This window comes from Ambystoma mexicanum, chromosome 1p (genome assembly GCF_040938575.1).
Source record: "Ambystoma mexicanum isolate Mex_15411 chromosome 1p, UKY_AmexF1_1, whole genome shotgun sequence".
Classification (NCBI taxonomy): Eukaryota; Metazoa; Chordata; class Amphibia; order Caudata; family Ambystomatidae; genus Ambystoma; species Ambystoma mexicanum.
The window spans coordinates 807,437,159-807,725,516 of NC_090921.1; the positions used below are offsets into that span (position 1 = coordinate 807,437,159).

Here is a 288,358-nt window from a genome sequence, read left to right on the forward strand (position 1 = left end):
AGTCAACACATTCCCCTCCGATAGCAATTTCAAGACACAGCCCTTGAACAAATATAGGCTGCATTCTGTGTTTCAAATCATCATCAGAAAACATTTTCTTCACAAAATATCATTTTTAATATATTAATCGTTTGTTAAGCACAGGTAATACAAAAATTATTAAAACACATATACACAACACAGTCATATACAAAGTAAAAACACTACCACCTCACAGTATCGCAACTAGTATGCTGAAATATTCAACCAGCATACCACACTATTGGCAACTCAATAAATCTCATTTTCCATTGTGTGACAAAGCCCAACTTATATAAGTTTCAGTCCTCTGTGTTCGATGTAACCGGACATTCATCAGGGGCAGAAGTAGTCCTGTGCTTTAGGTAGAATCTTCCTATTCATACACCAATTGCTATCTCTCCCTCGGGCTATTCCAAGAGTCCTCCCATCCGCAGTCAAAGTAGCGTCCCGAAGAAACTGGCCTCTTTCCTCTATCTGGCAGGGATCCCACTGGTTCTCCCTTGGGCTATTCTAAGAGTCCTCCAAACTGCAGTCAATGTAGCGTCCCGAAGAAACTGGCCTCTTTCCTCTATCTGGCAGGGATCCCTCTAGTTCAAAGATGTGAGGGTCAACAAGAGTGTCCTTTGCTGGCTGGTCTTCTATTTAACTTAGATTGGGTGCAGCTTGAATTTGCAACACTGCCATCTCTTTGATGGTCAATAAACATATGGGATTTGGAACCTGGGATTTGGAACCCATTTATGAGTGCCACAAACTCCGATCTCTTTCTTCAAAGCCGTCCTGCTGCAAAGGCTCTGAAAAGAACTCTGCCGTTCCAGCGGCACCTGGTTCTGCAGGAAGGAGCTCCTTCCTGCAGCTCGCGGCATACCCCACGGTTTCCAGCAGTTCTGGGCGCGCTTTGTTTGTAATCTCCAAATCAGAAGATATGTCTGTGTAGCGCTTCATGAAGCATGTCTGTCTGTTTGTTTAAGAATAGAACCAGGTGCCGCTGGAACGGCAGAGTTCTTTTCAGAGCCTTTGCAGCAGGGCGGCTTTGAAGAAAGAGATCGGAGTTTGTGGCACTCATAAATGGGTTCCAAATCCCAGGTTCCAAATCCCATATGTTTATTGACCATCAAAGAGATGGCAGTGTTGCAAATTCAAGCTGCACCCAATCTAAGTTAAATAGAAGACCAGCCAGCAAAGGACACTCTTGTTGACCCTCACATCTTTGAACTAGAGGGATCCCTGCCAGATAGAGGAAAGAGGCCAGTTTCTTCGGGACGCTACATTGACTGCAGTTTGGAGGACTCTTGGAATAGCCCAAGGGAGAACCAGTGGGATCCCTGCCAGATAGAGGAAAGAGGCCAGTTTCTTCGGGACGCTACTTTGACTGCGGATGGGAGGACTCTTGGAATAGCCCGAGGGAGAGATAGCAATTGGTGTATGAATAGGAAGATTCTACCTAAAGCACAGGACTACTTCTGCCCCTGATGAATGTCCGGTTACATCGAACACAGAGGACTGAAACTTATATAAGTTGGGCTTTGTCACACAATGGAAAATGAGATTTATTGAGTTGCCAATAGTGTGGTATGCTGGTTGAATATTTCAGCATACTAGTTGCGATACTGTGAGGTGGTAGTGTTTTTACTTTGTATATGACTGTGTTGTGTATATGTGTTTTAATAATTTTTGTATTACCTGTGCTTAACAAACGATTAATATATTAAAAATGATATTTTGTGAAGAAAATGTTTTCTGATGATGATTTGAAACACAGAATGCAGCCTATATTTGTTCAAGGGCTGTGTCTTGAAATTGCTATCGGAGGGGAATGTGTTGACTGTTCCTTCCTTTTGTAGAAATATATATCTCATATCCTCACTTAGTAGGAGGGAATATCACCAAAGTGTGGGGTTTCCCCTGCAGAATAATTCCTGTCTGAGTCCCGAACATGTAAACATGCTTACCACACTCCTGGCCCGGAATCGCTATAGGGCCATTTACACTTCATTTCCAGTTCACTGACATGGAGCGCTTCCTTGCTTTCACCGCCTGGTCGGTCTGGGATCTTTCCTAGGGTTCATTTCCATTTTTCTTATGCTCCGAAATGGAGAGTATCTAAATTCACTGCCGACTGGCCCGGGGTCGGTATTTCAACAGCGGGGCTGTGGAATCGCCTGTGGGCAGTCTGATGATTCCCAGGGGCTTGCGCTGAGCACGCTGTTGCAAAGAATAGGCCCACACGGAATAGGTCCGGTCTCAACTCAACCTTATTACTAACTGAGGCTCCCCGCCTCTTGTCATTTCCCTTTACCCCCTTCCCGCCACCCTAGTCTCGCCTCCCCATGTCCCAATGTGGGAGGATACAACATAACAACCATCCCCCCTTTTAACTGAACAGAAGAACACTTAGTCCATTTCCTCGATGAGTCTTACAGGTTTAGTCTTGGCCCGAACCAGCCGACTTCCCCACGGGGTGCTGGACTGCAGGGGATGGAGCCGAAGTCTACTTCCTCATCTTCCTCGTCAGTGGTTTCCCCATCTCCCAAATAGAAGTCCTCACAATTATCTTCGAGCCATGTAATGGCGGGATGGTCCCCGATGACATCTCTTCCATCAATGTGTCTCTGAATGCCCTGAAGTGGGACACTTTTCTGGTGATTTCACGTACGTCGGTGTCAGCAGCTGTATCCATGGTACCTTTGATCTTTGTCACAGTGAGTGGCTCTGGAGCCAACCTGGAGTCTTCTTTCCTTTGTTGGGCTTGGCATACTACAACCTTTGCTCCCTCCTCTATAGTGGCTCCCCAAGCTCCCTTCTTCTCATCGGAAGCCACCTTCATTTTGAACTTCTCTCTCGAGTCCCTGTCACGGACCTATTGGTCATATTGTTTGAGAACCTCCCTCGGAGTGGGGGGGGCCTTGTGGCAACATTGTCTGCTGTCGCTGACCGAATAGGAGGTCCGCTGGTCATTTACCCGTGGTGTTGTGGGGGATGGGGTGACGGTAGTCCCTGAAAAGATGATAGAGGGTCTGTTCGAACGGTTTGTGGGACAAGTGGGATACCTGCAGCGCTCTCTTGATGTTCCCCATGAAGCACTTCACCATGCCATCGGCTTGGGGCCACAGGGGAGTGATCCTACGATGTTTGAACCCCATATATTGCATCAGATTTGCAAAGTCTGTGCTGTGAAGGGCGGCCCATTGTCGGACTTGATAACCTTGGGGATGCCGTAAACTGTAAGTATGCGATCCAGCGCTGGCAGGGCCAGTCTTTGTGTCAGGCAGTGCAGGCGGCTGCCTGACGTGTGAGCCTCTGGGGGGGCGCCCGTGCCGCACCTGACAATCTGAGAGACCACATCTCATACAGAAATGAAGCACATACAACTTCAAAGACAGTGTCTTCAGTGCATTCCATTTCAGTGCTCCTGCAAATGACAGGCCGCACCACATTGATTTTAATGTATTGCTAGCAGTTCACTGAGCATTCTCAGCTCAGGGCAGCAATAGCATCAGTGTTTCTTTCACTTCCTTGGGCGGGTAGTGCCAGCCAGCCAGACACCAGGCCTGGCCGCACGTGCCCTCCTTCAGCATATGCGCTGACAGTCACACAGGGGTTAATTGATTGGGAGCAGCCGGCCTGCCCTGCTGTGACCCTGTGTCAGTTGGTGTTAAAATTGCTGGAGGAATCATCAAGGGAGGCCGAGCCAGCGAGGTAGGACGTAGGTAGTCAGGTGTCCAGGCCAGCTAGGAGGAGCCCGAGCCCAGAGAAGCCACCCTTATTGTGCCAGCTGCCGTGCCACTGCCAAGATTGAACGGTGTTGTTGGTAAGGAACTGTAACTCTATAAGAGTTGAAAACCAAATGTATATATAATCCAGCAATGCATTATGGACCGTTACCTTGATGAGGTGGTTGTCATGCTATTTTTCGAAGTATAGTAATTAATGTTCGATGGCGCATGTGGTGTCTTGCATGGTTTATGTCTCTAAGATCAAGGGATCTGCATCTGCGAGAAGATAGCTTGATGGGTTAAGGCGCCTGCTGAAGAGATGTGTGTGCGTGCGTCACTTGTGCAATCTGAAGTTTATAAATTGCAAATAATCCCTGCAGTGGCTGCTCTTTTCAGCTTTCCGTGGTCCAAGTCAAGAGGCAAACGTGCTCTCCCCTAACCCTGATAATGGCGACTTGGGCATGCCGCAAGAAGGTACCGGTGGGGGGGCTAAGTAACTGTCGTGTTTGAGCCTGGGATTGGTTCACAGGTCCTGAGGGCAGCGCCAGAAAGCGCTAGGTTGGGCACTATTGTGTCGGTGGGGGTTGGTAGAAGATGGTTTTGTTTGGCGGGTCCCCATCTAATCGAAACCAGCTAAAGGGCATTGTTTGTGATGTTCCGTCACGTTTGTGCATCTCTCTGGCCTTTTGCAGGCACATAAGTTTCCTCCCCGCAATGCATCAGGCAAGATGTTAAACAACACACTATGTTCATGTTCCTGCCCATCAACTGTAGGCAACTTCGGGCTTCTAATTCATCCTGAGCTTTAGTTTACGCACACCAGACAAAGGGAGAAACACAAATTTCACTTCAGAATTGTAAGACTGCAGAGCCTGATCAATGGAGTTTACTTACGCATATTGCGTAAGAACACAGCATGCTAATACAGAAACGGCAAACAGAAATTGCAAACAGGTAAGTTTAGTAAATGGATAGCATAGCAACCAGTGAAAATGAAACTCAATCCAGAACGACCTGCAGAGTGCACTTTAGTCATAGGTGAAAAGCATGCTAGGTGGAAATAGCTGAGTTGATTAAGCTCATGCGACCCACAGCAACCTTCACATCAGTGGGTTCAATCAGGCTTGTACTTGTGTGCAAGGCAATGTCAGAAAAGCAGGCTCATCATGCTAGTGGGGCCATGTTTTTTTAGTCAAAGTGGCCAGGTTGATGAGTTACTTCGCTGTGCAGCTAGAGGTTTCTACCAGTGTTATGGATCAAGTATCTTTTAAAATATACAGTGTGCAACACTACAACAGTCTCTCAAAAAAAGATCGCAATTACTTTATTGATTAGGGTAAACTTTTTCATTGTGGTCCAAACCAAGGCTCCAGTTTGATCCTGGGTTCAATCCTTCTTTTTAGGAGAGCTCAGCATTTTCTCGTGTTGAGATCCTTACACAAGGTGCTTGGTATGGGTTCAAATCCCAGAGAAGTCCATTCGTCCTTTCATCACTCTGACGAGGGCAACATGGAGATGGAGAAAGTAAACACACGTGGGGTCAGATTGCAGAACTTTTGCCCCAGTGTATGTGCAATTTTGATTGGTGTTGGCACTAGGGCAAACATGGCTCTAGAGCAAAACAAGTATTCATTCAATGAATCTTTGCACACGTTCTAATAAGCAATGTTATTATTTTAATGAAAACATTTATTTTTTCAGTGCCTTTTTGCACCAGGACAAAGCTTGCCATATTATTAGCACTAGGGCAAACTTTGCCCTGGTGCACAAATGCATTGAAAGAATACTTTTTTTGCCCGAGTCTTAATATTGTGCAAAATGGCACTTGCATCGGTGCACCATTTCTGTAATGTGGGCCTGGGATTTAAACCAAAACGAGGCTCTTATCGTGTGATAGAACGTAAATAGTATATTCTCACAGTTGTGCCATTTTGTTTCAGAAGCTCTTTACATTCATTGCATTGGGACTAATGGAGGAACACAGGCACATCTGGCTCCCTTTTACTGAAATTGGAAATATTATTAACTCTTTAGTTTTTGAGCCAGAGCCGTTTATAAACTCTTAAACAACATTACTTTCGAACTGAACATTGTAGCATTCACTTACTGAACAATGCAAAACGGAACAATGCAAAACGCTTGAGTGCAAACACTGCTGACTGCTCTGGTCCGAACAGCAGGTGTGCACTGAGCTCAGGTCTAGCCATTTGTTAGTTTTGTTAATATGGTTTGCGAAAAGTAAGCTCCTTCAGCATGCTGTGCAGTTCTTTATATCACTTATGAGAAAATGTGATCATTTATACGGCTTTTGATAACTTCATGAAGACCTCTGTCATATGCTAACTGCGCACGCACTGCAGTGCGTCACCACATAGCGCTCAAGGAATGCTTTTAAAGTTCAGAATGGGTGTTAACGGCTGCCCTCATTTCCGAAGAGTAACAATGAGGAGACGAGTCCAGAGCGGGGGTCGATCACACTTGCAGGAGACATGTCCCAGACCAGCCTAGGACAGCTCGACCAAAGATTGGCAATGCCAACAGTTTGGGCTTTTGTGTGGTCATGGGAAAGGCACTTACCATTCATAGTGGTATTAACTACCCATTGTTGGTAGCAAGTGCAAAATGGTGTGAGTACCTGGGCTTCTAATAGCAGTGCCTGGCAAATGCTTAAAATGTATGCACAAGCCATAAATGTTGTCTTTTGCCAATGCTCCTTTTTAACAGGATCTCAGTAAAGGACACGCAGAGTGCTTATAAATTGAGTGGCTTTATTTCCATCTCATTCTTTGAGTGACCCCATTTGCAACATTTGTAATATCAAATGTTTTTTGTCATTTTGGGGGGGCGCCAATGATGCTTCCTGCCTGGGGTGCAATCTGGTCTAAGACCGGCCCTGAGCGCTGGGATGATGCAGCTGCCGCCGTGGATAGCACGATTTGTACCTCTGGACATCTTGTATTCTCATCCACTATAGGAGCCATCACAGAGAGGCCCAAAGAAGTCTACTGCCAGCTCCTCCCATATTCCGTCCGGAAGCAAGGACATTTGTAGAGGGATCGGTTGCGATGGTAGTGGCGCAGTTCTTAAGTGTGTCTTCCACATGTTTGTCTAGTCCTATGAACCAGATCTTTTGCCGCAGTCATTTCTTTGTGGACACAACCGCTCTGTGTCCCTCATGGGCCAAATACACTACTTGTCACGGAGATCTGGGGAGTACGATCTTGCACCCCTTCATGACAATCTGGTCCTCAGTGGTCGTTAGTTTGTCTTGAATCAGTACCATTGCTCTGATGTCATCTTGCACTGTCTCATCCAGGTGTGCACTGATGGCTGCCTGGTCAGCTGCCGATTCCTGTTGAAGGGTCTGCCACACCACAGGGAATGGCTTCATTTGGTGGATAACGTATTGCAGGTAGGCATCCGCAATCGAGTGTTCAGGTTGTGATGGTCCCATTGGGTGTCGTGACAGGTAGTCAGCCGGGTTGTTGGCTTTCCCCGGCCTTTGGGGGATATTGAAGTTATAGTCCTGGAGGCAATGTCCCCATCTTTCAATTTGTGGGGACATGCAAGCTTGAGGGTTGCCGTAAATAGTGAGGAGAGCATGATGGTTGGTCACTATTGTGAAGGCTTTACCGAAGAGAAATAAGTGGAAATATTTGCAAGCCCAGACAACAGCTAGGCTCTCCTTCTAAGCCTGCAAATACTTTTGTTATATGGCTGTGAGGCTGCGGCTGGCATAGGAGACAACCTTCTTGATGTGAGTGATCTTGGGATCATATTGTGCTAAGATAGCCCTGGGCCCCACTGGACTGGCATCGACTGTCACCTTAGTGTCCTTGGCAGAGCTGAAGTACGCCATATCAGTTGCTTCCACGATGCATGCTCTGATGTTTTTTTTGGAAGCTAGACTCGCATTCTGGGGTCCAGATGAACTCCTTCTTGTCCCTGGAAAGTTGTCTGAGGGGGGCACTCACTGTTGCAAAATGTTCAAGGTAGCGGGAGCAATAGCTTGCCAGCCCCAGGAATTACCTAAGGACTGATACGGTTTCTGGACGAGGGGTCCCTTGCAAACCCACCACCTTGTCAGGGTCGGGGAGCGGGCCTTGGTCTTAGAAGATGTGCCCTTCAAATTTAGTGTCTGTTTGCCAAATTCACATTTGTCCTTGTTGAGGGTCACACAGCTGTTTCTAGTGCCATGCAGACCTCTTGAAGTGTGTAATCATGCTCACTGGGGGTCTTTCCAAACACCAGGATGTCGGCGCTATAATTTAAACAGTTTGGGATATGTTTAATGGACCTCTTCCTGGAAAATTTCGGCCTCCGAAGATATACCAAAGTTTAGCTGCTTTTAGCAGTATAATCCCATGTGAATGACGAAAGTGGTGACATAGCGTGACTCCTGGGCCAGCCCCAACTGAAGGTAACCCTTGTTATGGTCAAATTTAGAGAATACGGTCGCACCATTGAGGAGGTGAATCGTGTCCGTTATCCTCAGAGCTTGATGGCGCTCTCTCTGAATGGCAATGTACGGGTGGCCATGTCCACACAGAGGCGGATGGAGCCTTTTGCCGATTTCTACGGGACAGGCACAATCGAGGAGACCCATGGAGTGGGCCCTACCTCGGGCCCCATGATGTTGAGGTCCAGTAGGCGTCTTATTTCCGCCTCCACTTGTTTTTGCATGTTTATTGGGTTGCCCTTTTAGTGTTGTGCCACGCGCTTGATGTTCGGGTCGATGTGAAGGCGAAACTTGCAGTTTCATAGTTTTACCAATGCTTTGGTGACGTCCCAGTCGGGGGCAAGATACTTGTGGGCCATCATGAGATATGCACAAGTCCCATGTTGATTGTGTCTTAAAGCTCAAGATGCATCCACTGTTGGCTTCGGTGGACAGTACGTGTAGCTGGATATGAGCCGTCTGTGACTGGGTGCAGATAGTCGTGAAAGTTCTCTTGCACGGCAGAGGCTTTTTGGAGCCATAGGGGTAAATGTCCACTACAGAAGGTCTTAGTTTTGGTCGGTGGGAAGCTGGTTGTATTTTTCCTCGCTCATAACTTTCACAGTAGCACCAGTAGCACCAGTGTCGGAGTGTTGTGAACCTGTGGGGTCAGAGTGGGGCTGATTTCCCAGGGCCCACACATACCCCTTTTTCCTTTGCTTGTCCTGCGAAAAGGATGTGTCACTCCCGGAGTGGGAGCGCACTTCCACGTTTCTCACACTGCAACGTGGTCTGTAAGTGTCTCTTCTTTCATGGGACTGTATGCTCCCCAAGTGTGGTGTCTGTCACCCTCACTCTCACTCCCAGTAGGACGGGGCCTTCAGTATTCAGGGCCCGATTTCCTGTCATCCAGGCGGCGTTTTGGGTAATGCCTGCTACTTCTCGGAGAGCCCTCATGGGGAATAGGCAAGGGGGCATTCCTGCACACTGCTCTGAAGTGATCCTCTACCCTGCATGCCGCACACTTTTGGCCTATGGCAGGGTACGTGCCCTCGTGTGTGAACTCATACCCACATCTGTAGCATGATCTATGGGCGTGTTTAACGTTCTCTGTAACTGTAGGCGTAAGTTTTCTGACTGTCTCCTGGTCCCTGGATGGCTTTGATATTTTCACCTTGCCCAGGCTGACGACATGTTGTGATACTGCAGAGTCGGAGCGTTCCATGGCAAAGATCTCATCCAAAGTCCCCTGCTTCTGGAGTAATTTCCTCTTAAACTCCAGAGATTTGCATCCCACAATAACTTGCGAGTGCAGGGCTGTGTTGTTCGAGTAACGGTGGAACGCAGTGTTTGATTCATATACAGAGTCTTATCACGAAATTGGGAAAAATTTGCGCCCCTCTCCTGTATGGTGGTGTGAAAGATGTGTCTTTCGTAATCTACATTGGTGTGCGGGGCAAAATATGAGGCGAGAGCCTCTTGGATCCTTTGGAAGGTTGCCTTCTCCTCATCAACCAGTTCATACGAGTTGTCCCATACCAATGCCCCCACCGTTAGGATCAATATATTCTTTTTGCGCTCCCCACCCATCAGGCCCATAGCCCCTATGTAGATTTTGAAGTCCTTCATCCATCTGACCCATCGTGGTCCAAGATTACTGTTGTCTGTGAGATCAAATGCAACAAGAAGTTGCTACAGTGAGACGTCCTCTTGAGCAATCTGGAAGACCTCTGATGGTCTTGCTGACGCTATAGCATGGATGTATGTGTCTTCCTCTGATGTTTCTTTGAATTTGTCTGCTTTTCTTTACCCGACTGTGTGGATGGGGTCCTTACTGGAGTGGGGCTAGACAGTGCTTGGTTGGATGCCTCGTGCGTAGCCCTCCTTGTCCCTTTTGGGCAGGGTGGCCTCTTAGTATAGGCTGGTTGTGCTAGAAGCTGGAGGGCGACAAGGTTACTCACTGTGTGATGATTGGAGTGATGTGGCACACTTCATGTTCGCTCGGTGCGTTGCTGCTCTGCTGGTGCTCCCCATGGTCCTCTGGGTGGGCTTGCACGCCTTTGGGTCTGCAGGATCACCGCCGCGACATGGGGCTTATGCTCAAGTGCCCCTACTTTCAAAACAGGTCTCATTACCACTGCGGCCACGGTTCTCATGGCCGGAGCACTGGCGTGCTCGGTGACGGGTGATTCCCTGCTGCAGTCCAGGTCAGGTACCGTTGCATGCGTAGGCCACTCCCGTGGTCTGCGTCGCTGTCCCTCTCGGTCAGGTGCCACACGGCTCCATCCCTTCGTCGCCAAGGTGGAATCGTCGGAGAGCAGGCAGGCTGCCGATTACAAGACAGTGGGCTCTTTTTTTTTTTTTGTTTTAGCTCCGACCTCGGAGCACCTCATTACTTTAACCGCCATTGGCCCGGGATGTCTTGGCTGCCTACCGCAGGCTTACACGCTGCATGCAGATGGTGGTGCTGCACACTCACTGCCATCTTGTACAGCTTCTTTCACTCCCCAGTGTTGCTGCCGGCATTGTGCTCCTTCTTTCATTCTTCTTTCTTCATTGCCAGCGTGCGACCGAACACCCCGCCTGTGTTCCTCTTCTTTTGTGCGGCGGATGGCACATTACCACATTGTTGGGGGAACGGGGGCCCGAACATCCTTGTTGCCATTGTTGTGCCTGGACCCCGAGGGCACAGGGGTCCAGGCCCATTATTGGTGGGGGCACCCAGCCGACAATCTTGGTTGCAGGGATCACCCTGCTAGACCGTGGGCACACATTCATATCGCAGCCTGGCAGCACCCAGGACAACACTCAGTGACAGTGGGCACCCTGTCAGCCCATAATTATACAGACACTTCAAGGGCCTGGGGGTACCCAGGCCATCACGACCAACGTAGCTGGAGTTGCCCAGCTGGGGCACCAGCACACAGCTGTAGAGTTGCCCGACAGGGGCTCTGTTACACATGGGGGACACCAGTGACAGTGTTGCCCAGCAAGGGGACTGTCCAGTTGGGGGGCCTGCAGGGCAGGCCCTCTGCCTGCTACGCAGTGCCAGGATTGCGCTGCAGAATAACAACACTGCAGACATGAGTCAGTTGGTCTTGACTGATGAGTGGGAATCTCATGAGCTCATCCCTTTTATTGAGTGAGTCAAATGGTCACAGCATGTGACAGCACGAGCACTGGGAGGGACTCATTATCTTAAGAAGGGTGGCACACCACAGGCACTGTGCATTTACCATGAAATTAAAATCATGCAGGTGAGTTGGTTAAGAAACTGTAAAGATTCTCAAGTGACCATGGGCATTGCTGTAATCTGGTCGTCCACCCTTGGAGGGGAATCATGCTTGACATGCAAAATCAAAATTTTGTGTATTTGGATTTATTTTATTTGTAAAGCGCTCCTGGACCTGGGGCATCTGGGCGCATGTTTTACAGAACATAGCGTTAACACAAATATGCAGTCTTTTTACATAGATTACAGAATGAAGTCAGGACAATACACAATATTGAATAAAGGTAGGTACAATAAAAAGGGTCACAGCAAATAACAGTGCCACGATGGGAACATTATAAGATTACATTACAATGGGAGAACTAGTGGGGGAAGGTGTGGTAAGGTGATCCTCTAGTACTTCCCGCCAAGAATAGCTAGGCTTATGAGTACTGCCCAGCAAGATCGAGTTCCTGGAGCCAACGTTTAGCATTGCTCTTAAATAGTTGGAAAGAAGGTTCGGATCTGTTTTATGGAGCTTAAATCTAGGGATAGACATGGTGTGAATTTGAGCAGCTCTTAGTGGCCTTGAGGAGGTGTGCGGGGAGAGTCTGTTGGTGAGTTATGCTGGTGCAAGATTCGCCCTTGCTTTGTGCGTTAGAGCAATTGTTTTAAGGGAGATTCTGTGCTCTACAGACAGCCAATGAAGGTTGCGTCTTGTGTCCGATATGTGGAGTTTCTTCGGAATGTTGAGGGCGGCCCTAATGGAATTGTTTTGTGTTACTTGAAGTTTATTGATATTTCTGTGGCTGACCCCTAAGTAGAGGCTGTTACAATAATCAATTTTGGCCATGACTAGGGTTCTAGCAAGAGTAATACTGTTGGAAGTTGTGAGGAAGGGCCTACACGCAGTGATTAGTTTGCAAGTGTATGATGATGCTGCTACTGCAGCGTTAGTTTGTCTGGTGAAGGAAAGTATGGCATCATGGTAAATACCAAGGTTTTTAGTGTTATTAGAGACCATGATAGTGTTGCCATCTATGGAGAAGGATTTGAAGGCAATGTCTAACTTATTAAGTCTAGCGTGAGAACTGAGGATTAGTAACTCAGTTTTCTCATCATTTAGACCGAGTCCGTGATGCGCCATCCAGGCTTGGATGACTCAATATATTTTGTTGAGGGCTTTTGTATCTGTTGCATGGTCTCCAGTGATGGGAATGAGTATCTGGGTGTCGTCAGCGTAATTGGTATACGTGACACCCAGATGATCGAGAATGTCAAAGTGAGGCTTTGTGAAGACATTGTAAAGCGTAGGGGAGACACATAACCCTTGTGGGACCTCACAAAGTACTGGCGAAGGTTCAGCAGATGCAGAAGGTGAGAAGACCCTTATAGTTCTATTTGCGAGGAAAGATCTAATCAAGGATGTGACTGTATCAGAGAAGTGGGCAGCTATTTTCAAGTGGTGGCAGAGAGTTTGGTGGTTGACCAAATCAGAAGCCGCTGATAAGTCAAGCAATAGTAGGAGGACTAATTTCCCCTTATCTTTTATGTCTTGGATTTGTGTTATGAGGTCGATCAAAGCCGTTTCCGTACCGTGTCTGGGGCGGAAGCCTGATTGCCTGAGGACCAGGAGATTGTTAGTTTCTAGATAAGCTTGTATTTGCAGGTAGGCTGCCCAGTCCAATATTTTTAGTAAGAAGGGCACCGTTGTAATGGGTATATAGTTGGAAGGGTTACTATGGTCGAGGGTAGGTTTTTTGATTAATGGGATGACCCAAGCATCTTTTAGGTTATCAGGCACAAATCCTGTTTTAAAGGAGACGTTAATGAGATTAGTAATATAAGGAGCTAGGTCGTGTGCAGCCGCTTTAATGACAGGTGCCGGGCATAGGTCACCCTGACAGTTGGACGGTTTGAGCTTCCTGATGTTTTCTACTTCCCACGTGGACAAATGTGAGAAGCTAAATGGTTTAAGTGAGGGCTCTGCCGGGGTGATATTGTACAAGGCTGGTTTGGATTCTGGATCTGAAAGTAGGTTACATTTTTTGGCGTTGATTTTAGTTTGTAACATCGATATTTTATCATGGAGAGCCTTTTGGATGTTGGTACACCATAAGGTATCTGTGATACATTTGTCAGTGTGAGCAATAGGAGATTCTATTTCTTTGAGAATCTTGAACAATTATTTTGTATTAGGTTCAGCTTGTATGATTCGTTTATTGTAGATGTCTTTTTTGGCTAGAATGATGGCTTCTTTGTAATTAGAGGAAGCTGTAGTCAGGGTATTTTTGTTGGCTTCAGAAGGGCAGTTTTTCCAATGAGCCTCAGCATTTCTCTTGGCTTTGCGCATCTCTCGTAAATGCGGTCTAAACCAGGAGTTAAGGTGAGATTGTGGTTTGGGTTTACGCAATTTTAGTGGGGCTTCCAGGATGGCGTGATTATATATATCCACTAGGACTGTAGGGTCTGAGTGGGAAAATTATGTGTTATTGAGGAGGGGAAGAATAAGTGGGAGAAGTTTATCTTTTGTAATGTCCTTCTTATTGTGTGTATGAGTAGCCGGGGCAATGTTCGGATTGTGATTGTGTCGGGTAGCTTTAATAGAGGTTATTTTGTGGTGATCTGACCAGATGCCAGGTGTGATGGATATCAGATTAGTTTGCAATTAAGGTCTGCGAGCCAGTCAAGGGTTCGCCCTTTGATATATGTAGGCTCGTGAATATGGTGGGTGTAGCCGAGATCTGATAATGTACTAGCTAAGTCAAGGGCATTGGTGTTCATGGGGTCTTTGAAACCAAGATTAAAGTCTCTGAGTAATATGCTTTGCAAGTTAGGGTTGGCATTGGTGGTAAGTAGCGTTGCAATATCTTCAGAGAATGTAGAAATAGGACCAGGTGGCCAGTAGATAAGATGTACTGTGGCCCTGTGATTTGGTGATAGTGGAAGTTTAATAGATAGCGATTCAGCAGATGGGATCTGAAGGTTGGGAATAGCTCTAATATCGATAGAGTTCTCAAAGATGAAGGCAATCCCACCTCCTTTCGCTTGGTTAGTGTTTCTATCGCATCTGATGATGGCATAGTTATCTGGAATGGCAATGGACAGAGACGGACCCGATGCTGCATGTAACCACGTTTCCATGACAGCAAGGAGGTCAAGGTCTTCAGTAGTTATAAAGTCTGCAATGTCCAATGCATGGGCTGGGAGGGATCTAGCGTTCATAAGAGCTGCTTTGATCATAGTGTCTTTAGTGTTGGTTTTATGCGTAGATGGGTGAGTAGCAGTCGTAACATCGGTGACAGGGGTGGTACCTACGTCCTTGGCGCTGTTTGTGGGATTAGCGTGAGGCGACCCATATTTGCTAGTCTTAAGTAGGTGTAGGCGAGGAATTTTTGAGCACAGTCTAGATCCTAATCTTAGGTTTCTATGGGAGGTACTGGGGTGGTTAGGTGAAGGCTTGGCCTGGGTAGTGTCACTTTCGATATCCTGATATGAGGGTGTTCTACAGTTAATCCCAGGATAAGAGCACCAATTTGATGGGATGCATCTAGACCTTAGTCTAAGATTTCTTAAGGAGGTAGAGCAGGGGTGATTGGGTATTGGCTTGCTGACGAAATGTTGAAGCCAGAGGGAAGGGTTGTTCTGGTAAGGTTTAATGCATGTCATGGTGTCTGTGTTGAACCTAGGCATGTATGTGCTGACTATTGCACGTGTAGGAAGAGAAGTGTGAGGCACGATGGGTAGGCTGGTGGTAGGTCCTAATGCTAACAATAGGCACGGGCTAAGCCAAATACTGATGTGCAGTGTATGAAAGAGATAGGCCAGGAACCAGTACATAATGGTGTATAGTAGGCGTGCGTATTAAGTAACTAGGATGCTCCTAGACATAGATTAGATAACAGAGGTGAACATATTGCAGTACACAATGCTAATGTTCATATACAAAATGGGTACAGTATGATCATGCGGCTGTTAACCATTAGGCTAATGCTGACAGTGTGTTAAATTATACAAATAGAGCATAGTGATAGGCAAATTTGATCAGTTGAGGGTATAAAGTGAGGTGCAATGGTACTGTAATAGATGTTTGTTACCTATGGCAGGCTAACTCGGATCACAATGCTAATGTCAGTCACAGTGAAACTTAGAGGAGTGGGATGCAGAGGCACGTTTGGGTAAAGTGGATTGCATGTAAAATGAGCAATACAGGACCTAAGGTAAGAAAAATTAACAAATGTGCAAGTTAACAAGAGGCGCCCTAGAGAACAATATCACAGGATAACGTGTAATGGGAGACAGCCCGTAGGCACAACACTACAATCAATGAGGACGTTTGTTGAGCTACAATATTTTACTCTTTTGGGAGTTTGCTGATTATACTTAGGTCATGCAACCCAGCTGAATGCATAGGTCTTGCAATGCCTAAAAGTAAGCGATTTTATCGTCGCTCTCCTTCCAGGTCTTTAATGCAGGAAGACCCTTGAGAGTTTAGCACACCCAGACAAACATTTCATTTTAAAAGCTTTGGCATCCAAAGTAGCACAACAAATTGCCACAAGCGTAACACTCTCGTCATTTTCAGCACATGGATTTTGTGTTGCCGAATTGTGCGGCAAATAGTCCAATCTTGCGACCCTGTAGTGTACACAGTCCGTAAATCGGTGACGCCAAGATCATGTGGTCACTACGTGCGCGGGAATTGTTTAAAAAGAGAGCTTCACGTGCCATAACGGCCGCAAACCGAGGGGAAAGGAACCCTTTTAGCCTCACTCATGGAGGCCGCGTCATCAAGAAGTGACAGGCCTAAACCTTCAAATGTGGTAGGGGGTGGTGGAAAATGATGATGATGACGGTGGCTGCTCATGCGACATGAGGACTGGGACCTCGGGGAACTTCCTGCTCTGCCTTAGCCTCCTCGTTAGCTGTTGCCTGTATTCTTCTGCTGCCCCCACTGGTGAGTAGGCGAGTGTGCGCCATCGCCTTCTCGCACTCCTAGTATGCGTGGCAGCGAGAACAAAGAGCAGTTGCTTTTAATTAAACCTATTGTAAATGCAGTCTAATTTAATACAGTTTGATGTGTTATTGGCTACACATAGAAACACATTGGCGGTATCTAGTTTTTAATCTAGATTTTAATACAATGTCAATGCATATTTCTGAAGGCCCTTACAATCAACCGTTGTAAATTATGACAACTAGGTCACGTCGTAAAACAGACAATTGTTTTTTTCTGATGATGTGACCGAAAATACACACACAGTTCAGTTCCCGGAACGTTTGACTTGTGAAAACATGACATTGTCAAAAGATCCGCCTTGCGCATTTCAGAGGTTTAGAGCTATGGCAATGTGGGTATGCGCACCAATCGAGTTATATATGTGATATTAATTGATTTTAACTGCGTTTGGGCCTGAAGGATATCGTGTATCATGAAAAGAATGAACCATTAGATATAAATGCAGCATAATCTGTTATTTAAAATGATATTGCTGTAATTGGTTCGAATTTTCTGATGGAAAGCAAACGGCGTGATTCAAGATACTTTGCGCTGCAGAGTGCAGCTGAAGAAGTTGACCATATCAGTTTCTTTTTTTGTCTTTCATTGTTGAAATTGCATCTGCAAAACCCATAGGAGCTATTTTTATTATTAGACTGTAATTACTTTGCACTTTCTTAGTTGTAGCCTTCCCTTTAGGTAGGTGATGTAAAACTGCACCTATAGTTTTGCCCGTTTTTCTAAGAATGTGCAATACATTTTGCAGTTAACAGGTTTGTTCATTAATTTTGGCTATTGGGTGGCTGCGGACTCAAGAGTGGGTACTTTCCCAAAGGACAGGTCAATTTGTCTTGGTCGTTTTCGTAGAGGGACACCTATGACTATTTTTTTCTTATTTCCAAGAGAGCTGGCCGAAAAAAAAAATCTGGGCAAGCTAGGGAACTCGTAGGTAGGGCCGAGCCAGGGGGGTCTGGCCTGGCTCTAAGGACCACATTTAAGCCAAGACAGGAAAAGGGCCCATAAAGTGGGGGCCAACGCTAGTATTTTCTTTTGAGGGTGGTGTGGGGGGAATAGCAGCTGGGGGAGAGAAAATGGGATGGCAGCTTCCGGGGGATGGCACGAGGGGGGGGACGAGGGGTTGGGTCGAGAGAAAAGGAGATGGCGGTGCTTGATGTGGGGGTAAGGGGACAGGAGTGGAAAGTGGTTCAAAGTTTCTGCCAGTTCGCTCTCCGGTTGCTTCTCTGTTCTCCCAAGCCACAACGCAAGTGAAGTGCTTGGACTCCTTGTCCTTCTCCGGCCAATCAATGAGAGCTGGTATTCATCGATCAATAAAAAATCCTATCTCAGGTTAGGTTGGAAAGAATCTTTAATGGCAGTTAGCAAAGCAGCCGACAGACATCCACAGAACAGAATTCAAAACACTATATCCCAGTGTCAAGGGCCGCACCCGCGACAGGCCATTAGCCCGCCGCTATGATCAAGACAGCTGCGAATGACTGAAGCGCCAGACACTGAGTCGCACAAACTGCAGCTTCCTCAAGCGACCCGCGAGACACTGTGGCTGGCACTTCTGTCAGTCACACAGCGTCCCCACTGTAACTTCCTCTCGTGATCCCTCGCTTACAAACCTTGCGAGGGGTCATGAGAGGAAGTCGTGCATTCATTGGGCAGATCGCGCTGAATCATGCCTGCAGGCCCTCCCCGTGTTACAGATGCATCTTTGACCCTCAGTGAACCTGAGGGCTCATTGTTAATTCCTGCTGTATGGACGTAATTTATGTATTAATTTGGGAATCACAAATGAATACATGAAATACGGAATTAATTAATAATGAGCCCGCAGGTTCGCCGAGGATGTCTTAGCTGCCAGCTGCAACGAGTCACTTCATGGCACCTACCACGGTAATTGATTTTGCTTTGATCCCACAGCTCTGCATGCTTTTTTGTAGAACACTGAATATGTACGTTTTTCATGGACTATTGATCAGTTTAGCTTGAAATGTTTATTGCCTTTTGTTTAACCCCTTAACTGCTGAGGGTTTTCCCTCCCCGTGCTGAGCCCTTTTTTTGGACATTTTGGTATGTCGGCATTCAATCCCTTCTAACTTTTTTGTTACTAGTGATATCCTGGCCAAATGTGCACCCTTTTCTTCCCACATGTAGGCGGTCATAACGCCACCAAGGATTAGTCGTTTGCTGTAGGGGGTGCGTGAAAGTAACACAAAAGTGACCACCTTTTGTGTTTCTTTCAGAAAATGGCAATACTATGATGTACAAAGAAGCCTGTGGTCTTTTCCTTGTAAGAGCTAGGAACAAATGGTTTGCATTTCCGAATTCACCATTTTACAAGCTTCCACCAACAGTTTGAGTGGAAACAAAAAAAAACAATTTTTCATAAGGTTACCATCAGTTTTGTGAGAGGTAGGCGATTTTACTTTTTATTTTTTTTATAATGGGCCTGCTTGAACGGAATGGATGAGGTGGGTAGGAAAGCTCAATGGGAACATAGAAAGGCATACATTTCTGAAAAGTAGACACATTTCCAAGTTCAGGAAGGGGTCATTTGCGCTGGTCAGGCAAAAACTATGTACCCAAAATTCCCATAGTTTGGGAACAAACTGGAAATGTGACAGAAAAAAAGTATGTGCTGGACATGTTTGCACTTGTAATGGCTTCTGTGAATATTGTGAAAGCAATGCACCACTATATTCCCCCGACTCTTCTAGTTAAGAAATCACACATTTTTTGTAATGATTCACAAAACACTGAGCCATGTTACACAGGATTTATATGCTGATGTCCTAAACAGACGAACTTAGCTTTTGAAAATAAGGAAAACTAATGAGGTGAAGAATGGCGAGGATGCATATTTTTAAAGAGCACAGGCAGACATGTTGAAGGATTGGAGACTTGTGCAGATTACAAAAGCGTACAGTGCCTAAAGCAGAGACTAAATGTTTGAAAACCTTATCAAAACCAAGAGAAAACAACACATTTCCTACCTCCCCACAGGTGTCCTGATAAAAATGGCACCGCACACGTATGGGTGCACTGACCTGGGCGCATAGGGAAAAGGCTAAACCACTGGTACATCAAACGGCCTGGGCAAAAAAACTGCATTTGACTTTGTGGACAGCCAACAGATTTGGGCCTGGGGTGTCGCAGCCACCATGGAAAACAGAACCCCATGCATTTCTGAAAATAAGACACCTGTGGGAGTCAAAATAGGTCTGACTTGTGCAAATCACCGTTGAATTTATTACCCACAAGGCCCGACAAAATGTCAGGGGAAAAAAACACACAATCTTCAGACATTTGCCACCAGGAAACCACAGAAACACCCTGGCAACAACACATGTCCTACCTTTCCATGTTCCCACAGGTGTCCCGACGAAAACGGTACCTCACGTGTGTGGGTGCACTTACCTGGGCGCAAAGGGAAAAGGCTAAACTATTAATACACCAAAGAGCCTGGGAAGACCACGTTTTTACTGTATTCGTTCTTGTGTACAACACACAGATTTTGTCCTGGGGTCTTGCAGCCACTAAAGAAAACAGGGAGCCCAAGCATTTCTTGAAAGCAGACACCCATGGGAATCCAAAGAGGTTTGACTTTTGTGATCGCCCTGGAATCTTTTTACCAGCAACGTCCAAAATGTAGGGAAAAAAACACAATTCTCAGACATTTGCCACCAGGAAACCACCAAAACATGCCAGCAGCAACACATATCCTACCTTCCCACGTTCCCACAGATGTCCCGATGAAAACGGTACCTCAAATGTGTGGGTGCACTGACCTGGGCGGAAAAGCAAGTGTTGACCATCCACAAGTCCAGCGACAGTGCCAGGGAGCCCTGGCAGGGTCTCCATCCATACCTCTAAAAGGGGGTGATGTCCCCAGCCTTGGATGCCTGTCTCCCATGTGGGTTGACAGTCCCCATGTTCAGCAGTGGCCCCGGGGAGCCCTGGCGGCATCTCTGTCCCTGGCCCATTACAGCTTCTCCCTCTGAGAAAGGACAGGAACCCTGCCAGGACTCCCTGGGACTGCCGCTAGGCTTGGGGATGGTAGACCCACATGGGAAACTAATGGCCAAGTCTGGGGACATCACTCCCAACCATCCTGGATTTCTGGCTGAGCTGCGTTACAGCTTTTCCCTCGGGGGAGGGATTGGCACACTGCCGGGGCTCCCAGGAACCGCTGGTGAACTTTGGGATGGTCGCCCAACATGGGAGACAGGTGCCAAAGGCCGGGGACATCACCCCCAACCATCCTGTCTTTCTGGCTGGGCAGCGTTACAACTTTTCCCCCTGGGAAGGGATTAGCACACTGCCGGGGCTCCCTGGTGGAGAAAAGCTGTTGTAACGCAGCCCAGCCAGAGCTCCAAAACAGCGGGGGGGTGTTGCCCCCACCCTTGGAGCGCTTGTCTTGAATGTGGGTCGACCATCCAAAAAGTTTAGCTGTGGTCCCAGGGAGCCCCCGCAGGGTCCCCATCGCTCCCCGGAGGGAAAAGCTATAATGCATCCCAGCCAGAGCTCCAGGACAGCCGGGGGTGCTGCCCACGGCCTTGGGTGCCTGTCTCCCGTGTGGGTTGACCATCCCGAAGTCCAGCAGCAGTCATGGAGTGACCCGGCGGGGTTCCCTTCCTGGGGGGAAAAGCTGTAACGCAGCGCAGCCAGAGCTCCAGGACGGTCGGGAGTGATGTTCCCAACTTTGGGCTCATGGCTCCAGAGTAGGTTGACTGTCCACAAGTTCAGCAATGGTCCGAGGGCGCCCCAGCAAGGTCCACATCCCGCCCCTGAGGGAAAAGCTGTAACGCAGCACAGCCAGAGTTACAGGACGGCCTGGGGTGCTGCCCCTGGCCTTGGGCTCCTGTCTCCAATGCAGGCTGGCCGTCCCTAACCCCAGTGGCGGTCCCAGGGAGCCCTGGCAGGGTCCCCATCACTCCCCAGATAGAAAAGCTGTAATGCAGCTGGGCCAGAGCTCTAGGACGGCCGGGCGTGCTTCCCCGGCCTTGGGTGTCTGCCTTGCACCTGGGTAGACTGCGCCCCAGCCCAGCGGCAGTCATCGGACGACCTGGCTGGGTCCCTGTCCCTCCCCGGAGGGAAAAGCTGTAACACGGCATGGCCAGAACTCCAGGACAGTTGAGGGTACTGCCCCTGTCCTTGGGCACCTGTCTCCTATGTGGGTCGCGCGTCCCCTATCCCTCCCTGGAGGGCAAAGCTGTAACGCTGCATGGCCAGAGCTCCAGGACAGCTGTGGTGCTGTCCCCGGCCTTGGGCGTCTGCCTCGCAGGGCCAAAATTCCTACCCAGATGTAGTAGTTGTAACGTAGCCCAGCCAGAGCTCTAGGATGACTGGGAGTGCTGCAGCTGGGCTTGGGCACCTGTCAACCATGTGGGTCGACCGTCCCAAAGCCCAGCGGTGGTCCCAGGTAGCCCCCACAGGGTCCGCTGATGCCCGTTTATCTTGTTTATGCTTCCCTTGTTCGGCATTGATTGTTGTTAATGGGTTTTTAAACTTGCATGGATTAGTTTGTAAGCCCTTCTAAATATATATATATATATATATATATATATATATATATATATATATATATATATATATATATATATTTAGATTATCTGGGGTATACTGGCGATATTGAAATCCGACCAACCCCACCCATTTGCCCTGCACATGGGTGGCGCGTGGTCTGGCCCTGTGCTATCAGTATAGACGATTTTAGGAGATTGACAATTTTGCAATTTCTTTAAATTTATTTTTTCAATAATAGGAGGTTATGACAAAAAACATTTTTTTCGGATGAAATGATAAAAAAAAATTGCATGCATGTTTGTGCTGCATTCAGGGTAGTAGAAAATGCTGAATCCAATAATGTAGAACGTTTGGAGCGGAAGTTGCGAGGGTGTCCCCCACTTGCATAGCTTGGTTAGAGCAGAACTACCAGGCAAGCAGGGTGGTTGCTAGGAGTTTGTGAACCCCGAACTCATGGCAGGCCTAACTCCTTCCCTTTCCCAAAAGGAACGCAAGTCCAGACAAGCAGCAAGTTCAACTGTGGTTTATTACAGCCAACAAACCTTCAGGGATTACTCCATGAAGAGGAATCCAGGCACAGCTCGACGAACACTGGCTCGCAGGCCACTTTTGTATTGCAGTTACAGCACAACAACGTCAAAGTCTGGGCCCTTCTCCAGGAAGGTATCAGCTTCTATGATTGGGTGCTGAGTGGTAGTTCCCTTATAGTGGTCCCTATAGAGGTTAGTTCACCGGTCCTCCCATGTCAGGTGTCAGGCCTGGACCATCCCCGAAAAATGCTACTTGTAAATGTTACAGTATGTGGACCCGATGATTGGTTGGCGGCCCCGGCTACCCAGCCCAAGGGCCATAAATTGTGATTGGTCGAGCTGCTAGCACACAGGCCTGGGACTCAAGTTGTTTCTGAGCCCGAAGTGTATCTGTTCAAGGTGACACGTGCTGCTATTTGTCTGCATTATACCCGCATGTGAACCATCATAATTATGAGAGTGCTCCTTTCCCATTGTATAACTTTGTTGCTAGCCACTGTCTGGCTTGTGAGACTACTGCTCTTCTCAGCTGTCAGTTCCTGGCTCATCGTCAGCTCTGCTGGACCACGTGTTCAGAGACCGTGTTCGTGAGTTTCTGGAGCTCTGAATTTAAGGAGAAGTATTTGGGTCTGCTGCGCTGCTGTTACTTCAGTACGGGGAAAAGAATGTCACTTGCAACAATGCAACCTTGGCAGTGGTCCTGTTCGAAACATGGTAGCTGCATTCAGCGTAGCTTCAGCTCTCTGAGATCGTTGTGGCCTACTGTGATTTCCTGAGCCATAGTCTGGTTTCTACTGTATGTGCTTTTCCACAGTATGCATAGGTTAGTGGGTTCCGGCTCTGCTGGGTCCATCGAGTGTTCCTGTATTTCTGTAGGGTTATTTGCATCTGAGCATCTGCAAGCATTTACACACGATCTTCTTGCGGTTTCTGTGTTGCTGCAACAAGCTAATGACCAAATAATAAACGTGTAAGCAGTATGTACTTGTTACTGTCCTCTAACTTATACAACTGTACACATGTTCTTCGTGTGTTTGGGTGCGTGATTGTGTCCCGATGTGCGGATGGCACATGTGCTTCATGTCTAATGCTGCTATGTCATATTGTCTCTAATGATTGAATGCATGGCTTCTTGGCGCTTTTAGTCAAAACTGTCAATGGAGTTGTCTTTGGTTCCATCCTGTGGGTATTCGTCCCTTGGGTAAGGTTCATACTGCTCTTGGGGTTCCATGTCATTTCATCGTGGGATGTTTTTTCGCTGGGTTTTTACCGTGATTTTTTTTTCAGGAAAAAAAACCATCAAATGTAATTTTTTTTGGTGGTGGGTTCCCCTCCAACCCCCTGATTTTCCCAAAAATTTGATGGTTTTTAAAAAAAGAATTTGTGGTAAAATACGCCGCGAAAAAAACACCCCACGACGAAAGGACGTCGTACCGCTCTTGGGTTGTAAGGTTGACTGAGAGGATATCTTTCACTGTATTTGTCCATCATAGGTGCAGTGGGGATTGGTGCGAGCTTGTACGACCGGCAGCCATATTATCTATAGTTTTCTTCTGGTTTGAGTATTTTGCGGGTGGGAGAACCAGACCGGATTTCGACCTTCCCTCCTCAGTCCTCCCTCTGGTCGACTTGTCGACCACATCACGATAAAACCGTGGATCGTCTTATCAATCGCCATATCATCGCGATCCACGCGAGATGTCCATAGTAGTTCACATGATCGTTGAATGACCAGTAGATGTAGGCGCAACCTCTTTCAGGTTTGCACCAAACCCACTTCCCTTCATACTTCCATGGGTTATGTGGATTGTCCACCTCTATTTCAGCTGGAAATAGGTCCGTCGTTCCCCTTTCTCTTAGTCTGTCTTTCTTTCACAATATCATCCATTGCTCCTTCATTGTTCATATCCATGAGAATTTGCATCCATATTGCTTCTTCTGCTGTTTTCTTGCAACTTCCGATACATATCTTGATCCCACACAGGGATGCTACTCCTAGTGCCAGAGCTCCCGAATATCACTTTCAGTCCATCTGCCAGCTAAGACGGCATCCATGACCAGAGATATGCTATCCAGCTTTTATTCTTTCCTGTTCCACATGCTTTGTCCTCCATCTTCGCATGCCATTTGGGCTAATTGTGCAACTGCATCTGAGAGTGTTCCGTTATCTTCATCATTGGCAGATATGAACGTGCAACATGAACTCCCTATCTTTGCGCAAACTCCTCCTTCCATCGCTGTGAGGAGATCCAGGATGTATCTATTCTGGAGCGCTACAAATCTTATTGCTCTGAGTTCTTCTTTTATGGCATTAAACCCATTCATGGTTTAGTTTATATTTACCATCAACTCCCAGCAAGTGATCTGTAACCATTTGGCATTAGTGTACGTCTGTATTCCAGGAATCGGTGATTAAAAGAACATTTGTGTTCTACTGAACAGTCTGTATGATGCTCGTACTTCATCCAGCGTGGTTTCTGATTTGCCAGAGAAGTAATTCCCCCCACTCTTTTTAATCTGCTCAGTCCCTTTGGCTCGGGCAGATGGCACTGCACTGACCTCTTCCTTCTTTTGTTGTTTTCCATTTTTGGCAAGTCATCAAGCTTCACGTCTTTCCTATGTACCACTAGAGAGGGCATGTTGATGTGTACTAGGGAGCATATTCCTCCCCAGTTAGGAGGCACTTTCTCATATGCTTAAGATCCGCAAGCCCAATAGTGATCCATCAGCAACGCTGTTCTTGCTCCCATTTCCAGGATTGTTTCAATCTTCTGACATTCTTCATTTTCACCGACCTCTTCATCGCCGTTGTGTTGATAACACAGGGCTGGTGTCTTCAGGGGAATTATTGGCATTGGTCCAGCTCCGTTCTCCACCCAGGTCACCAGCTTTGCACTCCTGTCCCATTCTTTCAGGCACTTGTCATTTTCTTCTTGTACCTTGTTTACTACTGACTTTGCTATGGTCAGTGCCTTGCTTCCCACCACTCCATCTTTCCAACCATCGTTAGTATATACTTGTCCATAGAGCAATATCTGCGGTCTCTCCCAGCAGCCGGGCTCGCCTCCTATTTCCTTCACTCTTGTCAATGGAAATGGCAAGTCTTTCAATGTGATCGTCTTGGTGTCTCCCTTTTCTGGTCCATCCGTTATGCATTGCAGCCCTTCTTCGAGATGCCAGTTGTTAGGGAGAATTCTCTCTTTAGGCTGAATTTCCTAACCTAGTGAGTCCCCCAGCAGCTTTGCTGGATTTCTGGAGTTTGTTTTTTTCTCCTGCCAAGAGTGAGACTCTTTATTTCTCCCACTCTTGGACATGATTTATGGTGTTCCTTTGACTGTTAATGTGTTTTATGGGCTATGGGGTCGTTTACTCCATAGGGTCTCATGTGTTTTTACTATGTGTGTTACACAGCACCCTCCGTGCAGTAACACAGGGGTGTCATAGTGACACCCCACCATAGACTCCATACCCTGGGACTGACTACTGTCTCCCAGGGTATGTAAAGTCACCATTGGCTTTACTAGTCCCAAATTATTAACAGAAACCAGTACAAACCATCCTATTGTGGACGTACTGGTCGGGGCAATTCGATTGCCCCGGGGTCTGTTAGTCGAGGGGGCACGTCTCCGTCCCCCCATATCGAGTTTTGGCTGGTGGCAGTGGATACTACTTTTTATATTCGACCGCAAATATTTCCCTATGGGATTTTCCCATTGTTTGAGGCTACCAACTTTAATTATTTAATTCTCATAGCCTCGAACATACCGCCAGTTTATTTAATTAATATTAATTCACCGGTTGGTATTTTTTGCCAGGACTCGATTGTAAAATGGCGTTTGTGTTCTCTTCTGTGACTCCAACCCAAGTCGAGCCCTTTGTTCCACTTTTTGGCGGGCTTCTCCACAGAAGCCTCCAAAAGTGGTGCCACTCTGTCTGGGTATCACAGGGGGTGTGGGAGGGCGTTTAGGCACCCTGGACTGAGTTACCTTGATAACTCAAGTCGCACTCTTGTGTGATTGGCCCAAGTGGTGAGCCGGCCGGCTCACCACTTAGCATGTTTGATTGACAGCTAGGCTGAGTGAATGGGGGTATGCTGCATAAAAGCAGGGCTTTGGGGACTGGAACTTCAGAAGTCGCCACAGGACCTGAGAATCCGACGAGGGAGAAGCTGAGCCGACCTACCACGACGACACCACCGGTGGAGCCCTGCGGAACCGACTCACCACTTCCCGACGACAGAGAAGATCTCCCGGCTGGAGAGGCTTCTTCCCCTGACTGGTGGGCACAACCAGTTTACCTTCTTCTCTTTGCACCCCAGACCGGTCTGTGGTCGAACTCCCCGTGCCAAGCACCCCGGCAGCCGGATAGCCACTTACCACTGGACCGCGAATCAACGGACCGCTCCTTGTACCTGAGAAACTCTGCGGCTGGTCTCTTCCCTGGCAGTGCAACGGACTCCTGTCTTCCTCCCCGACGAGATCCTCTCTTCCCCCGGACGAAGCACCGACTTGCATCCGCTGCCAGGAACAACTGCCCCCGCTGGAGTATTCTCACCACTTTAAGGTACCGTGTCCGCCAGGCCTCCCTTTCTAAAGATTGCTACAAGGTAATAATAACCCCTTAACCTTCTGGACTGGGCTGGCCGCCTTGACCCTCTAACTGGTCCCTTTCTTTGGTCCAACTCCTTTTTGAACCGTTACAAGACTTTTGTGCACTGCAATCCGTGTGACCTTTGACACATTTCGTTTTGATCCTCTTAAAGCGGATCCGGCCTACTGACTCTGAATTCACAGTGTTACTTTGCCTTCCTCTCTTGTTGTGTTCGTGAAAAGGTGTTGGGATCTGTTTCAATTTATTCTCTGCTTTTCTCTCCCTTTTTAAAACAAATTATTATAGTGCCATCAACGTTAAGCGGTCACCGCTGTCTAAAAATAAGTGGGGCTTTACTTAGGACTTGTCTAATATTCTTTTAAGGGAGTGTATATCTTTTAGTGACCGTGTTTTTGAATTGCTTACTATTAGTGCCTGTGTGTTTTTCTAGATGTGGTTTTAAATAAATAATTATATCTCTTTTACACCAAGCTCTGGTCAGTGTTTACTTGTTCTATTGCGTTCTCTTGACCTATTGTGAATACTCTGTATGCAGCCTGACTCTTCTTGAGGGAAGTCTGACTGCTCAGCCACAGCTACCAAGTGAATCTGTGTGGTACAGACTGCTACCAAGTGGGTTTACTGCCAAACACATGTAGTCCTAAATCTTTTGCGGTGGTCCCAGAGGGAACTGCACAGGTTTCTGCCTAACACCATTAATTGTTCATCATGTCTAGTGTCTTGATGTAATTATCTTCATACGGGAAGGTCCCCTTGGACATCTGCTTCAATGTTGCTGTTTTTCCTTGGAACCTGCCTCGCATTTGGAACATTGGCAGGCACATCATACATTGTGCTCCATGCTATGGTTTACTCCTACGTCCCGTCCCATTTCCCCCATACTTATGGGACATTCCTCTGTCCTGTGGGACGGGACCGGAGCACTTTGTAAAAAGCATCAAATTTGTAAAAAATGTGTCCTTCCTCTCTTTTAACGCAGGGTAAGGCATGCGGCCGTAACCCCGCCCTTCTTAGCTCCGCCCAGCGCATCGCCCAGCGCATCGCCCATCAGTCCTTTTCTCTGCTGCACTCAGATGCACTTGCATCTTCAGAAGATTTTTTCCCTCTAGTTCCTCCTCTCTTGCTCTGCCTTAGCGGTCGCGTGGTAGTCCGTCTATGCCGTTTCAGCTAGACTTTCCAAATTGTTCTTCTTGTCAGCGACGCTTTGCTAGGGTGGATCCCCCTCCTCTGTGCTTAGAGTGTTTGGGTCCGGACCACCGGTGGGACTTTTGCTTTTATAGCGACTCCCTTTCGGTCCGGGCGCTTCAACGTCATTTGGAGCGGTGGGAGGAGGTGTTTCAACGTACTCCCCCGGCGCATTTTCAAACTTTCATCGACGAGAAAAAGAAACGCCCGGTGAGTTCTTTACTTTTTAGGGCACCAAGGCTGGGGGACTGCTTCCCGGGGTCTTCCCGGTCCGGCAGGAGCGTCAAAAGCTCTATTACTGGGGTTAGACCTGAGGTGCCTTCCAGGCCTAAAAAGTCTACCGAGTTTTCTCCAAGGGCATCCGTAAGGGGCTTATTGACATCAGATTATATTCCCAGGCCCCTCCTGTGGGGGCTGTTCGTGGGTCCAGTTCTACTGAGGCATTGGTTGGAGCTTCCCGTAAAATCACCTGGGTATGCCCTGAGACCTCGGTTGAGGTTGCTGACACCGAACAAAAGTTCGAGGCCCGTCGTGAGGTGGCTGTTACTGGACTCTGGTCCTAGGCCTGTCATTTAGAAGCTAAGGTGACCAACAGTTCTGAGAGGTCTACTAAGGTCTTGTCGGTGAGGTGTGTTCCTCATCGTTCCCGCTCTTGCGGAGACCCCAGTTCTGTTGAGGGGGCACGGAGTGAGATTTTGGACCGTAATCCCTCCATTACCGGCAGTGCTGAGGTCCGTCCTTTGAAGGCTAGTTTGGTTGTTACGATGCACAGAAACTTTCTAGGCCACACCGTACCGGCTCGGCCGAGGTTCCTTGTGCTAAGGCTAAAATTAAGACCCCTGACCCATCTGTGGGGACCCCTGCTTCACTTCCACACGTGCTGCAGTTCTCCTCCGGTGCCGACAAAATGGTGGCCGTTCCCGCAAAGACCACAGTGGCCATTTTGGATACAACCATTACAACTACGCCATCGGCCCTAGGTGTAAGGGGTGCTTTTCCAGGTGAGCTTCGGTTTCCTTGTGCACATCCGTTTCGTCCAGTTTATGACTGGAACGCTCGGATGCCTCTACCGCACAATGGGCCTCATTCCGAGTTTACTATTGGCACCATGGCTACCTCCAAACTCTGGTCTGGGTCCGTGGTGTCGGAATGGGGACTTACCGGGACATTCTGACCTATGCGGACCCGGTAAGTCCCCATTTCGAAAACCATTCCCCATTCCCATTTGAGTCCCTATAGGGCTCGATGGGAATGGGGAAGGAGCTAATAAGGGCCCCGCAATTTGCGGGCCTGTTATTATCTCCATGGTCCCTTAACGGGTCCAGCTAAGACAGGCTGGTAAAACCAGCCGGTCCTGGTGGGACCCGCTAAGGGACCTCGTAATAGGGCGGTAGGGGTTAACGGCACCGGCATCCTTACCGGTGCCATTAACCCCCTACCGCCAGGGTCGGAATGACCCCCAATGTTTCGCTTCCTGCAGCATCGGCACCCTTGATTTATGTAGACAACAGCGGGGCCTCCTCCTGTTACACCGAAATCATCGGTGGAGGACGCCTTTTTCGGCAAGTTTCAAACACGGATGCATTCCGACCCCATGAAGGAGTACTTTCGAGGCTTGTTCAGGGAGATATGCCCGCCTGTGCCGATGGTCCCGGCTGCGGTGCCTGTGCCTCTGCCTGCGCCACCCTTACCGGCTGGGCCTCCCCCTACTCTTCCGCCCCTGCCTCCATTGTCCCCAGTGGACAAGGTTATTGTGGTGCTGGATGTGGCTCAACCCGATCCGGAGTCGGATGATGTACAGGGCGATCAGGACAGCGAAGACCAGCCCCGCTCTGTCAGAGCGTTTCATGACCGGGTACTGGACATGATGTGTCTGTTAGATGTTCCAGTACCTGAGGCACCTGCTCCGCAGGAGGGCATGCTTTCGGGGGCGTTCACCTTATCTCCATCGGAGCGTACCGGCTTGTTCTTGCAGAAGGACGTTTTGGCCGAGGTCTGTAAAGTTCGGGAGAAGCCACACTCTGGACTGTTTGTCAACAAGAAGACTGACGCACGTTACAGGCTCCATTCGTCGGAAGAGGTGGCCTTAGCGTCGTGTCCGCCCCCTTCCTCAATGGTAGTGGCGGCAGCCACTTTGCAACCCAGACCTGCATCATCCTCTTCTTCGATGGCTACACAGGTTCTGGCCAAAGAGGATAAGCTTCTTGACTCCCTTGGGAGGAAGATTTTCGCTAACTCGGCTCTACAGCTGCGTCAAGCCATTGCAGAACTGGTGTTAGCGGGGGCGAATATTAAAATGTGGCAAGGTCTGTCGGAGTTTGAGGAGTTTATTCCAGCTGAAAAGCTGGAAGATTTCAAAGCGGATTTGTTGGACGCCAGGGTCTTGGCACGGGATCTCCTGGAGGCTGCGGCTCACCACATTGACACCTCAGCCCCGGGGCCTTATGCTTGGTGTGGATACCTCTCGTCAAGCTTGGCTACACGCCACCAAGTTCTCCAAGGAGGTGCAGGATAAGATTTTGGACCAGCCTTTCGATGGCAAGGAGCTCTTTCACTCTACAACAGATGTGGAGCTGTCCAAAACTAAGGACAGCACTCGGACCGCCAAGTCTTTGTCTGTCCTGGTTAAACCTCAGTTTAGGACACAGAGATCTTTGTCAAACCCTCGGCCTTTCTCTGGTTTCAGGGTTTTTTTAGATCGGAAATCCTGCAGGGTTGACACCCCTTTAGGGAATTCCCGCCGAAGGCAGCAACGGAGTCGGTTTTTCTCCCGCTCCTCAGCCTCCTCCTCAGGGTCAGGTGGTGCTGCCACCGACAAACCAGCAAAATGAGGTTTTTCTGTGCTCGCACGAGACCCCGGTAGGAGGATGCATTGCGTCTCATTGGAGGCGTGACAGACCATCACCGAGGACGGGTGGGTCTTGTCATAGACACTCAGGCGGGCTTCCGCTTACCCCTTCCCCCTGCCCCACCCATCAATCCTCCCTTCCAGCTGTCGGGGTCGCCGTCCCTCAGAGCCGAGATTCAGAAGTCACTGGATCTCAGGGCGGTGGAACCCGTTGCTCTAGGGGAACGAGGGAAGGGCTTCTATTCTCAGCTGTTTACGGTGCCCAAACCCAACCAGGCTGGCCTGCGCACCATCCTAGACCTTTCCCAGTTCAATCTCTCTCTACACCAAGAGAAATTCAAGATGATCACGCCCTGCTAGATAAAGTCCTCTTTACAGAACAGCGATTGGCTCAGAGTGGTGGACCTCCAGGATGCATATATGCATATCCTGATCTGGAACCTGCATCGGAAATACCTATGTTATTCTTTGGGGGAGGAGCACTTCCAGTTCCAAGTGCTCCCTTTTGGCCTCAGCTCGGCACCGCGTGTCTTTACGAAGATGATGTCGGTTATCGCAGTTTATCTTCGGTTTCAGGGTATCCATGTGTATCCGTATTTGGACGATTGGCTGCTGTGCAGTCCTTGTCCACTGAAAGCCATGAGCAATCTCCAGTCTCTCCCCTAGCTCCTGTTTCACCTTGGGTTGTCGGTGAACTGGTGGAAATCTTCCATGATGGTCTCTCAGGACCTTACTTTCTTGGGTTTTCGTTGAAACACGATTGACTGCAGAGTTTTCCTGACCGGGGACAGAATGGCGGATCTGTTTGCCACGTGTTAGATGTTTGCGCAGTCGGAGAGCATGTCGGCCTGGTGGTTTCAGAGGCTTCTGGGCCTCATGGCCTCATGTGTATTGGCTCTTCCCTTTGCTCGACATAGATGAGGCGGACGCAGATAGCTCTTTTGAGTTCTTGGCGTCAGGCTGTGGATCCGGACTCCAAGATAATATCGATTCCGTCTTTCATGAGAGTAGACCTGGTGTGGTGGTTGTCTCTCAGCAACCTGTCGGTGGGTGCGGGTTTCCAAGACCCCGCTCCGATGGTGACGATCACGACGGACTCCTCCCTCCTAGGGTGGGGTGCGACGTTGGATATTCTTCAGGTCTCCAACCTCTGGTCGCCACAAGACAAGTTCCATCATATAAATCATCTGGAGCTTCTGGCGATTTTCCTGGCGTTCAGGCCAGTCATTGCCAACAAAGTGGTTCATGTCTGCACGGACAATGTGGTGTCCATGTTTTACATTAACAAGCAGGGGGGGCACCAAGTCTCCTCCTCTTGTGAATCTGGCCATTCAGATTTGAGAATGGGCGGTTCAGCATGGTGTTTGGCTGGTGGCAGTACAATCCCGCGCCAGCTGAACGTCACGGCAGATGCCCTCAGCCGACAAACAATGGTCATCTACGAGTGGGAATTGAAAGCGCAGGTCCTCTTGCAGATATTCCAGTGTTGGGGCACTCCGGAAGTGGACCTCTTCGCGACATCGGCAGACAGGAAACTTCCTCTGTATGCTTCCAGAAAGGGGCTGGGAGCTTCCTCTCTGGGGGATGCTCTTGAGATTTCATGGCACAACATGAGGGCATATGCTTTCCCACCTCTGCCTCTGATTCATCGGACGATTTGCAAGTTGAAGAGCACAATGAATTGTTCTCTTCTGCTCATAGCTCTGTGGTGGCCGGCCAGGTTCTGGTTTTCAGAGCTTCAACATCTGTCAGTGTGTGCACCAATCAGGCTTCTGCTAGTTCCCGACCTGCTTCACCAGAGAGATCAGCAGCTGTGCCACCCCTCCCCACAATCGTTCAGCTTGGCGGCATGGTGCCTGAGTTCAGATCTTTAGAACAACTCAACCTGTCTGCTGAAAACATGCACATAATTCAGGCAGCCAGGAAGCCCTCAACAAGGTCGCAGTATAAGAGTAAGTGGCTTTGGTGCTGTCACTGGTGCTTAGCCAAACAGTTGGACCCCAGGGTGGCTATGATTGACACTGTGCTGTCCTTCGTCTCTCATCTTGCAGAGTCGGGCATTCATGTCCTGTCATGTAGAACTTATCTTTCGGCTGTGGCCGCCTTCCCATCCACGGACCAGTGCTCTTTCTCACTGTCAAATCCAGTGATCGAACGGCACTTTGCGGGTCTTATGCTTCTTTACCCTCCGGTTCGCAAACTGCATCCGACGTGGGATCTGAACGTGGTTCTTATGCCCTTGTGCCATAAGCCTTTCGAACCAATGGCTATGGTAGATCTTAAGCACCTTTTGTGGAAGGTGGCTTTCTTGGTAGCCGTTACCTCGGCAAGGCATGTGAGTGAGCTCCAAGCTTTGTCGGTGGAGCATCCCTTCTTGATTTTCCACAAGGATAAGGTTGTCCTTAGGACAAACCCTTCTTTCTTACCAAAGGTGGTTTCCGATTTCTATCTAAATCAGTCGATTTTGCTGCCTGTCTTCTTTCCAAACCCGGATTCAGAAGCCGAGAGGATTTTGCATTGCCTGGATGTTAGAAGAGCTCTTAAGTTCTATCTGGACAGAACATCCGAACTTAGTTCTTCTCAACTTTTGGTGACCTTTGGTAACCTGCAGGGCAAGCAGGCCTTCAAAGCGACTATCTCCAGATGGATTGCTGCCTGTATTACAGAGTCTTATGCTATTCAGGGTCTTCAGCCTCCTAAAGGGATTCATGCACATCTGGTACGGGCCAAGGCAGCTACTGTTGCCTTTCAAACGTATGTCCCCTGGGAGACCATTGCGAAAGTGGCTACTTGGGCCTCCCCATCGGCTTTTTGTAAACATTACTGCTTGGACTTGAGCTCCAGATCTGATGCTCAGTTTGGGCAGGCTGTGCTGAAAAACCTTTTTCAGTAAGGGGGTTTCCATCCACCCGTAGTTCCTGTGAGGAGTGCTTGGGAATCTCCCATAAGTATGGAGGAAAGGGGACGGGACGTAGGAGTATAACCAGGTTACTCACCGCAGTGACCACCTTACTCCTAGTCCATAGACCCCTTTCCTCCATACGCCCACCCGCCGTCCCCTCTAATAAGGTTCCTATATTATTGCTTAAAGGTCTCTGACCTGGCGATAGAAAAAGACCGATGGGCGATGCGCTGGGCGGAGCTAAGAAGGGCGGGGTTACGGCCGCGTGCGGTACCCTGCGTAAAGAGAGGAAGGACACATTTTTGAAAAATGTGATGCTTTTTACAAAGTGCTCCGGTCCCGTCCCACAGGACGGAGGAATATCCCGTAAGTATGGAGGAAAGGGGACTATGGACTAGGAGTAAGGTGGTCACTACGGTGAGTAACATGGTTAATTTCTGTTGCGACAAAGGTTCTGGAGGCACTCATGGTGTAGGGGATTAAAGAGCAGATATAACAGCTCTCTCCGGTGCAGTCCCTACTAACTTTGGACATGTGCTTGTACCACATGTTGTGTGTTACTCATGTTGTGTCTGTGAGATACGGGTCAACTCCCTTCATGTCTGTATCAACACTGCGCTTACCTCTCCTAATCTTTTCAGCAGTGTCTTCTCTTCCACCTGAAATGGTAGTTCCTGCTGCTGGGTCGGAGGAACGCTAGTAGGGGTGCACAGCGATAGCATGCATTGCAAACTACAACTGCCATAGGACGGCACCCATTATCCTAGTGGGAACCAGGAAACGAGTCAATATAAAGTTTATTTTATCCATTGTGACCACTTACGCTGCTTAGTCCGAGCAGCTGATGGGATGATGACCCGCCTGAAAATCGCAAGATAAGCGTTATTGTTTTAGTAGTTGTCAGTATCTTCAAGCTCCGCGAACAAAGTAATCACTTATAGCAAAGGAAAATACTTCCTCTCAGACTTTTCTTATGGATGAGTCTCTTAATGTGGTTAGAACGGGGTATGCGCTGTGTTCAAATATTGTATAAGCTTGGTTCAAGTACTCTATGAATACCAGGAAATATAATTTGGAAGTCTGGACTCTAAAATATCTGGGTCTCCTTATAGAGTGTACGAATTGTTTGGACAGTGTTTCAGGGTAGTCAATGGGAGGCAACATCAAGCTATTTCCCTAACAATTCTATCAACATTCGCATCAATCCTGCATGTGTGAGAAAGGAGAAGGTTAAATTGTGTTTCAGCTGTCAGGTGTGCGAGAATTGTTCAAGTAGCAACTTTATCACTTGCAGGTGCTGGAGAATAGACCATGAACAATGTTTTTCACTAGTCAGGATGCACCAGTGTTGCTATGGCTGCTTCAGCCGCTTGGGAGCGTCTGATCATGGGGTGGCCAGTAGTCTCTAATTCATGGGCATTTGCACTTTATTGTAGATTGTCGGTAGTCGCAGCGTTGGCCCTGTTGATCTCTGCAGTTGTGCTTCTGGGCGAGGCCAATGCTTTGCAGGGCTTGGCGTCCTGAAGGTGGTTCCAGACAGTTTTTCCTTCTAAGCAAACAGCTCAACCAGTCACAGCCTCCACAACATGAGGTCCTGTGAATCTGGGCGCATTCCAGCGCCTCACAAAGTTCTTCAGGAGAACTAGGTTTCCTACTTGCACTAAACGTTCCTTTGTTGTCTCTTGTCCTGTGTCGTTAGAGGTTTCTTGCTCGTCGTCTTCAGGCCTGCCCTGTGTCCGTTGTATCTGGCGAGAGATAAAAGAAGCACTAGAAACCATTGAATGGACCTAGTCATACATTTCCGGATCGAACATTTCAGCAGTATTATCAGTCTTTTAGTGCTCTAGTGGGAGGAGCTAGTGGGAGATGCATGCGCTGTCCCATCACCACCTTGTGGGACATTAAATGGTGGTTGGACCCTGGCTTGTTGCGCAATTCGAAAAAAGTGCCAGTGGCAAAAAGTGTAGCTAGTTTTTCTTGGTGCTCTGCTGAGTTCTGGCAATGCTCTCCTTCAGGTGGCCATTGAGCCGTTCGCACAGCCACGTTTGCTTGTGGCTGGTATGCATATGCAAATTTGTGTTTTATTCCTAGCAGGGTAGTGATGTGTTGGAACATTTTGTTGGCGAAGTGAGGGCCATTGTCAGTCCGCAGGACCTCAAACGCCCCATCTTGGGAATACTTCCTGGACCAGAAATTGGCTGCCCGCAGTGCGTCAGCATGTGAACACAGTCCAGCCTCTATCCACCTTCGGAATGGACAGACAACCGCTATCATATAGCGGTATCCTTGACATACCTTGATCATGTCCACGTAGTCAACATGGAGATGCAAAAAATGGGCCTCGGTTATGATATGATTGTTTATTTATTTAGCGCCTATACACAATGTGTTTCAAAGCGCTTCAATGCAAGGGAGGGAACAAGGGAAAATACAATGACATTCTTACAGGCCATGAACAGTAAGGTTGTGAAATTAACTATCGTACTCGGCATGACCACATTTCAGATAGTGCAAGAGCTAAAACATAGATAAGGAAGGGGGAGAGTGGGAAGGAAATGGAAACAGACAGGGTAGTTCTGGGTATGGCTCCCCTCACAACTCTCAGGGTGTGCCCAGCAGTGAATTGCTGGCAGGTTATGCAGGTGCTAATGAAATGTTATGCAGGTGCTAATAAAATGTGCCACATGTTCATTCAAATACGGACAAAACTATGATTCTCCAATGCTTGTAGCAATGACCGCTTTCCCTGTGTGCGTTGAATGATGCAACTGCGCTAATGCTGTTTTCAGTATTGCAAGTGGCATGACCACTTTCCCTGTGTTGTTCTGTCGCCATAGGGCGTCTGTCGGAGACATGGGGCACCCACTTCTTACCCATAGTTCCTTTTCCTCATTGGGTGCAGCTCCCTGTAGTTCCATAATTTGAGTTTCTGGTAATTAATTGTACCCTTCTCTTAACACCTTTCGCACCCCTCCCAGGAGTTTGGGCCTCTCTTTCAGTTCCCACAATTCTCCAAAATAAGCTGCACATTTTGTCTTGTAGTCAGCTGCTTCGTTTCCCCTCGAGATGTCGTCTTCCCCTTTAGTGTGCATCTGCCACTTCACCATTGCCAACTCCTGTGGGTGTTATTACTTCAATCAGTGAACCTAACGGCAGCGCATGCTGTACTGGGGGGTCTCATCAGCTCTCCTGTACCCTCTCCTGAGCCATTGTCCCAATCCTGAATGTACTGTTGATGTGACATATGCACTATCAGAGTAAATTGTCACACTCTTACCTATGCTGTGTTGTAGGGCCAATATGAGGGCTATAAGTTCTGCTGCTTGCGATGAATAATGAGATGGTAACCGGGCACTTGCAACCGTCTCACTTGTCCTGTCCTCCTTCAACCTTACTACAGCAGCCGCAGTCCTCCTGACTCCATCAGTTTGATCAATCGTTGAAGAGCCATCAATGTAGAGCAGGTCTTGCTCCCACCTCCCCCCAAGTGCATCTTCTTCCTCCTTGCGTGTCTCACTGAATTGCTCTATGTTCTTGCTGCAGTCATGAGCCCAATCCCCTGCTTGATAGACATCTGTCATGAATAGTGCTGGGTTTACAGTCTTGCATCTTACTATCCTTAATTCTGCCTTGGATAGTATTATCTCATATCCGGATGCTCTCTGTGTGGTCAATGTCCTCTTTGGCTTGTGTAGTATAGTAAACAGGGCGTGCTCCACGTAAAGGGTGGTGGTGCACCACATTGTTATTACAGATGCTCTTTCTACTGCGATGGCTGCAGCTGCCAGCGATTGCTTGCATGCGTAGTGTCCTCCCATTACTGGGTCAAGTTGCTTATGGCCCAAGCTTGTCTTCTGTGTCGGAACCGCCTTCATTACTACACCGGCAGTGTGTGAGGGTCCCTAGCACTGGAGCTGTACATATCGCTTCCTTTAGCTCATTGAATGCTTCAGTCATGTCTTGTGTCCAGGGCAGTGCCTTTGCTCCTCTCTGTGCTTCTTTCAGTGCTGTTAAGAGTGGTCAGGTGTATGTGTTAGGGAGAATTCTCATAAATGGCTAATTTCCCTTACCAACTGAGTCCCTCATCATCGTTGCTGGATTTCTAGGGTTTATTTTCTTCACCTGGTAAGTGTGAGCCTTTTCCCACTCTTACATGTGTTTTGCTGTGTGTTTTTTACCAATTGTGTGAGCTTGGGCTCTGGAGCCTCACCTACTCCATGGGCATCATTTTGTGTGTGTTACACAGCACCTTCAGTGCAGTGACACAGGGTTGTCTTTTAGACTTCCCACTGACTCAATTTTTCTGGGACTGACTACTGTCTCCCAGAAACATGTAAAGTTGCCATTAACCTTATGTAGTCTCTTTAAATCACAGACCCAGTACACCCCATCTTACATGGAGTATTGGAAAGGGTTAATTCCTATACCTTTTTGTCTGTTTCTCTTGGAGCACTGTTTCGCTCCCTTTTCATCAAGTCTTGGCTGGTGGCAGTGGTAACTACCCTATTTTTCCTACCACGGTTATCTTAAATAACCATGGTATTGTTTTAGGCTATTTTAGTAGCCTTGAACATAAACCCGCTTGACCAAATATATTTTATTTCGGCTCCGGCTGGGTTTATACGCCATTTCTTTTTGTAAAAGTCTTTCTTGTGTTTTACTCTGTGCGCCAAACCAGTTTTGGTTCCTTTGTTCACCGTCTTTTCGCAGGCTTCTGTACAGAAGCCCTCCTTAAGGCGCCTGAAAGTCTGGGTAGGCAGGATGTGAGGGAGGGGTCTTAGGACCCCTGCCATGGGTTCCCTTGGTAACCCAAGTCGCACTCATGTTTGATTGGCTGGGTGACTGTCCTTGCCAGGACAGCCACCCGGCTGCGTGATTGATAGCCAGGCTGTGTGAATGGGGGAAAATTGCATAAAAAGCAGGTCTCTGGGGCAGGAAAGGCAGAGTCGTCACTGGAACAAAAGAACCGACGTGGAGCTGACGGAAGAGGACCCTGACCACGACTGAACCGCCCGGTGAAACCCTGCTGCAGGTCTGAATCCTCGAACTCCAACGACAGAGAAGATCCTCCAGGAATCTTCTTCCCTTGAGCTGGTGGGACCAACCAGTTCGCCCAAACTTCATGCCAGGACCCCTCCTCTGGTCGAATTCGCTGTACAGAGCTACAGTGGGCCGGATAGCCAGGAAGGTCGGACCCTGCTTGGGTTTTAAGAAGTGCACCTTTTATTTGTTGCTTTGCTCTGCTGCTGGTTTCTTCCCTGGGTGGTGCAGGACCCTCCAGTCTTCCTACTTCGTGTCAGTCCGACAGTCGCTTCAGGAACTGTGAGCCTGCAGGAACTACCAGGAACGTCCGCCTCAGCTACAGCTCCCTCTTCGTTTTAAGGTACTGTGCAAATCAGGTTGTTCGTTCCGTTCAGCCGCGTTGAAAGCATCTGAAATCTTTCTCCAATCCGAGGGCTTGTTCTTCTCTTCTCTTTGAACTAACTTTTCTGCCGACCAACTTCGTCCGGAACTCGTGGCATGAGCTTTACAGCGAACTACCCAGAACCGTGTGATCTTGAGAAAAAGACTTTTGACCTATTGACTTTGGCCCTAAGCCTTTTTTCCCTGATTCTATCACTGTAGTTCCTCTTGCTCAATTGCCCCGAGTACTTACCTGTTGGTGTGGTTCAATTTCAGTCTAACTTTGCCTTTCCCTCCCTTTTGAATTTCTGGAGGGCCATTTTGCTCCCACTTCATTATGTGAGCTTAACTTGTCTGGAACTTCTTGGGATTAGTGTGGTGGGTTAAGAGTGTGATTTTTAAACTGCCTTACTTTAGTGAGATGTTATAAAACTGATGTGTAAGTAAATGTAATTATTTGATACTGCTCACTTGCTCTTGAGATAAGTCTGGCTGCTCAGCCATTCCCTACCACTTTACTGTGTAGTACAGGCTTGTACCAAAAGTGAATTTGTACTGTCACTTGTAGTCTTAATTGTGTGTGGTGTTCCCAAAGGGTACTGCATATAATTCTTCCTAACAGTATGTGCTGTAATCGAAAACCCATGCTCTGCAATAGTTGCACAACCCCAGGAGTTGCTGCATTTCTATCATTGTTTTAGGCTGTGGTGTGTTGTGTATTGTCTGTGCTGTCTTTGGGGTAATATGCCTGCCATCTTTGGATATCAGCCGTCCAATGTACAGTACTTCCTTATGACATTACTGGAGTTTGGCCTTGTCTACCTTGTACCGCTTGTCAGCTACTGAGTCTGTCCTGCATTCGTCTTCTGTCTTGATACAAATCAGGATGTCCTCTATGTATTGTAGAACTGTGCTCTCTGTTTCAATGTTTCCTAAATCCATCTGAATCACCCTGTTAAATATGGATAGTGACTTGCAGTAACCTTGACCTAGTATGTTTCCACTTCTGGTTGCAATACATAAAACTGGTTAAATATTGTGAGTCTGGGTGTAATGGCACTGAGAAGAAGGTGTTTTTCAAATCAATTGCGCTGAAGCAGGTGGCTTCCGCTGGAAAGCCACACAGGATTGTTGCTGGGTTGGCTGCTACTGGATACTCTGCTTCTACAATGTGGTTAAGAGGGCGTAAATCCTGAATAAAACGCCATGACCCCCCCACCCGTTCGCCTTGCATACGGGGTACACTGCAGTGGTCCATGGAGATTCTGATGGCACCAAGATGCATCTCTCAATGAGGGCGCTGACTGTTTCATAAATGCCCTCGTCTGCTTCCTTTGTTAGGGGGTACTGCTTAACTTGTGGTAAGATTGCTCCAGGTTTGAATTTCATCTTCACACCCCTATTCTCCTTATGCACCCTACATCATAGGGACTGATGGTCTATAAGCTGTCGGGTACCTTGGCCATATCCTCCTCCCAAATGTGGGCTGTGCCTCCAGCATCATCTGTAATTAACTACAACCTTACGCTCATTTCGAACATCATCTCCATCTCCAATCTCTCTTCCCCAAAGATCTCCTCATCTGTCACTGTTGTTAGCCTGCACTCTTCTGCCACTGCAATTATTTCTCTCCACGCCCTCCCTTTGTCATCTGTTGCATGTACTGCAATCCAATCCTCCCTTGCCAAAACTGCCTCGATGTCTACAGGCACTATTGTTCCTTTTGGCTCATCCAGTGGTGTTTCTGGTCTGAATAGGTACTCGCCTGGCACCCTTATACCTTCCCTGCAATGCCTGGCATCCACGCAATTGCCATGTCTATCCCAAACTGGAACTATCCCCAATGGCACCCCCCCCCCCCTCTTCACTGTGCTCCCACAATATGCCTGAACATCTTACATTCAACATGTGTATGCCTGGCGTGGAGCATATTATGCCTTTGTCTGTGAATGAGATGGTCATGTTTAGTCTGCTCATGATATCACGTCCCAACAGGTTTACAGGTGCTTGTCTTTACCTTTGCTCTACTCTAGACCAGTCATGATCTATAGATAGAGAGATGTTATCAGTGAAAGGAACCACTTCTCGACCCCCAGAGAATCCTTGAGTGTTCATGCCAAACGCAAATGTCACTTCCCGAATGCATGACCTAGTTGCCCCAGTGTCAACAAGAAAGGAAAAAGCTTTGTCACCTATCACCACCCTCTATGCGATGTTCCTCCGCAGGATTGGGTGTAACTGACAGGATGGGACACAAGATCGTTTGTGGGCTGTCCTATTGAGGATACAGTGATAAACCGTTCCCTGTGAAAGGGTTGTTCCCCACCTTTGTGACACCCACACCCATCCGTCTAACTGGTACTGTTGCCACAGTGTCCATGGGTTCTGTGGTGTCGCAGTCCTGTATTTCTGCTGCTTGTAAAAATTGGGGTAGTGGTGCTGCCATTTGTGGAGCCTTTGACTGCACTGGTATCTGCTGGTGTGTGTTCTGGACCTGTCCTTGTTGTTGTGCACCTTGGGTATAAGAAAAATCGTCCTGTCCTCCTTGATAGCTCTGCTGTTCCTGATCTCCTCAGCCTTGTTGTGCCCCTCTAAATCGGCACGCTCTTGAAATATGTACTAGCTGCCAGCAGGTCCAGCACTAGGGTAGTTCCCTCCCTTGGCCTGGGAAACCCCCAAAAAATCTCCCGGTCCCTGCGGCATTTGCTGATTATATCCCCGAACTCCTCCTTGATGGTGGTGCGTTTGTGGTCTGAAGCCACGCCCCTTCCAGTAACCTCCCCTCCCTCGGAACCCCTGTTGGAACCCGACCGTCCCGTCCCATGAACTCTCCTCCCATGGGCGGTGCGTATTGTTGCTGTTGTTTATACTGTTGCTGTGGTGCTGGTGCTTGTGTCTGTTGTGTGGGGGCGGTTAGTACTGCCCCTTCCATGGCATATTTTGATAATTTCTTTTGAGCTAACTTAGCCTCGTCAGCCTTTCTGTCTCCTGCCTTTTTTTGTTTGACCTTCTCCTGCCACAGCCTGCAATGGTGCACTATTGTGAGCTGTATTCCTGGCCATCCCTTTGCTTCCATCCCCACCAATTTCTTCAAAATCTTCTGTACAGGTTCTGGTAACCCCTGTACAAAGATGTGAAAAAGATTGCTATTGTTTTGTCGCACGGCTCTCGAGTTTCAAGGCGCCAAAACTCTTGAATGTCTTGAATATACTAAACAGGATCTTCATCATCACGCATTTTGTATGATGTAATGGCGCCTATGTCTGGCGCGTCTGCGTATTGTGTCCGTAAGGCTTGCCACTCTGCTGCTCTGTAATTTGCGAATGGTGATCCGCCATTTGCTGTGTTTTGTATGTCACCCCTGGGAATCCGCCCTCTTCCATATGTCAATACGCAATATTGATACCAACAGCCCCTTGACATCACCCACTGCCAGCCTGTGGCCTGCTGCCAACTTCCCCATTTCATATATTCATTTCCCTGCTCCTGCACTCAATAAGGGTGATCTGCATTTCAAATTTTCCTTGTCTGTGTGTTTCCAGGGTACATACTGCGGCCTTGTCCCTACCCTTTCTAATAGGGTCATCTGTGAGTATGCTGCCCTGTCCCCTGGCATTCTTCGGTACTCATCCTCAAAGTCTGTGCATATACCTGTAGGTTCTATTATGGGTACCAGTTTTATTTCTTCATGTGCTCTAGACAGTCGTCCCCTGGAGCGTGCCAGTGCTGTCTCCTTTCGGTTGAGTGTTTTTGTTCATCTAGATCTGACCCTCCTTCCCTTTGTCCATGAGAACCTGCACTCCCATGATGTCCCTTCACCTGTCCTAGTAAGGTAGAGTTTGCTATGCTTACCCCCCCTCGTCTCAGCTGTGTCTGTTGTCATTGTCGGACCCTGCGTCCATGTTATTGCAAAAATAGTCTAAGAAATTCAACTTTCGTGATGCAGAGTCAGTGTTGTGCTCTAAATCAAGATCAATGTCCATTAATTATATTTGCCCACTCCTTTCCATAATCCTAGGTGTGCTGCATCATGCCCTGCTGAGCTGTCCGCATTTATATCTGCGTATTCAGTTCTATTCACCTCTCTCCCTCCCATCTTTTCCTCTCCCATTCTAGTACAGCCTGCTCACCAACCGCCCTTATTGCTCGCTCATCCTCCTCCTTCCGTGCTTGTTCCCTTGCCACCCTATCTAGCTGCAACTTCCTCCTGTTTTCTCTGTGCACTTGCATGTTTCTTGCTCTATTATCTGCCTTCTCCACTCTGCTAGTTGTGCCTCCCTCTTCTCTCTCTCCCTTTCTTCCCTCTTTTTCTCTTTCAGTTCCCTTTCTATTCTCTGCACTCGCTCCTTATCCATAAGCTCCGCCTTCTCCCTTCTCTGTTCCCTTTCTTCCAATTCCTCTTTCCCTTCCCTCTCTTCCTGTTCTAACCTTGCTTCCTTGTCCCTGTCTCGTTGCTCCTCTTCTACTTGCACTGCCCAGTTAAGTCTTCCCTGCTCCCTTTCCAAACTCTCTATGGCCCGTGTTGCCCCTTCCGCTACCCTTGTTGTCTTCCCTTTAAGTTCCAAGAGTATTTGTGCTGCTATCCACTCCTCCGTACCTGTGCCCTCAAATTCTGCCTTTGCATGCTGCAGCCCCTCCTCGTTTGCCTCAGTGCCTGTGGCAGCCTGCCCTGTACCTCGCGGTTTCTCCTCCTGGGTATATGGTGGTGGTTTTTATGTTGGATTTGAGTACCCCTCTGCCTCCCTTAGTTCCCTTAATGGATCTATTACCTGGTCATCATCTGTGTCATCAGATACTATGCTAGGAGGGACGGAAGGGTCAGGCACCTCTTCATTTACCTCCTGCTGGTTCATCATCCATACCCGGTCTCCCGCCCCCTTCTGGAACATGCGCCATAACTCGAATATGCCCATGCGATTTTCCAATTTCTTCCCTTGTAGGTGTCCTATAAGTGTGTCAGTAGTGATTGCTGCACGTCCCTGGAGAAACTGCCGTTAGGTGGCCATTGCATCATTATCTTTCCTTCAGTGTTTTTGGACCACTGTATACTATATTTATCAATTTTATCCTTGTATGGTGGCATCGTTTTACAAAGGTGTTGAATGGGGTTACTCCCCCAACCATTCCCTGCTACATTGGATACATTATGTGTTGACCTTACCTCTAATCAAGGTTTTCGATAATCCGCTGTCAAGGTGAAAGGATTATACTGCAATGGTTATATGTATATTTCAATTGCTATGAGCCTTGCTTGCTCTGCACCTTACACAGTGTACTCCGTGTCCAGCCCCTCCTTCACAATTGCTGCCTTCTCCGCCACACCATCACAATCCTGCACATGCGCCTTCCGCACACCGCCACTTGTTCACCTCTATACCAATCCCAAGTCCACAACACGCGCTCCTCACCGTCAAAACTCTCAGTTTTATGCACCAACCTATGGGTGACTTCACCAAGCTAAACCTCGAACCAAATGGATAAGCAATTTACACATACAGGATAATAACCCGTTGCTCCCACTCTCACACAATTTCCCAACAACCCGTAAACCCCACAGCTGTCTTCCCACCTCTCCAGGGCAGAGTATACTTCTAGTTTCTTGTGCCTAGCTGCACCCATTGCATCGCCAAATGTGCGAAACGCCTCTCTCCAGGAGACTTAACCAGCTAGTTCACCTTCCGCAATGTAGGATAGCTCCAGCTAATCCTCACAGGAATACCGTCATCTATGCCCCGAGCTACAATGCCCAATTCACAGGTATTCTTTATTTACATACTTCTGTAATCCAAGCCGTTCAAGTCGATAGTCCTGGTTGTTCACCAGAACCTTTTTATCTAGAAGACCGAACAGACCCTAGACATAGAAAGGGGACCTTTACCGCTGCTCGGGTCCCTACTCACTAACACTACTAATAATACTAAAACACTATGAACACTGCCAACAATTACTCAACACCCTCCCTTACGCCCACAATTGCTATTTGTCTGGACCAATACATACAGTCCGTGCTCATTGACGCTGCTCGGCTGCTGGCTCCCCGTCAACCGCTCGCCTCGCCCTTCTGGTCTGCTTTGGATCCTACAATGATTGCGGGCAGGATGGTTTCCAAACGACATCCGACGACCTTTCTCTGGTTTGCACTTTCCCGGATGTCTCGCAATGCCCGCGAGTATCCCACAGCCTTTCAGGTCCGGCGGCGGAGAAGGCGGCTTCTTGCCAGGCTGATGTCACAAACTATCACCTCTGCTACCAACTTGTTAGAGGAGAACTCCCAGGCAAGCAGGGTGGTTGCTAGGAGTTCGAGAACACCAAACTCATGGAAGGCTTAACTCCTTCCCTTTCCCAAAAGGAACGCAAGTCCAGACAAGCAGCAAGTTGAACTGTGGTTTATTATAGCCAACAATCCAGGCACAGTTTGGGGAACACTGGCTCACAAGCCAGTTTTGTATTGCAGGTACATCACAACGACGTCATAATCTGGGCTCTTCTCCAGAAACACCTTCTATGATTGGGTGTTGAGTGGTAATTCCCTTATAGCGGTCCCTATAGAGGTCAGTTCACTGGTCCTCCCATGTCAGGTGTCAGGCCTGGACCATCCCTGAAAAATGCTACTTGTAAATGTTACAGTATGTGGAGCCGATGATTGGTTGGTGGTGGCCCCGGCTACCCACTCCAAGGGCCATAAATTGTGATTGGTTGAGCTGCTAGCCGCCAGGCCTGGGACTCAAGTTGGTTCTCAGCTCAGAGTGTATCTGTCCAAGGTGACAGGTGCAACTATTTGTCTGCATTATACCCGCATGTGAACCACCAACATTATGAGAGTGCTCCTTTCCCATCGTATACCTTCGGCTCTGGTTGTAACAACTTTGTTGCAAGCCACTGTCTGGCTCGTGACGCCTCTGCTCTTCCCAGCTGTCAGTTCCTGGCTCATCGTCAGCTCTGCTCGACCATGTGTTCAGAGACTGGGTTTGTGAGCTTCTGGAGTTCTGAATTTAAGGAGAATTATGTGTCTGCTGCGCTGGTGTTACTTCAGTTTGGGGGAAAGAATGTCACTTGCAACAATACGACCTTGGCAGTTGTCCTGTTCCACACATGGGAGCTCTCTGGTTCGCAGAGCATTCTGCTTAGTTTCAGCTTTCTGAGATTGTTGGACAACTGTGATTTCCTGAACCATCGTCTGGTTTCTACTGTATGTGCTTTTCCACAGTATCCATAGGTTAGTGTGTTCTGGCTTTGCTGGGTCTCTCAGGTGTTTATTTCTGTAGGGCTATTTGCATGTGAGCATATGCAAACACTTACACGCCATCTTCTTGCTTCTTACAGTTTGTGTTGCTGCAACAAGCTAATGACAAAATAATAAACTTGTAGGCAGTATGTACATGTTACTGTCCTCTGATTTATAGAACTGTACGCATGTGTTCTTCGTGTGTTTTGGTGTGTGATTGTGTCCCGATGTGTGGATGGCACGTGTGCTTCATGTCTAACGCTGCTATTTTATTACATTTTTTTTAAAATGTCTTTATTAATTTTATTTAAACCAAACAACAATACAAACCAAATTCGCAGTGCAATTTGCAACAATTTCAATAAACACATTTAGTCTTTGGTCACTGCTCTTCCATTCCCACCCCCCTTATGAGCCTGTTCGTCCTTCGCATTCAGTATCTGTTTCGTGTGGCAGAGTTTTGCTGCCCTCGGATTCCGTTGGATCCGATACTCCTCTGAACATTTCCGCTAGCAATGATTTCCATGCCATCAGGGAGCCCACTTCCTCCTCCCTACTCATGCTGCTCGTCTCCTGCCATACCATCGTTTCAGCCTCTGCCCATTTCTGTAATTCTTTCCACCACACCTCCACCCGTGGTTTGTGGCACTTCTTCCACCCCATGGCTATTCTTCGTTTGGCAAGCACATGGGCCAAATCTTTCAATTTACTGACATGTTTAAGTTTCAGTGATCTGGGGAAACCACCCAACAAGCAGGCCCAGACTGTATCTATGACGAGCGTGACCCCTTTCTCTTCTAGTTTTTGTGCTACATCACCCCAGAAGCATTCAATTACCGAGCAGGCCCAAAACATGTGTATCATGTCAGCGTTTACCTCATTGCACTTAGGACACGCCTGGCGCCCAACGTTTTTAAACTTAGATATCCTCAAAGGGGTCATGTACGCCCTGTGCATTATATATAACTGTATTTGTTTAAATCTGGCGTTTCTTGACACTTTCTTGTGGTATCCCAAGGCACGTTCCCACATCCCATCCTCCGTAGGGGCTCCCGCTTCCGCTTCCCATTCCAATCTTAAGTGTGCCAGGTCTTTCCCGACCTTAGACATCACCATCTCATACAATCTAGAGATCTCATGCCCCCCCTCTGATATGTCATATATTGCCCCAATAATAGCATCTGGTTCCTCTGTCAAGATTGTTTCGGGCCACGTTTTACGAATCTTCTGCACCATTGTGTGATACGTAACATATTGACCCATATGTAATCCCGCTGCTTCCCCAAGTTCTCCAAAATCCCTTATGGTCCCCCCCTGCAAAATGTCCCCTAACGTGACCAGCCCCACCGTTTCCCAGTAGGTCCTGATAATGACCCTCAGCTGCTTATCCCCCCCCCGCCAATGCAACCAACGGTATCTGCGGGGAGCACGGGACAGGGTCTCCCATCAGTCGGCAGGCTCTACGCCACATTTTCCACCCAAATCTCATCATCCCAGGGCGCCCTTTCATTTCCGATTCGGGTAACCAGATCATTTCCCTTAAGTAAAACGGAGTACAGTTTTGCCCAAACAACCTATGTTCAGGAGTCTCTTCGTCAGAGAGCCACTTGGCCACATATTACAGTTGACCCGCTACATAATAAGCCTCAAAATTAGGTAGTTTGATACCACCTTTTTCATAGAAGTTCTGCAGCTTCCATAACGCCACTCTGTTCCGGGTGCCGTGCCACAGGAAGTCTCTACACATACTATTCAGCTTAACAAAGAACTTCCTAGGTATCATATATGGAATATTACTAAAGTAATGTAAAAGCCTAGGCAGGACCACCATCTTAAGCATCGCTCCTTGTCCCATCATTGCTAGGGGCAGCTTCTCCCAGAACCTCATACATGTCCTGATTTTCTCAATGGCTATCTCGGTGTTGCACTTATGTTCCTCTTCCGCCGTGTGGTACACGTCTATCCCAAGGTAACAGAAAGAACTCACCGCCCATGGTACTTGTAGCACCGGCAACCTCTCCACAGTCTAACGCTGCTATGTTGTGTCTCTAATGACTGGATGCATGGCTTCTTGGCGCTTTTAGTGGAGACTGTCAATGGAGTTGTCTTTGGTTCCATCCTGTGGCTCTTCGTCCACCTTGGGTAATGTTCGTACTGCTCTTGGGTTGTAAGGTTGACTGAGAGGTTATCTTTCACTGTATTTGTCCATCGTAGGTGCACTGGGGATTGGTGCAAGCTCGTACGACAGCCATATTGTCTTTGGTATTTCTTACAAGTATTTTGTGGGTGGGCAAACAGGGACGGATTTCGACCTTCCATCTTCAACATCAAAAGCGGGGGACATCTATTTAAAAAAGCTGTTTAAAACATGCGAGCATTTCAGCCCCTCGTTGTTCGGCTTCTGTATTTTAATCTATGTTCTTTTAATACCTTAACTGTTGAGGGTTTTCCCTTTCAGTGCTGAGCCCTTTTTTTATTTAGATTTCTGTATGTCTGATTTAATCCCTTGTAACCTTTTTTGTTACAAGAGATATCTCGGCCAAATATGGCCTTAACGCCACCAAGGAATCCTAGTTTGCTGTATGGGGTGAGAGACATTTTCAGAACATGTCAATAAAATGATGTACAAAGAAACCTGTGGTTGTTTCCTAAGAGCCAGGAATAAATGGTTTGCTGTTCTGAATTTGCCATTTTCCAGTCTTTCAAGAATAGGTTGAGTGAAAATAAAGAAAACATATATTATAAGGTTACCATCAGTTTTGTGAGAGGTAGGCGATTCTTCTTTTTTCTTTTCCCTTTTTCTCCCAATCGGACATGCGTGGACAGAATGGAAGAGGAGGGTAGGAAAGCTGAATGGGAAGACAGAAAGGCATGCATTTTTGAAAAGTAGACACAATTCCAAGTTTAGAAAGGGGTCCTTTGCGCATGTTAGGCAACAACTATGTAGGTAGAATTCCCATAGTTTGGGGGGAAACGTGGAAAAATTACAGAACAAAAGGTATGTGCTGGAAATGTTTGGGCCTGTAAGATAATGGCTTCTGTGAATATTGAGAAAAGCAATGCACCACTACATTCCCCCTACTCTTCTAGTTAGGAAATCACACATTTTTCATAATGTTTCACAAGCAATAATAACACAAGCCAAAACCGGAGCCATGGTACTGAATATTTTTTTTTTGCTGACGGCTTAAACAGACATACTTTGCATTTGAAAATAAGGAAAATGAATGCGGTGAGGAATGGCAAGCATACATTTTTTTTGAAAGAGCACAGGCAGTCCTTTTCACGGATCGGTGACTTGGGCAAGTTACAAAAGCGTACAGTGCCTAAAGCAGCAACTAAATGTAGGTTACATTTGGGCAATGAAAGGGTTGTGTAACAACATTTTCATGCATTTGGTACTGCACTTTATCAAAACCAAGAGAAAATAACAAATGTCCTACCTTCCCGTTCCCACAGGTGTCCCTACGAAAACGGTACCTCACGTGTGTTTGTGTGTGCATCTACCTGGGTGCAAAGGGAAAAGGCTAAACCACTGGTAACCCAAAGGGTTTGGAAAGAGAACATTTTTAGGATTTTGGCCTTATGGACAACCTACAGATTTGGGCCTGGGGTGTCGCAGCCACCAAGGAAAATGGTGAACCCTATGCATTTTTGAAAAGAAGACACCCGTGGGAATCAGGTCTGCCTTGCGCGAATCTCCCTAGAATGTATTACCCAAAATGCCCAGTAAATTCCATAATTTAGGGATAAAAACACAATTTTCAGACATTTGCCACCAGGAAACAACGGAAACACGCCGGCAACAACACATGTCCTACCTTTCCACGTTCCCACAGGTGTCTCGATGAAAACGGTACCTCACATATGTGGGTGCACCTACCTGGGCGGAAAAGAAAAAGTGTTGACTATTCACAAGTCCAGCGACAGTCCCAGGGAGCCTGGCAGAGTCCCCATCCCTACCCGGAGGAAAAAGGTCTGACGCAGCGCAGCTAGAGCTCCACAACGGTCGGGTGATGTCCTCGGCCTTAAGGGGCTGTAGTCGTAGGGATCCCTGGCAGGATCCCCATCCCTTCCCAGAGGGATATTCTTAACGCAGGCCAGTCAGAGCTCCAGGATGGTCACAGGTGATGTCTTTGGCCTTGGGCACCTCTCTCCCATGTGGGTGGACTCTCCCCAAATCCAGCGGGAGTTCTGGGGAGCCCTGGCAGGGTCCCCATTCTTTCCCGGAGGGAAAAGCTGTAACACAGCCCAGCCAGAGCTCCAGGCTGGGCTTGGGGATGGTTGACTCACATGGGAGACGGCCTCCCATGGCCAGGGACATTGCCCCTGACTATCCTGAAGTTCTGGCTGGCCTGCGTTACAGCTTCTCCCTCCGGGGAAAGTATGGGGACCGTGCTGGGCCTCCCTGGAACCAGCTTGGGCTTGGGGGCGTTCAACCCACATGGGAGACAGCTGGCCAAGGCTATGACCCCCCCACCACCCTGGAGCTCTGGGTGGGTTGCGTTAAAACTTCTCCCTCCAGGAAAGGACGGGGATAAGGACATCACACCGAACTTGAGCGGCTGTCTCCCATGTGGGTCGCCCCCACATGTCTCCGGTGACGCCCCCAGCCTTAGGTGCCTATCTCCAATATAGGTTGACTGTCCACAAGTCCAGTGGTGATTCCAGAGAGCCCGGCAGGGTCCCCATCCCTCCCTGGACAGAAAACCTGTGTAACAGCCAGCCCAGAGCTGCAGGATGGTCCGGGGTGAAGTTCCGTCCTTGGACGCCTGTCTCCCATGCGGATTGACTCTCCCAAAGTCCAGCAGCAGTCCCACGGAGCCCCCCGCAGGGTCACCATCCCTTCCTGAAGGGAAAAGCTGTAACACAGCGCAGCCACAGCTCCAGGACAGTTGGGGGTGATGTTCCTGGCCTTGGGAGCCTGTCTCCCATGTGGGTCGACCATACACAAGCCCAGTGGTGGTCCCAGGGAGCCCCGACAGGGTCCCTATCCCTTCCTGGAGGGAAAAGTTGTAACGGGACGGGGACGTTGCCAGGGCTCCCCGGAAACCACCGCTCGACCTGGGGAATGGTTCACCCACATAGGAGACAGGCGCCCAAGGCTGGGGACATCCTAACCTTCCGTCCTGGTGTTCTGGCTAGGCTGTGTTACAGCTCTTCCCTCCGAGGAGGGATGGGGACCCTGCCGGTGCTCCCTCAGACCGCTGCTGAACTCTGGTATTGTCAACCCACATGGGAGGCAGGCACCAAAGGCTGGGGACATCACCCCTAACCACCCAGGAGTTCTGGCCGGCCTGCGTTACAGGTTTTCCTTCTGGGAAGGGATGGGTACCCTGCCGGGCTAGGACTGCTGCTGAACTTGGGAATGGTCGACCAACAAGGGGGACAGGTGCCCAAGCCCAGAGGCAGCACTCATATCCGCCCCGGAGCTCGGGCTGCCCTCAGTTACAGATTTTCCCTCCGGGAAGGGATGGGGACCATGCCGGGGATCACTGGGGCCGCTGCTAGACTTGGGGATGGTCGCCCAACATGAGAGACAGACGGCCAAGGCCGGAGACACCACCCCTGACTATCCTGGAGCTCTGGCTGGCCTGTGTTACAGCCCAGGCAGGGTCACCATCCCTCCCCAGAGGGAAAAGCTGTAACAGAGCTCCCGGATGATCAGGGGTGCTGCCCCAGGCTTTGTGCGCCTGTCTCCAGTGTGGGTCGACCGTCCATGTGTCCAGCGACAGTTCCAGGGAGCCTCAGGGAGCCTCTGCAACATCCACATCCTTCCAATGAGAGAAAAGCTGTAACACAGCTCACCCAGAGGTGCAGGTCAGCTGGGGGTGCGGTCCCTGGCCTTTTGACGCCTTTCTCTCATGCGGGTTGCACTTCCCCAAGCCCAGCTGTGGTCCCAGGGAGCCCCGACAGGGTCCCTATCCCTCCCAGGAGGGAAAGGGTTGCGCTTCCCCCAAGCCCAGCTGTGGTCCCAGGGTGCCCCGGCAGGGCCCCCATCCCTCCCAGGAGGGGAAAGCTGTAACACAGCATGGCAAGAACTCCAGGACAGCTGAAGGTAGTGCCCACAGATTTGGTTGCCTGTCTCCCATGTTGGTTGCCTGTCCCCAGGCCCAGCGGCATTCCCAGGGAGCCCCGGGAGGGTCCCCATACCTCCCAGAGGGAAAAGCTGTAATGCAGCCCAGCCAGAGCTCTAGGATGACCAACAACATTATGCAATCTGATTGTAATTTTCTGGGGTTGGGGGGACTGATTTGCCTGCCCCACCAGCCACACCCAAAGATCATATCCTAGTGGTCCTTGCTGTTTACCTGGGGTGGCAAACTGGGGTCAGACCCTCAATATTGCAGCCAGTCCACAGTCCCGGATACTGTGTGTTTTCTTAGTTTTAAATATCTCATAACACACTAAGAAAACACACAGCATCTGCATTATTCTTTTTTTTTTTTAACCGTGCAAACGTCAGTCATCCAAAGTATTGCACTTGGAGACGATTGTTTGGCCTTTTGCTAATTGCATTCTGATATTTGTAGTTTCCCAGTCAAGATCAGGGAAATAATGCCACAAATGTACACTTTTTGCCTAACCAAGTTCTATAAGGATTTATATATTTAAGTGACACTATGATGTGTACCTTTCTGAGTTCTCTTTATGCAGCACTGTATTGTTCAAAGCCAGACATGGAGGGGGGTAGGGGGAAATGATGAGAGGTCAAGTAAGTCATGAGTATTTGCCCACAATGTGTCAGGAGAGTTTGCAATCCTGTTCACTGGTGCATTTATTTGACCTTGATTGTGGCTGCTTTTTAGGGCCCAAATAAAGGACACATGTGGGTGGACAGCGTAACTTTTTTTCAGAGGCCGGACTCAACCCCTTGTTTTTTTTTTTTAAAGGTTGGCAAGCTTGCTCAAGTATTTGGCTTCCAGGATTTTACTCGGGTTGCCATACTCCCATTGCATACTACCAAAAAGACCACAGGCACTTGTTTCGGATTGGTATTTTGTTTTTCAGGGAATATTTCAGGACAGATGGCTGGGATTAAACAGTGAGCTCCTTTTATATTTTGCCAGCATATTTATTGGAACATTTCCTCTCTCAGGTTATTTTTCTGGTGTTCGCTACTTTTTTTTTAAAGTTGATTTTCGCTATGGGGGCAAAATTACCTGGCCATATGTTATTCTTGCAGCCGGTCATTTTTTACCCTTTTCCGTGCTGCTTAAATGCGGTTTGTTGGGGTTGTGCGATGCAGCGCAACATTCACCAAGAAACCCGCCATAAAACAAGGGGCTTGTAGCATGCTGCTGGCAAATAATGTTATCTCGCTTTGCATTGCCTAAAGACATTGTGAGTTCTCAAAGCCTGCAATCTTTTATACATACCAATACTACTGTTAAAACAGGTTAATTTCCAGTTGTGATTGATGCACGTCTTTGATAGATGGCTTGCAAGTGTTTTAAAATATGGAGTGGCCACGCCCACCGGCCATGGCCTAAGGTCATGGCTAGTGGTCTGGTAGTGTTCTAAAATATACAATGGGCACGGCCGTAGGCCATGTGTTAAAGAACTCCATGGAATAACAAAACCCTTGAAATTCAAGGAAAACACTTTAGTTGCAGGGATGTTAAGTTGAGAACTTAACACAGCAAAACCCCTGACATTCAGCTAAAGCCACCTTAACTTTGCGTCCTCTGTTGCGCAACCTATGACCACAATGATGACATCACTGGTGACATCACGAATGACACATCTATGACAACACTGATGACCGCTAATAGCATCATATGACATCAAGGATTATTTAACTAATGGTATCAGACATAAGATCACTCTACATATTTGCCCATATTTAGACCACCCTTGCTTTTCTACATATTTGAGATTAGCATTTCAGAATAGTTCATAACAATGAGTACATTCTTTAAAACCGTAAACAGCTACACATGCATCATATCACTACTTGTAAAGCTTTCCTTTGTAGTACTTTGGTAAAAGATGATCTCTGAATTATAAATCGTACACTGCTTAGAATGTTCCTGTTTGTACCAAATCATGTTCACTATAAATTGGTAGAAATAAAAAGAAAGCGACGTGTGTTGAACCCTAAATATTTACTTTGTTTTAAGATAAACATATGTAAATACTCAATTGTTTGATTGTAAGAAAAATGTGTTCACGAATCATTTTCTAAATGGCATGAGAAGTGATTTAAAACAAGGAACAACTAAGCATTAGGATATATTTTAAGATTTCCATACATGGGTATTGAAAAGAAAGTGACTATTACTGTAAAAATATAAAAAAGAAAGAAAGTTTTAATTCGACATTTGCTTAAAAACATGCACATAGATGTAGATTTCTTTCTTTGTGTCTTTTGTAAGTGGTTAACATGTTGAAATGAAACATATTTATTTATTTTTACATTTATAAAGTGCACTAAACCCAAGGGCATCAAGGCGCTGTTGAGGACTTGAGAGAAACATAGCAGGGGAGAGAAGCTGCTGCGCTCTGAAGAGCCAAGCTCTCAAAGATTTGTGACAGGCCCAGTAGGATTGTTCGGCTCTCAGGGCATGGGGAAGGGCGTTCCAAAGTTTGTTGTCATAACTCGGAAAATGGCATAGCCTGAATTTGGGCATGAGGAGCCGGTGGGCACAAGCGGTTCTAGTTGGTCTCTTGGACTGGGCCTTAGTGATCTTCTGTGCAAGGTACTACGGCGGTGCAGTATTCCAGAGCCACCTATGGGTGACCGCCAGAGTTTCTTGCAGCAGAGATATGGGCTTGCCTGGGAATGTAATGGGCTGCACGAAGTGCATTGCTCTGGATGACTTGCACTTTTGTGATATTATGGGTTGAAGTGCCTGCAAGAGCGCATTGTAGTAATCAAGTCTGGAGCTGATGATTGCTCGGACAATGATGAGAGAGCTGTCGGCGGAGAGGACGGTCTGCAAGGATTGATATGTTTGGTGTTATGCGCTGCTGAGGATGCAATGGCGTTGACTTGACGAGAGAGTGAGGGATCCAGGTACACAATTAGTGACCAGGTATTTCATCAGAGATACTGATGAACCGTAGGATAGTATATATTTCTCTCTTGTTGCAAGGGTGAGCCCGGGGCACCTGAATATGTATGAAATTTAATTTCTTGGAAGAATGTTCTTGATTAAAGATATAAATGACACAGATTAGTGCACCCTCATTTAGTGTATAGATGATATTCAGGTACACTCCCAGAGTTTTTACTGATGGTGAGACAGGGATCGGGATGCCTCAATGGTGAAGGTGGTATAATGTTGGTCAAGGTATTCGAGCACCGCAGGGGTGTCCCACTAGGAGGATTTCCATTTCTTTTCATTGTGTGTGGCCATCCATGCCTGGATAGTTGGGTAGACTACGTTTAGGGTGGCAGAGTGACTGCGTGATTGCCTGTGAGTGGAAGGAGGATTTGCGTGTCGTCCGCGTAGTTAGTATAGGATATGTTGAATGAGTCAAGAAGATCGAAGAGAGGTTTGGTAAAAAGGGTGGGAGAGCTGCAGGAGCCTTGGGGAATGCTGCAGGTGATTGGTTCCGGGGGGCACTTGTGTTAATTGCGAAGACACTGATAGTTCTACCCTCCAGGAAGGAGGCGATCCAGCTATTGCTTCCGATGAGATGTTGGCAGCGAATGTGAGGTGTTGGCAAAGTATCTTGTTGTCTACCAGGTCGAACGCAGCCGAGAGATCTAGTAAAAGTAGTAAGGCTAGCTTTCCAGCACCCTTGGTCTCATCTAGCTTTTCTTTCTTTTTTTATTCAAGCAGGGCTGATTCTGTACCATGGCCAGGGCGGAATCCAGATTCTTGCACCCCCGGGATATGATTGGATTCCAGGTATTGCTGGATTCGAGGTATGCGGCTCGATCAAGGATCTTAAGGAGCAAAAGGACTGTGGTGATTGGGCAATAGTTGGTAGGGATAGAGGGGTCCAAGGAGGTTTTTTCAGTAAAGGAAGCACGCAAGCTTCCTTGAGTGGTGGGGACCAGGCTAAGGAGAAGGATGCGTTAATGAAAGTGGTGATGAAAGGGAGTCGGGACGTCTGAGCAGTCCTTGATGATTGCGGCAGGCAAGGTATCTCGTTTTCATCTGGATGGTTTCAGACCTTTCAAGATGGAGAAGACCTCTGCTTAGGTGACTGGGTTGAAGTGAAAAGTGTGGTGGTTTGGCACGAGGGTGGAGGACTGCGTGAGGTGGGAGGGTTGTGAAATGGTGCTGTTTAGCATTGTTTCTTTTGTTTTTGTTTTAAACAAAATGTTCCTTTTCCTTTTTTGTGCAAAGGGTGGCGATTTTGTTACATACTGTACAAAGCAAAAGTTATTTCATTTCATGTATTTATATACATATAGCCACACTGGCTTTGTATATACAAAATAGGACAACAGTGCATAAAACAGAAAAACATCAAGTATTTCAATCTAAAAAAGAATATACCATGTTACAGTACATAGCTAAGATAACATTTCATTGACCACAACTAATCCATTTTATTTAAAAACAGACGTTTCATAAAATCAAGATAAAAGTTTCATAATTTTGCTATAAAATGTCACCATAAAATAGACAAAATTTGTGTCATGACCTTCCATCTACTTGTCCTACATAGAGCACATATCTGCCTACTAATAGATACACGAATGCCCACAATAATGCTATTTCTAATCCAGTTAAGGCTCTCACAATGGAAGAAGATATGTTCTACTGATTCAAATACTGCAATTCCACATAGCCGACAGATGCTGTTAGTTTTGTGCAGACAAATCCTAGCACCCATTATTTTAAAAACCTGGCTTACATTACATTTCAGTAACACGTTCTCTCTAATGATAGAGCCATCAGGATATGCGAACACATATTCCGGCATAATAGTCTGCATCATTCAATGTTTGATATACAGACCACTATTGGTTGCTAGTCTCACCAGGTTAGATTCATAGCTTTAGACTTGCAGCTTTTCATAGCTATAGACTGGCAGCTTTTCTTTTAACTAATATTTGCGAGCGTTCATAGATGTTATGTTGACTTGTTCAGTTAGCTCACAAACCATGTCTTGTGAATAGTGGACATCAGTCCAAGACAACCCATTTTATCAACCAGGTCAATTTTTATATCACATAGTCTGCCATGATACTAGCATGATCTAAGTGCAGTATTGTCTCGAAACACATTGCTACCTTATGTTTGACGATCACTGGAGTACCTAATAAATTACATTCAAGTCTCAAGAACTCCACTCACAATGACTTTGGCATACAAAATAAAAGTAATTTTGCCTCAAATAGGTGTAACTCATCAATCAATTTGTGACCCCATACCTCTACTTCATAAAGCAAAACGGGTTCAATGTTTGCCACATAGAGCAGCAGGATGGTCTTCATAGAACAACGACCATGTCTGCCAATAAATGAACTGATTGTGTGCGCAATAGTAAGACATTTGTTCTTGGTGTCTTCTCAATGTCTCTTCCAATTTAAGATTTTTGTCCACAGTGGCTCCCAGATATTTGTATGCACCAACACTATACAGACTTGTTAATGTACTGCTTGTATCTGTTGTCATTGCATTTATTCTTGCCGGTTAAGGCCATGATCTTTGTTTTAGTGATATTAATGCAAAATCCATTGCTTTCCGCATAGCAAAGTGCATATAGCATAATCTGTAGACCTCTCGTGTATTGTATAGAAGTATAAGGTGATCACCGTGACTGAGCCAGTTGATTTTTTTTGAGCTCCCACTTTGACTGGAAGAGCTTTCAGGTTAGCAAATGCATCAACCAAATCTGCAAAATACAGGTTAAAGAGGGTTGCCACGACTATGCAGCCCTGCTTCAAACCTCTACTTGTGGGAAATGTTCTGGATAGTTTGCCCTGACCATCAAGGCACACGCTTACACTGGTACCTTTGTGCAATAGCATCACCATAGATAAGAGACCACTTGGAATATCCCACGAAACAAGTTTAAGCCATAATCTATTCCTCATTACAGTATTGAATGCATAACTAAAATCAATAAATGCTCCATATACTGGGACTTTACGTTTGTTCCATGCGTATTCTACGGCAGATGAGGATAAGGAAGATGTGAGTAGTTTCTGTGTTCTTTCTAAATCCAGTTTGGTTTGGAGACAGTATACCCTTCTCTAGTATCCATCCATTAAGTTTGACAAGGAGAACTTTAGCAAAGAGTTTGGCCGGGATGTCTAGCATGGCCAGCATGCGATAATGCGCTGGATTGCTCCAACAACCCTTTTTATGGCAGGACACCACACTGGCCTATATGGGAGAGCAGGAGATTCAGCGCTTCTGCCCATAGCTTAAGGGACAACTTAATCAAGTTGTTACAAGTCCCATTAGGGCCGGCTGCACGAGAATTGCGCAATTGTTCAATTACGGTAGTAAGATCGGACAGTCACTTTACATGTCCAGGTAACAAAAGGCAGGGTCACTACAGGGTCATCAGGGGTATTGAGACCCAAGGTGGCTGCAGTATGTGTTGCCCAGTCCTCCTCTGGAACACTATTAATAGGTAGACTTTTCTTAGTACATCCCTTGATCACTTTCCATATGTGCCCATATTCTTTCCCTGTTTCGCATAGCTCGCAAGTAGATGCCATTTGTCTTGCTCACATTGCCTCTTGTGCTGTCTCGACCACTATGCTTTTTTTCACGTTAATAGCCACAGATATCTCGGTGACAGAGTATTGGCCAAGTAGAAGGTGCAGTATCTGAGCGATACTGGCTCGTAGTCGTTTTTTTGCATCATTAATACTTTTGTCATATGGCTGCCTTTTCTTATTAATCTCCCTATTCCGGCGTTCGCCTACATTTTGGTAGGTTCTCTGTTTTTGAACTGCCTGTTAAAATGCTCATAGCAAGTGCAAGCAAGTCTGCAATCGTATCTGTTTTTTCGCTAACAGCACAATTGGTAAATTTGCTAATGAAAGTCAGAAACAAAACTCACCACAATTTGCTTGGCTTTATCGATATTAGTTTTGTTCCATAGTATTCAGTTCTGTTGCTCATTGAGGTAAATATCACCATTTAAATCATAGGAGTCAACGCAGCTGCTACTTGTAAAGACATTTAATAGAACGCATAATGGTAGGTGGCCACTTTCATCGCGTTCCGATATGGCCATACCTTTGACCAGTTCTAGCGCTACCCTGTTAGTAAAAACAAAGTCAAAAGTAGAGGCACTGCGGCCACTCACACGTGTGAATGCCTTATGTGAGTCGCCTGGACAATGGCCATTCAATTCAATTAGGTTATGGGATTTTAGCAGTATTGCCCAATCACGGCCCTGTGTATTACGTACAGGGCGCTTCACAGGGGCACATATGCACAGGTTAAGCAGGTTGTCATCATCCATTTCAATTTGAGAATTGAAGTCCCCCACAATCCACAACGGTAGAATTGAGTCAAGAGTTTAAAAAAATGGGCCACCATTGTTCTATTCTGATTGATGGCTACTGCGTTAGGAAGGTGCATATTTTCATGGCTAGTTTCTATTTTTACAGCCTGGACCTTTTGGGTGGACGCACTCAGATTATGAGTACACCAGGGGTGACGTACTGTAACAGGTAGGTCACCCTTGGGGTGACCTATCAGTCCCTTTGTGGCAGCTATCTGTGCGCCTATTACCGAATTTCCAATTATCAGTGATCCATGTTTCCCGTAAAGCTATGAATATAAAGGAGTCGATGTGATCGAATAAACCATCCTCAGGTATTCCATCAGCAAATTAAATCTTGTCAATGAGTTATTGTGGCAAAGTGGTTCTTAATTGGAATTGGCAATGTGCAAGCTTTGGGATGTACATTAATCACTTTTCTAGATGTACGCACATAAGGTATCAAAGGATCTTTATGGTAGGGCATCTTTACCAATCTACATGAAGAGCCCAGTCTTAGGAGCTCAGTTTCAAAAGACAGAATATAGTCAAGAGTGGCAGGTGATGCAAACCAAACATTGGAGATGGGTGATACAACGTCAACTAATTAGTCGACTATCTTGATATCATAATTAGTAGTAATTACACATAGGGCAATCACTGTATGTAATATATTACAATACAGCGGCACAATTTAAGGGGAGATGGTAGTCACCAGATAATACAGATTTGATTTGCAGCACACTTATTACTTCACTAGAGTTAACTAAACTGTTTTCAGCAGCAGTTTTTGTCTTTATGGCATTTGTATGTGTAACTTGATGCAATACTTTGTTGAGGTCTTCAATTTGAGTTACAGGATGAGGCATATCAGCAATTAATACCTCTGCAACAGGTGCAGCACTGGCGAAAAGCCTAGGGATGGTGACTAGTATTTAGTCGACAGCACCAGGCACTCTTGTTGCACTTTAGTAAAGGTTTCTTTTTCGGGAGATTGCCTGCTTTCACCATGACATCAGTACGCTTAACGTTCTGATCTTAATCCAACATGTAATTCATAATGTCATATCCAATAGTTTCTGGTGCGTTACACCCATTTTTAGGCTGTAAATTGGGTGATTTGTCCGTTTGTAGTTGAACCTGGTATGCTTTCGCAGATCTAATATCTAGATCAATGATGTTAAGCAGTTCACTATCCTCATTAATGGTGCACACATTTTGTCTACGATTAATACGTTTAGCATACATGTATGCTTGAGAGAAACTTTTCTTCTTAAGTAATTTTGTACATTTTGAGAAGTATTTCGGTCCTACCAGCAGTGATCGGTTTAATTTGCGAAGCAACTGTCTCTATAGTGTTCATGCTGTTAGATTATGTGCAAGGGCTCGGTAAGGTGTTAACACCCTGTTCTGTGAAACACTTCCTACCACGATTGATAGATTTATGCAGGAGCACAGCTTCGATATCAGGTTTGTTTTACATTCTGGCACACCTGTCTTATCAACGTGGTAAGCAGGTTTTTGAAGGCATGAAACATGGCGCTAGAATTCAAGCTTGTTTCGCTGGTGTCAATGGCGTCTATATGTGTGGACTCTACTTGTGTCTGCATTTTTACACCTGTTATGTAGGGCTTCACCTATCATGGACATACATACACACCTGTTATGTAGGGCTTCACCTATCATGGACATACATACAGTATCACTCTTAGTCTCTACAGTGTCTCTCTCAACAGCCGTAACGACGACAGTATCTGCTATGGCACCATTGTTAGATTGAAGTAATGCTTCATGCAATAAGGGTTCTAACAAAGACATAATACCTGTTAAAGGTAGCTTATTTGCTGTATCACATCTATCCCTAACATCCCCCAATGTTACGGATGTTGTGGGGGGTTACAGAGGACACATCACTTTCCCTTGTCCCTTCAATACTTCATCAATATGATCTAGTAGTATGCACGTTATAGGGGAAGGATGCAGATGCAATTTCCGAGACAGACGAGGTGGTAGCGTCAATGTTCGTGCTGGGATCACTCATACTTGCACGTTCACTACATATTTTTGCTTGGATAGTCCGCTTTTGTGCACCAGCACTACATGCACTCACAGAGAACAGGGGTACTTGTGTGGAAGGTGCTTGTGGGTTGGGGTACATGTGAGAGCATGCTCGTGCTGACACATGTACCAGGATCTGGATCACATATAAGACGCTCTAGTGTCTTCAAGCCCAAGCATGCAAGAGATGTGTTTAAATCAGACATAATCTCAAGTAAAGTGCATTCTTCATCTGCCGGAGTCAACTCGCCAAGCCTGGGGTAGTATGTGGTCAACTTCTTCGCACTCACTTCATGTTTTCCTTTGCAGATGATTTTCGGAATGCACACACGGTGGTGGTGCAAGCGATACAAGCATTCCACAAGGGGTTTAGAAAGGAGTATGGGAGAGAGTCCTGGATTAACATCTCCCATGATTGTATGTATGGGACTAAATCTTACCTGTCCCCCTCCCCCTTATCTGCTACCTGCTACCGCCAACCAGCCAAGCACGCCCACGCACTCGTGAGGCGCACGTGCGCAGATGTGCACGGCCTCTATTTTAAGTACAGGAGTTCCGGGTTAAGTGGGCGGAGCCACAGATCTATAAAGAAAAAGATAAAATACTATCAATATTACTAATTAAGGCTTGCTAAGGCAGGGGAGAAGTGAGGTAAGTGATTTGTGAGCAGTGATCTAGTATTATTCCAATAATCCAATAGAAAAGATGCATCAGTACAGCGTACCGCTGTGATTCAAACACACATCTCTGGTAATTCACTGGAGTCGTTCTGGCCAGCAAACAGCACTCCCACGCACTCACGAGATGCGCAGATTCACGCAGCCTTTACTTTAAGTACAGGAATTTGGGTAAAGTGGGCGGAGCCACAGATAGCTTTAGTATCCACATTTTTAATACATTGACTTGTGTATGTCATTGATGATATCATCAGTGATGTCATTCTCCAGCATGATTTCTGGCATGGATTCACATGGTCATGAATATTCCCTGTCGTCAGGCTGGGAATAAAACCTTTTCACTTTAAACTGTATTTCTCTTTTTAAACCAATCACTGTCCGCTGGGTCACACTGCCCCCATCCAATAATGGTCCTCTTCCTAAACCCCGCCTTTGGCAGCCATCTTCAGATTTTTACAGCACGCTTAAGTGTTGGGAGTCCTCGAGTTTGCTCTCCGAGCTATATGTATGTTTTTTCGACAAGAAAAGTAAAATTTTTGTTCCAAAGAGTCTGTGTGCTCTTTTTCTCATCTGCCGGCAACAGGGATCAGTTGTCGGTGGTGAAGTTCTGCGCCCCTCAAGGGCAAAGATTCATTGAAAATTGTAGAAGCCATCTTGGGCCTACATCGCACCCTCCAACCATGACGGAGGATAAAGAGGGAAGGGCCCTCTTCAGATACTGCACCAAATGCGGGCTACGGAATGTGCTTGTGGAAGACAAGCACCTGCAATGCCTTTACTGCCTAGACCCGGACCATAAGGAGGTAGAGTGCGAGATATGCCAAGGCTTTTCTAAGAAGATGACAAAAGACAGGCATAGTAGGCTGGCAGCATGGCTTAACTCGAACAAGGCCTCTGACCTGTGCTCCGAGCAGGGTCATGCCTCGTCCAGGACTGGCCCATCTGAGGAGTGGTCTTATAAGTCCCTTGAGGTCGCCCCATCCGTGGGGTCCAAGATGAGGCCAAGATCTGCAAGTTCGAGTCTATCGGGTTCACCGCTGATGCGGATCCCAAGTTGGATAGGGCACGATCGACATCACCCTCTGCCTCCATAGCCAGCCTAGCATCAAGCTCTGCTTCAAAGAGGAAGTCGTCCACCCCGGCAAAGCTTACGGGAGAGATCCTGTTACGCTCACCTGGTTCCCAGAGGGGCGTCGATCGGACCCGGACAGCTACGGTCTCCACCAACGTGATGCGTAGTGCCGAGATGACTGTCTGGATTGGCCCGCCTAATCTTGTCTGCTTGATCCGTAGAAGTATTCTCCTGCAAGTGGAGGAAGGGATTTAGCCACCCGTGGAATTGAGTGATAGCCCCCTCCCACTGTTCTCGTTCTCCCTTCTTGTCACCTCCGATATCCCCTTTTTGGAACCTCACCTTATGTTTTTAAATGATGAGCTCTCCATCCTGCGTAGATTGCAGGGGCGCGTTGATGGCAGTTACTTCACTGGTTTGAAGGCGTGGGAGAGTTCCGGAGAGTATTGACTCTGAGGTTACTGGCAAGAATCAGTTAGTATCAAGTTCATAGAGTTCAATATGTCCGATGATTCACTCTTGTCCCCCCCGTCCCCTTCCTTCCTTGTCTTGCAGCTAAGATCGTGAGAAGATACCCTTGTGGCAGTTGCTGGCGCTCAGGTACTCAGGTAAGAGTCTGTATTACCCGATGCTGTCCGGTACATGTTGCAGGTGTTTAACGCGTTGTTTTCTCTCCCTTTACAGGTGCGGCACATGAAGATGTGGAGAGTTATAGAATAATGCCTCCGGTGGTAATCATGTAAGTCTATGGTGATAAGTGTTTTATTTGTTGGTTTTCTCGGCTCACCTTGTTGTTTTCTTTTGTCCCTCAGGTGCCGGAGTACGGCGAAGAAATGATGGAGGCAGTGCCGAATCGAAAGATCCTGCGAGGACTGGTGAGTATGGCGCGGCGCTGCAGCTGGAGATGCGACGCGTATAGAAATTATGTTCTTTCCAGGTCCGGAGGCAAGATGGATCCGAAATCAGGTGAGGAATTCGAAATAGTTTGTTTTCTAATCTTGTCCTTTTCTTTCTTCTTTGTTTCAGGAGCTCCAGATTCGAGGCGGGCGTGGCAGAAGACTGGATGCAGACTGCAGGCACGGTGAGCGTTACGCTGCTGGATGCAGAATAACGCGAAGCGTGTGCTGTTGATCGGGCGTGGTTTAAATAGCCCCCAAAGAAGTTCACTAGAACCACGCCCGAGTAAAAAATAGTCCCTGTAGAAAAATAGTCCCATCCAGGTCTCACGTTGGCTTTGACTCACTAGCAGCATGGTCTGCATCAGGTAAGTAAAGTCTATGAGCCACTGATTTCCATGATGAGCCTGGCACCTACGGCGCCAGGACTGAACCCAAACAGCCCCCAGCCGGGGCTGTTGGGGTTTTAATAAGTACCTGGAGGCCTGCTTCCGGAGCTGATGGGCTTGGTCCTGATGCCGGGGGGTAGGCATCATGACAGATCTGTTAAGCCAATGGTGGAGGAGAAGAAGGCTGCACAGCTCAAGCAGGCTCAACCTGCACATTCAGTCTTCATCAGCGACTTCGGCTACCACTAACATGGCAGTTGCGGGCGCTGATCCTACGAGGGTGGCTCCCTCGGCACAAAAAGTGTTCCTGCCCCATGGCACGATACTGCCGCAGAGACCTTGGCAAAGGCTGCAGGCACCCCAGAAGGGATTAAGACACCAGCCCAGGGTTCCGGTTCAGGCCCCTTACGGGGGAAGCGAGGAAGCCCCAAAACAGTCCTCTCAGGTCGCTGCTCAAACTATGGAGGTTTTGTCCACGGACGATGAGGATTAAGCGTCCATGCATACAGTCCACGATGATGGCGATGGCGCAGGGCCTAGTTTTCCTTATCAGCCAAGCGACATTTCCTTGGACATTCTATCGAGACTCCACACCTTGTGTCAGAGATCCAGATGAGGATGCCCTGGTGCCGGTATTTGCAGCGCCGCAGGCCCCTGATCAACCGCCGACGAAAAAGAGGAAGTGTCATCTGACACGTCATATCTACCTCCTCCACCACGTCTGGCCCCAACCCCCTCAGCTGACCCTGATACGGGGACAGACATGGGCACGACTACGGATGAGGACGAAGACTTTGTCCCAGTAGACAATGAATCGGCACATTTGGATGCTCTCCATAGGGTTCCCCTCTGGACGAGGTGGGATCGTTCCACTCCATGATCGCCAGGGCATCCAAGCTCTTCCAGCTGGTACCCGAGGAAACCAAGGAGGGCTTCTTGTATCAAAGGCGAGAGGCCAAAAGGAAGACTATCATGGCAGTATCATTTCTGAACGATATTTGGGAAGAGGGACTGGCCCTCATGAAGAACCCTTGCAAGGCTCAAGCCAAGCGTGACAGGATGAAGAAGTATAGAGTGAGAGAAACCAGAGTGAACACACCGGATAGCAGGACGTACACCTAGTCAGTGGACCAAATGAGAAGCCAAAGAGCAGAAGTGTGGACTGCTAGAGACGCTGAGTAAGCCAAGGTAGACGAGATGGGTTACTTGGGCGCCTAACAGCAAATGCCACTTCACGCTGAGTACGCAAAGGAAAGTAGTAAAGGAACTGATATAAATGAGAACATTGTTAAAGAGGGATTGGTGACCCAGTGTTCCAAAGGAGGGAATTATATGTATGTGCACATTGTTGAAAGTGAGACTGAAGCCTTTTTATGTTGAACTTTTGAAGCAAGCTACGAGTATATAACTTGCCAGAGCCTCACTGTACATCTTATATTGAGTTTGGAGTGTAAGGGTCAGATTAGGATTTTGAGACACAGGACGGATCACGCTCTTTTATTTAACATCCTGACACAGACGGTCCTTAGTTTTGTTGAGGCATGGAACCCCCTCTTGGGTTTAGGGATCAATAGGCTTTTCACCAACCCTTCTTATTGTTTTCCGGAAATAAGTCTATAGCAACTAACAAACATGCCACTGTGTCCGAGTTTTACTCCTGACCCCTTACAAAAAATATGTATTATTACTTTGTCTATATGTTCAGGTAGGTGGGTTCTTAAAATGTTCACCCGTCCCTTGATCAAGTTGTGTAAGAGTTTCCAATAGGTTTTTATGATTCTCTTAATCTGCATACAGTCGTAATAAAAGTAACACTTGTCATTTGTGAGGTGTTTTTGTTCTAATTGGATAGTTTAGGAAAACGACTCTGCTTTTCAAAAAATACATTGAACCAACGAAATAGGTCAACCCTAGCTACAAATCTGAACAGATGTGACCTGATTTACAAAAGCGTTTTTCAATGGGGAAACGCAATTGGAATACGTTTTGTAATCCTGGCCTAAAGCATTCGTTGTAGCTCCAATTTTAAATCGTTAAAGGCGACTGTGCGTGCAGGTTGTTTTCATAGAGAGTGTAGGGTTCTACAGAGGCAAATCTTTTTTGTGCTACCTCCACTTTGTTCACTGAGAGAGGGCAGTTTGGACCCAGAGGAGCACATAAAATGAGACCGGGGCATCACCTCGCTCAGCTGTGTACGTGTATGCGGTGTGTGCAAGCTATTTTCACTGGGAGAGCAAGGGCCAACAAACGAAGAATCTCCCATGCAAAGAAGCTTGCTACCCGCTCTGCTAAGATTATGCCGCTCAAGCGGGTATCCAGCGCGGCCACAGTGTGCCGTCCCTGCTAAAGGAACGGATGCTGAAGTGCCTTGAGGGAACCTACCAACATCGTGAAACGGCCAGAAGGGTTTGGTTTTGCAGAGCTATGAAACTGATTCCTATTACTAAACAAATTAACTTGTAGGGTGTCTGCCGCTCAGCCGTGTTTCAGCCTGTTTTCATTCGCCCATGTGGAAGGTGAACAGAAGAAATTCCTCAACTCGATTGATTGACATGAAGTCACAGCTGCTGTCTGTGTGAGGCGCGCTCTTTACCGATGGGTAAGGCACCCTTCAATTTGACATTTTTGCCCACTTATCGTTTGTTTTGGGCACGGTTATGTATAATCTATGCATCAAATCTACTTTGCAGTGCACATAATCGCTCAGTGAATGGCACCCTATGAACCTGCTTGTGAGACATCCCACCAAGTGAAAACAATTACAACGGTGCGGAATAGAAAGCCGATGTCAAGTGGGCCTAACTACTTAAGGCAGTATACTGAGCTCCCAAAAATTACAAACTACATTACCCCAAAAACACAATAAAGGTGATCAATCCGCCTGCACTGTACGTAGTTGGTGCAGCTATTCATGGTGCTCCCAAATGGGGCAAAGACATATGTCTCCTGTATAGTCCATCCAGAGATGTTGCAACACAATACTTGGGCTGCACTGTGATTTCTCCTGTTGGAGCCCTTGAAAGAGGCTCCTTATCCTATGTTCGTCGATGGTAACCACAGACCTCTAAAAACTTCACTAAGATTAATGACCCTGCAGAGAAACTCTTGTTTGACATCCTAGAAACATCACAAGATCCCTTAACATTAGGCTCCATTTCCACACTAGCTTTGTGGAACAAAAACATCAGTCCACTGTTCTTTTGTCAATTGCTCAAAGGCTTCAACAATGGGACACTGAGGGTTTCCCATTAAGGGTGCCTGCGAATGAAGATGGACTACGGTATATATGGAGAAGCCCTGTTTCTACAAGAGTCAATACATCGGGGACGATACGTCCTCAGCAATTACTGTTTTAATTCCTTTGGTGAAGTCACCGTCCATCGAGACAAGTTTTCATACTCCTCCTGCGCCACCAATGTTCATCTGCGCAAGGAATCGTGTATCTGACCACTAGAGAAGCCACCAACAATTTTTTTTCTTCGGTTCTTCAAATTACTAACGAAGAGCTAAATGGCACAAAGTTAACCAGGGCAGACAAAACTTTCTTCCAATTGAGAAGAAAACAAAAGAAATCGGAAGAGGCCTCCTTCATAGCAAAATGAGTCCTCTAGACAATTCCTTCCTAAAATCAAGAGAGAGGTGGACGGAGTGCTTGAGGGATCCCAGGTGATGGAGACTGATTCTGATTTACAGATAGAGCCAGCCTTTGAAGCTGCCAGCCCTGAAAACACTGAATATATCTGGCGTCCTCACCCTAAAAATAAGAACAAATGCAAAACAGTAACAGGGTCAATAAGAAATTGTATAACCTATCTTTTTAAGGAAGCCAACAAAACAGCTGTAACATCTGCTTTCACTGTAAGAGGGTTTGCATATCTACATTGGAAATAGCACCCAGAGAACTGGATGATGACACATCAATTATTGAAGATTTCTTCTCAGGACCACCAAAAAACAACTGCCTGAACAGAGGTCACGTGAGATCACTCCCTTGATCATTAATCCTAAAATGACCAGGCAGCTTCCGAGTGAACAATAGAGTTTAGATCGAATGAGCATTACAGCCATGTCCAGATCGACTGACAATTCTCTTTAAAATGGGTTTGGAATTTGTGCCATCATGCACTACTGTGAGAACATTGAACAGAATTAATGTACTATTACATGAAATACAGAGACTACTAAGAAATGTGGACATCAAAGATATAGATTTCATTGAGTTTCAATATGATGAACCTACAGGTATTGTGTACTTTTACTTGAGATCTAGAATTGTGGCTAATATGATTCTGGAGGAATCATAACTTTGGGGTATGACCTCTTCTGCCCGAGTAATAGAGTGCATCAAGACATTAAGAGTCACTTGTTTAATCATGAAGCGGACCATCTTCATATTGCCAACTTAAAAATGTCCTATTGAGGTCATCTAGAAATAGGACGTTCATATTCCTTCAAAGGCACAATTGACAAACAGCCTGACGATGGATTGGTCATGGCTGTTGTCAACTCTTCAGGGTCCCTACTCACTTGACAATTTAAGTTAACAACCCCTTTAGCACAAAAACGTTGATGATGATCTCCTGGAATTCTTTCGGATTTAGATCTCTATTAAATGTTACTAATGGAACCCCAATTTTCAGTCTTTTTGATAATATAGTGCTACAGGTCTTGCTAAGTGAGTTGCTGATACTAGATGGTTATAGGTCCTTCCTTCAAAAGACTGTGAAGCGGCCTTGTCCATTATCGTGAGGCTTGTTGGATGCATTAAAGACAGAAATAGGAGGCAGTGCCGAAGTTTGGGATTCCCCTTGTTCTGGTTTATATGCAGTAAAAGTTTAAAATTCCCCAATTCTACGAGTGATGCTCTTGATCAACATCTACTGGAATAAAGTGCATATCGATTTAAATTCATTCTTGGACCACCTAGTGCGCACTTATAACACGTGGTTTGGGGATGGCTATGGACATTTCATCATGGGGGAGATTTTAAAACATTTGTGACCTGATCCAGGTATGGCAACTGAGGTCAAGAACAATAAGCGCAGCAGCAAAAAAACCTGAATGAGAATAGCCACTCATGTATACACTTCTTGAACCCGTGGGACTTGCACAAATTAAAAGGGAATGTCCCCGGGGACACTCCATTGCCAACTTGAAATGCCAATGACTGGCTTTCCCAAATCGATTACTTTTCCGTCTCCTTACCTATATTCAATTACTGCCTTGAACTCCGGGTTTGTAGGACAGATAAGTGTTTATAATTGATTTCATGCCTCTTTCGACATGGGCCACGTTGATCAACCTAACTCATTGATGCCAACCGCACTTACTTTTTCCTCTGGCAGCAACAGATCAAGTTCGTACCCAAACAAAACAGGAAAATAGAAAGATATACACATCAATGTCTGCTTTGACAGCTCCAGAGAAAACAGTTATTTGCACCTGCAGCCTTTCCTTTATTAATGAAATGATCTCACAAGTAATGACTAATTACATTAACTAGACCCATCCCCCAAACGACACACACGTGATGAAATGTTTAGAAAAGTCATCCCTACAGGGAGATATTTACTTGAAAGAGAAGGATGGGATCAAACAGAAATATGAAAACTGGATCTTTATGTATAAACACAAATGGCTCCGTAAGGATAGTCCGCTGATGCTAAAAAGACTTTTTTTAGCAAGAAAATTTGATTTCTGCTCACTATTGAACAAAGATGTAGGAAGTCAAATTGACTTGCAATCCAGTTCTATACTAGAAGACATGTGGTTTTAACATTTTGAATTACTGTACTCTACCTCCTGTAGAAATTTAGAAAGGTCTTTAGAAATTTACATGGAAGAAATGGGGCACTTGATATTAAAATCTAAGCATTCTAGAGCCCCAGGCTCAGATAGAATGTCTAATATTGTAATGAAATACGACTGGGGAATCTGTGATCACTGCGCCGCCCGTAACTGCGCTGGCGAAAATGTTGACGCCAATTACAGCACGGCGCAGTGATCAGAAAGATCACTTTTGCCCACAAGCCCTGCAATACTCCAACCCCCACCTCACTTACCTGTACTGCGGCACACTTCTGTGTGTGCCACCGACTGTCCTGTACCCCTGCGGTGTCAGTTGCTCCCACTTACGTGGGGTGGTGCTGACGCCGCTGGGTCCTTTATTTAAATAAAATGGCTTTCCTATCCCCGCTTAGTGTAATGGTAAGTGGGGGACACCCCTGCAACCCCCGACTCCAGTTACTGCGACCAAGGTGAGAGGAGGACACCCTTACAACTCCTGCTCCACTTGGGCACAGTAATGGGAGTCAGCATTTTCTAACATGCCGACAGCACAGTAAAAGCGCAGTCGGCATTTTAGAGTCACATTGATGGCCGGTTCCTGACTGTGAACCTTAGGCAGCGATCATAACGACTCTCTTCCAACAAATATTTTTAACAAAATCATTTATCCTACACCCCGTCCCCTTTCCTCCATACTTGTGGGACATTCCGTCCTTCGGGTCGGGACCGGAGCACTTTTGTTAAAAAGCATAAAATATGTAATTTTTTGTCCTTCTTTTATTGTAATGTGGGCCCACCGCAAGTGGCTGTAACCCCGCCCTCTTGAGCTCCACCCCGCGCACCGCCCTTCAGTCATTTTCTCAGCGCGGTCAGGCACACTAGCATCACCGGGAATTTTTCTTTTTATTCCTTTTGTCATTCCTTCCTGCTCCGGTTTCACGGTCATCTTGTCCTCTGTCTATGCCGGAGCATCTGGGATTCGTATCCTGTTCATCCTGCAAACGTTGATCGTGAGGGTGGATCCCCACTCTCTTTGCCTCGAGTGTCTAGGCCCGGAACACTGTTGGAATTTATGCTTTATTGGGACTCCCTTTCCGTCCGTCCACTTCAGCGTCGTCTAGTCAGGTGGGAGGAGGTGTTTCAACGCTTTCCTCCCCTGCATTTGCAGCTCTTCATCAACGAAAAAAAGAAGCGTCCGGTGAGCTCTTTGCTTATTAGGGTACCCCGGCCAGGGGTCTCTTTCCTGGGGTCTTCCAGGACCGGGAGGGGCTCAAGTAGCTCTTCTACCAGGGATATCCTTGAGGTGTCCCGCAAGGGGCCTAATGGGTGCACCAGAGCTTCCTCCGAGGGTCCCCTCAGCAGGCCTGCCAAAACCGGATCTTCTGAGGTTCCTCATTTGGGGGCTAAAGTTGGGCCCAGTTCTTCTGTAGCTCGGGGTACCATTGTTCGCCCTGAGGCTTCCGCATCTGGAACTTCCCTCACAGTCTAAAAGTACCTGGGTTCAACCCGAGGTTCCCCTTCTTTGGGCTAAATCGAATACCAGCAGAATTGAGGGACCCTCTTCGAGGGTTCTGGTGGTGAGGTACATCCCCACGCTCAGGCCCGTGGTGTTACTAGTTCTGCCGATGGGGCAAAGGAGACGGTCACACACCACAGGTCTTCCAGTACCGGCTCTGCTGAGGTTCCTCCACTGGAGGCTTATTTTGGGACAGTCCCTAAGGTGTCCAGTAAATACCCTAGATCTGCCAGTACCAACTCTGCTGAGGTTCGTTGCATCAAGGCTAAAATGGCATACAAGACCCCTAACTCCCCTGAGGAGACTATGCAGTTTGACTCAGGTGTTGACCAAATGACGGCCTAACCTTGGCGGACCACGGGAGCCATTTTGACTACCTCTCTTACACCAACGTTCACTATGGCTAGTGTTGGGGGGAGGGCCTCCTTTTGGGGCAGAGCAGCCTTTTCCATGCTATGTGGATAACAAGAACCCGTTCCGCCCTCCGATGGATTGGTGTGCTTGGACACTGCTGCCTCATACAGTCTTGCTCCCCCCTGCATGCGCTCCCTTGATCTATGAGTACCCTCTTGGTGGAGTTCCATCCTGGCAACCATCCTCATTGCGTTCACAGGGGTATGCCACTTCCGAGCGGCCTCTGCCCTCTGAAGCGTCTAGACCTTCGTCCGAGGATGCGGTTTTTGGGAATTTTCAGATGCTGATGCATTCTGATCCCATGAAGGCTTACTTTAAGGATCTGTTTAGGGAGACTTATCCTAGACCTCCTGTACCGCCTTCTGCTCTGGCAGAACCTACGCAGGTACAACCTACGCAGGTACCGGTGGTGACTCCTCCGCCTCCACCTCTGACTGTCAGACCTCCTCCACCGCTTCTTCATCTGCCTCCAATTTCCCAGTTAGAGAAAACACTGGGCGCGTGACCTAACACTTTAGGACCTGAGGCAGTAAGTGCAGCAGATCAGTCTTCTGCTCTTGCTTCACTGGACGATGATCAGGCTGACCAGGACAGCGATGAGCCCCCCTCTGTATTAGAGCATTTTACGACCGGGTGCTGGACATGATGGCACTGCTTGACATTCCAGTACCCAAGGCCCCAGCTCCTCAGGTGGGGGTGCTTTCTGGAGCCTTCACTCTGTAGCCTCAGGAGCGCATCGGCCTGAGGCCAGAAGGACATTTCGGCTGAGGCCCGTAAATTCTGGGGAAAACTTAATTCCGGGCAGTATCTCAACAAGAGGATTGACGCTCGCTATAAGCTTCATACCTTTGAGGACATATCTTTGTCGGCTTGTCCGCTCACTTCGTCGACGGTGGTGGCAGCAGCCACACTCCATTCCAAGCCGGCCTCTACATCTTCCACTGCAGCTGCCCAAATCCTCTCCAAGGAGGACAAGCTTCTTTACGCCATTGGGAAGAAAGTCTTTTCCAATTCGGCTGTCCAGCTTTGTCACGCTAACACTGAGCGTATCCTGGCAGCGGCCAATGTCAAGCTATGGAGTGAACTAGCCAATTACCAGGAATGTATTCCTGCAGATAGGCTCGATGACTTCAAAGCCGGTTTGTCGGACACCAGAGTGCTGGCACAGGATCTGCTGGAGGCCGCGGCACACCACTTAGACACTCCCGCTCGAGGCATCATGGTCGGGGTGGACATCTCCCGACAATCGTGGCTCCATGCTACGAAGGTGTCAAAGGAAGACCAGGACAAGGTGCTTGATCTTCCTTTTGATGGTAAGGAATTGTTCCATTCCTCCACAGATGAGGAACTAACAAAGACCTAGGCAAGCACTCAAACAGCCAAGTCTTTGTCGGTCCTGGCGAAAACTCCAGCTAAGGCTCCTTATACACAGAGGTCATGAGCCCAAACTCTGTCATTCTCTAGATGAAGGGGTTTTCAGGATAGCTGTGCACGCTGATCTGAGTTTCCGGCTGGTGGGCCCTGCCATAATCAGCAGCGGCAAGGTGGCTGGTTTTTCTCTCTCTCCCATCAGCTTCCTCCCCCAGTCACACGAGACTCCAGTGAGAGGACACATTTCGTCTCATCTGGAGGCATGGCAGACCATCACCGAAGACCAATGGGTTTTGTCAATCGTTCAGGCGGGCTTCCGCTTGCCCCTCCCCCACCCTTCAACTCTCCCTTCCAGCAGACTGGGTCTCCCTCCCTCAGAGCAGAGGTACAGAATCTTCTAGACATCAGAGCGGTGGAGCCTGTTCCCCTCAGGGACCAAGGGTAGGGCTACTACTCCCGTCTGTTTACAGTGCCCAAACCCAACCAGACTGGCCTGTGCTCTATCCTCGATCTTTCCCAGTTCAATCTTTCTCTTCCCCAAGAGAAATTCAAGATGATCACGTCCTGTCAGATAGACCTCTCCGGAAGGACGACTGGCTCAGCGTGGTAGACCTCCAGAAAATATCTGTGGTTCTCTGTGGGAGCAGAACACTTCCAGTTTCATGTACTCTCTTTTGGTCTCAGCTCGGCAACGCGTGTCTTTAATAAGAAGATGTTGGTCATTGCAGCATTCCTCAGACTGAAGGGGATTCATGTATACCCATACTTAGACGATTGGCTCCTGCACAGTCGTTGCCCGCAAACGGCCTTGCCCAATCTTCAGTCACTCCTTCAGCTCCTGTTCCATCTTTGGCTGTTGGTGAATTGGCGGAAATCATCCATGATGGTATCTCAAGACCTGATCTTTCTGGGTTTCCGTTGGAATACGGTCAGTACCAATGTGTTCCTAACGACGGACAGGATTGCATACCTGTCGACCATGTGTCAGCTCTTCCTCCAGTCCTTGCACATGACGGCCTGGTGGTTCCAAAGACTTCTGGTTCTCATGGCCTCTTGCGTGTTATCTCTTGCACGTCTGAAGATGAGGCGCACTCAGCTAGCTCTTCAGAGCTGTTGATCCCAGTCTTCGGATCTGGGTTACAAGATGATTCCAGTTCCATCATGCATGACGGCGGATCTACAATGGTGGTCGTCTGCCAACAAACAATGTTTGGTTTCTGGCTGTACACATCCCGGGTCACATCAATGTGACTGCAGATTCACTCAGCCGTCAGTCGGCAGCCAGTTACGAGTGGGAAATGAACAGCAACGTCCTCTTCAACATTTTCCATCAATGGGGCACTCCAGAGGTGGACCTCTTTGCAACTTCTTCAAAGAAGAAACGTACTCTTTATGCGTCCAGGAACGGGCTTGGAGCGTCCTCCCTGGGAGACACCCTCGAAATTCTGTGGGACAACATGAAGGCTTACGCCTTCCCTCCATTGCCACTGATTCATTGGCTACTCTGCAAGCTCAGGACCTCATCGAGTTGCACTCTCCTGTACATGGCTCCTTGGTGGTCAGCCAGATTCTGGTTTTCGGAACAACAGCATCTGTCGGTTCTTCCACCGATCAGATTGCCACAGATACCTAACCTTCTTCACCAGAGCAATCATCAGCTGTGGCATCCCTCCCCACGATCGTTCAACTTGGCATCCTGGTGCCTGAGTTCAGCTCTTTTGCGCAGTTCAATCTGTCCGAAGACAATATTTGCGCATTATCGAAGCAGCCAGGAAACTTTCTCTGAGGGCCCAGTAGAGGAGAAAATGGCTCTGGTTTTGCCACTGGTGTTTAGCTAAACAGCTCGATCCCAGGCCTGCTTCGGTCGGCACTGTTCTATCCTTTGTGTATGCAGGACTTACTTATCCGACGTTGCGGGCTACCTGCCCATGGACAGCTGTTCTTTTTCTTTGACTAATCCAGTCATCAAAAGGCAATTTGCGGGATGCTTTAATCTGTTCCTGCCGTTGCAGACTCCTCATTCCAAATGGGATCTAAATGTGGTCCTCACCGTGTTATATCATAAGCCGTTTGAACCCATGGCCACTACCGATCTTAAGTACCTCTTTTGGAAGATTGCTTTTCTGATCGCAATAACATTGACAAGTGGAGTAAGCGAGCTCCAAGCTCTCTCTCTGTGGAACATCCGTTCCCCACTTTCCACAAGGGTAAGGTTGTGCTTCGCACTCATCCTTCCTTCCTTCCGAAGGTGGTTACTGATTTTCATTTGAACCAATCTATCTCCTTACCAGTCTTCTTCCCGAACCTGGGATCTGATGCTGAAAGAGTTCTACACAATTTGGACGTCAGGCGAGCCCTGAGGTTTTACCTCGCTAGAATGAGTCAACTCAGAAGCTCCTCACAACTCTTTGTTGCATTCGGTGACGCTAAAGGGAAACTAGCTTCGAAAGCATCCATCTCCCGCTGGCTTGCCTCATGTATTTCAGAGGCCTATAAGATTCAAAGCCTTCTACCACCAAAGGGCATCCATGCACATCTAGTCTGTGGCAAAGCTGCTGTTGTTGCCTTCCAAAAGTATGTCCCTTGGGAGTTCATTGCCAAGGCGGCTACGTGTGCCTCCACATCGGCTTTCTGCGAGAATTACTGCTTAGACCTAAGCTCCAGGGCTAATGCCAAATTTGGCCAGGCTGTTCTCAAAAATGTATTCCAGTAAAGGGATTTTCCATCCACCCGTACTACCTATGGTTGTGCTTGGGAATCTCCCACAAGTATGGAGGAAAGAGGACAGGATGTTGGAGTATAACAAAGTTACTCACCGTAGTGACTACCTACTCCTAGTCCATAGTACCCTTTCCTCCATAAGCCCGCCCGACATCCCCTCTAAAAAGTATCCTCTATTGTTGCTTAAATGGTCTCAGACCTGATGATAGAAAAGGGCTGAAGGGCAATTCACAGGGCAGAGCTCAGGAGGGCGGGGTTACAGCCACCTGCGGTAGCCCTGCGTAATAAAAGTATGGAGGAAAGGGGACTCCTAAAGTAGTCACTACGGTGAGTAACTTTGTTGACAAACCATTCCAGATCTGTCTTCGGGGAGAATTTCACATTCTTCGTTGATCACTTAGTCTGTGCTGTGTCACAATACTAATGATTACAAAAAACAATGCTGTGCTTCTCTTTCTGATAAAAATACCTATTTAGTTTTGCATCCTATTCAATGAGGCTGGTCGGAAGGCTTGAACATTTTTACTGGTGTTTATTAAGGTTAAGTCCTATCTTGCCCTATTGCTAGAGGGGTATCCCTGCCTATGTAAATAACTAAAGGTGGTCGTCCAGAAGCAATATGTCCACGGTTCGAAAACTAGTTACAACTGACCATACTCCTATCTTAAGTAACACATTGTTTGGTAGTCTCTTATGGCAATGTCTCTCCTTTACTCCAAAGTGCTTATTCATTATTCTCTTCAGTGCTTTAACACTTAAGTGGCTCTATATTCAGTAGCTCTTCAACTTCAATGGGGTCGGTTTTTCTCACTCCTTAATGACGCCCCAGCGGGCTCCTGGCTTCTCGCGCTCTCTTCGTTACATCTGTATCTGCAGGGGAACGCTATTGGTCTCGGCACTCACTCAGGTTCTCCGCCTCTGCTCTGGATTTCGTGCTTCTCAATGTTGTCAGTGCCCCATCCATGGCCTTCTCTCTCTCGTTGAGACTGACTATCTGTAAAGGTAGCAGGGTGTCTCGTTGACTCCCCGACTGGGTTTTTTCGGCACTGTTCGACAGACTCACGGCCCACAACAAAGTCGCTGTAGTCATGCCACCACCGGGATTAGGATTCCCTTCTTCTCTGTTTCTCTTTGCTAGGAAACACTGGGCTTTCAGTGTTTCGCTCTGGTGTTCAGGACTTCTCTGAAAGTCACAGGCTCTGTGGCTCTCCTCGGCTCCACCTCCTCCAAGTGTCACGTTGTCAGGGGGCTTCCCCTGCTTATGCTCTTCTCTCACTCTCTCTCTTCTCTCTATGCTTCACCTCTCTTCAACGTGCTGTCCATCTTCAGTCTGCTCCTCTCAGTTATATGAATGTCTCTCCTTACAGATCCTTGTCTTTGTACATAATTAGTTATTTTACGTTTGTCCTCTGCCACATCTCTGTATCTTATAATGTTCTTCATATTTGATAGTCCCATATATGCTACAATGGCGGATGGTGTAGGAAGTTCCTCACAGGAACAGTAGTCCTGGTTCCTTAAGGGGGAGTCTCTCCCAGTGAGGTCCCACTTAACCAGACCACTAGGGAGGGTCTTGCCGAGCAGGATCACCTCCCTAGCCACAAAGAGGGAGGCCCCCTCATGGGGAGAAGGGACGAATACCCTCGCTTTGTCATTTCAAGCATGGCCCATTACCTTAAGGAGGGAAAGTTCTTTGGATTGATAGAGAGATGGAAAATCTGTCCATTGTAGGAAAGATGAATTCTGGGAATTTCTTCAAGGACGCAATCAACTTTTCCCTTACTGGTAAGTGGAGTACTGGGTAATACACCCATGGATAAGAGCCTGTCAATTGTAGGCAGGATGGGTTTGATGGTTTCACCGATGGCCAATGAACCTTCTCACTGTAAAAACAATGGGACACTGAGGATCAGCAAAAGGACAGATGGCATATCATTAAAATGTGAGCCTGTGCCAATAAGAGAAATGCAATCACTAGTTAGTGTGATGTTGAAAGAGCTAGTTCTGGTGATTAGCAAAGAAGTCACAAGCCAGTTGCCTATAGGAAGGATTTGTTCTGGGGAGTGGACCAGGATAATAAACTAGTCATGTGTGAGAGGGATGGTTTTTAGGGATTTGTCATATACAGAGAAATTGGCCACCTGCACAAGGGATGGCTTTTGTGGACTTAGACAAACTGAGATCTTGTGAAGAACATCCTGTGAGAGAGTAGCTGTAAGCTTAATGACTCAAGCTGAACTCCCATAACAGCTGATTCAACCAACCACACAGACAGGCAAAGTACCTCAGACTTAAAATTGGGTAGCAAGAGCCAGCTCAAATCTCTGACAGATGCGCCAGTGGATTAATGGAATTAAGACATAAAAAAACACAAATAGATTGGTTATTAACTCAGGAAATACAGGATGGATTCTGGGATTCACTCACCCATGGATATAAAAATATCACTCCGATGAACAACCTCTCCTGTGTCTTTAACCAAGAACTGAAAACATGCCATGTGTAGTAAGGAATAGTTCTGAGGAACCTCCCAAGGCCATATAACTGGTGAACTGTAGCAAAGGTGAGTGCCATGAGTTCACTGGAGGACCAGAGGGAGGATGGGATCATGCAGGGAAAGAGAATCTGCCAATTTAAGAAATAATTGGCATTCTGCGTTCACTCTAGAGACTGGGAACTTTTCCTGTTGGAAGGATAGCATCTGAGGATTCACTCTGGGGAAATGGAGCAAGTCACATGCAGAAAGGATGGTTTCTGGTTATTAAGCCTATAAGATAGCTTGGCAAGGTATGTACTTTCCCTGAACATGTGTATTTAGCGTAGAAAACAGATTCAAAGCCTGGCAGGTACAACTCGGCTCTTTGCTAGTTTGAGGTCTATACATTTAGTACCATTACAGTGGCTAATAACACCTATGATAACAAGGCTTAGAGGTGGGAGGAAACTCGCAGGACACTCTACACAAAAAAAACGTGTTTTTAATCTAGTAGCACAGAAACTCTCAAAACATTATAGTACTGTTATTAGCACATAGCTTCCCATCTCTTATGCTGGAAAGTCCAGAGTACTCACAGGGATACAAATGCTCCTTCTCCAAGAGAGGATGGGCTTATGTGGGTAGCCCAGGCGCGCAGAGCCTTTCGCTTTCAGTGCAGGATGGGCTAAGTGTATCAGAGCACGTATATGAATGTGTTCACCTCAAATAGTGGATAGGTCCAGAATACTGGAAGGACACAAATAAAAACAGAAGTTCCTTTCTTTCAGAGTTGATTGATTCAGAGGTTTGTCCAAAAACATGGGGTCTGTCAATATAATAGCTAGGACTGAATGGGTTTAGGAAATTGCAGAGGGAGCGAGCTCCATATCAACACTGCCATTAATTAACACTGGAAGCATTTATAGGAATTGCACAGGAATGCCTAACTGAACACACTGCCATTTGAAAGACTCCAGACAGGAAATGACAAGTTAATTGCTGTTTGGTCTCTTTCTGGAGGCCTTTCATTGAGGTTGTTGAGTTTACCTGATCATCCATTCTTTGGCCGCTCTCTAAAGCCGTGAGCTCGCTCGATGATTATTACAATCAATACCTGGCTCAACACTCCCCTAGACATGAGATGTTCTGTATTCATGCACCTTAAGTCCTTGTGCTCTCGCTGGAGAAATTAGTCCAAAGGCTAGGTGCACACCACATATATCCCTTTGTATATATGTGGTGTCCACCTATCCTAGCTCCATCAGTGCGACACATGCCTCACAGTATCCGATATTCGTCCTGTCCTGCTTTCTACCCACACCTTCCCATGACCCCCTTCCATCATTATCACTTTCTATGCACTACCTTAGTCCAATCTAGTTGAGTTATTACGGTCCATTTACTATCGACTCATGCAGTGCTTTTTAGGTTTCTGAATGTTGGGAGATTTCTTTCAATATTGTGGATGAGTTGATTTTGGGTGGGTTGTGGCTGTGACTGCCTTAGCTCTCTACTCTGGTCGGCAGAAAAGTGCACCTGTTCGCAAGCAGATAGTGCAGGACGTGATTGCCAAGCTCAGAAACATGTATAGCAATTTTAACAAGAGTGTGGAAGCACCGCTTATGAAAACAATCATGGTTCAAATAACTTATTCTATGGAATTTCTTCCCCTCAAAGATGTCTACAAACATGTTTTAGCTAGCTGATCCTGCACATAGGAGAAATATTCATTGCATACCAGTCTGGTCCCAACCACAAAGTCAGACCAGCACTGAAATAGTAGGCAATTACCCTCTGAAGAAAGGTACCATCAGCAGCCACGTACATGCGATTTGGCCTTGGTCAGCCTCCACAGTAAGGTTGAAGCTGAGCCTCTCTGAGGCACAGTGAGCAAAGGATCCATGTCTGGATTAACCCCAGCGACTTGGGGTGAAACCCCAAGTTTTACAAAATTAACGCGGGTGGGAGCCCTTCTACTGAGAACGAACATGGTTCCTATAATCTCTTCTATGGAATTTCTTCCACTAGGAAGTGCTACACTACTGTTTTGGCTGACTGATCCTTCAGAGTGGAAGAATAATATTTGCATATGAGTCTAGTCCCACCCACAAAGGCAGTCTAGCACCGAAATGCTAGGCAAATCCCCTCTAACAAAAGTACCATCAGCAACCCCAGACGTGTTTGGTCTTGTCTGTTGCAATTGTACCCGGGGCAGGCTGGCACAATGGCAGGACCCTATGCAGCATGTGTGTTTAGTTTGTAATGTAACAGTCAGCTGCAGAAGTCAAGGCCAAAGTAACACATTCATCATGGTTTCAATATAATCAGAAGCATGTTGAAATGAAAATGTGTGGATCTGCACGTTTTATCATCATGACTGTTAAAGCTGGGTCAGCCTAGGACCCCAATTAAGATTAAAGTCTGAGTGTCAGCAGCATAACCCAAAATGAGGTGGGTGGTATGCAAACCCTGCTGAATAGTACCACCAACCTCCTTGAAGCGCATGCTGCACCCCAGACTCCAAAGCCGGCCTGGGCCATCTTGCATGCACAAAACAAATGCTGAGGTGCCCATGCTGCCGTATGGGAAAGATGTGTTTTGTACTTGGTGAAATATGTAAGGTTGTTTTTTAATCCAACATTACATGTTCCACCTAGTGTAGAAACCAGGGGGACGGCACCTGGCACCCAGCGTCCAAACAAACCAGCCACCACTGTACAATGTAGTACAATGTAGTGCAAGTGACCAAGCGTAGTGAGGGAACTCTAAGTAATGTTGGGAGATTACCCCTCCAGAGAACGTTTTTAAAAAAGTGTTGAAATGGTGTATATTACAGCACAATCTTTGAGAAAACGTGGGTAAAAACATACAATTTAAAATATTCTTTATGGTATTTGAGGAGCCAGGAATTGGACACAGATACAGATAGTTCATAGTGTTTTTACTGACTGTTATGGAAACAATAAAGGGGTTGGAAAATGCCTCACTGTCCCTAATCTAAGAGGTATTTCCCTAGCTCAACCAAAAGTAAGGGTCTGTCGAGTGTCAAGAGGTCCAAAGCAAAAATGTCCTGTGTCCAAAATCCTATCTTAGCCCTCACACTCTAAAACTAACTCTAAGGTGTGAAGGGGTATTTGTCTTTAGTTCAAAAGGTATAATAACTCCAACAAGAAGGTTCCAATAATCAATGTTCACAGTTTCAAAGGGGATGACTCCCTTCCCCAGGATTCATTTCATCAAAACAAAGTTCAAAGAAATCATCAAGTTCTTTATAGCTCAAGAGAATAATTCCCTCCTCTTGTGTTGCAACTCACTCCAGGGAACATTACTCCCTTTCCCAGGATTCCACATTCAATTCTTAATGGTATGAGTCTTGCCTGGGATTCTCCTTTCAAGATAACAAAGCTTGGGCGCGAGTCCCAGACTGGCAAAACACCTGGTATACTCTCCTGCCAGTTTCTCTTTCACAATTCTTTATGGGTGCAAATCCCAGATCTGCTATTCACCTGGTGTACTCTCTTGCCAGGACTTTGTAACACAATCTCTTTCTCATTCAGCACAAAGGGGCATGGCTCTTCCCTCTAGTTACTTTATGGCAAAGTACTGTGATGATGAAGATAACACTGATTCCAATGAGGATTACTTATCCCCCCCCATAGCAAACAATTCACTCCTTCAGGGTTCCTTGCCTTAGCTTCGGAATCCCCTTCTCCCCTCTGGGCTCGCTGACGACTTCTGCATTCTGTCAAGCCATTTGCATTTGTTCAGGTACTCGCCTCGCTGTCTGCTGGTCCCCAGTCAGTGACACGGAGCGTTCTCGCTCCTTGCATTGGAACGGAGCCCATCCTGGCTTCCACTTACGCCACAACTTCCTTCTTCTTCGGGTGCTTCTCTGGTTAACTGGCTGTCATGATCTCTGCTTCCAAAAGGTCAGGGTTTTCCCAACTCCCCTGGAAGCAGATCCATAACCCAGGTTCCGAGTGCCAACCAGTCCCAATTGGGACCTTTTGGACCCAGTCCTGGCGCCAGTGGCACCAGGCTCATAAATATGCCCAGTCCCAGCGCTGGAAGCGCCGGGCTCATAATGCTTGGGTGGACTTACCTGCAGCAGACCATGCTGCTTACTTGCCTGCCAGTTGAGCCTCTGATCCTCTTCTGTTTGGAACTACTTTTCCTGTTGGGTGGGGCAGGAGCCACTCCCTAGATTCAGAACACTGGAACTCTTCTGGAAAGCAGGAACTCTTTTCTTACCTAGGCGTGGCTGTGGAAGGAGACACCTAAGCACTACAGGAGGCTATTTAAACCACACCCGATGGATGAATCTTGCTTTGCGTTATTCTGCATCCTCTGCAGCAGAACGCTCATCGTGTCTTCTGCATCTGATCCTGGGCCTAAGGAAAAAGGCTTACCATCCTGAATCCAGTCTTCAGCAACACCTATAAAGACAAGAAAGAACAGGTTAGCATTACGGTCTTCAGTGACAGCTCTTCACTTACCTGGTCCATCGGCTGTCACCAACGCCTCGCGCTGCATTCCGGCATCTGAAAGACAAAGGCTTACCTACTCCTCGTGCGCTCCGGAGGTCTTCACACTGCATTCCGGCATCTGAAAGACAAAAGCTTACCAACTCTTTGCACGCTCCGGAGGCCTTCGGCGCTGCATCCCGCATCTGAAAGACAAAACAAGGTGCGTTTAAAGACATTGGGGAACTTTAATACTCACGTGCCATTACTCCTTTCCACATCTAACCCAGTGGGTATTCCGGCACCCTGCAGCCGCTCCGAACTTGTACCTGCAAAATAAAAAGACAGTTAGAGCGCATCGTGAAGCAGGCAACAAGCGCTTACTTACGTGCTTCCAGGCGCTTCTATTCATCACACGGGCTCCATCTTCAACTCACTTCAGCCCGTCATCCGCCATCGCCGGAACCCTGCAAAACAAGAAACATCATTACTAAAGACTTTAAAGACATTAGAATTACTCGAAACTTACCGTTCGTGCAGTAAACGACGGACAGCAGTCCTCTGAAGTCAAGAGGCCTGCTCCCCTTATCCAGTGAAGAAACTGGTTACAGCACCCTGCCCCGAGGCAGATGGAGAGCATGGCGTTCACTTACCTAAGGTGAGAGCGTTAACCTTTGGGGTTCTACAAGGGAAGAGAAAGGGAAGAAGAGAGAGACATTCAATAACCCAGTTCCTTAATCCCATATTTTCTATCTGCAGACATCTTACCCTTCGAGTCAGACATACAGTGCACAGAGGTCCAGCCCAAAGAGCCAGCCGTGTGTTACACATCACCTTTGAAGATACGGTATACGCCCAGTCAAGACCGGCGCCTCTACGGGAATCAGGTGAGCGTTACACTGGCACTGCTGTACTACGCATACAATCTGCAGCTCGCCTTTTCACCCACTGGCAGCGCCCTGCAACCACAGCTTCTGGTTCTGCTTGCTTCTTGGTTGGCCCGACAGGCGAGAAATGCTGGGGTTGGCTCCCTCTCTCGCTGCCTCCACTCACCTGCCCTTCGCGGTACGCCTCCAGGTTAGGAAATCGTCTGCTGTGCACTGCACGTCCCATCTCTCGTCAGTTTCCAAGCCGACGCTTGGAAAAGGAAGATCCCTCCATCTTCTTTCAGCAGCTGATTTAAAATCCCGCCTCTTGGCTGGAAGGTGTCCTTGACCAATCACATTCCTCCAAACGCTAGACTGCGCAATATGGTTCACACTCTTGCTCATTGCAGTCCTTTTCCTCGTCTCAGTACATGTTTCAAAAGATCTAAAATGTTCATGAGTTTTGTCAGCAGCTTTTGCAGGGTTTTGAAGGGGTTTATCCCAATATGCCATTAAGGCAAGGGCAATGGAGGGGGGTATCCCTAACAGGGAAGGGGCATACCATGTCTTGTCCGATGCCTGTCCTTCCCCTGGAGCGTGGCCTCCCCTCATGTGATCCTCGCTTGCATGGCCACTCCCAAGGTCAGGATCATATAGGGGCTGCCGTCCCAGCCACATGAAGAGGGACTACCTGTGGGAAAGGAGTGATGACATCATTAGATTCATCACAGGTAACACATGACAAAATGCAGTAGATGGGGGGGGTCTCTAGCAAGGGGTGTGCCGTAATAGTAATGTGTGATGCCTAAAAGGGGAGCCACATGGCCCAAACAATAAATCATGAGGACCTACATACAAGTATTTTGGGTTACTCAGCCTGGTCTTCGGTAGTCTGGTTTGCATCCAGTCTGTATATTGTAAATATCTCTCTGGCCTAGTTTGCAAATAAATCGCTGTCGGTCAATAAAGAAACAATTTACCCATACATCCCGTCCCCTTTTCTCCATACGTTTGGGACATTCCATCCATCGGGACGGGATTGGAGCACTTTTGAAGCATCACAAATATATTTTTGTCCATTTATTTTTACGCAGGGCTGCCGCACGTGACCAGAGCCTAGCCTACCTGAGCTCCGCCCCATGCATCACCCTTCAGTAATTTTCTCTGCGCGGTCGGGGTCGGACATACTTGCACCATTGGGAATTTTCCTGCTCTGGTTCCACAGTCTTCTTTCCTCCGTCTGGGATTAGTGTCCTGTTCTTCGTACAAATGTCGTTTAGTGAGTGCGGATCCCCATTGTCTCTGGAGTCCTCGGGCCCGGAACATCAGTGGGACTCTTTTTTCTTTTGTACTGTGACTCTTTCCGTCCGGGCACTCTAACGTAGGCTCGTCAGGTGGGAGGAGGTGTTCCAGCGGCTACTGCCTCCTCATTTATAACAGTTCATCGGGGGGGAAGGAAGCGTCTGGTAAGTTACTTCCTTTTTTAGGGAACCCTGGCCAGGGGACTCCTTCCCAGGGTCTTCTGGTTCCAGGAGGGGTCCAAGTGGCTCTGGTACCAGGGTTCCCCCTGAGGTGTCCCGAAAGAGACCTAAACTGGATTCTGGAGTTTTTTCAATGGCTTCCTGTCAAGGGGCTTTTCATCCGTGGTTCCCCATCCGGGGAACCTATGCACCAGGTTTGACCCTAGGCCTTCCCACAAACAATCTTGTGGTCATACCGATCTTGTTGTGGGGGCAAGGAAGGAGGGCAAAGGCCCTAAGTCTTCAAACACCGGCCCTGCTGAGGTTCCCTCACTGAGGATTTTGCAAAAGGGCTCAAAAGTGCTCTAGATCTGCTAGTACCAGCTCTGCCGAGGTTCCCTGTCACAAGGCTAAAATGGATTTAAAAAAGCCCCCGAAACCCTTGTAGTGGCTAGCCTCACTGAAACCTGTGACACAGATCACTTCAGGCAGTCACAAAATGGTGGTTCAACCTGTGCGGTCTGAGGTGGCCATTTTGACAAGCTCTTCCACCCCAATGTTCTCAACGGCTGATAGATTGGGGCCTATTTGTGGGGCCGAGCAGCATTTTCCACAGAATGTAGATAATGGTACTCCTTTTCGCCCTCCAAAGGATTAGTATGCACGGTTTCCACTGCCACACACGGTCTCGCTTACTCCTGCGTCCGCTCCCTTTGTTCATGTGGATCTAGTTGGAGAAGGGCCATCTTGGCAACCGGCCTCATTACAGTCCTGGCGGTATGCCCCTCCAGAGCGGCCTCTACCCACTCCTCTGCGAACATGTTCTTTGGCAAATTCCAGGCCCTTATGCATTCTGACCCGATGAAGGCTTACTTTAAAGATCTATTCAAAGAAATGTATCCTACGCCTCTCGAGCCGCAGCCTGTTCCTCTTACTCCTCAGCAGGTTTCGGTAGTGCTGCTTCCTGCTTCCTCTTCCAGTGGGGTCCCTTCCTACACTGCCTCCACTTTCACCTGTGCACCAAACGCCAGTTGCACAAAAAAGTCTGCCCTCGGTGTCTGAGGTACCCCGTGCTGCGGATCAGTTTTCTGTTCCTGCCACAACTGACGAGGACCAAGCGGACCAGGATAGCGAAGGCCTGCCCCACCTGTCAGAGCTTTTCATGACTGGGTCTTGGATATGATGGCGTTGCTGGATATTCGAATACCTAAGCCTCCAGCTCCACAAGGAGTACTTTCAGTAGTGTTCCCTCTTACGGCACAGGAGCGCACATGCCTTTTTCCTTCAAAAGGATTTGCTTGCTGAAGCCTGCAAGGTCTGAGAGAAGCCAGGGCAGCATGTATATAGGAAAATGTACTCTTGTTACTAGCTACACTTGTCAGAGGATATTCATTTCACTGCATGTCCACTTCCTTCCTCTACAGTAGCGGCAGCAGATACACTTCTGTCCAAGCCGTGCTCAACATCCTCCACGGCTGCCTCTCAGGTGCTGTCCAAGGAGGACAAAATTCTTGATGCCAACGGGGGAAAAAAGTATTTTCCAATTCTGGTCTTCAGCTGCGGCAGGTGAATACCGAAGTCATCCTTGCAGCAGCAAATCTCAAGCTGTGGAAGGAGCTTTCCGAATTTCAGAAATGTATCCCACAGGACACGCTGGAAGATTTTAAAGAGGGCCTATCCGATGCCAGAGTTCTGGCTCAGGACCTGCTGGAGGCCGCAACCCATCATGTAGATACTTCTGCTCGCGGCCTTATGGTTGGGGTAGACATCTCCCGCCAAGCGTGGCTGCATGCGACAAAGTTCTCAAAAGAGGTTCAGGACAATGTGCTTGACCTTCCCTTTGTAAATAGCTAAATCTTTGTCGGTACTTGCAACACCGCCTGCTAAAGCGGCCTATACGCAGAGGTTGGGCACCCAGACAAGGTCCTTCTCAGGTTTTAGAGGGTTCCAAGAGCGTCGAGCACGCCGAGCAGAATATTCCTCTGGTGCACCTCGACGCAAGCAGAAAAGGCAAAGGCGCCGGTTTTTCACTCGATCATCAGCCTCTTCTTCTGCAACAGGTGGTCTCGCCGCAAACAAACCATCCAAATGATGTTTTCCATCGGTCACAGGAGACGCCGGTGTTACGACTTATATTGTCTCATCTGGAGGCGTGGCAGGCCATCACAGAAGACCGATGGGTTTTTTCTTTCGCCCGAGCAGACTTCCGCTTGCCACTCTCTCCTACCCCACCCTCCTCTTCAGCAGATTGGGTCTCCCTCCCTCAGAGCGGTGGACCCTGTTCGCTTGCGGTATAAGGATATCACTCACGTCTGTTTACAGTGCCCAAACTCAACCAGGCTGGCCTGCGCACTATCCCCAACCTCTCCAACTTCCATCTTTTCCTACCCCAAGAGAAATTCTCGATGATCACGGCCAGCCAGATAAGGTCCTCTCTCCGGATGAGCTATTGGCTCAGTGTGGTAGATCTTCAGGACGCTTGCATGCATATCCTGAACTGGGGCCCACATCGGCAATACCTTCGGTTTTCTGTGGGAACGGAACACTTCCAATATTGAGTGCTGCCGTTTGTTCTCAGCTCAGCACTGCGTGTTTTCACAAAGATGATGGTGGTTATCGCAGCGTTCCTCAGACTGCAGGGAGTTCATGGCTATCCATATTTGGACAATTGGCATCTGTGGAGTCCTTGCCCACGGGCTGCAACAGCCAATCTTCAGTCACTCCTCCAGCTCCTGTTCCAACTGGGGCTGTCGGTGAACCGATGGAAATCGTCTATGACGGTTGCTCAAGACCTGATTTTTCTAGGTTTCCGTTGGGATACAGTCTGTGCCAGAGTTTTCCTAACAGAAGACAAAATAGCGGCTTGTCGGCCACGTGCATTCTTTTACTGAACTCCTCCCACATGTCGGCCTGGTGGTCCCTGGGCCTCATGGCTTCATGTGTTCTAGCCCTAACTCTCGTGAGACTTAAATTGAGGCTCACACAGCTAGCACTTCGGGGCCGCTGGTCCCAATCCGTGGACCTGGATTCCAAAATGATTCTGATACCATCCTCCATGACGGCAGATCTTCAATGGTGGTCAACCTCCAGCAACCTTTCTGTGTGTACCTCTTTCCAGGAGCCGTTCCCACAGATTACGGTTACAACCGACTCCTCCCTCCTAGGGTGCGGAGCGATGTTGGGTCACATCGAGGTGTATGATCTGTGGACGCCCCAGGACAGAATGTCTCATATGAACTACATAGAACTCCTGGCAGTTTTTCTGGTATTGAAAGCTTTCCAGCCTTCTAACATTAACAGAGTGGTACGAATTCGCACCCACAATTCTGTAGCTATGTTGTAAATCAACAAGCACAGGGGCACCAGGGCTCCTCCTCTGGTGGATCTAGCTATCCAGATTTGGAATTGGGAATTCCAACACAATGTCTGGCTACAGGCCGTGGCCATTCCGGGCCAGATCAATGTTGCGGCAGATTCCCTCAGTCGGCAATCTATGGCGAATTACGAGTGGGACATGAACAGCAATGTTCTTACCAAGTTTTTCCAGCAATGCGGTTCTCCAAACGTGGACCATTTTGCGACTTCAACCAACAGGAAACTACCACTTTATGCCTACAGTTACTGTCTCTGAGCATCTTTCCTGGGGGATGCCCTAAAGATTGCTTGGGATAACAGGAAGGCTCTTGACTCTTACTAGCTACACTTTTGCCTTCCCTCCTTTGCTGTTGATTCATCTGTCGCTCTGGAAGCGCAGGGGTGCCACCAACTGCACTCTCCTCTTCAGAGCTCCTTGGTGACCAGCTAGGTTCTGGTTCTCGGAGCTGCAGCACCTATCAATATGCGACCCGATCAGGTTGCAGCAGATTCCCAACCTTCACCAGAGCAATCACCAGGTATGGCACCCCTCCCCACAATCCTTCACCTTGGTGGCTTAGTACTTGAGTTCAAGTCCTTAGCGCAGTTTAACCTTTCAGAGGATAATATGCGCATAATACAGGCAGTACGTAAGCCTTCTATGAGGGCGCAGTTCAAAAGAAAAGGGCTTAATTTTGGTCATTGGTGTCTTGCTAAACAGCTTGATCCTCGACCTGCTTCTATTGACTGTGCCTTGTCTTTTAGACCTTGCAGCCTCTGGCATTCACGTCTTTTCATGCAGAATATACCTGCCAGCTATTGCAGCTTCTGTTTCCACAGACAGTTGCTCGTTTTCTCTGGTGAACCCAGTAATCAAGAGGCATTATGCAGGTTTTCTTCACCTCTTTCTGCCAGTCAGGCCTCCTCACCCGAAATTGGATCTGACGTGGTCCTTACCGCTTTGTGTGACAAGCCATTTGAACCTATGGCCACTACTGAGCTCAAGTTTCTTTCTTGGAAAGTGGCCTTCTTGATTGTGGTAACATCTGCGAGAACAATAAGTGAGCTTCAAGCTCTCTATTGAACATCCGTTCCTGATCTTCCACAAGGATAAGGTGGTGCTTCGCACTCATCCTTCTTTCCTTCCAAAAATTGGATTTTTAGAAGAGCTGACGTTTTTCCTTGACAGAACAAGCGAACTTAGAGCTCCTCACAACTCTTGGTTACTTTCGGGGAGCCCAAAGGGAAACGGGCTCAAAAAGCATCCGTCTTACGCTGGATCGCTTCATGCATCTTAGAGGCTTATACAATCAAGGCGCTCATGCGCATTTGGTCCATGGCAAAGCGGCTGCTGTTGCCTTCCAGGAATATGTTCCTTGGGAGTCCATAGCCAAGGCTGCTACGGGGGCTTCTCCCGCAGATTTTTGCAGACACTATTGTCTTGAGCTGAGCTCCTGGGCTGATGCCCAGTTCGGCCAGGCAGTTCTTAAGGACTTGTAAGGGAAATGTCCATCCTCCTTTTTCTTTGGTCAGTACTTGGAAATGTCACGAAAGTATGGAGGAAAGGGGACGGGACCTAGGAGTATAACAAAGTTACTCACCGTAGTGACTACCTTACTCCTAGTCCATGGTCCCCGTTCCTCCATACGCCCATCTGCCGTCCCCTCTAATAAGTATCCTCTATTTTGGTCCTTCGACTTTGGCGATCGAAAAGGACTGAAGGGTGATGTGCGGGGCAGAGCTCAGGAAGGTGGGACTATGGTCACGTGCAGTAGCCCCGCGTAAAAATAAGAGGGACAGAAATGTATTTTTGATGTTCCAAATGTGCTTCTCTCCTTTCCCGATGGACGATATGTCCCAAAAGTTTGGAGGAAAGGGGACTATGGACTTGGAGTAAGGTAGTCACTACAGTGAGTAACTTTGTTATAATCAGGCAGGTTAAGTTTGCTAAAAGTGATAATTGCATGCATGGGAACACCAAAGTTCGCACTTATGTGTGGTTTGGCCCCCTGCATGCAATTTTCAATTTTTACAAAAGGGTGCAAAAAGAAAGAGTAAATACAAGCAAAAACACCTTTACTCTTTTATTTTCCTCTTGGTTTTTATAAGCAAATGTAAAAGTAGGCTGCAAATTACACTTTGCAGATTACATTTACCATGAGTTACCCTAGGATCCACCTGATTTTTGGCAGGTGTTAAATGCAGACAGATTCCATTCAAATCCATTGGTTGGAAACCTGCATGAAATTCACATGCATGTGTAAAACTAGGTTGTTTTGCACATGTTGTGGGCATGAGGAGGAGGAAACATATATCCCTATCCTCTCTCCCACTCTGCCTGCCAAAGGGTTTTAAAATGCCCCAGAGCGTAAAACAAGTGTTAACAACTGGCCTTTACGCCTTATGTTTACATTAATTTTACTGCACCACAGCATTTAAAATCTCGCCCATTAGTTCAATCGCCTTCATTCTGTAAATAAATCCCCTATAAAAAAGAGGAAAGGGACAAATAGCACCAGGCTGCTTTGCATAAAATCAAAGTGCATCTTGGTAACCTCAGAATGACCACATGTTTTTTGGTTTGCCATATATGTTTGTGAAAGTGATTTACTCTGAAATGCTTCTGAGCATGAACTGTACACAGGGTTTGGTGCACATTTATGTGTCACAACACTCGCTCTAAGAGTAAAATGTCTGCAAACCTTGGGGCATATTTACTTTTTTGGACAGCCCTTGTTCTTGGGTATGAAGGTTGGGCTGGCCTGCATAAACTGAAGACTTCTTTCGATGTGTCCTTTCGCCTGCAAACGCTGTTCTGTTGTTGGGACACAAAGGAGGAAGGTTGGGGTGGAATGTTTTGGGAGACATAATTTGAGGCATCAGGACACGCAAAACACCCATGATGTTACCTTCTCTATTAATTTTAAGTCATCCTGATTTGATTTATCACTTGTATTGCGCATTTCCTGAAGTAGCCGAGCGGCAAGCCTCATCTAGGCGCAGATAGTCATTGGCATAACATTATTCAAATACATATGTCTTTAGTTGCTTTCTGAAAACTGTTAGTGATCCTAGTTTTCTTAATGAAAGTGGAAGACCATTCCACGCACGAGCTCCAGCGACCAAAAACCTTTTGTCCCCCCCCAATGGACAGACCTGGAGGTAGTGATCACTAACTGATTCAATGCCATAGATCTCAAAGATATTCTGGGGATATACATCTGGAACCTATCCACTAAATAGCATGGGGCCAAATTGTGTACACACTTGAAGATCAAAGACAATAGCTTGAATTGTATTCTTAGATGGACTGGAAGCCAATGGGATTTCTTCCTAGCTACTGACACCAATTTTCTCCATTGAAGTGCGCACACCACCCATACTGCAGCATTTTGAGCCACCACCAGGCGTTGTAACTGATATTTCGGGCACCCAACCAGGAGGCCATTACAGTAGTCCAGCCTGGCATTGACCAGTGTGCCAACTACCTTTGCTCGGTCACTCTCTGAGATGTGGGGCAAGAGTGGTTTTAGTAGTTTCAACTGGGAAAAGACTGATTTGACGATTTGGTTCACCTGTGTTTTATATCCCAGATCTGACTTCCAGGTGCATCCTCGATACTTAAGAGAATCTGTGTATACCTAGGTATTGCCAAATATAGGTGGAAAGGGGACCATCTGGGTGGTTATGTCGATATTCTTTTTAGAGCCAACTATAATTCAGTCTTTTGGGTGTTCAACTGGAGTTTCTCAATCATCCAACTTCGTACTGCCTCTGCACGTTGTAAAATATTGTCCACAGCTTCCACAGGTTGTTTCAGGCTCAGATAAATCTGTGTCATCTGCATATGAATGATATTGCAGATTAAACTGTGCCAATATTAACAAAATAGGACGAATATAAAGATTGAAAAGGATTGGGGCCAGCGAGGAACCCTGGGGGACTCCGCAGATTGTAGTCAACATATTTGAAAGAAAGGAATCTATCTTGAACTGTCTACGATCGCTTAAAGAGTCAAACCATGTCAGCGCTTCTTCTGAGATGTGTGCTAATTCACTTAACCTCGTGATAAGGATTTTTGGGTCAACCACATCGAACGCCGCCGACAAGTCCAACATAATTAACATTGTGTCGTTTCCACAATCTGCGTTCCCCAATATTTCGTCCCAAACTTAGATCAACGCGGTATCTGTTCCATTTCTGGGCCTAAACCCGGACTGGAATGTATCGAGGATTTTATTTGCTTCCAAATGGTTCTTCAATTGTAGCATTACTACTTTCTCTAAAAATGTGGTTGGCCATATCAGTCCTGCAATAGGATTATAGTTTGCGAACTCACGGGGATCCAGGCTAGGCTTTTTTAACAAGGATGTGAGATAGAATTGTATTCAATTCCTGCGGCACACACCCCTGTGTCAATGAAGAATTAACAAAGCTCTCCATTGGCCCACTCAAAACCTCTGAATGCTTTTGAACTAGATACGCTGGAGTTGGGTCAAAACCATAATTTGTTGGTTTCAGTTGTTCCATCCGGTTTTTAATAGTCTCTTTGTTTACTAGGGAAAATTGAAATCTTTCTTTGAAGCTGTTTCCTCTACCAAATACATTGGTGTTGAGGGATTGTCTTCTCCTGGAGGTTGAATTTCCAGGTTAACTCTAATCTGCTCCACTTTATTAAAAAAAGAATTATTGAAGTCATTAGCCAATTCCAGACTAGACTACTGTGCAACCTGGTACAGTCAAGGTTCACCAGATTTCCAATAACTCTGAAAAGTTCCTTTGGTCTATTCTGTGCTATATTTATCTGGTTTTGAAGATAACGTGCCTTTTTTCAATTGAATTTCTTCTTTATATTGTTTTAATGCTAGCGTAGCTTTGCTAAGATCATCCCTTGACTGTGTTAAATGCCTTCTTTTCCTGGCCTTGCAGTAATGTTTCTGAGCTTCCTCCACACTGTCATCAAACCATCTATTCACTCTCGTAGTGGTTTTTTAACCTTTTTTTAGAGGCGCAGAGATGTCACAATTTGCCTGTAGCTGTTCCATCAGGCACATGTACTCCTCCTCTACCCCTAATAGGTTGGATTTTTCCAGGATGTGTACCATAAGGTCAGTATCCGAGATCTTGTCTAGATCTTTCTTTTGCCGTTGATATTCCATATCTGCTATAGATCTAGTTTTGCTGATGGTTGACGAAAAAGTCCAGTTGGTATCAATTACAAAATGATCAGACCAAATGACTTGATTAATGGCCACCATGTCTAACTGAAAACCTCTATTTATAATAGGGTCAAGACAGTGTCCATTCCTATGGGTTGGTTCTTTTGACAGGAGGTTCAAATTGTGTGAGTCCAAGATGCTCATTAGGTGTAGCAATCCCCATTCTCTTGTTCATTACACCAAATATGGAGACCCCCCATAATTGCAACATTCGGCTGATTACATGCTTCTACCCGACGTACATATACATTGCATAAAGAAATGCAGTGGCAGAGGCTGGGGGTCTACGACATATGATTCATCTAAAAGATTTGTTAGGGGAGAATTGAAAAGAGCATAACAGCACCTGTAAATCATTATCCCACTTCAGAGTTTCTGTGTTCTTTAGATTAAAACCTTCTTTATATATAATCGCAACCCCCCCCTCTTTCCCTCTATATTTAGCCATTTAATTACATAATTTGCTGGCATTCAAATATGGAAGTGTGTTTTAGATGTTTCAGTAAACCACGTCTCAGTAATCACCAATATATCAGTTTTGTTTGTCTGAATGAGGTCACACAGCGCCACTGCATTCTTCACTGCTGATCTAGCTTTAATGAGTGTTAGTTTAACACACTCACCAGCCACCATCATATTGAATTGATGTTCCAACCCGTTTCCCTTCAATATTAAGTGCTCTCATTTTATTTAAAGCACGTAATGATATTGAGCCTTGGTAATTTTCTTTAACAGCAAGCGGCATATCCTGCGTGTACTGAAAACACATAGTGGCAAAAATATTTAACTTAAATACCGTCCGCTAACCTGTTATAAAGAGCCAGCAGGTTGTTGTGCAGCCACTGCAGCCACAGACTGCCACAGACCGCTTGGGTTCTCGTGCTGTCGCTCTCGCTCCTGTTTTGCAAATTTCAAGGGCGTGAGAACCTCAAGCAGTCTGGGTCTTGTGGTTCGGAGGCTGCACCACAACAAAGGTATGCCTTTAAAGTGAAAAAGGGAAGCAGTGCTGCACTCTATCACTTGTCGTGCACTGTTCTGGTGCCTACCACAGCAACTGCATTATACGGCGGTGTCAAGCACAGCAGTGTAATGCTTTTTAAATGCTGTGCAACGTTCATAAACATTTGTTACCAATTACAGACACAATTACCTAAAAAACAGAACGTCAAGTAAAAAAAGTCAGATTAAAATCAATACAATGCTAATGCAGTTAGCTTAATCCTAAATTATTTAGACAATGACACAGATAATAATAATGACAGCTAATAACATAGTTTACATATAGCTTTGGATGTAGCAAGTGGCACCAGTGGCAATCTCTTTTTGCAACTTTATATAACTTACTCTTTCCACAGTGTCCATCCTAGAATATTTTCTCAAAATCTGTCATATATCAACTGTTGAGGGTGACGAGATTAGTTCCTAACTATTTACAATTGCAGATACACAGAAATGCTATGTGTTCTAAATTTGTGGCTAGAGATGATTCTCTTTGTTTGGTCCAACATAAACTAGTAAAATGTTATTTGTTCTCTCAAGCTAGCCATTGAGGTCCTAGACAACCTCACAAATCACCTGTGTTATCTTTTATCATGACTTTTTCACAACAAAATCTGCAGATTAAGAAAACCCTAAGAACCAACTGACACCTCCTATAACTTGATCATCAGGCAGCAGAGCATTTTACGAACTCCACATATCTATACATGCAGGCAAAGCATTAATCTTACAAACATTTTGTTAAAGGTTGCTTTTTATTTGTCATGGTGGGTCAATTGGACACTATTGAGATTATGCTTACTCTTATGATTTGATACCTTCGGTTCATGCTCATTTCATTAGATTCCTAGGCTCTTTAAAAAAAAAGGTTTCAATCTTATTTACATTCTTCTGGAACAACAAAACTCATTGGATTGCTATCAGCAAACTAATATTATCTAAAACTACCATCAACCATTTGTACTTGTACCTTTTCTAGACATATGACCCCCACCCCCTTTAACATTTTATGTGTAAACTGTGCATGGAATACCTGGTGTGAGTGAATCTCAATCGAATATTCCTATTTGGTTTAACAAGGAAATTACAGTTTTGAATAGAACAATACACTGGCACTCCTGAATTGGTAAGGGCACTTTGAATAACAATTGATTCATAATGTGTCTCCCATTTCATTCCCATCACTTCAAACACAATACAAATTTGATGATAGCTAACATCTGGAATATTTAAATCTCATTCATGTTATTAGAGATTATGTTTTAGGTCCTTCTTCAAAACTATTCCCAAGCATAGTTCTTTATTGTGAGTCTTCTTCGATCAGAGCGTTGTGGATTCATAAGTATATGAGTACACATGTAAATCCAAAATTGAATTGGCCTAGGAAATCTTTTAATATCCCCCACAGACATTGGAAAATATATGGAATATATATTTTATTGTTAGTGTTTCAGCAAATGTAATTCTATCTACTTTCTTTGTAATGTTTTGAGCACTTTTTACTCATCTACATTTCTCAAGATTCTCCTCGCAACAGCTGGATACTTGTTGGTCCTGCAATGAAAATGAAGCTAGTTGAAAACATATGATTTATGACTGGTATATTTATCAATACTGCAAGTGATCTTCAAATTTCGTACTCCCATAACCTTTGAAAATGTACTAGCAAACTCCTTGGGTGCATCTGATTTAATATATGTTGAGTATCCAAACTTGTCTAATTTATTAATTGTGCACACTTTGTTAATTATTATAAAACATTGAAAGGATGCACACATTTTAAATATGAATGAATGGTGTAACATATTTTGTTCTACTCATAGAATTGAATCTTGTATAGCCAAAAATGTTCATGATTCTAATAAATTTGAATGAAAGTGAGCTGCTCTCATTACTTTTCTAAACTCTAATCCACGTGTTGCTTGTGTTCAATGATTCGATTATAATTCTAATGTTCCTAAACCTCCTTGATTTAAAAAAAAAAATGTTTTTTATCATCTATGCCACTGGTTCCTACCCCAGTTCCTCATGTCTTTCCTGTTTTGTACTGCCGATTCTATATACATGGATTAATATTAGATGAACCAATTTGTACTTCAAATATTTAATTCTATTTTTATCTTCAAATGGATTGTGTCCTCCAAAGTATTCTTCAACTTTGAGATGTAATGTCCAGCTTCAGCTGCTTTGGAAAATCTTTTCGGCAGAGGGCGCTGTACATCGATGGCGTTGAGTCGATGTCCCTCAAAGGCCTCCGACAAGAGTGATGTCATCGGAGATCATATATAACACGCTCGGCGCCTGTTGGCCTCAGTTCTGTGTTTCCGTGACTGCTATCGCACGCCTCATCATCTAAGACTTGTTTTCGAAAGAAATTCTTTGACAAATCCTTCGAGATGTCTACGTCCTCAAGACCTTCTACACTGAAAACTGGTTTCAAAAGAATGCCAGGACTGTGGGTCCAAGATGTCCCTTACCGACCTGCACCGTGTCTGCTTGTGGTGCCTTGGCTAGGACCATGACACGGCTAATTGTTCAAAATGTCAATCTATGACAGCAAAGGCCTTGAGGGAGCGGAAGGGGAAATACCAGGTAGGAAAATTACCCAAATCCCCTAAGCCCCGACCTGCTAAGCCTTCGACCGACGAGTCGAGAGGAGACTCTCCTCGAACGAAGAAGGCGAAGTGCTCTAGGTCAAGGAGTGGTTCACACCACTTGTTGTAAAAGTCAAAGAGGAAGCACTGGAGGTCGCCTTTGTCGATGTCTTCCTCCGGCGATTCACGCGTAAAAGGGTTGCATGTCCCACAAAAACATCTATCTCAGTAGAATGTGAAGTTTTCCGAGAGGAAATGTTAAAAGATTTCAGAAAACAGGGTCTGCTCCTACCAAGCCTTCCAAGCAAGTCGGTAAGGATAGGTCTCAGCCAAAAACCTGCACGCCCTCGAGTCCGGGTAAACTGCCTCACAAACATTGAGAGCCCTCAAGGCCATCTTTCGATGAAAAATTGAGGTCCTTGACACCATCATGGCCCTCGATGCCATCAAAACAGTCAACGCCAGCGGTGTCGTCGATGACTACTAAACATTCGTCCACGCTGTTGTCGTCGACAACTTCGAAGACCGCTACGCCGCATATACGCTGACTGTTCCATCGAAGCCAGGCGCTTTTCCTCATCCGGCGCCAATGAAGCCTTCACCATCAAAGCCTATACTGACTCCATCTGAAAAAGTCTATATTTCTTTACCCAGAAAGGAGTTTTTCAAATCACTCTCTTCAATATATGAAGATGAAGAACACTCTGATGGGGAGGATGCTCCTTTTGGACTGCAATATGGGACGCCCAATGCTCCAAAATGTCTGACTTCAGAGGAGTCCAGGATTAAAGATCTATTTGACAAGAGTGTGCTAGAGGGCCAACCAAGATGGCGGCTCCTCTGTGAGCTCCGACAGAGCTCCCCAGAAATCATTTAAATCATTTGCCTTTAGTGCGAGTTCAGACCGCAGCTGAACGGGCCCAGCCCCCGCAGCCCCCTGACCTACAGAATTTCCAAAGCGGAACCGCAGAGGGCCTCTCTGTGGAGATACACCGGCAAAGATGTCCAACGGGGGAGGAGCCCTGCAGCGCGAGCCGACCTTCACTAGCCTAGGGCCCGCCCGCGGATTGAGTGAACCGCAATCAGGGGAAATTCCTCCCGAACCATTTGGCAAAAACCTCGCCCGACGGAAAGTCAGAGAAGAAACAGAGCCAATCGGGCCCGCTCGGACCCACAACATTCGGCGGTTCCATTGAGCACCAGTGCATTGCCCCAACCCTGCGCGAAGCGCACCAGCAGAACGTAACCAAACACCCCGGAACTCCGACATCACAGGCTGCCGCCGACGAGGTCTCCAACCACCCCGCGAACAGAAGCCCCGCAGCTCTGTGCCATACCTGAACCGCAAGGGGCCCTGCTTATCATCCGCCGTCATAAGCAGACACGTCCGGTGGCGAGGGCGGCGGGCTGCTCGAGGGCCCACCCTCAGGACCACAGCTCCCGCGTGCTGCCATTCACAGCTAGTCGAGTTCCTCTCGTTCCCAATATATGCCCTAGTCTACACAGACTGCCATGCGCTGGCCGTAACACCGGCAATTAAATCAGCAGGCCAACCCGCACAAGCCATAATAAACACTGGCGAGCCATCACTAACTTTAACCGAGTCGGCTGGGGACTCCCAGACAAACAGCGGCCCGGGCCGCTCCTGACGCTCCACGTGCACTGTTCTTTTCCAACCAAGAACTTGGATCACAACCCTATCACCAGTCCTCCCACAGTCGACTCGCAAGTCTTGGCGCCCAGCCCTAGTGCGTTCACCGGAAGTGCAGTTCATCCAGCGCCACTGTGCGTAATGGGCAGGCTGAGCGGAGCAACCTCGCAACCCGCCGCGCACCCTATCCCGCGGCTGCACCCAGAAGACAGCATCAGAGACACAACATAAGGTGTGACAAACCCCACAACCCCTGCCAAGCAGATCCCCCTCAAATTGAAGAGCAAATCCCAAAACACGCAGTCTGGCACGGCAGATAAAACCTCAACAAGCAGCAGGAATCTGGAATTGTAACGCACTATGACAACTGGGCGAGAAATATCACTGGGACACACTTCCCACTGGGTAACTGCGGGGCACTCCACCCCCAACCAGCAGGGAGACAATTCACGACTGGAACCACCCCTCGATAGCCACTAGCTGGAATTTCACAATTTTTGCCTCTATTGACAAGAACGACAGCGCCCAGTGCACGGGTGACAGTGCGACCCTAACAGGGCGACCCTTCAACGCCCAATAAAGTACTGGGACCCCGGAATCCACGCAAGACAACAAGAGATAACAGCCTCGGACACTGAAGCCACACGCCGGTCCCACTGAACAGATCGTTCACCCTTCCCGAGTGCACCGCTGAGAGACCCCACAAGCACCAAGCAACCCCATTCACCTGCATCGCCTAATTGACAAACAAACAACCCAACATGGGGGAAAAACGACAAATCCCAGCGGAAATAAAATTTTGAACCATGCGCAGTAGCCAGAACACCTAAAGTAGACGCTCAACCTGAGTCCATCGCAGAGCATGATGAAGAACCAGCCTCAACTATGGAGATCCGCGTAATCCTTCTGGAATTGAAAGTCAGCATTGGCAACCTCGACAGCAAACTTGATACACTTTCATCGAAGGTCGACCAATTACAACACCGCTTAGGCAAACGTGGAGAGAGACTTGACTCGGTCGAGCAGAGGGTCTCTGACCTCAACGATAACACGTCCTCGCTGACAGCCAGGGTCACATTACTGGAAACCCAAATGAAAGCGGTCTCTGCCAAAAATGAAGACCTCGAAGGGCGATCACGCTAGAACAACATCAGGCTGCTAGGCGTGAGGGAGAGACAACTCCCATTTAAAATGGAGGAGTTCGTAGAGGACCTATGCAGAGAATTGTTCGGTGCCTCAGCGCTTTGGCAGCTTTTTGTAGTGGAGAGGGCCCATAGAGTGCTGACCAGCCGACCTGTCCCAGGTGCTGCTCCGTGTCCAATTATTGCCAGACTACTCCAATTTTAAACACTGTGACACAATCCTACGACTGGCCAGAGACAAAGGCGAACTCCAATTTAACGGTGATAACATCCAAATCTATCCAGATTTCTCACTGACAGTCCAGGCATTGCGAAGATCCTTTACCAGGGTAAAACGGCAACTACAAGACAACCAAATACTCTACTCCATGCTGCTCTCAGCAAAGCTACTTATCCAACATGAAGGGAAAACCCAATTCTTCAACTCGCCAGAAGAGGCGAACACCTTCCTGGATCAGCTAGGCTGCAGACCTGTAGACAACAATCCACGACCACTGAGGAGATAACGGGCCAGAAGAAACCCACCATGACACCGCAATTCACCCACCAACAGTGACCTTTAAACAGTCCACAACCTCACACGAAGGCTACATATAATCCCACATCTAAGGGAGCTCTGGACCTTGGATGGGCACTAGCGCCCCTAGCTCCGCACAGTTCATATTTCAGTTGGGAGGGGGAAGTTTATTGATGGGCAAGTTGGGGGTTGCCCACGGAGGGATGGGATCGGGAATACCCCGACAACAGTTGGGGACACATGCCAGTTACGGATCCACCCACCACCAGTCAACACCACCACCACCACCGGGCGAAGGGATGTCACAGCATGCAAAGCCCAGGATACCAACACGCAGACACCGAGCGAATAACGTAGGATTTGTTACCCAGTCACACGAGATAAGCAACCCAGCTGTATATATAACCACCATGCACTGCGTTCAAGCTAGCAACCTTGAACATTAGAAGGGGCAATTGCCCTACCAAAACAAGGAAGGTAACCCAATTCCTCCGGGGACACAACATTGATGTCGCCCTCATCCTAGAGACGCACTGACTCCCGACATCCGAGAATCGCTGGACTTGTGACTGGGGCTGCCACAGATATTTCTCCTCATACGCCAGAGGAGTAGCCATTTTAATTAACAAGAGATCAAAATTCAAGCTACTGGCAACCCAGAAAGACAGCGAAGGAATCCTTGATGGTAATTAAATTATCTTAGTGAACTCCTACGGCCCGAACACGGACGGGACGAACAACTTCGACTGCATAATGACACACATGGAAGACACAGAATCAGCCACCATCATATGGGGTGGGAGACATGAACACAGCATTGGATCCACAAATGGACACATCTCGAACAGCCCGCCAAAGCAAGCCTGCAAATCCACGAAGTCTGTAAGGCGTACGACTTAATGGACATATGGAGGCACAGTCATAGGGAATCACGTAAATATACCTTTCACTCTTGGCTACACGGAACAAGTTCACGACTTGACTACATACTAGTGTCCAAACACAGTCGTCTTCAGTGGAGCCACTGCCAAATTCTCCCACGGACACTCTCAGACCACGCCACGGTCACCCTCGAATGCTCCTCCATTAACAAAGGAACGGGCAGACCCCACTGGAGATTTAAACCAGGATCCCTGCAGGACCAAGTGTTTGCCGAAGATTTATGAGGCGAACTCGTCTCATTTCAAGAAACTAACAAAGGCTCTGTCTCATCCATGGGAACCCTCTGGGAATCTATGAAGTATTACATCAGAGAGATATGTATGATCAAAGAAAATGCAATACTGGAACCTATCAGAAGAGAACTCACCACCTCTGCAACACGCCTGAAGGCCCTCAAACACGCATACTTCAGATCCAAAGACCCCCACTCCCTTGCAGCCCTCAAAGAAGAACTAGTCAGGTTCCAAGCCACTGCAGAACATGAATCGAGATTTGTGACGCGAGGACACCGCGTTCGCCAATACCGAGAAGGTCAAAAACCTGGGGCCCTCCTGGCAAGACTGATAGCGGCAGATAAGAAACCCACACTAGTTGACCGAATACGAAACCCCCAAGGCGCCCTGGTATATACTGAAGATGATATAGTCGAATCCTTCTGTGCCTTTTACCAGGACCTCTATAGTTCCAAACACACCTCCACTCCTGAGCCCCTTCTTCACTACTTAGAGGATGTCGAACTCTACTGGGTAAACGAGGAGCTTTGTGCGCCCCTGAACAAACCAATCACACTAGAAGAGATTCTCCAGGCAATAAAAGAACTCCCCCCCCCCCCAAAACACCAAAACACCAAGGCCCCAGGCCCTGACGGGTTGATAGGTAAATTCTACAAAGCATTCGCCCCACTCCTAGCCCCAAATTTAAGACAAGTATTTGAAGAATCACTAGCAGTGTGACTCCTACCACCAACTCTCCGCAAGGCGAATGTGATCCTTTTACACAAAATGGATACCCCCCAGCCAGAGGACTGCGCCTCATACAGACCAATTTCACTTATCAACCTTGATAATAAGATTCTCACAAATATCCTTACCACCAGACTGCTCCCCCTGATGCCGGGATTGGTACTCGCCGACCAAGCTGGCTTTATACCCAGCCGCAGTACAACATTCGGTTTTAGGCAAATGTTCGGCATCCTCGAGGAGATAGATCCGTCGTCCCAGGCCATAGCAGCCCTACTCGACGCCGAAAAGGCCTTTAACTCTGTCGAATGACCCTTCCTTTTCGCAGTCCTAAGACGGATGGGCCTCGGCAACCACTTTCTCAAACTAGTTTCTCTCCTATACCACCTCCCCCAGTCAAGCATCGTCCTAGGAAAAACGAAATCAACAGTATAAAACTGCAAAGAGGGACCAGGCAAGGATACCCGCTATCAGCCCTATTATTTGCCCTGGTGATGGAACCCCTAGCAGGGGGTTCGATACCTAGGAATCATGATGTCCAGAACTCACCAGGACATTTTCCGAGACAACTACGAAAAGGTGACAGAGGCACTACATGATAAGATAAATAGGTGGAAACTCCTCCCACTCACGGGTTGGTGACGCGTATCCCTGGTCAAAATGGTGATTTTACCCAAGCTCCTATACCTATTCATGAATATCCCCCTACTCTTACCGCAAAGATTCCTCTTGCGCCTACGGAGTTTAATCCTAGAACTGCTTTGGGCCAGCAAACCCGCAAGAGTAGCATATACAACGCTCATCCAGCCCGTCTCTAAAGGAAGTCTAGCGCTCCCCGAACTAGAACGCTACTATTGGGCCGCCCAAGCACAATTCCTTGGCCATTGGTACACCACGCACTTCATTGGACCCCACGTCCAGATCGAACAGGCACTCACAGCTCCTAACCTACTATGGCCCGTTATCATGTGCCACATTAAAGTACCCTACGCCACGCTCAACGTAGTCTTCTCCACCTATGCAGTCTGGAAGAAAATGGCAGAGAAATACAACTTCCCGGTTAGATTCTCCTCTCTCATCCCAGCCAGGTTTATCCCAGGGATCCCACTAACCGCAGAGAAGGTATAGCTTCAATGGGCTGATAAATTACGGATTAATACACTAAATGATCTGTTCGTCGAAGGTGTTTTCTTAATGCCCCAACTCACACGTGATCGCGGAGTCAACACTGCCCGAGACACCTTCATATACTTTTGTCTACGCCACACACTCCACTACTCCACAGTACTACCTACCTTTCCCAAACAGCCTTACACATGGCAACTACTACACGGGGTGATACAATCTCAAGACGAAGGAATCTAGTCTCAACAATCTATAAATCTCTCCTGACGGACACTGCCTCCCCACCCCCCCCCACCCGCTATGCCGAAAACGAGATGGGAGAGGTCTCTGAACACTACGATCTCGGATGAGGACAGGGAGTTTATTCTGGGACGGACTCAAAAAGTATCCCTCAACACCCGTCATAAACAAATACACTTTAACTTCCTGCATCAGGTATACCATACCCCAGTAAAGCTCCACAAACAACGACCTACAATATCAGCAACCTGCAATCACTGTAACGCCCCGGCTGCAGACTTTATTCATCTCGCACGGAAATGCCCCCCAATAAGCCTATTCTGGAACCAAGTACTGGAGAAGACATCTGCACTAACCGTGGAACATATCGAACCCGACCCCATGATCGCACTACTTGGTTTAACCAAGCACCTATCATCGTCGGTACGGAGACTAGCTGGACTAGAGTTGGTACTAGCAAGCAGGAGGATTGCGATGGCGTGGGGATGGGGGCACCGCCCCCTTCCTTGCAGTCATGGCTGCAGGACTTAGCCTACTGCCAAGACACTGAAGCGGACTTCATCAAAACCCTACCTCTTCATGCGAGACCACCGGACATCTGGGGCCCCCACGTGTCCTACCTAATGACCAGCACCACCCTAAAGGGCTCCCCATAAGCTTCTACGTCCACTCAGTTGTAACCTGCTACACTATACAGACTCTCTCAGCACAACGCATTCTGTTTGCCTTGTTCGGGCGGGAGGGAGCAGGGGGGGTGGCGAGATCCACTGGCGTAATGTATGGTATTGCCATTCCATTTGGCTTTACAAAAAAGGGTGGCTGGAAATTGGGAAACTCCAGATACCAATCCGGCAGTTAATAAAAATCTAACATGATAATACTGCCCCTCCTGTAGTGACCCTGACTATCGGTCGAAACACCCCACTCCGGAGAGTCTGGTGGTGCATTCAGCTATAGCAGCGTGGAAGCAGGCAGCGTACCCTACCATCCCTCTTGATGGGGACAAGTGTGTAGATGGATGGGCAAGAATAGTATTTTCAGCAGGGAACATGACTCTGAATTCAGCCAACTCCACCTGTGCCCCGGCAACATTTTTGTACACTCTGTGGTATTGCATATCTATGACAGCCGAGCATATCCCCGATGGTGGAAGAAAGGGATGGCTTCTTGGCTATTATTAAGGACGGCAAAGGAGATAGTTGTGAATCCCTTCAATCTGGGTTGGATACTGCGGATAGCGTCAGCAGATCCATGGCGACCAGCACTGTAATACGCAGACATGCGTGGTTGACGAAGTCGGGTTTTGCACCAGATGTGCAGTCGAGACTTCTCAACATGCCTTTTGACAGGTCTCATCTTTTTGGCAGCAAGACTGGCGGGAGCCTTGAGAAGTTGCAGACCTCTAAGGCAGTGGCCAAGTCTTTAGGTGCTGCTGTTAGGCAACCTCAGCCTTTTCATACTAGTGGACAACCTTGGCGGGGTAGATCTTTTCGCATCTACTCCTCAGTTGGAAGGGCGCGAGGAATGGTCACTCAAAGAGGCCAGAGAAAATGTCCTTGTGGTGGACGAGGTAGAGGTGCCAAGCCAGCTCAAGCAGCAGCCTCTTTACCATCGGCCTCTGCAACAGCTGCCTCAAAACCATTTTGAGGTCTTGAATCACAGTTCACCAGTGGGACGGGGGGGGGGCACTACTGGCCATTACTTCGGATGCTTGGGCCCTGGAAACCGTAGCCCATGGTAACTGCCTTCCTTTTATTAGAAGACCTCAAAACAATCCAACGGGGAGCCGGTCTTTGATGGTTCTGGATTTGCTCCTTGTGCGGGAAGTTTTTACCCTGCTAGAGAAAGGTGCTATAGAACCGGTACCTGTAGCAGAGAGGAACAAGGGATGGTATGCCCCATGGTTTTATTTTTTGTTTTTTTTTAATCCCCAAAAAGGATGGAGGACTGAGACCCACCCTGTACTTGAGAGAAATTCCTCAGGAAGGACACATTTAAGATGGTCACACTTTCTCAGATCCTCCAGGCCCTCCAACTCCAGGATTGGTTGGTGTCATTAGACCTTCAGGATGCTTATTTTCATGTGCCAATTCATGTCAAGCACAGAAAATACCTGAGGTTTGCAGTTGGCAGTTCCCATTATCAGTTTTGAGTTCTGCCTTTCGGGCTAACCTCTGCCCCAAGGGTTTTCACCAAACTGATGGCGGTAGTGGCAGCGAATCTCAGGAGAGAGGGAATTCATGTCTACCCCTACCTGGACAATTGGCTGATCAGGGCGCGTTCTCCCAAACGAGCCCCGGATCATCTCAGTCACCTGCCACTCCCTTCACAGATTGGGCTTCTCCCTCAATTACAAGAAGTCCCATATGACACCTTCCAACAGCTCCAGTAGATCAGGGCTGTGTTAGACACGTCTTTGGGAAAGAGCTCGCTTACCAAAGTGAGGGCTCAAGACATTCTTCAGATGGTATCCAAATTTCAGAATGCTCAGAATCTTCCACCCTTCGATTTTATTTAGGTTGCCCAGCCTCATGGCATCCTGCATTTTTGCTAGTCGCCTGAGAATGAGGTCCCTCCCATGGGCTCTAACAACACAATGGTCCCAATTCTCGGGAAAGATGTCGGACAGAGGTCTCACAGGATCTTCTGTTGTGGGCCTGCGAGGCAAATATTCTGAAGGGAGAACCCTGGCCGGAGATTACAGTAGTGATGGACGCCTCAATCACTGGGTGGGGAGCCCATGCCAACAATTTGACAGTCGGCAGTCAGTGGTCTCCATCGGAGTCCAAACTACATATCAATATTTTGGAGCGGAGGGCAATCAGACTAGCTCTGGAGGCCTTCCTGTCCTCTGTACGGGGAAAGAACGTCTTGATAATGACAGACAACACAGTGCTATGTATTACCTCAACAAGAGAGGTGGTGTAGGGTCACTACCACTGCCCAGAGAGGCAAAGCAGCTTTGGTACTGGGCAATTCAAGAAGAAATATCTCTATCAGTGTTACGCTCACCTGGCTCCCACAGAGGCGTCGATCTGAACTGGACAGCTGCGGTGCCCACCAATGTGACACGTAGGGCCGAGATGACGGACTGGACTGGCCCACCTAGCTTCGTTTGCTTGGCCCGTAGGAATATTCTTCTGATGGTTTGAAAAGATGAGCTCTCCATCCTGCATTGAGCACAGGGGCACGTTGATAACCAGTTGCTTCACTGGCTCAAAGGAATTGGTGACTTCCAGAACAATATTGACTCCGAAAAGTATGTAGTTCGTAAGAGTTGAAATGCCTGACTTTCACTCTTGTCCGATTCCTTGCAGATTGCAACTTGACCCTAGTGAAGAGTTCCTCGTGGCAACCGGTAATATTCTGGTAAGGATTTGTATTTCCAACACAGTTCGATAAATAATGTCAATATGTAACCTGTTGCTTTCTCCCTTATTCAGGCGCTGAGAGAAAGTATGAAGTCTCGGGGAATAATACCTCCGGCGGTAAAATCAGGTAAGTCTATTGTGGTGAGGAGGGTTCCCCTTGATGGTCCCTTTGTTTCACCTTGCTGTCCTTTTGTTTCCCCTTAGGGGCCGGGGTTCGGCGAAGATGCAGTGGAAGCTGCGCCGACCCGTGAAGAGGAATAGTACCCCCGGTGGTAAAATCAGGTAAGTCTATGGGGGGGGGTAACTAATATTCATCTGTGTATTCCCTTGGCTCACCTTGCTGTTCTTGTCTACTCCTTAGGTGCCGGAATGCGGCGGGAACATGCAGGAGGATGCAGTGGAATGTGAAGATGCTGCGAAGGCCGGTGAGTTCAGCGCAGCGCTGCAGCAGGTGAGGCGACGCGCATAAAATAACTTCTTTCTTCCAGCTCGAAGGCGCGATGGATCGGGAATTAAGGTAAGGATCAAAGGTATTGCTCCTGTTCTAACCTTTTCTCTTTCTTTCTCCCTTTTTCTAGGAGCTCCAAATTCGAGGCGGGCGTGGCAGAAGACTGGATGCAGACTTGCAGGCAGGGTGAGCGTTACGCTGCTGGATGCAGAATAACGCGAAACGTGTGCTGCTCTTTGGGCGTGGTTTAAATAGCCTCCAAAGTAGTCCCAGGTAAGTATTCCTCCCCAGCCCCGCCCGAGTAAAAAATAGTCCCTAGGTAAAATAGTCCCTTCCAAGCCTCATTTGGCTTGGAGCTCTTGCAGCATGGTCTGCATCAGGTAAGTTCTACTCTATGAGCCTGGCGCCTATGGCGCCAGGACTGACTCTCCATATGAGCCTCGCGCCATAGGCACCTGGACCGCACCCAAACAGCCCCTAGCAGGGGTTTTTGGGCTTGCTCAAAATAACTTGATGCCTGCTTCCGGGGTTGCTGGACCTGGTCGGGGTCCCCGAGGGTAGGCATCATAACAATCGGCAGTTCACCTAGCCGGAGAGGAGAACACAGCAGCGAACGCTCTGAGCAGGCAGAGCACAGTCTCCCACGAGTGGGAACTAGCTCAGGAAGTTCCTCAGGAGATCTTCACCTTTTGGGGGTACCCTTCAAGTGGATCTGTTTTCGACCGAGGTCAACGGGAAGTTCAAACTGTACTGCTCCAGGGAATTTCCCACAAGAGGAGCTCTGGGAGATGCGTACGTGGTGGACTGGGAATGTCCACTTCTTTACGTGTTTCCTCCAGTCCCCATCATTCCTCACGTAATAAGGAGGTTGAGAAGGTTCAGGAAATTCATGATCCTAATTGCTGTGGATTGGGCCAGGAGAACGTGGTACCCGGACCTTCTGGACTTGTCCATCTGTCCTCCAATACGTCTTCCTCAGAGAGAGGATCTTCTCTCGCAAGAGGAGGGTCAGGTTTTCCATCCAGAGGCCTATATTCTCAACCTTCACGCTTGGTTTCTGAAAGGTTGAGATATAAGGATTGGGACTTCCCAGATGACATTATGGAGGTGTTGCTTTCCGCTGGAAGACCACCAACAAAATCTTTGTACCGTTGCCTTTGGAACAAGTTTGGCAACTGGTACAAGGAAAAGAAAGAATGTGGATCCTTTCCTGTGTAAAACACCGGATGTACTCTCTTTTCCTCTATCCTTAGCCAATTTGGCACTTCAGATTGATACCATTAAAGGTTCTGGCGGCGCTATCCATTTTTAAGCGCTCGTCAGAGGAATGTTCTTATTTCAAAATCCCTCTGGTGACCCAGTTTCTAAAAGGACTCACTAATGTGTATCCTCCATCTCCCTTCCAGGGACCAAAATTTGGTTTTAAAATTCTTAATGTGTGCACCCTTTGAACCCTTGCACACGTGTCCTCTAAGGATGTTAAACTTTAAAACCATGTTATTGATTGCTCTCACATCAGCACACAGAGTGAGCAAGTTGCAGACACTGTCAGTAAAGCTACAAAGTTGTCTTGAAAGTCAAACCTTCATTCTTACCGAAAATCATTTCGGATTTTCATTTGAAGCAGAAAATTATCCTGCTTTCCTTCTACCCTCCACCTCACCCTGGTAACGAGGAAGAAGGACTTAATAGGTAAGATCCTAGAAGAGCATTAAGCTTTTGCATTTCAAGAACATCCAAAATTCGGTTTGACGATCAGTTGTTCATAGGATATACTGGACACAAACTAGGTCAGGCTGTTACCAAACAGACCTTATCTAGGTGGCTATAACCACCTGTTTGGAAAAGGCTTTCATAGAGAGAACTTGTCTAGAGACCTCATCCGGTGGTATGGGTGGGAAAGAGGAGAGTAGGAAGGAAGGGGAGATGAGGGGGGGCAAGGGAGGCTTGAGAGCAGGTGAGGGAGAAGGGAGGGGGGTAGAGGAGAGCAAGGCCAGGATGTCCTGAGTTTTGGTTAAGAAGTGAGAGGCCAGTGCAGTGTCGAGGGCCGGAGATGGCAGAGGAGAAGTGGAGACTGCAGTAGGATTGACTTGTTCCTTGCAGATTTTGAGCAGTTCAGCAGTTTCATGCACAAATGGACCCTTTTTAAAGTGACAATGGGCCTCATTACAAATCGCCCAGTATGGAAACAACGGTGGCGGTAAACCCGAGATGCTGCTGGTGTTTCCATGATCCCCATTCCCATCGAGTCCCATAGGGCTTGCTGGGAATGGGGATTAACACCATTCCGCCTCCGTGATTCCCGGAAAACCAGGGTTGTAATGCCCCGGTAATTCCGGGAATGACGGAGGCAGAATGGTAATACGAGTCCGGCAGTAACCAGGCGGGTTTACCGCCTCGGTTACGCCTGACTCGTAATGAGGCCCAATGTGTTCCCATTACATTTCTGCAATCAAACTCAACATGTCAGTCAATCAACCTTTTGTCCGTCTTCATGCCATCAGGTATACAAAGATATATCAACATGTATATCTTTGAAATCCCTGTATGCTTCTTTATAGAAAGCTGATTCTCATTCCTGGAAGGAAAATATACATACAATGCAGGCTCAATTCGGTGTTGACTCTCCTATGAAATGCTGTGGTTTTCATCCCAGTTGGGACTGCAAACAAAAAAAGATTGCCAGATTCTTGTATATAACTGAAAAGATTTATTTTTGTGCCTGTCTTTTATTTTGGACATAAGCTCTTCTTGCAGATGGGCTGCTAACTTCGCACATTTCCTTGCATGTGGTGTTTTCTGATTCTGTGTGCAGGCTACAGTTCACATTTTGATTTCAGTGGGATTTTTTCTGGGGGTTATAACTTCATCGGACCTGTGACCTATTAGATCTCTGGTGTCTGTCGCGTGAGTTTGAAAGGATTCGGAGGAACCACTATCTCACCTCTGTGGTTCAGTATGTACTTATTGTTTTCACAAAAATCAACTGCGCCAAACGTAATATTGTATTTCAAAAGCATTGTATTCAAACTCCCTTGAGAGTGCCTTTTTACATGACGCATGTTTCGGCTTCACAAAAGCCTTTTTCAAAACATGGCATAAGTTCAATTCACTTCATTCAGAAATTGATAGCAAACAATTGTACATGTATTTACATCATTTGTACAGACAGAGTGAGGAAGGGTGAAGGGTTTGATGAGTAGGGTTCGTAGAGAAGAAAATAAAAGCAAAGAAAAAGAGAAATAGTCATAAATAAATTATGTTGATTGTCAAAAACGTAATCCCTGTTATCTATTGATACATTCATGTTTGTTTAGACATTCATAATATGAGTGATATACAGCATCCAAAAGATTCCATAACCCTGTAAAGATCATGTGCATTCAGATAGAAGTCAACTTGTGTTAAAGCTCCTATATATGTATGGTTAATCCCACACACTTAATGTACGGCATGTTGCCCCATTCCTACGATTAGCCAACAATAATCTGTTAAAAACGGCATATTTACATCTCTTACCATTCATCCAATTAGTGGTCATTCGTTGTTGGGTTTTGTCTCGATTCTCAGTAGTTCCCGGGTTAGAATCCCCCCCCCGTAATATAGTTTTTAATATCCTGTGTCGTGCTCTTACATTACTTCCACATCAGGCCACGTGCATAATGTCCTGTAGGACTCTATTGGTTATTGAATTAGTGAAGTTAGTTACGGGTATTCAGTGCCCTTATTACAAGGCCAAACATATTTCCATAGTCAATTTACTAAGCAGTTACTGCAAGTTCACAATTGCCCAATTATCAGTGAATGCTTCAAAGCCAGTCCTCCGGTGGATTGGGAATACATTAGTATCCGTGTTTGCCCGTTTTGTTATCAGTAAACTGCCACAAAAATTGATATGCTTGGTGTAAACTACTAATAGTCGACTCTTATCTTTTTGGCAAAAAGTGTAATGAATGACCTGAGCGTGACTTATATAAAGTGCATTCCAAGTTATCAAAAACGTGTCATATGGCAAAATTTCAAAAGGATGCCATAGCCAGTTTGTCCTATTCTTTTATAGTATACTTGACCAATACGTGCTAAATATATGCAGTAATTTTCAATCAAAAACACATTCTTGCATTATGGCTCCTACAACCTTCTAACGTTCCCAGCGCCCGTGATAAAGACATGTAGCGATCGGTTCACGTTCGCCAGCATGTGGCTAATTGTAATCTTTGTCCAGTTGACCTGCCAATTTTCCCACGTTCGTGATTTGACTATTGTCTTGCATAAAGGCCGCTGCAGTAAGGGCTTCCTGAAAAGTATGTGTTTCTGTCTCTATGCGTCAGCTGTACTATTTCAAATGCCGCCGCAGCTCTCCCGTGTTGTGTATACTTACATTGTCATAGTTACAGCCTCCTAGTTACAGTCCTAATTAAAGCAGATTGTTCGGTTTGGCAAATGTCAACATTTTGGGAGTACCTCATGGTAACCATACTATTTACAATCCTCAATCTCTCATTTTTGTGTTGCATAGGGCTTATGGTTACAAGTTTCATAATCAGAGTGTTAGACAATAGGGTGATTTTCAGTTTATCAAAATCTGCTAATTATGATCTAAATGGCCTCTTGACTCGAAAGCTATGGCTTCCCATCATATGTTAAATGCAGTATAGTGCTCAATATTCGCAGGGTGAACAGTATTATAAATATGATTCTCATTGACAATTGGAAAACCATTTGTATGCAGTGAATTACAGTCCTCATTATCATTGTTGCTGCTTACTCTAACATTAGTATTCAGTAAGTTGTCTAGCCCACAGTTCATCCTCCCAGGTCATATACGTAGTGGCATGTCTGCCTGATTTCTAAATTCAATCGTAATCAATCTTTGTCTATTGACATTGGAGAGACACAAAAGGAACATATACACTACATGTTTTGGGGTTGAAACTCGTTTCACATCATACAAGATCTCCATTGTTCATTGTGTGTGTTAATACAGAAAGTGCACTTTGTCCTTATTGAGTCCATATATTGTTCTGAATTTGCAAATTATTCTTGCTTCGGCTTGTCTCAGGAGTCTTTCCTGATTTCCACCTCTTTTCCCCAATTTCACCTTTTGTAGACCTCTGAATCTCAGGTCTTGTTTGTCCTCCATTTGGTGGGTTTGTTGCCAATGATGTGCATGGGGAAGCGACACATCTTGGCTCCCAATTGTTGACATATGTTCCCGAATTTTTCTTACTTTCCTACTTGCAATGTATGAGTTTGCATATACATATTAATGCATGTACTGTATACTTCGATCTACAATTTATACTCTCCTTGATTGTCATTCGGGTTCCTCTTGTGTCTTGAAATGTCATTGTACTTGCATGCACATATTTAGAACGTGCATGTTCCACATTTCCTGAAGCCTGATACTTCAGTATTTAGCCAGGTCTGTGTTGTGATATGTGGTGTTTCGGAGGAAGTGATGGGCTCAGATTCACTTTGATCGTCCTTGCTTTTCTGTAGATTATCTTAGGCTGTTCTTCAATGAACTCGGCTAAATGTGGGTCTAGTTTGAGAAGATGCCAATTCTTCCTCAAAATTCTTGTCAACTCAGAGTTGTTCGAACTGTAGGTTGTGATCAATCTTACTTTTTCAAGTCCTGATTGTTCTTGTTTTCTTTGGGCATTGGAGTTTGTTCCCTCGTCAGTCTCAAGGCTTTTTGACTTGCTGCATAATACATTTGGTCGAATAACCGCTTTTTTTAAAATCTTTCTTTAAGAAAATAAAACTCTTTGGCGAAAACTGCTGGATCCTTGCAATTTCTCCTAGCTCTAATGAATTCCCCTGTGGGTACATTCCATTTAACTGGTTTATGGTGGCAGCTTGTGGCGTGTAATGTCAAGTTGACTTCCGTGGCTTTACGAAAGGTATGTGTACTCTGCATTCCTGCAGATACATAAATTGTAAGGTCTAAGAAATTGATCATGGACTTGCTGGTTTGGCCCAAAAACTCTATGCCCAAATCATTCAGATTCATTCTTCTTCTGAAGTCATCCAATTCCTCTGTTCTACCATTCCAAATTAGGAGAACATCGTCTATGACCCAGCCCATAGCACTGCTTGTGTTTTGAATGCCTCATCTTTATACGCTTGCTCCTCCTCATACATGCCCATGAATAGATTGGCAAGTGAGGGAGCATACTTGGTACCCATGGCTATTCCTCTTATTTGACAATAATATCTGTTATCAAAAATGATCATTTGGTTTTTAATTCAGCGCCTTTCTTTCTGTATACTTCTCTTCAGTATAGATTAAAATACAAACTCCAGTGTAATTTGTAAACCGTGGCCTTTTAAGAGAACTGAACTCTGTGATCAAAGGAAACCCTCTGGAAAAGGAATTCAGCACTCAAGTAGCAAGTGCACTCAAACTTTAGAGACACATTACATTTTTGTATAACGATTGTACAGCCCACCTGCTTCAGAAACAGACACTGCTTTTGTCTCCCTGCAGCGTGAGCCGAGCGCACACAGGGAATTAGCAACATTCAACAATGCTTTTACTTTGTTTACTATCAGTTGACTCTACCGTGGAGTGCAAGCAAAGGCAGAGGGTCACAGCAACACAAAATGAACATTCTGGACAACGAGGAGGGGCAGCATCCCCACAATTTGTAAAAGTAAAATTCAAGAATGCAGATCAGCATTTTAAAGACTTGGTCTGGCACTGATTCTTTCATAGATGTGCATGCTGTTTGAATATTCCCCATAGTTGGGCTGGGAACCATTGATAATATTAAAGCAGTTTAATTTGGAAAATAAAGAAAACTGCAGTCACCTGAGTGTTCTCTCAGGGTATTTAGTCATTTACCATCTAGCCACGAGTCAGTGTTTCCCAAAGCTTCACACCTGGAGGCCATCTTCAGATTCCACCCACACGTTGAAGTGTTGAGAGTCCTCTCCTAGTTCTCTATTTTCAGTTGACGATTCAGAAATAATTCTACGTTCTACTAACATGCCTTTCACACCATTTGAAAGCTTAAGCTAAGTGCTCTTTATTGTAGGGCATTAAATGTTTAAATCCGCTTGGTGCTCCCCTACTGGGCACAAACATTCTGTGATGACTCTTCTTTGCCCACCATGGCTTAATCCAAGGCTAAGAAGGGTGTCTTCAAGCCCTGTCTATTCTACTTGCCACTCAAAGAATACATATATTGAAGATCACCATCAGGAGTGTCTTTTTGTGTTTATATCCAAATCATGAGCTCAACTCCTGATTTGTCACTCGTCTTCCAGTAAGACTTTTAAAGATTGACACAGCAGGCTGCTGACCTGGCTGGACGGGGTAACCTTGGCCTCAGATTTGGCATCAGTGATGTGCCCGGCTTGACTATGCCATAGTAGGCCGCTAGACCGTTCTCCCTCTTCTATGAAGTTGAGATCCCATGAGGAGGTTTCCTGTGGACAAAAAGTGAGGGAGGGGGATGGCCCCTTAGCTCTTCCATCCACGGGTAAGGCTGCATTGCTGCCAAAATCCTAATGTTCTCCTAAATCATGATCTTCATCGATGAAGTCTACTGCGACAACATCGTCAACAAACTGTCTACTACAACAATGAGCCTCCCAACATCCGAGATGCAATCTTGGTCTCCAAAGCCTTGTCAACTAGTGTGATGCTGGAAATGCATCGGAGGGACAGGGTCTCCGTATCCTTGTCCTATACTGCCTTTTATCGTGTGTTCTGAAGTGTTTTTCGCACAGGAGTTCATATGGGACTCCTGGCGGTGCAGCTCTCTCTTTTGGTTTTGGTGAACGGACCCATGGGATACCCTTATGGCACCCATGGGTAGGGGTACAACCCTGTGCCCCTAGTAGAGCAGGGTAAGGGGTGGTGGCAGCTCTGTGCTGAATTGACTGGTGCCCTGAGTATCCTCCATTTTGGGATGCCCAGGCCCTGTCACCTGGAATCAGTAGATTCCTGATGGAGACAGGATGGCCCCTTTGACCTCTTGCCTTACATCACCTGTTACCTTGATCTTCCCGAAGTCCTGGGAAGCCCTGACTCTGTCCCTTCCCTCTGACCGGCTGTTGGGTGGAAGTTCCATATATGATAGTGTGGGGAAGTGCTGACCCGACTGGCTGGAGCCTTCCCAGCGACCGTATGTTGTGGGTACGCCTGTGGGTGGGACCTGGGTGAATGGAGTGTGACGAATACGCATTCTGTGTTGTGGGTGTATAGTATCTGTTGTTTGACACAATGACTGAGACAGCCCTGCCCGAAACGTGTATGAATGCAGTGTGGAGTGTTGAATGGCTGAATACTTGTCCCAATACACATAACTTGTGAGTGTCTGGAGAGAAGGGAATGGCCTGAATGCACTGTGTGCCTGATTGGATGCCTGCCTGCATGAATGCCCTTTGCCGTGATTGGATGCTGGAGTATGACCCAGCGGAATGAATGGGAGATCAACAGTATATCTGGGGACCTCTCACTGCTAGGAATCATGTTCAGAAGCTGAAGTCCACTACGACGAGTAACTGGTGTAAACCTGAAGCTTGACCTTGAAACCCTGCTGGACGAGAACAATTGCTGTTGCTCTCCTTCACAATCTGAAAGCTGCTGTGTCTCCAAGGACTGACCCAGAGAGGACCTGGTAAGGCACCCTCTTCCCGAGCTACGAGGGACCATCGTGCACCAGCTGATCTTTGCCAAAGCTCCCTGGTAGACAGACCTTCGACAGGCTGCCGACCCGAGACGGGGACTGCCGGGGAATCACAAGGAGAAGCGTCCGGACTGTTGTCTGCCACCGTCGACGACTGCCGTCGCCGACCAGAGCTGGCGTGCTCCCGTTTGCCTAAGAACTTTTAGATCCAAGGACGCTCTCGTCCGCATCGCTGCCGCTTTATCCCGCTGGAGAACGCCTGACCGTCGACGCACCGAGGAGTATCCACTGGTGGGTTCCCCGCCACCCAAAGACTACAGAGATGCTGACGACTTGACGCCCTTGCTGGGCCACAGTTCTTCAAACACTATGCGGTCCAGAACTATCGACACCGAGGTGCCCCGCATGCCTTTCCTTGAGGGATGTTTACGCTTCCCCCGTCAATGAGCACCGCTAGGATCGAAGCTGCCACTTCACCGTCGCAGCTCACCCTGTTCTCCATCGGACGTTCGATGACCCGTGACTCCTGCCTTAAAGGGAGAACACTTAAGAAGGGCCATCGATTCCCCGACGAAGAATGCTACAAAGCCAGGTACTTTAGGGTTGCAGAACTATTGGGAAGTCTCTTGTGAACAATATATGGACTGGGCTTGTATCTTTATTCTACAGGTTGCCCAGGTGGGGGGGATCTCCACACAGAACTGTGTTTTACGGTAGTGACGAGTATTTCTGCCAATTGTTCTTACCAACTGTTTTCCTCTTACCTCTATTGTTGGTTTCCTTTACGAACTGATGTGTGCCATTTAAACGTACAGTTGATGCACTTTAAAGAGATCTAATAGTAATTGTGGTACCACGTAGAAATGTATATTTGCCATTATAGATAACCGAGTACAAAGTGAGTTATAGTGATATTGTACATAACCTTGAATATTAATGCTATAAAGACTATTTTAACCGATACAGTGTGCGGACATTCCTTTGTGGGTGCTTGGGGACTACACTGTACTCAAGAACCATCCCGCATCACTTCCTGAGAAGCTAGGCCTTGATTGCTCGACCATGTACCAATATTGACAATCTTGGCAGGGGTCCTCTGTGCCTCCCCTCTATCAAATAGAGAGCGGAAGTGCAGACCCCCCCCTCCGGTCCCTCACAACTGGGACCTTTGTCGATGCCCTCTTTGATGGCAAAGGGTACCAAACCTATTTCATATATTACTTTGAAGATGGCTACCACAGTGATGACAAAAATGCCGTCAACAACGACCTTGTCGACTATCGCTACTAAACCTTAAGTAGTGCCATTTCGTCAGTGACCACTTCGTTGTCGATACCGTCAATGAATTTGACTCATCCACGACTGGTGCCTCCACTGCTCCATTTGCTAAAAAGGCCGAGGATCTGATGTTTCGCCAGCTTTGCCCGGTCCATCAAATGTGCACCCACCCCTCAGACATTTTGAAATATGTGATTGACATAGATTTTGAGAGCCTGGAATATGTTTTTTCAGACAAGGATGACCTTTTGCCTTTCGCTCAGCAATGTTGTACATCACTGCCACCTTCACAGCCTGGCCCCTCGATTCCGGAGGCTTACTACCTCTCCATGGACAGTCTGTTCACGCTTCAAACTCTAGTGTCAGAAATGCAAACACAGGTTCCCTCTATTCGGCCTCCTCCAGTGGATAGGCCGCCTATCCCATCTCATCACCATGATTACCTTCCCTCTGGACACTGCCTCCACTCATTCTTGGTCCATGGATGACTTTGATTTGATGAAAGCCCTCGCTGGACAAGTCTGCGGTGGTGAGTGACGTAGGGGCGCATGAGATGCTGCCCGACGAAATGTAGCACGTTTGCTACGTCCACGCTTCCGACCCTATATAATCCCAGGTTCGGACCCTCTGCAGCAATGACCTTGCAGGACAAGTCCGCTGTGTTCAACGATGCAGGTGTTTGGCATTGATGGGGTCTGCAGCGTAGACAGTGAGTGCGGATGACTCGCCCTGCTGTCTGCGGCCACCAGGTAAGAAGTTGTGGGGAGCTAGCTTGCTCTGTGCTTTTTAGCGCCTCTGACTGCGCCATTCTCTTCTGACCTGTATCCCCCTCCCATAAAGACTTGCCCTTTGCCCATGCGTGGCTCCATCGCACTCTTCCTGCGTTGTACTCCCCTGCCCCTCCCTTCCTTGTCTTCCCGCCTCTGCGTCCTCTGCCCACGTGATTCCCTCTTAACCCTTGATCGCGTGTGCTCTGCACCCCTCCCATCCTTGGTTATGCTCATGCCTGCACATCCTCTTCCTGCGTGGCTCCCTCGCAACCCTCGATCGCGTGTGCTCTGCGCTTCTTCCATCCCTGGTTGCGCTCGCGCCTGTGTGTCCTCTGCCCGTGTGACAACATCACAATCCTTGATCGCATATGCTCTGCTCCCCGTCTGTCCTTGGGCTCTGCTCCTCGGCCATCCTTGGCTACGCTCACGCCTGCGCGGCTCCCTTGCAATCCTTAATCGCATGTGCTCCTCACTCCTTCCATCCCTGCTACGCTCGTGCCTGCTCCTCCTGTTACCGCGTGGTTGCCTCGCAATCCTCGATCGCGTGAGCTCTGCTCCCCTTCCATCCTTGGTTCGCTCGCTCCTACGTGTCACTCTGCATCCCCTACTCCCCCTGCATGCCCCTTTCCGCCCTCCCCCTGCTGGGCCCTTTCTCCCCCCTCCACCTGCTGGGCCCTTTCCCCCTCCCCTATGCCCTTTTTCCCCATTCCAGCTCCTGTCGCTACTCTTTGCTCTCCTGCTTTTTCTTATTATAGTCCCTTTTTCCTGACTGCACTGTTTTTGGGTCTGCTATCTTAGACTGCTGTATACTTGTTCTACCTACTTCTGTATGTTTTTCACTTTTCTCCTTTGGTTCCCTTGATCATTGTTCTGTTACTTAGCCCTCGCTCTGCCTGGTTGCTCCCTGTTGTGTTCCTTTTTCTTTCATGTTCCTCATTATTACTTTAACTGGTTTGTTTTTCACACCTACTTGACTGCTCTTATTTGTCTCATCAAGTCCATTGTGTATTTATTAATTTGTTCTTGTTTCGTCTGCTTGCACCTCTCCTCATGTGCCCGCCCCTAGTGTCTCCTCACCCTTACCTTTGTTCCCCCTTCCCCTCCTTTCTTCCCTCTCCCCACCCTCCACATCCTCTATGTTGCTCTCTCTCCTATCTTCTCGAACTGCTTCTCTATTGACTATCCTGTCCTTCTTACTAATTCTGGTAGGAACCCAGGCCTCCCTATTGGTGATACCTACACCAGTGCCTCCTCCAGACAGACCTTCACTGGCATCCTCGTTTGTCGTTCCTTTGCCAGACCTATGGGCTCCACATATGGTCTCTGTGCTCTCTCCTTTTTCCTCCTCTCCCATTAATGGTGGCACCCGGTGGGAGGCCCTCCTGGCCCCCTTCCACTCTTCTAAGACCATCATTAATGTTTACCTAAATGGCACCGGCTTGGTCCAAGGCCTTCAGGCCAACCTCCTCCTCTTTGATAGATGCTTCCTGTGCCTCATCAACTTCCTTTCTTCTCTTGCTGCCCCTTCTTTTCCTTCTCCGGCTCCCTTGCCTCCCTCCTCTACCACCTTTCCGGCATCTTCATCCTCCTTGGCTACCTTGCCCTCTCCTCCTTCCTCTCCTGTCCACCCTCTGGCTCCTTCTGCACTTCCTCAGGGTGTACCTCTGACCTGTACCCCTCCACAGGAAGTCTTTCAAGGGTGGCAACGTTCTCTACATTCCCACTCTTGCTCAGCTGTCAAATATAACATTCCTCTGGCATCTGCCGTCTCTTGGAAGACTCGACCTTGATGTTCTCGGTCTTACCAAGATATGGTTCACGGCCAGATCTGTCACAAGTATTGACACGACACTTGGCTACAGGATCCTCCCTGCGCCCAAATCCAACCATCCCGGTGGGGGTGTAGCCTTGATATTCCTGGAGTGGAGCCCTGCCTCTTATCATTCCTATGCAGGTCTGCTCCTCCTTTGAATGCCTGGTCTGCAGGCTCTCTCTTTCTCCTGGCCTATCTCTCACTGTGGCTACTATTTACCAGCCACCTGGTCAGGTAAACTCCTTCCTCTCCGAGTGGGCTGGCCTCGACCACTCAACTACTCCTCCTCGGAGCCCTCAACATGCATCTGGATGCTTCATGTCCCTCCCCTGGAATCATTCGCAACCTCTCTTTCTCGCTCTATTCTTCCCTCTGGCCCGACTCACTCTGCAGGGGACACCTTGGATGTTCTGATCTCCTCAGAACTCCCCCTGCCACCACTCATCTGTCCTGGAGTGACCACTTTCTCCTCCCCTCTCATCTCTCTCTACCCCTCAGGCCGAGCCAACCCCTGCACTGCCACCCACCTTCTCGGTCATCCGGTCCATGAAGCGTGTGTCGGTTGAGGCTTTCGCTGCCACTTTCTCTCCCCCTCCTGCACCTCTGACTGACTCACATCCAGACATGGCCCTTTCCAACCTCCATTCTTCTATCTCTGACACTCTTGATATACTTGCCCCTCTCATTAGGATCAGCTTGAAGCCAAAAAGCCAAGTGAAACTCTTGGTATGACTCAGACCTCGTCACCCTTAAACGCAAGTGTAGGGTGGCTGAGAGGAAATGGCAGGCATCTTGTGCACCCTCTGACATACTGGCCTATTGCCTGCTCCAAAAGCAGTGCCGACTCTCTGTCCACACTAAGGACAGATCTCACATCCAAGCCTTCGTCTCTGCAGCATCTAACACCTCAACCAAGCTCTTTAAAATCTGCAAGCAGCTGGCCAATCCTGCTGCAGTATCTACCTCTCCTGTCCGCTCCCAGGCCCTCTGCACGGCCCTGGCTCTGCATTTTCATCTCTGTCCACTTTCTCTTCCTCCCCTCCTTCTTCCTCTACTTTTTCCTCTACCTCTGGCCTTCCTGCTGCCGGCCCTCCTCTTCCTCCCTTCCCTTCCTATACTTTGTTCACCACTGACGAGGTTTCTAGACAAGTCTGATCTATGAAAATCTCATCAAAACAGGTTCTTCCCTGTTCATCCAAATCCATCAAGGACTACATCGACACCCTTGCTCCAGCCTTGGCATACTTTTGCAACCACTCTTTTGCCACTGGAACCTTCCCTTCCCCTCTGAAGCACTCTTGTGTAGCTTCTTCTTAAACCATCTGCTGACCCCTCCTGTCCAGCTAACTATCGCCTGATCTCCTTTTCTGGGGGGGCAAACTCTTGGAAAAGCTACATATCTCCCAGCATAACCTTCACATTGAATCTGTTGGTTGTCTCCACGACCATCAGACTGGTGTCAGAGTGGCCAGAAGCATGGAAACTGCTCTCCTGACCATCCGTGAAGACCTGCTCTCAAACCTAGATACTAATCTCTCTTCTGTCCTCCTCCTACTCCATCTCTGTTCTGATGCTGTCAACCATGCCATCCTGCTAAACCGGCTCCATGATAACCTAGGCATCACTGATCAGGCCCTGGACTGGCTGACCTCCTTTCTCTGACTACCTGTGGTTTTCCCCAGGTGCCTAATCTTTCTCCCTGGTTGTTCAACCAATACCTGGCAACTCTCGCCCACCACATAGCTGCTCTCAGCTCCACGTTGCAGTGCTATGCAGATGACACCGTGCTCGCTTTCAGGCTCCCCTCAGCCGCCTCTTCTCCCTCTCTCATCCCGGAGTGTCTGTCTGCAATCCAGGAGTGGTGTGCCATCAATGATCTCTGCCTTAATACCAGTAAAACAGAGATCCTCCTCATCGGCTCACCATCACCTTCCTTTCCTGTCATGTTCTGCCCATTCTAGGCCCTCTTCCTGCTCCTACTTGTGAGGCTAAGAACCTCGGGGTCATCTTCGACTCCACACTCTCCTTTTCTCCTCACATCTCTGACATCTCTATGAAGTGAAACTACCAGCTATACCTCCTCAGAGGTATTCTTCCTTTCCTCACTTTCCCCCACAAGCTCACTGTCTCTAGAGCGCTGGTTCTGTCTAGGCTGGGCTATTGCAACAGCCTCTTTCTAAATCAACCTGGCTCTACTCTTTGTCCTTTACAACTCTTCCAGAACAGTACTGCAAGACTTGTCCTTGGCCTCAAGCCCGGGGATCGTATTTCTCCAGCTCTGAAATGGCTCCCAGTGGCAGCAAGGATCAAGTTCAAGATCCTCTGTATTGGTCACAAGGCTTTTGGGGGCCTGAGACCGCAATACCTTCAACTCTCTTTACGGAAATATCTTCCTGCTCGAGCCCTTCACTCCTCCACCTCAAACTCATTGAGAGCACTCGCTTCTCCAAGTAACGAAACAAATTACAGCTGACACATCAGTGCTTTCATTGCTATCCCATGGCCATACCCTCAAATACATCCTCTGCTCTCCATTGCTCGAAATAAAGATTGGATAAGCAGGTGCTAAAAGCAGCTCCTGGCTATTCCGCATTGACCAGTGACTAGGAGCTACCACTGGGGAACTAGGAGCTAGTACAAAACTTTCTGCAAATCTAACTTTCACATAAGATGGAAACCTATATACTCCTACGTCCCGTCCCCTTTCCTCCATACTTGTGGGACATTCCGTCCTTTGGGGCGGGACCGGAGCACTTTCCATCAACATTTTTGTTTTTGTCCTTTTTGTTTTTACGCAGAGCCACCGCACGTGGCTGTAACCACAGCCTCCTGAACTCCGCCCCACACATCGCCCTTCAGTGCTTTTCTCCACGCGGTCGGGCCTGGACGCACTAGCATCACCGGGAATTTTTTCTTTATACCCTTTGTCCTTCCTCCTGCTCCGGTTCCACGATCGTCTAGTCCTCCGTCTATGCCGGAGCGTCTGGGATTCGTGTCCTGTATTTCCTGCGAGCGTCGTTTCGCGAGGGTGGATCCCCATTCTCTTTGCCTGGATTGTCTAGGCCCGGAACATTGCTAGGACTCCTGTTTTTACTGTGACTCCCTTTCCGTCTGGGCACTCCAGCTTCGTCTTCTTCGGTGGGAGGAGGTGTTTCAACGCGTTCCTCCACCACATTTTCAGATCTTCATTGATAAGAGAAACACCCAGTAAGTTCTTTACTTTTTAGGGCACCCCGGCCATGGGACTCCTTCCCGGGGTCTTCCAGGCTCGGGATGGGCTTGTGTAACTCTACTACCAGGGGCATCTCTGAGGTGTCCTGCAAGGGGCCTAATAGGCACAATGGAGGGTCCTCCGAGGGTTCCCACAGTGGGCCTGCCAAAACAAGACATTCTTCTGAGGTTCCCCAGGGGCCGGGTGGGGTTTGGGCTGAAGTTCAGCCCAGTTCGTCTATGCCTCTGGATACCGGTGTTTGCCCGGAGGTCTCCATTTCTGGAGCTTTCCACACCGACACCGGGGTTCGCCCTGAGGTCTCCATTTCTGGAGCTTTCCACAACGAGTTGCAACTCGATGCCCCTTTTGAGGGAGCTAAACATCCCGGGTTAGAACCTGAGGTTCCTCTTCTTGGGGCTAAATCTAGTACTGGCAGAACCGAGGGTTCCTCTTTGAGGGTCCTGTGTCACGCTTACCTGAGCCTCCGTGGGAGCGATGGGATCCTCTGGCTCTTCTCTCACTCCCTGCTTGCCCAATACTGCTGGAAGGACTACCTGCCAAAAAAGGGTGATGTTTTAGAAGAGAGGTTTATAGCCCAAACCCACCCCCTCTTCCCTGTCCCTTAAAATCTAGAAGTTTAGTTCCCCCCCTAACCAGGGTATGACTCACCTTTCAGTTTTACTGGGTGAGCTCTCCATCCTGCTCTTGCAGGGGCGCTGTGTCTGGGGCCCCGTGGGGGTCGTAGGAGATGGCCGCTAGTAACGGTTAATGTTCAGGTATGTCTTTTAGTTCAGATAAAGTCTGGGACCAGTTGCCTCACTGGTCGGTTTTCTTGTGCCAAGGGTAAGTTCAGGAAACCAGTTCACTCACTGGATTCAGAGTTGGCCTAACAGGTAAGTTCTGGTACCAGGTAAGTTCAATAAACCAGTTGCCTCACTGGGTTGCTTGCGCTGCATGATTTACAGTCTGAATGCAGAAAGCAGGCAGAGCGAAAGTTTCTGATTCTAACCTTTGTCTTTCTCTTACTCAGGACAGCTCTGGGAGGCACTAAGGTGCTGGACGGCAGAAGGAGTAAGAGGCAGGACCAGAAGCAGTTCCAGATGAAGACCGCGCATCGTAGGTGAGTAGTTGTTGGCGGTCTCAGAGCAGTACTTTAGCGCACGGCAGAGAGCGAAGAAAATCCCGATGTAAGCTTGTTGTTAAATCACCTTTTCTTGCCTCTCTTTTCAGGTGCTGGAAAGCTGTGGGAGGTGCGGGACGCGGGCGAGCGACTCCAGAGAAGGACCCACTATCAAGCTCTTCTTTCTGCCTTGAAGCCGACGGTCGCGAAATCCACACGGAGATTACAGGTAAGCAAAGAAGTCCGGGTAAGCGTGTGATACAGTATTCACACAAAGCGCATGTTGATCTGTGGGCGTGGCTTATATAGGCAGCCACCCCCAGAGACAAGACCGCGCTGCTTGGTTTGAGCTGGAAACCAATGTCCATGTTGGAGCAAGAAGGAAGTTCTCTTGGATGTGATTGGATGATAAGGTTTCCCTGATGACACGCTCTGGGTTCTCAAGGCCTTAACCCATGCCGCTCCTGATTGCCTTCCCCACCTATCCCCATGAACTACACAGAAAGAGGGCCTGCAGGTATGCCCTTGGCCCGTAACCATGACAGTCCTCCCCCTCAAGGCCTCCCCAATGGTGTGTTCTCTGGTCCTGGCTTGGTGGGATTGTCTCTATGGAATTCGCATACCAGACGGGGAGAGTGTAGGTTCCCACTTGGTTCCCATGACCTGTCCTGAGGCCCATATCCGTTCCAATATGGAAGATCTGTTTGACCTCATGTTCTGGCTCTTCCCCCTCTACTATTATGGGAGCAGGTGGTGCTTGTATTCGGGTCCCAGGGTGTACCGGTTTTAGTAAAGAAACATGGAACACTGAGTGGATGCGCATTTGAGGCGGTAACTGGAGCTTCATGGCCATAGGGCAGGAATTTGGGTTGGAACTTTCGGGCCCCTTTTAATGGAACATACTTTGATGCTAGCCATACAGAGTCCTCTACTCGATAGGCTGGAGCTTCTTTTCGGTGACGATCAGCGTGTCTCTTTTGTGTAGCCTTAGCCGCTTCCAGGTGTGTTGTCACATCTTTGACGGCTTGTGTGATTCGTTCATGTAGGGTCTGGATGGCTAGCATTTCGATGATCTCTGGTGGGTCGTACGCAGATGTTTGAGGATTCCGTCCATACAGTGTGTAAAAAGGAGTCAACTGTGTGGAACTGTGCGTCGAGTTGTAAGCATATTCTGCTATCCATAGGATTTCTGTGCTGGAGCGATCAGTTTGATGCAAAAGACAACAAAGGTATTGCTCCAGGGTTTGGTTTGTGCGTTCCGTCTGTCCATCTGGTGACTTGTAGACAATCAGATCTCTATCCCGACCAAAGAGCAACATTTCTTCCAGAATTTTGACACAAACTAGCTTCCTCTGTTGGAGATCACCACGGACGGGAAGCCATGTACCCTCACAATGTTGTTGGGAAAGACTTGGGCCAAGACTTGGGCTGATGGAATGCCTTTTAATGCAATAAAATGAGCCATCTTGGTAAAGGGGTCAACAACCACTAAAATAGTGTTATGACCAGAGCTGGGTGGTAAATCCGTGATAAAATCCATGGAAATGGTGTGCCAGGGTGTGGGGGGTATCGCCAATGGTTGTAATAAGCCGCCTGAGGCCTTATTTTGAGCACAATTTCCACACAACTTGATAAAATCAGTGATGTCTTGCTGCCAAGTAGGCCACCAATAGGCTCTTTTGATTTTGTCCATGGTCTTTGCTATTCCAGGGTGCCCTCCCATGGGTGAGCTGTGGTAAGTTGTAAGAATTTCTTGCTACAGGGTTCGTGTTGGGAGATATAGGCGTTTCCGGTAATATGGCAGTCCATCTTCGACTGAATAGTTGGTTCCTTTCCTGGCCCACGTCAGGAGTTCCTTCTTTGGTAAGTTGTTTCTTATCTTCTTTTTGATTTCTTCCCAAGGACCGTCTCCACAAAGGCCTAGGATTTTGTCTCCCGGTATGATGTTCACTGGATCGGGGACGTAGAAGGCTTCTTCCCCTTTGCCTATCCGTGATAGTGCGTCTGCTTTGCCGTTCTTGGTTCCAGGTCTGTAAGTGATCATGAAATCGTACTCTGACAGAAATAAGGCCCAGCAGAGTTGTCGGGATGATTGGGCTTTAGCGGAGCGCAGGTATTGGAGGTTCCGATGATCGGTTAAGATGGTGATGGTATGTTTGGCTCCGAGTAAATAATGCCTCCATTCTTTGAGGGCTTCTTTGATTGCCAGCAGTTCCTTGTCTGTGACCGCATAATTCAGTTCTGCGAGAGAAAACTTCTTTGACCAGAATGCTACTGGGTGAAGGTGGCCCATGGTTGTATTCCTTTGGGACAGGACAGCCCCCATGGCGACGGTGGAAGCATCCGTTTCCACGACGTATGGGAGTTTGGGCTGCGGGTGTTGGAAAACGGCTGCGGATGTGAATTTTTTCTTTAAAGCATGAAAGGCCTTGTCAGCCACAAGAGTCCACTCAAATCTTCGATTCTTGCGTAGGAGGGAGGTAATCGGATGTACCTTGTGCGAAAATCCAGGTATGAACCGATGGTAAAAATATGCGAAACCGAGAAAGCTTTGTACTCCTTTCAGGGACGTGGGTGGAGGCCAGGTGAGTATAGCTTCCGCCTTCCTGTTGTCCATTTTGATGCCTTGTGTAGATAGTATAAAACTTAGAAACTGTACTTCGTTGACGTGGAAAGAACATTTGTCTAATTTGGCATATAAATTGTTGTCACGTAACTTGTGGAGAACTGCTCGCACAAGTGACACGTGTTCTTGAGGGGTTGCTCAGTAGATGAGAATGTTGTCGATATATACTACAGCGCACACATCCAGTAGTTCTCGTAGGACATCATTCATAAAGTGTGGGAATGCAGCCGGGGCATTACATAGCCAGAACGGCATCACTTGGGATTCGTAGAGACCGTACCTGGTTTGAAATGCGGTTTTCCATTCATCACCTTCTTTGACGCGTACCAGGTGATGGACCCCTCGGAGATCCAATTTAGTAAATCTCTGAGCTCGGCTTACTTGGTCCAGTAGTACAGGGATTAGGGGCAGCGGATACCAATTCTTTACCATGACCTGATTTAGTGCCCTGTAGTCGATGCAAGTTCATAAATCTCCCTCTTTCTTAGGGACAAAAAAGAGGGGAGAGGCCGCGGGTGACTTTGAAGGATGGATGAAACCGTTTACAAGGTATTGGTCCAGGTATTTTTTTAGATGAGCGTTTTCGTCTTCTGTCAAGGCATATATCCTGCTACATGGGACTCGTACTCCTGGTATTAAATCGATTTTACAATCGTAGGTGCGATGTGGTGGTAATGTATTGGCCTCTTCTTTGGCGAATACGTTTATACATTTTGGTACTCTGGGGGTAGGGCCCCTATCAATCCTAACACGGGTGTGGTTCTTGGAGACGCGAGTAGTGGGAGTTGAGACACCTGGTTTATAGTCCCATAACAATGGTTGCACTCCTTTGGGAAGGTTAATGTTCTGGCGCGCCAGTCTATCTGGGGATTGTGCTTTTCGAGCCACGGTATGCCAAGTATCATCTGAAACTGTGGGGCTGAAATGAGGTCAAACGAGATCAGTTCTTTATGTCCATCGTGACAGAGCAGAAAAATGTCTGTGGTACATTGGTTTACTGGGCCGGAGAGTAATTGCGTTCCATCAACAGCGGTTACGTTCTCTGCGGTTGTCCTGGAACAAACCGGGAGTCCCATCCTACCAGCCGTGACCAGATCCATGTAGTTTCCGATGGCACCACTGTCAATAAAAGCTTCAAGGGCGTGCAGTTTGGTTGGTTGCTGTTGGTCTATAACCACCACCGGAATAGCAAAGTGTGAGGTCAGATTAGTTCTTTCCTCGCTCGACAATCTGACCCCTAAGTTTGCCGGGCGCTGGAGGTTTCCCGTCTCAGTGGGAGCTTTTCCCCCATCTGTGGCTCCTACCGTCTTTCGTGGAGGCTTGGCGGTACAATTGCAGAGAAAATGTCCAGCCTGACGACACTAAAGGCATATGTAACGCTCACCTGGTATCCACGGGGACGTCACTTAGCCTGTTCTGACATCTTACGTCCTCGAACCCTTCCCTGGAGTCTATTCAACTGGAGACTGGTCCTGAAACACAGGATTGGTAGAGTTTAACTGCCTATTGTCTGTGTGCTTGAACCCCTTCTTCCCCGGGGTCCAACCCTTCCCTTTGATCCACAGCTCACCTTATTTTCTTGGAAAGTGTGCTCTCCATCCTGCTTTCAGCGCAGGGGCGCGTTGATTGATGCGGGCTCGTTGCTGCCTAGTTACTTCACTGGCAAGAGTCCGACAGGTAAGTATAATGAGTCTTTTGAACAGTTCTCTAACTTTGTTCCTTTCCTTCCTTAGATGATGGCCGGCGCCCGGGGATGGCGACGTGCTGCTGAGATGAGTAGCGCTGAAGGTGAGTGAGAGCGCGATGCAACCCTTTCGTATTTGTATTGAACTGAGTTCGTTTTCTGTGTCTTTTAGGTGCCACGACGTTTTCAGAGTGGATGCTGGTTATGAAGAAGAAATGAGGTGAGTAAGCGCGGTATGCGGCGCCTCTAGATGTTTCCACGCTAACCTGGCGTGTCTTTTCCTTCTTGCAGGTGGATGAGAAGTTCCGGAGACAGAGTTCCCCCAGAGCGGCTGGGATTCAGGTAAGCGTTTGAAGCTCGTACAGTCTTTAAAAATAAGCGAAGATTTGCTGAATGCTTACTAATGCCTTTTTTCTGTTTTTCCCTTTTCCTTAGGAAGCGGCGTGCCGGGATGGGAATGACACCACCGAAGATGCCCGCAGAACAGAAGGATCGATGAATGATGGGCAGAAGCGCTGCAAGGTAAGGCTGTTCCTAACAGCGTTCTTGTTCTTGCAGGAGCTGAGTGCAGAAGAAAGATGCAGGCCTACTGGAGACCGATCCGAACACGGTGAGTGTCACGCTGCAGGTGCAGAAAACACAAAGCATGTTTCTCAGCCTGGACGTGGCTTAAATAGTCTCTGGGTATCCCAGGTGTCTCTGGGCTGAACCACACCCAATAGACTAGACTGCACATGCAGTTCTGGGAATCGAAATATGTGGGGGCATCCATCTTGTCCCCATCAATGCACTACAAGTCCAATCCCAAATGTTACCCTATGGGAGTGAGTGAGTCTGGTGCCACAAGCGCCAAGTCTGACTCCAAGTGGGTCTTTGGAGGGATGGAGAGGCCCTTGAGGGCCATGTAGGTGATCATGGCCTGGCTCCAGCCTGACATCTTGGAGGGCTGGAGAGATGACGGGCAGGAATCATGACAGCATAATTGTTCTTGCCGTCTTCGGTCCCGCTCTGCCTTGGTGAGTGGTCCACATATACCACCTAACTGCATGGGTTCCGGATGGGGTTCTTCAAGTGGACAACCTGGTGTTTCCTTGGGACGCATGTAGAAGCTTCTGTTCTCTGAGTGGATGCGATCCGTCTTTCTGGCCTGTAAGCGGTGATCGAGTTGGATGGTCAAATCAATGAAGTCTGCACAGTCGTCAGGCGGATTTACCACCTGTGCCAGCATGTCCTTGAGGTCCCCTCGCCGACCCCTGTAGAACAAGGAAGTTCGCTTCTCCTCAGGCCAGTTCGCCTCAGCCACAAGCCGATTGAAGGCAGCCATGTAGGCCAAAAGGTCCTGGTTGCCCTGTCGGAGAGACAGCAGTTCTTTGTCCACGTCCTGCCCTTGTGTACGGCGGGCAAATAATTTCTCTTTTTCCCGCTGGAAACCGGCATAATTCCGGAGTAAGGGGTCATCCCTGTTTACTAATGGGATCGACCAATCCGCAGCATGACCTCCCAAGTAAGAAAGCACAAAGGCCACTTTAGACTGGTCCGTCGGAAATACTCCTGGTTTGCACAAGAAGTGTAAGCGACACTGGTTCATGAACGTTCCAAACCTTTTTGGGTCTCCCATGAATCTTTCTGGAGGCGCTAACGGATGTTCCCGGGAAGGACTACTTGCACTGGTGTCACAGGTTGGGTCTGTAATAACGGGGTTGAGGTGGTTGTAGCTCCACCTGGCAACGGGGCTAGGCCCGCCGGAGTTTGTAATAGTTGCCGGGCTATCATCTGTCTTATCGCTATACACTACCAGTTCGCGCCTCAAAGCATTTGTTTCTGAATGTGCTGCATGCACTTCGGCCCTTAATTCTCCCAGTAGCTGTGACAGCTGATTGACCTCAGAGGTCTCCATCGCTCAGGTGGTTTAAGGAAGGCTTTGTGTTCTGTCACGCTTACCTGAGCCTCTGCGGGAGCGATGGGATCCTCTGGCTCTTCTCTCACTCCCTGCTTGCCCAATACTGCTGGAAGGACTACCTGCCAAAAAAGGGTGACGTTTTAGAGGAGAGGTGTATAGCCCAAACCCACCCCTTCTTCCCTGTCCCTTCAAATCTAGAAGTTTAGATCCCCCGTAACCAGGGTATGACTCACCTTTCAGTTTCAGTTTTCAATTTTACTGGGTGAGCTCTCCATCCTGCTCTTGCAGGGGCGCTGTGTCTGGGGCCCGGTGGGCGTCTTAGGAGATGGCCGCTAGTAACGGTTAATGTTCAGGTATTTCTTTTAGTTCAGATAAAGTCTGGGACCAGTTGCCTCACTGGTCGGTTTTCTTGTGCCAAGAGTAAATTCAGGAAACCAGAGCGAAAGTTTCTGATTCTAACCTTTGTCTTTCTCTTTCTCTTACTCAGGACAGCTCTGGGAGGCACTAAGGTGCTGGACGGCAGAAGCAGTAAGAGGCAGGACCAGAAGCAGTTCCACATGAAGACCGCGCATCCGAGGTGAGTAGTTGTTGCAGTCTCAGAGCGGTACCTTAGTGCGCCGCAGAGAGCGAAGAAAGTCCCAATGTAAGCCTGTTGTTAAATCACCTGTTCTTGCCTCTCTTTTCAGGTGCTGGAAAGCTGTGGGAGCTGCGGGACGCGGGCGAGCGACTCCAGAGAAGGACCCGTTATCAAGCTCTTTCTGCCTCGAAGCCGACCGTCACGAAATCCACACGGAGAGAACAGGTAAGCGAAGAAGTCTGGCTAAGCGTGTGATACAGAATTCACACGAAGCACGTGTTGGTCTCTGGGCGTGGCTTATATAGGCAGCCACACCCAGAGACTAGACCGCGCTGCTTGCTTTGATCTGGAAACCAATGTCCATGTTGGAGGAAGCAGGAAGTTCTCTTGGATGTGATTGGATGATGTTTCCCTGATGACACGCTCTGGGTTCTCAAGGCCTTAACCCATGCCGCTCCTGACTGCCTTCCCTACCTATCCCTATGAACTACACAGAAAGAGGACCTGCAGGTATGCCCCTGGCCCGTAACTATGACATCCTGTCGGTGAGGGTACATTCCCCAACCTTCCCACGCTCAGGGTTGTGGTGGTAGGGGTTCTGTCGAGGGGGCGAAAAAGGCAGTCACGCACCACAGGCCTTCCTTTGGATACCGGCTCAGCCGAGGATCCTTGCTTCAAGGCTAAAATGTCACTTAAGACCCATGACTCCCCTGAGGAGACAGTTGCCTCACTTTCTCCTGTGACTCAGTTCACATCAGGTGTTAACAAAATGGCGGAACAACCTCCGTGGTCTACAGTGGCCATTTTGGATACCTCTCTTACACCAGCGTTCACAACGGCTGGTGCAGGGAGCATTCCTTTTGGGTCTGAGCAGTTTTTTCCACGACCTTCGGACAAGAACCTGTTCCACCCTTCAGTCGATTGCCGTACTGGGGCACTGCTGCCTCATACAGTCTCGCTCCCCCTTGGTTCTGCACCTCTTATCTAGGTGGACCCAGCTGGTGTTGGACCTTCCTGGCAACCATCCTCTTTGCGTTCATGGGGGCATGCCCCTCAAGAGCGGCCTCTGCCAACTCCAGCGCCTGGACCTTCATCTGAAGATGCATTTTATTGTACTCGCAAACAAAGGTGAGGATTTGCCTAGATAATGATGGTCATCTCTCCGAGGAAATTCCAATGGCCCGTGTTGTTAAAGAAGGGTGTCCCCTGGGTGCGACGTTATTCAACTTCTACATCTCAGAAATCAGAGCAGCTTTAGACGAAGTAAGATCTTCACCACCAAAGCTGAATGGCACGCAAATCAGCTGGATACCATATGCGGACGATATAGTTATTCTAGATCTGACCCCAATAGGGTTGCAACGTAAATTAAATGCTCTGAAGCCCTACACTGAGGGAATTGGTTTGGAAATAAACTCTGCGAAAACAAAGATCTTGGTTCTCGAAAACCTGAAAGGAAGGTCCACTAAAAAGAGAAAATTTCGATGGACCCTGGGAGCAGAACAGCTAAAGCAAGTAGACTGCTGTAAGTACCTGGGAACGTATATCAACTCAAGCATCAGAGACGAACCCATGGTTACTAAAGTGTTAAGTAAATGTAAACAACTGACAGCACAAGCCACCCTAATACAACAAAGATATGGGAAATTCTCATATAAGCCGGTGATAAACTTCTATAAGAGCAAGGTAGTACTTGCGTTAACCTTTGGGTCAGAAAGTATGTCTGGCTGCTCTAATCAGATCTGGTCACGGTGCGAAGGAATCATTTTGGAAGCAAGTTCTTCAAATTCCCCAAAGCTACCCCACTGCCTGTGTTTCATATGAAATAAGCATGCCGACCTTGAACGCCAGAATAACATGGAAGATGTTAACCCTGTTTGGCAAAACGATTGAAAAGTCAACACCACAATTTGACATATTGTCCGAGCATGGACAAAAGAGTAACTATTCCTCCCTTCAAAAATGGAGAAATAAATGCAGAGAAATCCTGTGCCATTTAGGATCCGAGGAAAAAACGCTAATAGCCAATCCGAATAAGGTAAAAAAGAAAGCGCTCGAACAGGACTGGATTGAGACTTCTGACAAGAGAATGTCCCACCTATGCATGGGAAACACGCCAGCCGAAGCAAAAAGATTCAACGGGATACCTCAATATAGGGAAGTGTTCCCGTGCAAGTCCTTAAGGAGAAACTATTTGAAATTCAGGCTAAATCTTTATGAGACAAGATAAATCCAAAATCATGGATAAATCCAAAATCATGGATTAGCAACTGACACCATATGCCGGTTCTGCCGAAAAGAAGAAGAAACATTGAAACATTTGGTTCGATTCTATCCAGCTCTAAAAAAACAAAGAACCAAATATCTGGCTGTGGAGCTGAGCATTGGCGTGACATATAGCGCTGAGGAATGGTGGTCCCGAATGCACAATAGTATGAATAAAAAACTGACGATTGCACTAATGTTATTTCTGAAACAACTAGAAAGTAAATTGTTCGAAGTCCCTTAATTAATGACTTTCATCAATTAAGTAGCACAACTAGCAGCCATGCCATCAAAGATGAAGGGGAAGGTCAATTGTGAAATTGAAAGCAAGATGGGTAAAAATGATTTTGTAAACTTTTCTTTTTTAGTTTTATGGATTTGCTTGTTTTTTTTCAAAAGTTTGTAATAAACTAAATGAAGAAAAAAAAACAGATGCATTTTTTGGGAAATTTCAGACGCTCATGTACTCTGATCCCATGAAGGCATACTACGTAGGCCCCGGTGGTGCCACCTCCTCCCCATCTACCTGCCGGACCTCCTCCACCACTTCATCCTCTGCCTCTGCTTATCTGCTTACCCCGATCGAAAAGACATCGGGGGATCGGCCAAACAACACTTTAGGCCCTGAGACGCCACGTACAGAGGATCAGTCTTTTGTGTCCACATCACTGGACGAGGGCCAAGCAGACCAAGACAGTGATGATCAGCCCCGCTCTATTAGAACATTTCATGACTGTGTACTGGATATGACTTTACTTGATATTCCAGTGCCTGAGGCCCCCACTCCACATGAGGGGTGCTTTCTGGAGCCTTCACTCTATCACCTCAGGAGCTCACTGGCCTGTTCCTCCAAAAGGACGTCTTGGCTGAGGCCTGTAAGGTCTGCGACAAACCCCATACCGTGCTGCATCTCAACAAGAGGACTGACGCTCAATACAAGCTTAACGTCTCAGAAGATATAGCTTTGTCGGCTTGTCCGCTCCCATCGTCAACGGTGGTGGCAGCAGCTACCCTCCAGCCCAAGCCGGCCTCTGCATCCTCCACTGCAGCGGCCCAAATCCTATCTAAAGAGGATGAACTTCTTGACGCCATTGGCAAGAATGTCTTTTCCAATTCAGCGTTCCAACTTCGTCAGGCTAACACCAAATTCATCCTGGCAGCAGCCAATCTTAAGCTGTGGAGGGTTCCAAGAATGTATTCCTACGGATAGGCTAGACGACTTCAAAGCTGGTTTGTCGGGCGCCAAAATGTTGGCACAGGATTTGCTGGAGGCTGCGGCACACCACGTGGATACTGCTGCTCGAGGCATTATAGCCGGGGTCGACCTATCCCGCAAAGTGTGGTTCCATTCGACAAAGTTCTCAAAGAAAGTGCAGGACAAGGTACTAGACCTTCTTTTTGATGGCAAGGAGTTGTTCCATTCCTCCACAGATGAGGAACTCACAAAGACTAAGGCCAGTACCCAAACCACCAAGTCTTTATCAGTCCTGGCGAAAGCTCCAGCTAAGGCCCCTTATACACAGATGTCAGGGTCCCAAACTCAGTCCTTCTCTGGGTTCAGGGGGTTTCAGGATCGCTGTGTGCGCCGATCTGAAGCTCTAGTTGGCGGGCCCGCCATAAACAACAACGGCAAGGTAGCTGGTTTTTCTCTCGGCCAGCAGCCTCCTCTCCAGGGACAGGTAGTCTCCCTGCCAACAAGTCATCCAAATGATATCTGGGTGGTCGCACGAGACTCTGGTGGGAGGACAAATCTTGTCTCATCTGGAGGTGTGGCAGACAATCACCGAAGACCCGTGGGTTTTATCCATCACTTGGGAAGGCTTTTCGTTTGCCCCTCCTCCTTACCCCACCCTTCAACCGTCCCTTCCAGCAGACTGGGTCACCCTCCTTCAGAGCCAAGGTATAGAAACTTCTAGACCTCAGAGCGGTAGAACCTGTTCCCCTCACGGAACAAGGGGAGGAACAGTGCCCAAACCCAACCAGGCTGGCCTGCGCACTATCCTCGATCTTTCCCAGTTCAATCCATCTCTTCCCCAAGAGCAATTCAAGATGATCACACCCTGCCAAACAAAGTCCTCTCCTCGGAAGGGCGATTGGCTCAGTGTGGTGGACCTTCAGGATGCGTACATTCACATTCTGATTTGGAGCCCGCATCGGAAATATATGTGGTTCTCTGTGGAAGCGGAACACTTCCAGTTTCGAGTACTCCCTTTTGGTCTCAGCTCGGCACTGCGTGTCTTTACGAGGATGATGTTGGTTATCCCAGCATTCCTCAGACTGCAGTAGGTTCATGTATATCCATACTTTGACGATTGGCTCCTGCACAGTCCTTGCCATAGATGGCTACCAATCTCCAGTCACTTCTTCAGCTCCTGTTCCATCTTGGACTGTCAGCAGGCCTCCAAATAAGGTGGCTACCAGGCCTTTTTACGCATGAAAATCTTGCAAATACAACAGCTTTATTATTTTCCTGGGTACATTTACACACAGGTTTAGAGCAGAGGGCAGTGCAAAGGTCAGGTTAATTGCTAGAAACTAGGAGGCTTCTTTTGATTTCTATCTGCATGGGTGTAATTGCAAGCCATCTATGAAACAGAATGCATTTTTCTGAAGCCTTTCAAAAAAAGAAACTGCACACTGTGATAAAAGGAATGGGTTCTTTCCATTCAGCTTTAGAAGCACTGTGCATAAATTCCTAGAATTTTAAGATTGTATAATTAGATGGAAAACTAAGTTGTGATTGAGAATTAATATTTTGTAACAAACTATGCTTTTTTCCCCCAGTAAAAGCAAACCAGTATTGCACAAATGTATTTTTCAGAGTTCTGGTGCTGTGTGCATAATCATACGGAGGCAGATCATTTTTACACTGATAATTTAATTTACACTCTAATTATAAGTGTGTACAATGATGACCATGCACAGTCTAGATTACATCCATTCAACCTTGCAGTAAATGGGGTACATTACTGTAAATGGTCAGTGGCAGCAGAGTCTTTGCTCAAGGGTGAGTGATTGTCATTACACCAATCACAGGTGTTCTAGCCTCTCAAATCTTCAAGACTACAATTAACACACCCAAAACCTGACTCTCCAGGAAGTGCTAGCGCTGTTCAAAAACAAACCAATGAAAGTTACATTTGTAATTAAAATAGAAACTCAGCAAAACCCTGTCTCTCTGATAATCCAGTTAGGTATTTAACTTCATGTAGTGCTTCATAAATGGTTTGTATAACATCTAGGTACTGTGATTATTATACCTCAGTCGATACTCAGTTAACCGACCCCTGAAGGATGTTAGCCAATAAGATTGCTGCAATCTGTGTGTGATCTGTAGGTTGCATGCTTGAATCCTGGTAAATCCAACACAGCCTTTCATCCTTTCAAGTGCGATAAAGGGGGTACCGACTTTGGTTTGGTGATAATTGTGATAAATATGTTCTATGTACAGCGCTTGGCCAAAAGCGCTATATAAATAACCATTTGACCAATAGATTAGATGTAGAATTTAGCATGGAGACATTGCCTCTCTGCACTCTTGTATCATAACATTGGCATACCATTAGGTAGTAATAGCTCCAGAAAATGAGGACTCATTAAACATCAAATGACAATTCTGCTATCGAACCTCAAAACACACAATACAATTCATGTTTGCTTTACTATGTAATTGGCTAGGTTTTTGTGATTTCAACATTTAAATATATACAGGAGAGATCAAATGGCCAGACCTGGGAGAATTAATGAAAGGTGTATTCTGTCACAATGCAGAAAGCTGCCGTACGGTAATGATTTCCATACAGTTTGAGCATGCGTCGGCTGGATGTCACATACATTTTACTCTCTTGCAAAGGAGAAGTCATTTTTACTCTCTTAAAATCACATTTACTCTCAAAGATTAAAACGGGGAGTAAAATATTCCCACCTCAAAATCGTATCTGGAGCACTGGCTGTCAGTCAACTGGCAGAAATCATCCATGATGGTCTCTGAAGACCTGATCTTTCTGGGTTTCCGTTGAGACGCTGTCAGTACCAGAGTGTTCTTAACGATGGACAGGATTGCAGACCTGCCGACCATGTGCCAAATCTTCCTCCAGTCTTCGCACATGACTGCTTGGTGGTTCCATAGACTTCTGGGCCTCATGGCTTCTTGCGTGTTGGCTCTGCCTCTTGCACGCCGGAAGATGAGGCTCACTCGGTGACCTGTTCGGAGTTGCTGGTCCCGGGCTTTAGACCCAGATTCCAAAAGATTCCATTTCCATCGTGCATGATGGCGGATCTACAATATTGGTCTTCCGTCAACAACCTTTCAGTAGGGACCTCCTTTCAGGAGCCCTGTCCACTAGTAACAGTCACTACAGATTCCTCCCTTCCGGGGTGGGGAGCGACGCTACATCACCTCGAGGTGTTCGATGTGTGGATGCCTCAAGAGAGGCAGTTCCATGTCAATTACCTTGAACTCCTGGCCGTGTTCTTAGCGCTGAAAGCTTTTCAGCAACTATCAGCAACAGAGTAGTCTGTGTCCACACAGACAATTCTGTTGCGATGTTTTACATCAACAAGCAGGACGGCACTAAGTCTCCTCTTGTGGATCTGGCTATACAGATTTGGGACTGGGCCATCCGGCACAACGCTTGGCTCCTGGCATTGCACATCCCGGGTCACATCAATGTGGCTACAGATTCACTCAGTCACCAGTCGGCAGCCAGTTACGAGTGGGAAATGAACAGCAAAGTCCTCTGCAACATTTTCCACCATTGGGGCACCCCAGAAGTGGACCTCTTTTTAACTTCTTCGAACAAGAAATTACCTCTTTATGTATCCAGGAACGGGCTCAGAGCATCCTCCCTGGGGGACGCACTTGAGATTTCGTCGGACAACATGAAAGCTTATGCTTCTCCTCCATTGCCTCTGATTCACTGGTCACTCTGCAAGCCCAGGAGCTCATCGAACTGCACTCTCCTGTTCATGGCCCCCTGGAGGCCAGCCAGGTTCTGGTTTTCGGAACTACATCATCTGTCAGTACGTCCCCCGATCAGATTGCTGCACATTCCCAAACTTCTTCACCTGAACAATCATCAGATGTGGCACCCCTGCCCACAATCGTTCAGCTTGGCGGCCTGGTGCCTGAGTTCAGATCTTTAGCACAGTTCAGTCTGTCCGAAGACAATATGCACATTATTCAGGCAGCTAGGAAGCCTTCTATGAGGGCTCAGTACAGGAGCAATTGGCTCCGTTTTTGCCATTGGTGTTTAGCTAAACAGTTCGATCCCAGGCAAGCTTCGTTCGACACCGTTCTCTCCTTTGTGTCTCATATGGCAGCTTCTGGCATTCACGTTCTGTTATGAAGGACTTACCTTTCTGCTATTGCGGCCTATCTGTCCACGGACAGCTGTTCTTTTTCATTGACTAATCCAGTCATTAAAAGACATTTTGTGAGTCTTCATCTCTTTTCGCCGGTGCGCACCCCTCATCCCAAATGGGATTTGAATGTGGTCCTCACCGCGTTATGCCATAAGCCTTTTGAACTCATGGCCACTACCGATCTCAAATACCTTTTTTGGAAGATTCACTTTCTGATCACAGTAACATCAGTCAGGTGAGTTAGTGAGCTCCAAGCTCTTTTTGTGGAACATCCGTTCCTCACTTTCCACAAGGATATGGTTGTGCTTCGCACTCATCCTTCCTTCGTGCCTAAGGTGGTTACCGATTTTCATTTGAACCAATCGATCTCCTTACCCGTCTTTTTTCCTAACCCAGCATCTGATGCCGAGAGAGTTTTACACAACTTGGAGGTCAGGCAAACCCTGAAGGTTTACCTCAACTGAACTCAGGAGCTCCTCACCTCTTTGTGACTTTCGGAGACCCGAAAGGGAATCCAGCTTCAAAGGCAACTATCTCCCGATGGATTGCCACATGTATTTCGGAAGCTTATAGCACTCAAGGCCATCAACCTCCAAAGGGCATCCATGCTCATCTTGTATGTGGTAAAGCGGCTGTTGTTGCCATCCAAAAGTATGTCCCTTCGGAAACCATTGCCAAGGTGGCTACGTGGGCTTCCCAATCAGCAAGAACTTATTCCAGTGAAGTTTTTTTTTCCATCCACCCATACTGCCTGTGGTGTGTGCTTGGGAAGGAAACCGGACGTAGGATTATAACAAAGTTACTTACCGTAGTGACTACCTTACTCCTAGTCCACAGTCCCCTTTCCTCCATACGCCCACCTGCCGTCCCCTCTAAAAAGTATCCTCTATTATTGCTTAAATGGTCTTGGACCTGGTGATAGAAAAGGACTGAATGGCGATGCCCGGGACAGCTCAGGAGGGCGGGGATACGGCCACATGCGGTGGTCCCGCTTAAAAACAAAAGAAGGACAAAAACAAAAATGTTTGATGCTTTTTTACAAAGTGCTCATGGTCCTGCCCCGAAGGACGGAATGTCCCATAAGTATGGAGGAAAGGGGGCCATGAATTAGGAGTTAGATATTCGCTACGGTGGGTAACTTTGTTAATTGTGTCCCTTATTTATGACCCCTTGTGCTTTAAATGCCATACAGATGTGTCCTAAACTTTATTTAAAGATTGTCCCAAACTCACTTTGGTGTGTTTGTTCAGCATTAATTGGCTCGGGGTGCCAAAAGTAGCTCCTGGTAGATGTTGGTGTCAACCTAACCAGGCTCTTCTAGCAAAGACGCAGTTGAAAAATAGTTCACAGCTACCTTCAATTTTGAACCCTGGCTCTCCATACATCCCTCTGCTCCCACAGGGTGGAAAAACAGCTTCACAGGCTCATGCAGGAGGTTCTCACACTTCTTTCCAAAAGAGCAGTAGAGCAGGACCCATGTTCCCAGTAGAACCAAGGAGTTTATTCATGCTACTTTCTCATTCAGAAGAAATCGGGTGGGTGGAGGCTGTGAGGGGTCAGAAATGTGAGGCGGACAACTTGGTGAAGGTTTTTCACAAAATGCCATTTTATTAACTCAAAAGGGTTGGACAAACGCCCCACTATCCTTAACCTAAAGAGGAATTTCCTGCCTGTCAAAATAACTAAAGGGAAACACTCTTAACAAAAGGATTCTGTCCCTCACACTTGTACATGCATCCAACTCATAAAGGTAATCAATGGCAATTCAAATGTAACAGAAATAAGTTATATTCAGCTCAAATCTAATAACTGTATATCCTTGTGATCTGGGTTAGATTCCCTTCCTCAGATTCAAAGCAGGATTGTCTTATCAGCATTTCAAATTTGAAAGTTCCAGTTTGTAACCAAATTCTGATTATAAAGTTCTTCTTGCTCCAAGTCTTTTACTTGGACTTTAACCACCAGTATTGTTAGACGACAAATCTGTAACTCTCCACTCATAGCAAAACATTCCACATAACTTCTTCTCTTCAGGAAACAAACACTTCCACAGTTCATTTTGTATCAACAGCAATATTTTGTCAGGATGATTCCACAACAGTTCATGACAACACTTTAGTGGTCTTGCCACTTTTTCTTCTTCACAACTATTAACGCCACCACAGTACTTTGATTACTTCCTGGTCCACTGGCCTGCCAGGACTACCTCTACAAAGTCCCTATCCTTGTATACTTGCCTGCCAGGACGAAATGCTCCTACCACTACTTCTGTGGTAAATTTTACTTCAAACAGCTTGCTAAAGTCTTTGACTTTCAACAACAACATATACTACTGGGAAGACGTGCTTCGCATTGGTGCTGTTGATTGCCACATGCAATGCAGGTTATACTCAGGAGGGCTTCTTTCCTGCCACAACTTTGTCTGCTTACAACGTTCTTATCATTCCACTTCAACTTCTTTACATCAGTTCTATATTCAAAAGTACTATAAGTGTTCAGCGGGTGAATACAGAGCGTTTCTGGGGTGGCCCAACAGTGGTGAACTCACCGGTTGCTGCAAACGTGTCTGCTCGCTCCGCTGCCACAGTGCCTTCTGCTTCCTCCGCCTCCTCCGGCATGACAAACTGCTTCGTTTTTCTTCCTGCGGCCTGCGCCAGTCAGGAAAGGAGCGTTTCCTGCTCCTAAAACACTCTGATGCTCGCCTGCCACCGAATCACAGCTTACGATTAGGAGAGCCTCTCTCTCCTGGGGGAAAGCTTTTCACGATCACGCTTCCCGCTGTGCCACCTCTGCATTCAAAGCCATTAAAGGGATCAACCCTCTCGGGACCGTCTACCGCTCTGTAAACAGCGGCACCTCCGTTGCTTACTTTCCCCTTCTTCTGCTGTCACTACAACATGGAGTCTGCAACCACTCCACCTCCTGCTTCTCATGGCCTGCACTTGAGGGTACCTTATATATTAAAAAGTCCCGCTCAGGTGTGGGTCATTAGAACCACTAAGCTGCTTCTTGCAGTTTACTGCCTCCAACTCCCTCTTCCTCGTCCCAGTACTTTGGGCATTGTGGGACTTGAAGTCCCCAATGTTCAAATTACTCTTCATGGTCTGAATATTGTCTTCACCTTTACTCACCTCATTATTATTATTAATTACACCTTCAAAAAGAGTTTAAGGGATCAATGATTGGTTTGTATTTAAAGAAGAGTTAGCTTCATCACATGTTAGGGTGTTAATGTTCTGTTTACTTCAAATGGATTGTGTCCTCCCACGTATTCCTCATCTTAGATATATCCTTACCTTCAGCTTTGCTGCTTCGGAAAAAAAATGTCTCCACCAGAGGGCGCTCTGCTGGAGTCTGTGGTGTCGATGTCCCTCGGCGGTATCTGTCGATTGTTCACGTCATCCGCAGTATACATGGCTCGAGCAGCACCCGTTGGCCTCAGTTCAGTTTTTCCAATGGCTTTCGCTTCGTACCAAGAAAAAGGCACTTCAATTCTCGTAATGTCTCCGTCATCGAACCCTTCTACGTCTAAAACTGGCTTCAAGAAATGTCAAAAATGCGATAAGATGTCGATAACAGATTCCCATCGAAATTGCCTCTGGTGCATCGGTCCTAACCATCGGATAGACGAGTGCGGTTCCTGTCAGGCGATGACCAATAAAGCAATAAAGGAAACTACGGTGGGCGAGGAGTCCTCGAAGGCTTCTTCGAGAAGAAAGAAATGCTCGGCTGAGTCCAGTAAAAGACGTCATAAATCGAAGAAATCAAGGTCGAGGGGTAGATCTAGGAATACGTCTTCTTCTTCAAAGAAGTCGAAGAAAAGGCGACGCCGGTCTCCCTCTTCCTCTTCTTTGATGTGTTCATAGGAGGGTATCACTTGCCCCTCCAAACATGATTCCCCGAAAAAGTGGGAGGTCTTCAGAGCCTCAATGTTAAAAATCTTTGAGAATGCGGCTCAGATCCCCTCAAAGAAGTCTATTGAAGGCCATGCCCCTGCTCATGCTAAAAGTGATAGGGGAAGATCTAAAACAAAAAGATCAGATGAAAAATCGTCGAGGGCGTCGTCGAGGGATACTCGACGCCTCACAAACACCTACCAGTGCAAAAACCGAAGGCAAAACTCAATAAAATGGCATCTGATACTCGTCCGCTATTAAAATCGCCATCAAAGGCTTACTCGAAGCCTTGATCAAAGAAGTCTAAGTCCAAAGGGTCGGCAGGCCACTCGAAGATTCTTAAGTCGAGCACTTCTTTGAAGGTTCCTTCGACGATGTTGATAACTACTTCAACGATATCGAACGCTCCTTCGACTGTATCAAAGCCTTTACTGTTAACATCAATGCCATCGCCGCCATTGTCGACGTCTTTGTTTATTCCTATTACTAAATTGACTTCTGGGTCAAAGGTATGCCACCAGAGAAGATTTTCCATTCGGAAAATAGACAGGATTTTTTCAAATCCATGTCCTCCATTTATGAGGAAAAATACTCAGAGGAAGAGGATCTTTCACCGGTTGGTGTAAAGCTTGGGACAAGAAATGGTAGACCTATATGAGTTCCTACAGACAGCAAGTGGGCTGGGCACATCTCCAGAGTATGAGTTTGAAAAACCTGACCCTGCTGATCATTCAGATGCAGGATATAGGAGATAAATGAATAGAGTAACAGAATTTATGGTATGGAACAGAAATTCCCCTACTTACATGATATGACAGACATCATTTCGGGGGGACCTCAACAAGACCCAGTACTTCCTTTTCACATAGTTTTGCAAAGGAAGGTGAATGCTGCATGGGGAAACCGTGAGTCAGCTCCTGCAGTGAATAAAAAATTCACATCTAAATACAGGCCGTCTTCTTCAGACCCTGAATATTTAAGAAAACATCTATCACCTGAAAGTCTAGTGGTTCAGGCGGCCACGTCTACTAGGAATGCAGCATACCCGACAGGGATGATAAAAAAATGGACACATGGTCCCGTAAGATATTTTCTTCGGGAAGCATGGCATTAAAATCTACAAATGTAACTTGCACCCTTGCAAGATTTACATAAACCCGGTGGAACTGTTTGACAGCAGCAGCTGAACATATCCCTGATGGTGAGGAATGGGAAGGTTTCCTAGCCATAGTTAAAGATGTTAAAGAGGATATGGGGGAATGCCTCCAATCAGGTTTGGACACTGCTGACAGCATCAGTAGGTCCATGGCATCTAGTATGGTGCTACGCATATTTGCTTGGCTGAGAAAGTCAGGTTTTGCACCAGATGTGCAGGCCAGACTTCTCAATATGCCATTTGACGGCTTGAGGTTGTTCGGCAGCAAGGCGGATGAAAGTTTGGAGAAGCTGCAGACATCTAAAGCGGCAGCAAAGTCACTTAGTGTCGCAATTTGACAACCTCAACAACGCCCCTACACAGTCTCATCTACCTGGAGGGGTTGTCCCTTTCGATTTTATTCCACATTTGGAAAAGGAAGGGGACAAGGCAGTCAAAGAGGACAAAGGACATTTCCTCTGGTGCAAGGAAATGGTGCTAGAACTGCCCCAGCAGCAGCAACTGTCCCATCAGCTGCTACTGCAGCTGCCGCAAAGCCACTCTGAGGTTTTGACCCACAAGCTGTTCCATCAGCCGCTACTGCAGCTGCCGCAAAGCCACTCTGAGGTTTTGACCCACAAGACCCCGGTGGGAGGCAGAGTCTCTCAGCTTCTGGAAGAATGGCGGGGCATTACTTCAGATGCTTGGGCACTGGAAACAGTATCCCAAGGTTACTGCCTTCCCTTTCAAAAGAAACCTCAGAATCACCCTCCGGAATACAACTCTGCCAAAATTCCAGACCCGCTCCTGTTGTAGGAAATTTTAACCCTGCTAGAGAAAGGTGCAATAGAACATGTACCTGTAGCGTAGAGGAACAAGGGTTGGTACTACCCATACTTTCTCATTTCAAAGAAGGACGGAGGATTGAGACCCATCTTGGACTTAAGAAACTTGAACAAGTTCTTCGGGAAGGACAAGTTAAGATGGTTATCATTTCTCAGATCCTTCAGGCTCTCCAACTCCAGGACTGGTTGGTATTATTGAACCTTCAGGATGCTTACTTTCATTGGAGTTTGCCAATCCATCTCAAGCACAGAAAGTACCTGAGGTTCGCGATTGGAAACTCTCACTATCAATTTCGAGTTCTACCATTCGGGTTGACCTCCACCCCAAGATTTTTCACCTAGCTGATGGCGGTAGTGGCAGCGAGTCTCAGGAGAGGTGGAATTCATGTTTACCCCTACCTGGACGATTGGTTAATCAGCGCACATTCTCCAGAACAAGCCCAGAAATATCTAAGCAAGACCTGCCACTTCCTACACAGCTGGGCTTCTCTCTGAATTTCAAGAAGTCAAATATGATACCATCACAAAAACTACAATTTATCGGAGCTGTGCTGGATACTTTCTCGGGCAAAGCCTCGCCTCCCGAAGAGAGAGCTCACCACATTCTGCAGATTGTAACAAAGTTCCAAAAAGCCCAGCATGTGCCGGCCTTCGATTTTCTAAGGTTGCTCAGTCTTATGGCATCCTGCATTTTTCTGGTGCCAGAGGCCAGATTGAGGATCAGGTCCCTACTATTTGTTTTATTGTTTAGTTTTATTCGTATTTATAGAGCGCACAACAGCCCGAGAACATTGTGGCACTTGTTACAGTACAAAGCTTGGTTACTTAGTTACATGGTCATTAGCAATATATATACAGGTTGCAATATAGTTACATAGTCCTTAACAGTATATATACAGGTTACAAAATGTTACAAAATAGTTATATTAAATGTGTGTTATATTACAATATACATGGCAGAAGTGAAGGAGGCAGTCCTCCACTTGCTAGTTGAGGAGAGTGGCCTTGAGGTTGTTGCGGAAGACAGAGATGGAAGTTTCAGCTCTAAGGGTGGCAGGCAGTGAGTTCCAGAGTTTTGGTGCAATATAGGAGAAGCCTAGACCGCCCGCTGTGGCTCTCTTTATGCGTGGTATGTGTAGCTGGTTGGTCTACTGAGCTCTGGTGGGGCGAGTGGATGTGGTCCTTGATATTGCTTCAGATAGGTATGTGGGAGCGGTTTTGTTGATGCACCTGTGAGTGATGGTGAGGATTTTCAGAGTAATACGGTCTTTGACTTGGAGCCACCGTGCTTCACGTCTGGTGTGGGATATATGGTCTCTTCTAGGGATGCTCATGGCGGCTCTGAGGGCATTGTTTCGTGTGGTTTGCAGTCTGTGAATGTTTTTGGCGGAGGTGCCAGCTAGAAGAGCGTTGCGATAATCGAGTTTGGCTCCTATAGTTGCTCTAGCTATGGCCAAGCGGTTGGGGGTGGATAAGTAGGGTTTAATGGCATTGATGAGTTTGGTGCTGAACGCTGATGCAGAGGCTATGGCGCTGACTTGTTTGTTCATCGATAGATTTCCACCAATGTGAACACCTAGAGTCTTGACAGAGTATGATACGGAGATGGTTGAGTTGTCTATGTTGAAGTTGTTGTATTGGGGGCTTGGTTTCGATAATGTGTTTGTCTGTGTTAGGCAGAAACCTGTGCAGTTCCCTTGGGGACCACTGCAAAAGATTTAAGACTACAGGTGTTTGGCAGTAAACCCACTTGGTAGCATTCTGTACCACACAGATTCACTTGGTAGATGTGGCTGAGCAGTCAGACTTCCCTCAAGAAGAGTTAGGCAGTATACAGAGCATACACAATAGGTACAGAAATACAGTAGCACAAGCAAACACCGACCAGAGCTTGGGTGTATAAGTATATAATTATTTATTTAACACACACTTATAAAACACACTAGCACTAAATTGGTAAGGTAAGTTCAAAACATAATCACTATTATCATATGTACATCCCTGATTACTTGTTGGACAAGTCTTAGTTAACACCACTTATTTCCAGACAGAGGTGAGCGCTTAACGTTCGATGGCACTCCAACAAGTTAAATAAAAAGGGAGGGAAAAGCAGAATTATGGAAGCACACACACGAAACACTTTTTAAAGAACCACAGCAAGTTAGGAAGGCACAGTCTACTGGTGAGCAAGAAAGTTACGTGCCAGGCCCACTTTCAAGGGAGCCAGGCGGAAGATGCCCAAGATCAGACAGTTACACATAGTCTTCGAAGTTTGTGGAGGTAGTTCGAAAAAGGTTTAGTTCAGTTCAGAAAAGTTATCTAAGGTGTCTCAGGCTAACCCAGGTTTGAGAGACGAGGATTTAATACACCCCGTTCAATTGGTTGCAAGGGAAGCCAGGCGGAACACGGTACCTTAAATGGAGAGGATCCTCCAGCGGGGGCAGTTGTTCCTGGCAGCGGGTGCAAGTCGCAGCATTGTCCAGACGAAGAGAAGATCTCGTCGTGGAGGAAAGATGAAGGTCGTTGCACTGCCAGGGAAGAAACCAGCTGTGAAGTTCTCCGGTACAAAGGTACTACCCTTTCGATTCGCGGTACTGGTGAAAACGTGGTATCCCGGTTGCCGGGGTGCTTGGCACAGGCAAGGCGGCCACGAGATGCTCCAGGAAGGCGAAAAGAAGGTAGACTGGTTATCCCCACCAGTCGAAGGAAGAAGACTCTCCGTGCCGGAGATCTCCTCTGTCGTTGGGAAAAGTGGTGAGACGGTTCAGCAGGGCTACACCGGTGGTGTCGTCGTTACAGGTCGACTCAGCTTCTCCCTCCTCGGATTCTTTAGGTCTTATGGCAACGTCTGAAGTTCCAGTCCCCAAAGCCATGCTTTTATGCAGCACACCCCCATTCACTCAGCCTAGCTGTCAATCAAACATGCTAAGTGGTGAGCCGGCCGGCTCACCACTTGGGCCAATCACACAAGAGTGCGACTTGAGTTACCAAGGTAACTCAGTCCAGGGTGCCTAAACCCCCTCCCACACCCCCTGTGGTACCCAGACAGAGTGGCACCACTTGGAGGCTTCTGTGGAGAAGCCCGCCAAAAAGTGGAACAAAGGGCTCGACTTGGGTTGGAGTCACAGAAGAGAACACAAACGCCATTTTAGAATCGAGTTCTGGCAAAAAATACCAACCGGCGAATTAATATTAAATAAATAAACCGGCGGTATGTTCGAGGCTATAAGAATTAAATAATTAAAGTTGGTAGCCTCGAACAATGGGAAAATCCCATAGAGATATATTCGCGGTCGAATATAAAAAGTAGTATCCACTGCCAGCAGCCAAAACTCGATCAGGGGGGACGGAGACGTGCCCCCTCGAACAACAGACCCCGGGGCAATCGAATTGCCCCGACCAGTACGTCCACAATATGATGGTTTGTACTGGTTTCTGTTCATAATGTGGAACTAGCAAAGCCAATGGTGACTTTACATGCCCTGGGAGACAGTAGTCAGTCCCAGGGTATGGAGTCTATGTTGGGGGGCCGCTACGACACCCCTGGGTTACGGCATGGAGGGTGCTGTGTAACCCACATAAAAAAACACATGAGACCCTATGGAGTAAAAGACCCCATAGTCATAAAACACATGGAAAGTTAAAGGAACTCCTCAAATCATGTCTAAGAGTGGGAGAAAAAGAATCTCACTCTTAGCAGGAGAGAAAAAAATAAACCCCAAAAATCCAGCAAAGCGGCTGGGGGACTCACTAGGTTTGGGAAATTAGCCTTACAGAGAATTCTCCCTAACAGTCTGGCCCAGGATGAGAATTTCGGTGTTTTCCCCTTTAAGACAGAGGCCATTGATTGCCATCCAAGTTTGGATAGTGGCATAGATGTTGTGAAGGACCGTGGCCTCTTGGTGATAGAGTACAGATAGGGGTAAAAGTACTTGAGTGTCGTCTGCATAGTTTGTATATGCAACACCCATGGAGTCAAGTAGGTCGCAGAGGGCTTTTGTGAAGAGGTTATAGAGGGTGGGGGCTGTACAAGATTCTTGGGGGACACCGCAGTTTATAGTGGTAGGATCTGCGTTAGCTGTGTCGGAGTAGACCTTCATGGCTCTTCCTTCAAGGAAGGAAGTGATCCAGGATGCTGCTTGATTAGAGAAATGGGCTGCATGGGTGAGGTGGGTGGTGAGTGTTTGGTGATCAATGGGCCCTCAGGACTCAATGGTCCCAGTTTTCAGGGGAAATGTCAGATCTTTTGCAAGTCCCGACCAGAGTGGCACAAGATCTGCGATGATGGGCCGGCAACAAACATATCCTCAAAGGAGAATATTTTTGGCAACCATGGCTGGAGATAACGGTAGTGATGGATTCCTCACTCACGGGGTGGGGAGCCCACACCAACAAACTGACAATCAGCGGTCGTTGGTCTCCATTGGAGTCCAAACTACACATCAACCTTTTGGAGCTGAGGGCAATCAGACTAGCGCTGAAGGCCTTTCTGCCCTCTGTACCGGGAAAGAACATCCTAATAATGACAGACAACACAGTGGCCATGTACTACAGTGGCCATGTACTATCTCAACACGAGAGGAGGAGTAGGGTCACTACCACTGTGCAGAGAGGCAATGCAGCTTTGGTTTTGGGCAATACAGAAAGGAATCTCTCTAACAGCAGTTCACCTAGCTGGAGAGCAGAACACGGCAGTGGACGCTCTGAGCAGGCAGAGCACAGTATCCCACGAATGGGAACTAGCTCAGGAAGACCTTCAAGAGATCTTTGCCCTTTGGGCAACCCCGCAAGTGGATCTGTTCGCGACCGGTGCCAACCACTTCTGTACGCATTTCCTTCAGTCCCCGTTATTCCCCAAGTAATCAGGAGGTTAAGAAAGTTTGGGAAATCCATGATCCTAATTGCCCTGGATTGGGCCAGTAGAACGTGGAACCCGGACCTTCTGGACATGTTTATCTGCCCTCCAATACGTCTTCCACAAAGAGAGGACATTCTCTTGCGAGGGTCGGGTTCTCCATCCAGACGTCCGGACACTCAGCCTTCATGCATGGTTTCTGAGAGGCTGAAATACAAGGATTGGGACCTTCCGGATGACGTAATGGAGATTTTGCTTTCGGCCAGAAGGCCAGCAACTAAATCTCTGTACCGGTGTCGTTGGAACAAATTCAGTAACTGGTGCAGAGATGAGAATGTGGACCCTTTTCAGTGTAATATTCCTACAATATTGTCTTTTCTTCTACATGTGGCCAATTTGTGGCTCCAAGTTGGCACGATAAAGGGTTATTTAGCTGCGCTATCCATTTTTAAGTGCTCCTCAGAGGAGGAATCTTATTTCAAGATACCTTTAATTGTACAGCTCTTAAAAGGGCTTACTAACGTGTTTCTTACAATACACTTTCAAGTACCTGTGTGGAATCTAAATTTAGTGTTAAAATTTCTCATATGTATTCCATTTGAGCCATTACATTCTTGCCCGTTAAGGCTCCAAACTCTTAAAACTATACTACTAGTGGCAATTACTTCAGCCCGTGGGGTGAATGAGTTGCAGGCGCTTTCTAGCAAACCTCCTCACACCATCTTTCACAAAGATAATGTTATTTTAAAGGTTAAACCCTCTTTTCTACCGAAAATTGTCTCAGATTTTCACCTGTCACAAAAGATAACATTGCCTGCATTTTATCCTCCTCCTCTCGCAAGTAAGGAGGAAGAGAGATTACACAGATTAGATCCTAAGAGAGCTCTTAGTTTCTATATATCGCGATTGGCTAAAATTAGTCAGTGTGACCAAATTTTTGTGGGATATACTGACCGTAAATTAGGGCTGGCAGTTTCAAAACAAACTGTGCAGATGGATCATTTTAGCTATGACTTAATGTTATAGATTGGCTGGGAAAGATCCTCCAGATGGGCTGAGAGCTCATTCAACCAGGGGCATGGCGACTTTAAAAGCTCTTCAGAGAGGTGTCCCTATACAAGATATTTGTGCAGCAGCCACTTGGTCATCCATGCACACATTTGTAAAGTACTACTCCCTTGACTCAGCTTCCTCACAGGGAGGTCTCTTTACAAAATCAGTACTTCATTCTGTACATAATTAATATTAATGGTACTCCCTACTCCTATTTAAACTGCTTTGGGGGCCTATCTAATATGAAGAATATGTGGGAGGACACAATCCATTCGAAGAAGTTACTTACCAACTGTTCTTTGGATTGGGTGTTCCTCCCACGTATTCCTCATCGACCCCCCCCAGCCTACCCTACAGTACAGTTTACATGTTTTACACGCAAAGTTCCTTTATAGCTTTTGGTCAAAGGACACGCCTTATGTAGTAATTATTGACTACAATATACGAAAAAACAGAACTGAGGCCAACGGGCATGGCTCGAGCCATTTATACTGCGAATGACGTTGACGCTGCAGACTCGAGCAGAGCACCCTCTGGTGGAGATTTTTTTTTCCAAAACAGCAAAGCTGATGGTAAGGATATATCTAAGATGAGGAATACGTGGGAGGAACATCCAATCGAAAGAACGTTACAGTTGGTAAGTAACTTGTTCTTCCATCATTCTGTATATTAGAAGAGTTTTCACTACCATAAAGGTGGGCAACTTTATGAAGGGAAGTCGTAATCTTGATATTCTGATTTAGGGGCAATCGGATTCATAAGAAGTCTGTTTTAATATTCGATAATATTCTGTTTTCACAGCCAAAGAGATGAATAACTTTGGCAAGGAAAACCTCACTCTGACAGCAAGTCATTACATATTCTGATTCCATAGAACTCTCCCTCTCTAAGGAAGACAAATACTGCATCCCTCCTAATGTAGTCCTCTTGTCCTTGTGGGGCCCTTCTCCTCCCATGTGATCCACCCAGCTAATACCACACCCAGGGTCAGGATCCAGTAGCGGCTGCCTTCCCCTGGCTGCCTGGCAGGAGACTTTAGGTGGGGTTTTTGTGAGGACTCTGCAGGATTCATCACAAGACCCATCCTAGTTCTTCGCTATCTAAACAAATATCTTGCTCCCAGTCCTGTCACATGGTTATGTTTAAAACATATTGTCAGTCATTTGGCCGAAGGGGATTTCTTGTCCTCCCTGGATTGCTGGATTTGAAAGTTCCCTGTGCTTCCTGGCAGCAGACTTCGATTGCCAGTTTAAGGTTCTTCCCTTTGGCCAAAAGGGAAGTGGAAGGAGTCTACATTTGATATATGTTGAAGCGGCCACGTCTGGGGTATACAAAAATCTGTGTCACTCTGCTGGTATGTTCCGGTATGTCTTTCAAAGGATAAATCTATTAAAACCACTGCTTTTGAAATACAGCAGCACATCTGACAAATCTGCTTTCAAACAGTTTAAGAGCTCAACATAATGATGTTTTCTATACGTTTGGCTTCTTTTTGAAAGAAGCTCCACTGATAAGAGATCCGAGCACCACAAATTCAATTGCTAGTTTATAATCTAGAGCTTAGTGTTTGAACAAAAATGTTGAAATTAAATCAGCTGTACGCTTAATGTTTTTTCTGAAAATATACATTATATTAAAAGAGTTTTCTATCCATGTTGTTTTAAATTTTAGAATCTGGAAGAAGCTTACTCCATGGAAAAAGAAGCATTGATTTTGATTTTTCTGAGGGACATCAAGGAAAAAGGAAAAATGCCAGAAAGGTTCAGAAAGAGAGCAGAAATGCAAGTTTTAAAATTACAATAACAAGAAAACCTGTAAAAAAAAGGATGCTTTCCCCAGTCATGCCATTTGATGCAGAACCTATTAAAACATTAATACACTTTATTATTCGTCAGAATGCAAGTGGGATGGTGGGATCAGTTTCTAATAATGCAAGAGATCGAAATGTCTTGAGTACTTTGCCAATACAAGAGTCACTGCGTGAAAATGTAACGTTGCAAACAAATAAAAACAGATCACACCGGCCAGCAAATTTCTTCTGGCCAACGGATGCATATTTCTTGAAAGGTTTGCTAAAGGGTCAAAAGAATGCATCAAACTCTAACAACACTGGAAATGTTGGAGAAGTAGCGATAATCAATATAAAAATCTTGGAAATTCCAAAAAGCACAAAATCGTCAAGACTAAACTTAACTACTGTGGGTTCTTCCACAGAAAGTTTTGTCCAGCCTGTGGTATCAAGTGAAACCTCCCAAACATACTTTGAAAGAACAACAGAAAAGTCAAATATGAATATTGCATTGCCAGAGTTTACTGATTTGCTGACCATTATTAATGATCTTGATCGTAAATTTACTTGGTTTATGGAAGATGAGTACAAGAACAATTTGCAAGAAAAGTTCATTTTAGAAATGAAACGAATTAAGAATGCAATTAAACGTTTAGACAGAAGAAAAAAACACGAAATTATTACTTTTTCAGATAGCAACATTAAAAAGGTATTGCAGAGATTGGAAAACAAAATGGCTATTTCCCCAACACAGAGCACTCTTGCTACAGTAAGGAACTATAATCTTTTTGCAGGAGTCTCAGCGAACTACCCACATAAACAGGAAGAACATATTCGGATAAGGAGTGCTATGAAAAGGCTTGCAAAATTAATTAGGCAATTGGCTACAGCTTCAGCAGTTAGCATTTACCCAGTAATAGCTGCAAACTATAGTCTATTCACTAGAGAAATGCCCCCCAACCCGAAGGAACAGATGAATACTATGGATAACTACTCAGATGAAAGAAGACTGATGATGCCAGAAGGGAATTATGATTTATCAAATGAGGTCACCATCTCCCACCAAAATAAGGATGAGGAACAGATGACAAATGAAGCGGACAGGCATACAACATGGGATACTAGCTCAGAAGGAAAAACATTGTCGGTATCACCTGGGAACTATGAATTATCTAGTGAAGTCATGGGCACTGGTCAAAATACACAGGAGGGACAGAGAAAGATTGCAATGAAAAACCGGGCCAGGAAAAGAAATACTCGATTGCATACTTTTTCAGAGGCCAGCATTCCGACTGCATCAGTGGAGAACTATTTTGTGCATATGGATGGCATTAACACCAACCTATTTAAAGAGGGGGAACAGAAGAAGTATACATTGGATACTTTATCAGAAAGCAGAAGACCGAAGGTATCAGTGGAGAACTATTATGTGAATCTAGAGGGCAGTAGCATCACCCCATACAAACACAGGAAACAGATGAAGCATGCAATCAATAGCTTTTCAGAGGAACATAGCCTGATGGTGTCAGAAGATGATTTAGCCAATAGAACAACTGACTACAGCCCAGAGAAAGATGAGACTGAGATGAAAAATCCAACGGAAAGTACTGACAGAAACGGTGAAAATGTATTGGAGGCATTCTCATTTGGAATCCATGATTCAACTAATGAGGTTAAGGTCACTGATCAAAACAAACCAGAAAAGACGAGGAATGCAAAGGACAGTATGGTCAGAAAAATGAACATTCCATTAGATACTTTGTCAGGGGGCAACAAACCTCCAGTATCAGTGGAAAACTATTATGTATTTCATGAGGACATTAACACTTCCCCATACAAACGGGGAGAGCAGATGACCAATAAAATGAGTACTTTCTCAGAGGATAGAAGCCTTCTGGTATCAGATGATTTATCACATGACACCAAGAACCACTACTCAAATGAAAATAAAGATTATTTAAATAATGAAAATGAAACTGTTGACCAAAGGGGGAATAATTTACTGAATACTTTCACAGATGGAAGAAGACTGACAATATATGTTAGGAATTATGATTCACCCAATGATGTCATAGGCACTGATAAAAATAAACAAGAGGGCAAGACAAGGCATGCAATGAAAAGAGCTGGCAGAAGAAAAAATAATCCATTGTATACTATCCCAGAAGGGCGAAGGCCGCTTCTGACAGTGGAAAGCTTTTATGTGTTTCACAAGGGCAATAGTACCTCTCCAGACCAACGTCGCAAACCGGAAAAAAACACAATTAATACATTATCGTGGGAAAAAAGCTTGCTGGTGTCCGTAAATGTATCAAGCGGAATCATTTACACATACCCAAAGAAAAATATGGAGCAGGTGAAATATGAAATGGAAACTAGTGACAGAAAAGGTGCAAATATACTGGATTCGTTCACAGAAGGAAGACGGCTGTTGTTGTCAATTGGAAGATATAATGCAACCAATGTAGTCATGATCACCGACCAAAATAAATCAGAGGGAGAGACAAAATATGCCATGAAAAGAATGACCAGAAGAAAAAATACTCCTTTGCATGCTGTCTCAGAGAGCAGTAGACCAACATTATCGGTGGGAAACTATTATGTATTTAATAAGGAGATTGGCACTACCCCATACAAACAAGAGGGGCAGATGGAGAATTCAATGAGTACTTTCTCAGAGGAAACAAGCCTGCGGGTCACCGTAAAAGATTTGTCAAATGGTTTCATGGACCCCCACCGACATAACGATGAGGAACAGATGCAGAATGCAATGGAAAGGATAGCTAAGTTAATTAGGCAATTAGCTACTGTGTCAGCAGTAAGGAGTCCAGCGGTAACAGCAGAAAACTATCAGAAATTCACTGGAGTAATGATGCCTTATTCAAATGAACATGAGAAACAGGTGAAAAATACAACAGATACTATGTCAAATGCAAGAAGACTACTGGTGTCAGAAGGAGACTATGATTTATCAAATGAGGTCATAGGCACCAACACAAATAGAGATGCAGAACAGATGATGAATGCAATGAGAAATATAGATAGAAGACAGGAAAATCTTTTGGATACTAGTTCAGAAGGATTAATTTTGTCATTATCAGTTGGAAGCTATGAATTATCTACAGAGATAAAGGGCATTGATCAAAATAAACAGCAGGAAACAACAAAGAATGTAACGGGAAGTGTGACCAGAAGAAAAAACATTCCTTTACAGAATTTCTCAGAACACAGCAGACCGGCAGTATCGGTGGAGAACTATGTACTCCATGAGGGCATTAGCACATCATCATACAATCAGGGTGAACAGATGAAGCATACAGTGGACATTTTCCCAGAGGAAAGAAGCCTGCTGTTATCAGTAGAGGTTTCATCCAAGGAGGTGATGGACTCAAACCCCAACTTAGATGAGGAACAGGTAACGAATGCTGCGGAAAGTTTTGACCGAAAAGCGGAAAGTGTTTTGGATAGTTTTACAGAAGAAAGCCTTTTGATATCAGATGGGAGCTATCGTTCCTCCAATGAGGTAATGGGTGCTGATCAAAATAAGCCAGAAGAACAGATGAAGGTTCTTTTTGGAAGTATGGCCAAAAGAAGAAATAGCCCATTGGATACTTTCTCAGAGGGTAGGAGTCTGCCGGTATCAGTAGATAACTATTATGTATTTAATGGGGGCACCAGAACCTCCTCTAATAAACAAGAGCAGATCAGCTCTGGAATAGAAAGTATGGCTAGAGCAAGAACACATACGTTGGATATTTTCTCAGATCACAGAAGTCCTGCAGTACGTTTTGGAAACTATAATTTAGCCGAAGAATTAATTGGCTCCTACCCAAGTATAAAAGATGACAGAAAAAATAATCACATTTTTGACACCTCGGCAGAAGGCAGAAGCACTATTCTACCCCCGGAGAATTATGACACTTTTTCCCTGACCATTGGTACCTATTCAAATAAGCTGCAAAAACAGGTGAAGGAAACAGTGCAAACTACAGGCGGAAAAACATTAATGGATAGTGGCAGAAACCTGCTTATGTCAGTAGGGAACTTTAATGTTTCCAATGAAGTAATTGAAACCTACCTAAATACAGATGAGGAACAGGTAAAGACAACCATAAAAATAACTCCAAAACCATCAGTAAGAACTCTAATCAATCCGTTGTTCTTTAAGACTGGTAATATTGGCTCAGGGGCACTAATCCCCATTTCAAATGTACCAAGCGAGAAAAGAAAGCTTACAGTGGAAAGCACTGATGGTGAAAGAAATACAATGTATACTTATTCAGAGGTCAACGATCCGAATCAAGAGGAGGCGCAATTACCGAATGGAATGAAAACATTTGCTAAAAGTGGAAAGAAATTGTTTGATATTTTCTCAAACATGAGAAACCCCTTGCTGTCCATGGACAACTATGATCTTTTGTCAATATTGAGCACTGTTCCAAATGTTCAGGTGAATGAATTGAATCATAAGGAAAGTATTGGGAGAAGAAAAAGTAACAATGATGCCAATTTCCTTGATAGCAGAAACACTGCAGTACCGTTTGTGCACTATACATTTTTATCCGAGGCTTCGGGTACATTTCCAAACAGTCAGGCAGAGAATACAAACTCTAACGAAAAGACAATGAAAAGTACTAATGTACAGGATGCTTTATCAGAGAATACAAACGCTAACGAAAAGACAATGGAAAGTACTAATGTACAGGATGCTTTATCAGAGAACACAAGTCCCTGGATGTCAACAAAGAAATATGATTTGTTCATGGATACCTACCCAAATACAAAGGAGCTATACAGAGTCCTACAAGATGAGCAGAACAATCAAACTGATATCATCAACAAGTACCTTGAAGCCTTTATGGCCCAGGCTAATCATAAGCTACTATTGGAAAAAAATAAATGGCAGGAGTTAAAGGCTTTCTTTAACAAACCTTACACTGCTCTGAAAAAAATACCTCAAAATGTGCAAAATGATATGCAAGCCTTGATTTTACAAAATCTTCTAAATGAACTTGTGATTAGGATTAAACAGTTCCTTAAAAAAACTCCTTATCAAGGAACACATTCTACTACTATCACTGAGGTGATGCCGACAATCGATTATAGGACCACAAAAAGGAGTTTTGACTTCACTGTTAATGGAGCAACAGGAAATGACAATAGTCCAAATAAAAATAGCATGTCGCCAGAGTTTACCGTTACTATTAGACTATCATCGGCTGTCACCAATATGAACAAAGGCAAAGAGTTCAAATACCTATTGTCATTGATAGCCCCATTTCTGCCTCCCAATTCAACAAAGAAGAAAAGTTAAACCAAAGAATGGATCAAGCATAATTAACTATTGTATTTGTTAGAAATATTTTGAAATAAAAAGGTATACTTTTTCAGTTTTATTTAATTATTTGCAGTGATTTTTGAAAATGACCACACTAACAATAGTAAAGTATGTGTCAGTGATATGTTTAGCGTTCTGCTCTTCCGCTTTCCAACCTGTTTGTGAACAGTAGAGCAAGCATCATTTACCCTCTGATTATCACACAGCACAGTTTTGCACGCTATCTCAAGTTCTTCCTCTGTTTATAACTCTTACCTTCCAAACACCATCTCATGTCTTGTTTTTCCACTCAGCAACTAAGAAACTGATATTCTTTTGAAGCATTATTGTATTTCTTTTTTAGACTATACCTTACTGCGTTCAGTCCGAGTTTCGATCTTTATTCGGATGGTGCACTCACCTTTTTTACTCTTGGACAATATAAACTGCAACTTCCTCTTCCAATGGTGTGTCCTGTGGCACCACACTGGGCTTTTGTCACCTACATTTGGACCTCTTCTCAGTATGTTCTTAACAGTTCTGCATGATAAATCGGCTGTGGTCTCTCCAGAGTCATCTCTATAACTTGCTGACAAAGGGATGAGGTTGTACACCACAACATATGATCGATAACCTCATCAGCATTAACAACCGCGGTGCAGTTGAGAAGTTCTGGGGGGGGCTGTACTAGAGTTTCCTCAGCATCTTATAGCAGCTAGGTCACTTTCACCTGTGACAAAACATTGTCATGAACATGAATTTTTAGACCCTGAAACTAGCAGTTTCTGTTTCTTTATTTATAAAAATCAGTTTAAGGTATTTTCATGCAGTTTCAATTCTCAAGACTTTTGCTAGAGGTTCATTATCAACCTTGTATTCCTTTAGAATAAAGCACACTATCCCAAAGGCCTAACATCAGCCTCCTTTGGCATTAGTATGATGGAGTCTCTCACATACTTATCATCAAACTCTTGTGGCCTTCAAGAGAAGAACCATCTCTGAGGCTTACCATCAACCTCTTGTGACATTAGGTTGAAGCACCAAATCTCAGAGGTTTAGCATCTGTCTCTGGTCACTTTATCAGCGGCTTGCACAGTTCGCAGAGGCACACCTAGGCTCTTGGATTTGTCAGCTGGCAGCCTTTCTAGTTTTTAGTGACATATTTCTTGTTTAGTGGATTTGTCAGTGACCTATACAGTTCAGAGGCAGACCTGGTCTCTCAGGTTTGCCATTCTCTAATCCTGGCAGTATCTGCGGTTTGGTAGTGATTTCTCTGCATCCTCTTCTCTGGTCTGCCATTGATTTTGTAACTTGAGTGGGCCCAGCACCCTTTATATTTCCAGCTCCACATGGTCACTACTGATAATCCTTAACCTGAATGCTAATTAGTAGGGAGATGTGCTCCCTTGATTCAAGGAACATTAGTCAGAGGGCCGTTTTTTGCGAACCCTTCCTCCCCATTCCTTCCCATCATTCTTTGTTTTAGTCCCAGTCACATGAAGTGGGTCGTAACAGTTGTAATTGACCGGTGGCACATGTTGGATTTTCCATTCATACACATGTGCTAGTTTTAATCCAGTGGTCTCCTGCTTGATATCTTGGTTTCTCTTTGTCATAAGTAAAGAGACTCTGAACACACACACAACTGTTTGAAGAGCTTTTCTTTTTTAAAAAGGTCTATTCCAGTACATGAAGGAAAGAATGACACAGCCTAAGGAAAGCCTTTCTGACTGTGGGCTTTCTTTACTTCCCAAGTCGTTTTCCAGACAAAAAGTAAAATGCTGAACCCTAACAGCCATCCCCACTTACGCTGTCTGGGTTAATGCTTTGCGTCAGAGTTTACAGAACATGAGCGAGTTCCTGTTAGAGTATGGGTTGGAGGGGGACCTACAGGATGGGGTGCAACTCATGATAAAATAGCTATATGAAACAGTGCAAGAGTGAAGGTTCAACTCAAAGGTCTGTATCAATGTACCTATTCTAAAGTATGGGCTATTTCAACATTCATCCCTAATCTAATGCCCTAGTTCAAAGGACTGGAGGTCCAATGTCACTCCCCATTCTTCAGTAGTAAATATGGAGGGAAAGGTAATGTCCACATGCGCAAATCCTAATTGGTACATTGTGTTGTCAGTCATTCCCCAAGGAAAACACACTCCTCCCTTTACCTTAAATATCCCTCCCTATTCTAACAACAAATCTAAGTTCCCAGGCTTCCACCCAGGTAAGTCTTCAGCCAATAACTCAGTGTAAGGGTTTGTAATGCCTCTGCAAACATCTTTTGAATCTTGGCTTCCTGTCGTGTTTGGGGTCTTAATCCCAGCAGTTGTCTTTATCTTGGCTAGTATCCTGGTGCTTGGCAGTGTCTGAATTATGACTTCAACCTGGAGGCAGGAGGGAACGGCTTCCACACAGCTGCCTGGACAATACATTGAGGGTATCCCCTTACCCTTGAGGTGCTCATTTATCCACACTAGTAAGTATCCTGTTCATCTGGGCACATGTGGGTATGATGTTAATACCCACTACCCAGAGGCGTAGGCAGGGTAGGGCCTGAGGGGCAAAGCCCACCCAAAATCTGTAAATGCCCACTCAGCAGCGCTGTGTGGGTGTGGGAATTTACAGATATTTTTGTCAGTGCAGTGGGCCCAACTACATTAGCATCATGCCCCATTTGCTAGACAATCCTGGCTACACCTCTGGTGCTTCCCGACTCAACAACCCAATGACCCCTTCAGCCCTTCTTACTCGTCTCACAGCACCTCCCATAAGTGAGGAATGCATCTTTTGTTGGTAGATTTCCTTCATCAGGCTTAGCTAGGCCTGCATTCCTTTTCAAAGGGCCATAGAAGAGAGCAAAAAAGGAGAAGGCATAATAGAGCGGGAAGTAGGTGGAAGACGAGGGGTCAGAGGGGTTGGCAGTAAAAGAAACAGGGCCTGGCCTGGCAGAGAGTTAGAAGATAGGGAACACAATGAGCGAAGGAGGAGGAAAGATGCCTCAGGCATGTAGCTCTCTGACTCTTCCCCACCGTGCCTGCAGAAAGAGCCTTCCTATTCCTAGCTCTCTCCCGAATGGATACATTTGCCTGGAGAGCCCAGAACTAATTTCAGTTAGCCAGAGGGTAAACAGAGGCCAGTGAGAGGTGCACACCCCTTCATTTCACTAGGCTTCTGGGAGGAAAAAAGGCATCAGTATTCCAGGAAGATCATCGTCAACAAGGCCACCATCACTAGGGGATTACAGGGCATGCTGTGACACTCTCCGGGGCCTGGTTGGCCAGGCTTATGTTGAAGAGCACATATCCTAACCCTAAGCTACCTGGGTGGCTGAATAGTGGAGGGGGGGGGTGTAAAGGAGGGTCCTAATGTGGGGAAAGGGGCCATTGAGGAGGGGAGAAAAGGGTGCCCAGTGGAGGATGGAATGGACCCCACAATGGGCTGACATTTCTTTCTCATCCGGCACTACCCTTTAGCCTAACCTGCCTCCTCCTTTATACCCTGCACTTCCTGTCCCCCTCTATGCTTTCTTCCTCACTTCCTTTACCAGGCAAACTACACCATGCCCTTCTAGACCTACCCTGACTCAGCCAGCCCCACCTCCTCTCCACAGGGACCCCTGCATCTGCCCCGACCTCTCCCTTTAGCGTGCCCCACCTCCTCCTTTAGCGTGCCCCACCTCCTCCTTTAGCCTGCACTCCCTCACTTCCATAGTCCCATTTCTCTGCTATGTTCCACAGCAACTGTACAATGAGATGACCCCACTATTCCGTTTAAGTTCCGAAAGCAGGACGCAAGCACTTAACCTCTAGGGCACTGCAGTTAGCTGGTATTTGGTGGAGCTGGGGGGCCAGATGTTCTACCCTCATTTTCTTCAGTGAACATGTTTCACAATGCAGATGGGTATGCTCACAGGGGCATGCAGAAGAAAGATATATATGCCCAAAAGCACAGCCACCAGTGGCTCAAGTGGTAAGTGCTTGGTCTTGGGATGCTGGAGACCTGAGTTCTAATCCAATGTCTGGAATCTGCGGGGCATGTTTTTTATTTTTTTTAAACTTTTTTTTTCTTTTCAAAATGGGTATGAATTGCCCTGTGCGATCAGCCAACAGCTAATGCCCCTTCAATACCTGCATTCCTACTAACAATTGTGCCTTTTTTTTTTTGTGCACTATGGCCTTGGTAACACCCATAGAAAAGCTTGTCTCTCTGGCCCCAACTGACTGGAAAAAACAAGGGGAAAAAGTGTAACCTACGGGTCATAGTTGATAAGATATTTGCACAGGGACTCAAACAGGACACCTTCTCGAGGCGCTGTGAGGTGACCCCCGGCCCCTGCATAGCAAGCAAACCTGTATCGGCATCTCACCAGCAACTGAATGTGTCACCTACTGGCTACACATAGGAGGCTGCAGTAAGTGCATTAACCCATTGGGCTGTCGACCCTCCTTCCTCTGAGGGCAGAAAACTGAATTTCCATGTTGCCTTCTTTTGGCACATTAGATCTTTCACCCCAATTCAGAGGATGTTTTGCTTCACGGAGAGATGATACTCATTGTGAGGTGTCAGCCACTAATAGCTAAGCAGGTCAGTTAAATCTTTGCCTTTGTCATTGGGGTGTACTGATATGAGCAGGGCAGTCTTCTGTCCTCTACTACTGTATGCTTTGGTATTGCTGCTTGTTCAAGATTTTTAAATGTAAAGACTCTTGCTGTAGCGAGCCTTTCACACTCTTTGCCCTGGGGGAGAGACAGAGGCGTAGGCAGGGTAGGGCCTGAGGGGCAAGGCCCACCCAAAATCTGTAAATGCCCACTCAGCAGCGCTGTGTGGGAATTTACAGATATTTTTGTCAGTGCAGTGGGCCTAACTACTTTCGCATCAGGCCCCATTTGCTAGACAATCCTGGCTACGCCTCTGCCCCTACCTGCATCTGAAGCACTAGACATCGTTTCAATTTGTTCTGGTGGCATTGCTTCTCACACCAGGCTTCTATCAGCATGGTTTTGTTAGTTTAGTGTTTCTACTATTCCCACCATGATCTGGACTATAGCTTCCTGCTACCTTTTTTCTTCTCCAGCATTGGATCTTTCATGGATTGACATGCTTAGAATATTCCCCGCCATCAGTCTTTATAAAACGTTTTTCATTGGAAAAAACTGGACACTTTTGTGTCCTATCAATGTCCTTTTGGGACGCTTACGCATGGCCCAATAGGACGTAAGGTATAAATAGCCCCACCCCCAGGGCTCCGTTCAGATTTAAACCGTCTCCTAAGTATTCGGGTGTTTTCTACACTTTGTTAGGTTGTAATTGTTTCCCCAATGTCGGGGAAAGCGTTGTTCCGCCCGTGTGCCACGTGTGGAATGAAGAAAGTTTAAGAGGGGGACGGACACATGGATTGCCTTTATTGTCTCTACCCTTATCAGTCTGCGGACACCTGTGATATCTGCAAGGGGTTGTCGCAAAAGATGTTGAGGGACCGTAATCAGCGTCTAATATCGTGGTTGAACGAAGGGGCCTACCCTCCATCGGAGGTAGGATCGGTGCGCAGTCTGGCATTGAACAGACCTAAGTTCCCTTGTATTTCGGCAAAGAAGCCACGGCCTATGGAGAAGAGTCGTTCCTCTTTGGGGGAAAAATCTGGCGAAGGACGCTCCTTCATCGTCAAAACATGGTCGTGTGGACCAGTGCCGTAAGCCAGAAAAATCTTCATCTTCATCTACTTCAAAAAAGGATGGGAAAGACCCTTTAAGGCGCTCCTCCTCAGAAGACCATCATAGGTCTTCCTTGAGTAAAGAATCTTCAGAACACCGGCCTAGAAACTCGAATAAGGTGGGATCGCCTAAAAATTCTGCGCCACAACTACCACTGCCGTCAACGGAAGTTCTGTCGTCGACGGCTTCCCTACCATCCGCACAGTCAATCCCTGCAGGGGCATCGTCGACCCCAGTGGCGGCGATTGACAAGGGAGAAACTCCCAGGTTTTCACCGTTGACGGTGGATCCTCCAGAGGCTTGGCAACCGGCGGTGTACGATGTGGTTCTACCGGACACCCTATTACAGCAGGAATCGTCTCTCGGTGTCGTCGATGGAGGAGGAGCGAGAACCGGTTGTTCATCCAACAGATCTCGGCGTACAGGGCGTTGGCCCGTCAACGACATCAGGGATTCAAAATGTCCCCCCTATGTCTTCTCTGCTAAATCCGCAGTCGATGTTGTCTTTGCAAGTTTTGTCTACGCTGCAGTCCCTCTTAAGCCAGTTGGATGCAAGGTTGCCTCTCATGGGTGCGCCCCCGGTGATGCCCGTCGTCGACGAGGCAGGTCCCATTCAATGTCAACAGCTGAGTTGCCGGTCTCCCGTCCGGTCAGCGAAGAACCCCCCCACCCCCGCTCACAAGGTCCTAGAGACTCCATCTCGGACATTTCATTGTCGCCGCCGAGAGACCCTACATAGGAATCGGATGGAGAAGTAGAAACTCCTAGAAGCCCGGCACAACCGTCACCTCCAGATGACATCAGGGCCTTTCAATCGATGATGGCGAAAGCCTGTATTGAATTTGGTCTGACCCCAGAGGAAGAACGGAAGGAATGCTTCTTATTTGGGGAAGAGAAGAAAGTCAATCTTTTCGGTTCCGTTTCTGGACCACGTTTGGCAGGAAGGCTTACGTACCATGCGCCATCCATTTTCAGAGCCTGCAATCAAGGGCAGGTTAGAAAAGAAATTTAAGGCCCGGACTCTACTCCTAGGTGTTTGACCGCACAGCCCCCTCCTGAATCAGTACTGTCAGTGGCGGCTAGCAGAAAAGCTAGGAGCGACGACAGTCAAGGCGGCTAACTCGTTAGCTATTATGGCACAATACGACCGTGAAATGTGTCATTGCTTGGCCCCCATCTTGGAACACCTGCCCGAAGAACACAGAAAGACACCCATGCTACTGGTGCGTGACGGTGAGGAGGCATCAAATCACACTATCAACATCGCTGTAGATTTGGCAGAGTCGGGTTTCAAGCAGATAAATAATGGCGTGGCACTAAGGAGACAGGCCTGGTTAAAGTGTACAGACTTTAGGCCGGAAGTCCAGTATAAAGTGCTAGACATGCCATGTGAAGGTGAGCAGTTATTTGGGGAAAAGGTAGACGAAGCCCTCAAAGGCATGAAGAAGGATTCAGATACTGCAAGATCACTGGGGGCATTACAAACTGGACGAGCGTTTCAGCCTTTTCGCCCCTTCCACGCAGCTTCGGGGAACTCTCGATTTGCCACATCCAAGGAGCGGAATTACAATAGATCGACATACTCCTCTCAAGGATACAGGCAAGCTGTCCATGCGACACGCAGAAGCCGGGATTTTCAGACTTCTAGAAGGAGAGGAGGACAGTCTTCGTCTACCAAAAGTAAGTAATCGAAATCTTAGCGATGACAATCTTCAAGACGTTCTGGGAGGCAGAGTGTCCCATTGCATCGACGAATGGGAAAAAATAACATTGGACCGTTGGGTGTTGGACTCGGTGAAACAAGGCCACTCTTTGCATTTCAAGATCACGCCATCTCCCATTCCTCCTGTGTATTCGGCGCAACCCCATCTTCACATCTTACAGCAGGAGGTTGTGCTTATGCTGCAGAAAGGGGCTATAGAATTGGTTCCGGTGGCCGAGAGAGGCATGGGGGTCTACTCATGTTACTTTGTGATCAAAAAACCCAACAGCAAGTGGCGACCCATTCTGGACCTTCGAGCTCTCAACAAAACTCTGCACCGCCTGAAGTTCAAGATGCTTATACTTCAGGAGGTCATCCGGTCGATACAACTGGGGGATTTTCTGGCGTCGTTGGACTTACAAGACGCATATTTCCACATACCCATGCGTCGTCTCCCAGGATGTTTACTAAATGTTTGGCTCCGGTGGCAGCATGGCTTCGACAAGAAGGTCATCACGTCTAGCCTTACCTGGATGACTGGCTAGTAAAGGGCTCATCGCCGGCAGTAGCGCAAGCAAGCCTAGACGTTACAATGCAGCTGCTTCAACGGTTGGGCTTCGCAGTCAACTTTGAAAAATCCTTTTTGTCTCCCTCCAGGAGCTTGGTGTTTTTGGGCGCAGAGTTCCAGGCTCACTCAGGACTGGTGAAACCTTTAGAGAGAGTTCAAAAACTCAAGCAGAAAGCGGAGGAATGGAGAGCTGGAACCAGAGTGTCAGAAGAAGATACGTGTCGCATCTAGTAGCCATGGCATCATGTATCCCGCTAGTGAAGAACTGTTGTCTCTTCATGAGGCCTATGCAAGAATTTCTGGCGGACCGATGGTCTCAAAGTCGTGGATTGTGGTCCGACAAGTTGATGATCAACAGCAAGCTGCTAGAAGCGCTTCGGTGGTGGCAACTCTCTGACAATCTGACAAGAGGGATGCCTCTGCTAGAGCCGGAATTTCAATCCACAATTGTGACGGATGCCTCTCAAACAGGATGGGGAGCTCATCTGGGATCCTTACAAGTTCAAGGCTGATGGTCCCCAGGAGAATCGAGCCTTCACATCAATGTACTGGAACTAAGAGCGGTCCGTTGGGCTCTGAAGTCATTTTTGCTGTGCATACAAGGATCTGCTGTGAGAGTGTTAACGGACAATATGACCACGATGTTCTACCTCAGGAAACAAGGTGGCACTCATTCCAGAATGCTCTCGAGCGAGGCTCAGGAACTATGGCATTAGGCCCTCGAACAAGACATCAACATAGTGGCTTTTCACCTACCAGGGGTGAACAATGTACAGGCAGACTCTCTCAGCAGAGCGATGAACCAACTCCACGAGTGACAGCTGAACGATCAGCAAGTGTTGAGCATTTTCAGGAAATGGGGTCGTCCTTCGCTTGATCTCTTCGCAACCGGGGAGAACAAGAAGTGCAAGCAGTTCGCCAGCAGATGGCTGCAGCCCAATTCACTGGGAGATGCGTTCTCCTTCCCGTGGACGGGCAGGTTCGTATACGCGTTCCCTCCGTTTCTGCACATTCGACGGACCCTGCACTGGATTCACAAATATCCACGCCGTGTGATTCTGATCGCCCCTCACTGGGCCAGGCAGCTGTGGTTTTCGGACCTGTTGCATCTATCCGTGGCAGAACCAGTGAGATTTCAAGTAACGCCGGACCTTCTATTCCAAGACAAAGGAGCAATTTGGCATCATGACCCGAGCTCCCTCAGCCTGACGGCTTGGCTCCTGACTTCTCTGAGTTTGGTGTCTGAACATTTCTATGGATTGTCGCTGCATTTTAGAGGCGGCGAGAGCTCCGTCTGCGAATGTCTCATACGCATGCAAGTGGAAGAAATTCTGTGTGTGGTGTAAGGATCAGACGGGGGTGGACATTTTAAACATTTCATCGGAGAAAATTCTGCTTTATTTATTACACTTGGCGAGAGGAGGTTTGTCTTTCTCCTCCATAAAAGTTCACTTGGCGGCCATTTCAAGGTTTACTCGAAAGAGGCACTCGACTCCGTTGTTCAATGATCGACTAGTCAAGCATTTCCTGAGATGTTTATTTCGGAATTTTCCTCCGGCCAAGAAGTTCCCTCCTGGTTGGAGTCTCAATCTGGTGCTATCAGGGCTAATGAAGGCTCAGTTCGAGCCTATGTCGTCGTCACCCCTCAAGTTTTTGTTGTGGAAAATGGCCATTACTTCAGGCAAAAGAAAATCGGAGCTGCAAGCGCTGGTGATTGATCCTGCATACTTACGTTTCTTCAAGGACAAGGTGGTGTGACACAACTAACCTTCATTTTATTCTGAAGGTACCAACCACATTCCATAAACACTCTTCTAATGTGCTACCAGCATTCTTCGCTGCGGCTTCCTCTTTGGCAGAGAAGGCTCTCCATATGTTGGACGTCAAAAGTTTTATCTGAGCCGTACTCAAGATTTCAGGCATACGAGACAACTATTTGTGGCTTATGTACCCTCTGAAAAGGGAAGACCAATCTCCAAACAATGGCTAGCATGCTGGGTTTCGTCAGCTATTGCCTTCTGTCATTCTAAAGTGGGGAAGCCTCTGGAAAGGCGTCCGAAGACTCACTCGACAAGATCCACCGCGTCATCAGCGGCGTTGTGGTCGGGAATTCCGCTGGTGGACATCTGTCAGGCGGCTTCCTGGTCGGTGCTGCATACATTTTCTCTGCATTATTGCCTGGAGCAACAGCATGCAGCAGATGTGCAGATGGGACATGCAGTCCTGCAACACCTGTTTCCGTAAGGTAAGCCCCCACAGAGGGGGGTACCCATTTCAATGTACCATGAAAGATACCAACGCTGGAGAAATGGAGTTACAGGTAGGAAACTACTCCCTTCTCACTTTAGAAATCTCAGGGATTGCTTATTTATCAGTCTCTGAGCCCTGCTCAACCGGCTTCTCTAGGTATCCTTCTGTCTAACCCAGTCCTCTATCGAGATTAGGCTCCACTGGCTCAATTTACTCCACTTATTGCTCTCACTGGCCTTCTTTATTTTGCCACAGCATGCTTTCTTTTTCACCTTATCCCAGCTTAACTCTCCTGCAGCATTATATCCTAGGAACACTGTCCTATCTCCCACCCATTTATGAAGATTCTGTCGCCTTTTGTACCTGAGCTGATTACATAATTGCGAAAGCGAGGGTCCTGAAGTGTGGATCTTCTTTCCTATTGGCTTGTACTCCGTGATGGGGCCTTGTACAATAGTTCCACATGCTACCAATGATTATGGCCAGTGATCGTGATTCCTGCTGGTGGGGTGTATATTGGATTAACAAGGATCAGCCCCAGTTCCCATGGCCCAATAAATAAATACTGATAGATAAATACTGTCTGCCATGTTGGAATCGGGAGGGCAGAGTAAGGACACCAAGTGGCGCTGACTTGCGTGCCTCTTCACGTTTCTGTAAGCAAGATAGTTATTTGAAGCTGGCGATGCACAGACCACAAGCGTTTGAGTCTGTATGATCGCTGAAGGGTTTTTGTGGAACCCTCTTCTGGAGTCCATGCCGGAAGCTTGCAAACTCGGCTTATGTTTACACGTGTCTCCCATTCGGTGCCCCGAATGGAGATCATGGCCCGTGTACAATCACCCATCAATATTGTAAATGGAAACCTCTGGCTCTAAATTTTATTCTCTAGTGGGATTCTCTCGGACAGAAGATAAAGTTCTTGGGATCATAAAATTTCCCATAATATGGCCATCTCTGAGACAGAGGCCTCCTCTTTTCCCACAGAGACCCTTCCTTATACTAGGCATTGCCTTTCCCCATGACTCCAAAATGAAAGTGCTGAGAGATCCTGGGGGTTCCTCCATTTACCACCTCCAGAAGTTGCACCATGGAACAGATGAATTTCCCAACCCACAAAATGTTTCCATTACTAATCGGAGCCAATGAACAGGTGACCTTATCACGACAGTGGCGAAACGGGTCAGATTGCCTGCACTCTGCCGGCTTCAACAAAACTGGAAGGAGGAATTCCTTTAAATGATGACATTTTTTGAAATAAGGTTTATATGATTGGAATAAACCTTCAGATTTCTTTGCTTTTTTGATCCTTGAAGATTACACACGTGAGTGCTGCATGCCATAACGATAATAGTGATTTGTCAGACCCTGTTTATGGACCTTCTCGTTGTTAGGGAGAATTCTCTATTTAGGCTGAATTTCCTAACCTAGTGAGTCCCCCAGCAGCTTTGCTGGATTTCTGGAGTTTGTTTTTTTCTCCTGCCAAGAGTGAGACTCTTTTTCTCCCACTCTTGGACATGATTTATGGTGTTCCTTTGACTGTTAATGTGTTTTATGGGCTATGGGGTCCTTTACTCCATAGGGTCTCATGTGTTTTTACTATGTGTGTTACACAGCACCCTCTGTGCCGTAACACAGCGGTGTCATAGTGACACCCCACCATAGACTCCATACCCTGGGGCTGACTACTGTCTCCCAGGGCATGTAAAGTCACCGTTGGCTTTACTAGTCCCAAATTATTAACAGAAACCAGTACAAACCATCATATTGTGGACGTACTGGTCGGGGCAATTCGATTGCCCTGGGGTCTGTTAGTCGAGGAGGCACGTCTCCGTCCCCCCTGATTGAGTTTTGGCTGGTGGCAGTGGAAACTACTTTTTATATTCGACCGCGAACATCTCCCTATGGGATTTTCCCATTGTTCGAGGCTACCAACTTTAATTATTTAATTCTCATAGACTCAAACATACCGCCGGTTTATTTATTTAATATTAATTCGCCGGTTGGTATTTTTTGCCAAGACTCGATTCTAAAATGGCGTTTGTGTTCTCTTCTGTGACTCCAACCCAAGTCGAGCCCTTTGTTCCACTTTTTGGCGGGCTTCTCCACAGAAGCCTCCAAGTGGTGCCACTCTGTCTGGGTACCACAGGGGTTGTGGGAGGGGGTTTAGGCACCCTGGACTGAGTTACCTTGGTAACTCAAGTCGCACTCTTGTGTGATTGGCCCAAGTGGTGAGCGGGCCGGCTCACCACTTAGCATGTTTGATTGACAGCTAGGCTGAGTGAATGGGGGTATGCTGCATAAAAGCAGGGCTTTAGGGACTGGAACTTCAGAAGTCGCCACAGGACCTGAGAATCCGAGGGGGAGAAGCTGAGCCGACCTACCACGACAACACCACCGGTGGAGCCCTGCGGAACCGACTAACCACTTCCCGACGACAGAGAAGATCTCGCGGCTGGAGAGGCTTCTTCCCCTGACTGGTGGGCACAACCAGTTTACCTTCTTAATTCGCACCCCAGACCGGTTTGTGGTCGAATTGCCCGTGCCAAGCACCCCGGCAGCCGGATAGCCACTCACCACTGAACCACGAATCAACGGACCGCTCCTTGTACCTGAGAAACTCCGCGGCTGGTTTCTTCCCTGGCAGTGCAACAGACTCCTGTCTTCCTCCCCGACGAGATCCTCTCTTCCCCCAGACGAAGCACCGACTTGCATCCGCTGCCAGGAACAACTTGTTCTCACCACTTTAAGGTACCGTGTCCGCCAAGCCTCCCTTTCTAATGATTGCTACAAGGTAATAATAATTCCTTAACCTTCTGAATTGGGCTGGCCGCCTTGACCCTCTGACTGGTCCCTCTCTTTGATCCAACTCCTTTTTGAACCGTTACAAGACTTTTGTGCACTGCAACCGTGTGACCTTGGACACATTTAGTTTGGCTCCTCTTATGCGGATCCGGCCTACTGACTCTGAATTCCTCGTGTTACTTTGCCTTCCTCCCTTGTTGTGTTCGTGAAAAAGTGTTGGGATCTGTTTCAATTTATTCTCTGCTTTTCTCTCCCTTTAAAAACGAATTATTAGAGTGCCATCTACGTTAAGCGCTCACCACTGTCTGAAAATAAGTGGGACTTTACTTAAGACTTGTCTAATATTCTTTTAAGGGAGTGTATATCTTTTAGTGACCGTGTTTTTGAATTGCTTACTATTAGTGCCTGTGTGTTTTTCTAGATGTGGTTTTAAATACATAATTATATCTCTTTTACACCAAGCCCTGGTCAGTGTTTACTTGTTCCATTTTGTTCTCTTGACCTATTGTGAATACTCTGTATAATGTCTAACTCTTCTTGAGGGAAGTCTGACAGCTCAGCCACAGCTACCAAGTGAATCTGTGTGGTACAGACTGCTACCAAGTGGGTTTACTGCCAAACACCTGTAGTCCTAAATCTATTGCAGTGGTCCCAGAGGGAACTGCACAGGTTTCTGCCTAACAGTTTCCACTGGGGCACGCAAGCCTTACGCCACTCCCCTCCCTTGAGCATGTGACCAGGCCACGCTGTTACAAGGGAATGGGGGCTCAAAGCGAGGAAAGATTTCTTCTTTAGGACGTCTGAAGGCAGTCAGCTGCCATTAGCACATGGAAAGCCTCCTTGTTGGTCACTGGGGAAACTGAAGGCAGGTCTCTCAGAGCGAGGCTCTTCCATTGCAATGTGGGGATTTGTGGCTCAAAATGATGGTAGTTCTCTGAAGGATTCTAGAAAATATTTAAATTGTATTCCATGTGTGGGCTTCTTTTTTGGTTGGTCTCGTTTAATGTTTCTTTCATACATGTTGAAGCAGGATTTTTTTATTTTCTGCATCTTTATTATAGGTTTGTTGCTACCATCCTAATCCATGCTGTTGCATAGCCTTGTGTCTAGGTGGCGGTGCATAGGTTTTCCTTGCATCCGAGGAGACACATGGCGATTTCATGACAGAACTTCTCAGTGAGTCATGTTACTAGTGGAAACACAGAAAACATTTGCCTGACCTGGAGCAAATTTTCTGGCACCATGGGAAAACAAACATGGGAGTATATGGAGTGTGACATTTTTCATCCTGATGAAGGCCCCCTACTAGCCAGAGCCATAGAGCACTAAGTTCGAAGCGGACCAAAACACAGCATGTCGACAACAGATTAGATATCAATGTCACATTAAATTTAACAATCTTGTTGTGCTCAAATTTGTTCACATTGAGTTGCTATGAATTTATTATACTAAACAATTGGCACGATGATGCAAACATCGGTATCTGAACAATATGAATTTTTGAGATTTTGTATTTTAACATAGTTTTGTTCTAAATATATGTATGTGTTTTTAGGCATTGTCTTTTTAGCCTTAAATGTGTTTTTTGCAGAGTTGTGTTTAATCTGGATTATTCTAGTATGATCAATTAATGGAGGTTTTGGATCTGCTGTATTAGAGAAAGGTTCCTGCAGTTGCTTTGGTTAAATATTGCGATATCTGGACATTGGGCCTCATTACAAGGTTGCCGGTCTGGTAACAACGGTGCTGGTAAGCTACCGGTACCGTTGTTACCTAACTGGCAAACTACTAGTTCTGCGAGCGGGTGCCTTTCCGCCCACTAGGTCCTGGCACCCGCTTCCCGGGCGCCGGAAAAAAAATGACTGCGGCAGCCGTGCCGTTTTTACCAGCATGGCTATCGCCGGACTCATAACAAGGCCCATTGTGTTTTACAATAAAGATTTTCCATAATAACTTACTAGAAAGTCTTAATTCTATTAAAGACACGGAGGCAAGCATTATGCTTCTCTTCCTTTATTATTACATATCAGGAAAAAGCTCAGCAGCAAAATATTTTGTGCACATTATATATTCAACATACACATAATGAAGGTGCATCAAACATATAACAAAACACCATTAAGTACTATCCCAAGTACACTTATTTGTTCATTAAATACTGTAAATCCAGAGTCACCACATCGTAACCCAGATGGCTAGTTTCCCTTCCGAATTGATTTATTCCAATTTGTCCAACTTTAGACCATTTCAGTCTGCACCTACACTAAGCATGTCTTCATCTACATTCATTCATTGTTCATCTTCTAAGATGGCCGCCTCTTTTTACCAAGTCTACTATTTAGATTCACTCCAATAGTCCTACAACTATTGTTACGCACATCGGCCACGCTTCACGGACCGTCGCTGCACTGAGGGTCCTGCACTGGCGTATGAGCGTCTCATGCATAGCAACAATCTCCGGGGACGTCTTCTCTCTTGGATGGGCTTGGACGACCTCCATTCACTCCGCACTCTACGTTTCGTCTCCCTATGGCACACTAACTACAAACACAAGTAAGCAGCATTTAATAATACGAGGCGATTTCGCTGTGATACTGCAGTGCTGTCTGCATACATGTCACACAGACACCAATTTACAGCGGCCGCTATTTCTCTTATAGGCCCGGACACCAGACTGCCTAGAACTTTAAAAGTTAGACTACGAGCCACTCGTGCGTTGCCATGCGAAATCACTGGTCATGGTGTGAGCCTGCTGGGCATCCCTCAGCGGTGAGTGTTTGCCCTTTTACTGTTTCACACTCCTTGACGTGCCACTTATGGCATTTTACACTTATCGCTGCACTTATAATTTATCTTCTATAGTGTACCTGACTTCCTTACTCTCCGTTGGATGAATCTCGTTTGAATTCCATTCAGAGTTTTTTCTCCGCACATACAAAGCGGTTTTCTTTATCCATTGAAGTACTGGACTTTTCTAGTCTTGGAAAGCAACATACTTTACTTTATATTTTTTCTGGTAGTATACCAGTGCCCTTGTAATCTATTATGTATTCCTAATAGATCTTTGGAGTAGCGGCCATCCCTCGTTTCGATTGTTTGTGACTCTGGATACAATTGAATCATAACTGCTGGTCATGTTGACCTATTGTAGTTACCTCATCTTTGTTTTTCTATCAAAAAAGTTTGAAGATTTTGTTGATCAGATTTCTCTGGGAACACACTTAACTTAACATTAACTCCAAATGTATGATGCAAATAACTGGAGAGCTCTAAAATATCTGATTGTATATATTTCTCTATTTTCAGTGATTGATTCATTGTTCTGGGCTCTTGATGAAGAGAATGAATTTCTCGAAAAGTGTCAGCCAATATCAAATGAATTGAATCCCCCCTGGACTTTGCGTTTGGAATAAAGAATCCTGTACTCTTTATACTGGATGTCATTACTGCATTTACCCAAATTTGCGTTACTATAAAACATTTATTTTAATATATATCTAATCGACTATTGTATGAAACTGAACTTCAAGGCGTCACACTGACGCAACCCAAAGGTGTGCAGGGGACGGGAGGGTTCCGTTTTGGATCCTCTTTTCTCTCTTTTTGTATTTTCAGTATCCCTGTGCCAGGGCTGCTTTTCCTCCCCCGCACCCTAAAATTCCTTAATTGTTGCTAAATTGGTACATGTAAGCAATTACTCTAAATTTTAGTGTGTGCACCTTCCATTCTTTCCCACACTGCATTGATTTGGCATGATCTGTGAAATAAGTGTACCTGGGTGCAATGCATGTGTTGCTCAATCGTTTTTTTCATGCTTATTTTATGTATTTATTGGTCAAAATACGTTCTATCAGCAGAGGACATTGAGAAAGACCAGTTTCCGCGACTCCTACTCCAGCACCATATAAACACATCAGTGGTATTTTCTCCAACGGCCATATTTAATATGGTTGTATCCCCAAACGTAGCTTAGCACTACATAGCCAGTAACGAACATGGTAACTCCGGCAATTCCCCCCCTTCTTCACATTAATGTACTTATTAAAATATCGGTCATGACCTCTGCAAAGAGCTCCAATAATCCCATTTGGGGTAAAAATTCGAGTTGCCAGCCAGGAAGGCAGCTGTGCCAACTTAACATCCATCAGTCTTTGCTGTCGGAGTGGTACTGGTTTGTCTGCCATCTTAGAGACCTAGAGATGTCACTAGCCATTTACGTGTTGATCAATCTTGAAATTGTAATGGTGCAGCAGGCCATGTGTCGATGGCTTATGGTACAATATTGGTAGGTATCAGGGTTTCATGGCCACTGCATGTAGATGGAGAATGAGCATTGCCAGCAGGTGACATGTTCACAGTTTTCCCTGCTGTGATTGTCGCAGGCCATATGTACCAGAACCACCAATTACCTGGAACATTACAACATACCCATGCCATGCACACAGAACATTGATGGCAATCCTTAATATGTATATTCCTGAGGTGGCAGCATGATTGCAAGGCATGCATATTTGCTGTGGCTCCTCTGCACCTAGTGAGTGTCAGTCATCAAACTCCATGTTCCCCTATGATGTTGAATGCAATAATTTTTTACATGTGTTGTCTGTGGTGTGGCCCGTCCGATTTGGGGATCCCGGTCCATGAGCCACATTTTACATCATATGCCCTATGCTACGTGCATACCACAACAGACATCTTTGTGTAGTATGAATCTTCTATATATGGTCAACAAACCTCTACCACACCAATTTCCAACATGTATGGTTGTTTGGCTGGTGTACTTGTCGATGCAGGGCCAGGGAAATGACAGTTGTAGGGTTCACTGTACACATTGCCATGGTGGTATCATACTTGCCAACCCTACAGATTTAGGCAGTAGGCTACTGCTTTTTAAGCAGTCCTACCTCCTACAGATTGGGTGACAGATCCTACTGCTTTTTACAATGGAAGTTGATTTATGTGACTCTAAGGCAGGCTGCAGGACAAAGCATGCAACACATTAATTTGTCTGTGTAGTGGGCTAGTAGGTGATTACTTTGATTGGGCTCAGACCAATCCAGTACCCTTAGGTGAACCACCAGTGAAGGCAAGCGGCAGAGCGTAACATCATCACACAGCATCTGCCTATCAGACTGACGGGGTATCAGTCTCCATGTAATTCAGTGTTCAACGTGCACTGCAGGAATACATATGTATTGGCCAGGTTGCTGCTACAGAGCAGTGGCAAACGTTGCCTACCAGCTCTCTGTGATTAGGTTCGGTGTAATACATTTTTATTTTTCAATTTTTTTTTTATTTGAAAAATCTACAGTTTTAACATATGTAAAAACTTTTGTTTAAATTCTACTGACATTGCACCAAACCCCTCCAAAACCAATAGCTCTTCACATCAAGGAAAGGAAGAAGGCAGATGATCAGAAACAAAGATAAGAATACATCAGCCAGTTTGTACACAGCATGCAAGAAATCAATTCATTCTCTGTTCATTTTCACCAGAACACAGAATTGAGTCTTGAAATCACAGCTCAAAACGGGCATTTCAGAAGTGCATCTAGATAGTTTACAATTGCACCAACATGTTTTGCATTTGCACCAGATGAAATCTTAAGCCACCAAGTGAACATATCATCATCTAAGCGAGCAAATTGACCCAGGTGTATAGATCGCAAGGCACTAGTTTTCTCGCACTCAATGATTAGGTGTTTCAGCGAAGCCAATGAACAGAAGCGACATAGATTGTCTTTTACCAGTTTGTCTTTTAGTTGCCAAAGTATTTCCTTAGATTTCAAGATATTCAACCGAAACCTGAGGAATTGCTCGCGATAATAGCGAGAAGGAGAATGCATTAAATAATGCAACTGAAGATTTCGCTTTTTTTGACCAATGTCTAGCCAGTATGTTGAAGATAGCTTTTCTCGTTTATCTATGTTGATGATCCAAGCCCAATACTTAAATTTCTTTTTTGCAACTTGTGGTCTAGTCAAAAGATCAAACTCAGAGATTCCTGCGGCATCAACCCAGGCTTGTACTCTCAGACGCCACATATCTAATAAGGTAGCATTGGTATCAACATAGAATTTGTTGAATATTTGATAGGCGGGCATTGGATTCTCAACAGACATTTTTCGCAATAATGTGATTGATTTCCAAATCACATGGCTATGCAGTGAGTTCAATGACAGTTCATCACGTAAAGATATCATTGAGACGCATTGTGGTAGATGGAGAACATAGCGCCAAAAACGCCCCTCTAGAGAATTCCAAATGCGCTCGCTGATGTTCCAGCTGACCTCAGCACCAAAAGTTAGTATAGGTACTACCTTTTGTAAGTAGAACGTTAAGACCGGGGATAATGAAAATTTGCCATAACTTTTGTTTATTTTTGCCGCTTGAAAGGCAAGACTCATGGTTTTTAATTTCAGGTCTTTCACCCATTGATGTTCACAAATGGAATTGTTAAACTGCACACCCAAGTATCTTATTCTACAGTGTCAAGGAACTGGCCGTCTACAGTCCACCTAGTAATTAAATTTGGCGTTAACTTACCTTTCAGAATTATACATTTTTAGCATTTGAAAATCTTTCCATGTTGTGCTGTTTGATGGGTTGTGTATTTTAGAATGCTTCAATGGTGCCAACAATGTATGTTTTCTATTTTCCTGTGTTGTCATTGTTATGCGAATTATTATTTTTGAAACTTGAAAATCATATATCTTTTTGGTCACAGAATGTTGGCAAGTATGTGGTATGGGGCTGTCCTTCACCTTACTATCATGCACCTTTGCATATAAATTGCCATACATTGGGCCTCATTATGAGGTAGGTGGTAGCCATGGTGCTTTTAGCACCATGGCTACCCCCTTTCCGCATTCTGGGTCCGGGTTCCCGAAATAGGGACTTACCGGCGTTAAGGAAGGCACCCGCTAAGGGACCTCGGAATAGGGTGGTAAGGGATTACCGGCACCGGTGTCCTTACCAGTGCCGGTAATCCCTTTCCACCTACCTCGTAATGAGGCCCATTGTAACATTTTGGTTCTTCATTGACGTTTTTTGGTGATGTCATGGCTTTCTCTCAGCCTGAATTAGTACATCTTTGCTATACCTTTTGTTAGCATAGGGCCTTTGTCCTGTGTTGTCAGTATGTAGCCGTTGGCTATGTTGCCCATTGATGTTTGTGTCATACATTGGTACACCCTTGCTTGTATAAATTTCACGTATGCTGGTTTAACATGTGCCACTTTTATGAGCTGCTCTTTCGTGTGCTGTAAGGTGCAGAAATAATGCACATAATGGCATATATTTGGGTACAGACGTTTATTAATCAAGAAAGGGTTGCAGAAAGGCCTCTATCCCTAAAGCTACACGCTTTTTCTCTGCCTCAAAGAAAACAAATGAAATCATCAGGATGTCCAAAACCAAAAAGTCTGTCAATGTTGTGTCTCAAAAGCCTACTTCTGCCCCTAACTCTAACATTTTAAACCAACTGTGCAAGGATGATCTCTTCCCAAAGTAAAGTGTTCATGGTAGTTCCAACAAACTGAAAAGTTCCCAGCCTCTCGGGCAATCAAAACTGATGAAGTAAACAGTGTTCATGAGTATATCACTCCAAGGCTAGGGTTGTGTTAATTTCCCCTAGACATCTACTTGGATTGCTTTTAGGCTTCTGATCCCTGTATCCTTTTGGGTAAATGTCCCTCAGTAATTCACAAGGGTACACTTCTTAGATTCACAGTTCTCATATCCCAGCAACCTGGCACACTTCCCTACTAAGCATAGGATTATGTCCTCTTCACTTTCAGGGTCCTTGTCCCCCTTGCTCTCCACCTCTTATGTGGGTGCGGGACTCAGAATCGCAAGGATCTGAATGGCAGGTTTCAAAATTCAGGGGAGCTGGGAGCTATTTAGCTCCTGCTTATAGCCTCAGAAGAGCCCTGTTAGCTTGGCACCTGCATCTACTAGGAGCGACCTTCGGCTCCCAGCGCCAACTGATGCCAAACAAATACTCCTATGTGTATTTAACTCTGTTCATTTGGGACAGTTTATTAATAAGCATTAGAGCACATCTGTATGACATTTAAAGCATGTGGGGTCATATAAATAAGCAAAATGTTAAGATGGCAGCTTATGCTGAAGTTAGATTTGCAGAAGGCTCTGTACTAGCTCCTTGTTCCCCAGTGGTAGCCCCTGCTCACTGGTTAATGCCGGATACCCTGAAGCTGCTTTTAGCTCCTGCTTATCTAATCTTAATTTCTATCCTTGGAACGGCTTTGTTTACTCTCCTGCCAAGCCGTTGTCCTCTCGTGGACTGTCCCAGGCCCTCTAGTTCCTTGTTACTTCAGGTCTTTGCATTTCAAATGGGTACGGGTCCAAGACTCGCAATATAGGATTGTATGTCCTTGGTTTACTCTCCTGCCAAGCATACCACTATCACTTGTTTGCTCTTTTTTCACTCAGGGTCCCAGATCCTCTTATACTCCTATGTCCTGCCCCCTTTCCTCCATACTTGTGGGACATTCCATCCTTGGGGACGGGACCAGAGCACTTTTGTAAAAAGCATTAAAAATAGATTTTTTTTTTGTCCTTCTATTTTTACGCGGCATATGGCTGTAACCCTGCCCTCCTGAGCTGAAACCTGTGCATTGCCCCTCAGTACTATTCTTCGTGCAGTCAGGGCTGGACGCACTTGCATCACCAGGAATGTTTTTATTCCCTTTGTCCTTCCTGCTCCGGTTCCACGGTCACTTGGTCCTCCATCTATGCCGGAGCGTCTGGGATTTGTGTCCTGTTCTTCATGCGAACGTTGCTTCGCTAGGGCGGATCCCCATTCTCTCTGCTTGGAGTGTCTGGGCATGGACCATCGTTGGGACTGGTGTTTTTACTGCGATCCCCTCTCTGTCCAAGCACTAAAAACTTCGTCTTCTTCGGTGGGAGGAAGTGTTTTAGTGTGTTCCTCCTCATTTTCAGCTTTTCATTGATGAAAAGAAGAGACGCCCGCTAAGTTCCTTACTTTTTAGGGCGCCCCGGCCAGGGGGACTCCTTCCCGGGGCCTTCCAGGTCCAGGAGGAGTTTGAGTAGCTCTGTTCCCAGGGGTTCCCCTTAGATGCCTTGCATGCCTAATAGGCGTACCAGAGTTTTATCTGAGGGTTCCTACGACGGACCTGCCAAAAACTGACTATGTTCCGAGGATCACCTGTTAGGTGCTAAAGTTCAGCCCAATTCATCTGCGGCTCTGGAAACCGGGGTACGCCCTAAGGTCTCCGTTTCTGGAGCTTTCCGTACTGAGCCACGGCTTGAGGTCCCTCTCGAGGGAGCTACCTGTACCAGGGCGAAACCTGAGGTTCTTTTTCTTGAGGCTAAGATCTGTAACAACAAAAGTGAGAGACCTGCTTTGAAGGTCTTGTCTGTCAGGTGGATTCCTCAACATTACCGCACTCAGAGGTGCGGTGATACCTGTTCTGTCGAGGGGGCAAAGAGGGTGGTCACGAACCGTAACTCCTCCATTACCGGCTCTGCCAAGGTTCCTCCTCTGGAGGCAAATTTTGGGGCGACCTCCAAGATGTCCAGTAAACATCTGAGACCTACCAGTACTGGCTCTGCCGAGGATCCTTGTGTCAAGGCTAAGGTGTTCCTTAAGCCCCCTAACCCGCCTGAGGAGACAATTGCCACATCTCCACATGTGACGCAGTTCTCTTCAGGTGTCGACAAAATGGCGGCCCATCCCTAATGGTCCACGTGGCCATTTTGGATACTTCCTTTACACCCACGCTCACTATGTCGGGTGCTGGGAACCTTCTTTTTGGGGCTCAGCATCTGTTTCCACATCATGTGGACAGCAATACTCCTACGTCCTATCCCCTTTCCTCCATACTTGTGGGACATCTCTCCGTCCTGTGGGACGGGACAGGAGCACTTTGTAAAAAGCATCCACATTTTTCCAAAAATGTGTCCCTCCTCTCTTTCCTGCACGTGGCCCGGCACACGGCCGTCACCCCGCCCACCTTGGCTCCGACCCGCGCATCGCCCATCAGTCCTTTTCACTGCACGATCGGGCCAGACGCACTTGCATCCTCGGAAGATTTTCTTCCCCGTTTTCCTCTCTGGCTCTCGCTAGCGTTCATTTACTAGTCTGTCTATGTCTTTTAAATTAGATTTTCCAGACTGTTCATCGTGTCCCCGTCGCTTCGCGAGGGCGGATCCCCATACTCTTTGTTTAGAGTGTTTGGGTCTGGATCACCGTTGGGACTCCTGTTTTTACTGTGACTCCCTTTCGGTCCGGGCACTTCAACGTCGGTTGGAGCAGTGGGAGGAGGTGTTCTGACGAACTCCTCCTTCTCATTTTCAGGCGTTCATCGACGAGAAGAAGAAGAAACGCCCGGTAAGTTCTTTACTTTTCAGAGCACCCCGACCGGGGGATACCTTCCCAGGTTCCTCTCGGGCCGGGAGGGGCGTTGTTCGATCTGTTACCGGGGTTCGCCCTGAGGTGCCTGTCGGGCCTAATAATTCTACCAGAGTTTTCTCCGAGGGTCTCTGTAAGGGGTCTGTGTACACCGGAGAACGCTCCGAGGCCCCTCCTGTGGGGGCTGTTTGTAGGCCCAGTTCTAATGAGTCGTGGGGTACCGGAGCTTGCTCTGAGACCTCTCTTTCGGCTTCCCTCAAAAACAAGAGGCCTTGGCTGGGCTTGTGGTTACCGAACGGATGTTCAAGGCCCGTGCCGATAAGGCTATTACCGGGCCTAGGTCTGAGGTCCCTCGTACAGAGGCTAAGGCTACCAACAGTTCTGAGGGGCCGGGCAAGGCCCTGTCGGTGAAAGCGGTTGCTTACCATTCCCGCTCTTGTGGTGACACCAGATCTGTTGAGGGGGCAAAGAAGCAAGGTTCTTCTTTTACCGGCAGTGCCGAGGCCCTTCCTTCGAAGGCTCAGTTGGCGGTTGGTATGTCGCAGAAACATTCCAGGCCTCATAGTACCGACTCTGCTGAGGTTCCTTACGTTAAGGCTAAAATTAAGACCCCTGATCCATCGACGGGGACCCCTGCCTCACTTCCTCACGTGCCGCAGTTCCCCTCAGATGAGGACAAAATGGCGGCTGTTCCCACCACGGTGGCCATTTTAGGTACTACCTCTACAACTACGCCATCGGTCCCTTGTGCGCATCCTTACCGGCCGGTTTATGATTGGAGTGCCCAGATGCCTCTTACGCACAATGTTAAGTTGCCCGTGGGGGGCGGCTCCTTTCATTTATGTGGATACGTCGGTGGAGGGGCCGGTGTGGCACCCTTCTCCGTTACGTCCCTGGATTTGTCCACCTCATGAGAGGCCTCCTCAGGTTCCGAAACAATCTCCTGAGGACGCTTTTTCGGTAAATTTCAAGCGCTTATGCGCACCGACCCCATGAGGGAATATTTCAAAGGGCTTTTCAAGGAGATATGTCCACCTGCGCCTCTGGCTCTACCTGTTCCTCCGGTGGTTCCGCCGGCGCCTCCCTTGCCCGTGGTGCCTCCCCCTGCTCTTCCGCCTTTGCCACCATTGTCCCCAGTGGACAAGGCAGTGCCTGACACGGCTCAGCAGGATCCTGACCTGTCAGATGACCCTCAAGGCGATCAGGACAACGAGGACCTTCACCCCTCTATCAGAGCCTTTCATGACCGGGTACTGGACATGATGAGTTTCTTAGATGTTCCGGTGCCCGAGGCACCCGTTCCGCAGGAGGGCGTGCTTTCTGGGGCGTTCACCTTGTCTCCCTTGGAGCGTACTGGCCTGTTCCTGCAGAAGGACGTTCTGGCCGAGGTCCGAAGAGTCTGGGAAAAGCCACACTCAGGACTTTTTGTCAATAAAAAGATTGACGCGAGGTACAGGCTGCATTCTTTGGAAGAAGTGGCCTTGTCTTGTCCGCCTCCCTCCCCCACAGTAGTGGCTGCGGCTACGTTGCAATCCAGACCTGCAGCATCCTCTTCCATGATGGCTACTCAGGTCTTGGGAAAGGAGGACAAGCTCCTGGACTCCCTAGGGAGGAAAATCTTTGCCAATTCGGCCTTGCAGCTTAGGCAGGCCAATGCAGAATTGATTTTGGCGGGAGCTAACATGCGGATGTGGAAAGGTCTGTCGGAGTTTGAGGAGCACATTCCAGTCGAGAAGCTGGAAGACTTCAGAGGTGGCCTTTCCGATGCCAGGGTCTTGGCCCAGGATCTCCTGGAGGCTGGGGCTCATCACGTAGACACCTCGACTCGGGGCCTGATGCTTGGGGTTGATACCTCGCGGCAAGCGTGGCTGCATGCCACTAAGTTTTCGAAGGAAGTGCAAGACAAGGTACTGGACCTTCCATTCGATGGTAAGGAGCTTTTTCACTCTTCTACTGATGTAGAGCTCACCAAAACCAATGATAGCACTCGGACGGCTAAATCATTGTCTGTTTTGGTCAAAGCTCCTTTCAAACCACAGAGACCGTTAGCGCAGAGTCGTCCTTCTTCTGGTTTCAGGGGCTTCCTCGACCGCAAGTCTCTCAGAGTGGATACTCCTGCGGAGAATAACCGCCGTAGACAACAGCGTATGCGGTTTTTCTCCCGCTCCTCAGCCGCCTCCTCAGGTTCAGGTGGCAACGCCACCGATAAACCTGCCAAATGAGGGTTTCCCGCGCTCGCACGAGACCCCGGTGGGAGTGCGCATTGCGTCTCATTGGGAGGCGTGGCAGACCATCACAGCAGACAGATGGGTCTTGTCAGTCACTCGAGCCGGCTTCCGCTTACCTTTACCCCCTACCCCACCCATCAACCCTCCTTTTCAGCAATCGGGCTCACCCTCCCTCAACGCCGAGGTTCAGAAACTCCTGGACCTCAGGGCTGTGGAACCCATTCCCCTTGGGGAACGAGGGGAGGGATTCTACTCCCGGCTGTTTACGGTGCCCAAACCCAACCAGGCTGGCCTGCGCACCTGTTAGGGAGAATTCTCTGTTTAGGCTGAATTTCCTAACCTAGTGAGTCCCCCAGCAGCTTTGCTGGATTTCTGGAGTTTGTTTTTTTCCATCCTGCAAGAGTGAGACTCTTTTCTCCCACTCTTGGACATGTATGTGTGTAATTCCTTTGAAATGTCAATGTGTTCGAAGGGCTATGGGGTCTTTTACTCCATAGGGTCTCATATGTTTTTCTATGTGTGTTACACCGCACCCTACGTGTCGTAACACAGGGGCGCCCTAGCGGGTCCTCCACCATAGACTCCATACCCGGGGACTGACTACTGTCTCCCCGGGCATGTAAAGTCACCATTGGCTTTACTAGACCTAAATTTACTAACAGAACTAGTACCAACCATCTTATTGTGGACGTACTAGTATGGGTAATTCGATTACTCCTGGATCTGTTACTCGAGGGGGCACTGTCCCGTCCCCCCTCGTCGAGTTTTGGCTGGTGGCAGTGGAAACTACTTGTTATGTTCGATCCCGAACATAACCCTATGGGATTCGTCCCATTGTTGGAGATTGATACTTTTTCTCATTAATCTCTGACGTACCACCGATCTACTTATCTTAAATAAGTTTATCGAGTGGTATTTTCTGCCAGAACTCGGTTTTAAAATGGCTTCTGTGTTCGTCTCTGTGACTCCTAAACCAAAGGTTGAGCCCTTTGTTCCACTTTTGGCGGGCCTCTGTACAGAGACCCTCCAAGGTGGTGCCATTCTGTCTGGGTTACCTCAGGGGTGTGGGAGGGGGTTTAGGCACCCTGGACCGAGTTGCCTTGCCAACTCAGGTCGTACTCTGGAGTGATTGGCCCAAGTGGTGAGCGTTCCCGCTCACCACTTAGCATGTGTTGATTGACAGCTAGGCTGAATGAATGGGGGTTTTCTGCATAAAAGCAGGGCTTTTGGGACTGGATCTTCAGAAGTCGCCACAGGACCTAAGAATTCGACGAGGGTAACGCTGAGCCAACCTGCAACGACGACACCTCCGGTGGAGCCCTGCTGAGCCGACTCACCACTTCCCGACGACAGAGGAGATCTCCCTGCCAGAGAGTCTCTTCCCCTGACTGGTGGGAACAACCAGTCCCCTTTGCTTTTTATTCGCCTCAGGACGCAATGGTCGAATTGCCCGTGCAGAGCACATCGGCAACCGGATAGCCACTACCCCTGTACCGCGACCAAAAGTTGGTGCCTTGTGACGGAGCACTCCGCGGCTGGTCTCTTCCCTGGTGGTGGACCAGACTTCACTTTCCTTCAACAACAAGATCATCTCTACTCTTAGCCAAGACCCGACGTGCATCCCCCACCAGGAACAACTGCCCCCGCCGGAGCTGCCCTCCACAACAAGGTACCGTGTCCGCCTGGCTTCCCTTTCAATCGGTTCGAGTGAGGTGTCTTAATCCTCTCCGTTCCGCTCTGTCGCCTCCAAGCTTTGCTCATTCTTTGTTCTGAACTGGTTCAATCTGCCGATAACAATTTGCTATAAAGACTTGAATGCATCTCCACTAGAGACTTTTTGGGACATCGCGCCTTGCCTCTCTCCGAGTGGGCCTGGCCTCTGAACTTTATGATCTATTGTGATTCTTGCCTTCCTGCCTTGCATTTTATCCGCGTAGGATTGAACTGTGTTGACTTCATAACCTGCCTATCTTTTTCTCTCCCTTCCTAACTAATATTCGAGTGTCATCTAGGTTGAGGTATACACCTCTGTCTGAAAATAAGTGGTACCGGTAGAACCTAGAGTTGTCGATATTTTGCTAGGGGGATTGATCGTTTTCTACTTCGTAGATTAATTGTGTTTGATTTGTTTGCCGTGATTTGCTTTAGTGTTTTTCATAGATGTTCTGCTATAAATAAATACCTTACTATCTTTACACTAAGCATGGTTGCGTGTTTGCTTGTCTTGCTGTGAAGAATTGCCCTATGTTGTATACTCCACATACTGCTCAACTTTTCTTGAGAGAAGTCTGACTGCTCAGCCACAGCTACCAAGTGAATCTGTGTGGTACAGACTGCTACCAAGTGGGTTCACCGCCAACGCCTGTAGTCCTAAATCTTTTGCAGTGGTCCCAGAGGGAACTGCACAGGTTTCCGCCTAACACTGGTGTACAGCGGTGGGATTTGTATCGAGTATACAGTTTAGAGTGCTTTTCGACACTGTAGGATAACTAACCACATCCTTTGACGGCTATATCCCAGAACTGGGCTGAACTTTAGCCCTCAAACGGGGACCCTCGGAAGAATGTCCAGTTTTGGCAGGACCACTGTGGGGTCCCTCGGAGGAAGCTCTGGTGCGCCTGTTAGGCCCCTTGCGGAACACCTCAGGGATAACCCTGGTAGAAGTGCTACTTGAGCCCCTCCTGGTCCTGAAAGACCCCGGGAAGGAGTCCCCTGGCCGGGGCGCCCTAAAAAGTAAAGAACTTACCAGGCGTTTCTTATTTTCGTCGATGAAGAGCTGCAAATGCGGTGGAGGAATGCGTTGAAACATGTCCTCCCACCGAAGAAGACGACGCTGTAGTGCCCGGACAGACAGTGAGTCACAATAAGGGAGTTGCAATAAAAATTACGAGTCCCAACGATGTTCCAGGCCTAGACACTCCAGACAAAGAGTCGGGATACGCACTTGCGAAACGCTGTTTGCAGGATGAACAGGACATGAATCCCAGACGCTCCGGCATAGACAGAGGACTAGATAACAGTGAAACCAGAGCAGGAAGGAAGGACAAACAGGAATAAAAAGAAGAATTCCCGGTGATGCTGGTGCATCCAGCGCCACCGCGCAGAGAAAAGGACTGAAGGGCGATGCGTGGGGCAGAGCTCAGGAGGGTGGGGTTACAGCCCTGTGCGATGGCCCCACGTAAAAATAAAAGAAGGACAAAAACAACATTTTTGGTGCCGGTTCCGTCCCGAAGGACAGAATGTCCCACAAGTATGGAGAAAAGGGGATGGGACGTAGGAGTAGTACACACGCCAAGCTGCCAAGGCACATGGACAAACAGTATACATAGCATTACACCGCTTCACAATGTGCAAGCAAATTTAAACAAATCACCCTGAAATACCACACACACTAACGCCACAGAAAAGGACCAGCATAGAGCTGAGGCAATATAAATTAAGCCAAACAAGTCCACCAGGCACAGATCAGCTGTGAAAAAATAAGATAAGTATTCAGCCACAATATAGGCAGAAAATGACAACCGTCCAACACCCAACAAATAAACAGACAAAAAAATACATTAACAGATACACATAAATCACCATGAATGTTTCTTTAACTACATACAATGACATCTTATGAGAAATAACACTAGGAAAAAATGGCAGATAGAATCCAGACTAAACACGTGATACGCCAGTGCACATGTGACATGCTCAAGGGAGACCTTCACATATCTATACAAAGTGGCATGTGTAAGCTATTCACCACTACCAGAAACATGTGCATGCCAGCAGCACAACATTCAGTATCACAGTATAAGAACTGCAGTACAACAACTGCATTGGTCCACCATGTGTGCAAGTACAACCCCAAGAGCTAAACAGTGCAAAGGGCCCTGCCCCAACCACTGAAGTCAGACAATCACATCTTTCTACATAACACATGCAGATCACCAGAGACATTGCTACTAACCAGACACAAACATTAGCATGATAACCCACAGTGTCTACTACCGGATGCATGCCATGCACCATACCATGTGACCTGCATCACAGGCATGTAGGGAACAACATTAATGTGTAATAGAGTAGCACTGGCCAATGACTACACTTAACAAAATGTTCACGCAAAACGCAATATATACAGAAATACAAAAACCAGAAGGCAAACACACATTGCTGTATGAATATGTTCTCGAGTGCAACACAAACAAGTTGGGTCCCAAATATCTACATTAGCACTGTGACAAATCCGAGACCTTTCCCATGGGGTCAGGGCGGTGAGTCCACGGTACAATAATCCCCTTCGGGGTGGTGCACCTAGGGAGGATCACATGGGGAAGGAAGCCCCCTATGGGATTGGGGACGACTATTCGCAGGAGACGTGGTATGCCCCTGCTTCAATGCTACCAACCACTTCTACATTACCAAGTCCTTATCTGCCCCTCTAGCCAGAGCCAATGTATTCTATTGTCAAATTAATCAAAATAACATACTTGACAAGACTGAAATAACAGGAATTTTACCATTTAGTTTGAAAAGAAGTACTGAGAGGATGACAGAGTCCAAGGATCCCTTTGAAGGATCAGCGTGTTCAGCATGAGCGGTCTAGCTTCTTACGAGATGTCATTGGCCCAAATGAAAGCAACAAAACCAGTGCGGGAATTCAAAATGAGCTCAGAGGGATGCAAAGGGAAAACAATTCTCCGTGGAGGAACTGCGGGGGCCGTGCATCGGGTGAACAGATAGGAACAGATAGGAGCCGAACGGGAAACCGTGAACAGAGAAAGGGGAGAACACAAACCTGGTCTGAGCTGGGAGGACCCCTCACGCTGCTTCCGTGATAGACCTTTGGGCATCCAGGCCCCAGCGAAGCACCTGCGAGGAAGGTCACGCTGCCAGGCAGAGTCAGATGTCTGCAGGGCTGCAGCAGAGCACACCGCTTACTCGAATGCTACCAGAACCGTGACGAACAACGCAGCTGCTCGGGAAATGCTGATACCTTCAACACAGAAGCTAACAGGTACATTGAAAGGACATGAAAGGACATTGCAAGTCTAGGACCCACAGCTGTATCAAAGTCTAAGTATAACAGGGTCTGAAACCCTGAAAACAACCCACAGAGAGGAATTGTACCTTTGGCAGGGGAGTGAACCAAAAAGATACAATAACAAAGTGTGAGTCTGGGACCCTGCACCCATATGGGAAGTCAAGAATAACAAAGTTACTCACTGTAGTGACTATTTACTCCTAGTCCATAGTCCCCTTTCCTCCATACTTGTGGGACATTTCGTCCTTCGGGAAGGCACAAGGGCACTTTTTTTTGTCCTTCTATTTTTATGCGGGGCACCGCAGGTAGCTGTAACCCTGCCCTCCTGAGCTCCGCCCCGCGCATCACTCTTTAGTCCTTTTCTATCGCCAGGTCTGCGACCCTTTAAGCAATAAAAGAGGATACTTTTTAGAGGGGACGGCGGGCGTATGAAGGAAAAGGAACTATGGACTAGGAGTAGGATAGTCACTATGGTGAGTAACTTTGTTATGCTCCTACGTCCCGTCCCCTTTCCTCCATACTTGTGGGAGATTCCCAAGCACGCACATTAATTGATCTGGGTGGATGGAAACACCCTACTGGAAAACATTTTTTAGGACAGCCTGGCCAAACTGGGGCTTGGCAATGGTTTCTCAAGAACATACTTCTGAAAAGCAACAGCAGCTGCTTTGCCAGGTACAAGAAGAGCATGGATGCCTTTGGGAGATTGAAAGCCCCGATTGCTGTAGGCTTCCGAGATGCAGAAGGCAATCCATCGGGAGATGGTCACCTTGGAAGCCGGTTTCCCTTTAGGATCGCCAAATGTGACGAAGAGTTGAGAGGAGCCCCTTAGTTCACTCGTTCTGTCGAGGTAGAATTTCAGGGCTCTCCTGACATTGAGATTAAGCAAGACTCTCTCGGCATCCGATGCTGGGTTCGGAAAAAAGGCAGGTAATGAGATTGATTGGTTCAAATGAAAATCGGTAACTACCTTAGGCAGAAAGGAAGGATGTGAGCGAAGCACCACCTTATCTTTATGGAAAGTAAGGAATGATGTTACACAGAAAGAGCTTGGAGCTCACTTACTCGCCTCGCCGATGTCACTGCGATTAGGAAGGCCACCTTCCAAGAATGGTATTTCAGATCATTAGTGGCCATGGGTTCAAATGGCTTATGATACAATGTGGTAACCACCACATTCAGATCCCATTTTGGATGAGGGGTGCACACTGGTGGAAAAAGATGCAGAAGACCGGCAAAATGCCTTTTAATGACTGGATTGGTCAGTGAAAATGGCCGATAAATAACTTCTGCAAGACAAAACTTGAATGCCCGAAGCTGCAAGGTGGGGCACGAAAGATAGAACTGTGTCTACCGTAGCGAACCTAGGGTCCAGTTGCTTAGACAAGCAGGTCGGGAATCAATGACAATCTGATCGGAGGAAGGATCAATATATGCTAAAGTTCTGAGAACCAGAATCTGGCTGGCCAGCAAGGAGCTATGGGGAGGAAAGTGCAATTCGATTACCTACTGAGCTTGCAGAGTGATCAATGAATTAGAGGCAGTGGAGGAAACGCATAAGCCTTCATGTTGTGCCACACGAGTTGTGCCTCTCGAGAGCATCCCCTAGGAAGGAAACACCAAGACCATTTCTGGATGCATTCAGAGGAAGTTTCTTGTTTGCAAAGGTCGCCCTCTGGACTGCCCCATTGGCAAAAACAGCAGAGGACATCTGTGCTCAATTTCCACTCGCAACTAGCTGCAGATTGGCGACTGAGTGAGTCTGCAGTCACATTGATGTGACGCGGAATGAGCACAGCAAGCAGCCAAACCTTGTGCTGGATGGCCCAATCCCAAATCCGTATAGCTAGGTCCACCAGGAGGGGTGACTTGGTGCCACCCTGCTTGTTGACATAAACATTGCCACTGAATTGTCAGTTTCAATACGAACGACCTTGTTCGTGATGGACAGCTGAAAAGCCTTGAGCGCCAGTAAGACAGCCAGGAGTTCCAGCTAATTGATATGAAACTGCCTATCCTGAACTGTTCAAAGATCAAATACTTTGAGGTGAACCAGCGTCGCACCGCACCCCAATAGGGAGGAGTATGTGGTGATCATTACTTGTGGGCAGGGCTCCAGGAAGGAGGCCCCCACTGAAAGGTTGTCAGCCGAAGCCCACCATTCCAGATCGTTCGTCAAATACTTTTCGTGCACATTGGTTCTCTGAATGGATTTTTGAAATATCTTTTGTGTACAATTAAATGAGTCACCTTATAAAGGTATCATATATTTCATGTTGGTATCTTTTTTACAAACAGAAATTTGCCATGACAGCGCACACTCCTTACAAAATATCCAGTTCCTCACATCAGGGCAGGTTGGGATTCTCCTGTGTTGTACAGAGGTGCAGCAGTCACATCTCTTCCAGGTTATAACTAATCTCTGCATTCCTATATTCCATAGCGCCTATTACCTGGTAAATCCCACACGAGTATAATATTGAGGTCATCCTGGCAGCTACTAATCTCAAGCTGTGGAAGGAGCTTGCCCAGTTTCAGGAATGTATTCTTCCTGACAGGCTCGAAGATTTTAAGGGCTGCTTATCCATTGCCAAAGTTCTGGCTCAGGACCTGCTGAAGGCCGCAGCCCATCATGTCGAAGCTTCTGCTTGGGGCCTTATGGTTGGAGTAGACTTCTCCTGCCAAGCATGGTTGCATGCTACGAATTTCTCGAAGGAGGTTCAGGACATAGTACTTCATCTTCCTATCGAAGGCAAGGAACTGTTTCACTCCTCCACTGATCAGGAACCCGCCAAAACGAAGGACGCAGACTGCTAAATCTTTGTTGATCCTTGCCAAACCCCAGCTAATGCAGCTTATATTCAGGGGTCGGGGTCTCAAAGGAGGTCCTTTTCTGGTTTCAGAGGGTTCCAGGACCGCTGTGCACGCTGGGCAAAAGCTCCCACTGGTGGGCCTCGCCGCAAGCAGCAAAGGCAGGGTGGCCAGTTTTTCTCTGTCAACGGCCTCCTCTTTGGCAATAGGTGGTCTCACTGCCGATAAACCATCTAAATGATGCTTTCCATCGGTCTCGCAAGACTCCAATGGGAGGATGTGTATTGACTCATCTGGAGGCGTGGTAGACCATCACAGAAGATCAAATGGGACCACAAGGACTGTCTATTCCTCCAAGGTTCCTAATGAAGGGGCTTAGACTAAGCTCAAAGCTTCTGGGCCGCCTGAGGTTTCTCAGTCTGGGACTAAACATACCGACCCTAGTCTTGAGGTTTCCTGCCAAGTGACTAAAGGTACCAGGGTAAAACCCTGAGAATCCCCAATCAGGGTCTTTTTCAAAGACCAGCGGGATCAAGGAGCTTATTTTAGGAGCTCTGCCTACTGGGCGTGACCCTAAGCTTTACCACAAACAATCTTGTGGTTGTACTGGTCCTGCCGAGGGGCAAAGAGAGGGCAAAGGCCCTAAGTCTTCAAGTACCGGCCCTGCCGAGGATCCCTCACTGAGGGCTATTTCTACTGCAGAAACCAAAAGAGCTGAAAAGCGCTCCGGGTCTGCTAGTACCGGCTCTGCCGAGGTTCCCTGTCAGAGGGCTAAAACTGATCCAAAAGCCCCCGCAATCCCTGTAGTGACAATGGCCTCACTAAAACCTCTGAGGCAAATCACTTCAGGCAATGACAAAATGGCAGTTCAACCCACAAGTTCTGAAGTGGACATTTTGACAAGCTCTTCTACACCAACGTTCTCAACGGCTGGTACAGCAGGGCCTACCTTTGTGATCAATGCTAGAGTCTTCCTAGCGGAGGACAGAATTGCAGATTCATCAACCGTGTGCTCTTTTTCCTGAACACCTCACTCAGGTCAGCATGGTGGTTCCAGGGTCTCCCGGACCTGATGGCTTCATGTGTCCTAGCCTTACCTCTTGCAGGACTGAAGATGAGGCGCACATAGCTCGTGCTGCAGAGCTGCAGGTCCCAAGCTTTGGACCCAGACTCCAAAAAGGATTCTGATACCATCTTTCATAATGACGGATCTTCAATGGTGGTCAACCTCCAGCAACCTTTCAATGGGAACCTTGTTCCAGGAGCCCTTCCCACAGATTATGGTTACAACACACTCCTCCCTTCTTAGGGTGGGCAGCAATGTTGGGTTACCGCGAGGTGTACGATCTGTGGACCCCCCGGACAGAATGTTTCATATCATCTACCTAGAACTCCTGGCACAGACAATTCTGTAGTTTGTTCTACTTCAACAAATGGGGGGCACAAGAGTGCTTCCTTTGGTGGATCTAGCTATCCACATTTGGAATTTGGTAGTCCAACACAATGTTTGGGGCGGATTCAACTGGGTCTTGAGTTTTCTTGTTTTCTTGTAAAATAACTAAAGGTACCAGGGCTAATCCCTAGAATGGCCAAACAGGGGCTATAATCGAAACCAGCAGGATAGTTGGGCCCCATTTAGGGGCTATGGCTTCCGAATGTGGCCCTAAGCTTTCCCACAAACAATCTTGTGGTTGTGCCCAGTCATGCTGAGGAGGCAAAGGATTGCAGGTGTCCTAGGTCTTCAAGCATCGGTCCCTGCCGAGGTTCCCTCGCTTAGGGCTATTTCTACTGCAGAAACCAAAAGAGCAGAAAAGCGCTCCGGGTCTGCTAGTACCGGCTCTGCCGAGGTTCCCTGTCAGAGGGCTAAAACTGATCCAAAAGCCCCCACAATCCCTGTAGTGACAATGGCCTCACTAAAACCTCTGAGGCAAATCACTTCAGGCAATGACAAAATGGCAGTTCAACCCACAAGTTCTGAAGTGGACATTTTGACAAGCTCTTCTACACCAACGTTCTCAACGGCTGGTACAGCAGGGCCTACCTTTGTGATCAATGCTAGAGTCTTCCTAGCGGAGGACAGAATTGCAGATTCATCAACCGTGTGCTCTTTTTCCTGAACACCTCACTCGGGTCAGCATGGTGGTTCCAGGGTCTCCCGGACCTGATGGCTTCATGTGTCCTAGCCTTACCTCTTGCAGGACTGAAGATGAGGCGCACATAGCTCGTGCTGCAGAGCTGCAGGTCCCAAGCTTTGGACCCAGACTCCAAAAAGGATTCTGATACCATCTTTCATAATGACGGATCTTCAATGGTGGTCAACCTCCAGCAACCTTTCAATGGGAACCTTGTTCCAGGAGCCCTTCCCACAGATTATGGTTACAACACACTCCTCCCTTCTTAGGGTGGGCAGCAATGTTGGGTTACCGCGAGGTGTACGATCTGTGGACCCCCCGGACAGAATGTTTCATATCATCTACCTAGAACTCCTGGCACAGACAATTCTGTAGTTTGTTCTACTTCAACAAATGGGGGGCACAAGAGTGCTTCCTTTGGTGGATCTAGCTATCCACATTTGGAATTTGGTAGTCCAACACAATGTTTGGGGCGGATTCAACTGGGTCTTGAGTTTTCTTGTTTTCTTGTAAAATAACTAAAGGTACCAGGGCTAATCCCTAGAATGGCCAAACAGGGGCTATAATCGAAACCAGCAGGATAGTTGGGCCCCATTTAGGGGCTATGGCTTCCGAATGTGGCCCTAAGCTTTCCCACAAACAATCTTGTGGTTGTGCCCAGTCATGCTGAGGAGGCAAAGGATTGCAGGTGTCCTAGGTCTTCAAGCATCGGTCCCTGCCGAGGTTCCCTCGCTTAGGGCTATTTCTTCTGCAGAAAGTAAAGGGGCTAAAAAGCACCCCAGGTCTGCTAGTACCGGCTCTGCCGAGGTTCCCTGTCAGAGGACTAAAATCCATTACAAAACCCCTACAATCCCTCTGGTGACAATGGCCTCACTAAAAACTGTGACGCACATCACTTTAGGAGGTGACAAAATGGCGGTTCAATCGACACAATCATAATGCAAGAGGCGCGTAAGCCTTCTACAGGAGCTCAGGACAAAAGTAAAGGGCTTTCTGTTGACCGTGTCTTGTCTATTACATCTGAACATATCTGGCAGCCTTTGCAATTTATCTTTCAACAGATAATTGCCCTTTTCTCTGACAAACCCAGTAATACCTATCGTCAGTGCTTGGGAATCTACAAGTATGGAGGAAAGGGGACGGGACGTAGGAGTATGACAAAGTTACTCACGGTAGTGACTACCTTACTCCTAGTCCATACTCTCCTTTCCTCCATACGCCCGCTCACGGTGCCCTCTAATAAGTATCCTCTATTATTGCTAAATGGTCCTGGACCTGGCGATAGAAAAGGACTGAAGGGTGTTAGGCAGAATTATATGCAGTACTCTTTGGGAACACCACACACAATTAAGTGACAATACAAATTCACCTTTGGTACAAGCCTGTACTACACAGTAAAGTGGTAGCAATGGCTGAGCAGCAGACTTATCTCAAGAGCAAGTGAGCAGTATCAATAGTTACACCAAGGACAGCAATTACTATGATTCAAACAAACACTGACTCAAGGTTTTCTGAGTAAAAGAATATACATTTATTTACACATCAGTTATATAACATTTCACTAAAGTAAAGCAGTTTAAAAATCACACTCTTAATACACCACACTACTCCCAATAAGTTCCAGACAAGTTAAGCTCACAAAATGAAGTGGGAGCAAAATGGCACTCCAGAAATTCAAAAGGGAGGGAAAGACAAAGTTAGGCAGAAATTGAACCACACCAACAGGTAAGTACTCAGGGCAATTGAGCAAGAGGAACTACAGTGATAGAATCAAGGTAAAAAGTCTTAAGGCCAAAGTCACTAGGTCAAAAGTCTTTTGCCCAAGATCACACGGTTCAGGGTAGTTCGCGGTAAAGCTCGTGCCACGGGTTCCGGACGAGGTTGGTTGGCAGAAAAGTTAGTTCAAAGAGAAGAGAAGGACAAGCCCTCGGATTGGAGAAAGATTTCACACACTTTCACCGTGGCTGAACGAAACGAACAACCGGATTTGCCCAGTACCTTAAAACGGAGAGGAAGCTGTAGCTGAGGCAAACATTCCTGGTAGTTCCAGCAGGCTCATGGTTCCTGAAGCGACTGTCGGACTGACACGAAGTAGGAAGACTGGAGGGTCCTGCACCACCCAGGGAAGAAACCAGCAGCAGAGCAAAGCAACGAATAAAAGGTGCGCTCCTTAAAACCCAAGCAGGGTCCGGCCTTTCCTGGCTAGCCAGCCCACTGTAGCTCTGTACAGCTAATTCGACCAGGAGAGGGGTCCTGGCTTGAAGTTTGGGCAAGCTGGTTGGTCCCACCAGCTCAAGGGAAGAAGATTCCTGGAGGATCTTCTCTGTCGTTCGGACCTGCAGCAGGGCTTCACCGGGCGCCTCAGTCGTGGTGGGGGTCCTCTTCCGTCAGCTCCTCGTCGGTTCTTTCGTTCCAGTGGTGACTGCCTTTCCAGTCCCAGAGACCTGCTTTTTATGAAGTTTTCTCCCATTCACACAGCCTGGCTGTCAATCACGCAGCAGGCTGGCAAGGACAGTGACCCAGCCAATCAAACAGGAGTGCAACTTGGGTTACCAAGGGAACCCATGGCAGGGATCCTAAAACCCCTCCCTCCCCAGACTTTCAGGCGCCTGAAGGAGGGCTTCTGTGCAGAAGCCCGCAAAAAGACGGTGAACAAAGGGACCAAACCTGGTTTGGCGGGCAGAGTAAAACACGAGAAAGACTTTTACAAAAAGAAATGGCGAATAAACCCAGCCGGAGCCGAAATAAAATATATTTGGTCAAGCGGGTTTATATTCAAGGCTACTCAAATAGCCTAAAACAATACCATGGTTATTTAAGATAACCGCGGTAGGAAAAATTGGGTAGTTACCACTGCCACCAGCCAAGTCTTGATGAAAAGGGAGTGAAACAGTGCTCCAAGAGAAACAGACAAAAAGGGATAAGAATGAACCCTTTCCAATACTCTATGTAAGTTGGGGTGTACTTGGTCTGTGATTTAAAGAGACTACATAAAGTTAATGGCAACTTTACATGTTTCTGGGAGACAGTAGTCAGTCCCAGAAAAATGGAGTCAGTGGGAAGTCTAAAAGACAACCCTGTGTCACTGCACTGAAGGTGCTGTGTAACACACACAAAAAAATGATGCTCATGGAGTAGGTAAGGCTCCAGAGTCCAAGATATCACAAATGGCAAAAACACACACAGCAAAACACATGTAATAGTGGGAAAAAGGCTCACACTCTTACCAGGTGAATAAAATAAACCCTAGAAATCCAGCATAGCTGCTGAGGCACTCAGTAAGTAAGGGAAATTAGCCATTTATGAGAATTCTCCCTAACAAAGGGCGATGCGTGGGGCGGAGATCAGGAAGGCGGGGCTACGGTCACTTGCGGTGGCCCTGTGTAAAAATTTAAAGCAGGACAAACTATATATATATATGTTTTCCTTAAAAGTGCCCTGGACCTGTCCCGAAGGACGGAATGTCCCACAAGTATGGAGGAAAGGGGACTATGGACTAGGAGTAAGGTAGTCACTACGGTGAGTAACTTTGTCATTCTTCCACACCTCTGGGTGCAGTGTTTGTCTGCTGTAAATGAAGGCACTTTATTCCTGTTAATGGGTGGTTGAGGATGTAATGACTAATTAGCATTTGTGTTGGAATGATCTTTGTTTGTGTATGTATTGATTGAAGACCTTGCTTCGGGAAGCAAGGGAGCACTTTGTAAGCTATAAAATGTGCTCGTACATCGGAGAAATCAAGGAATGTATACAGGGGACTGAGTAACTGGCAGTGGAGGAGGGCTTTCAATTTTGCAGCAAGTAATGTACAAGCAACCTGTGGAGGATACTGGTGGCACTGGGAAGAGGCCAGGGACTTTGTGTGTTGAAGACTACTAGATTTAGACTGTACTTATTTTGCAGCAGTCAGAATGAGTGAATTGGGAATACATCCTTAAATTTGAAACATCGCATTGTTGAAGTGTGAATGAGATTCTTTAACTGAGCGTATGAATTTGAGGCACATTGTGTTGATTGACATTGCTTCCTATTGCATTGCCACAATTTGCTTTATTGTTCAGTCCTTGGGCAGGAAAATTACAAGTCCCAGTGGCCCAGATCCCTATTTATCCTGCTACCAGGCGCACCTGCGCTGGCTCACCAGGGACAAGCCGGTCTTCGCCGGTAATCGCCCGGTGTCGCCAGTGTTGGCAAGGTTCTGTGATCCCGTCGACAGTAGAATCTGTGCTGATTGCTTCGTCGGCAGACACCTTGAAATCAAATACCGTTCCCACTTCGCACACTGTCATTAGGATGTCGCCCTCCCTCAAAAAGGTGCAAGTGCACACTGAGGTCAGGAATGAAATAATCACCATTACACCAGATATTGCCAGTACCCCGATAAACCACGCTATTTCTGGCTGACCCCTGTTCTTGGCGGACTGCTGGGAAATTAAAGTAGCTCTGTTGAATATGAGATCACTTAACAAACATACCATGGATGTTCATGATTTACTGCTTTTACATGATCTGGACATCCTCTGCCTAACAGAAACATGGCTATAGGAGGCCAACAGCCTGACCATCGCCATAGTGGTTCCGGAAATGTACTCGAGTGCCAAAATCGACCCACAGTTTTGGGTGGTGGGGTGGCAGTCATTGCAAAAAAATGCATCCAGTTCTTTGAGGGCATGAGTACGTGCAAAGACTGTGAGGTTTTGCATCTGAAACTCTCCTCCTTCCCCCGCAGCTGTCTTAATCTCATCATAGTTTATAGGCCTCCTCAGGACATGGTACACTTTAATGAGGAGCTATTACATTTCGTTAAAAACATCAATGGCCCCAATTGAGCCCCTTTGGTAGTTGGCGATCTAAATTGCTGGCTGCACAATCCTAAAGATAAAGAAGCAATATCACTGGAAGAATCGCTCTTGGAACCGGGGTGTAAAATAGAAAACGACGAACCCACTGCCATTTCAGGTAGCAACTTAGACTGGGTGATTTCCAGAAACCTTGAGGTTAAAATGACCAGTACGACCCAACGCATTTGGTCAGACCATTGCATTGTAGAATTCTCACTTTTCTTAACAGAAATGCCTAAAAATTCTCTGAACCCAGTTTCAGTGGTTTATAACAGGAATTTCAAGAAGGTTTAGCCACATCATATCAACAACTGCTTAAAGGGAATTATGTCCTCTACCAACAGCGCTGATAACCCAGATAAGATTGTAGAAATATACAATGAATCTCTCATTAAGATGCAAGATCAAGTAGCCCCCATGGCAAGGGAAATGGTGACAGAGAATAAGAATCACAATAATTGGTTCACGGAGGAACTTGTCAGTTTAAAAAAACTGAAAAGAAATGCTGAACAAGCATGGGTAGAACATCTGTCAGTCCCTAAAAAGGGAAGATGGAAGGGGAGTATACAGCTAAGATTATTGCAACCAAAAAAGACTTCTTTGAGAAGGCAATTGGGGGAGCTAAAAACAACACTAAAAAACTCAGAGATCTTAAAATTGCTGGAGAAACCAAAGGCCCTATCCCAACCCTTCCATCCCACAGAGAAGGATTGTAATGACGTGCAAACAGCCTTTGCAAATAAAATTACAGTTGCCCGGGATAAAATAGACAAAGATTTGGTTAACAAAACATACAAACAGCCCAAGGCTGGTGACAACCAGGATAGGCCACATGACCAATCCTGCTTTGCATTTAAACATGTCACCATATCCTTAATGGGGTCCACCCTGTCAACAATGCATCCCACCTCATGCAGTGAAAACATTATCCCTGTGAAGGTTATCCTAGAGCATATCAAGGAATGTGCCCCCTTCCTCCCCAGACTGTTCAACTCCTCGTTTGACCATGTCTCATTTCCCGACAAAATCAACACCGTTACTATCTTGCCCTTAGTGAAGAAAGCAGGCTTGGACCCAAAGGAGGCGAAGAACTTAAGGCCTATCACCAATACCAACTTCTTGCTGAAGATCCTTGACTAAAAGGCCACAAAAAATGTCCAGGGTTATCTGGAGAGCATATATGCCACCATAAATAATCAGGCTTTAGGGCGCATCACAGCACGGAGACGGCTCTTCTAGACCTACAAACATGTTAGAACTAGCAGATGAGGGAAAGAATTGACTATTGATCCTTCTCGACCTATATGCTGCATTTGATATGTTAGGTCATGACCTCACAGACATGCTTCTGAAGGTAGGGAAGTGTGAGTCCCATGCCACAAATTGGTTCAGATCCTTCTTATCCAGTAGGCAATCCTCCATCTCATGGGATGGTGTCTCCTCTGTCGACCCCCATTTGGAGTGGAGTCCCGCAGGAGGCATGTATCTCGCCAACTCTATTCAATCTGCATCAGACCACTGGGACTTGCTTGAGTCACTTGGGGTTATGTTTACCAACTACGCTGATGACACACAACTGATTCTGGAAATATTTGGAGACTATGAGAAGGATAGCAAGAACTTGACTACTATACTTGAAATAATAGAGAATTGGACGACAGAGTATTGGCTCTGCCTTAACGAATCTAAGACCGAACTGCTACTGTTCGGGAGTACAGGGGCTAGATCACAGCTGGGTCATGAATACTGACAGTTTAGCATCAAAGACTCTGTCATTACAGTGGTGGAAAAATGTAAGACCCTAGGGGATATTCTTTAACGCAGGCACCATAACACTGAGAAACTGCACCTATTATTGAAACTGATGAGGAATATTAAACCACTCATCTCATAAGAGAACTGCGCTTCGGGGGGCGCTGTTGTGCGGCATCAAAAATGGCAGCGGCCTGAAAGCACTCCATCGGAGGCTCAGGAACTCTGTCCCACTGGGAGATAGCGACGATCTTCAGCCACGCTGGAACTTAATATTCTTACTGAGAGGCAGCTAGAGAACACTGTGCTTTGTGCGGCGAGTTCTGACAGTGTTTTGCAGTGAGCTGCCTCGAGGCCTGCGACTGCTGCGGCCGCGTGGAGCTGGAGCTCCCCTACCCCCACCTTGCAAAGACCTGGCATCAGTGGGTCCTGGGCGGCCCGCAGGCGGCAGAGCTGCCATCCTGTGACGGGGACAGTGCCTGGCGGGGCCCTGGCTGGTGCTGGTTTCCCTGGGCCCCTCCAGACTCCAGCGTGCGGCAACATAGAGGTGGCGGGCCATCCCCCTGCGAGGAGCCGTGATGGATGAGCCCCTGACGAACTCTGGTGTATTGTCGGTTCCCCGCTCCTTGCGGCTCCTGAGACGGTGGAAGATCTGATGGCGGCCCGGGCCGGTATGCCTGAGTTGTGGTGTTGAGGAGGCGAGGTCTTTGTGGAGGTGAGTGTAGCGCCCCTCCTACCGTGCACACACCATATAGTGGGAGTCGCTGCGAGCCCGGTTCCTATGCCCACCCACTCTACAGCTCAGGATAGTGGGGGGCTCTGCGGGCTCCTCACCCTCCTGGACAAGGATACATGTGACTGTGCCGCGGGGGGCATTAGCGGTTCGGCTCGGTTCGCTCTGCAGAGAGGAGTGGTGAGTCTGGTGGGGTTGGTGGGTCGTATCCTCCCGCCCCCCCCTCTATTGTGCGGTGCTGGATGCCCATCCCCTCCCTGCAAAGGGTTTAGCTGTAGCTGGACACTCTAACCCCTGGCCCGGACTGGCTGCATTTATTGTGCCTGCAGTTCCTTGCTGGGGCTGGAGTGAGTCAAAACCCTGGCTGCTGGATTGGTCGGTACAAGGTGTATCCACATCTTGGGGCAAGCTTTTACCTGTCTGGTGCGATCTGTGGAATCTATAAGTTTGCCTGGGCCCTTGGAAGAGGGGCTAGAGGGTTGTTACGCCACCCCCAATCTAGGTACAATAGCCCTTCACTATTGGTGAGTCGTGGTCCTTTTGTGGTTTGTTTGGTCTCCTTCCTACCTGTGCTCCATGTCGAGGTGAACTGTGTGCGGGCTCTGGTCAACTTACTCCATTTCCCTTGGAATGGGTAACCAGAAACGACAAGCTAAAATGGAACAATTTGCTAAAGTGGATTGGGCTTCGTCCAGCCAGGAGGGGGAGCCCAGCGACTCCCACATGAACATTTCGAAGGGATTGTGTCCTCCGACGTATTCCTTATCTTAGATAATTTGTCTCCAGCTTGCTGGCCTCGGAAATGTTTCCTCTGTAGAGGGCGCTGCGCGTCGACGTCTGCCGAGTTGGTGTCCCTCGACAGCCACCGTATCAGTGCCGACATCACCATGCCCATAAATAGCCACGTGCGGCGTCCGTTGCTCAGTTCCATTTTTCCGCGCTTCGTGGGGCCTCGGAATATCGTTGCTCAGTTCAGTCAGATAAACATCTTATATTTCCTTGATAAAACCAACTCGTACTCGATGGCTTCCTCATCCGAACCGACGACTCCGCGGTCCGGCTTCAAAAAATATCGAGACTGCGGAAACAAAATGTCGATAACGGATCCTCACAGGATCTGTTTGTGGTGCTTGGGAGTCGAGCACCATTGTTCGGAGTGTGAGGACTGCATGCCCATGACGGCGAAAGCCTGGAAGGAGCGCAAGGGGAAGCTCGAGAGAGGTAAGTCAGTCAAATCCTCCTCGAAAGTTTCTTCGGCCGAGTCGAGGCGTTCGTCTCCTCGCCGTCGAAAGCATTCCCATTCTAGGTCTCAAAGTAGCTCCCACCACTCGTCGAGATCGAAACACTCATAAAAGAGTGGTCGAAGATCCGCTTCCTCATCATCTTCTGTTTCCCCAGAAAGGGTCTCCTGCCCCACAAAACACAGCTCTCAGGCTGAGTGGGAGGAATTCAGGAAAAAGATGCTAAGCGTCTTCAAGAAAGCGGCCTCGACCCCCTCGAAGACAGCTGAGGGTGATACCCTGGTTGAAAAACCCAAAAAATCAAACTGCCGCGAGTCGTTGCACCCGGCGAAAGAGTCCACCCAAGAGCGCCATGGGCCATTGGGTAGGAAGGCATCATCTTCGACGCCGTCGTCGAAAATCCCTTCGACTCATGGATCGGCGCCATCAATGCCGTTATGGAAGGGTTCTTCGACGCATCGGTTGATCGAATCGACGCCATCGACGCTGATAAAAGAAAACACCACAGCTACTTCACAGCCAACGGTTATACCCAGAGCCTCCAGCACGACGCTGAGAACGTCGTCGACATCCACGAGCAGGATCCCGATCCTCTAGAGTTCCTCGAGGCCTCTTCAAGTTTGCTCGCCGCCTTTCTCTGCGCCTTCGAAGCCTTTCACATCGGTGTCAACGACCTCGACGTTTTCTCAGCCAATAATGATAAGTTTGGCTCCTTCTGCTTTAGAAATGGATTTTGCACCATTTCCGAGGTCAGAGTACCCCAGATTATCTTCAATCTATGAAGAAGGGGAGGATTCTGACCAAGAAAGACCCTTCGGGCTGCAGAGGACCACACCACCTGTTTCAGAGGATTTTACCTCTGAGGAAAGAAGGTTGAAAGACCTACAGGAATCCTTACATGAGGCAAGTGGATTGGACACTTCCCCAGAAGTGGAATTTGTCAAACCAGACCCTGGGGAACATGCCGAAACCCCCTATAGAACCCTGATGGCAAGAATTATTGAATTCATGGGTTGGTCTGCGCCTTCACCTGTTTTTCAACAGGATGACCTTACAGACATACTAGATGAAGGTCCACAGGAGGATCCTGTGGTCCTTTTCCATACAGCTTTACACAGGAAAATGTCATCAAATTGGGAAACTCCTGAGGTTATCCCTGCAGTCAATAAAAAATTGTCAGCCAAGTATAGGGTAGCTGCGGCTGACCCTGAATATTTATCAAAACACCGACTCCAGAGAGCCTGGTGGTTCAAGCTGCAACTTCATCAAGCAGCAGATCCGCTTATCCTACTGTTCCACAGGACAGCGATGACAAAAGGTACGATTCTATGGCAAAAAAAGTCTTTTCTGCTTGTAGTATGGTGTTGAAATCCATCAACGCCACTTGTACGCTCGCCAGGTTCAGTCACACACTGTGGGAGTGTGCTTCATCAGCGCCTGACTGCATACCGGAAGGAGATGAAAGGGAAGCCTTCCTTAACATCATTAAAGATGGCAAAGATGCCATGTGCGAATCTCTTCAAACCGGCATTGATTCCGCTGACAGTATCAGCAGGGCCATGGCGGCAAGTACTACAATCCGCAGGCATGCGTGGTTACGAAAGTCTGGCTTTGCTCCAGATGTACAGGCCAGAATTTTGAATATGCCCTTTGACGGCTCTTCTTTATTCGGTAAAAAGGCTGATGACAGTCTGGAAAAGTTGCAAACATCTAAAGCAGCAGCAAAATCTTTAGGAGCTGTAATCCGCCAAACTCCTTTTCGCCCTTCAGGAACCTCTGGGAGAGGAAAGTCCTTTCGCTATTATTCCACATTCGGGAAAGGCAGAGGACAGCCGGCTCAAAGAGGCCAAAGGAGATCCACCCGAGGTGGACGGGTCAAAAGTACTAAGGCCGCAGCAGCAGCAGGTGCCTCTTTACCCTCGGCATCTGCATCAGCCGCCCCCAAACCACTCTGAGGTCTTTTCACACAAAACACCTGTAGGGGGCAGGTTAACTCACCATCTGACGGAATGGCAGGCTATTACGTCAGATGCTTGGGCATTGGAGACAGTTGCCCAAGGTTACTACCTACCCTCTCTACGCATCCCTCAGTCATCCACCAGGGCACAGCTCTCTAAAAGTTCCAGATCCGCTCCTCTTGCAGGAAATTGTAGACCTGCTAGAGAAAGATGCCATAGAACCGGTACCTGTAGCGGAGAGGAACAGGGCTGGTACGCCCCCTACTTTCTCATACCGAAGAAGGACGGAGCACTGAGACCTATCTTGGACTTACGAGAATTGAACAAGTTCCTCAGGAAGTTCAAGATGGTAACTCTCTCTCAGATCCTTCAGGCCCTCCAGATCCAGGACTGGCTTGTATCTCTGGACCTCCAGGCTGCTTATTTCCATGTGCCAATCCATCTCAAACACAGGAAATACCTGAGGTTCGCAATTGGCGGCTCTCATTATCAATTTCGAGCTCTGCCATTTGGGCTGACCTCCGCCCCGAGGGTCTTCACCAAGCTAATGTCGGTAGTGGATGCAAGTCTAAGCAGGGAAGGGATCCATGTCTACCCCTACCTGGACGATTGGCTGATCAGAGCTGTATCTTCGGAACAAGCTCAGATCCAGCTAGATTATGTCTGCCACTTCCTTCACAAACTGGGCTTCTCCCTCAATTTAAAGAAGTCACAGATGATACCATCACAGAGACTCCAGTTCATCGGAGCGGTCCTGGACACTTCCCTGGGAAAAGCCTCGCCACCAGAGGTGAGGGCTCAATATATTCTGCAGATGGTCAACAAGTTTCAAAATGCCCAACATCTCCCAGTCTTCGACTTTTTGAGATTGCTAGGCCTCATGGCAACCTGCATCTACCTTGTGCCAGAAGCTCGCCTGAGAATGAGATCTCTCCAGTGGGCACTAAGAACCCAGTGGTCACAATACTCAGGAAGAATGACAGATCTCCTCCGGATTCCGGACAAGGTAGCCCACGACCTTCAATGGACGGCCTATCCAGAGAACATCTTGAAAGGAGAACTGCTTTGGCAACCATGGCCGGAGATAACAGTAGTCACAGACGCCTCACTCACGGGGTGGGGAGCCCATGCCAACGACTTGACCATCAGCGGTCGTTGGTCTCCATCGGAGTCCAGACTACACATCAACCTGTTAGAGCTGAGAGCGATCAGACTAGCGCTGAAAGCTTTCCTGCCATAAGTACAGGGGGGAAATTTCCTGATAATGACGGACAACACGGTGGCCATGCACTTCCTCAACAAAAGAGGAGGCGTAGGGTCACTGCCACTGTGCAGAGAGGCAATGCAGCTCTGGTTTTGGGCAATTCAGGAAGGAATCTCTCTATTGGCAGTTCACCTAGCCGGAGAGAAGAACTTGACAGCGGACGCTCTGAGCCGGCAGAGCACAGTCTCCCACGAGTGGGAGCTAGCTCAGGAAGTCCTTCAAGAGATCTTCGCCCTTTGGGGAACCCCTCAGGTGGATCTGTTCACCCCCAGTACCAACAGGAAGTGCGATCTGTTCTGTTCAATGGAATTTCCCCCTAGAGGAGCTCTAGGGGACGCGTTCGTAGTGGACTGGGAGTTTCCACTCCTTTACGCGTTTCCACCAGTCCCTGTTATTCCTCAAATGATCAGGAGGTTGAGAAGATTCCGTAAAACCATGATCCTAATTGCCCCGGACTCGGCCAGGAGAACGTAGTACCCAGACCTTCTGTATATGTCCATCTGCCCTCCAATCCGTCTTCCACTCAAAGAGAATCTTCTCTCGCAGAAGGGAGGTCAGGTTCTCCATCCAGACATAAGAACCCTCAACCTTCATCCTTGGCTTCTGAAAGGTTGAGGTACAAGGATTGGGACCTCCCTGATGACGTCACGGAGGTGTTGCTTTCGGCCAGAAGGCCAGCAACAAAGTCTTTATACCGCTGGCATTGGAACAAATTTTGCAGCTGTTGTAGAGAGAACAATATCGACCCTTTTTCATGCGGTACACCAACGGTGTTATCGTTTCTACTCTACTTGGCAAACTCAGGCCTTCAAGTTGGCACTGTAAAAGGCTATCTCGCGGCGCTATCAATCTTCAAGCGCACTGCGGAGGAACCATCGTATTTCAAACTACCCTTAGTAATACAATTTCTCAAGGGATTAACTAATGTCTATCCTCCAAGACCATTCCAAGTTCCCTTATGGGACTTAAATTTAGTCTTGAATTTCCTAATGGGTACTCCCTTCGAACCACTCCACTCTTGTTCACTGAGATTTCTCACTCTTAAAACTGTCCTATTAGTAGCACTAACATCTGCTAGGAGGGTGAGCGAATTACAACCTCTATCTTGTAAACCCCCCCATACTATTTTCCATAAGGACAAAGTTGTCCTACAGGTGAAGCCTAATTTCCTCCCAAAGGTGGTTTCTGAATTTCATATCACTCAGAAAATTACCTTGCCTTCGTTCTACCCTCCTCCCCATCCGGGGAAAGAGGAAGAAAGGCTACATAGGCTGGACCCAAGGCGAGCTCTAAGCTTTTACATCAGCAGACTGGCTAGGATTAGGCAAGCAGACCAACTGTTTGTAGGCTACTCAGGTCACAAGTTGGGACTACCTATAACAAAACAGACCATTTCCAGGTGGATTATTTTGGCCATTCTGGAATGTTACAAACTGGCAGGTAAAGAGCCCCCTCAGAATCTTAGGGCTCATTCAACCAGGGGTATCGCAGCCTCTTTGGCCCTCCAAAGAAGGGTACCGGTCCGAGACATATGTGTGGCTGCCACATGGTCGTCCGCACATACATTCACAAGATTTTACAACCTGGATTCCTCCGCTAGTCAAGAGACCAGATTTGGCAAAGCCGTATTACATTCGGTCCATTCCTAAAAGGGATAAATGACATTCTTACTCCCACCTCCAATTACATGCCACTTCTATGGAAGTCTATCTAAGATAAGGAATACGTCGGAGGACACAATCCCTTCGAAGAACAAGTTACTTCTTACCTGGTAACGTTCTTTCAATGGGATGTTCCTCCGACGTATTCCTTATCGCCCCTCCCATCCATCCCCGCAGTAATACTTCCCTTGTGGTTGCAGCTCACGCTCCTTCAAGGTCAATAGCCAATTAATACAAGACTTATCTTATGCTACCGGAACTGAGCACCGGACGCCGCCCGTGGCTATTTATGGGCATGGTGACGTCGGCGCTGATACGGTGGCTGTCGAGGGACACCAACTCGGCGGACATCGACGCGCAGCGCCCTCTACAGAGAAAAAAATTCCGAGGCCAGCAAGCTGGAGACGAATTATCTAAGATAAGGAATACGTCGGAGGAACATCCCATCGAAAGAACGTTACCAGGTAAGAAGTAACTTGTTCTTCTGCCTTAAATCAAACCCTGTTGGCCCTAAAGGGAAGTATGGACAGTCTTGGGGCCAAAATTGATGCCTTAACTTGTAAGGTGGATGTGTCTGCGATACAAATAGAGAAATTGTGTGGGAGGATGTCGGAGGCGGAGCAGCGAATTGGGGAGGGAGGCTCACTGGCGGCCAGAACTCCCTCCCCCCTGGGGCCCCGGAAAGGGCTATCATAGCCCGGATTTTCAACTATAGGGATCGAGACACCCTGCTGCGAATGGCGAAAGAGAAGAAGAATTTGCAGTGGAGCTCATCGATAATACAATTATTTTCTGATTTTAGTCAGCAGGTGCAGAATCAGAGAAAAACTTTTTAAAATGTTAAGAGCATTTTGAGGAAGAAGGGGATTTGTTACTTGATGAACCTGGCCAAACTTAGAGTGGTACAGGATGGAAAGGTTTCTTTCTTCACCACCCCGGAATCAGCTGAGAGGTTTGCCATGAACATTCCGGATCCCATGCTTCCTTCACCAGGATCCCCTTGACTGAGTTGGGGCCTGCATGCGCATGTGGTTGTGTAACAAGACTTTGCCAAACTTTGGCAGTGGCTGAACAAGAATTCACAATGCAATATAGAAACATATCAATTAGTTCTCCCTTTGTGTGGGTAATCAAAGTAATATGTAACAATGTTATTGAGCCTCCGAGTTTTAGGAGTCACAGAAGCCGCCAGCTCCCCCCGTGCCCAGCGGCTACTTAGCTTTGTACTGTTCAATGCTTGAGGGGTATAGGGTGGGAATAGGGGGCCAGTAGGTTGGGGTTTCTGGCGTGGGAGGAGGGTGGGGTTCTGGGTTAGATTGTGTTACTGGAATGGGGTTGGGGAGGGGTGCCTTCAAGTATCTATATGTGCAGACAGAAATATAAGAACTGACATAGGTACTGAAAAAACACGATGTCTAAACCTTAATGGTCTAATTCCACAACTGCCAGTGTTCTCCCACAATCAGGGAATGAAACAGCATCCCCCATAATGGGTAAAGGACAGCACAGAGGGGATATAACTATACTAGGAACCATCATGCAAATGTTTTGTGTATCCAGCAGACTCACTTGGCTCGAGCACACAACCTCCGTAATTTGTCGGGCTGGGGGATTCACAGGAATAGTTCTTCCTATTCCTCCCATTCCTGGGGGATAGCTATATACATACACTATATACATACACAGAACACTAGAGTTTAAATTGCATAAAATGCATAAAGTGATTTCTGATTCGGAAGGCCGATTTGTTTTGGTTGTAGGAGAAATTTCGGGGTGGCTCATACTTTTTATTAATATATATGGTCCCAATTATGACAGCCCAGAATTCTTTCAAACATGTGCAGACCACCTATGCATATTTCCTCAATACGATGTGGTATGGGCAGGTGATTTCAATGTCGCTCTTACATTGGATATGGACAGATCCTCGTCCACAAAGACTTCGACACCCCGGGCGGCACAGAAGTGGCGGTCCATAGCTAGGGACTACTCCTTGATTGACTCATGGAGGCTGTTACACCCCACTGACCGAGAATTCACTTTCTATTCGGGGGTCCAGGGCAGTTCATCCAGGATAGACTATATCCAATTGTCCTCAGAGATAGCTAGATCGATCCATATAGCTCAAATCCTCCCTCGTACCCTGTCGGACAACTCCCCCGTAGTGGCCCAATTTAGTAAACCCAAAGTTCCCAAGAGTCGACTTAGATGGAGATTCAGAGCCCGGGCGCTGGAGGATAATGCCTTTAGACAGTGGATCCGTCTGCTGTACACAGCCCCTAGGGCAGTGGTATATACTAATCAAATGCAGTCAGCAGCAATATTCCCTTTTCGAGGAACCAGGCAGCGGTGCCCCCTTTCGCCCATTCTCTTTGCTCTAGTGATTGAGCCAGTGGCCTGTGCATTGCATGAATTTCATTCACACAAGTATACATTCATGCACGTCCATTGTGTCGTTCTACGCGGACGACATGTTGATCTACATGAAGCATCCAAGGCACAACTTAACCCCAATTGTGAAGGAAATTGTGGACTTCAGGGCCCTTTCTGGTTTATGGATCAACTGGTCCAAGTCAGAGATACTTCCTCTAACTGCACATGTATCGCGGGATGACATCGGAGATGAGTTTGCCTGGTGCCCGTAGGGGATCCGTTATTTAGGGGTTTGGGTATCCACATCTCCCATTAAGTTGTAAGAAGACAACTATTTATCGATGCTGGAAAGTATGGAACATAAGGTGGATTCCTGGATGCCTCTCCCGATCTCTCAGGCGGCCAGAGTCGCACTATCCTAGATGGTGATTCTAACTACATTTTTATACATTTTTAGTAATGTGCTAATCTGGCCTCCCACAAGATTCTGTGTCCGAGTTAGGAGCCTGCTGAACAGATTGATATGGGCCGGGGGCATCCTAGAGTCTCATTAGAGACACTATGCTGACCATACTCGCAGGGTGGGTTCAATATCCCTGACCTCCCCCTTTACCATATGGTCGTGCAAGCCCAGTATGCTGTTTGGTGGTGGGCCCCTGCCCTTGATCTCCCTCATACACGTTTAGAGAAGGCTATAACTTACCCGGACAGTTTGAGTGGGTTATTGGGAGGAATGCATGCACATGGTGCCAGGTCGGAGGTACAGCCGATAACAGTCACACTTAAAGCATTGGACTGCCTAGCGGACAGGATAGGCCTGGATTGCTGGTACTCACTGGACATGGCTATTTACTATATCCGGGGCATTCCACTCAGGAGGAAAATTTCTGTAAGCACATTATGAAACTGGGCATTCATACGATGGGGGACCTGGTGTTGGAGGGTAGATTGATAACTTGGGATGAACTTAAGGAGCAGGGGGAATGAGCACCTATAACAATGTTCCTCTACTATAGACTTAGGGAAACGCTGCGTTCTACTTGGCCAGCCTTCCCGGTAGCCCCGCCAATTTCCCCGGTATTGACCTACCTCTACACAGCATAAGAGTAAAATAATCTCTACGTTATACAGAATCGTGCGGGTTAACACTCCCCCTCATCCCCCCTCCCCCCGGGGGAGCCAATGCAGAAATAGATGGGAGGAAAGTCAGGGATTCTCATTGTCAGAGGCTCAATGGGGCATAGTATGCACACAAACTAAGTAAATTGCTATGAATAATAGGATGCGTCTGATACACCTTAAGTATATACACCAAATGTATTATTCCACAGCCTGCCTGAGTGAGTTCTATCAGGATAAGACCCCCAGCTGTAAGCGATGTGGGAGGTCACCGGCTGATTTTATTCATGTAGCCTGGTTGTGCCCCCCGGTACAGGCTTTAAGGACTAGGATTCAGCAAACCATGGCTATTGTGCTTGACACACCAATATCCGACTCCCCTGCAGTGTGGCTGTTAGCTCTGATAGAATCCGGTTACAGAAACGAGAGGCGTCTCTTGGGCATGGCCTCGATAGTAGCAAGATTGCTAATTGCTGAAACTTGGGGCGACAAGGGCCTACCTTCTCAGAATGGATCTCCTTCATGTCCAGATGTGAGAAACAAGAATCACTGTATAATCAAACACTACCTCCAATCAGCAGACCCTTGGACTACTGAACCTTGTTTAGGCGTTATCTGATGGAGCAGGAAAGATCCCCGGAACTTCTGAACAGTGAACATTTGACTCAATAGTGAATCTGGGACCCTGTGAAGTCCTGTATTTCCTTGTATGATAAGATAATTGGGTTGTTCATTTTGTGTGTCGAAATGTAAGCTGAAGGTAGGGCTGTTTTACTGGGTTGACTGTAGGGTAATCTTTTTTTTACTGGGAAATTGATTGGTTGCTTATGTGAAATTTATATGATGATTTTTAGGAATAGTTCTGTAATTAGCTTTCTTCATTTTATTGTGTAAGGTTGAGTAAGAACAGCCGAGAACACTATTTTTTTTAAAAGGACACAATCGCTTTCAACTTCACAAACATAACTACTCTTTCATTGTTGACTCCACAAACATGTTTGCCACAACGTGTGTCACTCACAGGAACAGCATTTCCGCTGTGACTTTGGCATTCCTGGGGAAAAGGGAGGGCCACCAATGGCTTCTTAACACACCAATACATTACGCAAAAGACACAACAGAAAGAAAAGGTAACATCTTTGTACTCCTCATCACTGTGGATTCATGATGAAGAGTGTGTACAATCACACTCAACATGTTTCACCATCTGACTGTTCCTTTTGTTAAGTCACACCACCCCAGTCAAGCACACCCATTGTAATGGCAAAAAACAGGCCTTCCCAGTGTAAGAAGTGATGTAAAACGTGTGCAACATCACCCGCACATGGGCCAATGTGTAGTCAAATACAACTGGACTGTGACTCACTTCTACAAAATGTCAGGTACACGCTTGTAACCAAAATAAACCACCATGTCCATGTGAAACAGCACACCCTTACACCTTAAACTTCCACACCATGTTACACTGTAGATAGAATTTCCCCCTCTACAAAGTAGGCATCAGAAAAGAAGGTATGACTTGTGAAGTATACCGCACCCCATCAAGGCTCACCTAGCTCTGGAAACGGAGTTATCCACAGAATAATAATCGCCAATACCAAGGCCAGATACTGGCAGAACAACATAGCCAAGCCTAACAAGTAAGGCAGAGCCCTCTTTAAAGCCATCAGAAATAGCTATTTATACAAACCATCTGTACTGTTCTCCTAATACAAATAGAACACTGTGAAATCTTTAATCTTGTGCAAGTTCATCAGGATGCACCTCCATATAGTCATGGACACCTTAACTAACACCACACCACACGTCACATTTTGCACATAAACTACTGCTGGACTATTTTCAAGACACTCCCCATGGAAGACAAGATAGTAAGCATCTATTCACTCAAGTCAACTTCACACAAGCAGGGCCTCCTCCCAGGGTCCGTACTCAAGACCCTTCCAACTGAAGCACTACTCGCTTGTCGACATCAAGCACATCTACCTCATTCAAGGCACCTTCCCCTGGACACTGAAAACTTTCAATATACTTGTGCTTCGCTAGTAACCAAGATTGAAGCCATACTCTCTCAGCAAGTACTTCCACATCAGCAATTTTCCCTTCCTAGATTCAATCCTTGAGAGAGCAGTAGCCACGCATCACCTTCAACACATTTAGCCTCATTACGAGCTAGGGGGTAAGTGGTCAAATTGGTGCTAACTGAGTTACTGCCAATTTTACCACTATGCCAAATTTGGGTTTTCAGTTGAGGATTTACCTCCAGGAACACCCTGGAGGTAAATCTTCCCACTTAACGCTGAAAAATCAGCAGCATTGGTGGAATTACTTCGGCGGGAATTCTGCCATTGTAATTACACACAAAAAAGCCTCATTGGGTCCAATGGACCCAAAATAAATGAGGAATTACACTGCCACCTCCACTTGTAATCTGGTGGAAATTCCGACTGACCAAGTGGTGGTAACAGTAATTCCTTAGGCAATTCTTTGGGGGATTTACTGCTGAATTTCCATCTCACTCGTAATGAGACCCATTGATCCTAGCAACATCCTTCAGTCCTGGCAATGTTGATTCAGACTCAGATGCTGCACCATAATTGATACCATGAGGGTGATGGAGAATGCCTTTCCTCATGTATGGATATCTTTGCCTTATGATTCAAAGCAACCGCTCAGCCATTTTGGACAATCTCAAACTATCCAACATTCTACATCACTGCATGGATTTCACTGAGAACATCCCCAGCTGGTTGAACTCCTACCTTGATAACCACTACCTATTTGTCATTAGTTATTCCTCATAATTACCAACTGTACAGATCAACAGTGAAGTTCCACAGGGATCCTTCCCTTCTGCTTAATGTTCAACCTTTACATGGTACTTCTTGGTACCTCCATGCTGCATGCAGCACCCACATCCAGCAATATCCAAATTACATTAAACTGTAACTCAATATATCTGCCATTTCAGAATTGCAGAGCCTTTAAGTCTAGGTCAAATTGATCCTTTCCATCATGTCCTCCGCTTGCCTGAAAGCCAAACCCCCCCAGGAGAATGATCATGCTGCTGCGAAAGATCACAGATCAACCTTACATCCATATCAGGTTTTCCACTAAGAACACAGAACACATGCTGACCACCGTTGCAATGTCCCTAGTGTTGTACCTCGACCAACTCATCTCCTTCAAGGAGCACATAGCAGTTTGATACATACTTGTGATCTTGTATACAAGCCCTACTCCTCTTCCAAATGGATGGTGCCACTACCCTCCAGTCAGACCCTCCTGATACCACCCTGTCTCCCCCAGTGATGTGCCCAAAATGCTGCAGCATTACTCTTCTAAGGACAGACCAAAAAAGTACCTCATCAGCCCAAACCTCATCGGCCTTCACTGGACCCCGCTGGTAGCACGTTTAACTTTCACATCCAGTTGCATCTTCTAGAAGCCATGTCACTCACGTCTCTAAGATATAATATCTGACAGACTCTGCTTCTATGGCGGTGTAAAATCCACCAGACACAAGACCATCTGTAGACGTGGACTCCACCAGTACCGTCAATGCAGAAGACATAGCCAGGTCTTCTCTCCCTAACGCCCACACTCTGGTACATCTTCACCATCCACATCAGACTCACCCCCTTGCTTCTAGATTTGATTTATTTGCTACAGACCTTCAAGTAATGGCTTCACTGTGAAGCCCTAGTCCACACCATCTACAGAACACCCATAACCTGTGATTTGACAATGTGCCTCCAGGTTTCTTCCCCTTGTTTCTTGCAGAGGATGTGCCACCCTTTCCTACCCACAATGGTTTTGCTTCACACTCATTCGAATGTATCCCTTGCTCTCTGCTTCCCACACTGTGTACTTTCCACTGTGACTTGTTTAGCTCTCGCTTGCTTCCAGAAGGTTGGTCTATGTGCCATTTCTGCCCCATATATGATGGTTTTGTAAGATTGGCCCCTCTGGGATAATTGTTTATCAGGGCCATTGCGTCTGATGGTGTTTGTAACAGTGGTGCTGTCAACTTTGAGAAGTGGATAGCATTCCTGATTCATTAGAGGTAGAGAGGCAGTTGATGTTGGCAAGGTCTTCCCTGTGAACTTCCTCCTGAGACTTATTGACTCATTTGAGTGGTTGAGTGGTTCATTGCGGGATTGGCCAGAGGGGGTGTGGGTGTGATATGGGCACATGGGTATGAGTTTGCCTGTGCATTGAGTTTCTTGTCTGAAGTGCAGTGTGTGGATGAGGCAGTAGGGATCTTCCTTCATAATAGTTGTGGGCTCTTTGTGATTGTGATTGTGGTTTGGGTGAGTGTGTACATCCATGGTTACCTCAATGGGATGTGTCTATGGCAACTGACACAAGGATGTGTGTTCCTTTCCTGCTGGGTGTGCCTCAAGCTGTGGAAATGGATGCTTTGGGGTTATATATGTTGATGATAATTTGGTAAAGTGATTGGCTTTCAGTACTTGTCATGTTTGTTGGGGCCACTCACACTTGGTTGTCCGTCTTTCAGGCCTACTTCGTGTTTGTGTAGTGAGCCATTTCCCATGATAGGAACCTTGAGTGCAGCATTGGCCTATGGGATGGAGGGGGAGGTTTTTTTCATGAGGGGGCTCTGACTCACACTATTGGCCTACTTGGAGCCTGTTATTTAGTGTGGGCTTTTCTAAGGTAGTGCCACACAGTCACTGCCGTCGACTGTTTAGTGCTGTTGATAATTGTGCTAATCCATCACTGGCTTTATCTGTTTTGCCCCATATATGATGGCGCCACTCACTCCCTGGCTTTGCCTGTTTACCGGGGCTGTTGCAGCACAAAGCAGTGGGTCCAAGTTTCAGTTTGGGGCTGCACTGTGAGAGTGTGTTGGGCATATACGTCACAACATTTTTTACTTTGCAGTGATGGGTTTAGCGCAGAATATTCTTTGTCAGCTCACTGTTGTTACGGAGTGGACCTCCGATATGTATTTCCCCTTTAAGGGGATGTGTACCTTGGTACAGTTTTACCCTTTTAAGATGGGCCATGACTACGTCATGGCTCAAGATAATAAAAGGAAGCCTGCAGGCACGTGCTGGGGACATGTGATGACGCCCGTCGGCCGTGAATTAGAGGTGGCACCCGCCACAACCAGGACAACACCAGAAGAGGCGTGTGGCCTGCCCCTTTCCACCTCACCGCCGAGCAGAGGAATCTGCGTAGCAACCACCGCACCAAAGGAGAGAGGTGCCCTTTTCCCCACCCGCCAAGAAATTGAAGCGGCATCGGCCACAACAAGGAAGTGCTCCGGGAAGAGGCATAGCTCGCCGGGGAAAAGGTGAGCTGGCCGCCCCGCCTCCCCTCTCTTTCTCCCACAGATGCCGAGGCCTGCCCTGCGGCCTCCGCCAAAGGGAGACCTGAGCGGCCCCTCCCCCCGCATGCCTGCACCACAGGCCGGGACGGAGGGTAAGCGGCACGAGCCGCAGATGGGAAAGCCACAGCTGCACCTCCCCCACCTGCCGTAAAGGAGAAGCGGCGTCCGCTGCAACGAAGAGGAGCTGCCCCTGCCCCACTCAACCCAAAGTGGCCACAACTTCGGTATCCGCCACGTGGATAAGTGAGCTGCCCATCCCCCGCATGCCTGCCACCACCACAGGCCAGGCCAGAAGGAAAGCGACACGAGCCACAGGATGGAGCGCTGCAGTTGCGCTGCCGCCATTCCGCCTGAGAAAAGAAATGCTCCAGAGCGGAGCGAAGAATGCAGCAAGGCTCTACTCCCTGGCCATCCTCAGACCCGGCTCGCCAGTGGTGAGTGCTGCACTGCCCCGTGGGAGCTATAAATAGAGCCAAACAAAATGTGCGCTTTATGCCGGTGCTGCCCACATATCCCCAGCACCTATCCTTAAATAATCCCCAAGGCCCATCATCAAGGAACGGCAAGCGGGGAGCCCAGCATTCATCCCCAGGGGGCCCATGGGGTTGGTAAAGAAGAGCCACGGAGCTCTATTGGCCGCGACACATCAAGAGGCACGGAAGCAGCACTTACACCACAACCAGAGTAAAATTGCACCTCAGGGACTGGGGGCCTGCAGCACCAAGATCATGCCAACGCGTACAAGCCACAGGAGACATCACCCTGTGCATCCTGGGCCCATGGGGCGCACTCTGACATAAAAGGAAAAAAAAAGGAAGGGAAAGGAAGGGTTGCAGCTCTCACGAGTGCTTGTGCGCCCTCCTGGGCAGGTGTCTCCAACACTGTGCCATGAAAGGAAATAAACATGGGAATGGAGCAGCCTGGATGCCCGGAGGCATGTGGATCGCTGCCCTGCCCACATCAAGGGACTATGCCGATGTGGCCCCTGGTACCTACCAGGCGCGGCTTTGCCGGCTGTGAACTGTTCTGGCAACAGACCTGGACCCGGGGAGTGACTTCGGAACCAACGCTCATGAAGAATGAATTGGTCTCCTGCAGTCCCGACTCAGCGTTAAGAGGACTCAGTAGACTGCGTTGTGATGCTGGAAACCGGCATAGTATGTACATAGTTAAAGTGGTCTCAGTAGAGGACAGCAATGTGAAGCTGTGCTCCGACAGTCGGGTGGAGTGTCCCAAAATGGTGGCAGTTCCTTACCCGAGGTTAATAAAGGGTTCTGTAATTTGCGGTACAACTGCCAACCATCCACCAGAGAGGGACCCACTGCGACTGGCACCTGTGGGGGGGGGGGGGGTGAGTTGACAGATGGTGACATTTATGAAGTCAGTGATGTTTGTGGTTACAATGGTTAACCGTTATGTTGGAATCGCACATGTGTGTTCCCTATGGAAAAGGAGAGATGTTATGGAGTGGACCTCCGATATGTATTTCCCCTTTAAGGGGGTGTGTACCTTGGTACGTGTTACTCTTTTAAGATGGGCCATGACTGCCTGCCTGCAGGCACGTGCCGGCAGAACGGCCGCAGGCACCATGACCAACTAACTGGTGTGTGTGTCATTTATTGTGGCCTGCAGGCCCGCCCTGTAGACACAGGGCCTGCAGGCCATGGTGCCCTGAAGTTCCCTGTTTAGCTTGCAGGGCAGGATCCTATGAAGGACCACGGCCAGCTGTGCCGATCACTGAGGCTCTGAAGCCTCCCGAGTGCTGGTGTCCCATAGCACTGTAAGGTGGGGCTGGTGCGATGTCCATGGCCAGCCCCCACCCATGCAACTTCCGAGGCCCTGAGCCTCCTGATGCTGGTGTCCCATAGCATCCAACGGGGAGCTGGTATGATGTCCCATGGGCAGCTCCACGCCCTAACAACTGTTTTGCGCTTTGCATTCTTAGTGCTGGCGCTAATCCTTATATGCAATGTTAGCACTTTCTTTGTGAATCAAGCCTTTCCTGTAATATATGATTTCACTAATGAAGGTAATGCTTTTAATTATAAAGATGGACACATTCATGAATGAATTGAAGTTCTACAAATAAATAAATGGTTATCAAAAACAAAAGATGCAAAGCAACAGAGAACTTTGCAGACATGTCAAACATGTGAGTCACATTTTCATTACAAGCAATTTGCAAATACATTTTTCTAACAGAAACAAAGCCAAATTATACATTTGGCACCAACTTGATCCTTGTTTTATGCAACAGTGCATATGCTTACATGAACAACATATTTCCTGTTCTTCTGAAGACCACTGTAATAGTAAAGTTCAGCAAGATTCTGTGCACATAATACAGCAATTAGACATTTAGTGTGGAAAATGTACATGGCTAAACACAGCAGAATTACTTTTACAGTTAAAAGAAATAATGCAAGCTAAAGTTTGGAAAAACATAGAAAAAAGTAGAGGTTTCACCTGTACTCCTACGTGCGCCCCCTTTCCTCCATACTTATGGGACATTCCTCCGTCTTGTGCTTCCTCTCTTTTTACGAAGGGTACCGCACGTGGCCGTAACCCCGCCCTCCTTAGCTCCGCCCAGCGCATCGCTCAACAGTCCTTTTCTCCGCATGTTTGGGACTGGACGCACTTGCATCTTTGGAAGATTTTTTCCTTCCAGTGTCCTTCTCTCCTGCTCCGGTTTAGCGGTCGCGTGTAGTCTGTCTATGCCGTTTCGGTTAGATTTTCCTTCTTGTTCTTCCTGCGAACAATGCTTTGCTAGTGCGGATCCCCATCTTCTTTGTTTAGAGTGTTTGGGTCCGGATCACCGGTGGGACTTGTGCTTCTAATGCGATTCCCTTTCGGTCCGAGCACTTCAACATTGTCTGGGGCGGTGGGAGGAGGTGTTTCAGCGCATTCCTCCTCTGCATTTTCAGAGTTTCATCGATGAGAAGAAGAGACGCCTGGTAAGTTTGTTTGTTTTTAGGGCACCCCGACCGGGGCACTCCTTCCCAGGGTCTTCTCGTTCCGGGAGGGGCTTCAAATGCTCTGTTACCGGGGTTTCCCCTCAGGTGCCTTCCAGGCCTAAGAGGAACCAGAGTATTCTCCGAGGGCCTCCATAAAGGGCCAGCTCACACAGGATTGCAATACGAGACCCCTCCTGTGGGGGCTATTCAACGGCACAGTTCTACTGTGCCGGTGGGTACCAGAGCTTGCTTTGAGGTCTCCTTGTCTGGAGCTTCCCATACAGACACTGGGGCATGCCCCGAGGCCTCGATTGAGGTTTTCTGTACCAAACCAAGGTTTGAGGCCCCTCGTGAGGGAGCTGTTACCGGACTCTGGTCCGAGGTTCCTCTATCAGAGGTTAAGGTGACCGACAGAACTAAGAGTCCTGTTAAGGTCTTGTCGGTGCGGTGGGTTCCTCATCGTTCTCGCTCTAGTGGTGATACCGGTTCTGTCGAGGGGGCCCAGAGTGAAGTTGGTGACCGTAATTCCTCTGGTACCGGCTGTGCCGAGGTTCCTCTTCTAGAGGCTAATTTGGCTAATAGTATGTCTCAGAAACATCCTAGGCCACACAGTACCGACCCTGCCGAGGTTCCTTGTGTCAAGGCTAAAGTCAAGACCCCTGACCCGTCTGTAGAGACCCCTGCCTCACTCACACATGTGACGCAGTTCTCCTCAGGCCTTGACAAAATGGCGCCCGTTCCCGCATGAACTACGACAGCCATTTTGGACTCTTCCCTTAAACCTACGCCATCTGTGTTGGGCGCTGGGAGCATTCTTTTGGGTGAACATCGTTTTCCTTGTGCACCGCTTTGTCATGACTGGAACGCTCGGATGCCATTACAGCACTCGGTCTCGCTCCCTGTGGCGTCTGCGCCATTGATCTACGTCAACCCGGCTGGTGAGGGCCCCTCTTGGCAGCCCTCTCCCTTGCAGCCCTGGAGCTACTCCTCTCATGACAGGCCTCCACCTGCCATAGTGTCTAAACCTTTGGCGGAGGATGCCTTCTTTGGAAAATTTCAGAAGCTCATGCACTCCTACCCCATGACGGAATATTTCAGAGGTCTTTTTAAAGAGATCTTCCCTCAAGTGCTGAATTCTGTGCCGACGGTTTCCGCCACAGCACCGGTTGTTCCGGCAGCTGTCCCACTTCTTCCAGTTGGCCCACCTCCAGCCCTTCTGCCCCCGCCGCCCTTGTCTCCAATAGACAAGTCTTCGGAGGAGCCAGACATGACGCATGATCCGGATGGGTTAGATGGCACGCAAGTGGATCAGGATGGCGATGACCAGCCCCGCTCTGTTAGGGCGTTTCATGACCGGGTACTGCACATGATGGTTCTCCTGGATGTTCCAGTACCTGAGGCACCCACTCCGCAAGAAGGGGTGCTTTCTGGGGTGTTTACCTTGTCTCCTTAGGAGCGTACTGGCTTGTTCTTCCAAAAGGAGGTTTTGGCCGAGGTCCGTAAGGTCTGGGAAAAGCCACACTCTGGACTGCACGTTATCGAAAAGATTGACGCTTGTTATAGGCTTCATATATTGGAGGAGGTAACCTTAGTGTCTTGCCCGCTTCCTTCCTCCACAGTGGTGACGGCTGCAATTCTTCAATCCAGACCAGCTTCAGCGTTGTCCACTGCAGTGGCTCAGGTTCTGGCAAAGAGGACAAGTTGCTTGACTCTTTGGGGAGGAAGATTTTTGCTAATTTGGCCCTGCAGTTGCGTCAGGCGAACGCAGAGCTCATTTTAGCGGGGGCGAATATGAAAATGTGGAAAAGTCTGTTGGAATTTGAGGAGTTCATTCCTGCGGACAAGCTGGACGACTTTAAGGCTGGCTTGACGGATGCCAGAGTCCTGGCGCAGGATATGCTTGAGGCTGCGGCACATCATGTCGATACCTCGGCTCGGGGCCTCATGCTTGGCGTGGACTCCTCTCGTCAGGCTTGGCTTCATGCCACAAAGCTTTCCAAGGAGGTCGAGGATAAAGTTCTGGACCTGCCTTTTGACGGCAAAGAACTTTTCCATTTGTCAACGGATGTAGAGCTGACCAAAACTAAGGACAGCAATCAGACGGCCAAGTCTTTGTCTTTGTCTGTTCTGGTAAAACCACCTTTTTACCAGCCTCGGTCTTCCTCTGGTTTTTGGGGGTTTCTAGATCGAAAGACACGGAGAGTTGATCCTCCAGCGGGAAACCCCCGTGGGCATCAGCAGCGAGGGTGGTTTTTCTCTCGGTCCTCGGCCGCCTCCTCAGGATCTGGGGGTCTCGCCTCTGAGAAGCCCGCTAAATTAGGGTTTTCGGCGCTCGCACAAGACCCCGGTGGGAGGGCGCATTGCGTCTCACTGGGAGGCGTGGCAGACCATCACAGAGGACCAGTGGGTCTTGTCTGTGGCTCGGGCGGGCTTCCACCTGCCCCTTCCCCCTACCCCACCCATCAATCCTCCCTTCCAGCAGTCGGGGACACCCTCCCTCAGAGCCGAAGTCCAGAAGCTTCTGGATCTCAGGGCAGTAGAACCTGTTCACCTAGGGGAGCGAGGGGAGGGCTTCTACTCCCGTCGGTTCATGGTGCCCAAACCCAACCAGGCTGGCCTGCGCACCATCCTAGACCTTTCCCAGTTCAACCTTTCTCTTCCCCAAGAGAAATTCAAGATGATCACGCCCGGTCAGATAAAGTCCTCTTTACAGAAGGGCGATTGGATCAGCGTGGTGGGCCTTCAGGATGCGTATATGCATATCCTCACTTGGAGCCCACATCGGAAATACCTGCGGTTTTCCACGGGGGAGGAACATTTCCAGTTTCTTGTGCTCCTGTTTGGTCTCAGCTCGGCACTGCATGTCTTTACGAAGATGATGTCGGTCATCGCAGCTTTTCTTCGACTACAGGGTATCCATTACAGGCTGCTGCAAAGTCCTTGTCCAGTGAAAGCCTCGAGCAGTCTCCAGTCTCTCCTCCAGCTCCTGTTCCACCTTGGGCTGTCAGTGAACTGGCAGAAATCCTCCATGACGGCCTCTCAGGACTTGCTTTTCCTGGGTTTTCGCTGCAACACGATTAATTGCAGAGTATACCTGACTGGGGACAGGATGGCCGATCTGTTGGCCACATGTCAGGTGTTTTTGCAGTCGGAGAATATGTCGGCATGGTGGTTCCAGAGGCTTCTGGGCCTCATGGCTTTGTGCGTACTGGCTCTTCCTCTTGCTCGCCTCAAGATGAGGCAGACATAGATGGCTCTTCGGAGCTCTTGGCTTCAAGCGGTGGATTCAGATTCCAAAATGTTATTGGTTCCACCTTTTACGGGGACGGACCTCCTGTGGTGGTCATCTCTCAGCAATTTGTCAGTGGACGCTCCCTTTCAGGACCCCTGCCCACTGCGGACTATCACAACGGATTCCTCCCTTCTGGGCTGGGGACGACGTTGGATCATCTTCACATTTCAGATCTTTGGTCGCCACAGGACAGACAGCCTCATATAAATTATCTGGAGCTCTTGGCGATATTCCTGGTGCTGAAAGCGTTCAAACCAGGCATTGTCAAAAAGGTGGTTCATGTCCGCACAGACAATGCGGTGTGGATGTTCTATATCAACAATCAGGGGGGTACCAGGTCTCCTCCACTTTTGGATCTTGCCATTCAAATTTGGGAATGGGCCATTCAGCATGGTATCTGGCTGGTCGCAGTACACATCCCGGGCCAGTTGAATGTCACTGCAGATGCCCTCAGCCGGCGGTCAATTGTCAGCTACGAGTGGGCACTGAACACGGAGATCCACTCGGATATTCTTCGCTGTTGGGGCACTCCAGAAGTGGACCTCTTTGTGACTTCTACAAACAGGAAGCTTCCCCTGTATGCCCCCAGGAACGGGCTCGGAGCCTTTTTGCTGGGGGATGCTCTCGAAATTCCATGGCACACCATGAGGGCCTATGCTTTTCCGCCTCACCCGCTGAGCCATCTGGCGCTTTGCAAGCTAAGGAACACAGTGAATTGCTCCCTGCTGTTCATAGTCCCTTGGTGGCCAGCCAGGTTTTGGTTTTGGAGCTTCAGCATCTATCGGTGTGCCCGCCGCTTAAGCTTCCACTGGTTCCCGACCTGTTTCACCAGAGCGAACAGTAGCTGTGGCACCCTTCCCCACAATCGTTCAGCTTGGCGGCCTGGTGCCTGAGTTCAGATCTTTAGAGCGTTTCAATTTGTCTGTGGATAACATGCGCATCATTCAAGTGGCCAGGAAGCCCTCAACAATATCTCAGTATAGAGGTAAATGGCTTTGGTTCTGTCACTGGTTTTTCACTAGGCAGCTAGACACCAGGGAGGCTACGATAGACATGGTCCTGTCCTTTGTCTCATATTTGGCAGTGTCCGGCATTCATGTTCTGTCCTGCAGGACTTATTTGTTGTCTGTTGCCACTTACTTGTCCACTGATCAGTGCTCTTTTTCACTGACTAATCCAGTCATCAAAAGGCACTTTGCGGGCCTCCTGCATCTTTACCCTCCTGTTCACAATCCGCATCCAAGGTGGGATTTGAATGTGGTCCTTACGGCCTTGTGTCATAAGCCTTTTGAGCCCATGGCTACCGTTTATTTCAAGTACCTTTCGTGGAAGGTGACCTTTTTGATTGCTGTGAGACTTCGGCAAGGCGCGTGAATGAACTCCAGGCCTTGTCGGTAGAGCATCCTTTCCTTGTCTTTCATAAGGATAAGGTGGTTCTATGAACAAACCCTTCTTTTCTTCCAAAGGTGGTTACTGATTTCCATCTGAATCAGTCAATTTCCTTGTCTTCTTTCCAGACGCGGTCTCTGAGGCTGAAAGGGTGCTGCACTGCCTGGGCGTTAGAAGGGCCCTTAAGTTTTATCTTGACAGAACATCTGAGTTTAGGAACTCTTCACAGCTTTTTGTGACTTTCGGTAATCCGCAAGGCAAGCCAGCTTCAAAAGTGACCATCTCCAAATGGATTACTGCCTGTATTTCGGAGGCTTATTCCACTCAGGGTCTCCAGGCCCCGAGGGAGATTCATGCTCATCTTGTACAGGGCAAGGCGGCTGCCTTCCAAAAGTATGTTCCCTGGGAGACCATCGCAAAAGCGGCTTCGTGGGCCTCCCCATCGGCTTTCTGTAAACATTATTGTCTGGACCTGAGCTTCAGGGCGGATGCTCAGTTCGGTCAAGCTGTGCTTAAAAACCTGTTTCAGTGAGTAGTTTTCCATCCACTCGTATTTCCTGTGAGGAGTGCTTGGGAATCTCCCATAAGTATGGAGGAAAGGGGACGGGCCGTAGGAGTATAATAAAGTAACTCACTGTAGTGACTACCTTACTCCTAGTCCATAGTCCCCTTTCCTCCCTACGCCCGCCCACCGTCCCCTCTAATAAGGTTCCTCTGTTATTGCTTAAAGGTCTCAGATCTGGCGATAGAAAAGGACTGATGGGCGATGTGCTGGGCGGAGCTAAGGAGTGCGGGGCTACAGCTGCATGCGGTACCCCGCGTAAAAAGAGAGGAAGGACACATTTTTGAAAACTTTGATGCATTTTACAAAGTGCTCCGGTCCCGTCCCACAGGACGGAGGAATGTCCCATAAATTGGAAGAAAGGGGACAATGAACTAGGAGTAAGGTAGTCACTACGGTGAGTAAATTTATTAATCTGCAAGACCGATACTTTTGGAGTAGAACATCTACAAAACCTAAATGAGGGTGAATCTTCAAAGTATTTTCAAATTATAGCAAGCAGATCCTAACTTAGATTGATTAATGTAGCTGAAAAGACTAGTGATTTGAAAAAATGTGACTTGGATTTATTGCGTATTTATTTCTTGAAAAACAAACCCCTTACGACAAAAAATGAAAAATGTGTTTGTACTGTTACAAAGAGTTAGACAACCGTAAAATGTCTATGCGATCAACAGCAAGTAATATGACACTACAACCCATTTCCAAAATCCTCCAAGATTTAAACTTGTATGCAAATATTATCACTCGACTAATACATACTTTTCAAACTATTACAAACCAAGTCTGGGAAAAACACCAGTAAATAAATTAACAAAAGCTTTAAAAGGAAAACTATACTTACTTTCAAATATACATGACAGCTTAAAAGCTTTAGGAGCGAATTGTGCAATTGAAAACAGTGTTAGCTTTAATAAACAGTGTTCCAAGAAAAAGAAAAAAGAAATGGGAACAACTTGCTGATTTGCCCAACATGCTGCAATGTGTATGCTGTTTGAAAACAAACCATAAACATTACCACAACTTAACTATTGAACATATCAGTTTAAAACTTGAAGATATTATTGAAAGAGGGAGGCAGTTTGAAAAAGTAGTAGAAAGCAGAAAACACATGTATGAAGTATATACAATAGGCCCTTTACATTCAAAGAGACTGTAGGCAATTTGATAACATTATTTCAAATGAAACAAGCACAAGGGTCATTTGTATCAATACTTGGAAGAAAGATGTTTTGCGCAATTGTTTCCTACTGGAGAGGGAGGAAGATTAGATGATATATCAGTAAAAATATTTCCCTCTGAATATAGAACCAGTCAGATGTACTGAAGTGACCCTAGATTTAGACTTGATCATAAATATATCTTTCGAATGGATTGTGTCCTCCCACGTATTCCTCATCGTATGATAATGTATCTCCCAGCTCTGCTGCTTCAGAAAATTCTTTTTACCAGAGGGCGATTTGTTCCAAAATGCCAGTGGCCTAGACACTTCACCTGAAGTGGATTTTGAAAGACCCGACCCTACAGATCATGCCGATCCTAGTTATAGGAATCTGATGGGAAGGGTCATTGATTTTATGGATTGGAAGGCAGCTTCCCGAGATTCTGAGCAGGATGACATGATGGACATCCTGAGTGAAGGTCCTCTAAAATATCCTGTTCTTCCATTCCATAAAACACTTCAAAAGAGGGTGATGGTAAATTGGATCCTGATTCTATTTCAGCAGTAAACAAGACATTTGTACCAAAATACAGGCCATCTTTATCAGATCCATAATATTTATCTAAACATCCCTCCCCTGAAAGTCTAGTGGTTCAAGCTGCAATCTATCTCTAGTGCCCAGGCATCTGATGTAATGCCCTGCCATTCGTTCAGATACCAAGTGATTCTGCCTCCCACTGGGGTCTTGTGGGTGAAGACCTCAAAGACCTCAAAGTGGCTTTGCAGCGGCTGCAGCAGTGGCTGAGGAGGTAGTAGCCACTGCTGTGGCTGTTCTAGCACCTTTCCCTTTTCCACCACGAAAGGGTTTTCTCTGTTGGCCTCTCTGAATGGCCTGCCCCCTCCCTTTTCCAAAAGAGGAGTAGAAGTGAAAGGGGCGATTCTTCCAGGAAGATGAGCCTGCGTAAGAGTGTTGTTGAGGCTACCTTATAGTGGCGCTAAGTGATTTTTCTGACGCTTTCGAGGTCTGCAGCTTCTCCAATCTCTCGTCATCCTTGCTGCCAAAAAATCTCAAGCCGTCAAAGGGCATATTAAGTAATCTAGACTGCACATCAGGTGCAAAGCCAGATTTCCTTAGCCATGCAAACCTGCGTAGGACCATGCTAGATGCCATGGACCTGCTTACACTATCCGCAGTGTCCAGTCCTGACTGAGGGCATTCCTCCATAGCCTCTTTACCATCTTTTACTATAGCCAAAAAACCATCCCGTTCCTCACCTTCCGGGATGCGTTCAGCCGCTGATGTCAAAGACCTCAAAAAAAGCTTTAAAAGGAAAACTATACTTACTTTCAAATATACATGACAGCGTAAAAGCTTTAGGAGCGAATTGTGCAATTGAAAACAGTGTTAGCTTTAATAAACAGTGTTCCAAGAAAAAGAAAAAAGAAATGGGAACAACTTGCTGATTTGCCCAACATGCTGCAATGTGTATGCTGTTTGAAAACAAACCATAAACATTACCACAACTTAACTATTGAACATATCAGTTTAAAACTTGAAGATATTATTGAAAGAGGGAGGCAGTTTGAAAAAGTAGTAGAAAGCAGAAAACACATGTATGAAGTATATACAATAGACCCTTTACACTCAAAGAGACAGTAGGCAATTTGATAACATTATTTCAAATGAAACAAGCACAAGGGTCATTTGTATCAATACTTGGAAGAAAGATGTTTTGCGCAATTGTTTCCTACTGGAGAGGGAGGAAGATAAGATGATATATCAGTAAACATATTTCCCTCTGAATATAGAACCAGTCAGATGTACTGAAGTGACCCTAGATTTAGACTTGATCATAAATATATCTTTCGAATGGATTGTGTCCTCCCACGTATTCCTCATCTTATGATAATGTATCTCCCAGCTCTGCTGCTTCAGAAAATTCTTTTTACCAGAGGGCGCTTTGTTCGAGGCCGAGGCGTCGTCGTCCCTTGAAGGCCGCCGTTGAGCAGCGACGTCATCCGCTGTATAAAGGGCTCGAGCAGCGCCCGTTACCTCAGTTCTGTTTTTCCGACACAACTACTGCTTTGTGTTACGAACGGCGCATCAGATTTTTCCTCCATGTCCTCATCATCTACTCCCACCACACCCAAGACAGGGTTAAAAAAATGTCAGAAATGTGGTAGGAAAATGTCAATAACCGACCCCCATCGGAACTGCCTCTGGTGCCTCAGCCCAGACCATCGGGTTGACGAGTGCGGTTCCTGCCAGGCCATGTCCAATAAGGCTCTTAGGGAACGTAGAGGTAAGCTGGCAGTGGGGGAGGAAACTTGCAAGTCTTTTAAAAGACAAAAAGATTCGGATGAATCTAGTCGAAAATCTCGACATGGGTCGAGGAGGTCGAGATCAAAGAGTCGCTCAGGGAAATCATCCTCGTCTTCGACTAAGAAGTCAAAAAAGCGACGTCACAGGTCTTCTTCCTCTTCTGAGAGAAGAGTAACTTATCCATCCAAGCACAATTCCCCAGAAAAATGGGAGGCCTTTAGGGCTTCGATGCTTGAAATATTCGAGAAAGCAGCCCAGACCCCCTCGAAATTGCTGCGTGGTGATCATGCCTCTACCCACTCTAGAAGTGACAGAGGGAAATCAAAATCGAAACACTCGAGAGCTGAAAAAGAGTCGAGTGTCATCAAGGGAAAGTTCACCGACGCCTCGTACTAAGTCAAAACCTCCGGTGCATAAACCAGTGGTAGCGGAATCTGCATCAAAGTCGAAACTCGACTCGACACAGTCGACGACTACTGCATCGAAACCGCCGACGAAAATGGCGTTGACGCCTTTGACTGTATCAAAGCCTTCTTCAACAGTATCGAAGCCGCCTTCGAAAACGTTGAAGCCAGCGTCTTCTTTATCAATGCCTTTGATGCCTTTATCGAGGCATTCATTAATTCCGATACCCAAGTAGATGCCATTACCCATGCCTAAGTCAATACCACCTTCTTTACCTGAAAAAGCTTTCCATCCTCAACCCAGACAGGAATTTTTCAGATCCATGTCATCCATTTTTGAAGAACACTTCTCTGAAGAGGATGTCACTTCAGCTGGAGTTAGGTTTGGAGCCAGAGAGGTCCCTGAAGAGCTAGTGGACCCGAATTCCAAAATAACAGATCTTTATGACTGTCTCCAAAATGCCAGTGGCCTAGACACTTCACCTGAAGTGGATTTTGAAAGACCCGACCCTACAGATCATGCCGATCCTAGTTATAGGAATCTGATGGGAAGGGTCATTGATTTTATGGATTGGAAGGCAGCTTCCCCAGATTCTGAGCAGGATGACATGATGGACATCCTGAGTGAAGGTCCTCTAAAATATCCTGTTCTTCCATTCCATAAAGCACTTCAAAAGAGGGTGATGGTAAATTGGATCCTGATTCTATTTCAGCAGTAAACAAGACATTTGTACCAAAATACAGGCCATCTTTATCAGATCCATAATATTTATCTAAACATCCCTCCCCTGAAAGTCTAGTGGTTCAAGCTGCAATCTATCTCTAGTGCCCAGGCATCTGATGTAATGCCCTGCCATTCGTTCAGATACCAAGTGATTCTGCCTCCCACTGGGGTCTTGTGGGTGAAGACCTCAAAGACCTCAAAGTGGCTTTGCAGCGGCTGCAGCAGTGGCTGAGGAGGTAGTAGCCACTGCTGTGGCTGTTCTAGCACCTTTCCCTTTTCCACCACGAAAGGGTTTTCTCTGTTGGCCTCTCTGAATGGCCTGGCCCCTCCCTTTTCCAAAAGAGGAGTAGAAGTGAAAGGGGCGACTCTTCCAGGAAGATGAGCCTGCGTAAGAGTGTTGTTGAGGCTGCCTTATAGTGGCGCTAAGTGATTTTTCTGACGCTTTCGAGGTCTGCAGCTTCTCCAATCTCTCGTCATCCTTGCTGCCAAACAATCTCAAGCCGTCAAAGGGCATATTAAGTAATCTAGACTGCACATCAGGTGCAAAGCCAGATTTCCTTAGCCATGCAAACCTGCGTAGGACCATGCTAGATGCCATGGACCTGCTTACACTATCCGCAGTGTCCAGTCCTGACTGAGGGCATTCCTCCATAGCCTCTTTACCATCTTTTACTATAGCCAAAAAACCATACCGTTCCTCACCTTCAGGGATGCGTTCAGCCGCTGATGTCAAAGACCTCAAGATCATCCACCAGGAGCCAACTTTGTAAAAATTCCAGTCCCACTCCTTGTGCAGGAGATTTTAACCCTGCTAGAGAAAGGTGAAATAGAACATGTACCTGTAGCGGAGAGGGACAAGGGTTGGTACTCCCCCTATTTTCTCATCCCCAAAAAGGACGGCGGATTGAGATCCATCTTGGACTTAAGAAACTTGAACAAGTTCCTTAGGAAGGACAAGTTCAAGATGGTGATCCTTTCTCAGATCCTTCAGGCTCTTCAGCTCCAGGACTGGCTGGTTTCATTGGACCTTTCATGTGCCAATCCATCTCAAGCACAGGAATTACTTGAGGTTCGCAATTGGTGGTTCTCATTATCAGTTTCGGCTTCTACCTTTTGGGCTGACCTCCGCCCCGAGTGTTTTCATCAAACTGATGGCGGTGGTGGCAGCGAGCATCAGAAGAAGGGGGATTCACGTCTACCCTTATCTGGATGATTAGCTAATCAGGACAAGTTCACCCGAACGAGCCCAGGAACATCTGGCCTTGACCTGCCACTTCTTACACAGTCTGGGCTTCTCCCTCAATTACAAGAAGTCACAAATGATTCCAAGCCAAAGACTCCAATTCATCGGAGCAGTCCTGGATACTTCCTCAGGGAAAGCCTCGCCTCCCGAGGAGAGAGCTCACCACATTCTGCAGGTGGTAACAAAGTTTCAAAATGCCCAACATCTACCGGCATTCGACTTTCTAAGGTTGCTAGGCCTCATGGCATCCTGCATTTTTCTGGTGCCAGAGGCCAGATTGAGGATGAGATCCCTTCAATGGGCCCTCAGGGCTCAATGGTCCCAATTTTTGGGGGAGATGTCAGATCTTCTGCAAGTCTCAGCCCAAGTGGCTCAAGATCTCCTATGGTGGGCTTGTAAGGAGAATATCCCCAAGGGGGAACCTTTTTGGCAACCATGGCCGGAGATAACGGTAGTCCACACCAACGATCTGACAATCAGCAGTCGTTGGTCTCCATCGGAGTCTAAACTACACATCAACCTTTTGGAGCTGAGGGCAATCAGACTAGCGCTGAAGGCCTTTCTGCCCTCCTTGCAGGGAAAGAATGTCCTAATAATGACGGACAACACAGTGTCCATGTACTACCTCAACAAAAGAGGAGGCGTAGGATCACTCCCACTGTGCAGCGAAGCAATGCAGCTCTGGTTCTGGGCAATGCAAGAAGGAATCTCTCTATCGGCAGTTCACCTAGTGTCAGGCCGACTGGGGCGATGCCTACCCCCCCAAACCTTCTCCTCACCTGAGGATTCTGAGGAGCTATAGCGGTGCTCGGGTGTTCGCCTGGAGGAAGTCCTTTTTGAATCCTGGAGCTTTCTTTCCTTAGGTTTATTTTCTTTCTTGTGGTGTAAGTAAGGTCTGGCTCCCTCAGAGGCCACCTTGGCAGGATTAGGAACCTGTCCTCAGTGATCCCCGAGGAGCCAAACCCCAAACCAGGGAAAAAGTAAGTGGCACATAAAACCCTGGGTCGCAGAAGAGTGGTCCTTGGTGTGGGGATCGCAAAAGAAGTACAAGACGTCCCTGGTTGGTCTATTGAGGAGCCGTGGCTTCTGGAAGATGTAGTATCCAACACTGATTCAAGGAGCAGTGCCTTCAGGAAGATGCAGTATCCAACACTGATTCGAGGAGCAGTGGCTTCTGGAAGATGTAGTATCCAGTTCTGAGAAATGGTAACGAAAGTCTTGAAGAGATAACTGTACAGTGAAGACCACAAAACAAAATAGGGTACAGGGCCAAGAGAAGTTAAGAAGAGGAGAGAGAGAGTGAGCCCCGAAAAAACTGAGGATCCGAGGTGAAAGGAAAAGAAAAACTACGCTACAGAAATGGGACGGCAGCGGCATAGAATGGAGGTAAGTATGCTACAGGTAAGATCTCTGTAAACAGAAAGAAAATAGACAGAATAAGTACAGAAGTTAGAAATTAGATAAGAACATACGCCAAGAGGGCGTGAAAAACCACAAGAAGATAGAGATACGAAAGAAAACTCACCGGTACTGTCCGCGGTCCAAGTCCAGGACCGGAAGTACAGAAATAGAAACCAACGTCCCAAAACAAGGAAGCAAACGATAGCTGGCTCACCTGAAGGACGATAACGAGCCGAACCACTGGCGCCGAGTCACCAGTGCACAGGGGTACCTACCCCAAATAGAGAGAGAAAGAATATGGGAGGCACAGGGAACAGGAGCAGGGAAAAGGCACAAGGAGGAAAAAATACAGTGCAAGCACAGCAGCGTTAGGGAGTCAAAATGCGATACAATGCGCTGTTCTAAGGGGCGTGGTCTCCATATAAAGCTGTGGTGGCCATTTTGGGGGAACACTAGAATGCTAAAACAATTCCTGTGGGTTCTAATGTTTCCACCTTTGCCAGATCTTCAAAGGATAGAGTCTGACAGTATACCCTCTTCCCTTCAGAGTACCCCCAGGTTTGCTTGGAAACAACTGGTGGAACCTTCTTAAGAGTTTGGGTGCATGGATGTGACTCCGGGGTTCCCAGGTTCTCTCCTCCACTGAGTAGCCCTTCCAATGCACCAAGTACTGTAATCGCCCCCGGTGGTAACGGGAGTCCACCAAGCGTGAAACCTCGTACTCGTCTGGGCTATCCACCACCGTTGGTCTTCTTTTCTGGATCCTTCTGTGGAAAGAGTCCTCTGTGTATTCCTTAAGCAATGTGGTGTGAAATACTGGATGAACCCGATGTAAGCTCTTAGGTAATCGTATTTGGAAGGCCACTGGGTTGATCTGCTTGAGAACAGGATAAGGTCTGATGCAGCGGGGAGCGAACTTACCCGTATGCACCCACTTAGGAAGAAACCTGGTAGATAACCAGACCAGTGTACCCTGCTTCAACCCTGGGTTAGGCCTCCTCTTGCGATCTGCCCATCTCTTATATTCCTGTCCACTGGCTTCCAATTACTTGATGACGGTGGCATGTGCCCTCTGAATGTCCGTAAGGATACCGTCTATGGTAGGAGAGCTGGTGGCTGCAATCCCCGTCCAAGGGAGATGTTGAGGGTTATACCCGTAGGTGCAAAAAAAAGGACTCATGCGGATGGAAGTATGGATGCTGTTGTTATAAGCGAATCCCGTCTGTGAAAGGAAGGAAGCCCACTTCTCTTGTTCTGAGCTACAACAACATCTTAGATATTGCTCCAGACTGGCGTTTAGTCTCTCTGTCTGCCCATTACTTTGAGGATGATACCCAGAAGACAGAGCCCTATGGATGCCCAATTGTCAGCATAATGATGACCAGAATTTCGAGGTAAACTGAGTGCCCCTGTCTGAGATAATTGTTCTGGGCAACCCATGTAGTCGGACTATGTCGCGTAAGAACACTTCAGTGGTTTCTGAAGCTGAAGGAAGTCGAGCGAGGGCGTAGAAGTGAGCCAACTTACTAAATGAGTCAATTGTTACCATGATAGTGGTCTTGCCCTGGGATTCTGGTAGGTCCACTATAAAGTCTGTGGGTAGTGGAGGCTGTTGTAAGAGACCCAACGGTCTGCTAGTAGATGTCTTGCTGGTGGCACAGGTTGGACAAGAGCTGACATACTTCTTGACATCCTGTGGTAAGGAAGACCACCAAAACCGACGAGTGACTAGTTCTTGTGTCTTCTTGATTCCTGGATGTCCTGCCAGGGGTGTATCATGACATCATGAAAAGGCTTGATTCCGGAGGGATTCTGTTGGTAAATACAAGGCCTCTCCAAAGTAATAGAGACCATTTTCCCTTCGGTCTAATGACTGGTTGCCTGGCAAACTTGGTGATATCTGATATTGTTGTTGGATCTCTTGTTCTAAAGGAGTGATTGCAGAGAGAATCTTATTAGGAGGAAAGATACGTTTGGTACCAGGATTCCATCCTGTATCGTATCCTAGGCTGCGTGACAAAGCATCGGCTACTTGATTTCGAGTGCCAGGTATGTAGGTTATGAGGAAGTCATACTGTGAAAAGAAATGGGCCCATCATGCATGGTGGGAGTTGGCTCACTCCATCTGCTGCAGAACCTTCAAATTACTGTGGTCGGTTCTGATGATGAGTTGGTGATTGGCTCCCTGAAGTAAATGGTGCCATTCCTGACAGGCCTGTTTGATGGCAAGCAACTCCTTCTCAATGACCGAGTAATTTCGTTCACTCGATGATAATGTCCTTGAGTAGTAAGCTACTGGGTGTTCCATGTTGTCCTCAGCCCTTTGCAAAAGTACTGCTCCCAGGGCCCCTTCGGAAGCATCAGTCTCGAGGAGGAATTTCTTGCTCTGATCTGGTTGGATCAGAACGGGTGCAGTGGTAAACAAGTTCTTTAACCGTTGGAAGGCATCTCGGGCTTCCTGACCAAAGGCAAACTTAACACCCTTCTTGAGTAGGGCTGTGATTGGCAACACCAGTTGAGAAAAATGTGGTATAAATCTCCTGTAGAAATTTGCCAATCCTAAGGATCTTTGTACTCATTTCACGTTCTGAGGTTCTTTCCACTCCTTCACCGCCTTGACCTTCATGAGATCCATTAAGATGCCGTCTTGATTTAGGATATACCCCAAATATGAGACAGAGGTTACTTCAAATTGACACTTCTCCGGCTTCACCAGAAGATGGTTCTTTAGTAACCGATGTAGCACCTCCCTTACTTGTATGCAGTGTTCGTTCAGAGTGCGAGTGAAAATGAGAATGTCATCCAAATAAACGACCACTAATAGGAATAACATGTCGGCAAAATCCTTATCGATAAACCTCTGAAAGATTGCAGGTGCATTTACCAGACTGAATGGCATTACTCTGTATTCGAATAAGCCCAGGGGTGTTCAGAATGCAGTCTTCCATTTGTCTCCTCTCCTTATCCGTAACAAATGGTATGCACCTCGAAAGTCTAGTTTTGTGAAGTACCTTGCTCCTTGAACTGCCTCGAGGATGTCCCGAATGAGTGGAATCGGATATCTATCCCTTATGGTTACTCCGTTGAGCCACGATAGTCAATGCATGGTCTGAGCTTTGACGAGTCCTTTTTGGGGATGAAAAAGAGTGAAGCTCTGCAGGAAGATTTAGACTCCCTAGTAAGGCCGTTGTTAAGGTGTGTGTCCCTAGGGCGGACAGCACCTGTCGAGGCGGGGCTCTTGGATGACGTCTGTACTGGAGAGGCCAGGCTGAGGGACTGATCACTGGCTAAGGTACCAGGTAAGTGCACCGGTTTTTCTGGAGCGGTGACCACCAATGGGTGGGATAACTTCAAGGGGCAAGGAACCCCAGAGAGCCAACGGAAACCCAGTAGGCAGGAGACCAGGGTATAGGGATTGGCTTGCCAATGGTAACAGGAAGGTCTAGGAAACCAAGGAGTGAATGAATGCAGGGTGGGTCCAAAAGGCAAGAGAGACTGATTCCTGGTAGGCAGCAAGAAAAGGCTCCCAGATAACCCCAGGAGGGCAGGATTCGGGAGAGCCAACGTGACCGGACCCAGGAAGGAGAGCAGGCAAAGGACCAAGAACAGGAACTCAGGCTGGAGGCAAAACAGAAGGTAGGCGCTGTTACGGCTGGTCAGGAACAAACCGCGTTAAGACGCGATTCGTTACCTGACACAGCCGCTATTTACATCCCTCGGCATGAAGCCGAGGCGTGGAACGCAGGCCGCCTTGCGCATGCGCAGCCCGTAAACCCCGGAGCGACAACGAGGCTTGAAGCGCAAGCCGTTGGACTCCGCGGGCCGTGGCGCATGCGCACAACGGATACTATCCGAGGAATCGGGCGCCGGGAGACTCCTCTCCCTGCTAACCGAAACCTCGGATAGATCCTCCAGGACCGGGAGCGTCTCTCCCCCCAGGTAGGTGGCCTAACACCATAACCCCCCACAGGAAGGGCAGGAGAACCGGGTTTCCAAGGATGAGAGAGATAGAATTCCTGAACAAGACGAGGGGCATGAACATTGTTGACCGGTTCCCAGGTGCGGTCACAGGGGGGATAGCCCTTCCAGTCCACCAGGAATTGCAATTTACCCCTATAGAAACGGGAGTCACAAATCTCCTGGACCTCAAACTCTGGCGTACCCTGTACATCGACGGCTGCTGGCCGGGAGTGGGAACGACCAAAGGAATCGGGACGATAGGGTTTTAACAGGGACACATGAAAGACAGGGTGAACACGCCATGAAGCTGGTAAAGCCAGTCTAAAAGCTACCGGTGACACTTGCTTAGTGATACGAAAAGGACCGTGGAACCTAGGGGCCAACTTCAACGGAAGGTTTCGGGCCGGGAGATTTCTGGATGATAGCCACACTAGGTCTCCTACTAGAAAAACCGGACCAAGTTTGCGATGCTTGTCAGCAGCCTTTTTCATACTCGCCTTAGCCACATGCAAGGCACCCAAAACCTGGCTATGACAACCTTGTATATGGGCTATCAGCTGAGGGAACTGAACTGGGTCGTACGGGTGAGAGTGGTAGGAGTTTGGGGTGTAGGCCTGAAGAACAATAGAAAGGGCTAAACCCAGTAGCTGAGTGCATGGAGTTGTTGCAGGCGACCTCCACCAAAGCTAGATTAGACACCCAATTGGATTGGGAAGCATTGGTGAAACAACGTAGATATTGTTCCAAAGTCTGATTGGTTCTTTCTGTCTGCCCGTTGGTCTGTGGGTGGTGGCCAGAGCTGAGAGCCCTGTGTATACTCAAATGGCGACAGAGTTGACCCCAGAAGGCGGATACAAATTGAGAGCCCCGGTCAGATATAATCTTCTCTGGCAGGCCATGTAGACGATAGATGTTCTGTAAGAAAGACTGGGCCATCTGAGTAGCTGTGGGTATTTTCGGAAAGGGAACAAAATGTGCCATCTTGGTGAAGCAATCCACCACTACCATGATGCAAGTCTGACCCTCGGAGCTTGGCAGGTCCACGATAAAGTCTGTGGCAAGTGTGTGCCAGGGGTGAGGAGGAATTTCAGTGGGTTGCAATAGGCCTACAGGTTTCTGTCTAGGTATCTTGACCTGGGCACACACTGGACAGGTCTCCACATATTGCTTGACTTGATTAGCCCAGCCAGGCCACCAGAATTGACGAGCTATCTTCTCCTGTGTAGCGCGTACCCCACAATGTCCTGCAACTTTTGAATCATGTAGTCCTTGCAATATGGCCCTACGGAGTTCTTCAGAGGGTACGTACAATCTATTTCGGAAGAGCAGGAAGCCGTCCTTTTTGCACACTTGCGGGTTTTTCAATAGAGTTGTACGTCTTGGGTCCGCAGCAGTCTCCTGAGCGACTTTCTGTAGATAGGGTTTAAGAGCCAGAAGAAAGTGTTTCGGGGCTAGCACGAGCTCTCCCTTGTTTTCTTGTGCTACGTCATCCTCCAGTGAGCGGGATAACGCATCAGCCTTGACGTTCTTGTTGTGGGGTATGTATGTGATGTGGAAATCAAATTGCGAAAAGAAGAAGGCCCATCGAGCCTGACGTGATGTTCTACATTGTAATGAACGTAGGAACTGTAGGTTGCGGTGGTCGGTGCGCACTTCTACAGGGAAACGTCCTCCCAATAGATGGTGGCGCCACTCTTCGAAAGCAGTCTTGATGGCAAGGAGCTCCTTCTCGATGATGGGATAATTCCGCTCACTGGCGGTAAGTTTTCTGGAATAGTAAGCTAAGGGAAGCTCCATCTCTTCATCTGGATCCAATTGCAACAAAACTGCTCCCACAGCATAATCCGATGCATCTGCTTCAACAATGTAAGGTCTATCCTCCCGTGGATGTTGAAGAATGGGGGAGGTGCTAAAGGCTTCTTTTAACCGCAGAAAGGAAGCAGCGGCCTCCGGTTCCCACGAAAAGGATCTCTTACTGCTGGTCAAATTAGAGAGCGGGGCTGCCCATTTGGAGAATGAAGGGATGAATCGCCGATAAAAGTTTATAAACCCAAGGAAGCGTTGCAAGGATCGTCGGTCTCTGGGAGGTTTCCATTCTAGGATGGCACGGACTTTCGCAGGGTCCAGATGTATTCCCGTAGCACTGATAACATAGCCCAGGAACTCCACTTGAGCTTGATGAAAAAGACACTTTTCAGGCTTGACATACAGATGGTTCAGCTGTAGCCTCTTGAGAACCTCTTGGACTTGAACTAAATGTTCCTTGCGGTCTTTGGAATACACAAGGATATCATCCAGATATACCCAGACTGATACACCGATCAAATCAGCAAAGACGTTATCCATAAAGCGTTGAAATATGGAGGGGGCATTGCACAACCCGAATGGCATCACGCGATACTCGTAATGACCCATCGGGGTCTTAAATGCGGTTTTCCACTCATCACCGGTTCGAATCCGCACAAGATGATAGGCCCCTCTGAGGTCCAGCTTCGTGAACACCCTGGCTTCATGTAACGACTCCATCATGGTACGTATCAAGGGGAGCGGGTACCGGTCTTTCTTAGTGATGTCGTTTAATTGACGATAGTCAATGCATGGCCGAAGAGTGCCCTCCTTCTTCTTAACAAAGAACAAAGGAAATCCCGCAGGAGATGTGGAGGGTACAATGTATCCCTTTTGGAGGCATTCTTGTAGATATACCTGGAGAGCTTCCTTTTCTTGCACAGTTAAGGAGTAGACCTTGCCGTGTGGTATCGTTGTGTTAGGAAGAAGCTCTATTGAACAATCGAAGCTCCTATGCGGAGGCAATGGAATCTCTTTGGGATCAGAGAATACCTTGTGGAATTCCCTGTATTCAGTTGGTATCGTAGTGACCGAGTAGAGACCAGTCCTGTTACCTACTTCGGTCTGAGTAGAAGACGAGGCCTTCAGAGCCGGATGATAGTGGTCAAAGCATTCCTTCTTCCAACGGACTGAACAGAATTCCAGTGTCCTGGTCTCCCAGTTAATACTGGGGTTGTGATGTAACAACCAAGGCAAACCCAGGATGATTGGATACGAAGGAGTGTTGATGACGTCAAGAGAAATCGATTCCCAGTGCTCCTCGATTTGAAGTTGTAGTGTCCCAGTATGCTGATGGACCGGTCCAGAAGACAGAGGAGTGCCATCAATGACCTCCACCATGGAGGCGCAACGTTTCTGTAACAAAGCAATCCCGGTCTTGGCAGCGAAGTCAGCATCGATATAATTCCCGGAAGCCCCACAATCCAGCAGCCCGAGGACTTCTACAGGGTCATTTCTCGCCCAGGTAACATTGATCCTCAAGGCCATGAGGACTACTGGCTGCATGGGTTGTTTCTCCCGGTCGTTCTCTGGAAGGACTGATAGCAAGGAAGAGGGGCCTATCGTCGCCTTCCTTACATACGACAGGCCGTTTAGTTTTCCGACCTACGGAGAGGACGTTGTGGGCACGTAGAAAGGTAATGCCCTGAGGCCCCACAGTACAGGCACAACCGGAGATCTCTTCTTCTTTTCTTTTCAGCTTCTGACAGGGGTCCTCTCAGAGCTCCCAATTGCATGGGTTCGGATGCTGGTTCTTGTGAGCCTTGGACTTTGGGAATGTCTGGCAGGATTCTAGGAAGTGGTCTGTCAGATCTGCGTCGCTCATTTCGCCTCTCCGTCAATCTATGATCAATACGCAGGACTTGTTCTTGTAGTGCTTGTAAGGTCTCAGGTTCTGGGATATGTAATAGTTCGTCTTTGAACTCTTCCCTTAATCCTCTACGAAAGAGGGTTTTCTGGGTGACTTCTGGCCACTGGGAATCTGTGGCTAACTGGCGGAAACGACTGATATAGGCAATGATATCACTGGTGCCTTGTTTTAAGTCCATTAACTGGTTCTGTGCTGTTGCTGCTAGGTTTGGTGACTGGAAGACGTCCAAAAAGGCCTTCTCGAAGGCTAAAAAATCCTCCAGAATCGGACTCTTGGCTACAACCAGGGGCGTAGCCCAAGCCAACGCATTCCCAACCAGGTTACCTAATATATATCCAATCTTGGCTTTGTCCAGATTGAAATGGGTCGGGCGGCACAAAAAATGAATCCGGCAATGATTGCAAAACTCTGCTACTCGTCTGGGATCTCCATCAAACTTCACCGGGCTGGTCTGTGCCATCACAGACTCTGGCGTTATGTTTGCTCCGGATCCTTGAGCAACCATCTGCCGCAAGGCCACGTTCTCTTGGTGGAGTGCCGTCATCTCGGCTCGTAAGGCTCGGATCTCAGTTCTTAATTCCTCGATGTCATCCATCCCTGGAACAGTACAGATTGGTAGGCGTCTTAATCTGTTAAGGTGTGTGTCCCTAGGGCGGACAGCACCTGTCGAGGCGGGGCTCTTGGATGACGTCTGTACTGGAGAGGCCAGGCTGAGGGACTGATCACTGGCTAAGGTACCAGGTAAGTGCACCGGTTTTTCTGGAGCGGTGACCACCAATGGGTGGGATAACTTCAAGGGGCAAGGAACCCCAGAGAGCCAACGGAAACCCAGTAGGCAGGAGACCAGGGTATAGGGATTGGCTTGCCAATGGTAACAGGAAGGTCTAGGAAACCAAGGAGTGAATGAATGCAGGGTGGGTCCAAAAGGCAAGAGAGACTGATTCCTGGTAGGCAGCAAGAAAAGGCTCCCAGATAACCCCAGGAGGGCAGGATTCGGGAGAGCCAACGTGACCGGACCCAGGAAGGAGAGCAGGCAAAGGACCAAGAACAGGAACTCAGGCTGGAGGCAAAACAGAAGGTAGGCGCTGCTACGGCTGGTCAGGAACAAACCGCGTTAAGACGCGATTCGTTACCTGACACAGCCGCTATTTACATCCCTCGGCATGAAGCCGAGGCGTGGAACGCAGGCCGCCTTGCGCATGCGGAGCCCGTAAACCCCGGAGCGACAACGAGGCTTGAAGCGCAAGCCGTTGGACTCCGCGGGCCGTGGCGCATGCGCACAACGGATACTATCCGAGGAATCGGGCGCCGGGAGACTCCTCTCCCTGCTAACCGAAACCTCGGATAGATCCTCCAGGACCGGGAGCGTCTCTCCCCCCAGGTAGGTGGCCTAACAGCCGTTCTGTAGATTCGCTTCCAAATAATCCTTCAGCACCTCCTTTTCTGGAAGTGACAAAGGATAAATGCGCCCAAATGGTACTGTAGATCCAGGCTCTTAATCTATGGCACAGTCTTCTAACCTGTGAGGTGGGAGTTCTCTAGGTAAAGTGTCCTTGAATACCTCTGCAAACTTCTGATAATGTAAAGAAATATAAGCCACAGTTCTGGGAGACCTTAACACTTCCCTCTTAGTTTCTGCCTTGATTCTCGGTGATTCCACACAATTCTTCTCACAGTACGAGGAGTTGAAACTTAAACGGTTAGCGACCCAATCTATCTGGGATTATGCTTACGCAACCAGGGGATTCCCAACACTAGCGGAAAATGAGCCGCCCTGATAATGTCCAGGGATAGAAATTCTCCATGTCCTTCTATGCGCATCTTCAAGGGTTCAATCTCTTAGATGATGGGTCCTGAAGACAGTGGTGTGCCGTCTACTCCTTCTACTGGAATGGGAGTCTGCTTCTTTCGTACAGGTACCTTATTTGTCCTGGCCCACTCCACATCAATAAAGTTACCTGCGGCTGCGCAGCCCAGCATTGCCAGGACTTCCTTGGTCTCAGTCTCTGAGATCCTCAAATGGACAAGGAATACCATCAAACGATTATCTTCGACTTCAGCTATTGATCTGATGTTGCTGCAAGAGTTACGGACTGCTCCCCCAAGATCTCCCTTGCATAAAACCGGGGGCTGGCGTTTTCCTTCCTCCGAGGAGGAACATTAGGAGAGTCCCAGAGGAGATGTTTGGAAGATCTGCAGTACATACAGAGACCTGCTTCTTTCCGCCTCTTGCGTTCTTCAGGTGTTAGAGGTCCTCGGGTGGTTCCAATCTGCATTGGTTCTTCAGTGGTGATATTCTCCTTGACTGGTTGTGGAAAAGGATTCGGAGGAGGGTAGGTGCAGGTTCTTTTCTTTTCTTGCCGACTTTTTCCAAGTCTATATTCTATCTGTAAAGACAAGGTAACCAGCTCCTGGAATGAGGTAGGACGAGCGATCCTAGCTAATTCGTCCTTTATCTCCTCATGTAGTCCTCATCGGAATATCGTCTGTTGAGCTGAATCTGGCCAGGCAGCCTTGGCGGCCAATCGCTGAAAAAGAGAGATGTAAATCTGTACATCTGACGTCCTCTGACGTGCATCGAGCATTGCTTCAAAAGCTGTGTAAGTAACTTCAGGCCTTTCGACCGTTCTCTGAACTTCCCAAGAAACTGATCATAATCATTAAGGACTGGGTCATTGGCTGTTACCAAAGGTGTAGCCCATGCTAGAGCATTGCCCGTAAGGTTGCTGATCAGAAAACCCACCTTCGATCTTGCAGTCTCAAAAGTATGGGTTTGAAAGGCAAAATGTATCTGGCAAGCGTCTTTGAAATCCTTCAGACCTCCCGGATTACCATCATATTTCTTAATGGATGCTGTCATAGGAGGCAGATCTTCACGGTACCCATTACGGGTTGTGACTTGTTGGCCAAGTACGGCATTTTCATTACGGAGGGTCTGTACTTCCACAGTTAGGTTCTGCTTAGCAGCTACCAGTTCCTGGTATTGCTCCAAGGATGCCATGGTGTTCTTTTGGCGTTGTATTCTGTCAGGCCGACTCGGGTGATGCCTACCCTCCCGAACCTTCTCCTCACCTGAGGATTCTGAGGAGCCGTAGCGGTGCTCGGGTGTTCGCCTGGAGAAAGTCCTTTTTGAATCCTGGAGCTTTCTTTCCTTGGGTTTCTTTTCTTTCTTGTGTTGTAAGTAAGGTCTGGCTCCCTCAGAGGCCACCTTGGCAGGATTAGGAACCTGTCCTCGGTGATCCCCGAGGAGCCAAACCCCAAACCAGGGAAAAAGGCGGCGGCACAAAAAACCCTGGGTCGCAGAAGAGTGGTCCTTGGTGAGTGGATCGCAAAAGAAGTACAAGGCCTCCCTGGTTGGTCTATTGAGGAGCGGTGGCTTCTGGAAGATGTAGTATCCAACACTGATTCGAGGAGCAGTGGCTTCTGGAAGATGTAGTATCCAACACTAATTCGAGGAGCAGTGCCTTCTGGAAGATGTAGTATCCACCACTGATTCGAGGAGCAGTGCCTTCAGGAAGATGTAGTATCCAACACTGAGAAATGGTAACGAAAGTCTCGAAGAGATAACTGTGCAGTGAAGACCGCAAAACAAATAGGGGACAGGGCCAAGAGAAGTAAAGAAGAGGAGAGAGAGAGTGAGCCCCGAAAGAGCAGAGGATCCGAGGCAAAAGGAAAAGAAAAACTACGCTACAGAAATGGGGCGGCAGCGGCACAGAATGGAGGTAAGTATGCTACAGGTAAGATCTCTGTAAACAGAAAGAAAATAGACAGAATAAGTACAGAAGTTAGAAATTAGATAAGAAGGTACGCCAAGAGGGCGTGAAAAACCACAGGAAGATAGAGATACGGAAGAAAACTCACTATTGTCTGCGGTCCAACTCCAGTACCAACGTCCCAAAATAAGGAAGCAAACGATAGCTGGCTCACTGAAGGACAATAACAAGCCGAACCACTGGGTCTGAGTCACCAGTGGACAGAGGTACCTACCCCAAATAGACAAAGAATACGGGAGGCACAGGGAACAGGAGCAGGGAAAGGGCATAAGGAGGAGAAAATACAGTGCAAGCACAGCAGCGTTAGGGAGTCAAAATGACGATACAACGCACTGTTCCAAGGGGCATGGTCTCCATATAAAGCTGTGGCGGCCATGTTGGGGGAACACTAGAACGCTAAAACAATTCCTGTGGGTTCTAATGTTTCCACCTTTGCCAGAGCTTCCAAGGATGGAGTCTGACACCTAGCCGGAGAGCTGAACACGGCGGCGGATACAAAATAAGGTCTCTGAATATCTTTATTTTTTTATTTTTAAGAGTCCTTCTGAGCAGGCAGAGCACAGTCTTTGTCACGATGCCTGCCCCCGGAAAGCCAGACCAGGCCCAGCAACCCCGGAAGCAGGCATCATGCCACTTGAAGCATGCCCAAAAACCCCAGTTAGGGGCTCTTTGGCTACAGTCCTGGCGCTTATGGCGCCAGGCTCATAAGAATAAAGTCAGTCCTGGCGCCATGGGTGCCAGGCTCATTACAGAAATCTTACCTGTTGCAGACCATGCTGCATACCTACCTGATGCAGACCATGCTGCACGAAGCCACAAGCCAAATGAGGCTTTAAGGGACTACTTTACCTCAGGGACTCCTTTCCTCTCGGGTGGGGCTGTGGAAGAATACTTACCTGGGACTTCTTCCAAGGCTATTTAAGCCACACCCGGACAGCCACACGTGCTTCGCGTTATTCTGCTTGCTGCAGCGTAACGCTCACCGTGTCTTCAGCAGCTCCAGTCTTCAGCCACGCCCGTTTCAGCCCTGGAACACCTGGAACAAGAAAAGGAGAAGAGGTCAGAACAAAACCCTTACCTGAATTCTTGATCCAGCACATCGTCGATCTGGAAGAGAGAAGCCTTCTCAGGTGCATTGCCACGCACCTCGCAGAGCCGCGCTGAACTCACCAACCGAGGCTGCATTCCTTTACTCCATTGCGAATCCAGCATCTCCAGGCCATTCTTCAACATCTGGGGGAGACAAGAACAGATAGGTGAGCAAGGGCAATACAAACCACCCCCAAAGACTTACCTGATTTACCATAGGGGGTACTAACCTCATCTCGGGTCGGCGTAGTCAATTCTGCATCACTGCCGCACCCCGGCCGCTAAGGGGAAAAACAAGGACAATACAAATCAACCCCAAAGACTTACCTGATTACCACAGGGGGGTACTCACCTCATCTCGGGTCGGCGCAGTCAATTCCGCATCACCGCCGCACCCCGGCCCCTAAGGGGAAAAAACAAGGACAATACAACCTAACCCCAAAGACTTACCTGATTTATCACAGGGGGGTACTCACCTCATTTCGGGTCGGCGCAGTTAATTCTGCATCATCGCTGTACCCCGGCCCCAAAGGGGAGAACCACAATAGACTTACCAGGATCTTACCAATTGCCACTTGGAACTCTTCTGGTGGTTTAAATCCGCAACCTGCAAGGAATCTGGCAGTGTGAAGATCAGACTTTTGAACTCTTACGAACAATTGGACTTAGAGTCAATACTGGAACTCACCAATTCCTCCACGCCAGTGAAGTAACTGGTCGTCTACGCGCCCCTGCGCTCGACGCAGGATGGAGAGCTCATCTTTCCAAATCTTCAGGTGAGATTAAGAGGGAACTTCAGGAGTGTTCTGCGGGCAGACAAGGGGAGTGGGAAGGCGGGTTAACGCTCAGATTACGGGAGGTTAATTCCCTTTCTCCATTGCAGAAAGATATTCGTACGAGTCCAACAAACAAAGCTAAGTGGGTCTGTCCAGTCTGTCATCTCGGCTCTACGTGTTACTCTGGTGGAAGCAACAGCGGGCCAGTCCAGATCGACGCCCCCGTGGGAATCAGGTGAGCGTAACAGTCTTCCACAAATGGGAACTAGCTCAGGAAGTCCTTCAAGATATCTTCGCCCTTTGGGGAACCCCTCAAGTGGATGTGTTTGCGACCAGTGCCAACCGGAAGTGCGATTCAAGGGAATTTCCCCCAAGAGGAGCTCTAGGGGACGCTTTGGCGGTGGACTGGGTGTTTCCATTCCTTTACATGTTTTCTCCTGTCCCCGTGATTCCTCAAGTGATCAGGAGGTTGAGAAAGTTCAGGAAAACCATGATCCTAATTGCCCTGGATTGGGCCAGGAGGACGTGGTACCCGGACCTTCTGGACATGTCCCTCTGCCCTCCAATACGTCTTCCACAAAGAGAGGATCTTCTCTCGCAAGAGGAAGGTCTGGTTCTCCATCCAGAGGTCAAGACACTCAGCCTTCATGAATGGTTTCTGAGAGGCTGAGATATAAGGATTGGGACCTTCCGGATGACGTAATGGAGATTTTGCTTTCAAAGAAGGCCAGCAACAAAATCTCTGTACCGGTGTTATTGGAACAAGTTCAGTAACTGGTTTAGGGATAAGAATGTGGATCTATTCCTTTGTAATACTCCAACAGTACTTTCTTTTCTCTTACACTTAACCGACTTGGGGCTCCAAGTTGGCACTATAAAAGGATATCTGACAGCGCTATCTATCTTTAAGCGTTCCTCGGAAGAGGTGTTCTATTTTAAGAGGGCCTTAGTAATTCAATTCTTGAAAGGGCTAACAAATGTGTACCCCCCCAACACCTTTTCAGGGGCCTCTTTGGGATTTTAATTTAGTCTTAACATTTCTCATGTGCCCCTTTTGAACCTTTACATTCTTGCCCATTAAGACTGCTCACTCTTAAAACAATTCTGTTGGTGGCTATAACATCAGCCTGCAGGGTAAGTGAGTTGCAGGCACTGTCTTGTAAGCCTCCTCACACCATTTTCCATAGGGACAAAGTTATTCTAAAAGTCAAACATAGTTTCTGATTTTCATCTGTCACAAAAACTTACCTTACTATCTTATTATCCTCCTCCTCACGCTAGTAAGGAAGAGGAAAGGTTGCATAGACAGGACCCAAAAAGGGCTCTCAGTTTCTACATTTCCAGATTGGCAAATCTTCGATAATGTGACCAACTATTTGTTGGGTATACTGGACACAAATTGGGCCTTGGAGTGTCTAAACAAACTTTATCCAGATGGATAATTCTAGCACTCTCTGTATGCTATAAATTGGCTGGAAAAGAGCCTCCAGAGGGATTAAGGGTTCATTCAACTAAAGGCATGGCAACTTCCACGGCTCTTCAGGGGGGTTTCCCGGTGAAGGTTATTTTTGCTGTGGCCACCTGGTCCTCAATGCACACCTTTGTGAAGCATTACTGCTTGGACTCTACTTCATATCAAGGAGGACTATTTGCAAAAGCTGTCCTTCATTCAGTCCATAATTACAATTTCTAGTACTCCCACCTCCAAAATTACCACTGCTATGTGAGTCTATCATAAAATGAGGAATATGTGGGAGGACACAATCCATTCGATGAACAAGTTACTTGCCAACTGTAACGTTCTTTTGTTTGGATGTTCCTCCCACATATTCCTCATCGACCCTCCCAACCTACCCCTCCGTACAGTTTACGCCAGTTGCACTCTAACTTCCTTAAGAACCTGAAGACTTAAAACCTAATCAGCTGATGTGACCATGAACACCGTAAAAGCAGAACTGAGGTAACGGACGATGCTCAAGCCCTTTATACAGCGGATGACGTTGACGCTCGACGGCAACCCTCGAGGGACTATGACTCTGCGGCCTCGAACCCAGCGCCCTCTGGTGAAAAAAAAATCCCGAAGCAGCAAAGGTGGGAGATGCATTATCAGAAGATGAGGAATACGTGGGAGGAACATCTAATCGAAAGAATGTAACAGTTGGTAAGTAACTTGTTCTTCACTTGTGTTAACATTCATTATTTATTCAGTAGCTAATAAACTTAATGAAGGAAAGGTTTATCATAACTTGACCACATCTACACCTATTCAAAAAGCAAAACCTAAATATCAAATTTTAGAAAGCAGCATTACAAACATTTCAGCAACTATGCAGGGAACAAGATAATACTGGTATAGGCATGTATCTGTATTAATTGTATGTTGTGTAACCCTGGACCACCCACTTGGTTTATAACTTCAAGTTCTGCTAAATATGCATTAGAAGAACTAGTAATGTTTTTAAAAGAAGCAAATTCACACCTGAATAACATTGGCTCTTTACGTGAAATGAACTCTGTTTTAGATCCAGTCAATGTCTCAAGACATTTCAAAGACATTTCATCATTGTTTTCTTCCAAGGGTACACCTTATTTTAAACTCTGAAAGTTGACCATTAAAAGTAACACATTATGTTTGGAGAAAATAATACCAAGTTTTAGGCGAACGCATATTTATGGATTGACGGTGGTCCCTGAGTTTGGAAAAGATTTTCCAAAAATAGTGAGTAATTTTACAGAAAAGTATGTCTCTTACATAATTCCAAATCAAGTCAAAACACACTGCATGACACAGAAATCCATTTTCAAACACACAAATGTGCATCTTGTTATAACCGAGCACACCAATGAAATTAATGTCTCGGTCTAATCTGTATATTTGGCTTCCCTGCATCGAAACAGGCAGAAACAATAATTAGTGACCATCTTTTAGCCATTCAACACCATGTAATACGAAAAACTCCCAAAAGATCTTATGAATTAAATAAGATCCAAACCTACAAACATAAATGACTATTGTCTTACAATTTTAAGTTTATGTAATGTCAATATTAACATCTATGACAACAACAAAACCTCAGGGGAGAAATAACAAGAGAAATGTCACTATCTGCATGTTTAGCTTAGAAGTCAAAACTCTTTCTCATAGTGAATATGGCACATACAAAACTGCAGATAAGTCAACAGGAGCAAACCTTTATGTTAAAAGTGTTTCATTTAAATTGATTACTCATAGATACTTTGATGAATCCAATGGAGTCATCATGGATTCCCAAGCGGTGACCTCCCATGTGGCCATAGGGTGGCAGCCGCTACCTGATCCTGACCCTCGGGGTGGATATATGAGGGAGGATCACATGGGAGGAGACAAATACCGGGGAGATGGTTTGGCTTCATTGGACAGGATGCAATACTTCCACCCCCTTTTCCCATGAGGAAAACCCTCTAATATCTGAGTTCTTAATGGCCTGTTGTCATTCTGGTCAGGCCCCCACCTTCGACCCAAACACCCACAACTCACACAACAGCTTTTATTTCAGAGGAGCCTTTATATTAAATCTCTGAGAAAAACCATCCAAGAGTTAAAAGTCCAAAGACATTCATGGACTCCAACTCCCATAACCACATAGGTACTGAGACGAGGAGGAGGATGAGGAACTTTGTGCAAAGTGACAGGATCTTGAAGTACAACGTGCAGGCTAGTTGTTTTTCCAAGTCTTTAGTGCGCTGGACATTTAAAGATGGCAACTGGACAATTGGAGCGAGCAGTGGGAGCAGTGCAGGAGAAGACGTTGAACCCCATGCTGAGGTTCACAAACGTGTGGCACACGGACAGCAGTCATGGAACGGAAAAGGCTGCCGGCACAGGAGGAGAAACGGTGCCTATGAACAAAAACGGCTGTGGAAATGCTGGGAGCCGCGCAGGAGCTGCTGGAGGTTGGGCCACTCGAAGAGACCGCATTCTCCAGTCTGGGCCGAAAAGGAAAGCTGGTGTGTAACCACAGAACAGCGCAGGATGCTGGAAGAACGTTCATACACTCCAAACTGGAAAGCGGGTGAAGGAACCACACCGCAGAGGCGCGAGCAGAGTTAGACGCTGGCAGAAACCAGTCAGTCTGCCCAAAGCAGCTGGGGAAACTGGGGCGTTCTGACAAGCGCACCAATAAGTGTTGGAATGGTACAAAGTTGCTAATGCAGAAAATACCTGAAGTTTGTTTCAATACAGTTAAGGCAAAGTACAAAGGCAAATCTCAATCAAGTACATATGCATGAGATGCAAGTGTTGGGGAGAGGTTTGCGCAAAATATTACCATAGATGGATATACCAAGCACCTCAAGGTATATGCTAGTGTGGTATAGCCAAAGAATTGTGAAACGCATAAGAAGTCCTGGCAGGCAAGTACACTAGGCAGTTTAAATTGTATAAAGAATACTGGTCACTGTAGTATACCAGGTGATCTGCAAAGTTACAAGAAATTCTACAGAAAGACTGTTACAGAACTTATTGCTTAAACAAAAACTTGTGTCTAGTGGAGATATTTTTGCCATCTTATTTAAGTATCCAGGGAAGGGGACCACCCTCTGTATTCAAGGGTCTTAAGCTTGGATAAAGTTTTTGTTGGGGTTCTTATGCTTTTGGTTTTTGAGCACTTTTGCCAACATCAAGTTAAAGATATTTCCTTGCACCCCTTTGTTGTTTTGCTTATATTGTGAGGGTCAAGATAGGACATTTTGGACACAAGGACGACTTTTTCAGTTACTGACATCCTAACAGACAAATTCTTTGTTTTTGGTTTCTAGGTAGGGAAGTTCCTCTTTAGAATAGGGCTAGAAAAGGCATTTCCCCAACCCATTTTTATTTAATAAATGTCTTTAGCCAAAAACATGACAACTTTGCATCCGGCTTTCATTTTTTACCCCTCATATATGGTGTCAGAAGTGGGATCGGGCTCAGTTGACAAAAACTGGGGAAACCTTAGCTTTGAGAAACTCAGTAACTGAGCTTCTGATCCACAAATTGCCCCTGAACACTCTTATCTGATTTTACTTATGCAGTAGCAGGGGGGAACAGATTCAACCTGGGGGCCGAGCTTTACTACCTACAGACTTAGTCCTCATTCCTCCTCCTGGAACCTACATGAAACTTGCCCCTAACTTGGCAGTACAGGTGCCATCGACCCTGACTACAGGGGAGATCTAAAGATACTAATGCAAAATATCCGCAAAGAGGCTTATCAAATCAAGGCGGGGGACAGAATATCCCAAGGGATTTTGCAGAAGGTTCTGTTCCCTAAACCCCAGGAAGTTAAGAACTCTAGTAAATCAAAATGAAGAACCAAGGCATCTAGTCTTACGTTATACATGAGGCAGCTCCACCTCCTATGACGGAGGAAGAACCTGAAGTAATCTCAGATTTAGCCTTTGCCCAAGGAAATGATCCTGTGCTTGCTGAACCTTTTCTTGAGGTTTTACCTGAAGAGGAGGGAAGGAAGAAGGGTGGACCATTTTCTTGAGGACCGGGCTGTTGTATAGGGGGATAATGGACCTGATGATATCCCTAGGTCACAAGTTGTGGTGCCCAAAAGCCAAAAGAAAATTGTGTTGGAGATCATCCATTCCTACCTGACAAGCAGACATCTAGGGACAGCTAAAAACCAGATGCAGATCCTGAACCAGTTCTATTGGCCCGGGTTATACGCAGCTGTAAATAACTTTGTGGTCACTTGTTCACTATGTCAGCAGACCTGTATCTAAATGCCCCCTCCAGCTCCCTTGCAACCCCTACCCATCATAGACCTACTTTTTTCACGCATAGGTATGGATATAGTTGGACCTCTAGAACCATCAAAGTTGGAAAACCGGTACATACTGGCTATATTACACTATGCAACTCGTTAACCTGATGCCTTTCCTTTATGGAACAACACAACAGAGCAGATTATCAAGCAGTTAATTCCATTTTATTCGAGAGTTGGGTTCCCAAAGGAGATCTTAACGAACCAAGGATCTACCTTTAAGAGTAAACCCATGTCAGACGTAAAGTAAATTATTCAGATTAAAACTTTGCATACTTCTATATATCACCTTCAAACTGAAGGTTTAGTTAAACAATTCAACAAGACTTTAAAGCATATCTTAAAGAATCTGGTTAAAGTTGATGGTAAGAATTGGGATTTTATGACACGATGGGCCCTTTTTGCCATTAGGAAATTACCACAATCCTAAATGAGATTTTCCCCATTTGAACTTTTATATGGCGGAGAACCATGAGTGTGCGGGCGCCCATGCCTGAGTCCCCAGTGAGGGCCTATTCAGACAATCCAAGTCATAATAGTGGCAGTTCTGGTGCCTGCCAGTCCGTTGGCGTGGGAAGCATGAGAGAGAGAGAACGAAGAGGCAATACCCCGCCGGTGAAAAGGGGAAGAAGCAGCTTACACCGTGCTGTCATTATGGCCCCTGCTGGGCACATGGTCAGACATTGCTTGGCAATGGGACATGTTATTGAATTAAACAAGCTTTGGTATAAACCCTGTTGGTTAGCTTAGTAACACTGATTTATGTATGTTGCAGCGTTGTAACGAAACAGAAGTATTCTGGCAGGATATGCGTGAACAATGCGGTGGAAATCTGAACCGTAACAAGATTGTAATTTGAAGTGGGTGAGTCCGGTGCCACTTTTGATACACACGAAACGTGTATAGTTGAAAGCTTTTAGAGACACGTTATAGAGTGTTTTTCAGCTACTTAATAATGAGAGTGCATTCGCATGTGATACAAGATAGGTTGACAGCAGACTCTACCAGCGGATTTAATTCCTAAAACCGTTTGAAATTTCAACGCTATGAGAATTACATACTGAGTCGTGGTCAAATGCTTATTAGCACCACGTATTTGGGTTTTTATGTTCAGGTGCCGTTTGGCCATCGTTTTTATTTGTTTAAACAAAAGAGACATAGTTCTCTTTTTAATAGCAAGTTTTCAAATATATTTGTTTGTAGTATTGTAAATATTTGTTTGTTTCTTTCTCTATAAATGTATGAATTTCACTCCCCAAGTTTATACTGTGTGGACTCTGTTGTTCTTTATTTCCTAGATCTGGTTTCTATTTGTAAGAAACTTCTACTTGCTGCACACAAGTGATTGGAAAACTTTTTGCGGTAAGCCTCACCATAATTATTAATTTGTTATGGTTGAGTAGCTAATAATTTAACAAAGTAACGGCATGATTTTATAGCTGTTTTGTACTATTTTCCTAGGTCATTGTGTAATTCTAAAACAAAAAACCGCTTGAAGAGTACTCAAGATTTTGAACCCAGTGTCGGAATGGTGGCCATCTCAAACCAAAGTTTCTTGACACGTTCAATCTTTCTCTTTCTTTCCCCTGATGAATTTCCCTATGCCACTCATTGACTAAAATGGGAATGAAACATGTTGGGATTATGTACTGTTTGATTGTTTAGACAGTTAGAATAGGGCATTTATAGTCTATTAAAGATCTGCAAATAAGGAATCTGCTAATGATATGAATTGTCTGATGCTAGACACATGGATATTTGATCTTAGATTGCTAGCAACGTTTGAGTGTCATCTATGTAGGACCTTTTGTCCTTTTCATTAGTGTTTTCAGCATAGCCATTTTTTTGGCATAATTGTGTGTATCTGGCTGTTGAGTACCAGTTGTGTATTTTTATCCATTTTGTTATACATAATAAGTTAAAGGGAACTTTTTTGTGTTTTTTTTATGAATTTATGAAATAAAGAATAATTTATTTATGTAGTATTGTGTGTGGTATAATTTCAGTATATTTGTATACATTTTACACTATAGAATAGTGTGTCGTTCTAGATTGGGTTTCCAGTTTTGAGACAACTCTATCAGGTGTGGCATTCATGGACAGAGACCTTTATAGGGTGTAGTTTAGAGGTGACAGGACTTTAAGGTAAAGTTTTGTTGTTGTTGGGAGGGCACAGTCCTGTCCTCTTTTTATAAAAACCCTCAGTCCTCTTTAGTTGTTCAGGAGAACCACAAGATGTCCTAGACAGGTTGTGTGAAACCTGTGAGGAATGAGAGAAAGCTACTTTACCACTATCCCAGACTGCTCAGAGACTCAAAGAGCACATGGCGGTAGTTAGATCTATAGTGCAAACTAACATGTTTAAGACCCAGGAATATCAGATGGGCTGTCATGATAGAAAAGCTGTATTAAGATCCTTTTCTATTGGACCAAAAGTCCTAGTTCTCATGCCCTCTTCCAAAAACAGAATGCTCTCTAGGTGGCATGGTTCCTACGAAATAATAGATCAGACAGGGCCTCACAATCTCATAACCAGACAGAAAAATCAAGACTCACATTTATCATGTAAATCTTCTTACGGAATGGAAAGAAAATCCCATTGAAGACACTACAGTGGTATTAACCAGTTTTTCTGATGAAACCAGCATAGATACTCTGATTCCCTCCGACTTAGCTCAGAATCAAAAGGAGGACCTAATGATCTGATTGGTTATTTATAACACGCTTAATACCCAGAGGTTTCTAAGCATGGACCGGGGATCGAACCAGTGTTGCTTTTAGTCGTCTTGCTTCCAAGGCGAGCACGTTGCCCCTGAGCTATCTGTCACGACTCGCTCCCTTCGCTCCCGTTCCCGCCACTTGGGGGCATCTTTTGGGGTTAATTCCCTACTGGACATTTCCTCCGAACCTAATGCTACAGTGCTGTGATGAATTGGGAGCGCTAAAACCTTATTTTCCAAGTTACTTCCCTTCGGATCCATTCCAGGTTTTTGGCAGCCAGCATGCTACTTTACTCAAATGACTATGCTTCCCAGAATGCCTGGCTCACTGCTTCACCTCCTCCCTTGCAGGACAAGGTTGGGTGGAGGATAGGCAACACCTGTGGCTGCAGGTGCAGCAGGCGGCACACCTGAGGGGTGTGCTTGTTAAGCAGCTTTAAAAGCCTCAGTTTGCTTCAGTCCAGTGCTAGTCATCGTTGCAGTGTTCCTGTTGTGACTAGTCCCTTGTTCCTTGTTCCTAGCTTTTGTGCCTAGTTCCTAGTTCCTGTTTCTTGTTCCTCCGCCCTGGATTTCGGATTCATGTGCTAAATTGATTTCTGCTTTCTGGATTTCCCTTTCTGTCTTCCTCTGTCTGCAGGCAGCCTTTCTCTGTGCTTTACCCTTTGATGCAGCCCAATTTGCCTGTGTTTTCTGTTTCTTTGATGCTGTCCTTTGCTACTGAAAAACTTGATGCATTAGTCTTTCCTTTTTTAGATTTAGCTTCCTGCCTTTTCTCCTTGGATGGGTGGGAAAGGTTTCCTTTTGTGATATCATTTTCCCTGCTCCTGATCCTTACTTTCTATTGGGATCCATTCCATGTTTTCCATTTCACTTCTGCATTTATTTCCCATTTGAATATTTAGGTGTGGGGTGCTGTTGTAACTAGTCCCTGTGTGAATGCCTTTTGTTTTCCTCACTATTTCTTTAATCACAATTCCTACTTGCTCCTTGACTTAGGTCTTAGGTATTTAGTTATCCTCCACCCATTGCTGTTATAGCCTTCTGGGTCGCTGTTTGATCAACTGGGTTCGTGGGTTTACTGACATTCAAGTGGTCTTTCCGGTTCTCGTGAGTACTGTTTCTAACTTCCTTATTCAGTATCATCCAGTGTGTCAGCACACAGATCCTGTCCTTGCTTGCCCTCTACGTGGGCTCAGCGCTGTCAGTATCTGTAATAGCATAGTGGGTAAGGAGTTTGCCGACTTTCCTTTCAGTCATAAGGAGGTTCTAAGTGCTTACCCCACATCCCTTTTCATATATTGGTATTTTTGTTTCACTCTATCTGCACTCCTGGGTTTTAGTATATATGAGTCGTGGTTCTTGTGTGCACGTTGTTTGATTCAAGGTTGTTCACTGTGCGAATTTGTGCACATTTCCCTTGCCATATTCGCTGCCTTTGTACTCACCTGATTAATCCTGACACTATCCTCCCGAGACCTCTTAGAACAGTTCCCTGCTGTTTTCAGAGTGAAATGTGGGAGAGTAAAGGGGCTGTATCACTACATCCATACCTCCCCCCCAGGAAAGGTCATATATCTGAAGCCATATCGAATACCTGAGACTAGAAAAAGCCTCTTTGAAGAGGAATTAGAAAATATGATAAGTCCTGATATTATCAAGGCCTTTCAAAGCATGTCATCCCTGATCGTGTTAGTTGTTAAGCTAGCTCAATCGTGGAGGTTCTGCATTGATTTCAGGAAAGTAAGCGCAGTATCTCAATTTGATAGCTACCCAATGCCCAGAATTGATGATCTTATTGATTGATTGGGGTCTGCCGTTTTCCTCTCCACGATTGATCTGATGAAGGGATACTGGCAAGTGCCTGTTCAGCAGATAGACAAAATCAGCTTTCTCTACTCCCATTGAGCTTTTCCAATTCAAAGGATTGCCTTTTGGTGCACAAGCTACATTTCAAAGGTTATTGGATCAAGTTCTCCAGCTCCATGACTTTCTGTGGAGCATATATCGATGATATCATCCACAGTAAGTCTCGGAAGGAACATGTTCACCACCTGTATTTGGTTACCAGGGCACTAAGAAAAGCTGAAGCGCACAACAAATCCAAAGAAAGGCCATTTAGGTAAATTGGCAGTTAAGTATCTTGGGTTTTTCGTAGGAAACGGATTGGTTCAACCCCAGACGGAAAAGGTCAGACCTGTTAAAGAAACCCCAATCCTCAAAACGAAGAACGATCGGGTTTAGTAGGATATTAGACTTTTTATCCCTAATTTTCTCATCTATAATGTCTTATCTTACTGATACACTCAGAAATTATGAGCCCCAGAAAATTAAATGGCGTAAAGAAGATCAATTGGTTTTTTCAAACTCACACATTTTATGTAGTGAACCTGTGTATAAGGTGGCAGATTTCAACCGGGAATTCATCCTACAAACAGACGCTTCGCATATTGGCCTAGGCGCAGTTCTTTCCCAAGATCATAGAGCATCCCATCCTCTACATAAGTAGACCATTATTTCCAAGAGAAAAATTATGTGACTCTTGAACTGGAAGCCTTGGCAATTGAATGGGCCATAACCTACCACAAATACTATCTGAAAGGAAGGAAAATTCACAAGTGTTACAGACCAAGCCCCATTAACATGAATGAGCCTCTGCAAAGGCACTAATGCAAGGGTCATGCGCTGGTTCTTAAATTTACAGCCCTATTGTTTTACTTTGGAGTTTTCCGTTTTCCAATAGGTGCTGAGAGAACCAGCGACATTAAGGGAAGGGTATGTGATGAATCCAATGAATCACAGATTCCCCGGCAGTGACCTCCTTCCATGTGGCCAGGATGCCGCAGCCCTACCTGATCCTGACCCTGGGGGCAGTTATATGATGGAAAATCACATGCGACAACTACTGCAGAGATGTTTTGACTTCATTGGCCAAGGCGCTGTACTCCCCCCTTACACATGAGGAATACCCTCTAATACCAGAGTTCTTAGTGGCCTATTGTCATTCTGTGCAGGGCCCCACCTTTGACCAAAACACCCACAACTCACACAACACCTTTGTTTCTGATGTGCCTTTGTGAAATCTGAGAAAAACCATCTAAGAGTTAAAAGTACAAAGACATCCATGCACTCCCACGCCCATAACCACCCAGGTACTGAGACGACGAGGAGGAGGATGAGGGAGTTTGTGCAAAGAGATAGGAACTCAAAGTACAATGCAAAGGTTAGTTTTTCCAAGTATTCAGTGCGTGGGATGTTGAAAGATGACAAACGCACTATTGGAGCAAGCAGTGCAAGAGAAGATGTTGAACCCCATACTGAGGCTCACGAACGCGAGGCACACTGACAGCTGTGGCGGCACTTGAAAGGCCGCTGGGACATAAGGAGAAACGCTGCATGCTAGCAAGAAGGGCTGCAGAGACACTGAGCCAGGCAGGAGCTGCTGGAGTTTGGGCCGCTCGAAGAGACTGCGTTTTCCAGTCTGGCACGAACAGGAAAGGTGACGTGTGACTACAGAGCCATGCAAGATGCTGGATGAATGTCTGCACGCTACAAACTGGAAAGCGTGCACTATTGAAGTGTGACACATCTTCAACTGTGATTGAATACTCGAGTACAGAATGCTGGTGGTGTCAAATCTTTCACAACGTATTCCATATGTGCCAGTGTAGAGGCTGCAACTGGCGACTGTGACCCCCCCCCCAATCTAGAGTAAACCATGACACCCAGAGAAGGGCATGTGTGGGCACAGTGGACATCGGCGTTTCCCATTTGGATGTGCACGCTGTGGTCTTATGCTGTGAGAGATCCACAGAGGGTTGTGATTGCATCATTTCTGCATTGGGAATCAGGATTTTATGCCAATGCCTAATAGAACTTCATTCCTGCCAAATAGTATTTCTGGCCCTACCAAAACGGGGCAATGGGTTACTCTGTAAAATGATGGGCAAGGGTAGTGTGATCAGGGCAGGAAGCCAGTGGGGTGAATACAGTGACAAGTGGAACCAAATTAGCTTGACAGTGGGGAGGCATATGGGCCTGAAATGGGACCATGGATAGTGATATACTGGGTTTGCTACACCAACACTTTGCCTCTACTTCCTAGACCACTGACAGAGATGCCTGTTCTGTGACTGGGAGGTCACTGGAGTAAGAGATGGCAGCGCTTTTCAACAATTTTGCAGTGCTTTAGTGAACATTTTGTCACATGGGCCTGTTTCACAATTGACAGTGGAGACTAGTTTACATGGGGAATTCACAGAGGGAGTAGATGCACAGTGGGCGTTATATAGACATGGTAATAGGAGGACCGGGGGAGAGGCAGCTAACAGTTGGAAAGGTGGGATACCTGGAACAAGCTGCAAATAGCCCTTTATTGTGATCATGTCCTTTACCCATCATTCACGTTATGAAGGGATGTGTGGGACTCTGTGCCCTTGTATTTTTCTTTGCAGTATGTTGCCACTTGCATATCAGCTGCTAGGGTCAGACTGGTACACGAAATAGGCCCGGTCACCCAAAAAAAGGGGCCAACCCCACACCTCAAAAAAGTGGCCCACCCCACGCCTCACGACCCTTGACCTCTGATGACATCACCGGAAGTGACTTCATTTTACCCCACCCTAAAGTGACATCCCAGGAAGCGATGAAACACGACCTTTCACCCCTTGACAAAACAGGAAGTGGCATCAAATAGCATTGGTCCTAAGTACACTCAATTACTGTGAATCCAAGCAGATGTCCAAGGCCAAATGATATTATGTTATTGTATAGCACTTACGCTTAAGCTCAATTTATAGAACAAATATCCATTCAATATCACCTAACCTGTGTTGGTACTCATTCATCGACCTAAGAAGGATGAAAGGCTTTTTGAAGAAAAAAGATGTGGGGAAAAAAATTAGTTTTTTTTTCAATTTTTATTTCTTCCAAACCGACCCAGGCATGGCTAGAAACTAGCCCCCTCTCCCCAGGGACGATTTCGGCTCGGCCACGGGCCGAAAGGCCGAGGGACCAATCCGACCCTGTCAGCTGCAGTCGTCTGGCTCATTGGTGCCTGGGTTTCAAGTTGCCCTGAGATACTTTTACACACATGACAAGTGTGATGTTTTAGATTTTTTACTTTCTGCCTTAATACATAACATTTTGTCTATGTCCTTTGGTTTTCAGGCACCAGGCCTTTGGACTGACAGTTTTGGAGGGAGCACAGGGATGTGTGGGCTATGCTGCTCATGTGAGTTTGTGTGATTAATGCATGTGCGTGTAACCTGACACAGGAAACTGTTGAACTGGTTGGTAAGTGCATGCCGGGCTGACATTTCAGTTGCCATTCTGACACCTTTTTCCATATGTATGCTTTTGTGGTAGGCATTATGAGAGACAGTGATGGGGCACATATGGATGTAATTGTCAAATAGATGCTGTCCTTACCTCGGAGCACCTTGGTGGCTTCCATGCCTCGTATTCCATATTTTACCTCTTCTGGGAGGATGACTAGGAAAACCTCTTCCCTGTGGGTAAGTCGCTATGTTTGGGGTATTGGGTTTCCTTTGAGGGCATCCGCCATGGCAATATTGCAGTGCTGTTTCCTCACCGGCACCTCTCAATTCCCACCGCTGCGTGACTTTCTCCACAATGCATAAACTACCCCCATGTAATGTATGTCCTCTATTGCCTTCTCCCGGAGTGTGTCCTTCTGATTGCTGGTGGAGAGGCAGCCTGGTGTCTGGGTGGCAATGTCCTTGTGGCTGAGGACAAGTCTATTAGGACCTCTTTCTCCCGGGTTGTAAATGTATGCTTCCTCTGGGAGAGTTTCTGTGCAATTTGATCATAGCTGAAGAGGGACATTTATCTTGTGGTTTATAGTGTTAACTTGTGGAAAGTGAAAATATTTGATGCTAATAGTGATGAGTGGGCCTTTCAATCTTGTAAACCATGTTCTAGGTGTCGGATGGTGCACTGACTGCTTTTGGGTCACAGACATGTGAAAAACATGTTTGGGCCCTTGATTGTTTACATGTGGCTGCCTTGTGGATTTTTGGTGGGGCATTAAAATGTGTGGGCACATTGTGGGTATTGATTGCAAGGACCATTTCAATAATGATGGATTGTCATTTGGTTGATTGATTGTGGAGTGAAGTATTTTTAGTGTGCATGGCATTGACCTTTGTTGGGTTGACACCCTTGTAAAATACGTATAAAGCTACTTGTGGTGATGCAGCATGTCATTGTCATAACTTCCATACTGTGTGAGCGGCGATTCCGTGGGTGTGTCATGGAAATTGTGGGTGTGTTTGTGGGTGTCTGGAATTTTGGGGTGTCAGTTGGTGTTGGGCAATCATTTTCAGGATACTCAGGAGTTGTGTGCCAGAGTTTGTGAGTTTGTTAGGGTGTGTGGCACGCCCACAACGTGTAATTTAGCAGGAATTAATCTTCAGTGTCTGAGTTTACACCTGGCATTAGATGCTGTACGTGTGGTGCATGAAATGTGAAAGCTGTAGGCTTTGTACAGAAATCGGTGGGATAGATAGGAGTGTAGAAGCATGTGAATAAAATGTTAGTATGAGAAAAATGTTTTAAAACTTTTAGGATTGTTATTTTATTTCCATATACTTCTACGTCCCGTCTCCTTTCCCCCATACTTGTGGGACATTCCGTCCTTCGGGACGGGACCGAAACACTTTTGTAAAAAGCATCAAAAATGTGAAAATGTATGTCCTTCAATTTTTACGCAGGGTACCGCACGTGGCCGTAACCCCGCCCTACTGCGCTCCCCCCGCTCATCGGCCTTCTGTCCTTTTCTCTGCACAGTCGGGGCTGTATGCACTAGCTTCACTGGGAATTTTATTTTTATTCCCTTTGTCCTTCCTTCCTGCTCCGGTTTCTGGGTCAGCTAGTCCTCCGTCTATGCCGGAGCATCTGGGAATTGTGTCCTGTTCTTCTTGAGAACGTCGCTTTGCTAGGGCGGATCCCCACTCTCTTTGCTTGGAGTGCCTAGGCCCGGAACATCGTTGGGATTCGTGCTTCTACTGCGACTCCCTCTCCGTCTAGGCACTCCAGCGTTGTCTTCTTCGGTGGGAGGAGATGTTTCAGCGCGTTCCTCCACCTCATTTCCAGCTTTTCATTGATGGAAAAGAAGAAACGCCCGGTAAGTTCTTTACTTTTTAGAGGGCCAGGGGACTCCTTCCCGGAGTCTTCTAGCTCCAGATGGGGCTTGTGTAGATCTGTGACCAGGGGTTTCCTTAAGGTGGCCCAGGGGCCTAATAGGCATACCAGAGTGTTCTCCGAGGCTTCCTGTAGCGGACTTGCCTGTTCCGGACATCGTTCCGGGGTTACCCATTTGGGTGCTACGGTTAAGCCCAGTTCGTCTTTGGCTCTGGATACCGGGTTTCGCCCTGAGGTCTCCATTTCTGGAGCTTTCCACAATGACACCGGGTTACGCCCTAAGGTCTCTGTTTCTGTAGCTTTCCATACTGAGTCACGGCTCGAGGACCCTCTTGAGGGAGCTTTACGTACGGGTTTAAACCCTGAGGTTCACCTTGTTGAGGCTAAAGTCAGCACCGGCAGATCCGAGAGACCCTATTGAAAGGTCTTTTCGGTGAGGTATATCCCTAAACCGTCCCAAGCTCAAGGTCGTGGTGGTACCGGTTTTGTCGAGGGGGCAAAGAGGCTGGTCACAGACCATTACTCCTCCATTACCGGCTCTGCCGAGGTTCCTTCGCTGGAGGCTAAGTTTGTGCCTGGTTCTAAGATGGCCAGTAAACATCTGTGGCCATCCAGTACCGGCTCTGCCGAGGATCCTTGTGTCAAGGCTAAGTGTTGCTGAAGTCCCCTGACTCCCCTGAGGAGACAATTGCCTCATATTACATGTGACGCAGTTCTCCTCAGGTGTTGATAAAATGGCGGCCCAGCCTCCATGGTCCACGGCGGCCGTTTTGGATTCCTCTCTTACACCGACGTTCACGCTGTCTGGTGCTGGGAGCATTCCTTTTGGGGCTGAGCAGACTTGTCCACGCCATGTGGACAGCAGAAATCCATTCCGTCTGTCTTTTGATTGGCGCGCTCAGACACTGCTGCCTCATACAGTCTTGCTGCCTCCTGCTTCCGCTCCACTAATTTATGTGGATCCGGTCGGTGGTGGCCCTTCATGGCAACCATCCTCCTTGCGTTCATGGGGGTATGCCCCTCACGAGCGGCCTCTGCCTGTACCTGCGCCAAAGCCTTCGGCTGAAGATGAGTTCTTTGGGAAGTTTCAGATGCTCATGCACGCTGACCCTATGAAGGCGTATTTCAAGCGTCTTTTCAGGGAAATGTACCCTGCGACTGCTGTATCACCTTCGGCCTCGACTGTTCTGATGCAGGTTCCGGTGGTGCCGCTGCCTTCACTGCTTCCTTCTGGACCTCTTCCATCTCTCCCTTCTCTGCCTCCGTTGTCCTCTATAGAGAAGACACGGGCGGACCAGGACAACACTTTAAAACCTGAGGCGGTATGCGTGGTGGACTAGTCTTCTGTTCCCACCTCGTTGGATGAGCCTCAAGCAGATCAGGACAGCGATGAGCAGCCCCGCTCGGTGAGAGCATTCCATGACCGGGTCCTGGATATGATGGCCCTCCTTTATATTCCAGTCCTTAGGAAGGGGTGCTTTCGGGAGCCTTTACCCTGTCACCTAAAGAACGCACCGGCCTGTTCCTCCAGAAGGACGTCTTGGCTAAGGCCCATAAAGTCTGGGATAAATCTCACATTGGGCTACACATCAACAAGAGAATTGACGCTCGATACAAGCTTCACACCTCTGAGGAGATAGCCTTATCGGCTTGTCCGCTCCCATCCTCAACGGTTGTGGCTGTGGCCACACTCCAATCCAAGCCGGCCTCTGCATCTTCAGCGGCCCAAATCCTATCCAAGGAGGATAAACCTTTGGACTCCTTGGGCAAGAAGGTTTTTGCCAATTCGGTGCTCCAACTTCGTCAAGCGAACACCAAGCTCATACTGGCAGCAGCCAATCTGAGGCTGTGGAAAGAGTTAGCCGATTTCCAGGAATGCATTCCTGTGGATAGGCTAGATGACTTTAAAGCCGGTTTGTCGGACACCAGAGTTCTGGCGCAGGATCTACTGGAAGCTGCGGCACACCACATAGATACCTCAGCTCGAGGCCTTATGGTAGGGGTTGATGCCTCTCGCCAGGCGTGGCTCCACGTGACAAAGTTTTCAAAGGAAGTGCAAGACAAAGTACTGGACCTTCCTTTTGACGGCAAGGAATAGTTTCATCCTTCTACCGACGGGGAGCTCACAAAGACCAAAACGAATACCAAGACCGCCAAATCTTTATCGGTCTTGGCGAAAGCTCCAGCTAAGGCCCCTTATACAAAGAGGCCGGGATCCCAGACTGGATCCTTCTCTGGGTTCAGGGGGTTTCAAAATCGTTGTGTGCGCCAAACTGATGCTCCGGTTGACGGGACTCGCCGAAAGCAACAACGGCAAGGTGGTTGATTTTTTTTCTCTCGCCCATCAGCCTCTTCTCCAGGGACAGGTAGTCTCCCTTCCGACAAATCAGCAAAATGATATTTATTGTCGGTCGCACGAGACTCCGGTGGGAGGGCAAATTTTGTCTCATATGGAGGCGTGGCAGACCATCGCTGAAGACCGGTGGATTTAGCCCATCGCTCGGGCGGGCTTTTGCTTGCCCCTCCCACCTACCCCACCCTTCAACCCTCCCTTCCAACAGATCATTACACCCTCCCTCAGAGACCTCAGCGCAGTGGAACCTTTTCCCCTTGAGGAGAAAAGGGAGGACTTCTACTCTCATCTGTTCAGTACCCAACCAGGCTGGCCTGCGCACTATCCTTGATCTTTCCCAGTTCAATCTTTCTCTTCGCCAAGAGAAATTCAAGATGATCATGCCTTGCCAAATAAAGTCCTCTTTTCGGAAGGGCGACTGGCTCAGTGTAGTGGACCTTCAGGATGCTTACATGCACATCCTGATATGAAGCATTATCGGAAATATCTGTGGTTCTCTATGGGAGGAGAACATTTTCAGTTCTGTGTGCTCCCTTTTAGTCTCAGCTCGGCGCCACGTGTCTTTACGAAGACGTCGGTCATCGCAGCTTTCCTCTGGCTACAGGGCGTTCATGTATATCCGTATTTGGACTGGCTCCTTCCCAGCCCCTGTCCACAGACTGCATTGAGCAATCTGCAGTCTCTCCTCCAGCACCTGTTCTACCTTGGGCTGTCGGTGAACTGGCGGAAATATTCCATGATGGTCTCTCAAGACCTTATTTTCCTGGGTTTCCGTTGGATTATGGTCAGTACCAAGGTGTTCCCAATGGTAGACAGGATTGCGGACCCAGCTTGGTGGTTTCAGAGACTTCTGGGCCTCAGGGCGTTGTGCTTGCTTGCCCTTCCTCTTGCACGTCTGTAAATGTGGTGTACTCAGCTGGCTCTTCGGAGCTCTTGGTCTCAGGCTTCGGACTCGGATTCCAAGATGATCCCAGTTCCATCCTGCATGACAATGGATCTACTATGGTGGTCCTCGACCAACAATCTTTCCGTGGGGGCCTCCTTTCAGGAGCCCGTCCCACAAGTGACGATGACTACGGACATCTCCTTTTCGGGGTGGGGCGCGATGCTGGATCATCTCCAGGTATTCGATCTGTGGACACTTCAGTACAGGCAGTTATATATCAATTATCCAGAACTCCTGGCTATTTTTCTGGCTCTAAAAGCTTTTCAACCGTCCATCTCGAACAAGGTGGTCCGTATCCGCACGGACAACTCTGTGGCAATGTTTTATATCAACAACCAGGGTGGCACCAAGTCACCTCCCCTTGTGGACCTTGCCATTCAAATGTGGGAGTGGGCCATCCAGCACGGCATTTGGCTGCTGGCTGTCCACATTCCGGGTCACATCAATGTAACTGCAGACTCACTCAGCCACCAGACAGCAGCCAGCTACAAGTGGGAACTGAACACAGAGGTTCTCTCCACTATTTTTCGCCAATGTGGCATTCCAGAAGTGTACCTCTTTGCAATGTTTACAATCAGGAAACATCCTCTTTATGCTTCCAGGAATGGTCCCTAGGGGACGCTCTCGAGATCCTGTGGCACAACATGAAGGCATGTGCTTTCCCGCCACTGCCTCTCATTAATCGGTCACTCTGCAAGCTCAGGAATACATCAAATTGCCCTTTCCTGTTCATAGCTCTTTGGTGGCCAGCCAGATTCTGGTTCTCGGAACAGCATCTGTCTATTCTTCCTCCGATCAGACTGCCATTGATTCTCGACCTGCTTCACCAGTGCGATCATCAGATATGGCAGCTTGGCGGCCTGGTGCCTGAATTGAGATTATTATCGCAGTTTAACTTGTCTGAGGACAGTATGTGTATTATCCAAGCGGTCAGAAAACCTTCTACAAGGTCTTAATATAGGAGCAAGTGTCTCCGGTTTTGTCACTGGTGTTTAGCCAAGATGCTCGACCGCAGGCACGTTTCGATTGACACTGTTCTTTCGTTTGTATCTCACCTTGCATCTTCGGGCATCCATGTCTTGTCTTGCAGGACTTATTTGTCGGCTATTGGCGCCTACCTGTCCACTGACCGCTGTTCCTTTTCTTTGCCGAATCCAGTCATTAAAAGGCATTTTGTGGGTCTATTACATCTTTTTCCACCGGTACGTAATCCACATCCCAAATGGGATTTGAATGTGGTCCTCACTGCCTTATGCCATATACCATTTGAGCCCATGGCCACTGAACTTAAAGACCTTTCTTGGAAGGTCGCCTTTTTGATCGCAGTGACATCGGCGAGGCGAGTAAGCGAGCTCCAAGCTCTGTCTGCGCAACACCCGTTCCTCAACTTCCATAAGGATAAGGTTGTGCTCTGCACTCATCCCTCTGTCCTGCCTAAAGTGGTTACCGATTTTCATTTGAATCAATCGATCTCACTACCTGTCTTTTTTTCTGAATCCAGCCTCAGGTGCCGAGAGAGTCTTACACAATCTGGATGTCAGGCGAGCCCTGAAGTTTTACCTCGACAAAACGAGTGAACACAGAGGCTCCTCGCAATCCATCATCACAATCGGAGACCAAAAGGGGAAACCGTATTCAAGGTCAACTATCTCCAGATGGATTGCCTCCTTCATTTCGGAAGCCTATACCATTCAGGGTCTTCAACCTCCGAGGGGCATACATGCCCATTTTGTACGTGGCAAAGCGGCTGCTGTTGCTTTCCAAAAGTATGTTCCTTGGGAAACCATCGCAAAGGCGGCTACGTGGGCTTCCCCATCAGCTTTTTGTAAGCATTACTGCTTTGACCTGAGCTTCAGGGCCGATGCCCAATTTGGCCAGGCTGTTCTTAAGAACCTATTGCAGTAAGAGTTTCTGATGCTTGTTAATCTGCTTAGAATCACATGCTGTGCATATGGTCCGACATCCAGTGGTAACCGCAGAGTATTGCATCTTGTCTTTCGGGGACCGAAAGGGGACGTCGGCATAGGCGTGTCTGTAACACTATCCCTATCGTGACGTGTAGTGTACCCAAAATCCCTCACACGCTGAGGTCCCTCAGATTGTTTTTTTCCGCCCAGATAACTGGTCGCCCCATTGCAGAACTCTTCATACGAGACATTGTTTATCCTTGTTTACCAACTTTGTCGGTTATTTCCCCTAAGTCACTTCGACGGTGCTTCAAATACTACGATGAAGACTGCAGGAACTTTCGACAGCGGTGGACCTCGATGCCTAAGATCTGGCGGCAGAGTCATCCACGTGGCCGGGCCCTCTGGCCGGCCTACACATTAGGGAGAGTGGGGTTGGGGTGGTCATATCTTTCGCTGTGTCTCTCCTCTTTCCCCCTCTTCACCCTCTAGGTCGGGACATCATTGTCATTACCTTTTGCTATGGAAAGGACACCATTTAGGTTTTGTCCCTATGCAGGGTCAGATACCCGTGGAAGGACAAGCACGATAAGTGCAATAATTGTCTGCTCCTTGACCACGATGAAGCGCGGTGCGCGGCTTGTAGACTCCTTCAACCTTAAACACTTAAGAAGCTATGTGTTCAGCGGTGGGCCGCCTACGGCATGTCGCGCGCTGGATCTTCTTCCCCCACCGCCGCAGCCGCCGAAAGTGATGGGGGCCCTAGTGATGACCAAGCATCTGTATTGGATGCCATCGACTTTACGACAGACAATTCTAGGTCGGCCACCCACGTCCCCGACCCCTCCAGGCTTGACGCAAGTCACGCTACGGGGACAACACCCATTGACAGGGGAGTACAAAAAACCCACCTTAAACACACAACCCCTTCCCTGGTTTCGACGGTTCTGTCGAAGCGGTTGAACGTGCCAACAGGACCGCCGAAAATTTCGACGGAATCCTGTGATCTTGAAGATCAACAGCCTTCTCTGCATCCGCAGCAGCAGCTTGCGACTGGGCCTTCGAAAATGAAGGGCGCTACCTCAAAATCACATTTGGCTGGCGAAGCGCGGTCAGCTGACGTTCCGACACCCCCTAAGGCCCCGGTAGGACAAAAATCTACCGCTAGGCCTCCTAGTCAATCGGTAGGCAAAAAATTTACCACTAGGCCCCCTAGTCAATCGGTAGGCGAAAAATCTACCGCTAGGCATCCTAGTCTACGGCACGCCCCCATTCGCGGACATCACCAAAAGCATTGCGAGGATTACTTCAGCGCTGGGGTCGAATAATTGCTCATTTTACTATAGCCAATATGATAGCTCAGTGGGTTGAGCGCTCAGTCGCCCCCACTATTTCAGAAGAATATCAACACATACACACTGGAAGAAATCACAAGAAACTAATCTTTGATCACTGTCCCTGACACCAAAAGCTATCTTTGCGGCTGAATGGCTATCACTGCATGTGATGCTATTATGTCAAAGGTCACACACCATCGATTTTGAATATACTGCTTTGGGTGAGGGCGTTGACTTTTGGCTCACCGGCCTACTGGGTGACAAAAAGTTAATGCTTCGGCCCCACATTCGAAAAGGTTGGACAAGCCTGGTCTAAATGGACCAGGGAAAAATTTGAAGGGTGCATGGACCGCTTGGAAAGGACTGTCTCCCTTTCAGAGCACCCTACACCCAAGAGAGCTCGGGAGGATCCTCTTTCTGTGTCAACCTTAAGATTTCCTGGAAATGTAGAACCTTCTCAGGAACATTTCACTTCTATCCACCCTGAAGATGAAATTCAAATGGACACATATCAAGACATTTATGCTGAGGAAGAAGATACTACCTTCCTACAGGACTACACTGCAGATGACCAGGCGGATGCCACGGACAACTGGGAGGACACTCATCAAGTTGAGATGGAGCCATGGGCGCTCTCTACTCACAATCTGGACACAGATGTCCTGTGTTTGGACTCCCCTCCTTCCACACCGGCCCGCCGGCATTCACCAGTAGACGATCAGATGGCTTTTAATGCTATCTTAAGGAAGGCAGCCGATTACTTTCAGACCACCACCCAAGAGACCATACCTGAACAAGATTTTGTGGAGGGCATACTTAAAGAAAAAAAGCCTCCAGTCAAGCCATTCCTCTTCTAAACTCCTGTTCAATCTGGGATTCTCCATCAACGAGAAGAAATCCAGCTTAGACCCCAGTCAAGTCAAACAATTTCTAGGGGCCCTAATTCGGACAAAGGACGGTCTCGTCTTCCCCTCCAACAAGAGGGTCCAGAACATGCTTTCTCAGATCCCTCAGTATGTAGCCAGTCGGGAAGTGACAGTACGCAAGGCCATGCACATGCTAGGTATGATGGCACCATGCATTTACTTAGTTCACCACGCGCGGCTGCGCATGCGCCCCATGCAAGAGTGGCTCAACAGCCAGTAGTGTCAGGCCAGAAGACAATGGGAAGATCTGGTAGTTGTCTCGCCAGTCCTTGTTCTCTCTCTGCAGTGGTGGTCAGGGGAAAAGCTGTTGAAGGGGAAGACCTTCAGCACCCACGCAGTGGAAGCCACTCTCACGACAGACGCATCTCTCAAGGGGTGGGGGTGTTAGGACAGTTTTTCTGAAGTCCAACTAAGGGCTTAGCAAAACCATTCGACAGAGGCAGTACAAGACTCCACTCTTAGTATAAGGCTGTACCACCGGCGTATATGGTAGCGTAGACAGAGCAGCCAGGCTTATCTTTTTTTTTAAAAACTTTCTTTATTGGCATTTTGATTATTATAACAACACAAGTACTCGGACATACAGTTCGAGTAGAAATTAAAAGGAACAATAAAAAAAGAAAAACGATGCAAGTCAGTCCCATGTGCCATCCAGCATTTTCCCCTTTTGATACCCCCCCCCCTCCCTCCCTACACCGTCCTCTCATCTGGCCGGTAGTTGGCACCCGGTCGGAAGGTCCAATACCTGTAATCACAGGTTTTGTAGGTCTTTACTCTGATATGGGATTTTGACTATTTGTCTGGGATGATGCTTGTGAGCCTGCCTCATCCACGGATGATATTAGGTAAGCGACATATGGTCCCCAGATGTCCGGAGGTCGCGCATGAAGAGGTAGTGTTTTTATGTAGCTGGTTTCTGTGTCCTGGCAGTATGTTATGTCTTTCAACCAGCGTTGCAAGTTTGGTGGTGGGCCTCTCCCCCAGCTGCATGTGATCCTTCATCTGGCAAGGATTAACAAAAGGTCTGTTAGTTTCCGGGTAGTGGCTGGGAAGTCTCTGGTCAATCCCAGCATTGTCAACTTTGGGTCGGGGGCAACACCACGTCGATTATTGAGGATGTTTTTTCTAAGACTGCGTTCCAGAATGTAGTCAGTGCGGGGCAGTTACATGCCAGATGTAAGAAGTCAGCCTCTGGGTATTTGCATCTGCTGCATTCAGTTGAGACCGATTCGTGCATGGAATGGAGTTTCGCTGGTGTGTGGTATAGCTGATGTAGGTAGTTAAAGTGAGTTTGCTTAAATTTGGTATTTATCGCTACTTTTTGGGTAAGATTCAGTATATAGTTCCATTCATCTTTGGTAAGCTTGGTATTTAGCGTCTTTTCCCATCTTATTTTGGCTTTCGTATTATATGAGTCTGAGGTTGATTGTAGTGATTTATAGATATTGGTTGTTAGGCGTCCTTTTCCCTGGTCTTGAATCGTGTTGTCCAAGAGTGGCCATACTTGGGGTTGCTGCGAGAACGTAGGAAAGAAAGCTTGTAGTGCAAGCTTTGTCCTGAAGTAGATGAATGTATCTAGTGCATTGTTGCCGCCCCTGTCCTTTGCCTGTTGTAATGAGAGAAACTCTCCCTCTGGGAATAGCTCATGCATCGATTGGATGCGTAGTTTTTCTGTCCATTGTTGGTAGACTTTTTCCCCTGTGATGGGGATTCCGGGGATGAACTTTGCAGGTAAGAGTGGGGAGTATCTGGTCTGTATTGCTCCTGCTTTTGCCATTTCTTTCCAGATGGAGAGTGTCGCATATACCACATTCAGCGGTGTTCGGGGCGTTGGGAACGTGCCCAGGATGACAGCTCGCAGTAAGTGTGGGGTTGCTAAACCTCATTCAATTTGGACATGCCGCCTGACAAAGTCCTTGGTATACCAGTGGCTAAGAAATTGAGCCTGGGCGGCCCAGTAGTAGTGTTCCATTTCTGGTAGTGCTAGGCCTCCCCGTCTCACCGGAACGGTTAGGATGTTGTAAGCTACCCTTGCCACCTTTCCCGCCCAGATTAGGTCCAGGATCATGCTCTTGATGCGTCTCAGGAATCTCTGCGTCAGAATCAGCGGGAAATTTGTGAAGAGATACAGTAGTTTGGGCAAGATGACCATCTTCACAAGTGACACTCTTCCCCAGAGTGTGAGCGGGAGTGATTTCCATCTGTTTATTTGGTGTTGTAGAGTGTCGATGACTGTCTCATAGTTGTCACGTAGGATATCTACGCTGGATCTTGACATGAACATACCCAGGTACCTGACTTTTGTGTGCTGCCATCGGATGCCGAAATCATCCTCAAACTCTTTGGTTGCGGCGGTTAGGGGGAATATTATTGATTTTGAATTATTAATTTTCAGTCCTGAGTAGTGACCAAATTTTAGTACTGTGCGCATCACTGGGTTTAGGTTCTCACTGGGGTCTCGGAGGAAGAGTGCGACATCATTAGCATAGAGCAATATATGATCAGCTTGTGGGGCCCGAAGGTCAGGCGTTGGTGGATGTGTTGCAGTCTGAGGTCTGACGCCAGGGGTTCCATCACCAGGGCAGATAGCGGGCATCCCTGCCGCGTTCCTCTACGCAAGTGTATGCTCGTCGAATGATTTGCTCCCAGGAGAATATTAGATGTGGGGGCTTTGTATAGAATGGAGACTAGTTTTATAAATCTTTTGCCTAGGCCCATTTGTTCCAGGATTGCATAGAGGAAGGGCCATTCGAAGAGTCGAATGCCGTTTCTGCATCTAATAGTATTGCGGCTGCTTGTTGTTCTGGGTCAAGGGATTCGATTACTCTGAACATTCTCCTTATTCCAAAGTTGGTGTTTCTTCCTGGAATGAACCGTGCTTGGTCTGCTAGGACCAGGGCGGGCATCAGCGGGATTAGACGTTTGGTTAATATTTTGGCCAGAATTTTATTGTCAAGGTTTATTAGTGATATTGGTCTATATGATGCACACTCTTCTTTAGGTTTATCTGGTTTATGAATAAGAATTATGTTGGCCATGTACAGTGTGGATGGTAGCTGTTCTTTTTCTAAAGCTTCATGATACACTTGTAGTAGTATTGGGGCGAGAAGATTTGCAAAGTGTTTATAGAATTCTCCTGTTAGCCCATCTGGGACTGGTGCTTTTGAAGTAGGGAATTCTTTGATCGCCTCGAGGATTTCTTCAAGGATAATGGGTGCATTAAGTGGTTCCCTAAGTCCTGCATCCACCCAGTACAGCTCAATTGAATCTAGATAGTGCTTCATTTCTAGAGGATATGCCGTGAAGTATGAGTCGTATAGTTTCTGGTAGTATTGCGGGAATGTTTTGACAATCTCTTCGGATTCGTAGACGGGTCTGCCCATATGGTCCTTGATCGATTCAACCACTGTAGGTTTTCTGTCAGCAGAAATAAGCCTGGCTAAGAGCGAGCCAGGCTTTTGCCCCTCTCCATATTGTCGGATTCAGTAGTTGTTAGTCATGAATTTAATTTCCCTCTCGGCGGCTGCCCTGAATGTCCCCAACTCCTCTTTTACTCTTGCATGTGTTTGAGGGTCTTCTGCAAGAGGGAGTGAATGTTCAATATCTTTGAGCCATGTCTCGCTTGAGTCCAGTTCTCTCCGTATTAGCTTAAGAATGCCATTTTCCTTAGTTAAGCAGACCCCTCTTGTGAAGCACTTTAGGGTCTCCCAAAGCGTCCCTGCCGAGGCCACCGAACCCTGATTGGTCTCTATGAAGAATGTTAGTTCTTCCGACAGTTCATCTGCGAAAACTTGATCTTGTAACGCTCTAGGCTTGAATCTCCATTGTGGTCTGGCATTAGTTGTTCGAGTTGGAATGTATTCCAGGGTCACGGCCGAGTGATCAGAGAGGGATCTGGGAAGAATCTGGCAGTCACCCCATTGTGAATGAGCTTCTTTTGATACCAGGAGATAGTCCAATCTTGAGCTCGATTTGTGGACCCAGGAGAAGAAGGTATAATCGCGGGTGTCCTGATGTTTTTCTCTCCATATATCTGTGAGATGATATGCTCTTCATATTTCTTTAGCTTGTTGGCTCCCTTTGGAGCATGGGAGTCTGTTGCTATGTGATTTGTCTTTGTTGGGATCAAGAGGTGTATTAAGATCACCTCCCCATATGATCGTGGGCCGTTGTCCTGTTTCTAGATGTGTTGTTACCCAGTCAAAATTGTTGGTACCATCTACATTAGGTCCATATGAGTTCACAAGAAGTATTTCTGCTCCGTTGACCATTCCATGCACTAGTATGGATCTTCCTTCTGAGTCTTTCTGTGCTGAGATAAGTTTGAAATGTATCGTTTTACTAATCAGGATCGCTACCCCTCTAGTGTAGGACGAGAAGGATGCGAAGTATCTATGGCATCCACAGTCTTTGGCCCAGCGATTCTCAGAGGAGGGTTGCAAATGTGTTTCTTGAATAAGGGCTATGTCGACTTTGTGGTGGCGCAGGTATTGCATCATCTGCCGTACTTTGGCTGGTCCATTGCCGCCTTTGATATTCCACGTAGCTACTTTGAACTTGCAATCGCTATGGTTCTGTGTTTACTGGATTTAAGGCGGGCCTTCCAGCTCCCAGTCCCGTGGAGTCCACCAGGTATCTGACTTGAGAGTTTCGATCGGGAGGCGCGGGGTGGGGCCTCGTGCGGGCCGGTGTGGCCACAGCCAGGACATGTATAGGGTGGGGGGCTTCTCTTGGCTTGACATCGGACAACATAAACAACTGGATCCCTCCCAACACACGAGCAACCCCCAACTTGCTCATTTCTCTTTTTCCCTCCCATTAACCTTAACTGGTGAATGTTAACTTTGCTGTGCAAGGGGCCCTGGGAGCCTCCCAAAGTGCGCGGCCCCGCAGCCTTAATTTCAGTTCGCGTGTTCCGCTGGGACTGTTAGCGAGTGTTTGAGATTTTGCATTATCCAATGGTTATCTATGGCAGATTTCTTTGGGATCTGTCTCTCTCTGGGGGCGTGGTTGGTTAGCCGGTACTTGAGCAACTTTGCAATAATTTGTCGAGTCGTGGCTCCGGGAATGGGTTTTGTGGTTGGGATCCTGTGAGCTCTTTCTATTACAAACATGCGTGAGAAGGCTTCGGACCCGAAGAGTTTGATACACATTTCTTCTACGTACTCTTCCATTTTTGCTTGTGGTTGGTGTTCTCTCACTCCAACGATCCTAATGTTGTTTCTCCTTGATCAGCCCTCCAAATCTTCGCTCCACGCATTAGCCGCTTTCATTTGTGCCTCTAGTGATGTCACTCTGGCTATCATGCTTGCTTCGCCATCATCTAAGCCAGAAACGCGTTGTTCTCCCTCTTGTAGGCGCTCAGTGTGGTTATCCAGCCTGTGTTGGAGCTGGTCGACTTTGGAGGAGAGGCCGTCCATTTTGTTGTTGAGGTTCCCTATTCAAGTTTTTAGGTCGAGAAGGAGCTCTCTAATGTCTGTGGAGTGGGAGCTGTCTTCTTCTCGGTCTATATCACTTGACGAGGGGTCTTGTTCGTTGTTCAGTCGGGGTGTTTTCGGAGCCGAGCCTATTTCGAAATTCAGTTTCCTTTGGGATTTATCTGTTTTCCCCATTTTCCTTTTACGGAGGTGGCTGGCCTCATGAGCTAGTATTTCAGGCGAGGATTTATTCTCGCTGTAGTGTTTGATCTTGCGCCTGTCGCCAAGCTTGTAAGCATGTGTAGCTCTCCCGGTGTTTTGTGCCAGTGATTTTGAGGCTTTTTGCGCTTGTTTCCTTTATCGCCCTCAGGGAAACACTTTAACGGTCGGATGCTCTTGCTGAATGCGGTGTCGAGTATTGAAAATGGGGTCTAATCAGCATCTCTTGGAGAGTTCCGGAGGTCAGTGCTGTGGGCTATAGTGGCCAGGGAGGTGACGTTTGAATGTTCGCTGGGTGTGCGCGTAAGCGAGAGACTGTGCGAAGGTAGGATGTTGTGTGCTTGTCTAGTTTATTGTCTTGCTGGTTTGCATGCGCTATACCTGGGCTCCGGGGATTGCTTTGCGGTAGAGGGAGCTGCTGCGTTATTCCGTCCACTGGGCTTCTCTCGCTGGTGCCTGAAGAGCACTCTTGGTATGTCGGGACTCCGACCACAGCTCCACGGACCGAAGGGGGATGATGGCCTGGCCTCGTCTCTGCCGCGTCTCTTCTGCCGCCAGGGGCCCCGAGTTCCAGGGGTGCCGGTAAAGAGCTGGCCCGACCACGGGGACCACAAACCCCGCCCGGTGTAGTGTGCCCTCGTTCCATCGCAGCGTCTATCTCCCCTCGGCACAGGCGTGTTCAGTCTCGTGCATGCTCTGCTATTTTGTCTGTTGTGGGGCTGGCGGGTTGGCGGAGGTCAGGCCGCGCCGTGTTGCACCAGGCCGCGAAGAGGCTGCCGGGAGTTTCATCGGGTGACTGGGCCTCGTTCACTGTGGAGGTCGTTCTCGGCGCCTGGACTGTCTCGTTTCGTTTTTTCTTCTCGCTTGCCAGTCTTTCACCTTTAATGTGTGAAATACCATCGGATGAATGCGGCAGTCCCGGGAAATCAGCAGGATTTTACAGGATTCATTCGGGGCCACGCAGGAGCTCACAGAGATGCGGCCATCTTGGTCGGCTCTCTAGCGCCCTCTAGCCAGGCTTATTTTAGGAGGAAGGGAGAGAGGGAGTAGGCACAGTACAAGTGGAATTGCAATACAAATGATCCAAAGAAACACTGAAACACTATGTATTGTAAAAAATAAAGGATTTATTTAAATATAGGTAGGTCCAGATAAATCTAGGGCTAAGTAAGTACTAAAACATTATAAAAAATCACAGTATAAAAACACACTATACTTGAAATCCACAGACCCAAGTATAGACCTTATTTGTAACACCTAACAGTTGTTCTAGGGAAGTCAAAACCTTTGTATACACATTTAGTATAGGTCAAGCCTATTCTTTGGGAGTAAAAGACAAATGGTTACTTTCAGATTACATTCAGTAATACAAGGGCAGTAGGCCCTTCCACTTGTACAGTGACTCTTGGAACAAATCGCATAAACAGTCAACTGGACAATATACTTTTGGTGAATAGTGAAACACTTGTCCTAGGTGCAGTAAAAACCTAAAACTACGTTTGTCATAACACAGTTATACCAGGTGAGTAAAACCTAAGGAAGTTATATACAATTACAGATGCTTTTAAAATCAGGGAATCCTAGATTGAGGTAAGCAATAACTCCGGTATCTTATTTTGGGTGGCACACAGCTAACACAAGGTAAGTAAAACACACATACCTTAACTTCACAATGAAGGGGAAAGCACAACCCAATGTCACACTTAGTTATTCTAGGTAGGTAACACCCTAATGTAGACTTATTAAGGACAGGCTAGCAGCAAGTCAGGGGAAGCAAGACCCAGTTGGGGGAAACTCACATAGTTATCCTAACAGGACTAACCTGGTGATACCAACAGTTGGAGGACACTCATTCAATTACCCTACAGGAATACTCTGGTGAAACCAACACATTACTTTTGTAAGGAGGCACAACCTAATCACAGGAGAGTAAAATACCTTCACATCTACTTTCTATCAGACTGGCAAACAGTGGCTAAGGAAGAAAAGATGTTAACCATACTTTTAAGAATAGTGCATCACACATTCAAGATCAGTAAGAACTTTTGTAACTGTTCACTCTTAGAATTACAGTTACCAACCACCTCTTTAGAAGTAAGTAAAACACTTGATTTCTTTTCTAGGCAGACGTTCCAATCCCTTCAAAGTCTTTCCCTTATTCTTGAAGCTTGAGTGTTCTCAGTGGCAGAAGGGGGGTCACTAGGACGAGTGACCAACAGGCAGTGTTAGAAGTTCTTTAGTAGCAAAAGTCAGAGTTTCCTTAGGAAAACTGGCAAACAGGTGAGTACTTTACTTTAGAATTAGAAGAGGATCCAGGGACTTCACAGAAGACACCCTAGTGGGATTCTAGCAGTGGGACTGGCTGCACTGGACGAGGGACCTCCCAATCACAGAAAACACCCCAGGACTACACAGAAATCCCAAAAGGCTTAAGGTAAGTATATACCCAAGCCAACAGAGTACCTCAGCAATGAAGAAGAGATTGCAGCAGGAGAACTTCAGGGACTGTGGCCAAATACCCAGTCAGTGGATTCCTTGTCCTGGAGACTGAACACAAGACCTCAGAAGGGACTTTGCATCAAGGATCGATGAAGAAGGCTCTAGGCAAGATTTCTCTCACGGCTGAATGTGGTTCTGCGGATTTGGCACCTTTTCAAGGAGCACAGAGGAAGACAGAAAAATTGCAGTTGAATTCTTGTCGTTTTAAAGATCGAGCACTCTTATGAGGGGACTTTTCAGACTTGATTTGTGTCTCTGGAGATACACCAAGATGCCCACGAAGTTTCAGCGAGATTCGGAATTCGGAAGACTGTGCACCGCACAGTGGCAGGAGGTCCCAGGGTGTTGGGGTATTGCAAGAACGCAAGGTCACAGCAACCCATGGGATGGCTCAAATTGCAGGTAGTCTTGAATCTAGTGGGTCTCACCAGGCTCTGGGTTTGGGTCGTCCTTTTTGGAGTCCCCAGGTCGACTGGAAGGAAGGGCTGCAGCAGGCTCTGGTTACACAGCAGGCTCTCTGGTCACTGGGAATCATCTCTGCCCCTTTTCCTTTGTTATCCTCTTCGGTTTTCTGTTCCAGTGGTCGACATGACTTCAGCTTCCAGGTTTCCAGTATTTATCATGAACTACAGCACAACCTCTGCATTCTCTCCCCGCATTTTACAAGAAAGCGGCGTCGGGTTGTCCAATCAGGACAGCCAGCCCCCCACTGGGATTTGTCCCAGTTGAAGCAAGCCGCAAGACAACAGATGGGGAAGTTTTGGACTCCTCCCCCACTTCCTGTGCTTACAGACTGACTGGAGACCAGGGGACTCCCGCCGAAGACAAAAACTCACACAAAGGAATTTCCCACCCTGGATTTCAGGGGAAGGAACAAGAAACAACAAGAAACACTAAAACGACAGAGAAAGAAGACGGGGGCCATTTTGGTAAAATGACACCCTTAGGTGCCTATACTTCAGCTGTGATCACAGCCCGCGGTAAAGGTGCACCAAATTAGTAAAAGATATCACTGCCACCAGCCATTAAAGGTAAGCTTGTCACTGTAACAGAATTGATACAGTTTTAATGTGAAAGGGGATATATTGTATCTCCCCAGTACTCCACATAAGGTGTGGGTGTGCTGTTTTCACAGAATAAAATGTAAAAGGGATCGAAAGATCCTTTCTACCCTTGGGAACTTTAGTTCACTCAAGGTTAGCACAAGAAAGTTAAATGGGGAGCCCCTAGGGCAACCCAGCAACAACAGGCACTTATTGCCAATAAGTTGTTAAACATGATAACTTTAAAAAGACACTATGGAGAGTCTTAAACATGACACACATAAAAAGAGTTAAAGATTAGCTGAGTGTGGAAAAAGGTTCCCACTCACTGAGGTATTAATGAAAAATATCCCACTAGAAAAGCAAAAAAGTTCTGGGGTTGAACCAGGAAAGGAAGATTTACCAGCTCTGTGGAAATCTTACCTAACAGGGGGGCTCACCTGCTTCAGCAGACAGCACATGGAGTGTGGTCCTGACAGGTAGCATCCAACCATATAAATCTGTTAGAGCTACTAGCGGTGTTCAAAGCACTGAAGGCCTTTCAGACACAGCTACAAGAGAAAACAGTTCTGGTCCTGACAGACAGCACCACAGCCATGTATTACCTAAACAAACAGGGGGGCACACACACTCTCCAGGGCTATCCAAGCTGTCCCAAAACATTTGGATGTGGGCTCTCAAACACAAGATGTTCCCGTTGTCCCAACACGTTCCAGGGGAACTCAATCTTCTAGCGGACGTGCTCAGCAGAGATTTCCCACTGCCCATAGAATACGAATGGCGTCTACACAAAGACATCGTCTTCAACGTCTTTGCAGAATGGGGCTTCCCAGAGATCGACCTGTTCACAACTCAGAAGAACGCCCAATGCCAACACTATGCCTCCAGGTATCCCCAGACCCGCTCCAAGGGGAACGGACTCTGGATAGCATGGTCAGGGAAATGTGTCTACTCTTTTCCCCCGACTCCCCTACTCAACAAGATAGTGCACAAGATGGACCAAGAACCAGTCACCATGATATTGGTGGCCCCCATGTGGGCCTGCCCACCCTAGTTCGCTCATCTAATGGAAATATCCCTCTCCCCCCCCGTAAGACTACCCTGCCCGTACAACATGTTGTCTTAGGATGGGGGGGGAACTCTACACCCATGTCCGCCAACTCTGATCTTAGCAGCTTGGCTCCTGCGGTCGTAGAGTTTGGACACCTTCATCTCCCTCAGAGATGCATGGACATACTCAGGGAAGCTAGAAAACCTAACACCCGTTCTTACTATTCCAGTAAGTGGAAACGCTTTGTCATCTGGTGTAAAACCAGGGGCGTCAATCCCATTGACTGCTCGCCTACCCACATTGTGTTGTACCTAACTCATTTGTTAGACTCAGGTTTGGTTTTTAGTTCCCTAAAGGTTCATCTAGCGGCTCTGTCAGCCTACACTACGTCACAACAGAAAGTGTTGTGGTGGAAAATACTTGTTATTAAGGCTTTTATGGAAGGGGTTAAGATAATTCACCTCCCCCATTTCTAACCCAGCTCCCGGATGGGATCTAAATGTGGTTTTGACGAGACTCATTGGGTCTCCCTTTGAACCAATGCATAAAGCAAGTCTAAAAGATCTTACTTACAAGACGGCCTTCCTATTGGCTATCACTTCTATGAAAAGGGTTAGTGAACTACAGGCCCTTTCAGTTCTAGACCCTTTTGTTACAGTCCACAGGGATAAGGTGGTTCTGCGCACACATACCAGATTTGCGCCAAAATTCATCTCTAAGTTCCATGCGAGCCAATCAATCGAACTACCCACTTTCTTCCAGAATCCCACTAGCATGGCCGAAAGAAGCCTAATGTTATGCTCAACTGGTCTCTGAGGAGGCGTTGGGGCACAGTTGCAGCCCGCCCAGAGGTGAGGTTGCTTGGGTCCGATTTTGCCCTCTGCGCTTATGTGGTGATTGGTGGAATAGGTGATGCTGTTCAGGACTGCTCCTGCGTGGAGAATAGGGGGCGTGAGTATGCCAGCTTGTGCGCCTGATCCCCTTCCAGACCCCTTCTCCCAAACCATGGTACCCGTGGGATGCGCTGTCCCTGGAAAGCTCACCTGTTGATTAGTTTTGGCAAGCACTCCGTCCTGCTGCTTCTGGCAGGGGCGCTTGTATGATCTGGACCGAGTTCCTTTACTGGTCCCTTGCACGTGGTAGTCCAGTCCTGCTGCGACTAAGCCACTATACTTCAGGTAAGTGTTCCTGTTTACCTTTGTCTTTCCTTGTCTGTTTTTGTTGTATTGTAAAGTTTGTTGTCTTGTATTGCTGTCCGTTCCACTTTTGATGTTTGCTCTTTTGCTTTCTTCCCTTGCAGTTGATGTTGCTGGCCCGGCAGAAGCTGCGTAGCTCAAGGCGACAGCCAGAGGGAATGAGGAACAAAGCTGCAGCGGTACAGTAGCTGGTAAGTTGTTAGCTAGGGGGCGCGCAGGGTTCAACTGCGGCACGGCCCTAGGACAGATGTTCTAACCTTGTCTTTCTTCTTCTTCACAGGGTCCGAGTTCGTGGATGCAGAGTGCTGTGCTGCGGCGTCGAGATCAAGATCACTGGATGTCAGGAGATGAGTCTGCAGATGAAGCGATGAAGCACCGGTTTCCTGGAGGTGAGTATGCAGGAGAACGCCTGGTTTCCAAAGGTAAGTAAACTGGTCCAAGCGGCGGTGAGCATCACGTTGCAAGCGAGTGCACAGTAATGCGAAGCACCGTCCTTAAGGATGGAGCAGTTTATATAGTGGGGCTTCTGAAGCCACGCCCACCAGGTTCAGCCTTTCTGCCACACCCTGCCACACCTGATGAGTCAGCACATGAAGACAAGGCCTAGGGAGCCACAACAGATGAGTCAGCACAACAACAGATGAGTCAGCACATGAGTATGTTCTCTGGAATAAAGGCTTTCAGCTCCTGGAAAGTTCTTGTAAAATAAAAGCACTCTGCACTGAAATAAAGTGTTCCTGCTCACATCTCTATATGTCCAGCCAAGGCCCCTGTGTTTATAGGTCCCAAATGGACATACGTGAGTCAAGTGACCCATTGCCCCCATCACTAGATGTTGTGGTCTTTGTGTTCTGGGGCCTGTGGCCATGGCAGCACTCCCCCTCAAGGCCCCTCTCATGGGTGGTTTCCCCCTGGCCCTGGTTTAGTGGGGTTATTGCAGTGGAACTGCCTGATTAATCGTGGAAAGTGGACGTGCTCACTGGGTTCCCAGGTCCGATCTTGGGGTCCATAACCTTTCCAGTCTATAAGGTAGTACAACTTAGACGGACCATCTTAGGATCCTTTTAACTTTGTATTCTGGTTCTCCTTCAACTATTTCGGGATCTGGTGGAGTACCTGGTTTCAATGGTTTTAGGAGGGAGACATGAAACACTGCTTGGATCTGCATGTGGTCCGGTAATTCTAATTTCATGGCCGCATTGTTGATCACAGCCGTGATAGTGTAGGGTCCCAGATATCTGGGATGGAACGCCCGTGGTCCTTTCAGGGGGATGTTTTTGGATGCTAACCAAACCTTGTCTCCGACTTGGTATTTGGGACCTTCCCTTCGGTGTCGATCCGCAAACTGCTTCTGTTTCTCTCTGGCTCTGGCAAGATGCTCTGCTGCTTCCTTAAAAACCTGGGTGATGGTTTTGTGTAAAGCCATTACAATGGGCATTTCTAATGATTTGAGTGGGTCGAAAACGGATGACCGTGGATGTTGACCGTACACTAAGTAGAATGGGCTTTGTCCCGTACTGGTGTGAATGGAGTTGTTTTATGCGTATTCTGCTAACCAAAGTATGTCCTTCTAGGTACACTCCGTTTGTTGCAGCATACACCTTATGTATTGCTCAAGGGTCTGGTTAGTCCATTCGGTCTGGCTGTCGGTTTGGGGGTGACGGCTTGTAGATAACTGGAGGTCGATTTTGGCAATTTTACAACACCTTTTCCTGAATGCAGAGACAAACTAAGATCCTCAGTCTGGTATCAATATTGATGGAAACCCGTGTAGCCGGACAATCTTTTCCAAAAACAGGGCAGCCAGAGTAGAAGCAGTTGGGAGACCTTTCAGGGGAGTAAAGTGGGCCATTTTGGAAAACAGATCTACGACGACTAAGATGGTATTGTATCCGTTATAGGAGGGAAGGTCTGTAATAAAAATCCATTGCTAGCGTATGCCAAGGTGCTATGGGTACTTCTAAAGGACGTAGCAGACCGGCGGGACTTTGTTTTTTGTACTTGTGTTGTGCACAGGTGCCGCAGGTTGCGATGAACTGGACAATGTCCTTTCGCCAAGTTGGCCACCAGTAATTTTTCTTTATTTTAGCTTGGGTTTTGGCTATTCCCGGATGCCCTTCTACTAATGAATCATGATAGTTTGTGATGATTTGATTCTGTAATTTCTTATCCGGGATGTACAATCGTCCTTGGTAGTATGGTAGGTTGTCCACGATCGTATACCGGTCTCCCTTTCCTAGTCATTCCTGTTGCGCTGGTGGACTCATCAAGTGTTGCAGGTCAGATTTTAAGTTGTCTAGAGTGGTGGTTGTGGCAATCATGCCTTGGATTCGTCCTTCAGGGATGATGGCCACGGGGTCTGGTTTAGTGAATGCCTCTTCTCCCTCAGTCATGCGAGACAGGGCGTCCGTTTTTCCATTGCCTACTCCGGGTCTATAGGTGATGACGAAGTCGTATTCTCCAAACACGAGAGCCCAGCGGAGTTGGCGTGATGATTGCGCTTTAGCGGTCTTCAGATATTGTAGATTGCGATGAATCGTGACGACGGTAGCTGTATGTCTAGCTCCAAGAAGATAATGTCTCCAGGCTTTGAACGCTGCCTTAATTGATAGCAGTTCTTTATCAGGGATTGCATAATTCAATTCAGGGGCTGAAAACTTGCGAGACCAGAATGCCACGGGATGAAACTGACCTGTTTCTGGGTCTCGTGTGACAGGACTGCTCGCATTGCTATGTTGGGAGCATCAGTTTCGACCATGTATGGTAGTTCTGGTCGAGGATGCCGTACAATTGGTGCTGTGGCAAATGCTTGTTTTAGCTCCTGGAAGGCTTTCTCTGCATCTGCGGACCAATTAAATTGTTTATTTTTCCATAGTAAAGAGGTGATTGGGTGGACGATCTGGGAGAACCCGAGAATGAACCGGCGATAAAAGTTGGCGAACCCGAGTAACTCTGTACTCCCTTTATGGATGTCGGTGAGGGCCAGTTAAGGATAGCGTCTACCCTGCGCGTTTCCATGTGTATGCCCCGTGGTGTGAGAATAAAGCCGAGGAATTCTACCTCTGTCACATGAAAGAAGCATTTCTCCAATTATGCATATAGCCGGTGTTGCCGCAGTTTCTCCAAAACTGCCCAGACATGGTTGACGTGGTCCTCCTTGGTGGTCGAATAGATAAAAATGTCATCAATATAGACAAGAGGGCAGACGTCCAGCAGTTTGTGGAGCACGTCATTCATGAAAAATTGGAACGCTGCCGGGGCATTACATAGTCCAAAGGGCATAACCTGATATTCATAAAGGCCATATTTTGTGCAAAAGGCCTTCTTCCACTCGTCTCCTTTTTTGACTCTTACTAGATGATAGGCCCCTTGTAAGTCTAGTTTTGTATATATCTGAGCGTTTTTGACTTGATCCAAGAGCTCGGGGATAAGCGGTAAAGGGTACCGTTTTTTTACTGTGATCTGGTAAAGTGCTCTGTAGTCAATGCAAGTTCTCAGGTCTCCCTACTTTTTAGGCACAGAAAAGAGGGGCGAGGATGCAGGGGACTTGGACGTACGAATGAAGCCATTTGCCAGATACTGATGGAGGTTGGTTTTTAGATGCTGGTTTTCCTGTTCTGTTAAGGCGTAAATCCGGCTGCAGGGAACATGAGCTCTAGGTACCAGATCAATTTGGCAGTCATATGGTCTGTGCGGAGGTAGGGTGTTGGCTTGCTCTTTTTGAAAGACATCTTGGTAATCCAAGTATTTAGGTGGTAGTGAACTGGTGAGGCCCAGTATGGTTTCTTTCTTTGACGAACCTGGGTTGGTAAGATGTTTTAATGAGAACCCCTTGCTATAACATGTGTCGGCGCAATCTTGGGGAAAGGTCAGAACTCGTTTACGCCAGTCATTCCTGGGATTGTGGATCTCCAGCCAGGGCATGCCCAATATCATCTGGAACTGAGGAGTGCCGATGAGATCGAAGGTGATGTCCTCTTGGTGACCGTCCTGACACATAAGCGTGACCTTCTCGGTGTAATACGTCACTGGGCTGGCTGATAGCTGAGATCCATCAACTGCTGTGATGTTTTCCAAAATCTGCTTCTGTCGGAGAGGAAGGCCTATCCGTGTAGCCAGATCTTGGTCCATGTCATTTCCCACAGCCCCAATGTCAATATATGCCTCCAAGGCATGTATTTTCGATGGTTGCTTGTGGTTTACCAGGAGCACAGGGATGACTAGATGTGAGGTCTGTATAGGTTAATTTTCACTGCTCGACAAGTGGACCCCTATGCTTGCCGGGCATTGAGTTTCCCGAGTCCTGTTCTTCTTCACCCTTGACAGACAGAAAGCACCAACTGCTTTCCTGGGTGGTTTTACCGGGCATTCTTGGAGATAGTGACCTGCCTTAACACAGTACAAACAAAGCTGCTGCTGTCTCCTTTTCTCCCTTTCTGCCTTGGTGAGTGGGCTCCGCACGCCTCCGATTTGCATTGGCTCAGACTGATCGTGTTATTTGGTTTGATTCTCATGGGGTCGCACGTAGGCTGACCGGCCCTCAGCCTTGGCCCGATCCATCTTCCGATCCTGCTATCTGTGATTGAGCTGCACTGTCAGGTCAATGTATTCAGCACATTTTTCCGGGGGATTTACTACTTGGGCTAATACGTCCTTAAGTTCCCCTAGTTCATCTGTCCGCTCCCGGTTCACAATTAGATCCCTCCTTAGGGCATTGGTTTCCTGTGTTGAGGCATGAACTTCAGCCTGTAACTCTCCCAGTAATTGGACCAACTGGTCTGTTTCAGAAGTTTCCATAGCGCCCAGGCAGAGATTCGAAGAGGCTTTGCGTTCTGTTAAGCTCACCTAGTCTCTGTGGAGGCGTTGGGGTACGATTGCAGCCCTCCAGGTGGGGGGATTATGTGGTCACTGGTGGAATAGGTGATGTTGCTCGGAGTGCTCCTACATGGGGAATAGGGGGCGTGTGTATGCCAGCTTGTGCGGCTGATCCGCTTCCAGACCGGTACCCGTGGGTTGCGCTGTCCCTGGAAAGCTCACCTGTTTAGTTTTGGCGAGCACTCCGTCCTGCTGCTTCTGGCAGGGGCACTTTTATGATCTGGACCGAGTTCCTTCACTCGTCTCTTGCATGTGGTAGACTAGTCCTGCTGCGACTAAGCCACTATGCTAATATGCTTCAGGTAAGTGTTCCTATTTGCCTTTGTCTTTCCTCGTCTGTTTTTATTGTATTGTAAAGTTTGTTGTCTTGTATTCCTGTCCGTTCCACTTTTGATGTTTTCTCTTTTGCTTTCTTCCCTTGCAGGTGATGTTGCCTGCCTGGCAGAAGCTGTGAAGCTCGAGGCGACAGCCAGAGGGAATGAGGAACGAAGCAGCAGCGGTACAGTAGCTGGTAAATTGTTAACTAGGGGGCACGTGGGGTTCAAATGCGGTGCGGCCCTAGCACGGATGTTCTAACCTTGTCTTTCTTCTTCTTCACAGGGTCCGAGTTTTTGGATGCGTAATGCGGTGCTGCGGCGTCGGGATCAAGATCACTGGATGTCAGGAGATGAGTCTGCAGATGAAGCGATGAAGCACGGGTACCCTGGAGGTGAGTATGCAGGAGAACGCCTGGTTTCCAAAGGTAAGTAAACTGGTCCAATCGGCGGTGAGCGTCACGTGGCACGCGAGTGCACAGTAACACGAAGCACCGGCCTTAAAATGGAGCAGCTTATATAGCTGAGCTCCTGAAGCCACGCCCACCAGGTTCAGCCTGCCTGCCACACCCGATGGGTCAGCACATGAAGACTAGGCCTAGGGAGCCACACCCGATGAGTATGTTCTCTGGAATAAAGACTTTCAGCTCCTGGAATGTTTTTGTAAAATAAATGCACTCCTGAAATAAAGTGTTCCTGCTCACATCTCTATATGAGCCTGGCACCAAAGGCGCTAGGACTGAGTCCAGCCATGGCCCCTGTGTTTATAGGTCCCAAAGGGACATAAGTGAGTCAAGTGACCCATTGCCCCATCACTAGATTGCCCCATCACTAGATGGTGTGGTTTTTGTGTTCTGGGGCCTGTGGCCATGACACCTACACATGCTAGATGTGCGCAGGGCATTAATATTTCACCTGGAAAGAACAAAGCCACTGAGGAAGACAAACCAGTTTTTTGTTTCAGTGGCAGCTGGTAGATAAGGAAATCTGTCTCTAAATCAGCTATCTCAAGATGGATTGTCAAATGCATCACAATATGTTATACTCTTGCTAAAACAGAACTGCCCTTCAAGCCTAGAGCACACTCTACTTGGGGCACTGGGGCTTCCATAGCATTCATTGCAAATATTCCCCTTGAGTCTATTTGCAAAGCGGCAAACTGGAGTTCTCTACACACCTTTACAAAACACTATTGCCTAGACACTCATTGTAGATCTGATTCTCAGGTGACACAAGCAGTATTAAGACATCCTTTCACTACTGTTCCTTCTCACAACCCACCTCCATCTCCAGGTAATGCTCGCTAGTCTATGCACAGCATGTGAGTCTAAGCAGATGAATAAGCATCAGAAGACATGCATTAATCACCGTAATAGCATTTCTGATGATTGTATCTGCTTAGATTCACATGCACCCACCATGCCTCCCCGCTCGGGGAGAAGGAACCTAGACGTCTTACTACTTTCTCTCTTTATGTACTCACTCACAATAGCCTTGGGCTCCCTCATGGCAGAAAAAATACAATCGGAGGGACCTTGGCGCTTGAGGGATTTTGGGTACACTACATGTCATGATAGGGATAGTGTTACAGACACGCCTGTGCCGACGTCCCCTTTTGGTCCCCAAAAGACAAGATGCAATACTCTGCGGTTACCACTGGATGTCGGACCATATGCACAGCATGTGAATCTAAGCAGATACAATCATCAGAAATGCTATTACGGTGAGTAATGCATGTCTTCCATCCACCCGTATTACCTGTGAGGTGTGCTTGGGAATCTCCCAAAAGTATGGAGGAAAGGGGACGGGACGTAGGAGTATAACAAAGTTACTCACCGTAGTAACTACCTTAGTTCTAGTCCATAGTCCCCTTTCCTCGGTACGCCCGCCCGCCGTCCCCTCTAATAAGTATCCTCTAGTATTGCTTAAATGGTCGCAGATCTTGTGATAGAAAAGGACTGAAGGGCGATTCACGGGGCGGAGCTCAGGAGGGCAGGGATACACCCACGTGCTGTACCCCGTATAAAAACAGAAGAACGACAAACATTTTCACATTTTTGATGCTTTTTACAAAAGTGGTCCAGTCCCGTCCCGAAGAACGGAATGTCCCACAAGTATGGAGGAAAAAGGACTATGGGCTAGGAGTAAAGTAGTCCCTACGGTGAGTAACTTTGTTATTCACTTTTGATTTTGTAATATCTGCCTGTAGATGTTAGAAAGCCTGTTTTCAGGTGTTTGTTTTTATAAGTGAAACCTGATTTCACTCTTTGGCTTATTGAATATGTAATTTTGGCAAAACTTTCACCATAAATAGTCAAAACAATGGGCCTCATAACAAGTTTGGTGGTATTTCGGCAGTAAATTTGCCGAAATACCACCAAATAGATTTAACATTACCACCAGTTGCTCTGGCGGAATTACCACTGGATTACAAGTGGTGGTAGGCGGTGTAAGTCACCATTAATTGGAGTCCATAGAACTCGGTGGTGATTTCGGCAGATTTGGGATTTTGCCATTTTTCAGCAGTTAAACAGAGTTATTACTGCCAGCACTTTGCTGGAGGTTTTTCCTCCACCTTCCCTCCACACAAATAGTTTTGGTTAATCATAGTGTAGAGGAGGTCCCAGACATGGCCTGCACCCCTTCCCCTCATTTTGAGGTGCCAGGAGCGTACTCGCCAAGGTATGGAACGTATGAAGAGCAAATGAACCTACAAAGAGCTGCACTGGGACTCTGCCCAGTATACATCATAAGATCAATACCGGTTGAAGCACCAATAACCAGACAACCCTGGGCAGCAAGGTACCCTATCAGAGAGCCATACCAGGAGCTGATACGAAATGAGGAGTACCTACACACGGTCCAAGAAGGGAAGACCAGTGGAAATGACACAAGGGCCTGAACAGATCCGTGAATGAACAAAAAGCAGCTATCGAAGATAACACGCCAGTGCGAGCAACTACGAAATTTAATGGAATAGGCACAGAGAGGAGAC

At 47.3% G+C, this 288,358-nt stretch overlaps 1 protein-coding gene and 1 pseudogene across 1 annotated transcript; one reads left to right on the forward strand and one right to left on the reverse strand.

The window, feature by feature from the left end:
• Nucleotides 1-16,136: 16,136 nt before the first annotated feature.
• Nucleotides 16,137-158,983, forward strand: LOC138581164 (uncharacterized). The gene is made up of 2 exons (XM_069652279.1): nt 16,137-16,343; nt 153,470-158,983. The coding sequence occupies exons 1-2, from the start codon at nt 16,259-16,261 to the stop codon at nt 158,899-158,901; spliced, it is 5,517 nt and encodes a 1,838-aa protein (XP_069508380.1). The 5' UTR covers nt 16,137-16,258; the 3' UTR covers nt 158,902-158,983.
• A 16,870-nt stretch (nt 158,984-175,853) lies between these two features.
• LOC138565405 (ATP synthase subunit f, mitochondrial pseudogene) lies at nt 175,854-176,140 on the reverse strand (annotated as a pseudogene).
• Between the last annotated feature and the right edge of the window lie 112,218 nt (nt 176,141-288,358).

Excerpts from the sequence above, each read along its gene's own strand:
- LOC138581164 (XM_069652279.1), top strand. The coding sequence starts at position 16,259 with ATGAGGACTGGGACCTCGGGGAACTTCCTGCTCTGCCTTAGCCTCCTC. Across the intron at positions 16,344-153,469 it reads TTCTTCTGCTGCCCCCACTG|AATCTGGAAGAAGCTTACTC; the intron begins GTGAGTAGGCGA and ends TTTAAATTTTAG.